This window comes from Hydra vulgaris, chromosome 06 (genome assembly GCF_038396675.1).
Source record: "Hydra vulgaris chromosome 06, alternate assembly HydraT2T_AEP".
In the NCBI taxonomy this organism is placed as follows: domain Eukaryota; kingdom Metazoa; phylum Cnidaria; class Hydrozoa; order Anthoathecata; family Hydridae; genus Hydra; species Hydra vulgaris.
Genome location: NC_088925.1, coordinates 27,409,293 through 27,697,650, shown reverse-complemented (window position 1 = coordinate 27,697,650; position 288,358 = coordinate 27,409,293). Strand labels below are relative to the sequence as shown.

The 288,358-nt window shown below is 28.2% G+C and overlaps 7 protein-coding genes and 1 long non-coding RNA gene across 15 annotated transcripts in view; 5 read left to right on the top strand and 3 right to left on the bottom strand.

The window, feature by feature from the left end:
• LOC100197596 (cell division cycle protein 27 homolog) overlaps positions 1-51,164 on the top strand; it is a 60,792-nt gene extending 9,628 nt beyond the window's left edge. The window contains exons 4-19 of the mRNA XM_065799765.1: positions 18,599-18,715; positions 27,697-27,794; positions 30,040-30,388; positions 31,164-31,290; positions 32,974-33,117; positions 33,306-33,377; positions 33,672-33,813; positions 45,984-46,156; positions 46,968-47,022; positions 47,597-47,697; positions 48,308-48,388; positions 48,497-48,624; positions 48,698-48,815; positions 48,909-49,037; positions 50,535-50,609; positions 50,684-51,164. Of these exons, the coding sequence (XP_065655837.1) occupies positions 18,599-18,715; positions 27,697-27,794; positions 30,040-30,388; positions 31,164-31,290; positions 32,974-33,117; positions 33,306-33,377; positions 33,672-33,813; positions 45,984-46,156; positions 46,968-47,022; positions 47,597-47,697; positions 48,308-48,388; positions 48,497-48,624; positions 48,698-48,815; positions 48,909-49,037; positions 50,535-50,609; positions 50,684-50,890 (2,116 nt within the window). The 3' untranslated portion in view covers positions 50,891-51,164. The remainder of the gene's footprint in view (positions 1-18,598; positions 18,716-27,696; positions 27,795-30,039; positions 30,389-31,163; positions 31,291-32,973; positions 33,118-33,305; positions 33,378-33,671; positions 33,814-45,983; positions 46,157-46,967; positions 47,023-47,596; positions 47,698-48,307; positions 48,389-48,496; positions 48,625-48,697; positions 48,816-48,908; positions 49,038-50,534; positions 50,610-50,683) is intronic.
• Positions 51,165-67,923: 16,759 nt separating this feature from the next.
• Positions 67,924-75,266, top strand: LOC136081756 (tetratricopeptide repeat protein 36-like). The gene is made up of 2 exons (XM_065799764.1): positions 67,924-68,332; positions 74,879-75,266. Exons 1-2 carry the CDS (start codon positions 68,044-68,046, stop codon positions 75,142-75,144), a joined length of 555 nt encoding a protein of 184 aa, XP_065655836.1. The 5' UTR covers positions 67,924-68,043; the 3' UTR covers positions 75,145-75,266.
• Positions 75,267-80,154: 4,888 nt separating this feature from the next.
• On the bottom strand, positions 80,155-155,337 carry LOC136081755 (uncharacterized). 8 transcript variants are annotated; one of them, XM_065799755.1, is made up of 6 exons: positions 155,267-155,337; positions 119,203-119,249; positions 114,354-114,629; positions 113,803-114,081; positions 97,879-98,154; positions 80,155-80,258 (listed from the first exon to the last, which is right to left on the bottom strand). In XM_065799755.1, exons 1-6 carry the CDS (start codon positions 155,320-155,322, stop codon positions 80,173-80,175), a joined length of 1,020 nt encoding a protein of 339 aa, XP_065655827.1. In that variant the 5' UTR covers positions 155,323-155,337; the 3' UTR covers positions 80,155-80,172. The 8 variants fall into 8 exon arrangements, with proteins under 8 accessions (XP_065655827.1, XP_065655831.1, XP_065655830.1 ...); XM_065799759.1 differs by lacking the exon at positions 155,267-155,337 and adding an exon at positions 146,173-146,303; XM_065799758.1 differs by lacking the exon at positions 155,267-155,337 and adding an exon at positions 130,587-130,821.
• LOC136082066 (zinc finger MYM-type protein 1-like) lies at positions 92,639-94,788 on the bottom strand. Its single transcript, XM_065800644.1, has 2 exons — positions 94,087-94,788; positions 92,639-93,998 (listed from the first exon to the last, which is right to left on the bottom strand). The coding sequence occupies exons 1-2, from the start codon at positions 94,536-94,538 to the stop codon at positions 92,639-92,641; spliced, it is 1,812 nt and encodes a 603-aa protein (XP_065656716.1). The 5' UTR covers positions 94,539-94,788.
• Positions 155,338-160,098: 4,761 nt separating the features above from the next.
• Positions 160,099-185,388, bottom strand: LOC100203288 (uncharacterized). The gene is made up of 4 exons (XM_065799763.1): positions 185,257-185,388; positions 178,070-178,116; positions 160,814-161,089; positions 160,099-160,596 (listed from the first exon to the last, which is right to left on the bottom strand). The coding sequence occupies exons 2-4, from the start codon at positions 178,113-178,115 to the stop codon at positions 160,289-160,291; spliced, it is 630 nt and encodes a 209-aa protein (XP_065655835.1). The 5' UTR covers position 178,116; positions 185,257-185,388; the 3' UTR covers positions 160,099-160,288.
• LOC136081754 (uncharacterized) lies at positions 167,170-169,080 on the top strand. Its single transcript, XR_010639077.1, has 2 exons — positions 167,170-167,358; positions 167,428-169,080. It is a non-coding gene; the product is annotated as an uncharacterized LOC136081754 (long non-coding RNA).
• An 8,016-nt stretch (positions 185,389-193,404) lies between the features above and the next one.
• Positions 193,405-260,302, top strand: LOC100205936 (5'-3' exoribonuclease 2). The gene is made up of 36 exons (XM_065799754.1): positions 193,405-193,544; positions 203,091-203,218; positions 203,294-203,350; positions 204,328-204,382; positions 204,505-204,566; positions 213,143-213,192; positions 213,281-213,342; positions 228,805-228,894; positions 229,557-229,680; positions 229,925-229,942; positions 230,197-230,286; positions 230,371-230,417; positions 230,528-230,599; positions 230,711-230,761; positions 233,940-234,019; positions 238,983-239,040; positions 246,743-246,800; positions 247,312-247,361; positions 247,434-247,490; positions 247,601-247,714; positions 247,860-247,913; positions 247,987-248,087; positions 248,370-248,469; positions 256,657-256,707; positions 256,890-256,997; positions 257,090-257,179; positions 257,596-257,668; positions 257,845-257,928; positions 258,111-258,211; positions 258,669-258,748; positions 258,910-258,966; positions 259,046-259,114; positions 259,186-259,311; positions 259,414-259,783; positions 259,888-260,004; positions 260,123-260,302. Exons 1-36 carry the CDS (start codon positions 193,470-193,472, stop codon positions 260,165-260,167), a joined length of 3,024 nt encoding a protein of 1,007 aa, XP_065655826.1. The 5' UTR covers positions 193,405-193,469; the 3' UTR covers positions 260,168-260,302.
• An 11,003-nt stretch (positions 260,303-271,305) lies between these two features.
• LOC101235491 (uncharacterized) lies at positions 271,306-282,368 on the top strand. Its single transcript, XM_065799753.1, has 2 exons — positions 271,306-272,341; positions 281,350-282,368. The coding sequence occupies exons 1-2, from the start codon at positions 271,330-271,332 to the stop codon at positions 281,781-281,783; spliced, it is 1,446 nt and encodes a 481-aa protein (XP_065655825.1). The 5' UTR covers positions 271,306-271,329; the 3' UTR covers positions 281,784-282,368.
• The last annotated feature ends 5,990 nt before the right edge of the window (positions 282,369-288,358 follow it).

Sequence of the window (288,358 nt, the reverse complement as noted above, 5' to 3'; positions counted from 1 at the left end):
GACATACAATATCCTTCCTTAATTTTATAACCTTTAGTATTTATATGCTGTAGTATTTGCTGAAAAAGAAGATCATCAGATGGATGTGTGATGTGACTCTAACAAGACAAGAAAAGGAGACATCATCTTATACAGATTAGAAAAAAACGTCATATCAAACGTTTGTTAGAAAAGATTAGCGTGATTTAGGTATCAGCATGTAGAGTGGTAGCAGCTTCAGGAAAAAATGGTAGTGTTTGAAGTAAGAAAACTTAAAGAGAATGCTTAGATATTGTATGAATGAGCTTTAATTAAGGAAAGAAAATGCTCTACATTGTTTATACCAGATATAGTGATATTTGACTGGTCCTGGTCAAATATCAACCTTGGTTGCTTACTACAAGATGGTCCATAATTCTAATAACTTTATGATTAGGTCTAGCTCCTAGTGCTGAGAAACATCCCTAAACCATAGCAGATGTTCCATGCTTAATGTTCCTTTTGCTTTATTTTGTGTTGTTTTTGGTTTTCTTTGGTCTCTAATCTATTAAATCTATTCTTGCCCTTGTTTCTAAAAAGATTGTATTTTGATTCATCACTAAAAAGTATGATTTTCTACTAGTCTACAATCCAATATTGGTGCCTTTTGGCAAATATCTTAGTTTTCAAATTTTAAAGATGTTAGATTACTTGGCAAACATTCGAGAAAATAATTCTGCTTCATTTGTTATTCATTGTATTTTGATCTAGTCTTTTATAGGAAATGTAATATAAATTTTTTTTGTAGTTCTTATTATGGTTCAAACATTTTAAACTTTGTGAAAAACATAATAAACTATTTAAAAATAGGGTAGGTTTGGCTTTCGTCGCGCATATATTGAATAAATTAAAACTAAGAATTCTGGGATCAAAATGGGGACAAACAACTCAAAAAAATGTATAACAATAACAATACAAGTTATTCAGTTTTCATTACAAACTCTCAATAAATTTTTGAATTCTTGCTTAGTGTTTGGAAATTTTTAATAGCTGATTACAATGAAAGTTTATATTTTGATCATTTAGTTTAAATTTGACATTTTAAAGCCTAATTACTCAAAGTTTAATTTTTATCAGTAGTTTTTTTTTTGGCAATAAGTGAAAATTAATAAACAAATGAAATCAATGTTTTCTAATATGCTCAGGGTGGGTATATTTTACAAAAGTTAACTAATTGAGTAAACGATTAAACAAAAAGAATTTGACAAGGTCAGAAAAATATTAACCAGCTTTCTAAATATTGACTGTTAAAATGATAGTTTAAAAATAAAAATATTGAAAAAATATTTAGTTAATAAGTATATAAGTTTGCTTATTTGCCACTGCGCCTATCTGTAAATCAGTCGATGTATGTACACTCACTGCGCCTATCCCTAAATCAGTTGATGTATGTACACTAACTGCGCCTATCCATAAATCAGTCAATGTATGCACATTCACTGCGCCTATCCCGATATCAGTCAATGTATGTAAATAATAAAAATCAATGTAACTTTCAATATACAACAATAATAATAACTTTCAATAAAATATAGTTAAAAAACATTTTAAAAAATTTTCTAAATAAGGGCTCGATCCCGCATCATCATGAAAGATGAACCAATGAGATACCACAATGCTAAGCGTACAATGTTATCATGCAATTTTTTTAAAATTTGTACAAGTAAATCTTTTAAAATCAACCAATAACATTAGCAGCCGCGACTTAAAATAAACCAATCAAACTTTACTACCGTGACTTTAAGATAAAAAATTAAAGCAACAGTACTGATGCGCTAGACACAACGTTTTTATTTTGCACAAACAATGAATGAAGTCATTACTGCTAACAGATTGAATAGAATATTTACTATTTTCAAAACGTTTCGTCATAATGATAACTGAAAATTTAAATTAAAAAAATAAGACTTGGTTGAATTTTAAAAAATCATCTTTTGTAAATAAAAGAAATATTGTTTAAATATTTAATATTTTAAATATTTTTATTGTTAATCTTTTTTTATTTTTTTATTACTATTATTTATTTTGAATTAAATTAAAAACGTTTCTGTTGTTTAAAATGTCTGCAATCAAGCATGTTAATTCAACTTCGAAAAGGAAATAAAGTTATGTAGTCATCTTTAAGTAAATGGTGATATTTCATTGTTTTTATTTAATATCAAAGCTGCAGTAACATATTTTTTTCGGTAGATAGACAAATGCATTAGCTAAAAAACCAAAGCTTTTTTGTCTGATTTCCCAGACTTCCCATGAAAAAAATTCAAACAAAAAATCGTCCACCCTTTTCCTTGGACGAACTTGAACATTTTTGAGTGACCTCCTTCCCCTACTTGCGTATGCAATTTATGAATGGCCCATGGCAACCAATTTCCAACTCTGAATATCGCTCTCGAAGACCTGATGCCGAGTGCGCATAATCGCGCTCATTGATAATGTATTTCAATATTACGAGCGCAAAATATTGTGCTGGACGATTTACTTCATCACATGCACTGCATATCTAGAAAAATGTTTATGAATAAGTTTTAATCCATAATTTTTAAGAAAGCTTAATTTTCAACTCTAAAAAACTTGTTTAAAATGGTTTTTAATCTTTTTAAATTTACTTTTATTTTGTATTAGTACTTGTATAAGGATTACACAAAGGAATCTTTATATAAATAGAAAAAAAAGTAAGAAAATTGCAATAAGCCAAAAAAAATAACAAAATAAATAAACAGTTAAATTTGTAAAAATAAAATTCAAATTTTAAAAAATATTCAAGCACACAAGTATTGTTAAAAGTATACCAATTATGAAGTAACATAAACTAATTAATATGCTATTGCCAATAAATAAAGCATTACTCCATCAAATAATCTGAACTTTTGATTGAATTATTTATTTTAATTTTAATTTAAATAGATACGTTTATTGAATTGTTCAAAATAAACTTGTGCTTTTTACAATTCTTTTTGATTGCATGGCCTCTTCTTTTGTAAACTTTTCACACACTTAAAAATAGTGCAATATGAATAGTTGCTTGTTTCTGTAAAAGCAAGTCTTTTTATCTTTTTATAGACAAGAAAACAATCTTGAAAGTTAATAAATTCCATAATTCCACACTTCTGAAATAAAGCCACATCACTAATGCTGCACTGATAAAAAATTTGATACATGCTTATGCTTTTTAACAGATAAATATTAAGATTTTGTTTTAACCCTCACACTCCTTGAGCTGAAATATAAAAGTTGATAGTTTGATTATCCAATAAAGTTTTAAAAATAGAAAATTGATATTCATTAAAGGGATAAAATTATATTTTTTTTATGTTCATATAATAAAGAACTAAATTATACAAAAAATCAACAATAAAATCATGGCTATTTCCAGTATTAAAATCAATAATGCTGCATTCTGTATTTATATCAGAACTAATAAAGAGTTTACAAATTTCTTTGTTATGATGATTATACATTTGCATCTATGTTAATATTATTTTCATTCTTTTCTTTTGTTCATTTTTTTCGACAAGAAAATCTGTAAGATGTAAACTTTTTGTTTAAATATATAATTTCAAAAACTTTATTTTTCTTTCATCCTTTTTTCCAAGTTTGACATCAAATCTTTAGTTATTCCTTTTTCTTTTTTTTAAATACACCAGCTTGAACGTTCAAGGTAGCAAAAATCTGATGAGAATAAATCCTAATAACATTTTTTTATTGCACTTTTATACACATTTTCTTCAGAACTAGTATTAAGTATCTTTGCATTTTGTTTGTTCGCATTTCGATCCCAGAAAGCTTTGCCAAAAGTTTATCAAATCTAACCACAACAGTACCCTATTAATATGTTCAAAATTTATAATTTTTTTAAGTTTTTGATCAAGTCTTGTTTTAAATTTAAGTCTTGTCCGATATTATCTATATATTTATGTGTGTGTATATATATATATATATATATATATATATATATATATATATATATATATATATATATATATATATATATATATATATATATATATATATGTATATGTATGTGTGTGTATATATATATATATATATATATATATATATATATATATATATATATATATATATATATATATATATAAGGGGCTATTATATGGGCAGCAATACCCCCGTGCCGACGCCAGCTGTAAGGATATTTGCTGTATGTAGGCATTTTTTCACAAAAAAAACATTATTTGCTTTTTTTAAAAAAAAAGTCAACTTTGGAATTTGGGCAGCGCTAAAATCATAGTTGTTAACAAGGCCAAAAGTAACGAGGCCAAGGCCACACGTTACAAGGCCAGGACCAAGGTCAAAAGTTACAAAGCCAAGAGCTTTAGGGCCAAGATTAAGAGTTTCAAGGTCAAGGCCTACCCAAACATTTTCAAGACCAAAGACTTCAATTTTTGCCTTATGTTAAGGCCAATTATTAACAAAACTGTAAGTAGCAAGTGATGTGACAGTAAAATCACATTTTGTAAAAATAGACCAAGGTTATGCGCAGAATTCAACAAAATCAATTAGACTATATGTATTTTTTTTAAGGCGAAGGCCAAAGCAGTTAAGGCCAAGGCCAAAATTTTTAAGGCCAAGACTTTAATTTTAGGCCTTAAGCCAAGGCCAAGGACTAACAACTCTGGCTCAATTTGGTCGTCGCTGTTGAAAACGATCTAGAATAGCCCCTGTATGTATGTATATATATCATATATATATATATGTATGTATATATATATTATATATATGTATATATATATTATATATATGTATATATATATATATATATATATATATACACACACACACACACACATATATATATATATATATATATATATATATATATATATATATATATATATATATATATATATATATATATATATAATATTATATATATATATAGGTGTATATATAAATATATTAAGACCACACAGGTAAAACCGCAGATGTCCACTTTTTATAAATTTCAAGTTATATATTTTTATGATGTTTTAGTACTAAGCTATTTCAATTTAAAAATTCATAACAAAAAAACTATGTTTTTAGGTTCTATGGTCATTTTTAAAAAAAAGGCAACTTTGAAACAACAACTGCTGTCCAATGTTTACCTGGTAAAAAACACAGTTGTCCAAGTTATTTATAAGTAAACCAATGATAATAAAAGCGTAAGTCACATGACTAACTTTTATCCTTAAGAAAAATATGTTGGATTAGTAAACAATGTTACGTTCACAGAAAAACATTTTAAAAAAAATTATATATATACATATATATAAAATAAGTTTTTTTTTATAATGACAAAAGTTTTCTCTTGAATTATTTCAACTTTTGTTTTAAATCAATAAGTTGTACCTTTTGTATCCTAACAAAGTAAAAAATAGACTCAATAATTTCTGATTTTGATACTGCTAACAATATATAGCAAAAAAATAATGTTTTGGATGTATTGTTCCAGCTCCATCAGAGAAAAGCTTAAATGCTTTATTAGAGGGAAAGAGCTACATATCTTCCAACTCATCATGCTTTTAATTGTGAAGTAATTTGCTTGGATTTCCCACATAAAAAATACCCAAATGTTTGATACCAATATGTATACTATTCCAGGCAACAGCTGTTTTATTTTTTAAATACTAATATACTTTCAACTCAAAAATTATATGTTTATTGCTATGATGAGACTGTTGGACACAGATGGTCTGATGATGTATGCTCTATGCTGCATGATTTATGCTACATGATTTTAAATTATCAATTATCTCAAATGTAAAGGATATCAAATTGATTTGCAGTTTATGTGCTAGGCAAAATATAAAATAAAAAGTTTTAGATTGATTTAATTATCTAGTTCATAAAACTGAAAAACTTGGCAGCATTACTGTTTCATTACCAATTAGAACTCTTTCACATTCTGTATAGGCATGACACCTCTAAAGAATGTGACAGAAACATGGCCATTGCAAATCAAAAGTTTTTGGCAGAAACACTAGACGATCTTACAAAAAATCATAACAGTTCAATATCATATATAAACACAATACAAGAAAATTTCTGAAATTTGCAGAGTTTCAAAGCCAAACTTCTTAGTTGTTTGTTCATTTAAGACATGTTCACTTAGAGAAATTGAAATATTAAAGGCTACTTAAAATTTAATTATATGGGAAACTGGAAATATTTAGTTTTATGTGTGTTACATCCCATATGTCTAGATCAAAGATTGAAGTGCCTGATAAACTGAAACAAGCATACATAGCTCTGTTGCCTCTTTTTTGTTAGAAATTTAAAGACTTATTGAAAATAAACATTTTCTAAGTAAGACATGCTTTGATATTATTTTATCTTATTTTTGAAAAACGACTGCCTATTTTTGTTGCAACATTGGTACTGAAAGGTTTGACACCGGTGATTAACTAATATTTTGTTTTTTCTTTGGTTGCCATCAAGTATGTCTTTTTTAAAGATCCCTCTACACAGTATTTTGTAATTTTTAGCGTGTTTTTATGTTTTTGATTATGTATTCAATGGCTGATGATTGCCGTATAGGCATGAAACTTCAAATACCATAGAAAAAGTTGTTTTTTTTTCATTAATAAATATATATTTATATATATATATATAAACATATTCTAGACCGTTTTCCACAGCGCAGATCATATTTGGGCAATATTTCCGCTAAATTTCTCCAGGGCGGGGGATGTATCGATGCCCAAATATTTTTTCCTAGAATAGCCCCTGATATATATGTACATATATGAAAATATATATATATACACACACATAAATATACATATATATGTATATATATATATATATATATATATATATATATATAGATATATATATATATATATATATATATAGATATATATAGATATATATATATAGATATATATATATATATATATATATATATATATATATATATATATATATATATATATATATATATATATATATATATATATATATATATATATATATATATATATATATATATATATAGATATATATATATATATATATGCATATATATATGCATATATATATATATGCATATATATATGCATATATATATATATATATATATATATATATATATATATATATATATATATATATATTAGTAGAAAATCACTTAACAAAATTTTTTTCCATTTAACACTGTGTTTCATCACAATGAAGAGTTCTATATATATTGATGTGATGAAACACAGTGTTAAATGGAAAAAATTTTGTTAAGTGATTTTTTACTAATATATGATTGCTCTGTTCTTTTAAGAACATTAAGCACTCTATTGTGTAGAATACTTTTTAAAGTTGTTTAAATATATATATATATATATATATATATATATATATATATATATATATATATATATATATATATATATATATATATATATATATATACAGTACTCAAAGTGGAGAAAAAAAAGTAACAAGATGGTTTTCGGTAAAATGAAAATGCCATCCCGCCTAATCATTGTTGTATACATAGATTTATAAAAAATGGCAGGATCATTTATACTTTATAAAAAGGTGGCGGGATGGCATCTCGACGTATCCCGCACCACTTCGAGCACTGTATATATATATATATATATATTATATATGTTACTGTTACCCGCAGTATCAGGAATTAGCTAAATGCTAATGTTTATAATATATTTAATATTGCAACTCTGAGTTTCATGTGTTATCACAATCATCAGGCAAGTAGTAAAAGTTTAATTATGCTATATATATATGTATGTTATATATTATATATTATATATACAGGGGTGTACACTCAGACTTTTTGTTGGTCGCCAGAAGTGCGACTGAAATTAACCAGTTCGTTAATGTTGATCGTCCTTCGACGTTTTGAGTTGCCCGTCTGCAACTCAAAACGAAATTTTAAAAAAAACTTTCTTATTTAGTGAAGGTCTTGCTTATTCTAGTATTTTTCCATATAGGGCTAAGTGTAGACTAGGAATAATTTGCGTAAATAGAAGTAATATTGTAAACTATTGATAACATTCACTTTTCTACTTTTATATTGTCATTGTTGTTGTAAAAAAATAATGGCGCATATATGTCCATATATGCGCCATTATTTTTTTACAAAAACAATGACAAATATAAAAAAACATTTTACAAGGGTTTTAAAGTATTTGTAAAATATTTTTTTATATTCACAAATATAAAAAAGCATTTTACAAATACTTTAAAACCCTTTGCCTTTAATGTGTTGTAATTATTATGGTCTTATTTGTTACAGGAGCCTGAAAATTATTGATATTCTGAAAGTATTTTAAAGTCATTAAATTTAGTTTTAAACCACGTTAAAAATTATTTAAACTAATATAACAAAAGTTATTGATAGAATCTAAATTTGAAAAAGATTATATTTCCTTGTAATTTATTTCTTAAAACAATCTTATACTTAACATAATCTTTTGTTTATTTAGCACATTTTATTTAATTTAATTTTTATGTATTTAATGTAATATTAATAATAATGATTATAAACAAATTATTGATAGTTTTATCAGTTACCAATAGGATATTTGTAAACATAATTTGTGTTCCATAACTTATGTTTATAAATATATTACGTCAAAAGAACTTTACACAGAATTGAATTAATAAGAAACAAAAAAATTTAAATACATTTGTGAAAAGAATTTTCTTCAATAAATACACTTCTCCCTTTTTATAAGATTTTTAAAATTTGCTTTCTCATATTATAATTTATAATGGAGAGACTTATGTTTTATGTAATGAATTAGTTAGCAGATGATAACGAAAAGGTTTCTTCAATGGAAATTTTAAAACTATTTTACATTCCTTTGAAACTAAATTTTACATTTTACTATTTTACATTCCTTTAAAACTAAATTTTAATTTTAAAAATCATATTTAATTTAAAGTCTTTTAATAAAAAAAAAAATTTCATAAGATAATTTGTTGTTTTTTTTAAATCTCAGTTGCAGTTAAATGCTTTTCTTTATGACCTAATTTTTTCTGAATAAATTTTAAGATTGAAGAAATGTTGCAAAAACAATTTGTAAATAACAAAGTGTATTAATAAATTTTTCAGCAAACATCCATCAACTAAATGTCACATGATTGCTAAACATACAAATGTACCAAATTCAATAGTCATAGATATTATAAGAATAAAAATGTTTTTGCCTAATTTAAAACTGCTGAACTAAGGTATTTCATACGTAATGCAAGGTAATGTTCTTTAACAAGGCATGTCAAAGTATTACTATTACTTTATCTCTAAATCCTTAAATAAAATTTGAAAAAAAACTAAAATAAAATAGTATTTTTGTTTAAGCGATAAAACCTTTAAGTTTTTATTTTAGGAAGTAATTTTTAACGCTTGTACAATTTTCTTATATTTTGAAACAACTTTTTTTTTTTAATTTCAAAAATGATATAATTATATTATAAGAAACTTATGAAAAAAAATGCTGTCAAAAAAGTTGGTAAAAATGCACTTTTTTCTTTTTTAGTTAATAAACTTTCATTTTTTATGCTTTTAAAACCAACTTATTTATTTTTACATAATATAGTTATAATTTTTGAAATTTGCATATGATTTGACTTCATTTCAGACTCAACTTGTTAGACTTTTGAAAAAAAAATTTTTCTATAGTATTAGGAACTCGTTATATGTTCAAGGGTCTTGAGGGACCCCTAGAAATATTTTTTATTTAAAAATTTTAAATCCAGTGTTTTTTTATCATACATATCAACACATTACGATGTAGGCAGTATATATTTTTCAAAAAAGTTATTATTTATATATATATATATATATATAATATATATATATATATATATATATATATATATATATATATATATATATATATATATATATATATATATATAGTTCTATAGTTTTTTGCATTTGGGAAGCACGGAAGGAAAAAAATGATTCTTACGCCAACACATACGTCACTTTTAATTACTTTTGACTTTCGTCCAACATTTGCGTGTTGGACGAAAGTCAAAATCATTAATTTAATTACAAATTAATCGTTTTTTAAAAAAACCACAAAAACGCAAATTTAATTGACCTGAATGTTTTTAAAATATTCTGAATGTTTTTAACAATACAAACAAGGTTTTTATTTTTATTTTTTTTAATAAAATGTTTTTATTTTTAATTTTTTAATAAAATGTTTTTATTTTTTTTTATTTTTTATTGTAAATCATGCGCAGAGTGTTGCTACATCGACTATCTTATAGCCTGACTCGCAAGGGAGTGCTGCTGCATCGACTGACAAGTAGCCTGACTCGCACCGGAGTGCTGCTATATCGACTGACAAATAGCCTGACTCGCAATGGAGTGCTGCTCATCTACTATCTTTTAGCCTGACCCGCAAGGGAGTGCTGCTACATCGACTGAGGGTTTGGTTGGGGCAGGCAGTTTATCAATTAATAAAAAAAAGTGTATACATATATATAAATACATATATATGTATATATATATATATAAATATATATATATATATATATATATATATATATATATATATATATATATATATATATATATGTATATATATATATATATAAGTACACATATATATATGTATATATATGTATGTATATATATGTATATATATGAATATATATTCATATATATGTATATATATGAATATATATATATATATATAAATATATATCGTTTGATGTAGTGTTGTATTAAATTAATATATATATATATATATATATATATATATAATATATATATATATATATATATATATATATATATATATATATATATATATATGCATACTTTTGCTTGGTCATTTTTATTTTTTTTAATTGTCATGCCAGTTTTATATTCATTTTTTTTTTTAAATTGTTTTAAAGACAAGAAAAAGTTAAAAAAAAGTTTTTATTTTTATTTGATGGACTGCCTGCTTCAACCAAACCCTTAGTTGATGTAGCAGTACTCCTTTGTAGCAGCAGGCTATAAGATAGTTTATGTAGCAACACTCCCAAGACTCAAAAGAGAGTCGATGTAGCAGCACTTTCTTGTATTGGCAGACTATAAGAAAGTCAATGTAGCAACACTCTGTGCATGTTTTACTGTAAAAAAAGTAAAAATAAAAACATTCAGAATGTTTTATGTTCCTTTATGCTTTTCGAATCAATCACTTGCATCGGTAGCTTATTCTGTAAGACTACAATCTTGTTTGTAAGAAAGTAATATCTTCTTTCCTTGACAATCTTGATTTAGAGCCTCTAACATTGCTTGCAGCTCTTTAAACTGATTGGGAATTTGATAGGCTATTGCTATGATACTAATTAACTTCATTGAATCCCTTGATTGTTTTAAAATATTATTTAACATCCCCTCTTTTCCTTTTCTGTTCTAGAGTTTGCAGATTGAGACAAGTTAGGTCTTTTAATCTAAATTTCTTATTGCTGGTATAAAATTGGTTGCTCTTTCCTGCGCAGATTCTAAAACCCTTATGTCTTTTTTTGAAAAGGATTCCAAACAGAAGCATAATTTTCTAAGAGAGGTTGTCTAGGATTATATTTGCTTATGACATGTTTGATGTGGTAATTGCATTTTATTTTATTGTTAAAAATTACACCAAAGTTTTGCTCAGTTTTTGTTGTTTCAAGATTAAAAAGAGCACTAGTATCGTCTTTACTCTAAAGTATACTACTACTTTACTAGTATCGTCTTATTATAAAAGTTGTTGAGATTTTTGCTAGATCTTTCACCAAATTTCATGACTTTGCATTTCTAAATGTTTAAGAACATATCCCTAACTTTGGATCAGTCTATAAGGTCATCAAAATCATTTTGACCTGATAGGATATCCGTATTGTTTTTAATCATAACAATGAGCTACCTATCATCCGCAAAAATTTTACAAAGGTTCTTGACTATCTCTGGCATATCATTTATATATATCAAAAATAATAGTGGACCTAGGACTGATCCTTGTGATACTCCACTCATTACTTTTGCCCAACCAGGATATGCATCATCTAAGACTACTCATCTTCTATTTTGAAAAAAATCTAGGCTATTAATTTTACATCAAATCCAATCCCATTTAGTTTTGATTTCAATAGTTTGTGGTTAACTCTGTCAAAGACTTTAGAAAAATCAAGTAAGATTAGGATAGCCACAAAATTATGGTTTAGTGCTTCGGTAATTATATCTAACACCTCTATGAGGTTTGTGACACATGGTTTACTACTAACAAATCAATGTTGGTGAATAGAGAGTAGTTTGAGATAAGTTAGGTGTTCAGTCATGTAGTATCTCGCTCATCTCTCCAAGATCTTGCTTGCAATTGAAGTCAGCAAGATTGAGCAGAAGGTAATTGATTTAAGTTTAGATCTGTTTTTGAGTATTGATGAGATAGTAGCATCTTTCCAAAGCAAAGTAACAATTCCTGTTTCAGAAAATTTAATAAATATATAGGATAGTGGAACACTCAAGTTCTTATGAAAGAACTAAATGATGCAACTTGTTGACTCCAGGTGGTTTCGATTTGTCTAATCTGCGTATTAGAGTAGTTACCCGAGTATTACTAAATAGAGTTCTACTGTCAACAGAAGATATAGTTTGAGTTTTTGTTTTGAACTCTGGCATTGATGTTCTATTATGATGCTGAGTAAAAGCTTTATGGAACTGTTGGTTTAGACAATGAGTGAAATCGTTTTAATCTGTGACTTTTTTTCTGTCTGGATCAAACACTGTCAGTTTTTATTTTTGTCTGTTAATGTAAGAGTACAAGATTTTAGGATTTTTTTTTGCATGCATTGAAATGCTTTTTTTATATTGCATAACTGCTCTGTTTATTAATTTTTCAACTAGTTTACATTGTCTGTTGAATTCAGTCTTCAGTTTACCTTTATTTGATTTAGAAGCAAGATCATCTTTTTAAAAAGACCTAGTTTATATATTTATAATTTTTTGATATCTTTTCATAGCCAACTAGGTACTGATTTGGAAAAGTTACGGCTGAATAGAGAATTAATTGACACAAATCTCTTAACTAGTTTTTTATAAAAGAATGAAAATATTGTAGCACTATTTAGCGTCTTTACCATTAGAAGTTATCAATCAAATTCATATCTTTAAGTGCTTCATTAAGAGTTTCATAATCACCAGATTTTTAATCTCGATATAAAATTTATGTGAGTGTTTTTGAACAGGCAACAACTTGATAGTCCCTCAACAATTTTATTATGGAACTGATTTAACTCAGTGGAACCAATATGGGGACTTGTTTTTACTGCATATACCTGGTCAAGATTATCAATTAAAATTAGATCAAGAAGTTATGCGTGGTAGTTGGTTTACTAATTATTTATGATAGGAAACAATCGTTAATAGTTTCTGAAAACTATTAACGATTGTTTATTCTGAAAACTCATTTTTTGCAACAATACATACCTCCTGTACCATCCCAAAAGATATCTGTAATGTTTAAAATGACCATTGTTAACAAACTAGTTAAATTTTTTCCATCAACTCACCTATTTGGTCTAGCATTATTTATAAATTTTTTAAAACTTCAAAATGTTGCGATTCTTTAGCTTAAAGGGTAGCTGTTCTTTGTGTAGCATAATCTTTAAATTCTAAGAGTGTTAGCAGGGGAGGAAGTACTTATAAATACTATATACTATTATCGTGTTTATACTATTATCATTAAGAAAAAAAACATGATCTTTCTTTTTTTAAACCTTACTTGTTTCGTAACATCCTCTCATTTTTGTTTCATCTTCTGGTACTCCTCTGATTGAAGAATTGTTTTTAACTGTTTTTTTCTTGTTTTTTTTTTCTGAATAGTAGCAATAGGTGTCCCCTCTTTCTCTTTTGGATCTTTTCCAGCATTTAAGATATTTGACTAAATATCTGCAAAGCATTGGTTCCAGTAACTACCACTTAATAGTGGTAGTTACTGGAACCAATGTTCCAAGAGTTGGTAGTTACTGGAAGAGAAAAGATGAAGTTTGTAGAGCAAGGTAACGATTGACAGACACCTTAAAAGATTGCAAATTGTATGAATCAGGAAAGCAATGATGAAAGAAGCGAATTCCAAAGAACTGATGTTTGAGGAAAAAAAATAGACAAATAAGAAAAAGGATGAGACTTAATTGAATGACAAGTAATACGAGAATGAATTTTAGTAGATGGCACAAGAGACACTAGCTCTTTAGAGCAGTTCCCATTATAGTATTTGTAGAAAAGAGAAAGAGAAGCAACATTATGACAATGTGATAATGGGTGAAGGTTAGCTGCAAGAGCAGCTCCAACTATGTTTACAATGCGTTTTGCACCTTGTCTAAAAGAGAAAGAGCATCATTAGAAGATCTGCCCCAGATATGGCAACAGTATTCCATAAAAGGACGGATTTGAGATTTATAGAGATAAAGACTAGAATCTGGAGGAAGAAAGTGTTAAGCACAATAAAAAGATGCAACCTTAACAGATGCTGATTTTGCAATGGATTTCATATACGGTTTTTAAGAAAGATCAGAAGTAATAGTTAATCCTAGAAGATGAATGGTAGATGACTCTTCAAGTACATTGCCATTCATAAATATAAGAAGAACTAAATTATTGGTTGAAAAAAATTGTGTTTTATCTGAATTAAAGTTCTTTTTGAGCTCAAATGCCCCCTCCGAGTGATCAGAGATTGTTGGCTTCTTATCAAGACAAGAATAAATGGTAGTATCATCAGCCACCATAGATGTAAGAATATCTAGAAGATCATTAATGTAAATTAAAATAAGTGGCCAAGGATAGAAACTTAAAGTTTAACCCTGAAGTTACAGCATATGAAGAAGAGTGCTGTCCATCAAGGACAACTTTTATACTACAATTGGAATGAAAGGATTTAATAATCTTAAAGATGTTACCTGATACACCGTAAAAAGAAAGCTTATGGAGAAGACCAGCATGCCAAACTTTATCAAAAACTTTGAAATATCAAGACCGATAGCCTTAACCTTTTCACCTCTATCTAATGCATTATAAAACCTATCGGTTATTACTGTTAGCAAATCAGCTGTAGAACAGGAAGATCGAAATCCATATTGATGATCAGAAAGTTATTAAATTCAAGATGAGAGATTGAGTCTTTGTTAATTAAAGACACAAAAACCTTGCTTATGATAGGAACAAGACTATTGGGACAGTAGTTAGACGAGTCAGATTGCCCTCCAGAATTTTTGAAAATGGAGATAACAGATGCTGCTTTTTGGCATGCTGGAAAACAAGGCTGCGATAAGCACTTGTTAAATAGTTTTGAAAGTATAGATGACACCATCAGAGAACACTTCTACAAGACTGCAACAGGCATGTTGCCCGGACCACAAGCTGAAGAAGAGTCTAAGCAGGAAATCACATTAGATACAGAAGCTGGAGTAGTATGAACATCAAGTAATGGATCAATCTGTTTGTTGGCAATTATCATATCAGGATATCAGGTAGAACACAACTAGTGGAATCAAGAAATGATATTGATGAAAAGTTCTTAGCAAACATCGTAAACATAGTTGGACCTGCTCTTGCAGCCAACCTTCAACCATTATCACATCGTCGTAATGTTGCTTCTCTTTCTCTTTTCTACAAATACTATAATGGGCACTGCTCTAAAGAGCTAGCGTCTCTTGTGCCATCTACTAAAATTCATTCTCGTGTTACTCGTCATTCAATTAAGTGTCATCCTTTTTCTGTGACTGTTCCTAAGTGCTCCAAAAACGCTTATTCTTCTAGTTTTTTTCCTCGAACATCAGTTCTTTGGAATTCGCTTCCTTCATCTTGCTTTCCTGATTCGTATAATTTGCAATCTTTTAAATCGTCCGTCAATCGTTATCTTGCTCTACAATCTTCATCTTTTCTCTTACAGTAACTTCCAACTTTAATTAGTGGCTGCTTGCAGCCTGTTGGAAGCGAAGATTTTTTAAAAAAAAAAAAAAAAAAAAAAACAATTCAGCTTTATCTTTAGGTGAGGTGACAAAGTCTGAACCATACAAGAGAGGTGGAATAACAGATTTACATTATTATTGATACTGTTAAAGATTCTCCAGAAGTTACAAGAGCCCAATTTTTGTGATGAAATATGAGATTTCATGACCTGAGAATAGCGGGCTTTGGCATTAGACAAAACCTTTTTACAATGGTTTCTAGCAGTAATAAACAGGCAGCTGTTTTCTGGAGTATTGTTTTGCTGATAGATATGGAAGTAATGGTTTTGATTGGTAATTGAAGCAGCGCAATGTGAGGTAAACCAAGCAAAAGAGGAAGGCTTGACTTGGAATTGTTGAGAGGAAATTAAAGATTCCAATCCAGCCTGAATCCAGGAAGTTATGTAAGAAGCACATTTATCAGCAGGAAGAAGACAGATTTCTACCCAAGGGCCATCATGAAGAAAATCACGAAAAGAGTCCCAGTCAGCTTTAAGGTAGTTGTAAGAGAATCGATGATAGGGGGATTCAGATGACTCGGTGTAGTTAAGGCAATTTTAAAATATTGTATTGTCTGTATGATATTTTGTTGACTACAACATATTTCTGTTAAATAATCAGGTCTGTGAATTGACAAAAAGACAGAAAAAATTAAAATGTGGTATCAAAAAGTATAAATGTTTATAGCAAAAAAACCAGACCGAAGATTCTTTTTTTTTAAAAAAATTTTCTTAGAATCACAATCGCTTATCCAAATTTGAGTAAGATTTTAAATAAATACGTTTTTAAGATAAAATGAACTTCTTAGTTTAATAATCTGTTCTGATTGTTTATTGGCAATTTTTCTTAATTATAAGCTCTTTCTTGGTCGGAATTCTAGTATTTTTTGTGAAAATTGATAGATATATCTATAGTAAATTAATCATTTTTTCAAAAGATTTTAACTAAATTCACATTAACGCTGATTAGCGAAATTGATCTAAAGATTCCAAAATGGTGTTCTTTAGATTCACTATTAGGGGTAGTAAAAAGGTTTTGAAATTTATATAAAAAAAGAAAAGTTTCTTTAAATGTTAAAAAAAAATAAAGTAAAAAAATCATACTGTCTAAAGCACTTGTTTGGACATAATACACTGATGAAACCATGCTAATTCCAAATAAAAGAGTTTGAATAATTTGTAAATCGCCTTAACTACACCAAGGATGAAGAAGAATTAGATAATGGTTTTAGAGAGATCAAACTGTGAACAGAAGCATCTAAGGGTAAATGTGGAGAAACTGAACACTGACTAGGATCAGAAACAAGACATAAGTTGAGTAGAGAAGGTAAATGATTCGGGTTGTCTGGAAAGCAGGTTGGAAAGTTAACTATTTGAGTTAGGGATTAAGAAAGGCAAAAGCTGTGGGCTTTAATGTCTGCAGAGTCACTGACACTAGAGCCAAGCCATTCAGTATGATGAACATTAAAGTCACCAACAACAATGATATTGGCTGATGGATAAAGAAAGGGCTTGGTCAATTTGATCAGAAATAACATCAAAAAGAGTGCAGTCTTGAGATGAAAAAGAGCGATACAGAACAAAGAGAAGGCGATTATCTTTAGATCAGACTAATCTTTTAAGGAAAGCACTTAATAGATTAGTCTGTAGATTCAAACCTAGTTTCCCGACATATGGATGAATTTTTACAAATGTAAATGCCCAGGTCAAGCATGTGACTATTGGAGTCTTTACGAATTATAATAACCATTAACACTAAGATCGCAAGATGAGACAGCTGAACTCAAAATAGTCTCACAAAGAGCAAGTAGGTCTGGTGAACTTTGCAAGAGATAAGGCTCAATTGAAGTAAAGTTACTTCGAAGACCACGAATATTAGTGAATGATAGGTTTAAAGAGCTTGATGATGGCGATGGTTTTTTGTGTTTTATAGTTTTTAGTACTTTAGTCATTTTAAATTTGTTAAAGAACTTGACTCAAAGCATAGATAGCACTCAGTACACTATTTAATAGCCCAAGCAATTGCCTCATTACTATTAATAAACCCTAAGCAGTAACAAAGGGCTCCACATGATGTAGAGATGGTGTCTCGATAAAAATACTTATCTTGGATGAGATTAACATCTGTCCAAGATGAGTATTTTTATTGAGACACCATCTCTAGCCTTTACTCAACTAAGAGCCCCAAGGCAGGGGGTGTTTAAAGTCGGAGTTGGTTTCTCCTAGCCTTTGCCTAAAAAAGCGTATTCTACAAGGCAGGACATGAAGCAGGTTGTACTGGGTTACATGTTGCAAGTAACAGGTTAACTTGACTTTATCTGAAATTAATTTAATTCATTATCTTTCAATCTTAAAGTTTCTTCAAGTATGGTGACTCTACTTTGAGATTATCTTTCATTTTAAGTAAGAGAAGGGATATCACCCTAATACAGTGGATTACCTCTTGGTCTTAAACTTTAAAAATTGTTAGTTAGTTAAGACAAGTGTTTTTTTTCCATATATATATATATATATATATATATATATATATATATATATATATATATATATATATATATATATATATATATATATATATATATTTATATATATTTTATATATATATATATATATATTTTATAATTATTTGAATTTAGGTTAAATGAAGCAGAGAATGCATTACTTGGAAATCACAATAAATCAATATTAAGCGCTTCTAATGAATTTGGTGCATTATCAGGTGCAGCTTTGCAGCTGTTGGGTAAAATATATAGGTAAGGCTAGTTAAGTTAAATTTGGACATGTTTATTATTTATGCTGGGTCTGCAGATGAATTGCAATTTTATATTTTACTGCTTAAAAAAAGTTTTTTTTTTACACAAGGATTATCTTTTTCCAAATATTTCCGGAATTCCGGATATTTTTCTCAATTTTTAGTTTTTCCAGAGATCCATAACGTTTTTTCATACATACAAGTTTAGATAGGGCTTCCAATCGGTTTTAAGCGATAACTGAAAACCACGGTTTTTGGTCAAAACCAATATAAATAAAAACTGTTGGTTTTCAAAAACGGTTTTGGCGGTTTTATTGTATGTCTTTTGAAGGTTTATTTATTATAGAAAAGTATAAAAAATCAAATTTGTAAGTAGTTAAATTTTTATTTTATTATTTAGTATTTTGCTGGAAAGCGTAACCTGTCTTCATTTTCAAAACTGTTCAAGTATTCCAAAAAAAATGTTTGAATATCTCAGCATAGTGAAGGAGAGATCCGAAGAAAAATATAGCGTTTAGGCCCTTTCGTTTTCAAAAAATGCTGTTTTATTCTGTGTACATTTTGATTGGTTTATTTTTTAAAAAAAATCACGAAGCTTGTTGTTTTTTTTTGTTTACAAATATTCGGTGATTTTATTATCTACGAGTTTGAAGTTTTAGCTTAATACTATGGGGCAGAAGTTATATAAAAGCTGAAACGATTTTGTTTAGTAATTTATTCAAACGACTATAAAGAGATTATGGTAGTAAATTGCTATGAGTGAAAACTAATGTGAAAACTTCAATTTTAATGTTTTTACTGTTTACGGAAAGATAAAATAAGAGTCATTTTTTGAATATCTGAATGATGTAAACAAGGAGTTTTTTTACTTTCGAATAAAAGAGACATTTTTGGAATGTGAATACTTAACACATTTGTTTCAGCCATTTTTATGACAATGCCCTGTTGCGTTTAATGTATTTTAGTGGTAGTTTTGTTTTGCTTGATGCTATGGTTAAATAAAGATTTATAAAAAAAAAAAAAATTATATTAGAAAAGCCTAAATTCTACTTTTTAAAAATATATAACAGTAATAATCAAAAAAAAGCGGAAAACACAAAAAATTTAAGTTTAAAAACGTAAATTTCTATTTTTAAGAAATGCAAATCATTTGGATCTCTCCTTAACTACGCTGAGATAAAACGCACAAATAAATTTAAATATAAAGTATTCAAATACTTAAATAGAATAGCCAATTCTTTATATTTAAGAGTTTTTATTCCTTAAAAATACATACAGATATTTTTAGTGTTTATTTTGGTTCAACATGATAATAATGTATAGGTATGTAATAAAAATAAATCACAATAATGTTTCTTATCTTTTTTATTGATTTTTTGTTTCTTATTTTTTATTTCTTTATTTCTTATGATGAAAATATATTTTGAAAATATATCTTCCAGATAAATCATGTCATCAGTATGGAGGTTTGTTTCAAGAGGTTGTTGGAGGGATTTGTAGTAGATGCAGTTCTGTTGTAACATGCTCTGGTGGATCCACAGCTACTTTGCAGAATCATATTTTGTTTCATGGAACTACTATCAATAGCTCTTTGACTGGAGAATCAAGCAGCAGCTCAAATCCACCACCTGAAAATTAAAACCATGGACAGTTATTTACAAAAAATGAACCTTAAAGAAATTTTAGCTGATCTAGCTGCAGATAGTATTTTGATTTATATGATAACAAACTACAAATTTATTAGCTCATCGATTTAACAAAGAGGAAATCATCTTCCTAAAAGTCCAACAAATGTGATGAATTTAATCCATCAAGATTTTTCTGATAAAAAGGAAGTGATGAAACAAGAAATTATTGAAAAAATTAAAATGGGACATAAATTCAGCTTAACGCATGATGAATACACATCTTTGAGGCACAGAAGGTACATAGCTGTCAACCTGCATGAAAGTGAATGTTAAAAAACCTATAAAACTAGCCTCATAAGGATTTCTGGTTCCTTTCCAGCTGAAAATTTAATACAAAATATTAAGGATCATCCATGTTATACAAGAAAAATAATGACATAAATATACCAGTTCCCAAGGAAATGGAGAGTGATTCAGAAGAAGATGAACATAGAGTTAACAATGATAATTTTAATTTTGAATCAGTAAACAACGAGATTAATGTTGACTACCCTTAAATTTTGATGAATGAACAAAAAGTAGTGAAATTCATAAGAATGTCATCAGTTTGTAATCAAATTTTTCAGAAGAAAGTTACTGAGGAATTTGGTAAAGAAATTGACCTGCATCTTGATGTTTGTCATTGTTGGAATTCGTTTTTTTCAATGACTGCGCCTTTGTTAAATACTAAGAAATGCTTATTCCAGACATTTATTGAATTAAATGCTCTTGATGTAATCAACACGCTAGATTTTGAGTCATTAGCTTCATTACATGCTGCTTTAGAGCCAGCAAAACTAGCAGTGGAATTCCTTAGCAGAGAAGATGCAACATTATTGACAGGAGATACTGTTCTTGAATTCATGCTTTCAAAACTATTTTCTATGAATACGGAAATTGCATCTTTATTGCATTCAAAGTTAAAAAAGCCCATCGATGAAAGAAATTATGAAAATGTTATGCTGTTGTTAAAGTGCCTAAAAGATCCTTCAGTTGTTCCATTAAAAAATACTTTAAATTTTGCTGGAAAACTTGCGTTTAGGCTTTTTATATTTACTTCTAATGATGAGGACCACTACTAGCTGAGGCACCATGTACAATATTGAATAGTTCACTTGTTTCTCTTAAGGATGAATTAAATGCACTTCTTAATAAAGATAGCATCACACACTTGTCTAAATCTACCAATCAATTCAAATGGCTTAAGCAAGAGTTTTTGTTGTACCGAAATACAGGCAAAAGAAAGACGGGCAAAAGAACAGAAAATCTTGAAAAAATTTACAATGCGATACTCTCTATAAAACCCACCTCAACATATGTCGAAAGCTTTTTTTTAAGTTGCACTAGTTTCTGCACGAAAATCAGATCATGATTATCTGATGAATTGTTAAAATATTTAGTTAAACTCTTAAAATTTTTTTACAATAAAAATAAATCATTGTTATTTTGAATTATAAACATAATGTTAGAACACTTTGTTTAAATAACTTTTTTTAATAAATAATGCAAGATAAACTTACATAAGTTTTATTAATTAACAAAAAAAACTGAAAACCACGGTTAACCGCAAGTTTTTTTTTAATTAAAGCCGAAACTGCGGGGTTTTTTTAAATTAAAGCCAAAACTGCGGTTTTTTATATATGCGGTTTTTTGGAAACCCTAAAGTTTAAGTATATATTTTTAAAATATACTTCTTTCTTAAGCTTTTTCACTCAGCACTCATACAAAATTAAGAAAAGTTTTTAAAAAAAGTTAGAAACAACTTAGCTGAAAGCAAAGTTTAGAGGAAAATAAAGGAAAATATATTCCAATTTTTTTCCGGATATTTACTCAAACAAATTTCAAACGGATTTTTAAAATAAAGTCTGGATAATCTATGTTTACATAAAGTTACACTTTTTTTCAAATAATCTATATTGATATATTTCTAATACCAATATCTAATATATATATATATATAAATATATATATATATATATATATATACACACCTTAAAATCACCTAAGTTTAGTCACCATGTAATTTCGGTCATTTAAGAAAAAGTTTAAAAAAAGCATGCAAAACTCAAATTTTGCAAACTTTTTTTTCTCAAACAATATTTTTAATTAGTTCAAAAATATGAATCTTTAAAAAAACATAAGAATGTTTATATGCAACCTGCTTAAATAATTTTTTAGGGTCATTCCATGCCAACTGGACCAAGGTCCAACATGGACCCTCTCAGATTTTGATGAAACTTAGTGGGTTTGTCAATATCAATGAGAAAAGCAATTAGGAAAATGTGCCTCCACTTCAAACCACCGCTAACCTAGGATCAACGCTGGTTTTAATAAGATTTTTTTTTCTTCTAATTTAGTAGACTTTTTTTTTTCTGAAATCACTATTACAGTGATTTCAGAAAAAAAAAAGTGGGTACTCATGGGGAAGTTACAAAATCAGAACAATGAAAATTGCCCAAAATGCATTAAAAACAATGAAAATAAAGTTGTTGTACTTTAGTTTGTATTATATATTGTAATACTAAGTATGTATGAATTTAAAAGTAATTCATAATCAGTACTAGAAATAAGTCTTTAGTTAAGCCTGAATTAAACTCAATTTTTAAATAGCCCTAGCTCTTTCCTACCCCCTCCCCCATCCATTTACTTTTTAACATTCACATTTTATCCCAGAACTTAGAAAAAAAAATGTAATTGAACAATTCTCCTTTCATGGTATGTCTGGTTTTATGTCTGATGTATGAAGTGCTTTTATGCCCAAACACACCATTAAACATACACATTAAAACTGAAATTTATTTTTTAATGTTTTCATATAAAACTTATTAGTAGCCTATTAAGTAAAACTGAAATGAAAGACTTTTAGTCTAATTTACCTGATATTTAATATCATGACTATAAACTTTATAATATTTTTTCAATACATTCACGATTCCACTCTTCCTCATTAATTTGACTTATTTGATTATCATTTTCAAATTTAGATTACAACTTATACCAAGTTATAAGAGTTATTTGACTTGTCAACATAGTGCACAAGTTGATTATGAAATAAATAATATTATGTAATAAACAATCAATATAAACAATGAATCTTTTAAATGATTTTTGCTAAAAATTAAGACCAAGGTGGTTTATTCCTATTAGAGGTGCTTCAGGTCTCCATTAAGTATGTGTTTGTGAGTACCACCAAAATGCAAAACTTTTAGCATTACAAATACCAGGTATTTCAGACTATAAAGACCTCTTGACATTAGTTGTATGTGACTAAACAAATCAAGACTGCTTGCTGCACATTTGCCCAGATACCAACACACTAAAAGAGTATCTTACTGCTTTGTTTGATAGACATGGCATGGAAGATATTACCTTTAATCAGCGGCAAAAAGCCAACAAAAAACATGATATAGTTCCAGTCACTCTTATTATCTATGATTTTATTGAAAATGCTTGTCAACAAATATACCAATTAAAAGACCACCATTATATAGCCAAAAATCAATTAACAAGGAATCATATTTAATCATTACCGAGTAATCATATTTTACATAAAATGTAAAAGTGTTTGTAACATTTCAGATCATTTGCAACACAATACAAACTCAGTTCATTGTTTCATATATGAAGTAATAAAACAAAAGATTTGTTGCCTTTAACCATTGCATTTATTTTAGTGATGGTGCATGTTCACAATACAAAAAATTATAAAAACATATCTAACTTATGTCACCATGAACTAGATCATAAAGTATCTACAGATTGGCATTTTTTTGCTACATTACATAGAAAGAGTGCTTGCCATGGTGTTGGGGGCTCAATCAAAAGACTTGTAGCTAAGGCCAATTGACAATCACTTACAGATCCTATCAATTCACCTGAGAAAATGTATGATTAATGTAGGCAAAATATATTTTCAATACATTTCAAATGACGCAATTGTATTATATTGCATAAACTTTACAGATAAGACGGGTGTCATTTGACAATATGTATACTAATGTAAATGTACCTAAAATGCAGCATATAGTTCCACTTGCTTCTCTTTCACCAGGAATTAATATACCATGTGTCTATGATGCAAAATGATTTTTAGGCAATATTGTGGAAATATCTAAAGAAAATCAAGATGTTTTTATCAAGTTCATGAAGCAGTCTATTTCCTTAAACACTATTACTTGGCCACATAAAGAAGATATTTGCTGTGTTTTAATAAGGCATGTTTTGTGCAAAGTTTCATCTTTAAAAGTTCAATCAACTCGTAAATGGTATGAACTATCAGCTCAAGAAAAAACTATTTAGATAAATTATTTCATCTATTTATCTATCTTTTATATTATTATCTTTATTTCATTTATCAATCATTTCAGGTCAAGAAAAAACTGAATTATTTCATCGTACAATAGCATAAGTAACATAATTGAATAACAGCTTTGCAAAATTATTATAAACTTGAATTATTTGATTTAAAAATTGTTTTTAATGTGAATGTTAAAATGTAAATGGATGAGGGAGGGGTAGGGTGTCCCAAAAAACAACATTTTTGAAAAATATATGCAGAGACCCCCTTAATGTGTTCTATCTAATACAAAAACACTAGATTTAAAATTTTTTTGAATAAAAAATATTTTAAGGGGTCCCTCGAATATTTAATGGGTCCCTAATATTTTCAAAAAAAAAAAATTTCTAAAATATGTCAACCTGGTACTCAAATGAAGCGAAATTATATAAAAATTTTAAAAATAATATAGATTTCAAATATAGAATTGTTATTTTTGGTTTTATTACATGAAAAATTATGTTTTTTAACAAAAAACAAAAAAATGCATTTTTTATGTATTTTTATGACAATTTAAATAAGTTAAAATTTTTCCAAATTAAATATTATTTTTGAAATTTTTATACAATTTTGCTTCATTTGAGTACCAGGTTGACATACTTTTAAAAAACTTTTTTTCGAAAATATTAGGGACCCATTAAATATTCGAGGGTCTTGAGGGACCCCTTAAAATATTTTTTATTCAAAAAAATTTTAAATCTAGTGTTTTTGTATTAGATAGAACACATTAAGGGGGTCTCTGCATATATTTTTCAAAAATGTCGTTTTTTAGGACACCCTAGGGAGGGAGCAGGAAAGAGCTAGGGCTATTTAAAAATCGAGTTTAATTCAGGCTTAACTAAAGACTTATTTCTAGTACTGATTATGAAATACCTTTAAATTCATACATACTTTGTATTACAATATATAATACAAACTAAAGTACAACAATAACTTTATTTTTATTGTTTTTAATGCATTTTGGGCAATTTTCATTGTTCTAATTTCGTAACTTCCCCATGAGTACCCACTTTTTTTTTTCTGAAATCACTGTAATAAAGTCTACTAAATTAGAAGAAAAAAAAAATCTTATTAAAACCAGTGTTGATCCTAGGTTAGTGGTGGTTTGAAGTGGAGGCACATTTTCCTTTGACAAAAAAATGTGAAAGACGGTTCTTTGAGTTCTAAAAAAGTTTTAGCTGCAGCCATTTTTAAAGGTCTATAATTTTTTACTGAATTGTATCTTATCAGTAAATTTCTAAAAATGTAGAAGCCTACCTATATTTAGAAACTAAAAAAATATTTCTTTTCACTTCTTAAACTGCAGGTTTTGTATATTGACTCGTCAAAAACCAACTTTTTATACTTGCAAACAAGTTTTTCGTTTTTTTAGGTAGTCATTATGGAAAAAATGTGACATTCAAGAATTCAATGTCAAAGTTTTATTAAAGTAAGTCTAGAGTTGTATTCAATAAAAAAAACTAGGTTTTTTAAAAAAAAATTTTTTAAATATAGAGCTTCAAAGAATGAACAAATCATGTTTTTGCTACTGAATTTTTTATTTTTGGAAAAATCAGAAATTTCAAATGACCATATTTCATGAATCACAAAAGATTTTATGCTGAAGTTTTCAGGAGCTGCTTTTCTCATTGATATTAACAAACCCATTAAGTTTCATCAAGATCTAAGGGGGTCCATGTTGAAATCCTAAAATTTTGGTCCAGTTGGCATGGAATGACCCTTTAGCAAAACAGCAGTTAGTTTTCATTATTTGTGATGTTAAGTTTGTGATACGTTATTAGTATTTACATAGCGGCCAAACTTATGAGATGCTATTGAAAGTTCTGTCAAAGTAGATGATTTCATTTTTAAATTAAATATTTAGTACAAGTTTTTATTTTTCATTTTTTTATTTTTACAATATCAATTATCAATATAATTTTCTGTATGCATCAGAAAAAAAGATTTAATAATTGCATTAAACATCAATAACCAAAAAATAAATCAAGGACAGTTTGACTGTTACAGTTTTTACAATTTTGAATATTTTCATAACTATTTCAAACAATCACCCAGAATATTGAATAATTTATTAGTTTTCTTTTTTATGGTTTTTTTTTATATACTCTCTCAATTCAGCTTTTTTTCAATTTTAATCTTGCTTAAAGTTTTTTGTTTTTTTGTTGTTTTTTTTTATTTGTTTAAAATTAAATTTCTATATAATTGAGTTAAATTGAGATTTTAACCTCTTTTTTTTCCAGTTCTTTTTTGTTTTAGTTTTTGTGTTTCCAGTTTGTAGTCTTTTGTGTTTATGTTTTTGTGTTTCCAGTTTGTAGTCTTTTGTGTTTACGTTTTTGTGTTTCCAGTATGTAGTCTTTTGTGTTTAAGTTTTTGTGTTCTCAGTTTGTTGTGTTTACGTTTTTGTGCTTCAAGATTGTAGTGTTTTGTGTTTACATTTTTGTGTTTCCAGTTAGTAGTGTTTTGTGTTTAAGTTTTGAATTTGAATGGAAAAGTTTGGAAAATTTTATAATTCATTAATAAAATACATAATAAAAGTAGAAAGTCAATATTTTCTCTGACACATGTCAATTTGATAAAAATTAAAAATAATGTTGCTAGAAGTAATGCTTTATCATATAAATGATTTGTTGTTATGAAAAATGTTCATAAATTACATGTTTATATACATTTTCAATATAAATCACTCTTATATAAAATTATTCATATTAAAAATTTATATAAATAAATGTTTATATAAATTTTTAATATAAATCACTCTTATATAAAATTATTTTTACATAAATTGGGATACACAAATATGTTGTATAATAGATAATAAATTATCTCAGTTATTAATTTAAGTTAAATGCTTTAATATTAATATGAACTTATTAATATTAAATTTAATAGATTGATATGTATATTAAATTTATTACAATTATTAAGTTGTTAATTCTGAATGTCTGAAAAGTTTATTAAGCTAAAGTTTAAATTTTTTAGAAAAACTGGCCAATCATCTAAAGCCGCTGAATGTTTTCGTGAAAGTTTACGATGTAATCCTTATTTATGGCATTCATTCGAACAACTTTGTCAAACTGGTAACTTGTTTAATTTTATAAACATAATTTACATTATCTTACATAACAACAAAATTACAAAAAGAAAACACAAGGAGAAAAAAAAAACAGCAAAAAACTTTTGCTTACTTACATATAAACTTGTATATAACTTGTTTATTTTTTGTTAACATGTAATCAAATGTAAATTTGTATTACATATTTTTATCTTTTTTTGTCTGCACTTTTACTTTTTTCTTATAGTTTTTAATTTCTAGTTAATTTTTTATCATTTTTTTTTTATTATTATTAACAAATTTACTTTCTACAAGGAAGCAACCACTAAGTTAGGAGTTGGTAGAAATTTAAGGCATTTTCTGACTTATACAATATACAGTACAAACATGAAAAGTCACACAAAGTTGTGTTTTTATTGATAAAACACCAAATATATTAGCTTGCTAGAGGAGCAACCATTGTAGTATTTGTTAATGAAATTGTTTTTCAGCAGGTAAGATAACAAGGTTCGGTCAAGCACTTGTTAGATAGTTTAGAAAGTGTTGAAGATTTTTCTGGGATCTTTTTAAGATTTTACTGATTTGTATATCTTACAATCAATTAAACTATTTCTTTAGTCAAAAAGAGTTTGCCTATTAGATTTAAGAATAAATTTAAGGAAAAGTTCTTTGCAAATAGTTTTGCTTTGTCCTTAGAAGGACTAAGAAGATCAGACTCTTGTATTTTTGTGACACTATTAAAGATTTTCAATGTTAAGGCCTTTAGAACCTTAATATTGAAAACTTCTGAGATAAATTATAAGGTTTAGTAATCTGAAAATAGTAGATCTTTGTTTTAGATAATGATTTTAAGCTTTAGAGTAAGGTTTTACAATCAAGCCGTCCAGTCATTATGAGCATAAAAGTCACTAGTTCTGATAATATTGACAGGTAGAGAGAAAAGGCTTGGTAAAATTTTGTTTAGAAATATCATTTAAAAGAGAGCATTCTTTGGGAAAAGGAGACCAATAAAGAGTTTTTATTTTTAAGAACATTGCAATTCTAAAATGAATTTTTGTTTTTAAGAACATTGTAATTCTAAAATGAATTTACAAAATTAAAAATTGTTCTAGTGCTCTAATTTAATTCTCAATGTTTTTATGTTTTATAAAATATTTTTGAAATTATTAAAATTATTTTAAAATGTCATTTTGGATGATGACCTCTTTTATATATAGCTTAAAAAAAGAGGTTCTTTTTATTTAAAACCACGTTTCTGTTTTATTAAATTTATGACATATATATAAGCTCTAATCCTCTTAACTCCATTATATAGTGAAAAGTCTTTGTAATTATGGCCTTTTCTTTCTTAAGAACACTGAATATAGTCTAGTGCTAAGATGTGAAAAAAATCCAATTTTTATTCTGTTTTCATTTGAAAAAAATAACTGGTTATATAGTTGATGCCCTCCCGAAAAATCTCTCTACTCTAAATTTAATAATATAAATAATATTATATAAATAAATGAAATAAATTTTAGGTTTATTGTTGTGATTGAAAGTTATGATTTAAAAAAATAATAATCATTTTACCTAATACAAGTGTTAGCTAAAGAATATTTGTTTAAAGAAATAATTCAGTTTAGACTTATCATACAGAATATGAAAAATGGTTTATGAACATTGATTTTGCTGAGCAATAATTTTGTTTTAGAAGTCTTCTTGATGTAAAGGTTCTTCATATAAAGATTTTTGTTTTAGAAGTCTTCTTGATGTAAAGGTTCTTCATATAAAGATTTTTGTTTTAGAAGTCTTCTTGATGTAAAGGTTCTTCATATAAAGATTTTTGTTTTAGAAGTCTTCTTGATGTAAAGGTTCTTCATATAAAGATTTTTGTTTTAGAAGTCTTCTTGATGTAAAGGTTCTTCATATAAAGATTTTTGTTTTAGAAGTCTTCTTGATGTAAAGGTTCTTCATATAAAGATTTTTGTTTTAGAAGTCTTCTTGATGTAAAGGTTCTTCATATAAAGATGACACTAGCGAGTTTCATGATTTTTTGTTGTTTTATTCTACAATTTAGTAAAAAAAAAATTGTTTTTTAAAAATAAAAAAATTGTGTTTATGTTGAAAACTAAAAAAACTATTTTTAAAATAAAGTTTATACTTATAGGTGTAATATAATAAAATATAGGTGTAATATAATAAATAAAATTGAAAAGTTTAATAATTATTTATAATTTTTTAGTTAAACTTTTTTGTTAATTATGTATCCTATTGATAATATATTACAGGAGAAAAAATTGATCCGGTTGATTACTTCAAAACTACCAGCTCAGCTAAAGCAACCCAACCTTCAATCATCAAAAACTCTGAATTTTCTCCATTTGATTTAATTTCGAACTACAAAAATGTATATTCTGAAAATCTTGATCCTGCAAAATCTGGACCCTTGTTTACATCAACTGTTGTCAGTAAGCCAACTTTGCAAGAACATTTGTCCACCGTAAATTATGAATGGAATGATGGGGATTCAGATATGCCACCTCCGCAATCAATTGCTTTAAAAAAAAGTCGTGTTCCTGTTAAAGCGAGACAAAGAATAATTGGAACTAAAACTTCTGATAGTCCTGTCACACCAAAGTCAGTTTTTTAAATCATAATTTTTAAATCATGTATTTATTACTAACTTCATTCTTTGTTTTTCTTTTTTTTTTTTAAACTAAGTTTGTACTCCTGTTGAAATTTTTCTCCTCGGTCTTCCCATGTCTATAAATCTTCTAGTTAACAGTTTAAACATAGCATTTTTTTAAATATAAAATAGAGTTAATGTAATTATCAAGAGAACAATGTAACAATTAATGAATGCAATTTAATCTTACTTTTTAAATTTAATTGTAGACTTAATTGAAAAAACTTTCTTTAATTTTGTATTGTAAACCTGGAAATCGTCAAATATATATTAAAGATAAAACATAAAAAAATAACAAAAAATCAAAACTTTGATTTTTTAGATGCACAAATGGATTTTTCAAAAACTTTGTTCTCAGATGAAATACTGTTTTAAAAAGTGTTTTTTAATCTTTAGTTTGCCCAATTCACCTTCAAACTAGAAATTTGAACTTTAAAAAGTTATTTTTTTTTTTTTTACTTTTAAAACATTTTTATTTTAGGTTAAGTTAGATTTTTTTTTACTTCCAAAACATTTTTATTTTAGATTAAAAAGATTTTAGGACTATTTGCAATTTTGTTGAATATTTTTGCAAAAAAAAAATCTAAACTCATTGCTCAATGGATATTATTATCAGGAAGTGGTTTAGTTTAAGTTTCTGTTTGCTGCAAAAAAAGATCACTCAATTCAAAGCTAATAAATCTATTTTTTTTTATCAGTATAAATTTTAAAATAATAATTTTTCAGTTTTGGTGTTCTTCCTACGGATTCACCTGTTGTGGAATTGGGCTCTTCTCCTAATTTTATCACACCTCCAATATCTAACTTCAATGAAAATCCTCTAAAAGCGCCATTAAAGGCTCCTCATCGACAGGTAATTTACTTTTAGAGTTTGCTATTGATTATATTAAACTTAAAATAAAATTTGAAATCTATTAATGGCTTACACTCATGTTCATGCATTATGTTTATTCATTCAGACTGTTAAAAAAATACTCGTTATATTTTTTAAAAACATAATGCTAGATTTTTAGTGTTTTATAACGTTATTACTGTAATTACTGTTATGTCAATCTATAATTTGTATGAAAAAACATAACGGCAAATACTGTTATATTTTTTTCATACAAATTATACATTGAACGTAATGGTAATTACCTGTTAAAAAACACGAATGTTTATGTATACAGGCCCAGCGAAAGACAGGTACATTGGGTGATTTTCACTCTGGCGCCAAGACTTTGAAGACGCCAAATTTTCATTGCATACTAATTTCTTTGTTTAGAGTATAAAAGTATATAAGTTTATAAAAATAGTTATATAAAAATTGATATACTTAATGTCAAGTTTATATTAATTTATAATAAAAGCTATAATAACTTAAAGAAACTTTTTTTAAATTTTCTAAATTTTGTTCAGTGTATATTAATGTACAATTTTTAAAAATCTTTAAATTAATTAAAAGCAAATCATGCACAGGGTCGCTGAAAGTAAGGGACAAAAAGGGCATTCATGCCTTAAGTACCAAAGTATTAGGGACACCAGAAAAAAAAAAGGCAAAAAAAATAATTATAAAATAATAATTATAAAAAAATAAAAAAAATTTTATTGATGAGATATAAAATAAATATGCTTGGTGATGTGCATAGCGGGAGGCTGAATATGTGTGAATTGTATAAGTGTGAACTGGCATAAGTCCAAAGCAGTTTGAAAAACTGGAATAAGTGCAAATCGTCATAAGTGCGAGAATAAATTTGCAAACATTGGCATGCGTACAAATTCCCACTGATGCATGGGGCACCATGAAACATTGTAATTGTGGAGGCATTTTAAAAGATGTGGCAACCATTTTCATATGGTGAAACAGTTACTACTAGAGTTATGTTTTGAAAAGAAATTATATCATTTGACATCATTAGGCCTGCAAGGGGTTGAAATTTGTGGGTTTTTTTTTATGACAGTAATTTTTTTTATGAAAGTAATTTATTAGTTTTTAAAGCTCATAATTTTTTAAGGAATCTTATTTAATGTGTCTATTGGTAAGTAACGTTTTTTTGTAAACTACAATCCATTGGGCTCTTTACTTCATTAAACAAAATCATTTAAAAATCAACTTGATACTAAAAATAAAGCGATTTTTTTTTGTTTGTTTTTGTTTTTGGAAAGTACCATTTTCAAGATAAATTAATTATAACCTATTAAATTATAAAATTTAAATTTTATTTTAATGTGCCAAAAAAATTTTTTCACCTACCTTCAGAATGTCTAGCACGTATATATTTATACATATATGTGTGTGTGTGTGTGTGTGTGTGTGTGTGTGTGTGTGTGTGTGTGTGTGTGTGTGTGTGTGTGTGTGTGTGTGTGTGTATGTATATATAAGAAAAGTTGTCTATGACATATTTTCATGTTATGGAATCTTTAACTTTTATTAGGACTTTTTTTTGTTGGTAAGATAATATTTAAGTAAGTTACTATAGAATAATTACCTCATAAATATTTGAGAAAATTGTAAATATCTTTTTTCTTTTTTTTTTTTTTTTGCTGTAATTTAAAGACAACAGTGAAAATCAATGGAAGTCGTCACTCATCATTAGGTTTTTCTTCATTTGGTTCACCTTCACCTATTTCTCAGTTGGCTGTGACAACAAACTGTACTTCTTTACGGAGAAGTAATCGTTTATTTGATTCTTCGGCAAAGGTATGAAACTATAGTTGTAAACTCTATTTTATTAACTTTAGTTCAGAAAAAAATTATGTTTAAATTTTAAAAACAGTTATTAAGATTAATTATTAGTAGTAATAATATTTATTATTAGTTATTAAAATTATTATTAGTAGCAATGTTTTCAGAATCTATACCTCCTTTATTTAGCATGTTACATTTAGGATATTAAAAAAACACCTCGAGTTAGGTTTGCAGACTCCAATAAACCAATCACTACTGCTCGTAAAACAAAGGTATTGTTATTAAAAATGAAAAGTTTTATGTTTTTTGAAATATAGTATATAAAATTTTTTAAATTTATAATTAATTTTTGAAATATAATAATAATTAATTAAATTAATTAAATATAATCATAATTAATTTAGGCTAGTATGACAATACTTTTAAATAAGTAAAACCAAAACTAAAAAAACTTTTTATGTTTAAAATTACAAAAAGAATCAATTAAAGGTACTGCACAATATTTTTGTAGATTTGTTTTTTAGAACTTTTATTAAATTTTATTCCTATTCATATTTTTTGTAAAGTCTCGTCTCACTCATGTCTCACAACCATTAACCCCTACAATTCAAAATATTCAATCAGCTGCTAAAAACGAAAATCTCATAAATGAAATCAAAGATGAAAAACCCACATCAATTTCTTTATCTCCAATTCAACAAAATTCAGGTAATTTTTTTTTATATTTTGCTGATTTTTGTATTAGTTGCTTTTTGAAATATTTTGTGAGGTTGTTGTATGTCTTCACTCCTGTAACTTAAAAATTGTGGAAATTCCTTGATAATCCAAGATTAGTATTCCTAGTGTTATAATTATGAATTTATAATAGAAAAGAAAGTTGATGTCTAAATTTGAAAAAAACATTTTTTAAAAACAATATAATTTTATTAATGTTTTCAACTAATTTGGTTTTTGAGCCTAAGGATTTTATTACTTGGAGGTTTTTGATAGAAAAAAATAATTTTTTTTTTTTCCTACCTTTCTAACTACTATAAGTACAAATTAAAATAAGTATGTCTTCGAAAGGTACCGTGATTTGAAGTTACTCTGCTGTGAGCCTTCTTGATCATTTTTTAGTTTTATGTTTTTTTGTTGTTGTTTTTTTTAGTGTAGTGGTAAAGCGCTGCTTATGAAGCAAGCGCTTTAGCACTATTACCATTTCATTTTACCACTATTACCATTTTCATTTCATCTTGTAGCTTTTTTAATTATTTTTGTTTTCACAATTTTCAAGATAAAAGTTTATCATATAAAAGTATAACATATTTTGCATTTCATCAAAAATTTTAAAGTATTATTTATTTCTTAAGTTAAAACTTAAAATAAGAATTTATTTTACTTTAACATTTTTTAAACAATGCTTATATTTCTTTTAGATTATTACATCTCTTTTTCTTTGTTTAGTTTTTTTTTCTTCTTCTTTGTTTTCTTAATTCGTTTAATGCTTCATTTAATTCTGTGATTAAACTTTTAGCATTAGGTTGTTTTAAAAATTTGTACCAACAAAAAACTAGTTATAACTGTCTACCAATTGCCTAATGATACCTAAAAGATACTTTTAACATTTTTGCTTTTCTTTATAAAAAAAGAGATTTTCTTCAACCATCACATACCGATAAGCTCGATGTCTCAAAAAAAGAAAACCAATTGCCAGCTGATCAAATTAAGCTTGGTACAGCTGTCAGATTTATTTTATGCTCCTAATATGTGCCAGAGAACCTTAAAAACACAAATTAAAATATGATTGCATTGATATTTCTCCAGATATCCAAATAGATTTCTGGAATAACAAATTAAAAATATTTTTTTTGTCATCAAATAATTAAAACAGTAAAGCTATCGTTCATCAATTACTTTATGCTATATATTTACTTAGGTGAGGCATTATTTATACAAATAAATTTTTCTTATTTGTATGCGTATATTTATTATTATAGGGATTCCCAAGTGCCGAGACATATTGGAGTAATTGGTCAGCTTTATGTGAATAAAAATTTGATCAAAATTCCTAAAAATTTTATTCACGTAAAGCTGAGCAATCACTCGAAAAACGCTGAGTAAAAGCAATTGCTTTTTTTTTCACCCGGATTCACTCGACCTATTTAAAAATTTATGTATGAATTTAAATTATAAAATAAGTTTTGTGTTAATTAAAATTGCTAAATCAATCTATTTATTGAGGTATTAACAAAAAAACATTTATTGTTTTGCCATTATACTTCCGGTTGAGAGGTTAGTATAAACTTAATATTTTTTTGTTGTAAAATATCTGCTTTGAATAATAAATGTACTTACCGCAGAGTTTTTCAAACAATTTTCACAAATAGATTAGGGTTTTTCTCTTGAAAAAATGTTTGCGTTTTAGTTCAACTGGAGACTTTTGACAAAAAAAAAATTGTAATTAATCAAAGAATACCCATTTTCTACTTTGTTTTATTTTTATTTTACATTAAAATATTTTGTTTTCATTTACCGTGAAGTTAATTTACTCTATTCTCTTACTAAATCCAAATAAAAAGTAAAAATTGTTGTTTTGGTTTTAATATTTTATCAGTAAAACATAACCATAATTTTTAAATTTGTATATCTTATATCTATAGCACTAATATTAATTTTTAAAATAAAGATCTCAAGTAAACACTTTAAAAGTTAGACTTTTAAAGCGTTTACTTGAGATCATTATTTTTATTCGGTTATTACATGAATTATATATGTTTATTAGCCAAAATCATTTGTTGCGGTCTTCACAGTTTTGCACAGGGAAAAAGATTAAAATGGTAGCTTCTCAATTTGAAAAATCTCAATATTTATACTTTTTTTGGCTAGATTTTTAAAACGCCTAAATTGTATTGTGGTTCTACTATATGCTTTGTAATAATTTTAAATTAAAAGATTCAAATGGTCTATTCAAATACTATCATTTACCAAGATCAGAAAGTGTACAAAAAACCTATTTGAAGTTGTTTAAAACAAGTTTATAAAAAGAGAGATAAAATACAAACAACTTGCGTGATATTATTATTATTCCAGTTAAACAATGAGAAAAAATGAAAAAAAGCTGACTTAAAAAATAAAACTTAAATCAATCATAAAAACAAAGTGATATGCTGAAACAAAAATACAATTCAACAAAGAGAAAGTTATAGTTATAAAAATTAAGAAAAGGACCCTTCATATATACAAGTTCACAAATAAAATTTTCAAAATGTTAAAATTGCTTTCATCTCAAAAAAATTGCAATGGGAACAAACATTAAGTTTTTTATAAATTTAACTAATGGTTTTAACATAACAAAACCAGATTGCCAAATTTGACTTTTAACAAAATTAGATTAAAAAACTCGATTTTAAAATAATTTCAGTTTTTTAATTTCTCCTAATCATATATTGAATTTAATGTTTTTTTAACAATTACTAATTAAGGTATTATTTTGTTTAATTTAAAAATATTTGATGTATTGGTCACTAGCAGATATGATTAAAAAACATAAAGTTTTGCATCTGTACACTCAATCTGTAGCTGGCATTGAACATAACATTAAGGAAAATTTTCTACTTGTTGTTCATGACCCAACACAATTAACACAATCTTGAGTTTTCTAGTCAAATAAACTTCTTGATGGACCTAATTTATCAGGGCTAAAACCATATTTATTGTTGATTAGGCTGATAAAGTATAGACATTTTTCAACTTTTGCTTTTGAAAAAGGTTTTCAAATAATTTACCTTTTTAAATTCTTTCTAAATGGCCTAGGTCTGATGTAGATGTCCTATTTTAAAAAACATTCCAATATAAAATAAAACTAAGTTTCCCAAAAAACCAAGTAAATTATAGTCAACCAGCTATAATTTTATGCTTTCTGTATGCCAAATTTTGTGTCTTGATCTAAGCTTATGTAATTAATACCACATCGTTTTGGAGCCACACGGTTACTAAGTTCAATATTTACAATACCATTATTAAAAAACTCTATTAATAAGAAATATGGCCTTTTAAACCATTATAAGTGCTTTTTACATCAGTATTTTCAGTATTTTTTTTTTTTTTTTGTTTTTTTTTTTTGTTATTTCACCTCCCTAAGGCCCAGAAGGCCACTACAGATGGGGAGGCTATTTAATTGTGGTTATAACCCTCTCTCAACTCTATAACTCCGAAACACGAACCTTGACGAACAAGGCCGCTGCGCGGAGAAACAAGTTGAAATTTAGGATGATATTAGTCATACTTTTGGTTCTATTTTAAAAATGTTATTTTTTTCTAAAGTATTACTATTATTTGAATCATCTGTGAGTTTATTGATATAGAAGTCAATGTTTTCAATTTTAGTGTTATCTATGTAAAGTATATTTGGATATTTGTAATGTAAGTGTTGAAAGACAGATGATTTGCATTCAAATTTCAATTTAATAAGTACTAAATAAACACGTTACAATTAAATAGCCATTTTAAAAGTATTATTCATTTTTTAAACAATTAATGATACATCCTTTTAAGTATAGTTTAGTTCTGGATCTACTGATATAACAATTATGTCATCTGTTATTATTTTTTATTTTTTTAGGACTCAGTTAATTTTAAAAATGGTTACACTTTGTAACTGTTCTGTGCAAGATAGAGCCTAAATCTTTTCTTTTGTAGTTTTTATTGTAGTTAGCATTTTTTTATTATTGTGTTTTAAAAAACACAAAAGTGATGGTAAACAATCCAGTACACAACCTACTAGAACTAACAGGACAACTGCAATGTTCTTTTTTTTTTTAAAAACATATTTGCTATTCAATGACAATATTCAATTGTCTTCAGTTTATTTTTTAGCTTTTGATAACACAAATACATTTGCATTTTGTTTTGCAATTCCTCAAAAGTACCACATAATCATGATGAATTAAGAACTAATAGTAGCAGTGACAGTAGCGCTTAGTTGATTTTTTTTAATAGCAAAGTTACCATCTTTACTTTTTTCCCTACATCAAATTAATTTCAAGACCAGAACTCTGAAATGAATTTGACCAATACATAAAAATCAATTGTAAAAGGGAAAACCCTAACGTTTTAACTCAAGTTAAAGTTATTTGAAACAGCTTTTTTGTTTGATGTCATTTATTAACTACAAAAGCGTTTATCAAAGGTCCGGAAGTTACCTTCAAGAATAAAAAAAAAGCGTTAAAAATTATTTATTACAAAATTGTTTGCTAATGTTTTGATAAATACTTTTTTTTGGAACGTTTAAATAATACAAAACTTATTTTTCAAGTATTATTTAAGATAAACACTCAATACTATGAGATCACTTTAATTATTTTGACTATAATTCTTGTTTATTTTAATTTATAAACTCTATTTGAGTAAGTATTAAAATACTTTTCTTTTATATAGAAGAAAGAATTTTGACCTTCAAGAAATTATCAAAACTTATAAAAATTATCTTTACCTCACAGTCACCATTTCCATGAAATTAACGAGTGAAAAAAAAGGAAGTTATTTTTTGCCTGCCAAAAATTTTCTTTTCAAGCACATGAGATATTCTTAGACAAAAAGCATTTTTATTCGTGGATTTTTCCAGAAATGTCTTCAAAATATTTTTCCGGATATTATAAGGAAAAAATTTTCCAAATATTTTAAACATGACCAGGATAGTTTATGATTATTAGTTTCATTATGTAAAGGTTTTGAGTTTACTTTATCATTTCTTTCTAATCACAGTATTAAAGCTATTTTTGAAGGCCTACACTCTTCTTTATTTTCAGTAACCTTAGGGGTACCCCAAGGTTCTATTTTTGCTCCTGTATTGTTTCTTAACTACTTTAATGATCTTCCTGACAATTTTACATCTAAAGTGGCTCTATTTGTTGATAACTCACCTTTATACTCTTGTCTTGACAAAAAATCTTCACTGTCACTTCACTTCACATTTTTAATCTAATCTCTCTTGTAACAGCTCTGGGCTTGCAGTGACTAATGAATTTTAATTCCAACATTACTTAGTTATTTACTGCAAACAGCAAAATTTTTAATATTCCTATATAGTTATTTACTATATTCCTATACTATATTGCTGACATTTCCTTTTTTGTTGACATTCCTAACTCAGACAAGGTCCCAAAGCACATAGTAAATCTAATTGGACATGCTTTATCTGCCAAGATTGAGCCACTCTTCCATTGTCAGAAGCATGCATCATTCTCTTTCTTTTTTCTACATATACTATCATTGTTGCTGCTCAAATGAGCTATCGTCTCTAGTTTGATTGACTGTTATAAAATATTTTATCTAGTTTTTTTCCTTGCACATCAACAAAACCTCAGAACTCTCATCTTCATGTTTTCCTGACTTATACAACCTACAACTTGAGTCTTCAGTTAACCGTTTCCTTGCTCTTTAACCCTATTATTTGATTTCTAGTAACTCATTACTGTGGTTGTTATGGTTGCTTGCAACTTTGTTGGAAGTGAATTAGTTTAAAAAAATATATATATATATATATATATATATATATAGCATTTTGTAAATTGTAAATGTATGCATAAATTTATGAGTATTATAAATTTTTTCCTAGCCGGGTTTGTAAAAAGTCCCATTTTTAGCTGGAGTTGGGGCCCCGGTCACTTACTAACTGGTGATGGAAATTAGGCAATCACATGAATTTTCATTTTTCATGAAAAATTCATGGAACTTTTTAAAATGATCTTAATTTTTTTATTAGCGATATTTTAAAGTCGAAGACCTTTTTAAAAAAGGTATTATTGGAGTGTAAGCAATAATTTATCATTTTATTGTAATCAATCAGGTCAGGTCTTCTTTCTCAGAAAATAGTTTAAACTGTAGTATTTATCAAAACAGGGTATCAGTTAAATAATTAAAATACATTCTGTGGCTCATTAATAAACCTTTTTTTTAAACTTTTTTTTAAAAGTTTTTTTTTTTATTTCTGTAGACTTTTTTGTACATATTTTTGTTTAAAATTTTTTAATTTAATTACCTAAACCATTTAAACAAAAAATTATTAATTCATGCACATAAAAAAAATATAGTTAATATTTATTTGTTATTGTGTATATATATATATAAAAACCTGAAATGTTTAGAGTATAATTATGTCATTATATTCTATGTCATGTGCATTTGTGCATAAATTTATCTAATAAAGATAACGTTTATTATTTATTTTTGTAAAGTTTTAAACATATCTTTGAAAAAAATATATATTTTCTTGCAAAATATTATAATGCATAATTTTTTTATAATTAGGGTAAAACACCTGGTGCTCACTATACGCTCTTGTTATTGCTACTTGGTCTCAAAAAAGATCATGTGCCTTTGTTTTTAAAGTTTCAATCATCAAACTTTTGTCAGTTATAATGCAAACATCAGAACTTTTTTTAGACATAATTTTAGAACTTTCTAACAATTAGTTTTTGGTCTGCATGCTTTTTAGTGGACAAGTGGCAATGGCTAAGTGCTTGGGGTAAGTACTGGGTATTTTACCTTAGTAAATAATCGTGAAAATTTATAAAGATTCATTAAAAAGACATAAAATTTCATTTTCAAATTTGAGTGGTCACCTGCATAGTCAGTGTGCTTTTAAGTGAGGTCTTAGTATCAACCAAAAGTTTTTCATTGAGAACATGTAACAAACCTTTTTAATTAGTCAGTGCACTATTTATGACAATATAACTGCAGCAAAACAGAATGTTCACAATCACTAATGAATTAATGAAAAGTTGTGGTTTACTTTATTCTTGATGTGTGAGGTATTTGGATGAAAATAAATGGGAAACTGTTTGTACTAAATTTTTTTTTAAAAATAACCTCCTTTTTTTTCACTCGTTAATTTCATGGAAATGGTGACTGTGAGGTAAAGATAATTTTTATAAGTTTTGATAATTTCTTGAAGGTCAAAATTCTTGCTATAAAATTTCGAGTCCATTGGGCAGTACCTTGAATGCTTTTTAATATTTGTGGCAGTTATATCCAAGGAAGTAGTAACAATGTCTGGTTCAACATTTTCATTGGTGCAAAAGGTTGTTGCATTCTTTTTTCTTTTTTTTATGAGTCATCTCCTTTTGATTTTATGTTTTTAATTCCAAGAATCTTCCCTTTTAGACATTTAGGATAGTTTGTAAAACAGATAACAGTAAGTCTGTTAAGCAGTTTTTCTTTAATGTTTGCAATAATATTTCTTTTGTTTCTTTAATGTTTGCAATAATTTTTCTTTTACATTGAAAAACTACATATTCAGGTTGTCAGCAAACATTTGTTAAAAAAAAAAGACAGAAAAACGAACATCACATTTCCTTACTTTTACTTATGCAAATGTTGGCATTTGCCTAAAATTTTTAAAAATGAACACATTACTTCAGCATTTTTTTTTTCCAAATAATTATGCAATTGACTGTTTTTTATTTATTATTAAAATAAAGTAAAGTAAATTATTATAATAAAAAACAGTTGGGTAATAAAATTTAAAACGCATTTTTAATGATTTTAAAAGAAACCATGCTAAAACATTGCTTTCTTCAAAAGCGTTCTTTTTTTTTATTTTTCTTATTATCCTTAAAGTGAATTAATGTTTGTTTGTACTTATAAAAGTTTTAAAATGATTTTTTAAGTTTTTCTGAAATATATATAATTTAATAGAGTATATAGAACTATTATGTTTATTAAAGTTTTCGTTTTTTATGATGCGTTTAACAAAACCAATAATATGATATTTTCATTATTAAATACTTAATATTATAAATATAATAATATCGTATTAAGTATTTAATAATAACTTATTAAATACTTAATATTATATTATTTATAAAGGTTTAAAAAAATAATATCAAAACAACTTTTATTTTATTTTTAGTTCACTTTTATTTTATTTTCTTCAAGTTTATATGTTTTTTTATTAGTAAATAAATTTAATGAGCTAAATTGAGAAAAATTAACTATTTTGTATTAATGGATAACAGTTTACAGTCATAAGGTTATTGCATATAAGTTATCATTAATTTGCGCGCACTTTGCAAAAGCGTGAAAAATTGTTTTGAATTAATAAAAAATTGATAAAATTCATCAAGTATCTTTGATATATTTATTAACTTATTAACTAGAATGAAAGTTATTTGAAAATAAAACTCCCTTATAATTTAATAAAAAATTATTTGAATAAAAAAAATTAAAAATTGAAAGGTTTGAAAATATAACTGGCTTATTTGACATATACCTCTTAAATTAGACGTTTGTCATTAAATGATAGGAATGTCAACGTTTATTTTTAAAAAATGATTTGTTGCAGCCTGATATTGAGGTGCTTTAAGTTTCTTCCTGGTGTGTAATGCTTTTCTCAATTTCTTCCGAGTGCGTTCAATAGTTAATTTAATCAGAGATTCATTGTAAATGTTACAGAAAACATTTTAGAGTTACTTTCTTTAGGCTATAAGCAATTTGACAGATTGTAGTCCGCTTTTTGAGCTTGTCTTTATTGTACAGAATTTTCCTTTTTCTTGACCTTTATGATTACCAGTTAGACTGTTAATCTTTTTTTACTTCATTGTTTTTCTGAAACTCTTGTGCTAATTTTCTTAGTTTCTTTGTGAAAATTTGAAACTGTTTCTTTGTGCTAATTTTTTCCTGTAGACTGAGAAGCTATATGTCTAATTATATTCCATCTCTCTTGTTGATCTTTGATTAAGTAAAAAGTTTAGTTTTTTAGCTTAAGCCTTCCTTTTTTAAAGCTGCAGAGTGCCGTTTTCGCTCTGTGTCTATTCTGCAGCTACAGCTGATGAATAAACTCAAAACTTTCATTTTGAGTTAATTTATCAGTTGTAGCTGAAGAATAGACACAGGGCTTTGTCATTTTCTCTTAGAGTTTTTGTTGTTTTACTTTTATTATTTTACTTAAAGTTTTTTTATTAGAAATTCTTTTGCAATGCTGACAAATCTTTATAGAAATTTTTTTGCAAACGATCTGACTTGCCATAACTTATGTTGGAACTTTGTTTTTGGTATAATAGTTTTTGCTTTATTGACCACATCATAAGCAATTGTTGAAAATCAAATAATCCTGGCTGCTGGAGAGTGATCTTGAATTTGAAATGAAAGTTTAAGAAAATCTTTATAATTCTTCTTCTGACTGGTTGCCTAATAAGCACTTTTTCAGTACTTTTTTGTAACTTATTTGGCTGTGCTCTATGCGTTTTCTCACTGTTACAATCCTCTGATGATAATTACTACAATCCTTTGATGAAACATTTATGTAACTGTTGTTACTTTGGATGTTGTATTAGTGAATTGGGAATGTGCAAAAAATGATCTTACAATATATATATATATATATATATATATATACATATATATATATATATATATATATATATATATATATATATATATATATATATATATATATATATTATATATATTATATATGCAAAAAGAAATAAAGTACACAATGGTACTTTTGTATATATATGTACACACTTTCATTTACATATATATTTGCCTAAAATAACAGCCAGTCAACAATCAATGATTAGCAACTTTTGGGAAAATGATATCTCACACAATTTTATTGGCAAGAATCGCATTTTATCAGCAAGATTTGCATGTCAAACTTTTATAATAAAGCATTTAAAATAATGCATTTAAAAAACAGAAAATTGAATTTTTTTTAGATTAATTTTTCCTTGACAGTCCTAATAATATAAAATATTGTGAGTTCATGATTGATGGGGAAAACATTGTTTCGAAACCATAATCATTTATACAAAATCATTTGTTTGTTTTTCTTTGTTTCAATAATTGTAGGAAATTTTTAAAATATTAGAAAATAATAGTAGTAGATGGAAATCATAATTATAAGATGATTGTATTTAGTAATTAAATAAAAGAAAATGATTTTTTCTTTTTTGTGCATCATGAAAGTTGCATCAAGAAAGTCCAAATAATAATTAAATTAATTCTGCAAATATTATTTCAATATGATAGTTAAAAGAACTATGCTCAGGTTTCTCTCATATTATAATTTTTGAAAACCCAGGGGGGTAACAGGAAAAATGTTGTAAAATGAACTTCGGATTAGTGTTGAATATATTAAAAAAGACTAATTTCCAAAATAGGGAATAGTGTTGCAAATAGTAAAAAAGAAATGGTGTTGTAAATAATAAAAAAAGAATTATGTTACAAATAGTAAAAAAGAAATAATTTTGCAAATAGTTAAAAAGTAAAAGAGTTGCAAATAGTTAAAAAGGAATAAGATTTTTAATATATTATTGTTGTTTTATAAGAAATAGTAATATTTTAAAATAATAAAAACTGGAATGTCACAATTATTTGTGACATTCCAGTTTTTATTTTTTTAAACAAAAAGTTTTTTTTTTTAATTATTAAGCTGCTTGCCAAACCAAAACCCTCCGTTGATAGTGGCACTTTTTGCATATTCTACCTATTAAAGTCTATTGATGTATGTACCCTCACTGCATGTTTTACCCGTTTAGTCAGTCGATGTGTGTACTCTCTCTGCATGTTCTAGTTTGTTAGATCACATTAAACTCATTTGCGATGTTCCTATATATTATTTATAGATATTTACGATTATTCCTTATTCTGTTTTTCGATAATCAAAAATGCAATAATTTGCAACATTCTATATTCTGTTTTTTCAACAATCAAAAAATCCGATAATCATTGCGATGTTCTAAATTTTTTAACATTATTCCACCCAAAAAGTTCTGTTATCAACTTAAGCCTGTTTTTAACTTGGATTTTGAGACTAACCCCTTAATTTCTCATCAGTGTTTTTTTATAGGAACAATACTAGATAAAGATTTATAATCATAAAAAATTATAGATTACTCACAGATTCCATAATTTTTTATGGAATCCGTGAGTATTCCTTAATCCTTAAATAAAGATCAAAAATGACAATAAATCAATTTTTGCATACTTTTGAAGCATGATATTTAGACAATCCAAAATCTTTACTTTACCTATTTTATCATTTTTAGTTCTGAACTATCCAATTATTCTGAACTATCCAATTATTCTGAACTATCCAATTATTCTGAACTATCCAATTATTCTGAACTATCCAATTATTCTGAACTATCCAATTATTCTGAACTATCCAATTATTCTGAACTATCCAATTATTCTGAACTATCCAATTATTCTGAACTATCCAATTATTCTGAACTATCCAATTATTCTGAACTATCCAACAATAATCAAGTGAAATGCCAATTGAAAAGTATTTTGTTTTATTTTCAAGTTTAAAAATGCATTTGACTACATTTGGTCAATATTTCTATAAATTTAATCAAACTTTGAAATCCAATATCTAGAGAACCAATCAATTTTTTTTTTTTAAATATTGGATTAAAGCTTTTAGTGTAAATAATAACAACATATTAAAAAAGTAACAATTTTAGAGAAGGTCACAATTAAAAGTTTGTTGCCTGGTTCTTACAGAAAGTCGTTCTTAACATTTACTTAATTTTAAATTTACATAAGTTAGATCAATTTTTTTTCACATTTTCTTATAAAAAAGTGCTGAAAGATTTTTTCTCAAATTAACTCAGTTTTAATGGCTGCTGTCAAACACATTTCTTTTTTGTGAACTTTTTCTGATTTTCGTTTATAACTTTTTTAAATCAAATGACCAAGCAATTTGAATATGTTTAAATTAAATCAAATACAAATCTTATATGCAAAAATGTAATTAATTTTGAGAATAAATTTAAGTCAAACTAAAAAAAAATTATATTATATCAAAAAATTTCAACATTTAAAATAATAAAGAATAAATTTAAAGATAAATTGTTTACAAAATAATGAGGATATTTTCTTTTTAGATATCTGGATGCGCTTATTTCAAGATTTAGGAAAGGCATACCATGCCCTTTCTATATATGATTCTAAAAAAGCAGTTGATTACTTTAGTAGCTTACCATTAAATCACCAAACAACCAGTTGGGTGATGGAACAGTTAGGATTGGCATACTATGAAATGGGTGAAATAACAGCAGTACGTTAAATTTTTTGACTTTTACCTTCTGTCTTGTAATTACCTTTTAAATTTGATTAATTATGCTGTTATTTGTTTATATTAGTATTGCTAATTTGTTATCAACTTATTCATTTATTATTTGTTACTTTTACTAATCATTAGTTGATCATTTTGTTTATAGTATGGAGTAATTTTCATTGTTCATAATTTACTAGTTCACTCATAATTTTCATTTTCATCATTCACTTGTCATTTATCATTCACACATCATTCATCATTCATTCATCATTCACTCATTATTCATCATTCTCTCATCATTCACTCATCATTCATCATTCACTTATTATTCATCATTCTCTCATCATACACTCATCATTCACTCATCATTCATCATTCACTCACCATTCATTATTCACTCATCATTCACTCATCGTTCACTTATCATTCATCATTCTCTTATCATTCATCATTCACTCATCATTCACTCATCGTTCACTTATCATTCATCATTCTCTTATCATTCATCATTCACTCATCATTCATCATTCACTTATCATTCATCATTCACTCATCATTCATCATTCACTCATCATTCACTCATCATTCACTTATCATTCATCATTCACTCATCATTCACTTATCATTCATCATTCACTTATCATTCATCATTCACACATCATTCATCACTTTTTGTTTACAAATAGTTTAATTTTCTTGTTTAAAATTTTATAATTTAAGCTTTTGTATATGTTTATAAAAGATTTTCTTTATTGTATTTTATTTTTTACATTTTAAATGTTTTGTTTGTTAAATAAATTAAATTTTTCAGGCTGAAAAAGTATTTGAAAAAGTTAGAGAAAATGATCCTGATTACATATCTGATGGTATCTATGAATTTTTTCCTTTCATTTCTATAATTTTTAATTTTTATTGTTTTGCAAAAGAATTTATTACTTTTATTTACTTCAAAAACCACTGCATGTGCAAATGTTTCAAATAAAATCATGCTTATATGTTGTATCTAATTAGTTAACTAATTATCTAATAAAACGCATTGCTGAAACTTATGACAAATTTTATATAATAAATTTTACATATAATAAATAATAATAAATTTTTATTTAGTGCTGAATTCCTTTTTCTTAAGTAGTAAAAAAGTTCTAGATATCTTTTTTTTTAATTAGTTTTTTACCAGTTACTTTAGCTTCATTTTAACTCATTGCCAGTAACTCTAGCTTTATTTTAACTCATTAGTTACTCTAGCTTCGTTTTAACTCATCACCAGTTACTCTAGTTTCATTTTAGTATTGTGCTTGTGAAATGTATATTATTAATTGCACAAGTAAACAATTTATAATATTCATTTAATAATATAGATTTTTCTTAAATTTCACGTGACATAAAAGACTTTAATTGATTTTAAAAAATAAATTAATATAATGTTGTTTAATTTGACAGGAATGGCAGTGTACTCATCTCTTTTATGGTTATCACGAAAAGACTGTGAGCTTTCCTGTTTGGCTCAAAGTCTGGTTGATAGTAACAAAAATTCTGCAGTTGTAAGTATTTTTTAGTAGGTTACAGTTTTATATACCTAGAAACGGTTTATTTTTGCATAAAACTTTTGTGTTCATTATTATGATTGACTTGTTAAATTTACTAATTATTTTTTATTTTAAATTATATAATTTTTAAATATTATATAATGCAATTAATTACTATTCTGACATTTTACCCAATTTATTTACCTATTAATTATTATTTAATTGATATCCATTTAATCCAATAATTGATTATCCATTTATTTTACCTAATTCTTTACTTTTTTCTAATTTTTTTTTCCTGTCATTTAACTTTCAATAATACAAAATTATTTTAATTTTTTTTTTTTTTTTAAAGTAAGATATGGTTGTAAATATAAAACTATTTACTAAATGAAGTAATTTAAATGAAATTTCAAAAGAATTTTAAAAGTATCTTTTTACACATTGAAATGAGTTCTCGATACTTTTTACAATAACTCTTAATAAACATTTCTGATTTAACTAAAGCACAAAAAAAAAAATTTATAATACAAATTTACAAAATAAAATCGAATTTGTAAATTATTTTGATTTCACAAGTATAATGTCCTTATATATAATTTCTCCAAATATAATTTTCCTTTAGTCTTGGTGTGCAATGGCTAACTGTTTTAGTTTACAAAAGGAACATAATACTGCAATAAAATTTCTTCATCGTGCTGTACAAGTATGTTTATATGGAAATGTTAATAGTTATGGTAATCATTATGATAATCATAGTTATTATAATGGTGATGGTGATCCATAAAATTATTTTTTTTTTACCTAATTTCAGCTTGAACCTGAATTTTCATATGCTTACACTCTACTCGGACATGAATATGTTTTTATCGAAGACTTTGACAAAGGGATATCCTGTTTTCGTACTGCCCTACATTATAATGAAAAACATTATAATGCTTGGTTTGTTGTTTAATTACTTTTTTTTAGTTTTTGCTTTTTTAGTATTCATTTTAAAATCAGATTAATGATATAGGTATGGAATAGGAATGATATACTACAAACAAGACAATTTTTCTATGGCAAAACTACATTTTCAACTTGCTCTGAAGATAAACCCCAGAAATTCTGTATTGCTGGGACATTTAGCAGTGGTAGGTTCTTTTCAGAATTTTATTTTAACTTAGTAAGTTTTTAAAAAAAAAATCTTTCAAAGTCAAATTTTTAAATTTCATCATTAATTTTAGACTCAACATGAGCTTGGAGAAACAGATTTAGCTATGGATACAATTAATAAAGCAATAGAATATAATAGTAAAAATGCACTTTGTAAATATCATCGAGCGAGATTCTACTTTGACTCAGAGAGACTACAGGTATTTTTTTCTTTGAAATTAATTTAATTATATATAAGCTATAAGGTTTTTATTTTTGTGCTTGCATGGGTTTTTACAAAATAAACTCCTGATTTACGAAATCCACTTACAGCTTTACTCGCTGTTTAGCATTGCTTATGGCGAGGACCAGAAGCGATGCTAAACAGATTTCCAAATATAGCTACTTGTCTACCAGGGTGTTGGCTATGCCATGTCTGCACAATTTTATTGTATTTTTATATCACTAAGCTCACAATTAATACAATTGTACATAATTGTATTAATTGTGAGCTTAGTGATATAGAAAATAAAATATCTAGTTGTTAATTTTATGGGTACTTGAAAGTCTTAATATGATTGCATTGTTTTTACGTGCTTTTAATTTTACTTTTATATTTTTTAGTTTAATATTAGTAAAGTATAGCAGATGGTTGTGTAAATTGTAAGAATTGATCAAACCATTTTTCAAATAGTTTATTGCTTTTCTACTCGTTTATTGCGACATTGAAAAACTTTATTCATGAAGGATGGTTTTATACGTACATGTGAAAAAATAATCATGGGAGATACATATGCTCTAACAACCCTCATATAACATAATACTAATTGTTTTTTTAAAACTTGTTTTGAAAAACAAAGCAGCAACAATCTTACCAATGTATGACAAAATCAGAAACCACTTTCATCTGGATTAAAAATGCGAATTGATGGGGCTGTAGTTATAACGTACTGATTAAATAGTAGTGACAAGCATCAAAAAACTAATTAACCTTCTTTTTGTCAAACTCAGTTGATTCTGGTTTTCTCAAGAATAAGTTATATTTAGATTTCTAAAACCCACCTATCTAATTCTCTTGCGTACATTGTCCTTTTTTGCTAAATTTATACGGGTTCCAATTCCTTACAGAAACGATATGCTAAGTGCCTTCAATCTTTGTTAACTCAAACAGTTATTTTTCTAATTCAATAATAATGCTCGCAAGCTCAGCTTCTGAAAAAGAATTTTCCTGTTAGCGCCATTTTTAACTTTATTTATAATGTCTATATTTATATTTATACATAATAAATATAACCAAATAATAATTTATATACATAACCAAATGTAAAAAAATCTTTAATATTTGAAAATATTTTTAAATATTACCACCATAAAGTAGGCAGCTTTATGTAACTGATATATAAAGATGGTTCCACATACATAAAGCTATATATATATATATATATATATATATATATATATATATATATATATATATATATATATATATATATATATATATATATATATATATATATATATATATGTATATATATATGTGTATATATATATATATATATATATATATATATATATATATATATATATATATATATATATATATATATATATATATATATATATATATATATATATATATATATATATATATATATAGGTAAAAATCATTTATTTAATTTTTTCATCAACATTTTCATCTGTTTAAGTTTTGTTTTTAGGAAGCTCTCGAAGAACTTATAGAGGTTAAGAAATTGGCACCGAAAGATTCACTTATTTATTACATGATTGGGAAGGTTAGTAATTCCAATTATATTACTTGTGCATATAACATTTTTGACGTTTGACGTAAAAATTTGTTTTTTTGTAGGTGTATCAGAAACGTAACGAAATTATATTAGCTCAGCAAAATTTTTCATGGGCGATGAGTTTAAATCCCCACGGACCTAACAATATGATAAAGGAGGCAATGAATCAACTACAAAATTATTCCAGAGAAGACATTCTGACCAGCAATGTTGCCGATTCAATGGAAGATGATAACGGAATGTCTGACATTTCTAATAGCAATTTATAAGTGCGAGAGCAACAGCTAATAAGATTTAATAAGAAAGTTCAAAAGAAGACCTGGTTATGCCTTTTAGTGTGTATCGTTTTTTTAACGATATTTTTATTTGCTGTTCGAACGTGATTGTCAAGATCTAGAGTTTATAAAATATTCTTTGTTGAACTAAACATAGTTTTGCAATTTTTATTCTGAGGCTTTTTATAAAATTTTTGTTCGTGATTATAGTGACGCCTGTTTTATTAGAAGAAATTATTTATGTTTCTTAAAAAATAATTTTAAATCATTTTTTCTTTATATTTTTTTCTTTTAACTTATTACTATGCTAGTTATTAAATATGAAAAATAAAAATATTAGTAACGAACACAATGATTTAGGTTGATTAAAATAATCGTCAGCGCTCATTTAAAGACTTTTACCTAGTTAAATGGTTTTAGTTTTAACTGATGTCAGATAATAAATGGTTGATTTAACCATCTTTAACAAAAAAAAAACTTGCTGTGACGTGTGGTTTTCATTTAATATTTGCAATTTTTATTGATATCAACTACTTGTTTTTGTTTTAGGTTGGCGAGAGACAACCGCAGATATTATAAATTAATTTTTTGTCATATTTTTTATTGATTTTGCAAAAACCCTTTACATGGCGAACTACAACGTGTTTTGTGATGTACTTTGTGTTACACTTTAAAGGAGACAAGGGTTGTAAAAGAGTACTTGAGGTTTTATATACCGGACACATAGTAGATGCTATGAAAGTCGCAATAATTTTAGGGTTAAATATTTAATATTATAGGGATATAAAAAATTGTTTTTTGTGGTGATATTTCATTCTTAGATATGTCTTCATGCAACAAACGTTGGAGATTTAAAAAAAAATGTTATGGGTTCATATTTAAACCTTAAAACACTCTTAAGTTGCATCAGAGTCCATAGGAACGTACGTAGCTTCCATGAATTAGTGTTTACTCCCTATTTTCCTTAGGGATGGCTCTTTTACTTACGCGAGTAAGTAAATGTTTATGAAATAGTTGATTACATAAATAATTTTAATCATTTACGTAATTGTTATAGTTTTGATCATTTACGTAATTTACAATAAAGTAATTAATTTTTATGAAATGACATACTTTATAAAGTTTTTTTACTTTCAAATGTACCTTACGTAAGAGTAAAGAAGATTAAATCAAATGTGAAAGTAAGTCTCGTAAAAAAATATTTTACTTTTACATATAAATACTAATTACTTTTTCAAATTACATTACATAATTTAATAGTTTCTCAAAATGTAATTTTCATTACATTTAAAAATAATTTTTACAACATAATTATATTACCGTTTTTATAAAAAAAACTTGCATACGATGAATTAAATAAAAGTAATAGGCGACCAATATATGTATATAAAGTTAACATATATGTAACCGAGTGAAATACAAAAAGTGTTAAATAAGGTTTAGTTTTTGCCGACATTTTTTGTGATCGGTTTTAGCTTTTTTTTTCCTGCAAAATTTGAATGTATTAGTATGTTTATAGGCATCATCTTGTTGCTAAAAAAGTCATCCCTACTCCCGGTCTATGATCCTTTTGGGCAGTATTAAAGGGTGGTGGATAGGCTTAAGCGCCAGCCATAAAATTTTCAAGAGGATCGTTTTATTTAAATTTTAAAGTCATTTAATATGATGTACCAGATTAAAAAAAGGCAACCCTACCAGGAACGTACCGTGAAATTTTTTAGGGAGGGTCGTTTTTGAAAAAAAAGGCAGTTTTAAAACACCAAACAAATATCTTACTAAATTTACTTAATAAAATTTTCGTAAAACGTAGCTATATTTGTGTTAACAATGTTTACATAAACGAATTTATTGTTCTCCGAATATTTTTTCTATTTTTATACTGCATAGGCGTATAAGAAAGCTCCTTGTTAAAAAATGGGTATCGATACAAAGATTAATAGTACCTTGATAAATGGTTTAAATTTTTATTCAAAAACTAAACTTTTTTCATACAATTTTTTAGGATGTAAAGTAAAAAATAGTTTTGAGACTTGTTTATAATCAACAATTTCATTGTGGTGGATATTCATGATGGCTAATGAACCAAGTCTATCTGCAGTCATACTGGCTCTCACCATGTTCTTAATCTTCGCATTGCTGAAAAGCTGCGTTCACATTCTGCAGACGTTTCAGGTAGTGTACATCCGATCTTTAGAAGCTCGAAGAGATTAGGATATTGATTTTCATCGGAGATTTTAATGGCTTTAGCTAGAGTATTAGGCCTATCTTCAGGTTTAATAACAGACCATTTTCTTTTCCAAAACATGAATTCTTGATCAACAGTTTCTGAGTTTGGAAGATCACCTTTACAGTATCGGACAAAACATGGTGGACAAACTCAAATTTAGTACAAAAATTGATCAATAACTAAAAAAAACTAGTAAAACAATTGAACATATTATTTTTTAAATAGTTTATTATGTTCTCAACAAATTTAAAACGTTTGAATTATACTAAGAATCACAAAAAAAAATTTATAACACATTTTTTTCAACAAACTACATTTTTCCTTGAACAAAACAAGGTGGACAAGTCAAAACAATGCTTTTTTTATAAGATTTCATTGCTTTTATTTAATTTACCGTATTCTTATGTTTTCACTTTTATCATAACATTACTCTAAAATAATAAAATAGATTTTGGAACGTCTGACCAATTATTTTTTCAATTTAACTAAAAATAGATTTAACTCGTGACATATGGCGTATATTGCAACTAAAATGGCTTACGACAAATTAGGAAGTGTTTTACCTGAAAATATTATTAAAGATTTTAGAAGCGGAAAACGTCAAGGTGAAATTCGTAGAAAATATAATATACCTAAAATCGACTGTAAGCAAAACTGTCAAATCATTTGGATCTCGTGACTACTATAAAACAAACCATCGGGGCGGATGTCTAAGAAAAACAGCACAAAGACTAGATTGAATATTTGTTAAAAAGCTTTAAAAAGATCCATTTTTGTCATTCAAAAAATTAACCGTAAAACTTGAACTACAAATCTCTAATCGCACTGTGCGACGAAGAGTTAACAAAGCAAAGTTGTTTTCTCGAATGCCTGACAAGAAACCACTAACTTCTTTTAAAAATAGAAAGCTAAGACTTGCGTTTGCCAAAGCACACCAAAATTGGACTGTAGACCAGGGGAAAAACATACTTTTTAGTGATGAATCAAAATATAACCTTTTTGGAAGCGACGGCAAGAACCGAGTTTGGAGACCAAAGAACACCAGATTCAATACTAAATATACCAAGAAGAGTGTTAAGCATAGAACGTCTGCTATGGTTTAGGGATGTTTCTCAGCACTAGTAACTGGTTCTATACACAAAATGGTATTATGGACCGTTTTGTTTACAAAGATATAATTGAAGATGTAATGTTATATGCTGAATAGGAGATGTCTCTAAAATGGATTTTTTTTTAACAGGATGATGATCCAAACATACGTCAAAAATTGTAAAACAATGGTTCAAGGACAAGAATATCACCATAATGGAGTGGCCTGCACAAAGCCCTGACTTGAATCCCATAAAAAATTTATATCCCATAAAAAATTTGAATATGATGAAAAATATTGATACATAATATGATGGAAATAACTGCAACAAATTTATAAGGTTAACTTTTTTTTAGATGCAAAATTTGGGTTCATAATTGTCGTCGACAAGATCTTGATAATATATCATCTGTCGAAACCAATTTTAGAAATAAATATTTGTCATCTCAAGTTAAGATTTTTCGTCTTAAAAAATAAAATAAAGAACTTACAGTTAAAGAACAAAATGTTACAAAATTGTGATGGTTCAATATAACACATTATAAATTTATCTAAAATATTTTTAACTGCTACCCAGCTACAATTTTTTGAAAGCTAATTAATTATGAATAATCGCGTTAAAAAAGGAATCGTTGGACTGTTAAAGATAAACTGTTAGCCTTGAAGATTATATATCACAGTCCACAAACTTTTAAAATGCTAAGAAGAGTTTTTTCATTGCTAAAAGCACTATTTTAATGTTTCTAGAAAAATCTTTTGGGACCCTAGTATCTGGATTTTTAAATAAGGTAATGACCTTATAAAAATGAGAGATGAAACCATGACAAAATTAGAAAGGAACTGTTGTTTTGTTTTTGATTAAATGTCTTTAAAGCGACATTATGACAAAAATATTGACAAGGTTGTTGGAATTTAATCGAATGGTAAACCAGTGAACCAAATACTTGTATTAATAGTTTGAGGGTTATCAACTAAATGGAAACAACCAATTGCTTATTTTTATAGTAATAATGCTATTAATTCAACCAATTTAGGTCTTAAATAACGCAATAGGTTTAGCTGTATAATGTCTTGTTTTTGATTAAAGCTCAACTAATATTGGAGCTATTAAATTTCTAGAATTTTCATTATTAAATCAACAAATTTTACATCCAACTACAAGAGCAAAGGTATATATAATATTTGATCCATCGCATCACATAAAAAGTGTCAGAAGTAATTTAATACAACATAACATTTTGTCTGATGGTAAAATAATCTAGTGGAAGCATCTGCAAGAGCTCTATAATTTGGAAAAGTTAATGCTATCCGCCTTGCTCCAAAATTGACAGATTATCATTTAGATCCAGAATCACAATTAGCCATGTGAGTAAAGTCGGCAACACAAATTTTTAGTATCAAGTTACTGTTTTGAATGTATATGCTTCTACAAAATTATTGCCTGAAAAAGTTGTCTACATCCTTTTTTATTAAAAATATGGATATTTTATTTGACATAATGAATTCTCGTAAACTAATAGCAGATAAACCAACACTAAATAATAAGTTTATTCAACAGCTTGAAGATTTGAGAGTTTGTATTAAGCGGTGGCATTTTTGTGGTGTTCGTAGCTAAAAAGGTATATACAGTCATTGGGGTTTAGATGTTACTATTTCTAATATTCTTTGTCTCACAAACGAATTGCTTCACGAGGATTTCTTTTATGTTTGCACAGCTCAGTTTAATCAAGACTGTTTAGAAAATTTTTTTGCATTAGTACGAACCAAAGGAGGTTGGAATGACAGACCAACAGCATTGCAATTTTAATCAGCATATCAAAATGCTTTAGTACTCCTTTCAATGGAGCAATCTACTTCTAACAGTAATTGTCTCCCAGTGTCAGATTTTTTGGTTACCGTAGATTCAATTACCAATAAAGTGTTTGAGAACCAAATTTCTACAAATGAAAAATTGATTTTTAAACAGCCATCTTCATTATTAACAAAAAAAATTACAACCTTGTATTTTACAAAATTTTTCAAGTGATTCACTTTCGCAGTCAGTTAAGCAAGTTTTAAAATCGATTGCAGAATATTTAATAAAGAAAGTTCAAATTTGTCAAAAATGTATCCAAGTTCTTTCAAGTGTCACATCAAGTGGAAGTAACTTATTTAATACTGATTACAAAACTTGCTTCAGAATATAGAAACTGTTTTTATAATACAAATCAAAATTTTACTAAAAGAAACATCATACAACAAGTTATTAATAAAATAAAAAAATCATTGCAATTTTAGATTTCTTTTTGATGAACATGTTGATCATGCCTTTCTCCTGAAAGAAAGTTTAATTAGAAACTTTGTAATTATGAGAATGTCTTATTTTATGCGCTTTTATAATCGAGATATGCAACCACGAAACAAGGCATGTAAAAAAAAGTTGGCTCGTATTATCCATGGATTATGCTTGCATAAATGCTTGTGATAATGCAATTATAGATCCATGCTTGCTTTTTATATTAATTAAAAATGATTTTATTTTATCAATAAAAGATATTTCTTATTGGAAATAGTTTTTTTTTCTAACAGCATCATTTATTAATTTAGAATCTAAATAAGAATATATTTAAACGAATAAGGTGATAGCAATGCTTTTAAATAGCAGTTTTGCAAGTTTTTATCACTATCATAAATATATTCATGTTAAGTTAATAATGTTATACAAGTAAATTTATGAATAAGATAACAATTTCAAAAGTTTAGTTTCTAAAGGAGTTTTTTTCAAGCTGCTTGATATGATTGTTATTTAAATTTATGTTACTAAGAGTCATCAAGTTTGCGTATTAAGATAGTTTTGGTCCCGCAAGACAACCCACAATGCTTTGCGGCTAAAATTACACTATTTTGTCGAGAGTTGGCAGCCCTTGACATAGATATATGGAATTTTCAGCGAGTTGACAGCCTTTGCTGTTGAACCCTTATTTATGGATAATTCTCGATAACTCAAACATTCGCTAACTAGAACTAATTCTTTGGTCCCTTACATGGTCCGAGTAATCGGGAGTTAACTGTAATCATTTAATGATTAACTCTTTCACTACCACAAGTACCTGTCCCTTTTTTACCAAATGCTCTTTATTCACGCAAATTTCAGTATAAAATCAAGCAAGATATATATTTGCTATTATAAACGGCCTCCTTTTTGAACCCCCTCTCTTCCTCCCCCCTCCCCCCCACACACACACACACAAAAAGTTCATGGTACAAGCCTGGGTATATTTTTATTTAACTACATATATTTAACTATATATTAATTTTGTTTAATCATTGAGTTTTTATTAGGACTTAAACCCGAAACCAAGAAACCGAGCCTCCTTTTATACTACGCGAGATCAAAGTGTAAACCGCATTAATTTCATTTGACAGCATTGACTGGAAAAAAAAGACAAAAACTGAAGGTTATCTAAAAGATCTTTATTCGGGATGCAAGCCTTCATTGACATACATAGGAAAAAACGTTTGTCTTTATCTCTAAGTAACATGCAAAGTGTGGAATCTCGAGGTCTATCTGATGGCAGTATTACATATTCTGGTATATTTGTAAACTTACCAGTTTGTATTGTATACAAACTGGTAAGTTTACCATTGTATTTACTATTTGCGCACAAAATTTATTCAGTAAAAGTTTGCCAAGCTAATGAAAACTGAAAGTAAAAGAAGTTTAAAAAAAAACCGTTATGAGTACTCTAGTACAGTCATGTATTTAAAATGAGTCTTTGATTTTTAAATATTTGAAAATTTAAAGATTGATACTTGGAATATATTTAACTATTATTTATATTAGAGGTTTGAACTCTGATACCGACGATGAGAAAGTTTTAAAATCAGTCTGTAAAATGAAGGCATTACCTATAACCTTGCTATTTTAATTTGTTTCCGAAAGTGATAAGTATATTTGTTTGATGTGTCCAGAAAAGGGGAAACTTGTTTGTGGGCCTAAACCAAATCTGCGAAAACATAATTTTCATGAAGATAAAAAACCAGAGTACCTTAACAATTCTCAAAAAATTATATTTGCTCAAGATGAATTAGTTGGGACGCGAAACAAAGATGAAATAGATGAAGCCGTCATAAATTGTATTGTTCAAGATGGCCGCCCTTTTAACGGTTTTTATAAACCTGTTATGCTGCTTTTTCTCATATAAAGACGATAGCAAACCGATTGAGAAAGAAATACTATCAATACAAGATCTTAAAGATGAAATTAGTTACCCTTATAGCCTTAGCAACAGATTTGTGGAAGAATCGGGTTGGATCGTATTGGCTTTGCATAACAGCGAATTACTTGACAACGAAGTTTAAATATAAATCAGAAGTAGTAAACTTTTGCAGATTTTACGGAAGGCCATTGAGTAATAGACTTACGGCATTCATGCAGAAAGAAATTAATAAACTTAAAATCGATAATAATTTTGTTTCAATAACAATAGACAACGCTGAAGATATTAAAAAGGCAATGGGACCTATTTCTTTACAACTTTCATGCATTTGTAATAATTTGAAATTGTTTTAAATCATGGAATTAAGTTGTGGATCAAATCATCGCATAACTTATTAGATAGCACAGAAGATATCGAGGATCTTGCATATTACAACAACTATAATGAAAGTGATATGGAATCTAATGGAAATATTTCGTCGGACAATGAAGAGTAAATTTCATGTACTTATGACAAAGAAGATGAACTCGGATGATGAAGAAAGCAGCGAGGAGGAGGCAGCATCAACCAATGAAACTGTTAATCATTTATTTAATTTTTCATCCAGCATATTATTCAGGTTGAGAAAAACTGTAGCTCTTGTTAAAAGATCTTCTATTTTGTAATTATTTACAAAATAGAAGATCTTTAAAAAAATAGAAGATCTTTTGCAAAATAGAAGATCTTTTAACAACACAAAAGTGAAAGACATATTGCTCCTATTATTAAAAATAGTATTAATTTTGCAGTGGTTTCTCATTGATTTACCATCTTTGCATTTGGCGTCATTTGCAATTTACAAGAATAAATATTTTAAAATAGCAGACTTGAAAATTTGGAGGGCTCTTTTACCAAAAGCTCATACATTTTTAATAGTAAAGGGACTTTAGCCCCGCAGCCACCTCCCCCATGTTCCGCCACCCCTAGATTTATAGCACCCATATGGCGCGCATTTATAGTTATTTAATGCAAAAATAATTGATTTTAGACTTTTTTAAATTAAGTTAAAGACACTACAAACTTTCTTTTAAAATATGTAGGGGAGAGTGGGGAGAAACGGGACGCAGGGGAAGTGGGGCACTCCTATTATTTTAATTAGGAGCGGCACCTAATTACTGTTATTTAATGTAATTATGTAGATTTTTTGTCCCCTTTTAATCAGACATGTCTCCCTGCTAGAAACAGTTTTTTTTTTAAAGTACGTCTAAAAAGTATTTTTCGCTCTCTGTCTAGTATACTAGGGCGTGAGTGAAAAGTTACTTTTTGGTATGGAATATATATACTTACACAATATGTATATATACTTACATGATTTACGTAACTCATGTAAGTATATATATTTGACTGTTGTTGCAAATATTGCCTATTTTATATTGAAATGCAATTATCATGTAACATTTTTAAATAAGCTATTAGCATTCACCGCGAGCGGACGTGTTTTTTTTTTACTTACTGGTTTTCAAAAAAAAAAAAAATTCAAAATGGCTTCTAAAAGTTTTACATCTGCACAGTTAAAAGATATTTTGGAAATTCATGAAAATACTATTATGAAGATGTTTAATGATAGAATTGAAAAACTTGAAAACAAACTAAATCAGTAATTGACGAGAACAAGGAACTAAAAAAGGAATTACGCGAACTTAATAAAGCTGTTGAACTTGTGAGTAATAATTATGATAAAATAGTCGCTGATCATCAAACATCAAAAACATCATTGATAAATGAAAATGCAAATTCTAAAATGATTAACAAATTGGCGGAACTTGAAGACAGAAGTCGACGCAACAACTTAAGATTCTGCGGCATTGAAGAAATTGAAAATGAAAGTTGGGAAGACAGTGAAAATAAAGTAAGGAAGTTTTTAAATAATAAACTTCAACTACACGGAAACTTTGAAATTGAAAGGGTGCATCGAGTTGGCAAAAAATTACCTGAAAACAATAAAAAAAAAATAGATTGATTGTAGTAAGATTTCTTAACTACAAAGACAAAGCCACGATATTAAGAAAATATACGACGATGAAATTATGGACTCGTTTACATAAATGAAGATTATAGTGATCATACGAATTGCGGAAAAAACTCCTGAATGAGGCAAAAGATTTAAGGGCCAAGGGCAAATACGCTAAAGTTGTATATAATAAATTAATCATACGGGATTTATAAAAGAAATTCTTTGATCTTATTTCGAATATGAAAAAACAAAAATTAAATGGATTCTAATAAAACCTTAAATTTTGAGTCTAGTTTTTATGATTTTTTTCGAACTAATGATTTCTTATTAGACGAGGAATCTGATCCTGATCTTAATTATTTTACTGATTCTGATAGTTGCAAAATAAATGCAACTACTTTTATACCCATGAAATTAAAGGATTTCTTGATCAAAATAATATTAACACAATTCACATTAATATTCGAAGTTTAAAAAAAAAATTTGAAATCTTTAGTAATTTTATTGAAGAAACTAGTAATCTTTTTAATACAATCTGCTTAACAGAAACATGGTGCAGTTCGGATGACGTAAATTCTTTTACCAATTTTGAACTGCCGGGTTTTAATGTAATTTCATTGGCACGAAAAACAAATAAGCGTGGCGGAGGCGTTTTTATTTATGTTAAAAATAACTTACAATATTTTACCCGGCATGACATGAGCATCACTGATGCTGATAAAGAAGTTTTAACGGTTGAAATTTTACCCAATAAATTAAAAAATAAAATTCTAAGTTGCTGTTATCGCCCACCTTCAGGTGAAATTAAAAATTTTATTTCGTTTTTATGTAATGACGTTATTAAAAAAAGTAACCGCGAAAATAAATTTATCTACTTATTGGGTGATCTGAATTTAGATTGTTTTCAATACCACGTCAATAATAACATTAAAAAGTTTTATAATGGCATTCTCGAAAATGGTGCGATTTCTTTGATTAGCAAACCGACAAGAATTACTCAATCAAGTGTTTCTTTAATTGATAATATTTTAACCACTGATGTTTTTAACGTATCCTTAAAAAAAGGCATAATTAAAAATGACATATCTGATCATTTTCCTGTTTTCTTTTCTATAAATATAGATAATAAATTACTTCCTAATGAAAAACGAGTTTTCAAAAAGCGAATTTTTACAAATAAAAACTTTAAACCTTTTAAAGAACAATTATCTTTAATTGATAGGAACTTTATTAACGCCTCTGATAATACAAACTTAGTTTATAACTCCTTTTTTAAAACTTTTTATGACATTTACGACACAAATTTCCCTGAAGTTAATTTAAATCTCAAAGCTAAAAGTATTAAATCGCCTTGGATTACAAAGGGTTTGCGTAAGTCTTTAAAAATTAAACAAAACTTATACATTAATTACTTAAAATGTAAAACAAATGAAAATAAAATTATATATAAAAATTACGCTAAACTTTTTGAAAGCTTCAAAAAAAAAAAAACAACAAAAATATTATTTAAATTTACTAGATAAATATAAATTAAATTTTAAGCGCACTTAGTTTATTATAAGAGAAATTACTGGCAGCAAAAAAAGTGCATCTCACACTTTGCCAAACATGGTTAAACATAATAATGAATTTTTATATGATAAAAGACAAATTACGGAAAAGTTTAATAAATATTTTGTGTCTGTAGGACCAAATCTTGCAAAAAACATTCCTATAGCAAACAGCTTAATGATTGATCTATGTTTCCCTCTAAACTCTTACTTGAACTCTTTTGAATTATCTTTTGAAGAGATTGAAATTGCATTTAAAATGTTGAAATCTAACAAAGCAGTAGGCCCTGATGGTATTAACGGCAACATTATTATAAGTTCATTTGATGTTTTAAAAGATATACTCTTTAAGATTTTTTCGATATCAATTAAACAGGGAATTTTTCCACAAGCTAAAATTAGCAAAAGTCATACCAATATTAAAAGGTGGTGACGCTGAGAATATAAGTAACTATCGTCCAATTTAACTACTTTCTGTATTCTCTAAAGTTTTAGAAAGAATTTTGTACAATAAAATTTATAATCATCTTACTATAAACAATTTATTATATGGATATGGATTCCAAAAAAACCATTCCACTGAACATGCCATTTTACAATTTACAAGAAATATATCTGACTCATTTGAAAATTCTCAATTTACTTTAGGTGTTTTCATTGAATTGGCAAAAGCTTTTGATACTATTGATCACAAAATTCTTTTTAAAAAGTTGGAGTGGTACGGAATTACTGGAAATATATTAATTTGGCTTCAAAGTTACCTAAATAATCGGAAACAATTTGTTTATGCAGATGATAACGTAACATCTAATTTGTTAAATATTTCATGTGGAGTTTCTCAAAGATCCACCCCTCCTATTTCTAATATATATTAATGATCTACCAAAAGCTTCTAACCTAATGACAATTATGTTTGCTGATGATTCTAACTTATTTCTTTCTCATAAAAACATTTTTACACTTTTTAGCAACATGAACATTGAACTAGCAAAAATTTCCGAACGGTTTAGATTAAACAAACTATCATTAAATATTGATAAAACTAAATGGATTCTTTTTCATCCTTATGGTAAAAAGCACCAGCTGCCTAGCAATTTACTCTTTTTTTTATCGATAACATAATTATTAGAAGAGTTCTAGTGACAAGATTTTTAGGTGTATATATCGATGAAAATCTTAATTGGAAAAGCCACATTGCTACTTTGTGCAATAAAATTTCAAAGAGTATAGGCATTTTATACAAAATAAGAAACTTTCTAGATAAAAACAACTTAATTCAGCTATATTATTCGCTAACTCATTGCCATATTAATTATGCAAACATTGCTTGGGGTAGCACTTATAAAAGTAAACTTAAACCTCTCTATCGGCAACAGAAACATGTAGCACGCCTTATAAATTTCAAGGACCGTTTTGCTCACGCCAAGCCTCTTTTATATGATATGAAAGCACTCAATATATATGAGTTAAATTTTTTTATTATTCTTTGTTTTATGTATAAATGCAAGACCCACCTATCACCCGTTTCGTTTCGTAACTTGTATTTACAAAGAAATAAATATATTTTAAGGAACGATAATTTAATTCGACAACCATTTTCTCAAACTAATTATGGAAAATTTTTTATTTCATTTCGCGGACCATTTTTTATGGAATAGTATAGTTCTAAATACTTCTAAAGATTTTTCTCAAGAATGTAATTTTGATTCTTTTAAACAAAATCTTAAAAAACTCATTTTTTCAACTGATAATATACTAATCTACTTTTAAATTTTAAAAGTTTTTGAAAATCCCTTATCTATATTAGTATATGTATATATTTAATGTATTTTTTTATTTATTTATATTTTTGTTTGTGTTTTTTATCCACATGCAATTAGCGGTTTCTCTGTGACAAGACCTGATAGTCTTCTTTGAGTAATCCGCGTTCTTTATATTTATTTTTAATATTTATTTCTTAACAATATCTTGACTTGTTAACTTTTATCATTGTAACAAAGTTTTGTTTATTTAAATTGTAATAAATATTGTAATAAAGAATAACAACAACAACAACAAAATTTTGGTACCTAAACTTATATTTAAGCTTTACTTGTGAGGCTGTTATTTTAGCTTTATTTCGTCTGTACTAGATAGAGGTTAAGCGTTATCAAACATAATTTCTTTAAATTTCAGGCCATGCGTAGAGCTTATCAAAGGAAGAATAAAACTCCGGATGTCAATAGTCAAAAACTACTTTTGACTATTGATTATTTTTGTTTCATTTAAAAAAAACTTAAATTTAATTCCAAGAGTTTGCTCAAATTAATATTCAATTTGTTTTACTGTTGATTTAATATAGTTCCCACTTCTCCCGCTTGCTTGTCCCACTTCTACTCACACTTGTCACACTTTACCCCGGCACGGTTTCTCTAAAAACAAAATTTTATATACTAAATTATAATTTGCCGGTAACCTAAAGGAACCGAGGCGCAGCCATAGGCTGCGCCTCGGTTCCTTTAGGTTTATTTGTTAAAACTTGTTTGGTTTAGTTCGCACATCAAATAAAAGAAATATTGCAATTACTATAAAAGTAATTTTTCGTGTCCCACTTCTCCTTACTCTCCCCTGTTAAAAATTATATTAATGTTTAAAATTATACTATAAGTTGCTATGATCTTGTCAAAATAAATAATTATCACATGTTAATTTTTATGAATGAAATCAATAAAGAAACGATCCCAAATATTTTCAAAACATTATATAAAAAAATACAGCACAAAAATCTTACAAAATACTCAAACAAACAATAAAACTTGTTTTGAAGTCACCAAGTTTTCTATTACTGATAAAAAACAACAACAAAAAAACCAGTAATAGGTATTATAAAAATACAATGGAAACTCAAAAATACGTGGAATTTAAAAACGTGGAATTTAAAAGAAGTGAACTAAATGAAATGAACTAAACTAAGCAGTATTTGCGGTTATCAAAAGTTATTATTATTATTTTATGGAAGCGGATGGGAAGTTATAATTTTTTTTTTTTTTTGGGAGGAACAGGGGATAATTTGTTTTGAAAGTGTGAAAACTTAATTTTTAATTTGTTTTAAACGACTATTTTAATCACTATCCTTGCTTTAAAATAAAATCTGCCTTTGCAATTTTATTCTAATTTTCAAACTAAAAAATCTTCAAATCAGCGTGGTCATTGTTAACAGCCACTCTTACCCAAATAAAAAAGTAACTTTTTTTAAAGAACTATTCATAAAATTTTAGTCTTGAATGGAGTAATAAATGCATCATTGTAGCCACATTGGATGTCTTCTGTCCGCCATCTTCAAGTTAAATTTTGAATGGAATTCTTAAAAAAATGACAAGTTTTTATTTAAGACACTATTTTATTTGAATATTTTAGATAATTACTTGGGTTACCGTAAAGAAGGTTGCCATTAACCTTCATTTTAGTAGCTTAGATGCCCAAGAAATACTAAACGTGTGTGCGTCCCAATTCGGGATGCACAAAACTTTTAGTCAATGGTTAACCGGCTTTCCTCGTCCTTAATGGATATCGTTTTTTATTTGCCTTTCTTGCTCTTAACGGATATTGTTTTAAAGCATATAATTTAATTCCCCCTAGATTCCAAATAAATAATGCATAATAAATGTTTCATTTTTTATAGGTGTTTGCTTGAAGGAAAATATATAAACCTACATTATTTTTGAAAGAAAGAATAGTTAAACTTGAATTTTATTCAATTATTATGTATGATTGGCTATTCAACGCTTCCTTTTATCTCTTTATAAAAGTACAGCTCTCAAAGAGTCCGATTCCATTAACAGCTATAAACTACCATAGTCTTAAAAGTACCGTGTTACGCATGGATAGCTGCATAGCGTACTGTTTAGAGTCATGCACCATGGGTGGTTAAATAAATATCTTGTTGCGAATGCGCCAGGGTGCCATGCACTATCTATGATTTAGCCAGATTCTCTAAAAACCTTAAATAGAGGTAAAGTACCTAAAAATATTAGACAATACTTTTAGGTACTAAAAATGTTATGTCTAATATTTTTAACTAAATAAAACCATTTCAAAGACCACATTCGTGGTCTTTGAACTATTTTTTCATTAATATAATACTTTTCATAAAATTCACCAAACTTACTTTCTCTTTGTGAGACTAGTTTGAATTCGACTGTTTAATCTTCGAATCTTAGTGTTAATGACAATTATCCTTCGATTCGCAAAAACCTTAATAGTGAGATGCTTGGCCTGAAATTACGCATGTGCTCACGCATAAATTCACCTATTTATTGTGAAATTAGATTTAAATTATCTGACCGTTCTTTTATGTGCTTCCATTTAGAACATCTTTACTCGTTAACCTTTCTCTTGTTATTTACCATTTTCCTCCTCTCAAGACTGGACTCTTTTTGATGTTCATTCTGATGAAATTGACCAACCCTGAGCCCATATTGTTGTAATTAGTGAGTTTAATGCTCATCACGCTGAGTGGCTTGACCCACGCACCGCTGATTCTGCTGGCATTAAAGCTCACAACTTTTATGTTTTTCAATCTCCTACTCAGATTAATTTGAGACTCATTTTCTAGAAAATCCTAATCACTTAGCTACACTCCTTGACTTGTGTTTTGTCTCTGATCCTTGCATGTGTTTAGTTTCTCTTTGTTCTCCTTTCAATATTCAATATTAAAAAACCGGTGAATTAAATTTTAGTAATTAGTACTTTTTTATACATTTTTTTTTGGTAATGTCAAAAAAGTTTTGTTTTGAAATCATCTAAGTTTAATATTCTTCAAGTAATAAATAGTATTATTTTTTTATTTTTTTTATTTTTAGGTACCCCAAGAAGTCCTAACGGTCTTGTCACAGAGCACCGCGGAAGTGCATTTAACCAGGAAGTTCACGCCTCCTTCCTTACCGTGACGCGAAAATATGCCCAAAGCTCGTTTCGAACCTGGATCTCCTGCATATAAAGCAAGCGTTCTAACTACTGCGCCACGGCCACACTATTACAGTACTAATATAAGTATAAAAGGTGTTTAAGATATTTAAATGTGATATTACACACACACACGCACACACACACACACACACACACACACACACACTCACACACACACACACACTCACACACACACACACACACACACACACTCACACACACACACTCACACACACACACACACACACACACACACTCCTTTATTATTTGGTTCGGGACGGTCCTGGCCGGAGTACTTTTTTTCTAGGAAATACGCCATAAGTATTTTTACCCCAAGAGTGCGTTTTTTTAAAAATAAGAAACCAAGCAAACAGACTATTAGCAGAAAGTTTCTTATTTTGAAAATTCTATTTTCCGCGTATAGTACGAAAAGTTTCTTGAGTTCGTTCTTGAGTTGGAATTCATTTCATTGGAATTCCGTCACATCAACGCGCAATTTTATTAGAATTTTATCACAGCTACGCGCAATCGAATGGGATTCCATTTGATTTCCACACGCAATCTAGAATTCTATTCGATTGCTTGTGCACATAAAATACACATTTGAGGTCGCCCATAGATTACGTCACGCTTTTGACAATTTCACTTGAAATTCTTGTTTAATTTAACCTCATAATTTTAAAAAAGCAAAATTAAATTAATTTATAAACCTAATTTAAATAAATATTAAAATACTTTTTTTTATTACCTGTTTTTTAGAATACTTGCCCAAACCTAAACCCTAAGTAGATGAATGTACACTCCACTGCGCCTATCCCTATTTAAGTCAGTATACTCCACTGCGACTTAATCAGTCCATTTATGTATGTATTGATGCACTTATTCTATAAAACTTTAAAATAAATAAATAATAAACATAACAATAAATAGACAAAAAAGTAGTTAAAAAACATAAAACTACATAAAAATAAAACATTAAAATTAAAAATTGAAAACGTTACGTGTGTTTATTGGCGGCGTTACTTTGAGCCGGCGCGCGAAAAAAAAAATAGTACTTGTAAGTTAATATTATGGTATCTTTATTATTATTGCAATCTATTCTATTCAAATCTGGTTAGGGTAATAGAATATTAGGATAAATATGGGAGCAGAAGAAACAGATTTAACAGAAAAGGACGAAATTGTTTTGCATGCTATTTTTAATCCAAATACTCCTCTTGATTTAAAAAAAAATATCGCCTACATTCACTCAGGAACTAACGCAGATAATGAAACAACACCTGAGTTAAAAAAAATTGAATTAGAAGCTGTTAAATTGGCACAGGCTCAAAATTTTGAAGAAAGTTTGAAACTTTTTAACCAACTTATAAACGAGACTCCATCATATGCTTCTGCATACAACAATCGAGCGCAGCTTTACCGAATTTTAGGTAATATACATACATACATATATATATATATATATATATATATATATATATATATATATATATATATATATATATATATATATATATATATATATATATATATATATATATATATATATATATATTATATATATATATATATATATATATATATATATAGTTGAATTCGACACATATATAATTATTGTTAAATAAAATACATTTTGATTTAACAATAATTATATATATATATATATATATATATATATATATATATATATATATATATATATATATATATATATATATATATATATATATATATATATATATATATATATATATAAGTTGAATTCGACACATATATAATTATTGTTAAATAAAATACATTTTGATTTAACAATAATTATAAAACAAATAAAATATGTTAATTTCCATCATAAGCATTGACAGATGTGTCATAGACACATCTGTTAATGCTAGTTAAAAAAACTTCACATAAATTTAAATTAAATTTTATTAGTTAGTCTTTAATGTTTGAATTTAATATTTCATTTCCAGTAATCTGATTTTATTTCCAGTAATCTAATCTAATTGAGCAACTTTAAGAATGTGGCTTTGTGAGTTAATAAGTTTATTTTGTAGTTTTTAAAGGTTAATTATTATTATTTACATCAATAAAATAGAGTCTTCATTGTGGGAGCAATAATGATTTGTATAAAATAAAATTTAGTGTGTTAAGTTATACCCTTGCTTATTCTACCAAGATATTTAGTTTTAATTTATAATGCAATATCAATTATGCAAGGATGCGTAGTACCAAAAGGACTCCGGCTTTATAGCTCTACTTTTTCCAAGTCTGTAGTGTCCAGAAGCTCTAAACATGATTGCTAACTTATGATCAGCTATACGAAAAAAGTTCATGAGGCTTAATGACTTGAAACTTATTGTTTTTAAGCCCAGAGTCCTGGGGTCCTTGCCGCCATTATACCTAAGGACTCCGGGTTCAAAAAATTATTGTTCCTCTAACTTAAAAGTCTTAATTTTTTTCCTATTAGTAGTCTATAAACTTATTTATATTTTTAGAGTTCCTGGATACCAAAAACTTGGATAAAGTAATCTTTTTGTGACTTTCAAATTCGGAGTCCTTTTTAGGACTTCCCATCCCTGCATTTATGTATAAACAAAAAAGTTCCAAAATAAAATCTTGTGGAATCCCTATATTGTGAATCAGTGTGCTAAATTTTTTCATTATTAATCTTGACTACTTGAGTTTTCATTGCAAAATAGTTTATAACTGAGTTGAAAACTGTACCTTCAACCTTGTAGTCTTTAATTTTTCTGTTGATTGTTTTAAATACAAGGTTTAGGAATACCATTAATAAAAATTTATTGTTATTCTATGCCCTCCATTTATGTAGCAGTAATTGGATGACTGATTTAGTTGATTTAACTATATCAGTTTAATTTTTTTTCACAAGTATTTGCTATATATAAATATAATACATGCATACGTGTATATATTCTATATACATTAGGGTATGTCAGTTGAAACAAAAATGAATAAAAGAAACTTCTAGCATCAATGTTATAGTGCCAATATATATAATTTTAAAAAATTACTATTTTTTTAATCTGATGGGAAACTTATTTGTTTTCAAAGATGTCAGATTGTATAATTCATGAATTTAAAAAAATTTTATGTCAGTGGATTTCTATGTTCTTTGATGAGAAAAAAATGGAACAGTTGGTGTCGCAAAAATTGAGTTTATAATGGGGCTGACAAGTAAAAAAAAATCACTTTTTGTACTTAGGGTGTTCTTGATTGGCAGGCAGAATGTGTCTTAAAGAAAGTTCACTGCAATATAGCATACCAACAGATCAGAAACACTTTCTACCCAACAATTATGAAAGATTTTTCAACAAACCTCCATCTTTCCCTGAACCAGTTTCAGAGTTTGAGAAATCCCCTCCTATTATATGAAGAGATTTATGTACTTCCCAAGAAACCATCCAAATAAATAGTCCAATAGCTGCTTTTTCAACAGAAATATTAGGAGATAAAATTTATAGTAAAGGTGTAAAATGTGTAATATTGTGACAATCCGGTTTAGAAGTAACACTGATGTGTTTTTCTTTGGTAAAGCCCTTTGGTAAAATCTTTTTAAGATTTTAGATCAAGATCTAGTTTAAAACTGTTTAATTTTGAGCACTTTTCATTACATGCTTGCCATTACATCTTTTAAATTTTACATTTACAAGATGCAATATCAATTTAATTTGATTTCCCAGATAGAAACATCTTTTTGGGCTGTCTTTCATCTATAAATGTCATTTATTTTCAGGCCAATAATATATAAATACATAGATATTTAACTCGAGTTGCTGTTGTGAGGGAAATTTGTTTATTTAAAGATATATTGAATACTGGCTAAAAATAAAAAAATGTTTTTTAAAGGGCATTTGATTTTTTTTTGTTTACTCAAAAAATGGATATATGTTTACTCATAATGGATATGCATATAGTTAAACAAAACACTTTATTAAAGATACTCAGATATCTTTTCATAAGTTCCAAAAATAATGATCTCTGTCAAAAATAATGATCTCTGTCAAAAATAATGATCTCTGTCAAAAATAATGATCTCTGTCAAAAATGGATTGTGGCAACAAAAAGAGCTTTATTTGTTCTATTTAATATATGTTATATATGTAGTGTTCTCTTCCATAAAAAAGTTTACATTTATAAGAATGCAAACAACCTTGTTACCAACCTTGTTTAAATGTTTTGTACTATCTATCTTTAATGACTAAAATAGATTATAAAAAAACCATCAAAAAAAAAAGTTACTATCAATGCAACTGAGAGATTCGAAACTGTCAAAGTAAATCTAAATAATAAAGTTGATTCTTTATAATCAATAAAGTTGGTTCTTCATCCAAAGTCAAACTTAGAAGAAACATTTAAAAACTCTTAAACAAAAACTAAGAAGGCAAGAATTGAATTTAAATTCAATAAAAGAATTTATTAAATTGCTTGAGAATGAAAAACTTATATCAGCTAATAATAATAAAAATGTTATTTAACTAAAGTCGAGCTTTAAAAAAAAAGTTTTATAAAACATTATGATTGCTTGAAAAGGTGCAAGTTGCCTAATTTTTGAAAAGAAAAATCATCTGAATTGATAAATAAAGTGGACCAAAAACTTACATAAATTTAAAAAACCTCAGGGATTACATAATATCACACTGTCAATAAGTGTCATAAAAATTATTGAAAATAATGAAAAAATATTTAGAGTTTTTGTTTGTTACACTTTCTCTTATTTCAAGAATTTTTTTTTTACACTGAAACTTCTCTCTTTGTTCTTCAGAGCAAAGCATAGTTTAAAGAATAGACTCAGAGAAGGCAAACCAAGTAGAACACTTAATAGTTGCAATGACTATACTCTAAATATCTAGTGACTGGTGTAACTTGGTAAAGAACATATCCTTTTACCCAACTCTGCCTAACTTTGATGTTAAATTAGACAGGAAAATGCTACAGTAAACCAGACAGTATCCTACAATATACTTTACAAGTTTCAGAAGATTTTGGGCTGCATTGTCTTGAAGACCATGATGAGAATCCGAATTCTACAAATTCTATTGGCTGTTGTTAGCCATCTGGCTATGTTAACATGGCCAATTTTAAGAAGTTCTGGTTGCTGAGGAACCTGTGTATAGCTTTTACTATTGATAGCCATATTTCTGTAGAAAGGTCTTTCACATTTTTTACTGCTTTTAGATTCTCTAACAATTTAATCAGATGATTTAATGGTGGTTCATTGGTTTGTAGAGCACATACAATTCAATTTAACTTTTAGAGCACATACAATTCAATTTAACTTTTAGAGCACATACAATTCAATTTAACTTAGGCTCCATTAAGTGCATTACTCCTCTTTCCCAACCAGTGTTTAGAGCGGTAAAGTCTCCACCGATTGCTGCTAAGTGTGTGCTAATGTTTCTCATTTCTGTATGCTCAAAGATTTTATCTGCTATTATATCACCGTGTTTCTTTTTTGCTTCTTTAGCTGGTGTGAAATAAAATAAATACTTCCCATCACCATAACAAACAGTGTAATGTTTTTCTCTAACTTTAGCAGGGTACTGTCTATCTGATTCATCTGCAGTTAAAAATATTTTAGTCAGATCTATTTGTCCATCAAAAAATATACAGTCTATAATCTCTTTATTGCAGTAATTATCAAACTGATTAGCAACTTCATTCATAACTTTATCCCTCTCTTAACTTTACTTTGATCAATTATTAATCTATTGTAATTTTACTGTAATCAAGTATTATTCATTTTACCAACTTGTTCCAGCAGTCATTTTAAATTTAATTATAATTTTTATACTGTAATTTTTAAAGTTTAATAAGAAATGTAGTAAATAATAATTTGTGTTTTGAATAAAAATGTAATAACATCATTATTGATAAAAAATATAATCCCAGTAAACTATTCTTATATGACAAATAAAATAGATTAAGAATTGAAAATATGCAGTAGCATAGTTTTAAATAAAAAGAAATGGAGAGCAATCCTGGCTCTATCTCCTTTCATTCATCAAGTCTTTAAACTTTATATTATAGTTTTGTTTTATCTTTTGCACATGTTAGTTAAATCAGACCATTCTGTTCTGAATTGTATTGGTAAATGGTTATTGTTTTTCCAAATAACAATTTTGTGGGGGTGCTCAAACTGGGGATGGTGTATTTCTATGTAATAATAGTGTTCTTCATTTTTAATTGTAAATAATTGAAGTCACAATATAAAACATGTTTTAGTCATTTGTATGGACTCCTCAAACTTTTAGTACAGTCTCTATTCTTTGCGGCATTGAGGCAACAAGAGACTATTTGAGTGTTATTTTATGACACTACACACTCTATATGGCTTTTCTCAGGTATGCTAGTAAAGTTGGGGTTTATTTAGAAGTTAATTGCCTAATGGCAAGTTAGTGCATGAAAGTATCTATATGATTTGAAACCAATTAGACAAATTGTTCTTCAAAACCACCAAATAAAGATGTACACTTTATTTGGTTTACTAATCCCCCCCTTGGGGGGGGGGATTTTTATAAATCCAAACTAATATTTTTTACAAAACATGCATAGAACTATTCAATTCTAGCGTGACTTGCAATCAAATGCGCATTTTCTTGCAGCTGTTTTATTATACTTTTAATAGAGTTTAATATGCTGATATAAGTTTTATACTTTGGTGAGAAATAAATCAAAAGTTCATTTTTGACAAAGCGAGATTTACTATATAAACGATTTTTAAAGCCTGTTTACACTGAAAGTTTTTGTTTTTATTTGTGACTGAAATAATTATTTTCTAATTTTTAAAGCTGAATTTTTTTTTAGTATTGGGATATATATGTTTTGTTAATAACAAGTAAAAATTAATAAATGGGGGGGGGTCTTCATAAGTTTAGGATAAGTGGGAAAGTTTTCCAAAAATTAAATAACGCTCCCCTCCTCGGGTTTTGTTCTAATTTAGTCGGCTAGTTGGGTATTTGACAGAATTCAGTCGGGTAATTTTTTTTTTGTTTTTAAAGAACTACTCGGTATTTTTTAAGGATTGCCCCCCCCCCCCCTTATTTTATTCGTAGAATCGCCTCTGTATATATATATATATATATATATATATATATAATATATATATATATATATATATATATATATATATATATTTATTTATATATATATATATATTTATATATATATATATATATATATATACAACCCTTAGATGTTGTCCGAAAGTTTTTTCGATATTTTGTTGACAAAAAGTAAAAATTAAAATGCAAGACCGGAATTTTTTTTTTTTAATAATGATAGACTGCCTGCCCTAACCAAACCCTCAGTCGATGTAGCAGCACTCCCTTGCGGGTCAGGCTATTTGTCAGTCGATGTAGCAGCACTCCCTTGCGAGTCAGGCTATTTGTCAGTCGATGTAGCAGCACTCCCTTGCGAGTCAGGCTATTTGTCAGTCGATGTAGCAGCACTCCCTTGCGAGTCAGGCTATAAGATAGTCGATGTAGCAACACTCCGCGCATGATTTTCAGTAAAAAAAATAAAAATAAAAACATTTTATTAAAAAAAATAAAAATAAAAACATTTTATTAAAAAAAATAAAATAAAAACATTGTTTATATTGTTAAAAACATTCACAATGTTTTTAAAACATTCTGGTCAATTAAATTTGCGTTTTTGTGGTTTTTTTAAAAAACGATTAATTTGTAATTAAATTAATGGTTTTTACTTTCGTCCAACACGGAAATGTTGGACGAAAGTTAAAAGTAATTAAAAGTGACGTATATGTTGGCGTAAGAATCACTTTTTTCCTTCCGCTCTTCCCAAAGCCAACAAACTATAGATCTATATATATATATATATATATATATATATATATATATATATATATATATATATATATATATATATATATATATATATATATATGTTAATAAAAAAATGTTAGTTAACAATGTAATACTATATTTATCTTATAGGAAAAACTGATTTAGCGATGGAAGACCTTAATAAAACTATTATAATCAGTGAATCTAAAGGGTTTATTGCTTCTCAAGCATTTGTTCAAAGAGCAATCCTTTTTAAAGTAAACGGCGATGATGAAAATGCATTAATTGATTTTAAATCAGCAGCAGAGCTTGGAAATCAATTCGCAAAAAATCAACTTGTTGCTTTGAATCCTTATGCTGCATTATGCAATAAAATGCTTAGCGAGGCGTTCTGCAAACTTTACGGCAATGAGTAAATCTAGAAATGAACTTTTTATTTTATTTTAGTTATAAATATTTGTAAAATTATTTATATAAATTTTTATAAACTTTTATTTGTTACTTTTATTATTTTATAATTTTGGACTAGTTATTATTAGTTTTACTATTTATTTTTTTTAAAAAACCTTTACCGTTACTGTTTCTTTTTTAAAAAACGTGTACTTTTTTAACATTGTTTTTTTGTCGGGCTATAATAACCCGACAAAAAATATATATATAATTGAAAAAAACATTTATAATAAAGCTAAAGTTAGTTGCCTTTTTTTTTTTTATCTATCATCGGCTTAATTTAGCTTTTTGATATAAAAGCATATTTTTATTAGTTGTTTAACAAATTTTTGTTAAATGAATCTAAATGTGGTTAGATCAACAACAAAAATGAAAAAAATTTTTTAGACGGTTTAAAAAAAAAACAATGTTTTTATTGCTTCGTTTTTTACGGCTGTTTATTCTTGATTATTTTTACTTTTGAGTTTCTGGCTGTTTTTTTCCATTTTATTGCATTTTATTAAAAAAAAAAAAATTTTTTTTAATAAAATGCATTCTATCGTTTATTCATTTTTTCTTTCCTAAATTTCAAAACAGAACTGCATTTCTTTCCTAAACTTTAAAACAGAACCGCGTTTATTTCCTAAACTTCAAAACAGAACATTTATTTACTGCATTTATCTATATCTAAATAAGTTAAGAGAGAAACGACCGAAGTTGCTTTGTCTTTAGAAAATGTATTTTAATCCATCTTGTATGCATTAAAATTTATGATCGATAAGTGTACAATTTCTCAAATACTACATAATTCGGTATCTAATTAACGAATCGCTTATAAGTACAATTTTTGTTACTAAATATCGTCATCGATACTTAGCGTATACTTGCCTATGGATCTTAAAGCATCTAAGGCGCAGTAGTTAGAGTTCTGGTTCAGAAATAAAAGGTTCGATGCCAGCTCTTGCCAAATAAACACCATAAGTAAGACAGCTTTGAGAAAACGCATTTATGAAGAATGCATGTTTAAATTAAGTAATGAAAATTACATGGTGACGATAATACTTACCCTCGCAGCTGTCACTTGAATTTGTTGACATTTGCGTTAAAATGAACTATCTAGACGATTGGTTTGTTTTTGAGTACAATTTCTAAGCAAACTTAAACTTTGTCATCAAGAAAATCGATGTCAAAGTTTAAGTTCGTTTCTGTTAAATTGAAAAAATTATTTTTGATTGTTTCGTTTTTCATTTTTAAACAAACGAAATTTATAAAATAAAAACGAATTAATAAATAAAAATGAATATATAAAAGTTACGCCAACGCTCATATTTTCCCACCCTCTTTTAGAGATAAACTAACTTTGGTTTTTTGTAAAATACAACAATGTTACTTTGTTACATCTTATATATTAAATACGTTTTTCAATAAAGACATGTAAGAAGTTGATAAAATTTTGTTTTAGCTAGTTATTTTTCTTACGCAGTGTTGTAATTAAGGATCCCACGCCCCTTATTTAGCAGCGATAGGGGCCCAGCGAATCTATGGGGACTCTTTTAAAAATATATAACGAGTTTTTTTTTTTTAAATAATATACAAAATTGGAAGTTTTTTAAGTATTTTGGGACCCTAATAATAGTCATTTATTCTGGGGGGCATCCGACTCACTAGCTACGGCATTGTTCTTACAAGTTACCTTTATTTGAAATCAGTTCACGCCGGCCCTAAACATGATTAAAAAGTTTGATTTAAAACAGAATGTTTCGCTACATAATAAGAAAAGGATATATATTGGGTAAAGGAAAGAGATTATTAACACAACAATTAAAGTAGTCTAATTACAAACAGGGCCGTTCTGAGTGTGAAGGGGGGTTAGGGCGGTGTTTAGCCCCCCTTTGAATTTTATTAGTCGACAAAAAAAAAATTTTAGCTTTAGCCGGCAAAAAACAGACACGTCACCCTCCCTCCCCAATAAAATCTCTTCTGAGCAGCGCCCTGATTACAAATATCATGCAAAATGAATTTGATTTGATTTTTTTTATACCTGTGTATCCATTAAGTTAGTTATATATACCAAATAGTTAAACCATAGAGTTGAACTATATATTAAAAACAATTACATGTAATAAGCCAAACAAAGAATTTTATCAAGATTTCAAAATAATAATAATTGTAAGTGTTTTATATCACTACTAAATAAATAACAGAAGAAGCCCATGAAAAATGGTCACTTTATTAATGTTTTGTAAAACGCAATATCAATAGCAGGTATGTATGGGTACATGGAAATAATAGCATTGGCTTTTTAAACAGATAAGGCTGAAAAGGAGCACGTAATGATTTGGTAGTAATGCTTGATGCTGTTGCTCGCTCGACATAATTATCTGAAACGAGGTTTTTAAAAAAAAACATGGTATGGCCCTCCATTTTAATAAACAACGTTTTTAACTTGTATAAGATAAACACGATTTTAACTTTTGTATAACACAATCCAGCAACAACTGAAAAATTATTCACATTTACTAATTGCATTTGGTAAACAAAGAATGGCTTTTACGTTTTATATTTTTAATAGCTCTTTCTAGTCCAAGTGGACTAAATATTTCTGTAGCAGAGAGAAATTTTTTAGTTTGACTATGAATGTTTTTACATTGTTGAATGCTGGAGTGACCTGGCTCACAGAACTTCTGCTCTATAAATTTTATTTGTGGGTATCGTATAATTAATTCACCCAAAGCTGCTGAAATGAAACTATTGTGATTTTTTGGTACACATAAATCGAACTAAAATATGAACTTATTTATGTCAAGGTCATCCGTGATTTTCGGAAGCAAAAACACTACAGTATTAGCTAGATCATTTCCTTCACGGCCAGCCATAGCTTTGTGCCAAAGGATATAATAAACTTTCCGGTTAAGCGAACATGATCATTTAATTCAAACGGAAAAACGCTCTCTACTTCATTGTCAGAGTCGAATGCGTATTTGTATTTGAAATTTTATTTGTATTCAATATTTATGGGCTTAATTGGCGCATTTCTATACGAATTGTATTTGATTAAAAAATCTCTTGAATATTTGTATTTGATTTAAATGTATTTGTTACGGTGTTTTTCCCCAAAAAAACACCGTTACCTTGGTTTACCGGCGTTTTTTTAGGAAAAACCAAACGACTTTTCTTAACAATGAAATAAGTTATATAAGTTATATAAGTTGTAATAATTTTTTTTTAGGGATATTTGTTAAAAGACTTGTTTTCATTTTTCTATTTAGAATACGATTTTATCAATATTATATTGAAAAAATCTTTATATTTTTTCTAAACCTAACATACAAATATTTGTAAATGTATTTAGAAAATACCAATTATATATATATGTATTTGGAATTCTGAAATTAACGTATTTGATCAAATGTAATTTACCCCAACCCTATTCATTGTCACAAATTAATAATTCAAAATTGACCGTTGTTTCTCAATCCTCAATTGGATTTATTTTGCGGTAATATAAACAAAATCAATCTATTGAAAAAGCTGAAAGTGGAAAAAGGTAAAAAGAAATTTAAAGATAATACATTTATCTTTAAATTTCTTGAAGAAATCAAAATATAACATTCGCTCCATAAAGATAAATCTGTCAGTTGCAAAGAGATCTTGCGAGAAATTTAAAATGCAGCCAAGCTATGTTAGGAAAACTTAGAAGTCATGAATATAAAGCATATCATAAAAAGAAAACGATCCATTAATGGAAAAATTAAAACAATACGCCGTTTAAAAAAGTTTTATACACTTTCAAACCGACAAAACTTGTGCATAATTGAAGACGATGAAACCTATTGCCTAAAGAATTTTTCTCAATTGCCAAGCCATCAACATTTTTATCGGTCGAAAGGCTCACTCTCGTGCTTAATACAAGTTGGGTTTAAAAGGTTGGGGAGCGATTTTAGACTAGATCTAATAAACGGAGGGAGAAAGGCGGAAGGGTTTTTTAGAGGGGGTGGGAGGAAGTATCTCTATAAAATAGTGAATGTGTGAATTTTTTTACAGAAAGTGAATAAAACAATTTAATAATAGTGTGGTTTGCAGTCATATTCGCATCTTATAACAGCTGTTTTATCATAATTTCAATATGATTTAATATGCTTATATAAGTTTTATACTATGCACAGTGGGCCAGAATTGACAAAATTAATAACTTGTCTTATAAAAAAGATAAGTACCTAGATATATAGTGAAGCAGATAAATTAATTTATGCTTCAGTATTTATGCCGACATAATTTCCTTGCAAACTATGAGTGATAGAGGAGTTTGAACAACCCAAGGCAATATAATAGAGATTGCTTGGTTTGTATTCTGGTAATGTATTTCTACGTAATGTTTTTGAAGCTCTTTTTTACGACAATTTTGTCCTTCTTTCTTGGAAAGAGAAAAAAACAAATTTGATTAGTCTTTTTTTTCTTTTCAAAAAATGAAAACACAAGTCATAACTTACATGAGAATCTATTTAAATCATGATTAATATTAACAAGATTTACTGATTAGTTTTGTTGACCATGCTTCCTCTTTGTATGGAATTGAGGTTATAACTTATAATTGCATGGGCTTTTCACACTTATACCACGACATAAAAAGTATCAAGTCTTATTCCACAACTTAAAGTATGGAGAGAACCTAAGTCTATATATTTATTGTAGAACCAATATCTATATACTATATACTATATACATATATATATATATATATATATATATATATATATATATATATATATATATATATATACACATATATATATATATATATATATATATATATATATATATATATATATATATATATATATATATATATACATATATATATATATATATATATATATATATATATATATATATATATATATATATATATATATATATATATATATATATATATGCACACACATATACTGATTATATAAATATGCAACATGGAATATATGAAATAAGAAATACAGCAATCATTTAGCAAATTTTATTTACTCAAAATAAAAAGTAAAAATTAATATAATTAATCCACCGATAGTTATTTGTTCTAGTCGCATGGCTTTACTTGGTTGACTTTCTAAATGAAAAAAACTAAAGTAATATAAAAGAATAAAGTAAAATTACAAAGTGGGAAACGTGTAAAGATGGTAATTATAATAAGATGGTATCATAAAACGAGTAAGAGAATAAGTATTTTTATTTAAATAAATACATTTTTAAACATTTAATAAAATACCTTAAACTAATCTAATTTATGTTTTTGTAATTCAAAGTTGTTAATTCATTAAACGTTAACTAACGAAAATATTTGTTAAAATAATACTCTCCCCACCCCCTCTTTCTTCTCATAAAAAGTAACTCTTTAACTTTGTTTACTTATTTATGATTTCTCTTTACCTCCCAGTAATGAAATTACAATTAAAGTTAATTACATTAAAATAGCTACTAATTAAATTAAGACCATACAAAACAACACAGCTCTCAAAGTTGTTAGCATTTAATACTAGCAACTAGACGGTGCGTTTTCCACAGTTAATTGGTTCAGCATTCTAGCAATATTCTCCTCCACCAAAATTTTATGTTGAATTTGTAAATTACATAACTGGAAGATTTTTTTGGTACCATTTTTAGTCCATTTGTAATTCCTATTATCACGCACTGAAAGAAGTTTAAATTGAGAATGTTACATGTACTTCGTTTGAAAAAAATATTTTTTATATTGTGTTGCCAGTAGTTGATTTAATATCAGTAAATAGAAAGTTTGATTTTTTAACAGCCTGATAAATGGATTTATTTTATTTCGAAGGGGAATAGCTAAAATTTCTTTTATTTAAAAAAATAAATGCAGGTAATTTTTACTATATTTCGAGATACAAAAAATGATTTTAAAACTGCTTTTCCAACAGCGTCTATGTTGCTAAGGAAACTGATGTCATAGCTCAGGACCTTAAATAAGGTTTAAAACTGTTAAGAAGTTGCATAAATAAACTAATTTTGACGGCCGGCAAAAATAAATTCTACTGTCAACTAGAGCTATTGCAACCGATTGAAATATATGGTGTCAAATAAGGATGTTTTACAAAAAAATTATAGCTATTGGAGCTTGGGAACAATAATTCCCTTAATATTTTTGCCCTCTTGACCACCATCGAAGAAAATTTTAGAAAAAAAATAATTGGGTGATCTCTAATTAACGAGACTAAATTTGACAGCTCATAACTTTTGAACGGGCGCCTTTTTTTAAATGCGGCTTGCGTGGTCTGATAGCATCATTATTTCTTTTTGAGCACCAAGTCACATATTTTCATTGTATTTTATTTTAGATATTAAAAATAGAATAAAAGAGTTTGATTGCGCGCGTGTACAAATACTGCGAATTGCATCCAATTTTTTTAAAAAAATCAATCGCGGATCATTCTATTGATGAAAATAATCTAAATGCCACAGTGTACCAACATATTTGAATGCGGGAAAGTGGTCTGCCATCTAGTCGTTGCTCGGGACAAGGTAGAAGAGCCATAATTGTGACAAAGAAACAAAAAAACATAGAGCGTCAGAAAATGTGCATTTATGGCCGATCGGAGTGTTCGACTCCGATCGGCCATCAATGGCAACCAAATTTGGTTACAATCAGTCTCACATCATTCTAACTATCCACCAAAAGACTTGATTATATTAGGACATATATAGCCATATCAATAAAAGCATACTTTTATACCAAAAATAAACTGAAGCAATTACCAAAAAAATATATAAATTTTTTTGGTAATTTTTTAACATATTTGCTAAGATATTTGAACATATTTAAACATATTTACATTAAAAAACTTTTTAGTGTAAATCACAGATTTGTTTATTTATTTAAATTTAATTTTCTAAAAATTTGACTGTAGGAATCCAATAATTTTTTTTAAAAATGGACTAAACTAGAGATAAAGTTTAAACACGCTTGTATTGATTATCACAAAAAGCAGCAGATTCCTGATCGATCGGAAAATCAGCTGAGTCTACTGCAACCTCGTTGTTCCTCAAGGTTCTATCCTTGGCCAAATACTCTTTTTAATTTACATTAATGATCTTCCCGATATTCTCATATCTAAGGTGGCATTGTTTGCTGATGATACTACCATTTATTCATGTCGTGATAAGAAACCAACACTCTCTGATTGCTTGGAGGGGGCATTTGAGCTTGAAAAAGATCTCACTTCTGCTACAGCATGGGGCTCACAGTGGCTGGTGAACTTCAATACAGATGAAACTCAATTTTTTTCAGCCAATTGTTATTGCAATAATTTAGTTCTTCCTATATTTATGAATGGTGATGTACTCAATGAGTCATCTACTCTTCATCTTCTAGGATTAACTCTTACTTCCAATCTTTCTTGAAAACCATATATCAAATCAATTGCAAAATTAGCATCCGCTAAGGTTGCATCTCTTTATCGAGCTCAACACTTTCTTACTCCGGATTCTATTCTCTATCTCTATAAATCTCAAATCCGGCTTTGTATGGAATACTGTTGCCATATCCTTTCTCTTTTAGACAAGGTGCAAAAACGCATTGTAAACATAGTTGGACCTGCTCTTGCAGCCAACCTCTAACCATTATTACATCATCGTAATGTTGCTTCTCTTTCTCTTTTCTACAGATACTATAATGGGCACCGCTCTAAAGAGCTAGTATCTCTTGTGCCATCTACTAAAATCGTTATTCAATTAAGTCTCATCCTTTTTCTGTGACTGTTCCTAAGTGCTCCAAAAACGCATATTCGTCTAGTTTTTTTCTTCGAACATCAGCTCTTTGGAATTCGCTTTCTTTATCTTGCTTTTCCTGATTCATATAATTTGCAATCCTTTAAGTCATCCGTCAATTGTTATCTTGCTCTACAATCTTCATCTTTTCTCTTCCAGTAACTTCCAACTTAATTAGTGGTTGCTTGCAGCCTTGTTGGAAGCGAAGATGTTTAAAAAAAACAAAAACAAAAAACATTTTTACAAGAAAAAAAAAATTACACTATCTAAATTAAACCAAAACTCATTAAAAAAATTCAAGTTTAATTATAAAATGTTTTTCCAGAATAAAATGTAACGAACACCATATTGTATTGAGAGGTATAAATTTTACATGGTTAATGTTTCTAAAGAGCAAAAGATTTTGGGATGAAATTTATATTTAAATAAAGAGTTTTTTCTTTTTTAGAATGACGTTTTCATTACTTTTTTTTTTTAAGTATTATTTTCCTCAATGGGGATCGAGAATATTAGGGGATTTTTGTTTCCATGCTCTAATAACCATATATTTTTTGTAAAACATCCTCATATGACACCATCATGAAAACATAAAAGTTTTGAGTTTGCACCCACGCCTGGAAAATGGTCATCTTAAACAAAAAAATTCCTAACCCAACTGTTCAAATGCAAAAATCTGGCTCAAACAAAATTAAAATAAAACATCTCTAAATGTACTTATAATGTATAAATGTACTTATAGATAATATAATGCTTCCATAGATGGTTATTTTTGATCTTTTAAATTAAATATTGTAAAAAAAACATTTAGGATCAATCAATGTATAGTCTGTTTTGTTTAAAAACACAATTTTTTATTAAATGCCTTGATATTTAATGTGAAATACAACTAACAAATATACATTGTATCAAAACAAGAATACAATATACACGAAATTTACAGATAAAGATTATTAATTATTAATTTTATCTTCTTTAAAAAAGAGGTTGTTAAGGTTACCAGGTTTAATATAAAATTAAATATAATTAAAATATATTTGAGATATTCCCACATCTCACATTTATAAAAGTTTGTTACATGATCTGGCTTTATGTTGTTTGTAAAAAGTTATTTACATATAGAGTAAAAGTGCTAAACAGTTTTCGAATAAATTGAATTTTTTTTTTTTCAGAAAAAGATTTACATAATTTTTATACAGATTTATTAAAAAACTTTACAATAATATATAAGTTTTGTTTTACAATTTGATTTAACTTTTAAGTTACAAGCATTTAAAGTTAAAAAAAAACTTAATTAGTCATACAATTTATACAATTAATAGAACTAAAGCAATTAAATAGATTAAATGATATAATTAATTACAAGGATTAGAAAGTGAAGTAAAAAATATTAGTCTCTACTTTTCGATACAAAAGAACTTATTGTTAAACATGTATTTTTTTGGCAAGTATGCAAAACCAGGTTGGGCAAAAAAACCCACCTTAATAAAACCCAATTTTTTGAAAATGTTTTTTTTTTTCTGAAATTCTGATTTTATTTTCTATAATTCCTTTACTATTAACAAATTGTAATTTTTATACTGTAAGTGTATTTTTATACACTTTTATACACATAGGGTTGAGCACAGGATTTGGGGGCCCCGAGCATCCTTCAATTAGGGTGTCCGCCCCTTTCCTGAAGTTTTTGATATTCCCACAAAAAAAAAAGAAAAGAATATAACAAAGATTTCTTGAATTGCTGTTAAACAAGCAGTGAGTCCATCAATCACAAAATCAAGAATGTGATAAAAAACCTGATTCTGTTTCTGTTGATTACGTGATTTCTTAATTACCTTCAATTTGTTTCCCAGTAAAACCTTTGCGTTTCACTTTTCTGTGGATTGGAAATTCAGAACTGATTTTTGCAGTATCTGCAGCTAATTTGGCTTCTTCCAAATTATAGGCCATTCCTCCTGAACAGATTTGGGTCGACTGATCAATGCTTTAATATTTTTCACCTCAATATCAATAGTTTTACTTCAATATTAATAGTTGCCTAGGGATCAATCAATGTGATGATTTTCATCCAAATCTAAACACAAGAACACATTTAAAGGAGCTTATATATTTCAGGGCACCTGAATTTTTTATTTTAGGCATGAGATTAAAACAAAAACGTGAGTTCAATCTCTGAACTTCTTTCAAAGATTCAATGACTTTACTAATTAGAGAAAAAGCGAATGCTGTCAAGTCTATCAGTCCATTGTATTCCAGATTGCCTATTCAAAGACACACAATGCCTCTTTTGCATTATTTCCCAGAGTTGTGGACTAGCAAAGAAGATTGTATACATGGTTTTAACAGTTCAAAAGAAAGTCTCAGCATCTGTACAGCTTGAGGCAGCATTCTGTCCACACAAATTCAATGAATAAAAACCATAGGGTAAGAATAAAGACAATGAGTTCTTTTTTTGTAGGATTGCTTTTACACCCTTGTATTTTCCTGACATGTTGGCTCCATTGTCATAGCCTCGACCAAGGCAGCCTTCAAAACAAATTTTTAAACTTTTCAAAGTTTATACATTTTGTACTATATATGTGTGCAGAGCTTAAAGGCGTAATGACGAAGGATGGGGAAAAAAATGAAGGAAAAGAACCTGGAAGTTTATTGCATTTCTGCGGGCAAATTTTGCTTAGGTGACTCACCCTCTGCACAGCCCTGCATACACTGTATTTATATACAAAATGGTTTTTAAACGTATTTACAATTAATACAATCTTTAGTTTGAACTACTCACTGATTATTTCAAAATCTGATCAATTGTTTTTTGTAGCAAGTTGGTAATTTATTAATTTTTAAACCAGATAGCAAGTTGGAATAATATTATTGTAATATATTGGGTTGGGGAATAAGCTCATTCGGTTTTTTTCAAAAGAGCTGTATGTATTCACTGTTACTGTTTACAACCTCCTCCCACCTCTCAACCAATTTGTTAATGCCGCTCCGCCAAAAATTGCCCAGTCTGGTAGCAAAGTTGCTGAGCCAGTTTTTGAGGTCCTCTTTGCCGTCAAAGTTAACACCCCTCATTTGATTTGACAAGGAGTGAAAAAGGTGATAATCTGTTGGTGCAAGGTCCGAAGAGTACAGTGGATGTTGAGGAATCTCACATTTGAGCTCTTGGAGTACGGTTTTGACAACTTGTGCAACATGGCTTTGTTGTAGAGCAAGATGACTTGGCCTTGTCGGTCAGGTCTTTTCAGTCGCAAAGCCTCATTTACGCAGTGTAGTTGGGCAATCTAGAGCTCCTTGTTAACCATTCCTTTCAAGCATTTCCCAGTGTATCATGCTTTCCCAGTCCCACCAAACGCAGATCATGGTCTTTTTCGAGCAGATATCTTGCTTGACTCTCAGCGCCGGCATGTCTCCTGGGGCCACCCACTCCTTTCTTTGTTTCATAATGACGTACAGGCACCATTTCTCATCTCCAGTGACAATTTGGTACAAAAGCGCTGTTTATGGCCGCGTGTTGCTCGATGACATGCAAGGTGTTGATCAGCGATTTGAAGACAATTTTCTTTGTTGAGTTTGTTAAGCTTGTGAGGCACCCAGGCTCTGAGCTTTTCGGCAAATCCGATTGAGGGAAGATGATTGAGGATCGCCTTATGATCACAGTTCATTTTTTCGGCCAACTCACGACTTGTTTGACGACCATCTTCCTTCTTGTTTGGGGCAGTTGGGGCCAAAATTTTAGGGCTTTTTTGTTCCCAGACTCCAATCATTGCAAAGTTTTGCAAAGCATCCTTATTTGACATAAGTATAAACATATAAAATTTTGGAGTTTGTAATGTCAAAACTAGTAAGTGACTGGGGCTCCGGCTAAAAATGAGACTTATTTCAAACCTGGCCCTGACTATATTATAAGATTTAGCAAGGGTTAATAGCCGGGGCTAGAAAAAAATTTATAATACTTTATATATTATAACTTTATGCTTACATTTACTATTTATTAAATACTGGCATATATTTATACATTTTCAAACTCTAATTTACTTCCTACAAGATTGCAAGCAACCACTATTAAGTTATGAGTTACTTTAAAGTAGAGAATAAGTAAAAATACTAGGAAATTGTTAACTGAAGACTTCAAAAGTTGTAGGTTGTATATAAAAGAAAAATATGAAGATGGCTATTAGCTATAAGGTTTTTTTGATGAGCAAGGAAAAAAACTGGATTAATAAAAGTTTTTATAGCATGAAGGGACAGATACAGTAAAAGGATGCAACTTGTTGAATAAGAAACAAGCAAGAATGAAATTTAGTTTATCACAGTAGAGATGATAGCTTGTTTGAGCATTGACCATGTTTGTATTTGTAGAAAAAAGAAAGAAATGCAACCTTTCAACAATGGGAGAGTGGTCAAGCTTGGCAGATAAGGCAGGTCTAATTTATTATTGTTTTTTTTTTAATGTTAATTCACCTCCCAAAGGCTGAAAACACCACTACAGACAAGGAAACTACTTAATTGTGGTCATAACCCTCGCTCAACTATATAACTCCAAAACACGAACCTTGACAACCAAGGCTGCTGCACAGAAAAACAAGTTGAACGCGGTACTACCAGGGACGTGGCGGGGATCGAACTCAGTACCTCTAGCTTATGATGCGAGCGCTCTACCACTACACCACAACCGCATTACATTTACAATGTGCTTTTAGACTTTGTCTGAAAGTATGAGGGTTGTTTTTCATCATAATAAGAATACCAACATTATTGCAATTCTTTTTCGCAGTAAATAAATGAGTTTTATTGTCTAACAAAAATTGCAGATTTTAAGTCCAGAATTTAAATCCATGAGCCACAGCAAGCTTTAGGCTGTTACAGAAGAAAGATCAGATTAAAAATCAGCTGTTTGTTCTAAAGTTACTTGAAATAAAGAAGAGTGTAGGTCTTCAAGAATAACTTTATTACTGCAGTTAGTAAGAAATAATTTAACAATCTCAAAACCTTTATATAAAGAAACTAATAACAGAGTGAAGACTAATAGTAGGATAGTTGGAGAGGTCAAAGTGTTTTCTAGAGTTTTGAAAAATTGGAACCAGGTATTTAGCACTTTTTAAAAATTAAATATTAAATATTATATAATTAAAAAGATTAAATGTTAGATCTAATTTAGTTAATGACATTGTTGAAGACTAACCAAAAGTCTCTATAACCTAACATATGATATAAGATACAAGATTTAGTAAACTGAGAATAACAGAGCTTAACATCAGACAGGACTTTTTTACATTGGCTTCTTGGAAAAATAAAAGGACATTTGTTCCTAAGAGCGATGTTTTGTAAAAAAGATGAAATAAATTATCAATAAAGCAACTGCTCAAGATGGTAAAAAATATGGAGTAGAATGAGGTTTGAATTAAAATTGAAGAGTAGGAAAAAAAGTTTCCAAACTTTTAGTCCAGAAGGAATAAAAGCTTATGAGATGCGCTTTATGCATACATATTATGGACATAAACATTAACGTTTGCTATTTATTTAGATGCTAGCATACAATATCTTTTTATATTTATATAAACTTTAGTATTTATATGGTGTAGTATTTGCCAAAGGAGAAGATGATCAGATGGAAAGGAGGCATAATCTTAGACAGATTAGAAAAAACATTGTATCGAACAACGTTTGTTAGAAAAGATTAAAGTAATTTAGATATCAGCATGTAGAGAGGTAGCATCTTCAGTAGAAAATGGTAGTGATAGAAGTAAGAAAACTTGAAGAGAGTGCCTTATATATTGTATGAATGAGCTTTAGTTAAGAATAATAATACTTTAGATGGTTTATATTAGAGTAACAGCATAAAAGAGGAAGGCTTAAGTCTAATAATGATAATGATGATGATGATCATCATCATCACCAACAGGCTTTAGCCTTCCTCTTTTATGCTGTTGATGATGATGGTGGTAATGATGATTATGATGATCATGTTGATCATAATGATGTTTATATATACATATATTCAAAATATAACATGAATTTTGAATAAAAAAAACAAAACTTTAGGATGTATAAATGTTTATGCAGCCTCGGTCACAAACCTGGCCCCAGCCCTGGCTATATTTTATCAAATCCGGCCCCAGTCAAATATCAAACCCAGTCATTTTCTAGTCAAAACGAATATTAGTACCAAGGTTACAAGAAGGTGAAAAAAGATACGATAGGGCTAAATATTGTGTTATTTTAATTTAATTGCTTTAACCCTTTTATTACCAGTCACCCACAATGCGGGTTATGATGTTTTTTTACTAAATGTGACCATGCTGAATACAGCATTTAATTATGTAACTAAAGCTAAAAAAATAGTTTGGCAGCTGTTTTTCTGACACACAGAACAGATCTCATTTGAAAAATTCTGACAAATATATTTATTTTATAGCTTTTTAATCGATAATAACATTTCCCTTACAATTTTTTTTCTTTATTTTTTTTGGTAACAAAAGGGTTAATATATGATATATAGAAGTTAATTTTTGGATGCACAAAAAAGGTTGCCTTTATCAGCTTTTCTCAACCACATATAAACAGCAGGAGTTATGTGGCTTGGGTGGTTAAGTGACTTAACGGGTGATGCCGAAGTTATCGGACAAATCCTAATTTCATTATTTGAGCATAATAATTTGTTTTTGTGGTTTTATGCGTAGGCATAAAGGTTTTATAAAATATAAACTTTGTTATTTGAAACACAATTATTTAAAACGAGGTTAAATACAGCTGAACGAGAATCTTTTCGAAAGCGACTAAAAATGCTTTTTGTAAATAAACCTTATATAAAATTAAAAAAAATCATAAATCATTTTGAAAAGGAAGGATTTGCTCGAAGTACAATATATGATAACCTAAAAAGACTTGAAATTGTTCAATCATTTTCTGATAGAAAGCACCCTGGTCGTCCGACATCCTGGAAAAGAGAAAAGAAAGCCGAATTAACGAGACTTGTCAACAATCGAAAAGGGGTCAGTCAGAGAAAAATAGGTATTAAATTCGGTGTAAATCAATTGACAATTGGTCGTCAGTTAAGAAAAATGAATATTAAATATAGAAAACGTGAAAAGACTCCAAAATGCACTATAGAACAACAAATAAAGGCCAAGAAACGAAGCAGGAAACTAGTTAGCCAACTCTATAACACAAAATCGCTTCTAGTCATCGATGACGAAAAATACTTTTGTTTTGCAGGGGACAACATGCCTGGAAATTCTGGATACTACACAAACACTAAAAAGACATGCCCAGAAAGTGTTCGTTTTATAGGAAAAGACAAATTTCCAAAAAAATAATTAATGTGGATAGCCATATCTGACCGTGGTATGTCTGAGCCATTGTTTCGCACTTCCAAGGCTGTAGCGATCAATTCATCAATCTATATTAATAAATGTTTTGGAAAACGACTTCTTCCATTTATTCACAAGTATCATGGAGACTTTAACTATTTATTTTTGCCAGATTTAGCAAGTTCTCATTATTCTAAAGATTCTCTAAATTAGATGGACCAATATGTCTATTACGTTGATAAAGAATCCAATCCCCAAATGTGCCTCAAGCACGACCAATTAAAAATTTTTGGGGATATTTGGCACAGAAGGTTTACAAGGGAGATTGGCAAGCTTCAACAGAGCATGTTTTGATTGATCGCATTAAACTAAAACTACAAGAAATTGATTTAAACTTTTTACAGTTGCATATGAAAGGCGTCAAAGCATAATTGAGATCAATTGCAGATGGTGGTGTTTTTTTAAATAAAAAATAATATATTTTTATTAAAAGATAAATGCTTTATTTAAAAAAAATATAATAGTAGTTTGTTTTTTTATTTATAAATAAGTTATTGACGTTTTTATTTTAACCGATAACTTCCGCATCACCCGTTATTAAACTACATCAAGAACCACATATCAAAATATCATAAAAGTTGCTAAACCTTAAGTTCAGGTACATATTGTTCTAATAAAATAAAAATTAAAGGTGTAGCCTTGTATGTCTCTAATTATTTAAATTGGGATTTTTTTTATCAAGAATTTATGTTTTTTTTTCTAATTTTAGGAACTGTGCCTGAAAATTAGAAAAAAAAAAAAAGCTGATGTTATAAAACAAGTTACACTTAAGAAGACCTAGAAACAGCTATAAACAGAATGAAAAACCGTGAATTTATCATTAGAAAGGCTTCTTTAACTTACAACATTATTATTATTACAACATTATTATTAGGAACACTACATAAAAAAGAAAAACTTTGGGATCAAAGCAAAGTGGGCAAATCAGAGTTGATAGTTTAAGAGAAAATTAACTTTTTTAAACAACTACTTATATGATCAACTGGAGGAACAAAACAGAGGTGATAAAACACCTTCCAGGAAGAAATAAAGGCCCAGGTGGCGAAGACACTGTAATGGTTCTAAACAAAATTGTTTTAGATATTTTTAATAAAAATCTAGGCTTAGGCACAAATCCACTTGCAAAACAAATCTATTCTTAATCTAAAAAATAAAAACATGTAGTGTACAATGTCACCACAAATCAGCTGTTCATTCTCATCTTGTTTTAAAATACAAATATGCTCATATATAATCAGAAATTAAGGATATTTACTGCATAGTGTTGATCAGACCTAGAATTTTCCAGAAAGCTGGAAAGTATAATGTTCTGTTAAAAAAAATTATGCTAACAGTATATTAGTAATTTTACCAGAAAAGTGAGGGAGGCATTTGAAATACAACGCCACGTATGTGCACCTTCGGACAGTGGTCTGAATCAGGATGACAGATCATGACGCGACTTCCTTTTGGAAACTTATGTTTCAATATTTGAATCAAAAGAAACTATTGCATTGATTTGTTTTTGTTTTTGTTTTGTTTTGTTTTTATTGGTTTATATATATATATATATATATACAGGGCCGTCTTAAGGCCATCGGGGGCCCTAGGCTAGACTTAATTTGGGGGCCCCCTTTTTTCTTAGTAAAAAAATTAAATCAAATACTAAAATAGGAAACATTTATTAAAGCAATGATAAAATTTACATGTGACGTTTACGTGATTTTTTTCTTGAAAATTCTTTAATAATATCATCAAAATCAATGGTTAAAAGAACATCTGATTCAATTGACATTAACAACAAACAGTTCAATCTTTCTTGCAGCATGGTTGAGCGGAGTTCATTTTTTATAAGTTTTAGTTTTGAAAATGATCGCTCGCCAGTGCAATTTGAGACCGTCGTTGACAGAAAAATTCTAAGGGAAATTTCAATATTTGGAAAAGTTGATTCCAAGTGGTCTTTTTTTAATGTTGAGTAAAATTCTGTAAATGAATGTTCATCTTTTGAAATGTAATATTTAAATTGCTGGCACTCAAAAAAAAGTTCATTTTCATTTATATCCTTCTTATAAATTTGTGCTAGGTTTGAACAATGGTCTTTTAGTTCAACATTGGCAATTGTTTGAATGTTTACTAGAAATCTGAAATTGTCATTGATCTTCTCATATGCTGATGTTCTTTTTTCTAAATTTGATGTTAGTGAATCAATAAAAGGAAGGTATGTTTCAATTTTGAATTTATAACTTCCCTGAAATTCCAATTCTTCAGCCTCACCATCAAAGAAGGCCATACGTCGGCTTCTTTTTTTTGTTCTTTTTGAAGAATCTCTGTAGTCAGTGTTTGGAAGCAAGATTTTGGCTTTTTCCTAGTAATTCTCAAATTGACTCCTCAAATCTTTAATGAAATGCAACAATGACTTTAGAATCCGAACTGCAACATCCAGGTTTAAATTTTCTTTCTGTAAAATCTTCGATGTTTCATTAAAATGACAAAGAATATCATTCCAGAAAATTGTCAGAAAAACAAAAGTGTTCATTTTCGTGATGAGATTTTGAGCATCATTTTGAGTTTCTTTTGACTGACTTATGTCCTTGATCAAAAATTCAAGTGCTTTTTTAATCTCATCATAACTGTCATGCAGACAAGTCACAGCATCTGCACGTGCTGACCATCGAGTTCCAGAAAGCTGTTTGACAATTTTTTTGCCTTTGCCAACAAAAGACAGAAGCACTTGCCAACGATGAGTTGATGCAGAAAAAAAGTTGTAGAGGCATTGAACAAAGTCAAAAAAAATAATTGCTTCTAAACAACATCCAGCTGCACTGTTGCCAACCAGATTTAAAGAATGTCCAGCACAAGGAATAAACAATGCTGATTCACTTTTGTCTTTAATCCTCCTTTGTAGGCCTGAGTACTGTCCTGCCATATTTGATGCATTATCGTATGACTGCCCACGACTGTCAGATATTGAAATTTCATTTTCTTGTAAAAAATTCAAAACCACTGTTTCTAAATGTTCAGCTCCATGCCCGTGAATGGGAACAAATTGCAAAAAATGCTCAACTGGTGCCAAGTCTTTAACATATTGAACTGTAAAAGTTAATTGATCTACATGTGACAAGTCTGGAGTTGAGTCAACGCTGATTGAGTAGTATTTTGCTTTTTTTAATTCAGAAATTATTTCGCTCAAAACTTTATTTCCCATTAGGCATATAAACTCCTCACAGATATTGGCGGAGAGGTATGAAGTATTACCTTTTCCAAAATTTCCATGTTTTTTCATGTGTTCATGTAGGAATGGGTCAAACTGGCTAAGTAACTCAAGAGATCCTAAATAATTACCATTTTGCTCTGAACCAATGATTTCATTGTTTCCACGAAATGGCAATCCTCTTGATGACAAGAACTTTACAACTGCAACAACTCTTTTCAGCACATTTTGCCAGTACAATTGTTCGTTATGTAACTGTTTTATTAATACAGAGTCAAGCTGGCCACTTTCTCTCTGCCGACTGGAGTAAGTAAGCATATTTTTGTGATGTTCAGAACCATTCTCGTGTCCAGATATACATTTTAAGGCATTTTTCCAGTCATCAAATCCAGTTGTGGAAAAATTAGAGTGTTTGCTGGAGAATAAGGTACAAGCAAAGCAAAAAACAGAACCTGTTGAAGGTGAGTATAATAGCCATTCACGATTGACAAATTCGCCATTGTGTAGTTCACGTCTAAAGCAAGATTTTGATAAGTACCTTTTTTGTCCGCAACTCAACCTTTTTTTCCGAATTTTTGAAGCTCCCATCATTGTTCTGGCACATGGACGGGCCATTAGAAATCCAAAATGATTGAGCTTCTTGGGATAACTGTTGCCACAATGCTGGGTCAGTTTCTTGAGTAGTTTTTGTTGTTGCGTTTGGATAAGTTTTAATTTGATTTGATTCTGGCTCCTGTGCTGGTTCTGGCTCCTGTACTGGTTCTGGCACCTGTGCTGGTTCTGACTCTTGCTCTGGTTCTGGCTCCTGCTCTGGTTCTGGCTCCTGTTCTGGTTCCAGTTCCTGTTGAATTTCTAGAGTTTCATTTGGCAACAAAGCACTATCAATGCTTACGAAATTTGAAGTTGGACAAAGAAATACATCTTCGGACACAACAGGCTTTGACTTTTGTACCAAAAGAAATGATGTCAAAGGAAGATATTTTGAAATGTCTTCTTTTGCTTTAGCGGCTTTTTTCCTCTTTGCAGCACCACTTTGATAAGTCCGATTAGACATGTTAAATGACTTTTTTTCAAAACAGATGTTTTAAGTTGATCACAGCAATTTCAAATTCAATCTAATGGGATATTTTAAGTGCTTGTATTTAACACTTCTTATCGGAAAATTTATGTTTATTTTCGGACGCATGCATGCATTTTTGCTTATCAAGAAAAAAAAAATTCCCTAGGGGGCCCCCAAACTGAAAAACTGATACTTTTCTAAAAATAATTTAAAAAAATCTTATCAAGAAAAAAATTATTCCCGAGGGGCCCCAAACTATGATTTCTTCAGAAAATATAGAAATATAATTTTTTATTTATATAAATTTGAAAAAAAATCCAGACACATTTTGGGGGCCCCTAAAAATTGGGGGCCCTAGGCTGCAGCCTACCTAGCCTATGTGTTAAGACGGCACTGTATATATATATATATATATATATATATATATATATATATATATATATATATATATATATATATTATACTTAATAATATATATATATATATATATATATATATATATATATATATATATATATATATATATATATATTATTGAGGGTATCTATACTTAAAATATACATTTGAAATATTGTATAAAAATTAATTCAAAAAAATAAAGAGTTACATTCATAATAGAAGTTTTTACTTAATTATATATTGAACTCCTTAAAAATGTCTTTTAAAATTTAGGCTAACAGTTTTCTTCTGATACAAAAATGTTTAAAAAACGTTTATAGTCACCAACATTGACAGTAATCTCCAGAGTTGCAACATCATGTTGCAAACTTGTAGATTACATGTTGCAAATTTGTGCAAACACGTTAAACATGTTAGTTCAAAAACTAGTTTACAACATTTATGTTGTCTTACTTTGAATAACTCAGTTGCCATAATAACCTTTATTTTTATTTTTCTTCAAAAGTATTCTGAACGTGTTTAAAATTTAATTCAATTAATTAATCTCATTTATAGTTGAAAGAATCTCCCTGTGCACCATAGATATAATGTAGTAACAGACTAGTGATAAACCATTTAGCTCAATCAAGAGGTTAAGGTTCAAATCCTTGTGCCTTCTGAAATTACTAGGCTCGATCTATTTCTCCATGCAGCGTCCTTGTTTAAAATGTGTTTGTGTTACTGAGTTTAGGATTGAGAGAGAGTTGCAAATAAAATAAAATACTTTTTAAAAATGAGTAGCTCCCTTGACTGCAGTGAACTCAGGAGCAATGGGAAGGTGAATTTATAAAATTAAAAAAAATTATAGTACACATACAATAATAAAAATTATAGTACACATACAGCAGTAAAAATTTGGATTTATGATCAGTTTTTAAAAAAATCCAAAAAAACCCATTTGAGTTAGGTTTTTTCCAGCCCTGTGCAAAACACACACAACTTTGACAGTTTAAATTTTCGCATACAAACCATTGGTTATTATCATTTGTTACATTTTCATTTTAACATTTTGGACGCTGAAGCATCAAAATCAATTTTCCTTTCTTTTTTTTTTTTGAAATTATTTCATTCTTCTGGTCTTCAGCATATTTGACTATGTTTAGCATTTAGACTAAATTGAGATATTCTCCTTCAGGTCTGCTAAGTGTTGACATCCACTCATGTTTTCAAACTTTCTAGAGCAATTCTGTTTTTTTGAATAGCAGTTTAAATTAGATGAACATTTGTTTTTGAGTTTATCACAATTACTGATAGAGACTAATTGATAAAGACTGGTATGTGCACATAAATTACTATTATTGATTTAGTAGATTAGCGTAGTTAGAACTGGTGAAACTTGTGAACATAAAAAACAAAAGTGCAAACAACTGTGAACAGATAAAGTAGATTTTGGTGGTTGAAATATTTCTGCAATTTGCAATTTAGATTTGACAACTTTGTTTGTTTAGCAGAAATAAGCTTGTGTTTTGAAATCCTGCAATAATTTGAAGACTTGTGAAACATTTACTTGAATTAAAGAGTTTTAATTGAAGCTGAACAAAAGCACTTTTAGATAAATTGCTGCATTGTGAATTGGTGTAATATTCATAAAATATTTAATGCCAAACCTTTTTAACATGGAAATACAAACCAACGTCTCAAGACAGAAGAATTTTCAACAAATGAAACCTGTGTTATGTGGTCATCACATGGGTACCAGGAATTTTTATGGAAGCTGGAATAAACATTTTAATCAGCTATTTGATGAATTGTTTGTCTTCACATTCTGATAGGGAAGTTGTATATTCGGCATTTCTTAGGCGTTTTTGTAGACCAATTTACTACAAGGTTTTTCCCTTTAAAAACTTTAGCGACTCCAACAGCAGTTGGACTCCAACAGCAGTTTACGCAGTTGTTTACTATGTAGTTTATTTTTTTATTATTTCTGGTTACTTTAGGAGGATGGTTTGAACCACGTTTGCAGAGAACTGTTAGACTACCCTTGTCACTGTTGATGCTAGTTTTGTTAAAATTCCAGACATTTGACACAGAATATTTATTAATGTTTACTTTAAAAAATGCTTATATTCTTCAGTACAAGAAGCTGCTCTTAGTGCTGCAATTTTACTTGCAGTTCTCTCTCTTAATCTGTGTTTCGGAAGTTTGATGAAAGCATGTTTCCAAACTTTGCCAGGTTTATGATTTATAAATAAATCAGTTTGTTTCATATATTGTAAATAACTAGCAACAAGATCAAGGACTTGTTTGCAGGTTGAAATCAAATCTGCAACCATAATAAGCATTTCAACTAATGTACAGTACTTAAAATAGTGACTGTGCCAGTATCAATAGACGGGATTCTTTAGCCTAAATGATAAAGTTGCCTTTGGAATGCCATACATAAATGATGCTTTCTATAATATATGTTGGCAGATTTTGTTTTTTAAATTGCAGCATTAAGTTGCTTGTCAGTGTAACTCTTCTTTATTTGCCATTGTGTGAATCTTATAACATTTAAAATAATTTACTCACAGTAACTCCTTTTAACCTATATTAAAATATTCAACATAAGATAATATTTGACAGTTCATAAAAACTAAAAATACAAAAATTGTTTAGTATTACATGCCACTTCATTTTTACTTTATAAAACATTTTCAAAAATTTTTAACACTATTTTTTTCCCCTTGCTTAAGTTTATGAATAGTTCTTCTTTCGCTCAATAAAGAAAATTTACATTGTCACAAATAAAATATGATAAAGTAACAGGGAGACAAGAGGAGAAGGGAAACAACAATTAACATTTAAAAACAAATAAAGTTGTAAATAAAATAATAGATTTAAAAACTAAAAAAAGCAAGAAAATGGAAAATTAGACTATTTAAAAAACTAACTGTTACCAATATAAATCATTTACCTGAATTCGTTGTGACATTTAATCCGTCTTTTGTTTTTACTGTTAATGTTGTATTCATGTTGTTGAACTGATAAACCATACAAGTTAGTACATAAGTATCTCCAGGCAAAAGAGAAAGTGTTGTTTTGTTACTTGAACTATAATGTTGAATAAAAGCTGTTTTTGAATAAGCTGTTATTATGTAACTTGTGGCATTTGGAACTGCATCCCATGCTAAATCCACTATAGTTTTATATATTGGTGAAATAACACGAAAATTTGTAATCTCCTGAGGTTCTGAAAAAATATATATATATAGTAATTTAGCTTTTAATTCTTTTAAATCTTATTTTAAAACATTGAAAAAAGCTTTACTATTACTTGATGCTGAAAGCCAAATAAATAAGTGAAAATTGCTTTTTTTAGTCATGACTAGATCATGCTCTTTTATAAATTAAAAAGCATGCTGTCAAGCATTTGCCTTTTAACATCACAAATGATCAGACATTGCTATTTTATTTTCAATGAGAGAAACGTTAGTTACTGTCATTAATCATTCTAATAATAACTTTATGACCCAGTAGACACAAGAAGAGTTCTAGATGTCTTTAGACATCTAAATAAAGTCTAGGTAAAGACTCATTGTTAAAGACAACTGTTAGTCACAGTGGCATTGGAAGGGTCATTAACCTTCAGGGCTAAAATAACAACAAGGTACCTTTTTAAGTAAAATATAGATTTTTTTAAAATAAAAAAAAACAAGCCACTTTAACACCCAAGGTAAAAGCTTCTTTGGCCTTTGTCTCAGTACGCTAATGATGAAACGTCTTTTAAACGAGAGACTTTATACATCTTAAACAAAGACATCTTTTATATATCTTTTAGAATACATCTTTATAAAAGACATCTATAATGTGCCTTAATAAAAGATATCTTTTAAAACGTGCCTTTATAAAAGACAGATTGATATAAAAGACTGTAACATTTTGATAACTAATTTTTTTAAATATTAAAATAACTAAAGATTCATTCAAAATCCTTGATTGAGAAATATTCATGCATATTTTGTTGTGTACTTCTAAAAAAAAAGAGAGAAAAAATGTACATAAAAAAGAAATGTTGTTTTTATTTTATTAACTTAAAGCCACTCTTCATAATGCTGAACTGAAAAGTTTTAAATATTTTGAGTGGAAATCACTTGGCTGCTTTGTTATTGATAAGTGTTGTTGGTAGTATGAAAGTAGTAATTTGCATCTAGTGACTCCACACATAAAAAGAGTTCCTTGAAATAAGACAATAATATGCTGCACTTTCGAATTCAAACATGTAAAACTTTTCTTCATATGGGGTACAGACAAAACAGAAACCTCATATGTGTCTGTCTTTTTAAAACAAGGAAAAAAATAAAATATCTTGTATCCAATTCCTCCGACGACTCACAAAAATATAATAGAACTTTATTTATTTGCTTTTTTTGTGTTCATTATATATTCATTTTTTAAAGACCGGCACCGATCTATATGATCAAGCCATGATACATGTATATAAATATGACACATCTACTACATAAAACAAAAAAAATATAATTGTTAATAAGAAGTCACGCTAGTTTATAAATCTTCATAATCGAGTAGCATTTTACTCTTTATTTTTCATCCACGACTTGATATTTGTATTATTTGTTTTTCGTTAATCTCATCTGCGATATTTCTTGTTTTTGCTATTATTCTTTTGTGCACCATCATCTCTGCATTATCTTGAGACCTGTGTGGAGCAAATATAGTATACAATCTTCTAAGATGAATTTGATTTCGACAGAGAACATGTCCGTTGTGATTTAATTTGACTTCATATGATCTAGGGACTATGCACTTTACTACTTTACCTTTAAGACCCCATTCGCAAGTTATTTCATCTTGAATTACCACATTTTGGACTTGCTTGAAAAAGTATGGTGCTAAAGTACGAATCTTTTTATCATGGTAGTTTTTTGATTTAATACTTTTTTTAACGATGTCTCTAGATCTTTTAAATGGTTTCTTATTTTGATTTTGGAATCTAGGTAGATTATTTCTTAGTTGTCAACCATGTAGTAGTTCCACTGGAGACGATCCACATTTTATTGGAGTATTACGCAATATTAAAATACCTTTATAAATTTCTTCGTTTGACATGTAGCACTTTTTTATCATAAGTTTAACTGATTTAACAGTGGCTTCAGCTAAATTATTTGATCGTGGGTAGTGCAGACTACTTGTTATATGCCTAAGTTACCAGTGTTGAGAAAATTGATGAAACAATTTTGAAGTATATTGTGTACCATTATCTGAAACCAATTCTTCCGGGACTTCAGAATATTAGCATGCAAAGAATCATTTCTAAAAAATGATTCTATGCATGCTAATACTACATTTATCGAATTGGTACTTGAAAGCAGAAAAACTTCTGGCCACAAGCTATAATAATCAATAACTAAGTAATTTTTATTAGCACACTGAAACAAATCCATTCCAACCTTTTCCAATGGTCATTGCATAAGCATCCATAATTGACTTGCCAGCAACATGCTCTGCAGTAAATGAAAATCTTAACAATTTCATTCTTAATTGTTGAATTCTTGGCAACTTGTCAGTAAGCGAACGATGATTTAATATAGGAATTAAAGGTTTTTGATCTGTTTCTAAAATAAAAGTTGGTAACCCATACAAATACTTGGACATCCACGTGCACCCCCATGTTACAGTTAGCATTTCTATTTTGATGGGATAATAATTTTTTTCTGTTGTTGTCAAAAATCTAGATGCATAACCAATTGGTATTGTATACCCCATCGTGATTCTGATAAACAACTACACTAAATCTATTTAATAAACTTCCATCTGTTCTCAATTTTATTGGTTTTGCCACATCATAGTGTGCTAAAATTGGTGGATTTGTCAAACTTTTTTTATCTCATCGAATGCCTTAGTATAATTTTCTGTCCATACCCATACTGATTTTGAACTTAAAAGATCTTGTAAAAGTTGAACTAGTTTACCAAGTAATGGATTAAATTTTGATAGCTGTTGAACAATACCTAGGAAATTACGCAAACTTTTAATATTTGTTGGTCTCGAGAAATTTTGTATTGCTTCAACTTTTTTGCTTAAAGGTTTCACACCCTTTGCTGAAATTTTGTCGTAAAAATTCCACTTCACTTTGATTAAATACGCACTTTTCTAAATCAAGGGTAACTCCATGTTCCACAAATTTACCTAGCAATGCAACTAGACTTTCATTGTACTCATTTTCTGTATTTCCAAAAACTAAAAAATCATCCATACTTTTTACGACTCCTTTAGGAATTTCAATTACATGATCAATTTTTTTACTAAAGATTTCTGGAAGTGACGTTAACCCAAATGGACCTCTTGTTAGGCAAAAATGACCAAAAGGTGTAGTAAACGTACACTTTAACTGTTTTTCCAAATCCATGGGTAGCTGCCAATACCCTGAGCTAGCATCTGATTTAGCCATATATTTACACCCCTTTCCTAATAGGGCCAATGTATCATCTATACTTTTTAACTCAGAAGTTGCGTTTTGAAATTACGCAAACTTTTAATATTTGTTGGTCTCGAGAAATTTTGTATTGCTTCAACTTTTTTGCTTAAAGGTTTCACACCCTTTGCTGAAATTTTGTCGTAAAAATTCCACTTCACTTTGATTAAATACGCACTTTTCTAAATCAAGGGTAACTCCATGTTCCACAAATTTACCTAGCAATGCAACTAGACTTTCATTGTACTCATTTTCTGTATTTCCAAAAACTAAAAAATCATCCATACTTTTTACGACTCCTTTAGGAATTTCAATTACATGATCAATTTTTTTACTAAAGATTTCTGGAAGTGACGTTAACCCAAATGGACCTCTTGTTAGGCAAAAATGACCAAAAGGTGTAGTAAACGTACACTTTAACTGTTTTTCCAAATCCATGGGTAGCTGCCAATACCCTGAGCTAGCATCTGATTTAGCCATATATTTACACCCCTTTCCTAATAGGGCCAATGTATCATCTATACTTTTTAACTCAGAAGTTGCGTTTTGTATCTTTATTTAGTTGTGTCAAATCGATATAATTACAAAGTTGTCCACTAGTTTTTTCACAACTACAATAGGATGACACCAGACAGTAGGTTGATCTGCTACTTTGATAACACCCATCTTTTTCATTTGTTCCAGTTCTAGCTTTAACGGTTCTAGAAATGGGAGCGCTACTCGTTGTGGTTTACCAATATGGTATGGTGTCACATTTTCACGTACCTCAAACTGTACAGGGTCACCTTTAATTGTTCCTAACCCATTGAATACTGAAGGAAACTGTTCTACTATGTTATTTTTGGTTATTTTAATCATACCACAAATAAATTCTTCAGGAATGTCTATTCAGACTAGGTTAAACTTTTGTAATGTAGGTTTACCTAATAAAGCAGTTTTCATATTCTTACAAACATATATGGTAATTAACTCACTGTTCTGACCATTGATTGTAAATGATTTTTGGAAATATTCTTAGCAATTTAGTGGTTTATGATCAGGACCTAATAATTGCCTGTTACTGGTATGCAATTGATTAATTTTAATTCCAAACTTTAAAAGGATGAAAAATAGTTTAAAATATTTATGTCTTTCCAAAGTTTCATTAATAATACCCTTGGCAAAGACTTCCATTTTCTCCAATATAACAGAAGGGTCTATTTTTTCTTCGGTTAGACTTAATGATTCGTAAATGTTTTGAGTTTCTGAAGAAGATGTATACCTTAACATAGCAGCTGGATATGCAAGTGGTTTTTTCTTTAAATCCAACAACAAAATATAATCATGCCATTTCTCAATCCAGGAGCAAAACGCAACATACCTATCTACAACTGAATCTAACATTGGAGGAGAAACACCAACTTTACCACTTTCTGCCATTTTTTATAAATAGATTCTCAAGATTAAACAAGATAATTAGTAAATACTTGAAAAAAACTTTTTCGCACGTTTATTTACATACTTGTAGCGTCATGTTGTGTTCATAATATACTCTTTTCTCAAAGGCCGGCACCGATCAAGCCGTGATACATGTATATAAATATGACACAGTTTTTTTTGGCATTTTTTGACCATTTTATGGAGATAAAGTAAGAATAACTAAAATAACTTGATTAGTACAATTAAAATTCAATTTTTAAAGTTCCGTAATAGTTGATTCAAATCAATGATATTTTAAATAATAAATAATAAAAATGCATTTTAACCCAAACACCACAACTTAATTTGCTCAACATTAACCAAATGCACATGTTATTGTTGGCAAGACAAACATTTTAGTTGGCTGTATATTTTTGTTGTTTTTTTTGGTTTATAATTGATTACCCATCATGTCTACATTTGCGTTATATAACTTAACATTGTTAGCAATACATTGGCTTACTCATAGTTTTAAATTGTAAGTGCTGCATTGGCTAAACTAAATGTTACAGTTAGAGAATGCATTTACATATTGTAAGGCTCCAATTAAGAGATTGCGATCTGCAATATCTAGAAATATTTCTGGTCTTTAAATTCTCAGTTTATTAAAAAATTGACCGTTTTATTTAAACACTGTTTAAATGAAACGGTCAATTTATCATGTTGCAAAAATTAATGAAAAAACAAAACAATAAATTTACTACTGCAAAAATAATAACAGTCAAAACTAACATATTATTAATTATAGTTTTTTTTAAACACCAGGTAATTTAAGTATTATAAATAAAAATTAAAAAAACTATAAGTAAAAAATAATTATTATTAGGTCTGAAAAATGTGTGCTGTAATTCACCATATAAAAAATAAAAATGTATTATAATTATATAATACATTTTTATTTTTTATAAAATTAATAAATAATAATGTATTATATTTATGCTAAAGCTGTTTGCGGATTGTGTGAAACATTAAAATTGACTTTTGTTTATGGGCAAAGTTTGAGGAATTATTTATTTAAAAATCTAAATGTTTTAAATTAGAAATTAATTAATTGTCAATAAAAATAATAATAAAAAAGATATATTTTAAGATAAGTCACTAGAGTTTTTTTCATTTTGTTTTAAAATAACAAAAAGTTTAAATAAGTTTTTATATTTATAAACTCCTCTTTGATTTTCTTTTATTTCGTATCTGCAAAAGAATTACGAGCATTTAATTTATAAGAAAATATTGAATAAGATTTAAATTGGTTATAAAAGTATTTTATATCTTATTTTATGATTTATTTTATTTTAAATTTGACCACCACTAAATTCCTTAAGATTGTTGTGATTAGCTGTTATTTTTTAATAATTATATCATACTTTATTGTGCTTTATTTTTCTAGTTTTTTTCTGATGATTTATAAAATAAGTTAAAATATCAAAGTTTAAATCATAAATTTATATCATATTTTTCTCATCAATCAATATAAATATTTTTTTTTATTGAATAACAGTTATTAAGTTTAGTGATCAAAACAGAGTTTACTGTTTTTAAAAAGCTAAAAAATTAAAGACTCGAGGCATTTCTAGATATTGCAATTCTTGGTCACCTATATGGAGCCCTGTATTGCATATTTATTGGGTTGACCTTACATTGGAGCAGCATTAGTGTAAAATGCTATGATCCTAATGAAACGTTATGGTTGGCGTTGCATTTACATATGGTTGAACCTAAATCAGTATTGTGTATACTCAATGTTGTTTGCTGGGTTGGCAATACATTGGGCTATCACTGGCCAAACTTTTTACTTTTTCAAGGCTTATGAATCCTATTGTTCTTCCTTCAAGATGATTTTCACCAAGTTCACCAAGTTGTCAATCAGAGAGTTGAAATATCTAGTACTTTAACTTTTAGGCAATACTTTACATTTACATAAAAGTATATAATTTTTACAAAGATTTTTGTAACTTCATATTTATAGTAATATAAACTAATATATGAAATAGTAACATTAGTTGTTATATACTTATATATATTTATAAGTTAATATATACTTATATTATATTTATTTTTATAAAAAGTATATTGTAATATCTTTATAATATAAAATACATTTTTATTTATTTTGCTTTAAATATTTTATTACACTTTTTCTTTTACATTTTTTTGTTGATATTGTGGTTAATCGCTTTCCAGTTAACTGCCATGTGGGGGCCACATCCAAGATCTGCAGTAGCTCACTAAAGAGCACCATGACCCACTTCCATGAACCAAGAGTGAGTTTTGAGAAGAATTAAATTAAAATCACAGTAAAAAGTAGTCACAAAAGATAGCATTAAAGAAAAATGGACAGATGGCGCATTGCAGTTCAAATTTATAATGTACTGAATACTTTGTGTTATTATTTTGTTTGCCATGTAATTTTAATAATTTAATTTTAAAGTATTAATTTTAAAGTAATTAATTTTAGTAAGTAATTAAAGTAAGTAAAGTAATTAATTAAATTAAAGTAAAGTATGTAATTAAAGTAAAGTAATTAATTAAATTAAAGTAAGTAATTAATTAAAGTAAAGTAATTAATTAAATTAAAGTAATTAATTAAATTAAAGTAAGTAAAGTATTTAATTTTAAAATAATTAATTTTAAAGTAAATCTTCTATATAGTAGTGGTACAAAATTATTTGTGGTACAATATTATTTTAAAAACATCATACACACAACTTTACAAAATGAATTTGGAATTTTACAAAAAGTATCTATATTATATTATTTCAATAACAAAGAGAAATGTAAATTATATAAATAATATATAAATATCAAAAAATGTTTTTTTATTTATAAAAAAGTCCTAGTATAACAAATTTTTACGCAAGTGAACTGATTTTTTTGGAAAAAGTCTGCTAATTTGGGTGCTCAAAAAAACTTTGTATATATAATTATGTGTAATTTTACCGACTATTTTTTTCAGTGCCAAAATAGTTTTCCAAATTGTTAAATTTAAAATAATTCTAACTTTCAACTTATTAATTATAAAGGTATTCATCAAGTTAGAGGTTCTGAAAAAGCAAGCAAAGGAGTGTGCATTTTCATCCACAATTCCTTAGACTGCTCAGTGGGCCAGAGGTGAGCAAAACCCTTTAAAACCGACTTTTATATTGGAGTAATTTCTCTTTGTAAATGTAATCTAGAGACCCCCAGCACTATAAAACTGATATAAATTTTTCCCTAATGTGATTTTTGAGCTCAGTATATCAATTTTACTACAAAAATAACAATATTTTATTTTTTAAATATTGGCGACAATGTAAAAAAATCAAATAAAAATGAAATATGAGGGCAGTAAGACAATTTTATAACATTTTATTTCTTAAAAGTTTATATTAGTTCATTGACATCATATATTGAAATAAGAAGAAAAAATAAAAATAAATGAATTTTTATGCTTGCTTTTTTTCAAAGTATTTTTCAATAAAACCCTTTAAAATGAGCAACATTTTTTTTAGCACTTACCTTTACACAAGCAAAAAAAAATAAGGTTGCACATGTGATCTACTTTATATGACACTCTCATATATAGATAAAAATTTACAACCAAATTCTCTGAGCTCATTTGAGCGCAGCAGGTGCTAGGCTTTTTATTATTAAAGATATCCAATCGTAAGTTTTGCTTTAAAAACTGAAGACACATAAAGAATAGTTTTAATAATTTAAATCGTGTTAAAATCTTTTTTAACTAGCACTTTTAATGTTATTGTAAAAAGTTATGGAACATTTTATGAAAGAGGAGGTAACAAATAAGGATTTTGGGGCTAAGAACAAATAAACCCTAAAATTTCATCCCTCCCTCACGCCAAACATGAGGGTAACAAGTTGATAAAATATTTTTTTGTACTATTCTCAACTAGACTTATATTCATCTATAAATTTTAAGTTTTATAGTATTATCTCTCAGCGTTCAAAAAATTATGACCATATAAAATGTGTAACCCCCTCGAACTGAGGGGGGTTTAAACTTTATACGATCATAATTTTTTAACGCTGAGAGATAATACTATGAAACTTAAAATTTATGGATGAATATAAGTCTAGTTGAGAATAGTATAAAAAACATCTTAACAACTTGTTAAGATGTTTTTTATACTATTGGGTGACAAAATTTTGGGGGTTGTTTGTTCCCAGCCTCCAATCATCGTAAATTTTTGCAAAGCATCATTATTTCCAGACATAGAGCAAACTCCAAACATACATATGTTTGGAGTTTGCTCTATGTCTGGAAGTTAGCTATCTCAAACACCATAAAATACTGGATCTATCACTGAAGAGAATCTTTATTATTTGTATTTATGTATGCAAAAAGATTTTATTTATGTAAAAAGAAGAGTTTAGTTTAATAAAGGGTTTAAATTGACTTGTTTATGAGAAAAAAAGTTTTTAAATTTCTCTCTGTGTTAAAAACGAGAAAACTACATCATCTAGTACTTTCAGCACTAGATGATATAGTTTTCTCGCTTTTAACCATCAGGATATGCCTTTGACTACCCCTAAAATGATCACCTGAGTGGTCATGACCACTCTTGAAGACCGAATATGCCCAGTTTTAAATTCCCTGACCTCAATTACATGTATTTAGACATACAACATGTCCTACCTAATTGAAAAATATCGAGACATCTCAGAACCACCCTTGACCACTACTAAAATGACCATTTGAGTGGTCATGGCCAAGGGGGCAGGGTTGTTAAAGACAGCAAATATTTACATGGTTTTTAATGCTTTGAAAAGTTATGCATTGGGGAGGGGGTTGATTTTGTAATAAATAATACTTGTGTATGCATGTGTATGGGTGGGGGGTTGGGTCATTGGAAGTATACAGTTTTATGCAAGGGAAGTCCTAAATCAGTAGTTTTACTGTGTACATACTTTATGGATGCCCTCTTACAGAATATATATATATATATATATATATATATATATATATATATATATATATATATTTACACAGCAAAAAAAGAAAAATTATTTTTGAATGATTCTGTTAATCTTTTGAACAATTTTTTTTCTGAAAACATCTATTTTATAAATAAAAGTGAACTGAATGCTTCAAAATTTAAACTTGTTTTTATTTTTGTATGCTGTCCTGTTTAAACCTGCTGTCGAGTTTACTTTTTCAGAAGAAAGTTTTTCATGTCTTTTTATTTAATAAACTATTTGAATATTAAAAAAAAAAATCAAATATCAAATAGTCAAAAAACATGCAAATATATTTGCATATCAAGTAATCGAATATTCAAATTAGCTTTTTTTTCAATAGGTTTTTGATGTTTTTGTATCAAATGATTATAATATATAAAAGTAATGTACACCTTTTTAAGATGTAATTGAGAACATGAAAATCGTAATTAGGAAACATACAATGTAATTTAGAACATCAAAGTTGTAACTAAGCAACAAAAGATATAACTGAGAACATAAAAGCTGTATTATAGAAACTTAAGATGTAATTAAGAAAAAATGTTGTAATTTAGAAATATAAGATATAGTTGAGAGTACAAAAGCTGCAATTTAGAAATATAAGATGTCATCAAGAACATAATATTTGTAATTAAGTTTTTAATACAGATACTCAGAACAAAGTTATTTGCATTTCTGATTTTGTAGCCTTAATTTACTTTGTAATTTTAGATTTAGCTGGATCCACCTCTGGCTAGGCTGGCCAAATAATTGGTTTTCAAAAAATAATAAAATATTATCGATAAAAAAATTCATGAAATAAATATTTTACAAGGTGGCAGAAACTGGAAAAATCTCATCGGGTGTTTACAGTTATTCAGATGAATAATAAATAAAACATAAATAATTTATTTATGAAAAAACATGAAATTTAAATTAAATTTAGACAATGTCATTAAAATTACTCCAATGTTCAGTTAAACACTAACTTGGACATCTTCCATATTTAAATTTGTTGCATAATATGTGGCCATACTTTGTACAGTATTTGCACTGTCACTTCCCATTATTGTACTTTTTTCTAAATATTGCATTTGTTATTCCACAATGCCAGCACCTCATCAGGAGGAATGTGAATCAAATTTTTGTTGTTACTTTTAATTTTGGACAAAATTATTTCCAACAGGTTTAACATTTGACTGTAGGGTTTCAAACGTAACATGAGATGGTGAATTTTGGAACACTCTTTCCAAACGAGCGTAACAAGCAACGACCAAATCATCTAAACAATTCCCGGATGTAAACCACTAGTGAAACATAACCAACATCCACTTGTTATAGGGATCTGCTTTAAATGATCTTCTGCAAATTTCTATCGTGACAATATTTGTTATTGGTACAGCTGCAATCAAATGTATATTTGACCAAATTTATTTACATCCAGAAGTGTATGTAAATAAATTTTGTGAAACAAATGTTGACATGGATTTAACTTAATAACAGCCTTTCAGGTCATGGTGTATTGGCATATAACACAATGTTTTCTTAATCCCATTATTATCAATAGTGCATACAACTGCTAAATTTGATAATACTAACTTAGTTAATTTCATCTACAAGAAGACATTTTACACTTTTTCAAATTTTAATTGAGAATATGAAAGTTGTAATATAGAAATCACAATATGTATGTTAGATATTGTAATAAGTAATTAAGAAACAAAACATATATTAAAGGAATTTTAAAATGTAATTGAGAAACACAACAAGTAAATATGAAATCACAATATGTAATTAAAAATACATAAATTGTAATTACAAAACCATAATATGTAAATGAGAATACATAACTTGTAATTGCAAATTCACAATGTAAGCTTATTAAAATCATTATAAAAGGTCTTTTTGAACATGAATTTAAATAAGTTAATAATATCAAATTAAGCATTTGTATGTACCAGCAATAATAATGAAACTGAAAGATCATTGTGCTATTTGTCAATACACTATGACCAGAAAGTCTGTTATTGAATTGAACCAGTGTCAGCATTTATTTCACCAAATTTGATTACATATACTTCTGGAATAATCAAAACCAACTTGTCCATTTTTCAGCATGAAATACATACAACCAAACAAGTTGGAAGAAAATATTATGTTTTATCTTCACCAAACAACAGAATAAGAATTGTTGAATGTGCTGACAAAATGATGATTGGGTGACTCTGGCGCAAACTTGTTTTCATTAAAAAAAAAGTGCACAGGGAGCCTTCTACAATAAGCACTAATGAAAACAAACAAAAAGGAGTTGAACATGTTTGGAACATCAATAAGCATATCACAAATGGTCATCAGATAATTTGATTGGGTGAAACAAATTTTAACTTTTTTTGCAGAAAAACTCAAGGACATGCCAAACAGGGAAGAAGAGCATGGTAATGAAAATAACTGCTTCAAAAGGTGCAAACTTACATTTGATTGCAGCTACACCAACAACAAATGACATCATTATAGAAATTTTAATGGGGATCATTTAATGCAGATTCTTGTAACAAGTGGATGTTGGCTATGTTTCACCAGTGAATTACATCCAGGAATCGTTTAAAGGATTTGGCCATCATAACAACTTTAAATTACAAGGTAAATTAACGCAGCAAAATTAAAAAAATACAAAGAACTTTGTTCTGAGAATCTATATGATAAATTTTTCTTAATTTCAACTATAATGTTCTTAATTACATATTACAATTTCTTATTTACAACTTTCATTTTTTAAATTACATCTTACATTTTTAAATTACAATTTTTAATTTTTAATTTTACTTTTCATTTTCTAAATCACACCTTAAGTTTCTTAATTACAACTTTTATCTTCCTAATTACATCTTAAGTTTCTTAATTACAACTTTCAAGTTTTCAATTTTTTAGCACTTTACCCCCTCATATTTCATTCAAAATTGAACAAACTTCAAGTTGCTGTAAATCTTAAAAAGATAGGAATTTTTTGAAAAAAATTCACTCTTTCCTAACTTATATCTGTGATCTATTATTTCAACGAATTTAGCATTGTACTTTGAAACCTCCCTTGTTTTTTTAAAAAATTTTATGACAAAATAATCTTAATCTTGAGTTTTATGGGAAACCAAAACAATTTGCTAATGGATGAAGATTCAGTGTGTTTGTTGGTTTTGATTTAACAAAAGCACAACATTTATACTTGAGGAGTTGACAAATGAACAAAACTGTTCCATATTCACACCATATAACACATTGTAAGAAATTATTCAAAAATTAAACCTGTTATCCACCATCTTCTGCACTAGAAACTATAAATACAGATGCAAAAATTTTGTAACTGCAGGATTTATTGGATCACACAGCTAGAACTTTTGACCTTAGATTCTGTGTACAATATTAAATTCAATAAATTAAATTTTATATATAAAATAGGGTTGTGATGGTTCCTTTGGCCAATCAAAACTTCTAGAGGAATTTTAACTTATTTCTAATACAAATTTGTTTACTAGCTATTTGGTGCCTATCAGATTAATTGTAATAAAACAGGTTCAGGTAAAGGGTGATTAGGTATCTTGTGCTGTAGTTTTCCGAAAAACAGCGTCTTTGACTGTTTGTTTTTATTGCCTTATAAGCATAGAACTTTGCAAAGAGATTCTCAGAAAACTAAACCCGTTGTAGATAAAATAAAAAGCCAATTAAACTCTTTGGACTATAAACTGCCTATATTACATGCCTGGATTTGTTGTATAGAAATGATACTACGCATCTCCTACAACCTGTATTGTTCCAAACATGATCAGCCACAAATGATGAAAAGAAATGGCTAAGACAAGAGAAGAAGACCTTGGTACAGAAATGTTTTCATGAGAAGGTAGGGTTGACCATCAATAAAACAAAGTATGTAATAAGGGGTAATACCATTAATGGCAATACTGCTAGAAGTTTTTTTACAATGCAATCTGTTCTGATAAAATCACTGGAGTAAAAGAAAGTTAGATTAGACACCCTCAGGTGTAATGATAGATGCTAAAAGTTTTTGTAGTTTTGCTATAGGAGTTGCCAAAATCTATGTGAGTAATTATGAATGCCATTATATTATATGCCATCTTCAGTACACAAAATCTTGCTTCACAGAGGAAATATCGTAGATCATTATGAAGTATTTCCTATTGTTCAACTTTCAAAAGATGCGCAAGAATTATGTTATAAGGATTTTAAAAGGTTTCACCTTTATCATGCCAAGAAATGTTCTGAATCAGCTACAAATGAGGATGTATTTCATACTCTTTTGTACACTTCTGTACACCACCAGCATTAGAAAATTGTATAACAAAAATGTGCATGACCTAATACAGATACTCTGTAGCTTTTAAAAGTCAACCTATAAATTATTCCATAAAAACAACTGCTTAAAAATTGTTATTAACAAAATATTTTAAGTGTTTCTTTAATTAGTATTTTGTTTGCCTTTTTTTTTTTTTGTTTCCAATACTTTTGAAGTATTTTTATACAGCTTAAAAGTAAAAAGTAGTTTTAGTAAAAATTTAACAACAAAAAATAACTTTTATAACTCTTTAATAACAAAAAAGTTATTGATTTTTGGTCCACAACAGAGGTTTGTACTCCACTGTGTGGCATGCAATTGAAGTGTGGGGGAAGGGGTAGTAAGACAAAAGTTAAAATTCTATTTTGATTTCAAATGATGTTTAAATGTTGGTAGTAAACCTTTTGTCTAGTATGTCCACTAGGGTTATGATTTTTTTTCAATCTCATGCTCCTGTACTGTAGTTTGATGAACGTTTATCTAAAAAGCACAAAATTAACTATTATTTGCATATCTTTTGAAAAAAGTTCACAACGCCATTGAAAAATCGATTTTGACATAAGTACTACTATGTATTATGTAGTAGTACTTATGTCAAAATCGATTTTTCATCGGCAGGGTGAACTTTTTTCAAAAGATATGCAAAAAATAGTTCATTTCGTGCTTTTTAGGTAAAAGTTCATCAAACTACAATGTCCACACATGAGCATTTTATTTCAGACAACTTGGTCACAGCTGTTTGCAAGTTTTATTATATTAGGCATTGCAGAAAAGTTTTAAAACTGAGTTTCAAAAACAAAGAAACCAATACTAACAAATTAGGAAATTATAATAAACTTAAATAGAAAAAAAAATTAATAATTTAAATAACTTGTGTACTTTTTTATTTTTGTTTCTCTAGAGTGGTTGTTATTTTCAGCAATCAAATTAGATAAAGCAAAGCAAAGCAAAAAAAAGTTTTAAATTGACATTAAAAAGAACAATTTTCCTATATTTTATTTGTTTATTTTTAAAGAAGAAAGCGAAAATATAACTGCAATCTGTTTGTAAAACATATTTGTATAATTTTAATGTAACGTATATATTGTCCTTATATAAATATGTCTATGTAATGAATGCATATACTTTTATGTATAGTTTTCTTATTATATAATTATATTTATTCATTCATTATTTTACGCATGTTTAGCTTATTTGGATAAGTCGTTTACTCCATGCACAAAATGTCTGTGGTTGAAATCCGACCATATCCCTAATTATTTAAATTATTAAATTTTTTAAATTCTTTTCTATTTAAATTTATTATAACTTCCTATTTTGTTAGTTTTGCTTTCATTATTGTTTAAACTTAGTTTTTTATGCAATGATTAATATAATATTTACATAAGGCCATAACCAAGTTATCTAAAATAAAAAATCCTATTAACATTTAGGCAATATAAATTATAACTTTTCAACACAGAAGTTTTTTTTAAAAACTTGCTCCTGTGCTTTTCATGTGTGGCTGTAAATTACTAGGCTACTTATATCAACAATTAAAATAGGTAAACAAATCAACATTACTTTGTAAAAATCTGGTAAAGCTATGGCTCCTCAGTTTCCCATTATTGGCTCACGATTAAATACATAAAAAAATACATAAAAATAGTGTAAAATAAATATTGACATACCATCAGTTGTATAAAAATTATACCAACTGCTTTGTGCAGCATAGTTTGGTTGAACATTATCTATCGAAGAGACTAAAACCATAACGGAGTAATTGGTCATACTCTTTAAGCCAACTATGTTTGCAAAAGTCTGGTTAGTTTGTAATGTTCCTTCATCAGAAATATCACTTCTAGTGTAAACAACTGTATACAAAGTAGCATTTGAAAATGTATCCCAAGAAATTCTAAGGCTTGTGCTTGAAGGTAATGAAACAAGATTTGTGACATCAGGAAAGATATCTAAACACAGTGTTGTAACATTTTTTGTAACACAGTAAACATTTAGTAAAATTTGTTGTAACACAATAAACATTTAGTTGATATTAAGTTTTATATATTAAGTTTTATACAATAAACACTTTATTAGGCGAAATAAGTTAACATTATTTTGAAAATTTATCTAACATTTAAAACCAATAAAAGTATAATAAACTTTAAAAGTACAACTAAAAGTAAAAAATGAAAATGTAAAATGTTTAATGCATAAACTATAACCAATAAAAATTATTTACTTGAATTTGCTGTGAAACTTAATGTGTTCTTTGTTTTTACTGTTAAAGTAGTAATTATGTTGTTAAATTGATGAACCATACAAGTTAGTGTGTAACTGGCTCCAGGCAAAACAGAAAGTGTTGTTTTGTTACTTGAACTGTATTGTAGAATAGAACCCATTCTTGAGATTCCTGTTATTTTGTAATTTGTGGCATTCGGAACTGCATCCCATGTTACATCCACTCTAGTTTTATATATTGGCAAAACAACACGAAAACTTGTAATCTCCTGAGATTCTGAAAAATACACAACTATGTAGCTTTTAATTTGTTTAAATTTAACTATTGTTAAATATAAACAACTATATTGTCATAACTATTAAAATGTGATAATGTAAAAACAACTAATCTTGAGACTTTGTAAAAAGTTTAAGGTAATAGGTAATTAGATAGCAATTAAAAAAAAAAATTAAATTCATGTAAACAGGGTGTTACAGGGTGTTTTTAAAAGCATTTTTTGTTTAATGTCTAAAACCATGTTGTGGATGCTTCAAATCAAAGTATATAGAGGTTTATGTAAAGGTCAATCACAAAAGACCATCACAAGCAAGTTGAATTCAGAAAATTAATCTATAAATAATGTTAGTTGTCTAATAATTTGCATAAAATTTAACTGATAAAAGAATTTAAGGAACCTGAATTCAGTTTAAAAGTTAGATTCTCATTTAACTGTTTTTTTGGTAGTTGCAAGACAAATCTATATTTTAAACAGAAAGATATTGCTATCAATAAACCTGCAAAGACTTTCAAAGAAGCTGAAAAGATTCCATTAAAAAAAAATTTAATTATAGAATGGTCTTAAATAGTTGGACCTCAAAATAATAAACAAATCACAGACTTCCAAATTGTTTGGTGTTAGGAATAATGAAGGAGATAAGATTTGGAATATAAGAGAACATATATGTTAGTGTTGTAAACAGGTCACACTGTTTAGATTTAAGATGTCAAAAGATGTTAATTTATATACGTTAAAAACATTTTTTGAACAATATGTTGTTTATTATACTGACATACCAATTCTAGTAAAAAAGCGTGTTCTTTCAGAATTTTGGATCTTTTAATTCTTTTGTATGTGTCGGTATTGATGGAGGACAGGGATCTGTAAAGACTATGATGAACATATTTTGTCCAGTAGTATTAGATTTTCAATCAGTGAACCAGAATAAACTGGATAAAAAAGACTATACTTGACACACTTTACCAGCATGTTAGCCAGAAAAATATTTTTGCTGCATTTTTGCGATATTGGGAATATTTGTTATTGTTTAACAAAATAGAATTTTTATTGAAACTGCTCTATTACTTTAAAAAAAAAAAGATCATCGAATTGTGGAAATTTTAAACCCATTAGGGATTCCATGGTATATGGCATGCCATTAGGCTGACTAACACGATGTATACACGCCTTTAAAATATAGAGTCATCATAATCTGAAAACACTTTCTTTTTAATGAAAGTTTTTGACTTGTCAACATTATATTTGTATCTTGGTATAAAATGCCAAATAAGTAATGTAAGTAAGTAATTTAAGTAAGTAATGTAAGTAATTAATGTAAGTAAGTAATGTAAGTAAGTAATGTAAGTAAGTAATGTAAGTAAGTAATGTAAGTAAGTAATGTAAGTAAGTAATGTAAGTAAGTAATGTAAGTAAGTAATGTAAGTAAGTAATGTAAGTAAGTAATGTAAGTAAGTAATGTAAGTAAGTAAGTAATGTAAGTAAGTAATGTAAGTAAGTAATGTAAGTAAGTAATGTAAGTAAGTAATGTAAGTAAGTAATGTAAGTAAGTAATGTAAGTAAGTAATGTAAGTAAGTAATGTAAGTAAGTAATGTAAGTAAGGAATGTAAGTAATGTAAGTAAGTAATGTAAGTAAGTAATGTAAGTAAGTAATGTAAGTAAGTAATGTAAGTAAGTAATGTAAACTTTAAATGTAATACTTAAGAGTTTTTTTCTAAAAAAAAAGTGGAAAATATTCATGTTGCTATTGTAATGGACCAATTAATAAGATGTTTTAAAAGTTTTAAGGATTTTCAGATCAGTAGCAATTAAATTTGGTACTAATTTGATAGCAAAAATAAAGGTGCAATATTATTAAAATGTTACTAGTCTATGTTAGATAAGGAAACTATAAGTAAACTTATCAATTGCCACCTAAATACCATCTTTATCCACCGACTAAATAAGAGTTTTTAAAAATTGTGAGTAAAATTGTTGATCTCCACTAATAAATATTTGAAAAACTTCCTTAAAATATGTTATCAGTCACGGCTATAATTGTGGTGACTTTAATAGAACCAAATGTGCCTTAAGATTTAAGATCTTCGAACAAAGTAACATTTCATTTTCCAATTAAAATCTGGTAATGAATTGAAACTTTGTAAAGGATTAAAAATGATAAGATATTTTATCTAAAAATATTTTTAAATAGACTAGATTTTAGACTCCAGATTTTATAATGTTACAAAGACTAAATATGTTAATGTCAGGAAAGCTAACATTAGGTTGTGTTTGTTTGATTCAGTTGATGAATGCTGTGTTGGTATTAAACTTAATATATAATACAAAAACCTTTGTTTGTGGAGTCCATAATGGATTGGCAAAAAAGATTTTACTTGGGTAAAAGATTCACTTAATTAGTTTACATCTCAAGAAGTATTTTGATAAGTAAAAAATGATTCTTGGTGCTACATAAAATCAAATATTTATAGCAGTGAAAAAAAATCTAAACAAGCAGACTAAAATTTGGTGTGCCTAAGAAAACCTTTATTCATGGTCAATGCTTGTTTAACACACGCATTTCATTTTTCTGAGTTTTAAATTTTAGCTTTAAGCATGTGAAGACAGAACATTTGCATTCCAAACAGATTTCTGTCAAACATGAAAATAGTTAGAGCTATTTTTGTGCCAATATTTATAAAAATAATAACATTTTGCAACAAATCATGGCGAGAAAAGCACAGGAATGGAAATGACCTTAAAAAAACACCTCCACTAAAAAATAAAAGAAAACCCCCAAGTAAAAGAAAACTAAATTAAAAAAATTATAATTTTTTTACTTTACATTTAATTATAATTTTTAATAAGATTTTAAATTTTATCATATAAACTTTAGGGCTCAAAAGATTTGGCTAAAGTTAAATAAGTTAATGATATATATTTTAAGAAGTGAAGCGAAGCCAGTGAAGGCAATCAAAAAATTACTGAGCGTTCTGAAGGCAATCAAAAAATTTCTGAGCGTTCAAAAATTATGACCATATAAAGTTTAAACCCCCCTCAATTTGAGGGGGTTGTAGTCTTTATATGGTCATAATTTTTTAACGCTGAGAGATAATACTTTGAAACTTAAAAATTATCGATGAATATAAGTCTAGTTGAGAATAGTACAAAAAATATTTTATCAACTTGTTGCTCTCACGTTTGGGGCAGGTGTTGCAAAAATTTTGGGGCTTTTTTGTTCCCAGCCTCCAACCATCGCAATTTTTTGCAGACCCTCATTATTTGATATAAGTGTAAACATATAAATGTTTGGAGTTAGCTCCATGTCTGGAAGTTACCTATCTCATAAGATAAAAAAATGCTGGATCCGCCACTGAATATATTAGCAACGATAAGTTAACTAATGACCGCACCGCACAATAATGTAACTCAATTAATAAAGATTAAATAAAACGAGTTTGTTAGTAATTTAAAACGAGTTTAAAGTAATTAACACGCTTTAAAATAAAATAACTTTCGCATGTTTAATACGTAAGCATTACATCAGCGTTGCACTATCAGGGAATCAGTGACCTGAGTAAATATAGATTCTATTACTTGAATTAAACCCTAAAGTATTGCAAAACATGTTAATAGTATTTTCGATGAGTTTTTTGCAGTTTTTTTTTTGCTTAGATATAAAAGTAGAATAAGTTTCTTAAGTTGGTAGTCTAGTAAAAAATACGTAAAATATCAAATTTTTGTTATTGGTGTAGTTTAAAAAAGAAATTTTTGCTCTTTCAGAAAATATATACTTTTACACATGTTTTTTAATTAGATTTTTCCAAAATTTACTTCCTATAATGACATGTATTAGTTTGTTCCTATAGCAACGTCCTTAGCAACAATGTTTTTTGGTTGTTTTGGGCCAAAATTATTAACCAAACTTGATAATATAAAATTTCTTAAGAATGAAGAAACTTAAAGCCTAAAAGGATTTATTGATAAAGAAATACACCAGGAATGAGGAAAATATTGTTCTAAATGATCATTTTAATTTTTTTATTTTTATTTTGTTAATTTTTTCTGTTTGTTTCAGACATAAAAAAAGCATATTTCAGCTTCAATGAATTATTTTTGAATGAAATTTTCAGGGTTTGTTCATCTGTATATAAGTTAGTATGTGAACCAGAATCTATTTAATTCTTTGAGTATTTTAGGAGAGACAGAATGGTTTTTGTTGAACTTTATCCCTTTTTTAATTTCCCCAAATAAGTAGAGCTACCATTATGGATCTAAAGATAATTATAAATTTTTACTGGTTCACATACTAATTTTATGTATATCCTGCATGCAAACCAAACATCATGCAAAACGAATGTACAGATAACTAGAACATTTTCTTTTAAGAAAGTGATGTTTTAAGCATTTTTTTGATGATTCAGCATTAAAGAACGTAAATAATTTTTTTTTTTTAATATAATACAAATATAACTTCTTTTTGTTGAAAAATAAAATAAACTTTCCAACAAATTGTATATTTTATTTTCTTACTAGACGACCACCTTAAAATAAATAACACAAGTTCTACCAAAATATAATAACATATATCTTACCGACAGCAAAACTGAAGAGAGGAATTAAGCATATCAATTTGAGCATCCTTAAAAAAAAAGTTAAAGTAAGATTGGAGTAAACCGGTAACCAAACAGTAAAAAACAAATAGCTTTATTTTGGATCTTTTTTCTACACAAATGAAACAATAAAAAAAACATATTAACGTTTACTGGTATTTTTTATTTTATGTGAAATAACAAAAAAACTCAAAATCCAATTAAAAAATTGTTTAACCATTTTCGCAGCTATGATTAATCAGAAGATGTACCACAATCAATATTGCAACCAAAGTATATGTGATTTATACACTATTTTTGCACTTATGCTGAGGCGTCAAAAAATTGTTTTTATTCATGAAAATTTAAAAAAGTTTACTTTAACAAACAAAATAAAAATAATCTTAAGAAAATGAAATGAAATTAAAAAATTAATTTATTTATTACCTTTTTTTTTTTTTTTTGATTTTTACAAAAAATAAAGTACAGTTTAAATCGCAAAACAACTTACTGAAGAAAGAATAAAATTAAAAAATTTACTAAATACATTTATAACTAAATAATATTTAGAATATATCGATTCAGAAAATATCGATTCAGAATATATCGATTAAGAATATATCAATTCAGATTATATCGATATAGAGTATATCGATTTAAAATATATCGATTGATTGATTGAGTTGATGTATGTACTGAATTCAATAAATATTTTTCATATTTAAAAACTCTCCAGTGCACAGTGGACCAGTAGGTGGACAAAATGGGAAAAATTTTAGTTGTCTAATCTTGAAAACCTATTTAATTTTAGTATCTACATATATTAGGAGAAATCTATTGATAATTTATTTATATTAAATCCCTTAGTTACCAGGACTCTAAGCATTTGAATATTGAGATAAAATAAAAAAATAAAAAAATTATAAATAAGTAATTAACGGTGACATCAACGTTGTGTTATATTTCAATTACATCTACGTTTTTGAAACAAAAAATTAGTACATGTTATTCTAGAGTATTTAGAGATATGAAAAACCAATGTGTGAAATAAATTTGTTATAGCATGTTATCTCAGTTATACTTTGAAAATCACAGATTAAAAAAAAAAATTTCTTAAGAAACTTATTTTTTGCCGCACAATAACTAATAATTACCACAATTTGCCATGTGTTGTCTTATATTTATTTGAGCTATATGATGCTTCAATCGAGTTTTAATTGATTGCTCGTCCCCTTAAATCCCCGTTCAGATTTTATGTATGTTTTAACTTGGTTGCTATGGTACTAAATTTTGCATAGCAACAACTCATTTTTACATTAACGTTGTTTTAACAGTATTTTACTTGCGCTAAATACACAATATTGGGGGCATGTATTAAAATGAGATTCAGAATTCTTATGAGGTTAACTTTTTTTGGTTACTATGGATACCTTACTTTGCATAACATAGCAACAACATATTTTCGTAATTTAATTACTAACACTGACAGTAATTTAATTACTTTTAATTTTAATTACTAACACTTGTAGTAACTTAATTACTAACAAATATTAGTAGTCCAGGCGGCATATATATTATAACATTTTACTTTTAAATACAAAATACTTGTTACAATAATTATCTAGATATGGTTTTGTTAAACTTAGACATTCATAATTTTCTCCAAAAAACAATCTTAGTATTTCAAAACAAAATATTACTGAAGATATATTAAAATTTATTCAGCCAAAATTTGCTGATTTTAAAGACGTTGATTTTAGACATGCTGTTCAACGATTTGTTTACTTGTATAAAAAAAAGTGGAAATCTGCAAACTATACTGTGAAAAATTTTGAAAAGAAGTTTGTGAACTGGCTTAATGAATATTTAATTGTCAGAAAAAAAGACAATGAATCAACTGCAAGTAGACGTGGTCGAAAACCAGTTGCATTTGATAATAGTTCTAATAAAACTAAAAAACGGCGTGTATCTTGTTTAATTGAATCTCATTCATCCAATGAATTATTTTTTGCTGCTAATAAAAAATTTAGAGATGAATCTGTTGTTATTGCTGCCAAGAATGTTTTAAATATATCAAATACAGATAAAGCAACTAAATATTCAGCAGACAAAGCACTGGCTTTAATAATTGATGCAAGTCTGACAAAAGCTTCCTATCAATTGATTAGAAGCGGAGCCTTGGAGAAAGAATATAACATCTACCCCGCTTACAATGATGTCAGAGATGCAAAATTGAAATGTTATCCTGCAAACATAACAGTGGAGGACTATTCAGCTTCAGTTCCTTTAAAAGATTTAATGACTCATACTTTGCAAAGAATCTGTGCAGTTCAGGAACCTGTGCTAAGGCACTTGATATTGAACGACAGAGCAATAAAAACAATGACACTAACGTGTAAGGCTGGTTTTGATGGTGCTACTGGCCAAAGCATTTATAAACAAGTTTTATCAGAACCCGACATTAACAGAGATTTAAAGCGTGAAGAATCATTATTTATTACTTGTCTTGTCCCATTGGATTTGACTGGATTTAACAACAGCAACGAAAAGGTGCCTATTTGGAGAAATCAAAAGTCGTCCTCCACAGCCTATTGTAGACCCATAAGATTTGCATACAAAATGGAATCCAAGGAGTCTGTGATTGAAGAAGATCAGTACATTAAAAGTGAGATAGAAAGCTTGGGTATGATTTTATTAGAGGTTTGCGGATCTTCTATTGAAGTGAATTGTATTATTGAACTTACAATGATTGATAGGAAGGTTCAAACAATATTATCTGAAAAAAATAACTCATACCAATGCTGTTCAGTGTGTGGTGTCTCTCCAAAAAATATGAATAGTCTTGATATCCTTAATATAGATTATACTAACAGAGAGTTCAAATATGGTCTTTCCAGTCTTCATGCATGGATTCGATTTTTTGAGATGTTATTGCACATTGCAAAAAGAAACAAGAAAGTGGCAAGCAAGATCTAAAGAACACAAAGAAAAGGCATCTGTAGCTAAACAAAAGATTCAGACTGATTTTATGAACAAAATGGGACTTGTTGTTGATTTCCCTAAAAGTGGTGGTTCTGGAACAAGTAATGATGGCAATACCTCAAGGCGTGCTTTTGCAGCATATGAACAAACAGCTGAAATTCTGGGTATTGACCAAAACCTTATATTCAGATTTTACATTATCTTGGTAACGCTCTCTTCAGGATATGAAATAGACTGCTTAAAGTTCAAGGATTATTGTTTTGACACTTTTAGACTATATGTGTCCCTTTATCCATGGTATTACATGGCTCAATCAGTTCACAAAGTATTGATACATGGACATGACATGATTAAAAGCCTTACATTACCCATCGGACTTATGTCAGAGGAAGCTCAAGAGGCTAGAAATAAAGACTTTAAATCTTATCGCGAAAATTTCAGCCGAAAAACATCCAGAAAAGCAACAAATACTGATCTTATCAATAGACTCCTAGTTTCCAGTGATCCTGTTATTTCATCATTGCGTAAATCAACATCACACCAAACAAATCATAAAGCATTTCCTTCAGATGTTTTACAATTACTTAAACAATCTTCAAACGATATTATTGTTTTATAATTTTTTGATGTAATTTAAGATTGATAACGTTTTCTTGCACTATTTTTTGCTTTTATTATTCCTAAAACATTATTTACCTAAATACTCAATTTTTATTCAATATAGGTGGGTCAAAAATCCGATAAGATATTCAAATATCAATTTACCACTTTGTAACTAAGGAAAGTATCCGGTAACTAAGCAATATAAGTATCCATAACAACTAAATTTAAAAAATTATCACTTTTGTAAGAAGTGTGATCTCATATTGGTACTCATGCCAAATTTAGTGAATATAGCACTTATAAAATATCTGCAGATAACAAAAGTAGGTTGTTGCTAAGCAAAATAAAGGTATCCATAGCAACGAAATAAAAAAATATTACCTTCATAAAAAGCGCAGACATCATATTAGTACTCATACTAATTTTAGTGAATATAGCTCTAATATTAAATTAGTTATGAATTTTGTCCAGTAAAAGTGCATTCTGGCCCACTGTGCAGTGACGAGAGCGCAACAAGCAAAAAAAATTATTTTAGACTGCTTAACTGTAGCTTTATCATAATATGATAAAGCTACAGTTAAGCAGTCTAAAATAATTTTTTTTTGCTTGTTGCGCTCTCGTCAGTGGAGAGTTTTTAAATATGAAGAATATTTATTGAATTCAGTACATACATCAACTCAATCAATCAATCGATATATTCTGAATTACATGATTTTACAATTCAAGGATGTTTACAAATAGTATAATTACAAATGATGCGTAAACATCTAATAATAATGAATAATAACATAAGAATAAAATAATAACAACTCTAAAAATCATAACGTTAACAATAATAATAACGTTAATAATAACTATAATAAAAAAAATGGTAATAATAACAATAAAAAAAATGGTATTGATAAAAATAATGATATTAATAAAGATAAAGGTAATAGCAATAATAACAATGATATTAATAACAATGGTATATTTAAATATATCTATACTTATACATATAGATACATACATATATTCATGCACAGATACATACATACATACATACATACATACATACATACATACATACATACATACATACATACATACATACATACATACATACATACATACATACATACATACATACATACATACATACATACATACATACATACATACATACATACATACATACATACATACATACATACATACATACATACATACGCTTATATATATACACACATAAACACTCATATATCCATACACATACTCACATATAAACATATATATATATATATATATATATATATATATATATATATATATATATATATATTATATATATATATATATATATATATATACACACATACGCATATAAACGTATTCATACACACATACATACATATACATACACATACACACATATTAACACACAACACACATACATACACATATACACACACATTTATATACATACGCATATATGTATCCACACATGCATACGCACATTCAATCATTGTAGAAGGACGACAAAAATGCTGTACATAAATGTAAAGATTCTTAAAAAAAAAAGAAAAAAAGTATAAAATAAATAAAATATACAAAATAGAGTATTTTTAATAATACTATTAACAGTGATATATTGCTTTCATTGATGTTATTACTCTAGTAGCTATCCAAATAGTGTTTTTTTAATTTATTGAGAAAATTATATCGAAAAAATGAGTTTTCAGTTTTAAAAGAATGAGGGAGATTATTCCAAGCATTGGTGCACTGGTTTTTAATTGATTCGCTGCCAAATTTTATTGTCCTAGAATCTTTGGAAGTGAGAATGTTTGTTACATATTTAAAAGAAAAAATTCTTGAAGGAAATCGGAAGTTTATCATGAAGATAATCCCATACAAATAAACAATTTAAAAAAGTAATATTGTCGTTCAGCCTAAGAATTTTTGATAATTTATACAGCAGAGAAACATTGTCAAATAGAAAATTTTGAAAGTGAATAATTTTAAGGGACTTTTTTTTTTACGCCAAATCTGACACGCATACCTAAGGTGCGATCCAAGTATGGCATGATAAATACTCATAAGTGTTTCAAAATTTACGAAATGTCTGATCTTGGCTAACATTCCAACTAATCGACTTAGCTTAGTCTGTAAGTAATTTTGATAGTACTTAAAAGAAAGACTCTCATATAGCCAAACTTCAAGATACTTCACAGTTTTTGACGAAGTTAATATTTTTCCATTAATATTAAAAGTGCATTGTTCCTTGTTTCTTTGGTTTTAAAGACAACTATTTTAGTTTTTATAGCGTTTAGTGAAATTTTATTTGCTCTAAGCCAATTAATAACAGAAAATATGGCCTCATTAGTTTTTAACTGCATTTTTTCAAGCGAATCTTCAACAATTAACAGCTTAGTGTCATCGGCAAAATGGTATGTTAAAACATTATTAATGCAGGTGTTTAGTTCGTTGATATATACAAGGAAAAGCAGAGGTCCCAATATTGACCCTTGAGGGACTCCCGAAGTTATAGTATTGGTTAATGAAGATGTTTCCTTAACTGTAACGTATTGAAGTCTGTTATTTAAGTAGGATTAAAACTATTTAAGTGGAATTCCACGTACACTATAGTATCGTAATTTGGCAAGAAGAACATCGTGATTTACTGTGTCGAATGCTTTTTGCAGGTCGAGGAAAACACCATAAAAAAACTTATTTTTATCAAGGGCATTTCTTAAAGTTTCTGTAAAATCAACTAGTGCATGTGTAGTAGAATGGTTACGTCTAAATCCGTATTGTAATTTATGAAAGCAATTAAAGGTATCAAAAAAGTTGTACAGTCTTTTGTGCATAGTTTTTCAGAAATCGGTCTGTAATTAGATGGCTTAAGCTTTGTTTCATTTTTGTGAATTGAAATAATGTTAGTAATCTTAAAAACGTCACGAAAAATTCCTTTATTTAAATGAGTTATTAACCATTTTAGAGATTGGTTCAGATATAATTTTTGAAGATAGTTTAAGAATTGAAGTCGGAAGACTATTAGGGCCAATGCTTTTTCTATCATTCATTACAATTAATTTAGAATAACTATCACGAGAACATTGCTTTTAAGAAGTTACATGATAAAATTACAAAATTGGAGTCTCAAAAGTTTTCATACAAAAATATTTCAAAAAAAAAATGATAAAGTTTGATTTTACACTTTTTCACGTGTGTTGTTGGATGCTTAAAAAAAATTGATATTTTGAATTTTAAATTACCTAAAAGCCAAGCTGATTTATTAGATAACATTGTTTTTACTATTTGTGGACTTGTAAATATAAGTAAGAGTGTTGTTATTTAACTGAAAAACTAAAATTTGTTTTATTATTGTTTTTGCTTCTTGTTTTGTATCCTTGCAAGTTTTATTTATTTTATTTTATTTTTTTTTATTTTAGGTGCCCCAAGAAGTCCTAACGGTCTTGTCACAGAGCACCGCGGAAGTGCATTTAACCAGGAAGTTCACGCCTCCTTCCTTACCGTGACGCGAAAATTTGTCCAGAGCTCGTTTCGAACCTGGATCTCCTGCTTATAAAGCAAGCGCTCTAACCACCGCGCCACGGCCGCACATGTTGGGCAAACCCATGATTTTTTGGGTGCATGTTTTATACTAACACATGAATAGTGGTACCATTCAATCTTGCAATTTGGACTATCACATGCAATTATTGGATAAAAACTTGGTTTCTGGCAAAGGTACTATTTTTTCTCTTCTAGTTCATTTTTTAGGTTATTTTTTCTGCATAATAATTTTCTGGACCAGTTCCATGAAAATTTTTTAATTTTTCCAGTGATGTTTTAATAATAAAAATTGTCATTTATTGAGACTCAATAAAAAATCCTTTATTGAGTCGCAATAGATCATTTTGTAAGTCCATTACAACATACCAAAAAGTCAAAATGCATCAGATCCATTACATTCATCTGATGCTGCATTTGATAGTAGTTTTTATGTTATTTTTTTATGTTGCCATAAATATCAATCGGACTTCCTATGTCCTCTTTCCATCCATCAGTACCATTCTTAAATTTAAATGGGTATTTAATTTCTAAAACGCTAGCGCCATGGCATTTACAATCAACAAACCCATTAGTATTTGCTCCTAAAAATGGATTTTTAGTACTAATGTACAATTCAGCACCAGTGAAGCAAAAATTTTTGTGCTAATAGTGTTGCAGGACATCCTGGCGTGTTCTTTGTTTTTTTTTTACCATAATTTAAAGCAGGTACGTTTGGGATTTGTTTATACTGCATTACTTCGTAAATAAAATTTAATGATGGGTTTTCAATATCAGTGCAAAATTCTTTTTTTGATATAGAAGCTGTAATACGACCTGCTCTATGTAAATGCCAAATTTTATTATCTCTTTTGTGTCATGGTAACCAGAGCAAGTTGTTCAAATTACTTTTAATAACCAGATTTTTTATATTCCATAAAATGTTGTTTTAAAATATTTTTATCTTCATCTAAAATTAATATAACCAATTGATGGATCGTATAAATAGGTTAAGGACTCTGGCAAATTTGCGTGGTCCTCTTCATCAGCTGAATCCGTTTCACTATTATAACTAATGCTTTATACATGTAAAAACTGCTGCTTTTGATGAAATTTTAAAAAGAGATTCTAAATTTTTTTAAATCTTTTTGTGAAAGAGCGGTACCGTGGTGTGTTGTGAATCCTTTAAGCATGTAATTGACAGGAGTCTCTATACATAGTACTTTTGCATTATATTTCATAGATTGAGGTTCATATGCTTCAATTGGACTGGTTCAGCCTTAGTTCTTGATTTGTTCTAGTCACACAGTTTACTTGTGCATGCTGTTTCCTCATTTAGTTCCAGCTGAACACAAGCTTGTAATTTAAACAATAGAGCAGCAAGATGGCTGCAGGCTGATCCAAGTCCGGCCATACAGGAGCAGTTACGGTCAAAATCCAGCCTTTTTTATGCAGCACAACCCAAACGCTATATTGCTCGTGGGTTTGTCCTTGCCGCTAACTTGGCAGTACCCATAAACAACCATAATTCAAAAAAAAATTTCAATTTATATAGGTTTGGCACTCTCGCGCATCTAGAAACCCCATTCTTTATAGATTCGTAGGCTGAAATCATTATTAGTACAAGTGATACGCAACTTTTAAGAAGCTTTTCCTCTCCGACTAAAAAATTTTTAATATGTCATTAAAATCTCCAATTATGCATTTTAAAGCAGAAAGTGAAAATGAAACTTGTAATTGAATAATAAATAACTGATCTCTAATTTTATTGTAATCTGTAATCTGATTTGTATAGTAATTTGAACTGATTTGTATAAGTATAAATATATTTGTATAAATGATATTGGAACAGGAAATTTTTTATAACATTTAAAATTGTTAAAAGTGTATCAATAAAAACATAGAGCTTCTTATTGTTTAACAATAGATGATAAAAAAAGGAGTCAACATTCCTGAACACAACTCATTCATGAAAAAATTACGACTGACAACATGATTATCAACTGCGGTAATTGTTACACGAAATCAAATAACACAAACCATTTTCAGGACATGAAACCAACATTTAGTTAAGGCATGAACAATTATTTTAGAGAGAAGAAAAAGGCTTCGGGACTTTCTCCCAAACGGATTCGCTCGCAACTTCTGTTAAAATCAAAGCTTGCTTTTTTTAAGTCTGCTTGTATAAAGTGTAAGAAGCAAACGTAACTGTTTTTTGTAAAAGCAAAATGTTCTCTTCTAGTTCATTTCAGCCATTGCTTACAAACATTGCTATCAACAGGAAAAGAGTGGTAGCTTTAAGATTTCGGATCAGGATCTGTATCATACTAAGATTTACATCCACAAGCACAACATCTTCTTACCATGTTAAGTTTTATTTAATATAATATGTCGTAAAGTTTTTACATTCACGTTTTCAACTTTGCTAAAAATTCCTATTTAAAAAACTGGTTTTACTTCAGCCCCTGGACGCCTGCTTTTGAAAAATAATTTGCAAGTGCGCAGACCAGATCTATAGGAGATCTTGAGTGACATCATCAAAATGTTTTAACACACAAGAAAATCCATTAAGTTCATTGCTCCTAATTACTTATAAAGAACTTAAATTGATTAACTATCTAAACTATCAGTTTTATAATAAAAGGCTTTACTAGTATTTCATTTTATTTTATTAAACAAAAAAAATTTTACCATTTGCATCGAAATTAAATTTGCTACAAACTAGGTTAAAACTAATTTTACTTGATTTTTGTTTCCTTAGCTTTTTATGATTGCTAATTAAATAAAAAAAACAAAACTTTACAATTCTCTTTGTAACTACTTTTAAAAATAAAAACAAGTGTATATATATATATATATATATATATATATATATATATATATATATATATATATATATATATTATATATATATACATATATGTATACATACATGGATACACGCATACAAACACACTTACATACATATATATATATATATATATATGTATATATAGACATATATATATATATATATATATATATATATATATATATATATATATATATATATATATATATATATATATATATACACATATATCTATATATACATATATGTATGTAAGTATATATATATATATATATATATATATATATATATATATATATATATATATATATATATATATATATATATATACATATATGTATACAGGGCCGTCCCGAAGGGAGGTCTCTCATGGGGAAGAGGGGGAGGGGTGCCGAATGTGTATTTTGTCAACTAGAGACTTAAAAAAAAAAACGTCCTCCATGTTTGACTAAAATGCTAAATGTACAAATGAACAAACTCAAATGCATATATAACAGCTTTGGGGGAAATGGGTGAGACACTCTTACACCCCCCGTTCGGGACGGCACTGTATATATATGTACATATATATATATATGCATATATATATATATATATACTTACATACATATATGTATATATAGATATATGTGTATATATATATATATATATATACATATATATATATATATATATATACATATATATGTTATATATATATGTATATATATATAATATATATATATATATAAATATATACATATATGTATGCATATATATATATATAAATATATATATATATATTTATATATATATATATATATATATATATTTATATATATATATATATATATATATATATATGCATATATATATATATATATATATATATATATATATATATATATATATATATATATATATATATATACACACATATGTGTACATATATAGGTATATGTGTATATATACATATACTTATATATATATATATATATATATATATATATATATATATATATATATATATATATATATATATATATATATATATATATATATATATATATATATATGTACATTCATCATAATAATAAAATAAAATAGTATTTATTTGAATAATGAAAATAACAACATGAAAATAATTACTTTTTTGTTGGAATATGTCGAAATAATTGCAATGGTAATTTTTGTTCTTCTTAATATAAGTTTTGAGAAAAGTCGTAAAAAAAATTTTTCTTCATATAATAATATAAAAAAATATAAAGAGAGAATACTTTTTTATGTTACTTTTTCAAGTTACTTTTCTTGCTTAGTTGTTGTTGTTGTTGTTTTCTTGCTTAGTTGTTGTTGTTGTTTTTTTACCTTTAAAAGCTAACGTCCTTAGTGTAAAGCGAAAGAAGACTTTTTAAGAAAATAACCAGAAAAGAAGTTTATATACCTGTTTTGAAGAATAAAGATTGTATATCATATTGTACTTGTTGTACTAAATGAAGTAATTATAATTATGCAACGTTCTCGTTTGGATCGGATGTAAGATTAAATAATAAAAGCATTTAATATTTTTAAAACTTGCATTATCATATTAAAAATTCTTTATTTATGAATTTAAACTTTGAATTTTTTTTTCAAATTGATTTTGGTAATTTAATTTTTCCAAAAAAGTTGAAGAAACAATTTTAAAAGAAAAAAAAGCTATTTGGGAAAAAGAAAGTTTTTGAAAACAAAAGGCATTATTGATATATTCATCGATTTACAGAGATGCCGATGTAGTAATACGTATTGCAAAATATTTATGTTGTAAGCATTTAATTTATTACAAACATTTGCATTCATATGTATTATAAAATGAGTTTTGCATCCTATTGTGCATTATCAATAAATCCTACAATGCATTAAAACAAGGTCTTATTTTTTTATTTATTTTGTTTTATACAGAAAAGTAATTTGTTTATATTCTTCAAGAACCACTCGACAACCAGCAATTACTTCAAGTTGGAGTTTATAATTATATCCAATTCAATAAGTATTGCGGGATTATTTGATAGTATAAGAATACCAATTATGTTATTCAATATAATTTTTTTATCTAAACGCTGCGCTATTTATAATTAATAAAAAAGCAAGGATTTCCGGATATAAAATTAAACCTTACAACGTCCTTAATTTTTAATGAGTAGTTTATTTTGATTATGTATCTTCACTGAGGTCGTTCCGATTGCAGTACTATAGTACTCTTATTGAAGCTAACCTGTAAATTATTTTAATTGACATTTAAAGAATATGTGACAATTATATTAATTTACGTAATAAGTTAATGTAACGTATATCATTATATATGATAATACAGAGCCGGAGCCACAGTTTTCATGTGTTCAATATAACTATTTTCCAGGCATGGCGTGAACTCCAAACATTTCTTTTTTAATACTTGTGTCAAATGAGGATTTTTTACAAAAATTTACAGTAATTGGAGCTTGGGAACAAGAAGCACCCAAATTACGGCTCTGTAATGTATTGATCAGTACTACAAATTGAACTAATCATTTTGAAATTCTGATTTTTAACTGTTAAAACAACTGACGGGTAATATTTTAAAATCTCTCAAGAAATAAACTATTTAACTATTTATATATAAAAAAGAAAGAACATTTTATTTCGATTACATACAAGGTTTACAAATGCTTAAAAACATAAAAAAACTAGATAATGAAATCATCAAAAATCATCTCATTATGAACATTTATAAAGATTGCAAAATCGTTTACAAACTATAGATAATTTTGTTTTTGATGTTGAAAAGACTTTTCGCAAGGCTGCAAAGGTTTATTGTAGCTGGTAAAAGTATCGAGAGGATTTGATAAGTAAATTAGATAACCTTTTATCTAGGTAATACAATTACCTTGAAAAATTAAATATTTTATATCATAAACAATTTGAATTTAGTTGATTTGAACAATAGTTGATTTGACTAACAGTGTTTTAAAAGTATTTGAAGACAACAACTATACACTGAGAGTTTTTGTAGATCTATCGAACGCATTCGACATTGCCGATCATGAAATCCTTCTCTATAAATTGCAAAACTACAGAATTTTGAATTCGAATTTAAAATGGTATTAGTCTTATCTTCTGAATCTTAAACAATATATAACGAATGACTTAACCAGTACACAGTTAGAAATTATTAATTATGGTGTCCCCCAAGGCTCAATACTTGGTCCTCTGCTGATTCTCATATGTATAAATGATATCCATTTATCCTCCAAATTCCTAAATTTCATTCTCTTTGACATCAATATTTCCTTTTCTGGTAACAATTTAAAGTTCATTTTTTCTACTGTTAACACTGAACTAGTAAATCTCAAAAGATTGGTTTAAAACTAATAAACTTTCCTCAAGTAATGATAAAACGAAATATATTTTGTTCTCAAAACACTCTAAATTTGATATCTTACCCCTCAAACTTCTAGATTTATTTATAAACAATTTAAAATAAAAAAAGCATATAATTTGACGAACATTTGAATTGGAAAAATCATATTAAACTAATAGAAAATAAAATCTCTTTAACTTTGGGGATCATGTTCAAAACGAGGCACTTTTTGAATAATATGAAAAATTTCTATTTTTCATTTTTTCATAGCTATAGTAACTACTGTAATATGGCTTGGGCAAGAAATCAGTCGTCTTTATTAAAAAAAATTTACAGCAAACAAAAACAAGCGACTAGGTTAATTTTTAATGCAAACAGATATGCATAGGCCAAAACTTTACTAAAAGAAACTAATGCTTTAAATGTATACAAACTAAATATCTATCAAAATTTATTGTTTATGTTTTAACTTCACAATAACATGCTTCCGTCATACTTTTAGCCACATTTCATTTTAGTTAATCACAGATACTTAACAAGACGATTTTTACATTCCAACAACAAGGCTTAAAAAATCGGACTACTCAATTACCTGTCGCGGTCCACGTCTGTGGAACTCGATCCTGAATAATGACATAAAATCTATTATCACAATTAAAGCTTTTTAAAAAACTGTGAAACAATATTTGTTAAATCTAACCAGTAAAAATATTTCGTTGTAATTTTAACTCGTTTTGTTATATATTTATTTATCTTTAATCTTGTTATGTATTTATTTATCTTTAATTGTAAAAATATTTGCTTATTGACGAAATATATACAAAATACAAGAAATACAAATAACCAAGAAGACTAGAAAGAGTAAATATAGAAAAAATAAAAAATAAAAAAAAATCATCAATATATCTTAACGGTCATATTAGTATTAAAATTATGCGGCCTTGGTGCAGTGGTTAGAGCGCTTGCTTTAGAAGCAGGAGATCCAGGTTCGGAACGAACTCTGGACTATATTCGCGTCACGGTAAGGAAGAAGGCGTGAACTTCTTAGTTAAATGGACTTCCGCGGTGCTCTGTGACAAGACCGTTAAGTCTTTTTGGGACACCTAAATAACAAAATAAAAATAATAAAAAAATAACACTATTATTTATAGCATTATAATGATATTTATTATAACAGTCCGGTCAAAATAGTGGAAAAAATAGTGGTAGGTTTGCAATAATTCGCATAGAACTGAAAATCGGTACATACGTTGGGGACATTATTAAATATATATAAAAAGTCCCCACCGATTCCACATCTGCAAAAAAAGTTATTCAAGGAAAAAGGATAAAAACTTTTTTTGTTTTACTAGCGCCATTTACTATCAAAAGAAAAAAAAAGTTTTTGCGGCTTTTCTCTGATCTTGGATTAGAACAACAAAATATTGCTAAGTTATAGGGGGTTTAATTTTTTGTTTAACCGTTCTAAAATAAATTGCATTTAATTAAAATTAGGTTCTTATATGTTTAAAAAAAATATATACGACTATTAATTTAGTATATTTTTTATTTAATAATTTTTTTTAATGTAATTTTTTTGTAAAGCCATTTTTATGAACCCTGGTATGAAAAATAATTAACTAATATTCTTATTCGAGATTTTTTAAACAAAATTTTCTTTTTAAAGCTAAGCTTTAAACGCTAAAAGTGTTTCTTCACGTTACAAGCCCGTAGCAACCGGGGGATCAGCAGGGGCATTTGTCCTTGCTGATCCCCGGTTATAATAGTATAATAAATAATAACATAATAAATATAAATTTGTTTTAACGATATTTTGTCTGGATTTTGCAGTTAAAACGTTTGGTTATTTCTCATAACGACTTATACTATATACTTTTTTGTACATTAATACTTTTATACAATTGTCGCAATCTTTTATTTGTAATAAACTTTTAACAACAAGTGTGAAACAGTTCTTATTGGTCGTGGGTTGAAGACCTTAATTGATTCTAGAAGACGTCTAAATCTGATGACGTTGCAAAAAACGGTCTGATGATGTTGCAAAAAATGTTACTTAAGGCGTTGACTATGAATGTGATTTATTTGCTACTGAAGGCTAGGTACCATAATAGTTTATTCGATGATTTGAATGATTCGATGGAAGAAATATTTAGATACAATGAAAGTAGTGATGATTGTCAGTTTTTATTGGAAGAGATTAAAAGTATTTGCAAAAATCCAGATTTAAATAACAGAACAATTAATGATTGAAATCAAGTTTAGTAATAAAATTATTGTCACTGAAAAACCGGGCAGATTAACTAATTTGTTTTTTTGACAATCATTGTGATATTCTTAACAAACCTTAATATGAAAAAAAAAGCCAAAATAAAGAGGAAGAACAATTTCAAATCTAAAAAACTGCATCAGCAATCATTCGAAATGACACCTAATCATTAGTCTTTGATAATACCAATTATTCCTTACCTAGTCGAATGTTTGAAAATATTACCAGCAATGTATGAGGAATTGTCAATTCTTCATCATCCACATTTTCTTACCAATCTTACCACCACAAACTGGCACATTTATTCAATATGTTGCAGATAACGCTGATATGAGGGTAAAGACTTTAGACGGTAATAACACGCTTCACATAAAGGGAATCATTCAATTTGTTACCCCGAAAATTTCATTTACACAAGAAGATCAAATACCACAAATAGATTTTGTTATTAATGATGAGATAGTTGCAGATCTTAATATTACCGTTGAAAATATCAAAAATAACATATTTTCATATAACGATATCGAAAGTGGTTACGATAATACAATATCAGAAGGATTTCTTTATCAGTTCAATGAAAAACTGAAAGAATTTAAAAAACGAAGACCTTTAGCAAAACTGCGGATGCAATATTTTAATATGGTGTCGATTGCAAAGAAGTTTATAACAGCTGAACGTATGGTAGATTGGTAAGCTTTATTTGAACAGCATTTTCTTGCTTAAAGAGCTCCAAAAAAAAATTGTTTCTATAGACAAGTATAGATATAAAAGTTTTGTAAAAAATACACAGAACAATAAAAGAGTGCAACTATTTTGTCTTCTTCAAACATCTGCTTCTGCTAGCCAACACTTATATCCAGTATACTATTAAGTTCAAGTAAAGATAGGCAATCAACTGGACTCAGCAGACTGGGTAGGAAATTAATAGGTGGGAATGGGAGCCAATTCAAGCTTTACTCCCACTTGCTCCGGAAATGCTTCTCAAAACCATCTTTTGCAATTGCAAAAAGGGTTGTAGTGCAAAATGTAGCTACAAAAAAAGTCGGATTATTGTGTTCACCAGTATGTATTAATTGTCGAGGCAAGCCTTGCTCCAATTTTGAATCAATTTCAACAAATGAAGGTTTTGATGATAATATTGATCAAACAGCTAATATATCTTTTTCACATTTCCAGCTAGAAAAAGAATATGAAGATGAAGAAGAAGAAAGCGAAGGAAAAAGCGAAGAAGATATAATATACTAATATATATAATAGTATATAGTAATATACTAATATACAATATATAAGACTTGTACCAGAAAAAATATGCGCGTACATTTTAAAGGATTTTTATTTAACTATTGTATTTTGATATTGAATGTTATATATATTTTGAAAGTACATATATTAATGTTCTTAAATTTAACTTTAGAAAGTTTGTGAAGTTTTGTACGTGAGAACGCACGCACTTTGCGTTTTACACTCGACATCAGCTTTTGCACAGTCTTCGGCTGGACTTCCTTGGTAGCTCTAATCCATTTATTTTTAAAGTCTTTAATGTTTTGGCTTCTTTTACATTGAATCTTATTTTTCTTTTGACAAGAGCCCAATATCTTTCGATTGGACGTAGTTCGGGATAATTTTGTGGATTGCAGTGTTTTTTAACTAAATCTACTTTATGTTCTCTAAGCCAGTTTAAAGTTGTCCCAGAGTATTGGCATGATGCTAAATTGGGCCGAAATAACGGGTTACCCGTGTGTTTTCTTAAAAACGGTAAAAGATGTTTCTTGAGGCATTCTTTTATGTATTTTTTGGTTTTAATTGTTCCTGTAGTCACATAACAAGAGCTTTTTTCACCACATTCACAAATTGCTTGCCAAACTAAGAATTTTTTAGCGAATTTTTGCATTCCAATATATTTATAATTGGAATTCAGTTTCTTGCAATTAATTGCTGAATAATATTGGTGTCCTGGAAGAGATCGGAAATACGCAGCACGATAAGTTTCATCGTCAATAATTAAACAAGATTTTTTGGCAAATTATTTTTTATAAAGCAGCTTTGAATAACAAATTGCAACATTTTCTTGCTTTTCTTCTCGACGAGGAACTTTTTTCTTTTTATAAGATTTATAGCCACAATTTCTCTTGTATAGTTGAAGCACTTGTTTTAAATTTATTCGCTAAAGTTCAAAATCTCCGGTTTTCTGTCCAAGGCATCTTTCACTTTTTTACCAAGATCTCGTCTATGAAAATATTTTTTTCTTCTACTTCCTAATTTCCTTTTGATTGTACCAATGTCCTTAAATCGTTTCACAACGCTCTGCACTGTTCTCAATGCAATTTGCAACTCTTTAGAAATTGTTTTGTTTGATACACCCCTACGGGCATTTGTTTTTAAAAGTTACGTTCTAAATAAATTTTAAATGTCTTTTAAACGTCTTCTAATCATTCTTACGTAAAGAACATTTAAAAGACGTTTAAAAAACGTTTAAAAGACATTTAGAACGTAACTTTCAGAAACAAATGCCCGAAGGGACCAGGATTTTCAACAAGAAAATGTAAAAATTTTTCTCGCTTCTTATCTTGATTTGATGACATTTCAATTAAAACTAATTATTTTGATAACAGAGTTGTTTAAATTTTGAATAGCACTAATACAATGACATTTTAAAACAAGTATCTATTTAAAATGATTCACGGTTTCCGTAAACACCACACCAGAACACGCGTAGATTTTTTCTGATACATGTTTTAAAACATAATATACAGATTATGTTGAATAAGGCTTCTTCAACTTTAAGATTTGCAATATCTCAGGAATTGTGGTTCTTAGAAAAAGACAATTTTTGTAGATAATTTCATCTAAAACTTTTGCTTGATCAATTTTTTTTTGATAAAATTTACCGTTTACCGGAAAAATATAAAAAATCTAATTGATAATATAATTCATCCTAACAAACAAAACATAGCTTTAACAAAAGGTTATAAATTTTACAAACTTAAATAATGAAATTGTTTTTATTAGACATTGAACCTTTATACCTGACATTTACATGATAATCCAAACAAGGTTAAGTCAAAATTTATTTATAAATGTAAGTGGTTATCAAATTATTTATAATAATATATCAAATAGAAACTCAATTAGGTCCCAGCTTTAGGTCACTCTACCCGGTAAGAAATCAGCTAGCAACATGCTAGCGTTATTTGTAACAATACAGACAACAATTTAGCAACAAAGATCGCTAGCTAAACACTCTTGCAACTCGCTAGCGACAAGTCGAAACAATAAAGACAGCAGTTTGGCTACGAGAATCATAATATGAACAAGTAAATTGTAGCTTGAGGTTGTATTTTTTTTGGCTACAAAGCCTCGATATGTACCAATCGAATAAATACAGGCTTGCCGTTATGTTAAGTTAACTGCAATATTATAACAATAATAACTTTACGTGTTAAAAAGATGTAGTGTAAAAATTTAATAGTTATGTTATGGTCAGCTACAAAGCTACAACGTGTAACTACAACATACTGTTTTAAAATCACTAACTTAAAACCCGATATGTATAAACATATTGCTATAGCGATAGGTGGCTTAAGCCACCGCGTAGCTATTAAATTGTTATTATGCAGTAACTAGCGACAATATGGAGCTATCGATATATCGTAACAACATTAGTAGCCAAAAAGTTACGATATATAGCCATCGACTAGCTTTAAATTTGTTGAGATGTTATAGTTAGCTACACACCTACGATCTGTATATCTTAATAATATCGCTAGCTAAAAAACTGCGATATGTTGTTATAAAATTACAATGCTATAAGCTCAACTATTTTCATAAATGTATTAAATTCAATACTTTAAAATCGATTTTTTTATGATTTATAAAACAAAAATGAAACCATAATTAAAGAATAAAAAAAATTGCTCAAAAAGCTTTATAAAGTTAGTTTTTTGCTAACTCATTTTCCACCTGATTGAAACGGACACCAAATAATTATTTAATCAATAAACTACTAAGATTTGTTCATTAATTACGTTTTTGTTATTTTTAATAAGGGCATAAATTACGTCTTGTTATTTTTGACCGTTTTTGATCCCATCTTTACAATATCTTAACTCTTTAGTAACAAGTCACGTACAAGGCGTCACAAAATCACTAAAAGCATAAATTATTATTGACTTCTTTTTTTTATTTGTTTTGTTTTGTTTTTTTGTTATTAAGGTGCTCAGAGAAAACCTATCGGTCTTATCTCAGAGCACCGCGGAGGAGCAGTTAACCAGGAAGTTCACGCCTCATTCATTACCGACGTCGCTAATTAGGTTAGATCCGGCGTATGTAAATTTAAACAAAAAAAAGGTCAGGTATTAACACGATAATAGATAAAAATGGTTATATATAAACAAATGATGATAATATAGCTAATATTCTCAATGAAAACTTTCAGTCAATATATTTTAAAAAAGACCCAGCAAACCCACGTCAAGATTTTTTTAACGCTACCCTATATTCTTAGATTTTAGCTATAGCTACTGCTTTATACAAGATAACAAATCCCCAATTTTGTGGCATAACCTTTAGAGGTTACTGAGATATGATTATTTTAATTTTGGCTAATATAGTTGTTTTGGTTAATTAGCGCCATTTTAAAATAGGCATTTTTCATTATAAATACCAAGAAATCAATTTTAAATATTTGAATAATGGGTCTCTATCTCAGCAAAATGTTGTGGTGTGTGGTAAATTTTTTTAATATATGGTTTTAAAGTTAAATGAAAACTTTTATAACAAAATTAATTATCGCATATTTGGTTTTATTAGTACGTACTTATTTAATTATTACATCACCCTAACCACTAGGGTGTCCCAAAAAAAAACTTTTTTGCACGCATTTTTTTCCCATTTCTTTATGTCTACTGAGTTCATATATATGTTCAAAAAATTTTTCTAAGGTCTATTTTAAGCTTATGTAAAATCTCTATTTCCTAATTTTTGATAAAATCTGAGCTTTTTTTACATTTTTTAAATGCGAATCTAATAGTTTTTAATGTTCCTTACCCTAGATACTTTAGACAACCAATGTTTTTAGACTATATAAGAATCAGTCCATCTGGCCTATTTGTTACAGAAGCTTCATTGGATCCTGATTCACAGAGGGGGTCGATAATGATGACTAGTTGAACAACTTTTGTTTTTTCTGTCTACTGTTTTGTTTTAACTTGATTTTGTCTATTTTATTTTTATTTTAACCGCTAGTAATAATTAGAATTTAAATGTAAACTAGTTTTTTCATATATAATTATGTAATAGTTTTGTATACCTTCAATATACATATATTTACTTGAAAGTTGTTTAATAAAATGTAATTTTTTTAGGGGGACACAAAACAAATTTTAAAAAATTTGTTTTAGCATTAACTTATAATAAAAGTATTAAATAAAATGGGTCGTACTCAAAAAAACAAAAAATAAAGAAGGCTGAGAAGAGAAAGTACGGCGTATTAACGGATTCAGAGAGGCTGCTGTTTCTCATAAAGTACACAGTCAATGAGCTTCCAATAAACCAGCTAGCAACCATCGGAAATATTCTGACATCCAGTTTTTAAAATCTCCCAGAACAAATAATTTATATATATATATATATATACATATATATATATATACATATATATATATATATATATATATATATATATATATATATATATATATATATATGCATATATATATATATATATATATATATATATTTATATATATATATATATATATACATATATACATATATATATATATATATATATATATATATATATATATATATATATATATATATATATATATATATATATATATATATATATATATATATATATATATATATATATATATATACTATAAAACAATGATAAAATTTAAAAATGGTCTATTATATCCAATACATATTTAATCTAACATCTCCCCGTCCCTCCTAACTGTTTAAAATGAGACACAATGAGGCAAAAATTTATGTAAGAACAAAAAAACCATAATAATAAACACTTGTTTATTTTTATTTTAGATCAATAAGATTTTAATGAACAAAGTTGATAGAAGCCTGCCCTCACGAGCATGAAAATAGGGATCTGATTTGCAAAGTTTCTGCAGGAACTCTGAACAAAGATATGTTGCTTTCACAGTAATAGACGCTTGTAAGAAAGCAGGTTTTTATGGCTTTATCATCACTGGATCTAATGTCAGGGATAAGATACTAAAGCTCCAAAATAATTACACAAATCTTCATCATCTCAAATCATTGAATTGGAACTCCTGCGTTGGCAACTTTTCTTAGATTCAGAAGTATTTTTTAGAGGAGAGTAATACACTCTTTGATATTTCATTGGCAAATTTTGAACAAAAAGTAAATCAGGATCGTTTTCGTTCGGAGAATACCAAAAAGGATATTAAGTTCTATTTAGATCAAAAAGGAGATCGAAACATAAATATTACAGAGGAACCAGATGAAGTATTACAAAATCCAGTTGAAAATAAAAATATCCGGGTTAAGAGGATGGAGGAAAAAAGAGGTAAAGGTAGTATCACAATTAGTTCAGTAAAATCCGATGAACTCGAGGCTTCTTTTTCTTCATCTGGAATTGATTCTGAATTGGAACTTAGTTTAGATTCCTCCGATGATGAAGATTTATCTAATAGATTCAGTCATTCTACTAAATCTAAGATAATGATAAGTATAAGTGCTGAAGATTTGGTAGACTGTACTGCTGCAGTTTCTGCCCGATTCTGAGTAGGTATGCGCCCACAAACTTCATTAGTAGCTGCTATTTGCAATAAAACTGGTGTAAATCAAGAAGATATAAATCTATCAAGAAGTACAGTCCATAGAAAAAGATTCAAGTAGATTGAGATATTTGGAAATAAGCTCAGGCAAAAAATTATAACTACTCTGAAGGGAAAAAAGCTATGTGTTCATGATGGAAAAAAGATTGAAGATTGAAACAGATTGAAAAAATAGATTGAAGAAGATCTAAAAACAACATATGGTGATATGGATGAGATAGATGACATACTGGAAGGTGTCATTCAGACACCAAGTTCTAAAGGTAAAATCAGTGACCAGATTGAAACCAGTGACCAAGCGGAAGCAATTTTTAATCTACTAGAATACTATGACATGTAGACCAAATACTTGCTCTTTGCTGTGACACTTCTGTATCCAATACTAGAATACACTCTGGAACTGTTGTTATCTTTAGCTCCATTCTTAATATTCCACTTATATGGTTTCTCTGGAGAAGACATATGCTAGAAATACGCATCTCACACTTTATGGAGGCTTTGACTGGAGAGAAGACGAAGGGCCCAAAGAAAGAGCAAAGAAAGATGTCAAACTCAAGAAAAATTGATGTTTTTTCAAGAAAGAAGTTGACAAGATGATAGATCTAGTTAGATTTGATTAGAGTCAGCTTCAGGTTGAGTCACCTATTCATGGAAGTGCTAAGAAAGGATTTTGGAAAAGAGGCCCTTGCCTCAAAAACTTTTGTGAGGAGTAATTACAGGAAACTAAACGAGCTTTTTATTTTCTATTTGGGAGAAAAAGTACCTAGACTGTGTTTTCATCAACCTAGAGCCTGCCATGAAGCTACTTACAGTATATTGGAAAAAAAATCCGTAAGTATAATAAATAACGTATAAATAAAAAAATATAATAAACAAATATGGTGACAAAATCTTACTCTTTAGGTTTATGGCTGATGCTTTATATATTCCTACCCTGAGAATAACCGATAAGATTACCATGATTATGAGCAAAGTAGAAAAAATGTTGATGAGGCAGCAACCTTTTTTACATCTGTCTGGTATGTACCTTGGTTTCTAAAGTCGTATTTGGTTTCAAATTCACCATCAAATGATCTTGCTGCTTTCAAAAATGCTTTTTGCATCAAAGAAAAGTATCCCAGTCTTGGTTCAGCATTAATTGCTTGAATGCAAAGACATAACTGGTACATGACTAAGCAGTTGGTGTTGCTATCTCTCGCTGAAGAAGACGTAGAGCAGGAAGTGAAATTAGAGATGTTGGATAGATTAGTTCAGTATGACGTTCCTGACAAGTTCAAGATTGGAAAACCTGAGCTATCAATCATATCGGAGTCCATTGATCTTTGGGAACTTTTGTTAAAAATTGCAGTCACAATTGTGGTGAATTAGAGTTGTGGAAGAAGGAAAAAGCCCCAAAGTCGTTAGATTTATTCAAAAAATTTAAAAAAAACTTGACTCGCGTCTAAGATTGTTGCAGAAAGAAACATACGCCCTGTTTAGGACTTTGTAGGTGGATATAAATCTGACAATATGCAACAAAATTTGCCAGTTTTTAGCCAGGGACAAAAGAAAGAAGCTTAAAAAAGATCTTTTTAAGCCCCAGTTGAAAAATATATAATTTGTTAATCTTGAAATACGTATTTTTTGATACATTTCTGTATTTTTATTAGGAAAATGTCCAAAATTTCGGTTTTTTACAAAAAAAAAGGAATTTTACATATTGCTAAAATTGTGATCCGACAATGTTTTTATATATATTTGCCATTAGGGAACACTAGAGAATGGGAAAAAATTGCATGCACATAAAAATAAAAAAAAACGGTGTAAATTTGGGACACCCTATAAACCACAGCCATGACGATCATTTTTAAATGTATGAAATTGTAATTAATTAATTCCATTGATCTATTTGATACAAACATTTTAAATTGTTTTTAAAAAATATATTTGAAATCTAATATATCAAAGTCCAAGTTTAGTAATACTAAGATATATTGAAGTCCATCTTTTAGTTTGATTCTTATTTTAAAGAAATTTAAAAACTTTTAAGTAAAACTTTTAAATCCAAAAAACCTCAAAAAATTAAGCGAAACCGTTGAAAGCCAAACTAATAAGAAAAATAATTTAAGTTAGTTTTCTAGATAAACAAATCTGATGTATTTAGCAAATAAATATGTTGATTTCTATATCTTTTTTGAAGTCATTTTTGATGAAAAATTTTGTTTTAAATTACCGAATGGACAAGAAAGATTGCGTGTATAAAACTCAACCCTAACCCTGACCCAAAAAAGATCGCCAATTAATTTGAAATTTATAATTTGGTCCTCCTAATTTTTTAGAAATTGAGAACCTTTTTTTTTTAGGAGACGCAAATGTGGTACAAAGTATAAAAATATTTAACCCTCCCCCCTCCACCCCACGACATCAAAACAAATTTAAAAAAATGTCTCATTTTGTTCCGCAACATGTCGGCATTGAAATTGCCTAATTTGTAAAAAATTTTATTAAATAAGTTAAATATGGGTGCATGGAAATGACAGAATAATATTTATTATGAAAATAACACACAATATAAAATTATTTTGCTCTTTGTGAGTTCAAAAAGGCTCTAAAAATTATATTATTAATTATTATTGTTATGTATTTTGCCAATAAAAGAAAAAAAAGTTACAAATATATTAATACATGGCTGGGGCAAGAAGAAGACAAATTTGGCCTTATCGCGAAGTCCCATAAAATAAAAATTTCAATAATAAAAATACAAAAACAACGTAACTTCGTTAAATTACAAGACGTGTATTTCGCTATATAACAAATAAATAGCAATTAAGTGTGTGAGAAGCAATCTACATTTCCAATTATTCTTATAGCATGCTTTTACTTGCGAAACAGTTTATTTATTTTAGTGACGTTAGTGCTACACCAGGCAACGGTTGCATAGTTTAGATAGCAATGAATAAAAGAAAAAGAAATATATATATATTTTTGTTCTTTTTATTACATTTAAAATAAGCATTTTGTTACAATATTTAAAATACAAATATATAATAATAAAAATATATATAATGATCGTTATTAAAAAAAATAAAAAAATGCGGGGACTCTTAGATTCTAAGAGTCCCCGCATCTTTTTATTTTTTACGACATACGACAAGACCGTATGGTCTTCTAAGTTAGAAGACCATACGGTCTTGTCGTCGGGTGCCGCCAAGAAATGTTCGTTTTAATTATTTATAAGATATTTATTAGATAAAAAATAAGTTAACGAAGTAAGTAACTTTAAATATTCCGTTATAAATACAAGGTGCGTTGTATCTATTATATATGTAAATTACAGTTGTTAATGATACATATATAATTTTGATAAACTCATGTTTAAATAGAGGGTAAAAAGGAAGATCACTAAAAAATATCAGAAGTAAATTTTTTTATTATATTTATGAGCTCCCTCCACATTTTTATCTAAAATAACACCTAAAAACAACAATCAACTCTCTCTTATGATACAAGAGTTATTAGCAAAGAGATTAAGAAGTTTTAAAGTAAGGAGTTCTTGTTCATGAAGACGATGGAAAAGAGTATATTTTGTTTTTTTTGATATTATTTTCAAATATCGAAATTGGATTGATTTTACGATATTTGAACATTTACTCAAGTCATTTATATAAATGAGAAATAAGAAAGTCCCTACGATTGATCCTTGCGTGACGCTGCAGATAACTGACGCTAAATCCGTTTTTCCATCATTAAATGAGATGTACTGTTTCCTGCTTGTTAAATAACTTCTAAACCATACTAAGTTAGAATTTTTGATACCATAATTTTTAAGTTTATATGGAAGAATATTATAAGATAAACTTTTACGTTCTCGTTCCTGTTCGCGTTTTGATTTCGTAAAGTTGCTATTATCTTTGGGCCTGGGGCACGTATGCCATCTTAGCGCCTCTTTCTCTATGTCACTTATTCTATTATTAAAAACCTTTGTTAATCTTAGTTATTAAATGACTTATATATTGACGCAATATCTTTATTTATTTTCTATAGTTTTTAAAACGTGTATGGTTTTTACATAAAACTGACGCAATATCTAGATGAGTATACAGATGAGTGTGTGTATGTGTATATATTTTCGTAATGAAAATAAGTATATAATTAAATAAATAAAAATAAAAAAAATATAAAATTATATATATATATATATATATATATATATATATATATATATATATATATATATATATATATATATATATATATATATATATATATATATATATATATATATATATATAATGATAACATTAAAAAAAAAAGAATAATTAAACTTTTTTTGACTGTTGAGACATAGTTCTCGTTTATTTTCTTCTTCTTCTTTTATTTTTAGAAGCTGTATTTTTCAGTTAAATTAATAGGGCTGGATACCGGTCAAAATTTTTATCCGTTATATTTTCGTTGTAAAATATTATAAAGATTATTTTAAATGACGGAACAAATAGTTAAATAAATTAAAAATCAATATAAGTAATAGAAAAAAATAAAGTTGTATAGATAAAGTTAGAAGAAACTAGATAAACTCAAAAACCTGTTAATATCTTTTCTTTATTTTGTTTATGCGTTTAATTTCACGATTAAAAAACTTTGATTTTTTAATTTTAATTGATTTGAACACGCGTTCAAATCAACTCAACAAAAAAAACTTAAAAATGGGTGAATACGAAACTATAATTACACTTTGTATTTTAAAACGTCATAAGGTTTTTTTAAATACTAATAATGCAATTTTATACGCATAAGTTTACTTTTTTCGCTTCAATAAGAATACTTTGCTTTCGGTTATTCATAACGAATGGTGTCCTTTGAGTTTAACTTTTTTAAATTGTTTTTGGAAAGGGTATCTTGTTGCAATCTTAATGATTTAAAAAATTGAGAGGGTATTGCTAACTAAAAATCTTATAAGTCATCAAACTGTCAAAAAATGTTTTAACTAGCGTTCAAAAATCTGCCATTATGAGAAATGGGAATGGTCCCAAGATTGAATGTATAGATTTTCTATTAATCCATAATACCATTCTTTTAAGGCAAAAAAAAAATCTTGGGGGATAATATCGCATTATTGAAATAACATTACGTCATAATGATTCTAAACCTGCTTTTATATATATATATATATATATATATATATATATATATATATATATATATATATATATATATATATATATATATATATAATTTATACGATTGTAGACATGTAAACAATTTTAACCCGATGTTTACGAATTATATATGCATATATATATATATATATATATATATATATATATATATATATATATATATATATATATATATATATATATATATATATATATATATATATATATATATATTAGGGTAGGTCGATTTTTCACTTTTTTTTTTAAACCGTAACGGCTAAGGTACTGAAAGTTGTATTTATATATATAAAACAAAAAAATAAAAAGTTGAAGGTGTTTAGTCAAACGGCGGCTTGCGGATTAGTGATCAAAATTTAAAAGTATTTAGTATAAAAATATTAACTTTTTGCTTGTGGTTTCATACTTTTCAATACGTTCAGACAAAATTTCAATCAAAAAAGTTGGAAACACCAAGGAATAACTCAAATATTTGTATTTTAAATCATGTATACGGCTTATCGTTTCGTTTTAAAGAATTCGTATAGACAGGGTTAACCATCGAGCATGATTCATTGGACCTATTTTACAACTAGCCCATTTGTCGTCTACTTTACCTAATCTTTTATCTTTACAATATTCGTAAAGAAGCCTTTGATCATGGTTAATATCTTTTAATATCTCATGCAAAATATATCCTTCAGTGATAGAAGTTTGAATTGCTTCAAACTCTACTTGAGGTTGTCTATGAATGTCTTCAGAGCATCTTTTCCCAATTGGTCCACTAAAATTATGTGGACCGGTTGTTTTTCCATCTAACTTTTTAAAAAGGGCTTTTAGTGGGAGTTCATTCTGATGAAGGCTACAACCTATTGCATGAAGTTTCCTTCCTATCAACTCTTCTAGATTAACCACCAAGCCACTCCTCCAACCTGTGTTTGATGCAGTATTGTCTAAAAGATGCTCTTCAGACTGTCATATTTTTCAAGCACACTTAATGTCTCAAGAGCACGAACATCCCCAGTAGCACCAACAACGGGTATTGTTCTGTGTGTCAAGTAGATCCCGTGGAATTTTCCTCATGTGTAAAAGTAAGGTGATGCTTTGCAGCAACATATTTTGTTATGAAGTTTTTTCCTTCAGAACTATTTGCTTTTAAGTACATTTTCGTGTTCTTATCTATCTTTCCATCTAAGCCAATGCAAAATAGTTGTGTCATCTCTTCTGAATCTGCGTTTTTTGAAATTATTTTACTTTTGACTTAGCTCTGTCTAATTTACACTTATCCATTAGAATATTATTGATGTCAACTTCCAGTAGCAATAGATGCTTGATATCATGGAGTAAGGCGTTTCCAAGAGCTGCGCCAAGATTTGAAGAACATCCGCCTCTGACCAGCTCCATTGTATATCTTGGGAACTTTTGAATACTACAATCTGCCTGAGTTCTTTTACTTGGTTTTTTTTTTAGGGCATATGCAAATAATGTGTTCCATTTTGCATTTTTCTTTTTTGCACTTTACATAAACATTGTTACTTTTTTTCAATTAGTATACTAATTTACTAGTAAAACGTGCTTATTGTTCACTTTTAATCTATTTTAACTACATTATATCATTCTAAAAAGTAACATTTATAAAATATAAACCAGTTAAGCATGTAAATCTAGTTGTTTAGACTCGGGAGAATTAAAAAGTATATTTTAAGAAATATTTATTAGCCGCTTATAAATTTGATTTTTTTGCGTTAAGTTAAAAGCAGTTAAAGAATTTACTCAAGACTACGAAACTACGATGTTAAATATTGTTTACAAACAAAATACAATACGTGCGTGCTTAAAAAAATGAAGAAAAATAAATTTTATAAAACAGCAAAAAGTACTTTACGAAACATGCAAATCTGCTAACTCCATCGAAGTTCCGCAAAAAAATATTCAGTTAAAACACTTATTTTTATTTTTTTTTATTTTTTTATTTTTATTTAACTTTTATTTCGCTGATTAAACAATATTACAATTTTTCATATAAAAAAAATAACATCGTAAACATAAAAAACCTTTATAAAAAACGTTTTTAATCTTTTTAATTTATAATATATAGGGAAGAGTGGGGTAATGGCGAACGCGGGGTAACTCCGAACATGGTCAAAACAGCATTGTAAAAAAATAAATTCGACAATTTTTTTTTACCTGCTGAGAAGGGATCCTATGCTCAGTTCCAGACGTGCAGTAGTGTAATGAAGCTGCGGATGTTGTTCACTATAATTTGATTTTAAATTTTTCTGATAATTTTATGCAACTTTTTTCTTGAGTAACACTCTGTTGTAGCTTCTATGGAAATAAAGTCACTCCTTTTTTTTGTTTTTGTTGCATAATATAGTTTTTAGACTTAGTTATTACAATTAGCTTTTTATTCGCTATTACACAACAGTGCTTGTGATTTCCCCCCAATGTGTTCGGAATTACCCCACGTAGGCAGGGTAATTCCGAACACCAATGGTTTTATTTCTGGCATAAATTTTTATTTTATAATAAGATTTTTAAAAATTCCTTTTGAGGGTTTGTGACTGAGTAGTTAAACTAATTGATAAGCAATAAATATGATCAATTTTGTATAACTGGTGTCTTTAATTCGCATTCCCGCTTAGGTGTTCGCCAATACCCCACTCTCCCCTATATATATATATACTGTTATAATCAGTCAGGGACTCAAAGAAGGTAAGGATGATGCGTTTATCATCACAACCTTTTCATAGAGCCCCTTTAGTCACTATTGAAATAAAAATAAAAAAACACTTTAATTTTTAAAGAAAAATAAAAAATTTAATAAAATCAAAACACATAAGAAGAAAAAAATAAAAAATAAATAAAAAGAAAAAATACAAAAAAATCTGAAAACAAATGCTGCAAACTATAATATTTATGTCAGGAAATAAGGAGATGCATTTTAGTTTGTTGTTTAATGGTTGAAATGCTTTATAGGTCTTTAATATTTTTATTTTGGAAACGATTCCATATTGATGGACCTCGGTTTGTAATTAGAAAACTTGACTGTTGTGATTTAATTTTCTCGTTCCTGGTATTTGAACGCAGATTATATTTTTCAGAAAATGATATAAGAAAGTTATCTGAAAAACGCTTGGTAGAAGATTGTTTTTATATTTTATAAAAATTAATATCAGTAATGTGTTAAGTTTCTTAATATCTAGAACCATCATGCTTTTCGTCACTGGGGCCGGGTTTACTAACTTATTTAAATAATTAATTGCTTTGCATGCATGGTTTTGCAGACTTTGCAATTTTAGCAATTTGGTTTTATGGGTGCTGGATATACAATATTTGCGTACAAAAGCTGACTGTGTACAAGACTAAAGTAAAGCATATTACGTGATTTACTATCGAGAAAAGGTCTTATACAAAACACCTATTACAGAGGACACCTTTGTTTCAAGAAGACCAATATGGTTTCTCCATGATAAATTTTCATCAAAAAGTACTCCCAAAAATTTTGTGCATTTGTCACGTTTAATTTGATTTTTATTAATAAACAGTTTAGGCAGCTTTAACGGGAGATTAATTGATTGTTTTTTTTTATGAAATAGAGTAAAGCTAGTTTTTTTACAATTTAGGGATAATTTATTTGCTATGAACCAGAGGTTGAAATTTTCGAGTTCAATATTCATAGTTTCAAACAAAGTCTTTGCATCAGGATGATTAAAAAATAAATTTGTATCGTCAGCATACGTAATAGTGGATATTTTTTTGGGAAGCTTTATGCTTATCGTTAATATATATTAAAAACAATAATGGACCTAGGATTGAACCCTGAGGAACTCCACACGTAATATCAAAGGCTCCTGACTTTTCTAGTAGTACAAATTGCTTTCTGTTACACAAGTAGCTCTGAATCCACTTAAATGTTGAGCCTATAATGCCGTAAAATTTTAGCTTGGAAAGTAAAATACTGTGATCAACTGTATCAAAGGCCTTGGAAAGATCAATAAAAAACTCCTAATACCAGTTCATCACAATCAAACGACTTATATATTTTGTCAGGAAGTTTAATAATAGCATGTTCAGTAGAGCAATTGCTTTGAAATCCAAACTGATTTTTATATAATAAATTGTTTAATGTAAAGTACTTATTAATTATAAATTACTCTCTCATATACTTTTGAAAAAACTGGGAGTAGAGAAATAGGTCGGTAGTTAGAAATATTATTGCAATCACTTTTTTTGAGAATGGGATTAATTTTGGCTAATTTAAGTTTGTCAGGGAATATACTATTTTCAAATGAAGATGATATTAAATAAAATAATGGTTTACAAATGCTGTCCATAACATAAATAGCTACATTACTGGAAATACCATCATATCCACATGACTTGTTGCGTTTAAGTTCAATAACTGCTTTATTAAATTCAAGTTTAGTTATTTTTTCATTATTTATACTAGTGTTGGGTTTTTCTCCCAAAAAATTATTAAATGTTTTATTTGGTTGCGCAATGTTAGAAGCAAGAGAGGGCCCTACATTAACAAAATATTTGTTAAATTCTTGACATATATTTGTTTCACTTAATTATTTTAACTTTATAATTTTTTTTATCGGAAATTAATTTTTGTGGTAAGCAAGTATGCTTCTTTTTTTCTCTTCCTGTTAGTTGGTTTATAACAGCCCAAGTCCTTTTTATATCGAATTTATGCTTATCAAGCTGATTAGAAAAATATCTTATTTTTGCTTCTTTTATATTATGTTGAAAAAACTTTTTTTAATTTTTTTAGATTTTTTCATCATCTTTATTTTTTGATTTTAAAAATTTTACGTAAAGTTTTTGTTTTCTTTTTGATGCTTTAATTAAAGTTATTGTCATCCATGGATTCATATATCCTTTGTTTTTTATTTCTGTAGTTATTTTTAGGCATATATTATCAAAGATATTTTGAAATGTACTTGAGAAATTATCAAAAGCAATATTAGGATCAGTTGATGAATAAACGTTGTCCCATCGTTCTATTTGGAGTTTTTTTTAAAATTATTTAGGTTTTTTAAGGAAAGATTTCTGTAAGCCACAAAGATTTTTTTATTGTCAATATTAGATAGTACTTCGCGTGCTATATGGAAAACCGGAAAATGATCAGAAAAGTCTGCAATAAAAAGGCCTGATTCAAATTTAGTATTTAGGGAACTGTTTGTGAAAATATTGTCAATCACAGAAGATGATTGGTTAGTAATGCGGGTGGGTTTAAAAATGGTGGGTGTTACTTATGTTTGCTATTTTTGTTACTTACATATAAATATCCAACTTTATATTGTTTAGCGGTACTTACATACCAAAATCGACCTACCCTAATATATATATATATATACATATATATATATATATATATATATATATATATATATATATATATATATATATATATATATATATATATATATATATATATATATATATATATATATTTTATTAAACTAAAAATACATTGAAGTTTATATAAGATAATTTACCTTTAAATATAAGATAGTTTGATTTTATAATATTTGAAAATTTACTCAAGTCATTTATATAAATGAGAAATAAGAAAGTCCCTACGATTGATCCTTGTGTGACGTTGCAGGTAACTGACGCTAAATTCGTTTTTCCATCATTAAATGAGGTGTACTGTTTTCTGCTTGTTAAATAACTTCTAAACTAAACTAAGTTAGAACTTTTGATACCATAATTTTTAAGTTTATATAGAAAAATATTATAAGATAAACTTTTACGCTCTCGTTCCTGTTCGCGTTTTGATTTCGTAAAGTTGCTATTATCTTTGGGCCTGGGGCACGTATGCCATCTTAGCTCCTTTTTCTCTATGTCACTTGTTCCATTATTAAAAACCTTTGTTAATCTTAGTTATTAAATGACTTATATATTGACGCAATATCCTTATTTATTTTCTATAGTTTTTAAAACGTGTATGGTAACTTTTTACATAAAACTGACGCAATATCTAGATGAGTATACAGATGCATGTGTATGTGTATATATTTTTGTAATGGAAATAAATATAAAATTATATAAATAAAAATAAAAAAAATATAAAATCATATATATATATATATATATATATATATATATATATATATATATATATATATATATATATATATATATATATATATATATATATATATATATACATATATATAAATATATATAATGATAACATTAAAAAAAAATGAATAATTAAACTTTTTTGACTGTTGAGACATAGTTCTCGTTTATTTTGTTCTTTCTTCTTTTATTTTTAGAAGCTGTATTTTTCAGTTAAATTAATAAAATTAATTCGGTCAAAATTTTTATCCGTTATATTTTCGTTGTAAAATATTATAAAGATTATTTTAAATGATGGAGCAAATAATTAAATAAATTAAAATCAATATAAATAATATACAAAAAATGTTTTAACTAGCGTTCAAAATTCCGCCATTAGGAGAAATGGAAAAAAGTTGAATGTATAGATTTTCTATTACTTCATAACACCATTCTTTTAATGCAAAAAAAAAATCTTGGGGGATAATATCGCATTATTGAAATAACATTACGTCAAAATGATGCTAAACCTATTTTTATATATATATATATATATAATTTATACATGAAAACAATTTTAACCCGATGTTTACGAATTATATATATATATATATATATATATATATATATATATATATATATATATATATATATATATATATATATATATATATATGCATATATATAAATATATATATATATTATATTGAACTAAAAGTATATTGAAGTAAATATAAGATAATTTACCTTTAAACATAAGTTAATTAATAAAAAGAGTCTGCATGTTTAGACTAAATGACTATAAAACAACAATAATTTTGAGTGTAACTGACCATGGCGTTAATTTTTGTTCAAAAATCTCACGATTGCCAGTTTGCGCGTGTTTTTACACTTACAGTCAATGTAAGTGAAAGCCATATAAAAATAACAGTAAATTTTTAATAGACCAATCGATATCAAAAGTTTTTGCGAGTGATTTCTATTGGTACAGACATTTTGCGCTAAACTTGAATTTTATTTATAAGAAAACAAAGCGTATGTTTATGTACCTCATTCTACCATTTTTTTTAATTATATCTTGATATTATACTTACTTATAATTTAATTATTTCTCTATATTATACTTAATTATAATTGGAGTGTCCAATTTTTGTAATATAAAAATATTTCGAAAATTGGACACTCCAATTATAATTGTACTATTGAATAAAAATTAATTATTAAAAAACTAAAAATCTATATGTAAAAAAATTTTTTTAGCTTAAAATTTTGTAAAACACAAGAATCAAACAATCTCCAAAAATAATTTAAAGAAATTATGAAATATAAGTAATCTAATTGGTAAATAAAATAAAGGGAAAATTCTTCTTAGAAAATGCTGCTATAAAAATTATTTTAAATTGGCTTGTAGGTGAAGGTTCTTTTGATTTCGTTGCAGGAAAGTAAGTTGCCAAGTATAGCTTGCCAATATCCAAAAAAACAAAAATAAAAATTACTACTGTCCTATCAATTTATCATACATGTTCTGTTTTCATTCGATATATAAATTCTATTTCATAAATTTGCACACTGTAATTTGCATAGCTTGTTGAACAGCCGAGCTTTAGATATGTTGTTGATTAAACAGCTAACCTTAACTTAATCTTAAACCAATAGAATAATTTATTCTTAAACCAATATAATAACTTAACCTTAAACCAATAGAACTACTATATATATCTCACCTTAATTTATTTAAAAAAAATCAAAAGCCTAACATTAAGAAAGGTGTCATCTTATTGATATTTTTATAACAGGTAATATTTATAAAAACTAATAGAAATAAATTATTTTCATATTTTGAATATCTTATCTTTTTTATGAAGGTTATATGAAAACATCTTGAAATGATATAAATAAAATCCAAGTCTAAAAAAATATATTAATTAATTTGAACAAATATAATTTCTGAAATCGAGATATAATTAAAATACAAAAGGATTTTCAGAAATAAAATAAAACCAAAAATATTGTTGCTTGTACATTCTTTATGATGTTTTTAGCACAAATTTTTAATAAAAAGCCATAAAACTGAGCAGCCTTGCAAGTCATTAAATCTGTGATACATATTTTGAAATTCACAATACTTGAAGTAATCTTTTTGTGACATACAAATCTGGGGTTCTTTTGAGACTCCGCATCCCTGCTTGGATCATGGGTTTACTTAAATAACCTTAACACAAACATCAAAATTTTTAATAATCTGATACCCTGTATCAGATTACTATAACTTCATACAAAGTATATCTGATGCTTTGTATCAGATGTTTATCAACTTTGAAAAACAAACTACAAATGGTTTTTGTTTCTGAACATGCAACATATAAATGGATATTATTGAATATACACAGTAATTTAAGATATACACCAACATTTGTATGAAAAATAAATAATAAAAATCATTTAAACCTGTAAAAACAGAAAACTTGTGAACACTTCAGTTTATTACTTATATAATGTAACATATTCAAATAGTCATAATTATAATTCCTTAAAATACTTTTTTGTAGCTGTTTATACATTTTATTCACAGTAGTACCATTCTTTACATTCCTGGAGGTCTTTCAATAATAAAACTGCGGTAATCAATAATAAACTTGTTTATCAACTTAGTAATAAGTTAATAATATGTAACTAAGTAAAAAATTTATCCTTCATAAAAATATTTAATGAAGTTACAAAAAAGTATACAAAAATGCAAAATAAAATCCAGACAATTTTAAAATTTAATGAACATAATTGTGAAATACATGAATACAAAATAAAACAGAAAACAAAACAAAAATAATAGTTAATATATACAATTATGAAGATCTAATAATAAAAAGATAAAACTCGAAACATCAAACACTTTCAAGCATTTTTTTTCTCACAAAGCCTGCTTACCGCAGCCAAATACAATAAAAAGTAATATTTAGTTTAAATATCCTAATAACACAATAATGTAGAATAAACATAAACTTAATTCATAAAATGATCTGAATGCATTTCTCGGTTAAACATTGACAACACTAATGTGTAGCCAGTCACACATTGCATGTTAAGATATTTGTAAACAATTTTTCATACTGTTTTATATATATATTTATCGGTGGCCGGTTCTAGACAAGAATTCAGGAAAGCCTTTCTAGGAAAGAAACATGAAAATTCTCGCTATGATAGAAAAAAGCATGATTACTTTTTAGGATAGAATAATTGAAGGATAGAAAAGAAGAAAGAAATACATATATCCTTTCTGGCAAAGAAAAATGAAAAACTTGCTAGCAAAGACTTTTTTAGGATAGAAATCGCACAAGTAAAAGTCATTTTCTTTCTAGCAAAGAAAATTGAAAAAACATACTAGCAAAGAAATTTTAGAAAAGAAGTTTTAAAAACGTGCTAGCAAAGAAATTTTAAGAAAGAATTTGCGCGCAATTTGGTAATTACAGTTATGATTTTTAATTGAAGAAATGTTAAATAAGTATAATCTAATTCTAACAAAATCTTTGTGAAATAATAAAGATTATCTGAAATTTCTGAATCATTCATCAGTGATTCACTTTTATTATAAATGGTAATTCTGTCCTAGCAAGTTTTTTTGGATTAATGAAATAAAATTCTGTCGTAGCAAGTTTTTTAGATTTATTAAATAAAATTCTTTCCTAGCAAGTTTTTCGCATTTATTAAATAAAATTCTTTCCAAGCAAGTTGTTTACGTTTATTAAAAAATATTCTTTCTCAGAAAGTATTTCAAGTTTCATTTCAAAATTTCTGCCAAAAAATATTATTTTGTAAAAATTCTTTTCTAGTAAGGTTTTTTTATTTCTATCATAAAACATTCTATTCTGAAATTATTAGACTTATTTATTATGATTAAAATAATACGAAGAATGTGTAAAAATACACATATTCTTCCATGAACAAAAAGTATAACTTCTATTTCAACATATTAACACATTACAACATTCAACTTTTGAGTTGAATGTTGTAATGTTGTAACCAATTAAGCCATGATCGTTGGTTACTTAACTGCATACTTTAGTGTGGACCGAACCAAACGTAAAAATATTCCAGTCTACACGACATTTAGTTTTAATAGTCGCGCGAACAATTCGCGCTGAAAGACTTTTGGCCAAAATTTAACGCCGTGGACTATATAACAACGATAATTTTGTGTTTAATATATACTTTTTTTATTTTTATTTTTATTTTTTTTTTATTTTTTTTTTTATTCAATTTTTTTGTTCTTTAATCCTTACAAATTCTTAAAATATAATAGAATCTTTACAGAGTAAGTAAAATTTAAAAAAAAAAAAATAATAATAATTACAAAGTTACGTTATACAAAAAAGTATATAATGTAAAACTGTAAAGTATTAGAAATTACTTCAAAGAACGCGGAAAACTTGCAGAAGACCGATGGTCTTGTCATCAAGAAACCGCTATGCGTTACTAATATTTATGGATGCTTTTATTTAAAATAAGTTTATATATATATTTTTTTAAAAAAACAAAAAAATGTTATCGGTTTTCGGCAGAATGAGAATAAAAATCCAAAATGCAAAAAACAAAACAAAGAAAGCAAACAAAAAGTAGTTTTTAATTTCTTAATTTTATTTCAATACACATTAATATAAGTAGGTACACGATTTGCTAAATAGGTAATATATAGTCGTTTGAGTGTTGATAAATAAGCCTATTATTTGCTTTTGTGGTTTTGTTATTGCTGTTGTTTTTGAATTATTTAGAGTTTTTTGAGTTATTTAAAGTTTTTTGAGTTATTAGAGTTTACATTAGATTCGGAAAAAAGTTAGTTTTATACATAGTTTTAAATGTTTTTGGGTTAATAAAAATTCATAAAGTTGTTAGTGTTTAAAATGAGATCTTTTAATAACGTTTTCAGAATATTTAAGTTATTCGATTTTTCTAGTTGAGTAATTTTTGATATTAGTTTGTTATATAGATAAGGACCACGGTACGAAATGGAAAAGTGCGAGAGATTTGTTTTTTTAAAAGGTACGTTGAAGTTTCCCGTTTCTCTGGTATGGTATCTATTTTTGCTATTTTGGAAAAAATTCTTTAAAAAGTAAGAAGGAACAAGTCCAAGTTTATATTTGAGCATAAATTTGGAATGTATTGATTTGATATACATTTAATGCTTTCAAATTTTTTAAAAGTGGCTCAGCATGCGAGAGTCTATCCTTATTAAAAACTATTCTTGCAGCATGTTTTTGTTTTCGATATAGTGTGGTTAGTTTGGATCTATTAGTGCTCGCCCACGCAACATTAGCGCATATGTAGTAGCTTTGTATAAACGAGAAGTATAGAAACTTTAAATTATCAGGAGACAGTAAAAGACAAGCTTTGTAGAGGATACCAATGTTTTTTGATATTTTGGTATTTAATATATCTATATGTGATTTCTATGAGATGTTCTCTATATATACTATAAAACAATAACAATTTTGTGTGTATCAAGAGTAAATATTTTTAATGAAAGTCTTATAAAGACACATGAAAATTCCTAATATTAACTGATTTAAATCTTTTTGCTAAATGATCTAGATTTTTAAATTTATGGTGCATAAATTAATGGTGCTAGGGTCCTTAAGTTTATGCATAACAATGCATTAAAATACAAGACATGAGGATATGTAAACCAATTTATGACTTTAGCCAATGCATTGGTTTGAGTCCATAGGGGTAGAGCAGCGACTTTTCTCTCTGTCCCGCTCTACCCCTATGTTCAGCAGACAAAATAAAAATAAAATCACAGCCATCCAATTAAAGCTAAAATATAAATTTAAGTACTAAATGTTAGATGATAAGCGCATTTCCCTTTAAAATAGATAAAAGGTGCAACAAGAGCCGAAAATAAACACATACATGAGTAGTTAGATTGTTAGCAAAAATACTTTTTAGAAATAATTTCAAAAAAAGTGGTTTTTACCAATGTCTAATAAAAAGAGCACAAGAAAGCTATACTTTTATATCAAATAACAGTAATTAGGCGCCGCTCCTAAATAAACTTCTCCCCACTCTCTCCTACCATAAAATAAAAATCTTTTTTTTATTTTAGTGTTTTTTTATAGTTCTTTTAAATATTCACAAGCGTGGTCCCCGACATCTAATTGAGAAGTCACAATTTTTTAGTGATGTTAGTGGAATGTAAAATTATTTATCAAGTGTCTTGTTTCAGATTTATGATTAATGAGAGAGAAATTTTTATAAAAGTAATTTGGAATGATTTCATTTTTGAAGTAAAAACCTAAATAACACTTAATAAATACTTGTCCAGGAATCAAATCTAGACCAAATCTCAGACTTAGAGCGAGGAAACTCAAAAAAGTGATATAACTATACTTAATACTTTTTCGAAAATTAAAAAAAGCATTGATTTTTATTAACAGTTTTTTTACAATGATCTTATAATAAACAACCATTTGTCTAATTTATTCAAACTCAATACAAAGTGATGGATTACAGATTACATTGTGAATAGATGAGATTGTAGAGATAAGATCGCAATTTCATAAAGTTTTTTTTCATGAGTTGTTTGATTTAAATTTTTGTTAAAAAGAGAGATAGAGAGGGGGGGGGGGGGGTTAGGCTATGACATCCCATCACAAATATCTGAGTAAGTTTTAGTTGTATACTATAGTTTGTTAATTTCTACTTTTAACTATGTAAGTGCTCTAAAAGGTTACAAGTTAAGGCACTATATGAGTTGATGAATTTACAACGAAAAAATCACAGATGTCCAATACGAGCAGTAAAATTTCTTGTATTCAATTGAACACTGTAAATGTTTGTATTTAGCAAAAAGACTGCATTTATATCAGTGGCGGACAGGCCCCAGGGAGCACTGGGAAAGTTCCCGGTGGGTCGGCCTATATCAGGTCGGTCAAATTTTTTTCCTCAAAATTAATCTTACTAGAATTTGAATATTTTCTCAGGTTTTATCATTTTTAAACCCATTTCTATACTTTTTTTCTCTTTGATGTGGGCCGGACAAATGTGAAATTTCCGTGCCGATTTCAAGCCTCAGTCCGCTCCAGTACTAATACATTATATTAGTACTAAAACGTCATAAAAAAAATTTTTTTAATTAAACGCATTATCAATAAACAGATATCTGATGTCTCTAAACACAAACTTTCATATTTTTTGAAATGAGAAATATGTGACATCTGAGGTTTTACCCGTGTGGTCTACAATTGCATATATGAAAAGCTTTTCCTGAGGTAAAAAGTATTAAAAAATTTATTTTTATTTGATTTAAAATCTCATATTATTATATTGTACTTTTTTCTAAATATGTAAAACAATTTTAAATGCAGCAATTAAGTACAATTTATTAAAATAACATCCAAGCCTGATTTAAATTTTCACTTCACCCGTGAATAAATATGTACTTATAAAAAAGGATATCGACTAAGTTGAAATACGTATTTATATGTGTAAAATGGATATCAAAGTACCACTAGTTGTATTAAAACTATACCAAGTGCTTTGCGCAGCATATTTTGGTAGTACATTGTTTATCGAAGAGACTAAAACCATGACGGAGTAACTAGTCATACTCTTCAAACCAACTATATTTGCAAACGTATGTCTCGTTTGTAACGTCGTTTCATTAGAAATATCACCTCCAGTGTAGACAACTGTATACAAAGTAGCATTTGAAAATTTCTCCCAAAAGATTCTAAGGCTTTTGCATGTAGCTACCGAAGTGAGAATTTTGATATCGGTAAAATTATCTAAATATAATTTAGTATATTAAACTTTTATTTAATAAACATTTGATTAAAGAAAATATTAATAAAAATCAGTAAATGTAATTTTAAAAACTTAACGGTTAAAAGCTAATAAAGTTAAAAAGAAAAGAATTAAAAAAAAAAAAGAATTTAAAAAGAACAAACAAACAAAAAAAGGTAAAGAAGAACAATTAAAAAATGATCAGTAAAAATCAATTACTTGAATTTGCTGTGACACTTATCAAGTTTTTTGTTTTTACTGTTAAAGTCGTATTCATGTTGTTGAACTGATAAACCATACAAGTTAGTATGTAACTGACTCCAGGAGAAAGAGAAATAGTTGTTTTGTTTTTTGAAATGTAAAGTTGAAAAGACCCAGTTTTTGCTAAGCCTGTTACTTTGTAACATGTGGCATTCGGAACAGCATTCCATGCAACATCCACTCTTGTTTTATATATTGGTGAAGCGATACGAAAACTAGTAATCTCTTGAGATTCTAAAAAATATTTCATTAATTTTATACTAATTAACTTTTAATACGATTCAACGTGTATTACAATAATTATAAATAAAGCTCGGGGGGTTTGAATAATTTTGTTAATAAATTTAGACTACTGCATAAATAAGTAAAATAATGACATTTCAAGGAAATCAAAAATTAGAAAAAATATTTGAAACAATGAATTTTTTAACAAAATTATCTGCAAAATTATCTTTTAACAAAATTATCTTATTCTATTGCTGTACGTTTCAGTAAGAAACAATTTACATTAATTTTTCTATAAAAATTCTAGCCATTGTGATTAGCTGTTATTTATAGATACTATAGATATATAGATATACACAGACGTCTATTGAATTGATAAAAAGACGGTTTTTTTTACGTTTTGCCTAGGACGTATGAATAGATAGACATTGAAAAAGGCTGATTTTAGCGTCAGCTTTAAGCTGATCAGCTTCAAATCAGATTAATTTAATCAGCTTGATAGCTGATAGTAAGAGAAAGTGATATTGGCCATGGAGAAATTACTTCATAATCAAGTTATAAAAAATAGCATGTAAAAAATTAATAACAAAAAAAAGAATATGATCATGATGGACCAACCAAGAGTAAAGCTCATGCTTTGGTTCATAGATTTGTAGCATCAAGTCAGTTAAATGATTTATTAAAAATTTTACAAACATTTTCACTACCAGAAAAGGAAGCTGTTATTGTAGTTTTCAATATACTAACTTAATGATGGCCAATCTATTCTATAATCGAATGAGCTCATAGATTAAGAACATATATTGCAAAAAATCAATATGTTCATGAAAGGATAACAATTAACCTGGCCGAGAAATGATGAAACACACTAAGTATATGCTATATCTTTTCAAGCAGACTCACGAGTTTTAAAAGGTTAAAAGTATGTTACTATTAGCTGTATACCATTAGTAATATCATCTATCAGAAAATATTTGATGATTGAAGGAGAGAATGCATTTTTCCAGAAATTTTTGCGCTGCGAAATGTTCTGCTACGTAATTTGTACTGATACTAGATTTGGTTCAGGTGTATAGTACTGTAGTTGGTGAGCATTTATGAGTAGGTCCATACAAAAGGTTTTAGTATTCATACACTCTTAGCATTAGCACTTGATCCAAGAACCAAAATTGGTAAAGAAGTCGGACCTATAGAAATAGAAGATATATAAGAAATCGAAAGAATGTGAAGTACGAGCAGTTAAAACAATCAAATACTAATTATCAATAATCTTCCAGTACCAGAATAGCAGTGTGGCGCTATTTATAAAAGAGATAGCTATCAAAGTATATTAGCAATGATAAATGCAAATGATGATAATGCCGATACTAATCGTCCTATAATTGCTGAGAATAATAATGCTAAGAAGCTTATTGATGAAAAGATTTTACAGTATCCACAGAAAAGAAATTGAATTGAATTTTTACAGATGTAGTAGAATCTAATGACAAAACAATTTCATCTAATCCATTACAATAATGGTGCCAAAGAGCTACTCATTTTCCCGTACTTACTCATATGGCAAAGAAGATATTATGCATTACAGGAAAATCAACTCTAGTTGAACGCTTATTCTTCACAACAGGTAACAGTATTGCAAATGATCAAACAAAATTCTTACATGAAAACGCTGAAGATATAATTTTCCCACAGCCTTTTTATAGCTTTAGCTTACAGCTATTTTCTTAAAGCTTAAACTTTAGCTTCAAGCTCAAACTGATCGCTAAAAATCAACCAGCCGTTCAACGCAATGTTATAGATCAGAGACGCCGACAGTGACTGAAATCTAAGCGCGTTATAAATTCTAACATCTTTTTTTAAAAAATAAACCGACATTTATCCAACTTTTTTTTTACTTACTTCTATTAGTAAACATTTTATTACGCTTAAAACACTTTTAAGAAATATAAATGGATTTTGTGTAAATAAGAATATCAATTGTGGGAGCTAATTTAGGGCCCATTTTCATATTTAGGAACAAGGAAAGGGGGGGGCTTTCCGGTAATTAAAGGAGCTTTTTTTTTTTCTTGTTAAAATTTTCAAGAAAATGGGGCCCTAATAATAATAATGATAATAATGGCCCTAGATTTTTGAGGGGTCTTCGACTCACAAGACACGGCACTGATTTCATGTGTTTGAAGATGTTTTAGTTGATATGTTAGCTTTGTTTAAATGAAACTTTTTTTTGAAAAATCTTTGACGTCAAAAAAAGTGTTTTTGTAAAAAAGCAATATGTGATATATTAAAACGATAACTGTAAAGTTGGATTACTGTAAAGTGAAAAGAATTTTCTATAAGTTGTAGGTCATATCACAAATTATTTGCAGAGATTGCTTCCAATCACTAACCCCAACAATTATATTTTACTAATGTTTTGAGGAATTAAATTTGAAGATATTTATAATTTTTGAATTGGAAAATATTTTTTGTGCAGCGAGAAGCGTTCTTGATGCGTTTATTGATTATTTAATTCAAAAACATTTTGTTATTTAATTATACAGAAATTATACAGGGATTATTGTATATATATATATATATATATATATATATATATATATATATATATATATATATATATATATATATATATATATATATATATATATATATATATACCGTAAAAACCCCTAATTCCGGATGGTTTAGGACTTAAATTGTCATAACTAGCTCAATATAAAGTATTTTGAAATAATTTTTTTAAATAAATAAACTTCATAACAAGACAAATCGAACGATATAAAAAATATCATTTTTGCGATATAAATCTATCTTTTATTTTATTTTTAAAAAATATTGTTTTTATCTGGAATTAGGTGTTAATGTCCCTAATTCCGGATGCGTATAAAATACAGAAAAACACATACACAAATAATACTAACATTAAAATAATTATTTTAATCCATTAAAAAAATGAAATCGTTTAATAAAAAAATAATATAAATTATTTTATAAACATTCGTGACAAATAAATTCCATGGTTGGACGATAATCAAAGACACATTCAATGCATGACCAATTTGAACACTGCTCACACGCAAGCCATTGGTTATCTAAGTTATTTGTCAAATTAATTTCGCAAGAATAACATAGAAGATCATCAGATACTAAATGTTATTTGAAGCTTGAGGAAAATGAGGGTCTTCTAATTTATTCTTTGTCTTTATACCTTTTTTATCTGGTATTTTAGACGACTGACTTTGTCTCAACTTTTTTTTTACTTCTCTTTTCTGTGCATTTTTCGCTTTTTGAGTAGCGGTGGAAATCTTTTTTTGTTCTCTAGTAAATTTCTTTGCAGCTTGTTCATCTAATTTTTGTTTTTTTGATGCTTGTTGAGCTTCATCGTAAGCTATGGCATCCGCCGAAGTCATATTATAATTAGCTGGTCGGTTAATCTCTCACTTTTTTGAACTCTTTTATTTAGAGTTGGTGTCAATTGATCTCGAAGCATATTTAACACGGATTTTTTTATATCTTTGCCCACTTGTTGAACAGCATTATTCAAAGTAGCAAAGCTTTTAAGCAAAAATTCACGATTTGACATTCTTGACGGTGTGTTAGGTGTATTGGTAGCATTTCCCATAACTAATGGACTGGATACAGTTGAAGAATCAAATAAATTTTTAATATTGTTGTTTTCGACAGCTTGAAACACAGCACCAATGGAAGTTTTTTTAGAAGAAATTTGCGAACGATCGAGTGGAAATATACCAGTATTTTTGAAACCACTCCGTGCATTTTCAGGTTTAAACCCAAAATTTTGAATGAGATGCTTAAACATGGCCAGAAAATGTCGATTAGTCAGGCTTTGAAAGTGATTTTTAGTCAAATAACTTTCGATAATTCTCTTCCATGCGCCTTTTACTGTTTTAAAAACGCCAACATCTAGTGGCTGTAAAAAATGGCTGGTATGAGCCGGCAAACACCAAAGTAAAATAGAATTTTCTAAAGCTTTTTTTTTCAACTCTAAGCTCATATGTAAAGCATGGCCATCAAGTATTAGAACTTTAAATCCTGAAAGTTTGTTTGCGTGAGGCAAAAAAACTGTTTTAAACCACGACAAAAAATTTTCGGATTCCATCCAGCCTGAACTACTACTGTTATAATAAACATTCTGGGCACCGCCTTTGCACCAGTCTTTCATAACATGTTTGCCTTTATAAATTATTTGATGAGGTAAATAATTACCGAATGCGTCACAACAAGTCAAGATTGTCGTCATTTTCTTTTCATTCGATGGTGCTAGCTTTTTAGGGTTTTTTGTTCCTTTTTCTACAAATAATTTTATAAAATATTATATGCTACTTTAATTGCTCAAACCAATTGTCAATTATAGCTGGTTGTGTGGCCACAGCTCTAATAGTTTGCATACCGCTTACTTTTCTTGGGCAAATTTCTTTACGATATTTATTCATGAAACCGGAGTACCATTTTCTAGTCGGTTTGCCGCCTTTGAATAGACTACGTTGGTTTGATTCTTTTAAATAGTTTTCGACAACAATAAACACGTCTTTTCTATTTAAGCCAAAGCCTATATCACTCATAAATTTAAATAAATCAACAATAATAGCTTCAGTGATGTTGCTCATCTTTCTCGGCGCTCCTCGATTATTAGATGATCCTTTTGTTCTGTCAAAAAGTGTAGATTTTGCCACATTATAACACTAAGCAGCTTGTACGTTTATTAATTAAAAAAAATTATTCATAAATTCATTATATTAAGGGAGTTATGAAACTTTTTACTAAAACCATCCGGAATTAGGTGTTTTTACGATATATATATATATATATATATATATATATATATATATATATATATATATATATATATATATATATATATATATATATACATATATATATATATATATATATATATATATATATATATATATATATATATATATATATATATATATATATATAATATTTTTAAACAAAATACTAAGGTATATTAATTGCTATATGTTAATCTAATTTTATTTTTAATTGGATATTGTAGACAAACTTCATAATCTATGGACATCTATATAATATCTAAAGATATATCTATACGGATAATTTCTTTTAAATTTTGTTCAGGTGCCCCCAGAAGTTCTAACGGTCTTATCACAGAGAACCGCGAATGAGTATTTAATAGAAAGTTTACCTTCCTAACCGATGTCGCAAAATTTGCCCAGAAGTGGGGTTGGAACCACGGTTCCTTTGTGTCTAAGGCGAGAGCGCTACCACTGCGCAACGGCTGCTCAATCATAATAAAATATAAGTATTCCCACGTGCCACAGCTGCAACCTATTTTTTTTCAATTGTTATTTATAACAATTAATAGCTTTTTAAATATAGCGTTAAACGTTCATCTATTAATCCTGCTAACCAAACTGTGTAAAATTACATTTCATTTACTAATTGCTTCAATGTCATTTCTTGAAGAATGTGTTTAAATAGTTAAGTTATAAAGCATAAACAACAGCTGCGTACAAAGTTAATGTTTAATTTTTTTCTCATGTCTTTTTGTGACATTTTGTTCTATTTTTTACCTCCATCATCACCCAAAAAATAAAACAGTTAAAAACAGTTGCAAATGTATCATCATCAAAGAATTCTTTAAAAAGAAGTCATAAATGATTAACAATCTAAAATAGAAAATTAGCTATAGAAATGGTAAGCAAATTTTTTTAAATTGGTAGAATATATTATAGTTTCAAATTCTTTTAAAAGCATTTTAGTGTTTGTCATAGTTTACATGTGTTTTTTCTTTTTAATATGGACACTGATAGTATCAGTATCGACCTTAGGGGGGGGCGAGGCTGGGCGCCGCCCAAGGGCGCTAGGAAACTGGGACGCCAAACGTTGTATGCAAACTTTAACAATATAGTAAATAGAAAAAATAAGTCAACCTAAATTTTTTCTAATGTTTTTTTTTTTTATAAAAATAATTTTTTTAAATAATTTATTTATTGTATTATTACACTGTTAAAATTCTTTATGCAAAATTAATAATTTCATTAAAAGTGTTTCAATCATAGCATATATTTTATGAATTAAATTCATTTTTTTACTTGTATCTTTCTCGGCGCCAATTATTTTGCGTTCCATCTACTTAAAGTTTAAACTTTAAACATTATTTTCGGTACGAGTTGCGAGCGCGTTGTTTATTAATTTGTAGAAGAAATTTAAAGTTGTATTTGTGATTCAAATTCAGTTTTTGTCAAGTTTTCAAATTTTGCGGTAATAAAAAGCAGGTAAGTATAAATAATGAAATCGTTTATGAATTATTAGCTTGCGAGTAATTTTTTATTTTAAAATTTTAGACAAATAGAAACTGTCAGCAGCAATCAATGGAGAGTACTCATAATAAAGAAAAAAAAGGTTTTTAAAACTCATAATAATAAGAAACCATCTGGTGCTCAATACAGAAAACGAAAAGCAAAAAAAGTTGATAATTTGAAGAAAAGTTATAAAAAACTTGAAAATTATTTTACATCGGAAAGTTTAGTGATTGTAATAAAACAAAGGAAGGAGAAAATGTTGCGCATGTACTTAGTGATACATCAACCAGCGATGAAGAAGACGGAATAGTATCAGTTGGAAATGTTCACTACGATGAAAAAGATATCGATAACGAAAATGATGATGGCCAAGATGGTGATGTAAATGATCGCACCAAAGAAACAGCAATCGATTACTCAGACTGTGGTGGTCAGACTGTGGTTGTGGCCAATTCATCGCAACATTCAATTTGTTGATTATGTAAATAATATAGGTGCAATACAAGTGAATTTGGACACATATCTACGCGATAATAGAAGACGACATTTTTCAAATGCTTATTACAACCGAAAACTTTCAAATGGTGAGGTTATTTCTCGACGTTGGCTTGTGTACTCAGTTTCTGAAGATGCGGTTTTTTGTTTTTGCTGTAAACTTTTTGATTTCAACATAAATTTAAAGTTAAACGGAAATGGATTCAATAAATGGAAGAATTTAACAGAAGCATTAAAAATTTACAAAAATAGTAAGTCACACAGAAATGCTTATCAACTATGGATTGAGACAGAAATACGAATGAAAGCTGGTGAAACTATTGATAAAGAAGAACAAAAACTAATCGAAAATGAGAGTTTAAGGTGGCGAAGTGTTCTTTAATGATTGATGAACATTACTTTATACTTGGCAACAAATAATAATGCCTTCAGAGGTTCTTTTGATAAATTGTATGTTAATAACGGCAAATTTTTAGGGTTGGTACAATTACTCACTAAGTTTGATCCTATCATGTTAAACCACGTCACGCTAGCTCTTAAAGGAGATATTTCTGATCATTACTGTGGAAAAACCATTCAAAATGAAATGATAGATATAATGGCATCAAAATTAACCAACATAATTATATCCAAAGCTCTAAAAAGTACATATTATTCTATTATTGCTGACTGCACTCCTGACGTATCTCACAAAGAACAACTCTCGCTTACGATTAGAATGTAAATATATCAGAATATCCTATAAAAATAAATGAACACTTTCTTGGGTTTTTCAATGTTAACGACACGACAGGTCTTAGTTTAACAGAAATCATAATTGGAGCTTTAAAATATTTTGGACTGAATATAAGCTTTTGTCGAGGGCAATAACGGTGCAAATATGAAAGGTAAAAAAATAGGTCTACAAAAGCGAATATTAAATTTGAATCCTTTGGCTTTTTATTTTCCATGTGGAAGCCATTCTCTCAATTTGGTTATTTGTGACGCAGCGCAGTCTTCACTAAATTCCATTAACGTTTTTGGCATAATACAAAGATTATTCACATTAATTTCTTCATCAACTTAGATTTTTCTAGTTTGGTAAGAGATTTCGCGGACAAAAAAGCTAGAAAAGTTACATTTTAAAATTTAATAACTCTTGTTTATATAGTTAGAGGATTTATTATATGTTTAATAAAAACATTTGTTATTTTAAAAGCAGCGTTGCGTTGTCTATTTATTTAGTCACTCATTTCTATAAACCCATATCATGAAAAGTCTAAGTTTATAATTTTAATAAAAAATTAATTAAATAAGAAACTTGATGCACAATATGGATCTCTTTGCATTAAACTATATATTCCCTTTAGCACTCTTGTTCATCTTTTTAGAGCATTGATCTCGTTGTTAATGGTAACAACCCACCCATATATACCTAGGGGTGCGTTCACTAGTTTTGCCCAACCTGTCAAAAAAGCTAAGGCCGGCGCTGGATAGTATGACAATGTAAACAGGGTTCGGTGAAAAGATATTTCATGTCAACTGCTCCGGCTGAAAAATCTATATGTAGTAATATTATTTATTGTAAATATGATGGATACAGCAGTCCAAAAATAGAAATAGATAAATAACAAAAATAACCATGGCTTACTGTTATTATACGGCCTGATTAGTTGCATTTTCCGCAAAAAATTAAGAGGCCAGTTTTTTTACGCCTTATTTCTAAATTTTAAATTATGTATGAAAGGGTTTATTAACAACAACAACGATAACAATATATTTACCAGTGAATATTATACAAAGGTGTTGAATAAAATATTGAACTATAATATTGTAACAATTACTATATAAATATTTGCTTGCATGCATTGGTTTATGCTTTTGTAATCATTTAATATGTAATATATTCTGAACTGGTTATTATGTGAATGTGTTCTGACTGATTGCCGGTTTCATTATATTTCATTAGAGAGTGGAATAACGAAACAGACACACCAGGGTTCCTACAGTCCAGGAAAGTCCTGGAAAGTCCTGGAATTTTTCATTTTTTCTCTTAAATCCTGGAAAAGTCTTGGAATTTTTTAAATTCTAGGACTTAAATTTCAAAATTTTTAATCATATTTTTAAGTAACATGGGTTCCATAGTTAAAATTTTTAATTAAATTTTCAAGAGGTTAAATTTTATAGTTCTGATTTATGAATAATATCATAATCAAGTATATTTTCCCTCTCACCAATGTAAACATATTTTGATTAAGATAAGTATTTCAAAATGTAAAGTATAGTACGCAGTTGGTTGCTTCTACTTAATATATCTGTAAAAATGCTTGACATGATAAGAATTATATGATTGATTAAGAATTTTTCATATATTTTTAAATTAGTTAAATGTTTATAGTGTAGTTTAAATTGCAGTCAGTTTTTAAAATTATGCTTGGATTTGTCAAAATGTTTTTTCTTTTAGTGTAATAGATTAAAAAAATGCCTAAGAATGAGTGTGCATTTCAAGAAAAATGGTTGTATGATGATCAATTTAAACCCTGGGTTTGGAAGATAAATGAAACAATGGTTAAGTGTATCTATTGCTTTAGTAAAATCAATGTTTCTAACATGGGAGAGGCTGCATTAACATCGCATATGAGAAGCAAAAAGCATATACAAAGAAAACCTTTAGAGCAACCTATCAAATCATATTTATAACCTTTAACTTCCCCACCTCCTATTCTAGAAACTTGTTTTGAAGCTAACGGGTGATGCGGAAGTTATCGGACAAAATAAAAACGTCAATAACTTATTTATAAATAAAAAAACAAACTACTATTATATTTTTTTTAAATAAAGCATTTATCTTTTAATAAAAATATATTATTTTTTATATGAAAAAACACCACCATCTGCAATTGATCTCAATTTTGCTCTGACGTCTTTCATATGCGACTGTAAAATGTTTAAATCAATTTCTTGTAGTTTTAGTTTAATGCGATCAATCAAAACTTGCTCTGTTGAAGCTTGCCAATCTCCCTCGTAAACCTTCAGTGAAAAATGTCCCCAAAAATTTTCAATTGGTCGTGCTTGAGGCACATTTGGGGGATTGGATTCTTTATCAACGTAATAGACATATTGGTCCATCCAATTTAGAGAATCTTTAGAATAATGAGAACTTGCTAAATCTGGCCAAAATAAATAGTTAAAGTCTCCATGATAATTGTAAATAAATGGAAGAAGTCATTTTTTTAAACATTCATTAATATAGATTGATGAATTAATCGCTACAGCCTTGGAAGTGCGAAACAATGGCTCAGACATACCACGGTCAGATATGGCTATCCACATTAATAATTTTTTGGAAATTTCTGTTTTCCTATAAAATAAACACTTTCTGGGCATGTCTTTTTGTTGTTTGTGTAGTATCCAGAATTTCCAGGCATGTTGTCCCCTCCAAAACAATAGTGTTTTTCGTCATCGATGACTAGAAGCGATTTTGTGTTATAGAGTTGGCTAACTAGTTTCCTGCTTCTTTTCTTGGCCTTTATTTGTTGTTCTATAGTGCATTTTGGAGTCTTTTCACGTTTTCTATATTTAATATTCATTTTTTTTAACAGTCAACCAATTATCGATTGATTTACACCGAATTTAATACCTATTTTTCTCTGACTGACCCCTTTTCGATTGTTGACATGTCTCGTTAATTCGGCTTTCTTTTCTCTAGTCCAGGATGTCGGACGACCAGGGTGCTTTCTATCAGAAAACAATTGAACAGTCTCAAGTCTTTTTAGGTCATCATATATTGTACTTTGAGCAAATCCTTCCTTTTCAAAATGATTTACGATTTTTTTTTTTTTTTTTTTTTTATATTAGGTTTATTTACAAAAAACATTTTTAGTCGCTTTCGAAAGGATTCTCGTTCAGCTGCATTTACCCTTACTTTAAATAATTGTGTTTCAAATAATAAAGTTTATATTTTATAGAACGTTTATGCCTACGCATAAAACCACAAAAACTAATTATTATGCTCAAATAATGAAATTAGGACTTGTCCGATAACTTCCGCATCACCCGTTATATCACAATCAAGCAAATCAAAAACAATTGATCAACTGTTTATAGGATCATTGACACTTGAAGCTGAGATACGCTGGGTTTTAAATACTGTTTACTCAAGGCATTCAATGAATACTTCATCAAATTCTGGAGCATTGTTTAGAAAAATGTTCCCTGATAGCAATATTGCAAAGACATTTCAATGTCTTTGCAATATTGGATACATATGGACTTGCTCCATATTTTCGAAGTGAGCTATTATTGACACTTTCAACTGCTGCATATTACACTATTTCGTTTGACGAATCACTTAATCAAATATTTCAAAAAGGAAAAATGGATCTTTTAGTCAGGTTTTAGAATAAAAAATCCGACATCATTAACATTCGATATCTTAATTCAGAGTTTGTGGGACGCTCCGCTGCTGAGGATGTTTTAAATAAATTTCTCAGTGGTGTATCCGAAATTGACAATGCAAAGATTTTACAAGTGTCTTCCGATGGTCCCAATGTCAACTTGTTATTTCTCAAAAATTTCAGTGAACAAAGGCAAGAGGAAGAACTAAATCCTCTTATTGATACAGGAACATGTGGTTTTCACACCATTTACAGAAGCTTGAAAGCTGGTGCAAAAGCAAGTGGCTGGAAAATAAATGATGCTTTGAAATCAATGTGGCAATTCTTACACGATTCGCTCACACGGCGAGAAACTTATGAAAATATTGCTGAAACACTGGAATATCCACTTCAATTTTGTGGACACAGGTGGTGCGAAAATGAAAACTGTGCACGAAAAGCTGAATCACTTCTTGATGGTTACATAAATTTGTAACATACATTAGTAGTCTAAAAAAAAGCAAGCTACCTGATGTCAATAATAAAAGTTGGCAGAGACGAAAAGCTATGATACATGATCCAATTTTACCAGCAAAATTTAAATTCTTTGAAATGGTATCTGAGATAAATGCCTTTCTAAAAGGTTTTCAAACAGATAAACCCATGGTACCCTTTATGAGTGCTATTCTTGGTGATATTATCAAAGAGTTATTGAGCTGATTTGTTCTCAAAGATGTCTTGTAGAAATGTGATGGACTTATCAGCTGCTTTAACTTGATATAAACAATAGAAATGTTCGAAAACCTCCAGATTTTAGTTCAAAACTTGAAGGAGAAATCCCTTGTTGCTTTACGTATCATTGAAGACCACCTTTTATCTTCAGGAGAAACGCCTGAAAGCATCAAAATTACCAAAGAAATGCAGCAACATGCTAGAAAAGCAAGCAGCTCATACCATGAAGACTTGAGAAAGAAAAAATTAAAAAAAGAAAGTGACAATGTGGCGTTAAAACGAAAGATTGTTGATGATGAGTTAAAAGCTGTTTGGGCAAAACAACGACTTCTTCAAAGTCAAATTAAGTTGTCATCTAACGATTCGGACAAACTTGCCATTGACGCAGGAAAGAAAAGTGACTTTACGCTTTTAAAAGAGTCAAATAAACAACAAAATTTGTGTAAAGCAAAGCGGAACGAAATTGATGAGTTAGATTTGATTGAAAAAAAGCTGAATAAGAACTAGACAGTATTTTCCATCTGGCATTATTCTTTGATGATATTTTATTATTGTTATATTAAAAATGCCAATTACTATATATTTCATTTTTAGAGTTTGAAAAAAGTCTTAACACTATTTCAATCTGTATATATATATATATATATATATATATATATATATATATATATATATATATATATATATATATATATACACATATATATAACTCCCAATATCTCGAACCTCCAAGGGACCTAGAAAATAGTTTGAGTTAGCGAATGTTCAAGTTATTGGGACATTCTATTACACAAACTTTGGTCGATAAATAAAAACAATTTGAGTTACCAAAAGTTTTGATCTCAAAGGTAAAAATAATACATTATAAATTAAAAAATGTGCTGTCACTCTGTCTTAGTTTTGAAGAAACATCTCTATCGAATATAATTGAGACTTGTAAGACTGAAGGGCATATAGTCATACAACACTTGCAGTGCCTCTCAAATATCACTAACTTTGGGGCAAACTGGATTGGTTGCATTATTATCATCATTATCTTCCTCGTCATTAGCATTATGTTCATTCGCTGCATTTTTAACTTCTTTTATCAACTATTCATCTGTAAGTAAAGGTTCTGTGCACAATCAAACCAACTATCAGACGCTTGAAATCCATTTATATTAATTTTTTCAGCAAGTTCTCTGGATTTGTTTTAAGAATTCTTGCTAATACTGCCACGTTTCTACTCGTTGCATTTAAGAGCCATTTAAAAACAAGATTATCTAAATTTGAGAATGTTCCTTCTTTAATTCTCATACATTTTGACTTAATCCCTTGCATCTTCCTACATTCAAAAATTTTTTCATATTTTGTAGCATGAGACTTTGACAATACTTCTCCAATTTTCTATAATTCAATGTACTTTTTTTAAATTGTTTTGTGTTCATTTTTCTCTTTTCAACGATAATAAAATGTAAAGACAACAAATTTTATTATAATACTGCAATGTGCATTAGTATAACTTAATTAAACTAAACTATAAACTTAATTAAACTATTATTATCGTATATAGTATATATATTGTAATATATATATTTTATATGCATTTATTTTAGGTGCCCTACTTTAGGTGCCATTAGGGTCTTATAATAGAGAACTGCGAAAATGTATTTAATAAAAAGTTCACGCCTCCTTCCTAACAGATGTTGCAAAGTATGCCCAGAGACGGGTTTAAACCACAAATACCTAGTTTCTACTACTACCACTGTGTTACACTATTTTATACTTTAGGTTTTGTGTTTTATTAGAAACATTTGTTTATGAAAATTTTAGCTTCAAGTGATAATAAAGTTTTTTAACTTTTTAAATGGTTTATTTCAAAGGAAATTTTCCGGATTTTTTTATAGCTAAATCCTGGAAAGTCCTGGAATTTTTTTTTTTCGGGGGAAATATCCTGGAAAAGTCCTGGAATTTTTTTTGCGAAAATCCTGGAAAAGTAGGAAAATGGTCCTGGAAAGTCTTGGAAAGTCCTGGAATTTCGATTTTTTTTTCTGTGGAAACCCTGCACATTTATTATTGGAATTATCTCGACTTATTTAAGTGGAGATAATTCCAATAATAAAGTTATATTTTTTGATTTGTTTTAGTAATAAAATGGTTAATAAATGTGTTGTTACAAACTGTAAAACTGGTTACTCTAATGGTCCAAAAAAAAGTCAACATTTCATTTTCCTGAAGAATTTTATTTGCGAGAACGATGGATATACTTTGTTAATAGAAAAAATTAGACTCCATCAAAATATTCAGCTATTTGTGTGAATCATTTTGATGAAAATTTTAATAATTACGGAAAAAGATGCACCCTAAAATGGAATCTTCTTCCAGTTCCCACTCTTCAAACCGATGAAATAAGTGAATTGTTGACTCTAAGGGTTCCAAAGTTGCCCTGAAAAGAACCAACTTTGAGATATTTAGGAAAAGATGAGTTTAAAGATTTTCAAAGTGTTGATGTAATAATTAATCTTGATTCTTTGACAGAACAACATTCTCCGCCAGGCTTTACAATTTAAAAAATTCATGATAGTGTTGTTTATTATAAATTATGTTGTGATGATAAATCAGGCATACCAACTGTTTTTGAGTCAATAACTGTAAATAAAGATCTTTATGCTTTATTGTCTTATAAAAGCTATCATATTTCTTTACCTGAATGGTTTCGTAGTGGTCATAATTGCAAATTAACAAACTGTAGTATGTTAGAAAATTTTCCTGTCTAGATTAAAAATAAAGCCAATGATATGAATTCAATTTTGACAGAGTTAAATAAAATTAGATACTTTTCTCCTCAAGGCAGACCTCCATATTCTGCATCCATTATACGTTATGCGCTAATTTTACGTCACACTTCAGCACAGTCTTATAAGTTATTGTTAGAACAACTACCTTTACCATCTTTTATTTTACTTAGAAAAATCCAAAGTGGTGATATAAATGCGTATAAAGCTATAAAAGTTTTGTTACAAAAACATTGCGTATCAAGTGATTTCTGCAGATATACTTCATCTTGTGGATGAAATGTATCTGCAGAAATCAGCCCAATATCAAAGTGGGAAATATATTGGTGAAGATTCAGAAAGTAATCTTTATAAAGGTGTTGTTGTTTTTATGATTGTAGGGCTTCAAAAAGCTATTCCTTATGTTGTGAGATCATCACCTGTAGTTTGCACTACAGGATCATGGTTGAAAAAAAAAAATTGATGAGTGCATTACCTCATTGCACCAATCAGGTTTTAAAGTAAGAGCTATTGTTACAGATAATCATTCTACCAATGTTAATGCATTTACAGAGTTACATAAATCATATACTGGAGATGGAAAACTATTTATTTATTATCCAGCTTATAATGGAGTTTTTAACATATCTATTATATGATTTAATCCATTTAATAAAAAATGTAAGGAATAACTTGTTGAATGGAAAAAAATTTGTTTTTCCTTCTTTTTCGTTTGATTTCTTCAGAGACAAAGTTGAAGTTCCAGCTGGTTTCATTACTTGGGATTTATTTCATAAAGTTTATAAAAAAGATTAATTATTAAATGGAAACTTGAAAAAAGCGAGGAAAATTAATTATCAGGTCACTCATCCTGGAAACAATAAACAAGATGTTAATCTTGCATTAGAAATTTTTGATGAAACAACTACAGCTGTGATACTAAGTTATTTTCCTGAAAGAAATGATGCAGCACAATTTTTACCATTGTTTCATAAGATATTTATCACACTTAATTCAAAGAATAAGGTTTAATACATCCAATCAGCTCGGCAATGCTGCTGTAAAAGGAGATAAAAAAAATCCACATTGTATAGAGAAATATCAAATTGGATTGAAATTTGGTCAACATGCGAATATTTTACTTTAACCAAACACACTTCTTATGCTCTTATCACAACATTATGTGCAACTGCATCTCTTATTGATGATTTGCTTGAAGAAAGCTATACATTTGTTCTTACTTCCAGGTTACAAAGTGAACCTTTGGAGCTACGCTTTAGTAAGTATAGAAAAATGAGCGGTGGTCGATTTCTTGTAAGTCTTTTAGAAGTTTGCAACAGTGAAAAGATTTTAGCAGTAAGAAGTCTTCTAAAGGAAAATATTAATTTCTGGCATGAAAATATTTATTAAACATTTGAATACTCTACATTAAGAAACATTATGCAAGATATTGCATTGTTGTCTTCAGAGATATTAGAGTGTCAGCTTTCTGAAGATAGCATGAATGTTGCTGTTACTATAGCAGGCTACATTGCTAAAAAATTGAAAAAATGATTTAAATGTCTATCTTGTGGTCAAAAAATGGTTTCTACAGACCAAGATGTTTTTAATAACGAATATCTGAAAATATTATCCAGAGGTGGACCTATATGTCCAAGTCAATCCTTGTCTGATTCTATTTGTCATCTTTTTAGTATTCTAGATATTATTTCTCCTATTCTAATCAAACATTGCAGTTATTCTTTATCAATTAAAGGTTTTGCAGAACAAATTTCTAAGATTTATTATAGCAGTGTTGATTTTACACGCGAGAATCGCCAAGAATGGGGAATTAAATATGGATCACGAAATGTTATTAATATTTTTTATAATAATTTACAAAAAGAAACTACAGATTCTGTAAGAAAAGATCAGGTAAAAGAGTTTAAAAAAAGACAAAGAACTGATAGTTAATGCTAATAAAAGATTTTTTCTCAAATCCTTAATACATATAAAATTACAAACCTTTGTTTTTATTTCCTTATAAGAGTTGTTAGTAGTCTTTGCAATATGTAAGTTTGTTTTAGTAGCATTTTGATACATAGCAATTTGAAAGCCTATTTCAGTATTTCATATGTTATTGGAATATACTGAAATAGGGAATCAGTTAGCGAAAAATATTGTATAGCATACTGTAATTACATGATGATAATCTCAAGTATTTCTCGACCATCTTAATAAAATAAACATTACTGTAAAAAAACTGGCCTCTTAATTTTTTACGGAAAATGCAACAAACCAGGCCGTATAATAACAGTAGGCCATGAAATAACATAAATTATCTTAAATAACAACTATAAATAGCCTTACCTACAGCCAACATGAACAGTGGAATCAAACATAACAATTTGAACATTCTTAAAAAAATCATTTTTTATATGTTACTAAATATATTTATATATATATATATATATATATATATATATATATATATATATATATATATATATATATATATATATATATATATATATATATATATATATATATATATATATATATAATATATATATATATATATATATATATATATATATATATATATATATATATATTTATATATATAAATTATGTTAGTGTATTCTACAAACAGAGTGCTCAATGTTCTAAAAGAACAAAGCAATAATAGAAAAGTAAAAATATTTCTCTATAATTTGAAATTTCGATTTTCCTGTGACATAATTTTTCTATAATTTGAAAATTTTTTTATGTTCAGACATTCTTCTTGATGAACCTACTGATGGTGAAGCACAGTGTTGAAGTAATCAAAAATTAGATAAGTGTTTTTACTAATTTATATATATATATATATATATATATATATATATATATATATATATATATATATATATATATATATATATTTATATATATATATATATATATATATATATATATATATATATTTATATATATATATATATATATATATATATATATATATATATATATATATATATATATATATATATATATATGTATACATTTATATACATGTATATATGTATAAATTAGTAAAGTAATAATATATATATATATACATTTATATATGTTAAAATAGTAAAGTAATAAAACTTATCTAACTTTTGTCTTTAACGACTTGTTTCACCATCAGCAGGTTCATCAAGAAGCTTCCTTATGAACCTACCGATGGTGAAACAAGTTGTTAAAGGCAAAAATTAGATAAGTGTTTTTACTATATATATATATATATATATATATATATATATATATATATATATATATATATATATATATATATATATATATATATAAAGATATATATATATAAAGATATATATATATATATATATATATATATATATATATATATATATATATATATATATATATATATATATATATATAGGTATATATATATGTATATATATATATATATATATATATATATATATATATATATATATATATATATATATATATATATATATATATATATAAGTTTTGAATAAAGTGTTTAAAGATAAAAATGTAAAGATAAAAATCACTGTAAGATGTAAATCACTGTAAAGATAAAAATGTAAAGATAAAAATCACTGTAAAAATGTAAAGATAAAATTCACTGTAAAGATAAAAATCATATTTAATCAATTGTTGTCGATTTTACTGGGTTTTTTTTTAAAAAAAAACCTGTTATGATCAAGGTATCATAGTGTTTCGATTTAGGGAACCAGTTGCCTTAATTGGAACAAAATTGTATTTTTGCAATCAATTAGTTGGGTTTTCTGTTTGTATTAAACAAATCATAAATGTTTTCATAGTTAAGCCATCTTTGGATAGAGTTTGTACTTTAACAGCTGTAGAGTTTGTACTTTAACAGCTGTAATACACAAAAATTAGTATTCAAAATGTTCATCCAATTTGTTTTTGAATTGGTTGATACCAACTGCATCTAGTGTTTCTTGTTTAAGATTGTTCCAGTCATTTGCCACTCTATTGGTGAAAAAAATTATATTGGTGTCGTTTAATATTTGTCGTTTAATTAGTTACTTAAGTTGCTATTTCCGGTTCTGTAGATACTACCACATAATTTTTTTTCATTTCCTGATTCAATAACACACCAGATTTGTTCTATATTAAGGTTTTTTAAACATTTTTCTGATATTTCATAAGCCTTTATATCGTTTTTTATATATATACATACTCCTCCACCACTATCAACATCTCTGTTTTTTCTAAGTAAGGTGCATCCATTGATATTGGTTACTGACTCATTATTCCACCAAGTTTTACAAATCATTACGACATTAGCTTTGTTTGAATTAATAACTTTGATTAGTTCATCGAACTTATTGTTTAATGAAGTTGCATTCAAGTACAAGCACGTTGTTTCATTGAGTTTAGATCTTAATCTTGATGGTGCTTCAAATATTTTATTGGTTTTTGATTTCAATTTTCTGCAACATATCGTTTCTGATAACGAATTGAAATGTTGAACTTTTATCTTCTATCTTTCTTTTTTAGTTTATTTAATTTATTTATTTCACCAAGTAGCAATTTAAGGCTAGCTCTTTCTCTATTCGTTTGATCTGGATTGATAAATACTTTATTTTTATATGCTTCGATTTTATTTAATTCTCTAGCAACACTTTTTTTCATGATATGATGAATTAACTAGTTCAATAGCTAGTGGTCCTGGTTTATATATATATAGTGTATATATATATATATATATATATATATATATATATATATATATATATATATATATATATATATATATATATATATATGTATATATATATATATATATATATATATATATATATATATATATATATGTATATATATATATATATATATATATATATATATATATATATATATATATATATATATATATATACATATATATGTATATATATACATTAGCCAATCCCATAACTTTTTTTCAGCTACCGACTTTTATGCGGAGTGGCTAATGAGTGGCCTATAGATCATGTTTATATAAAAAAAACTATTTTTTATTTTTTCTTGATAGAAGTATTTGCGCTGATTGTTCGAAGTTTTTATGATTTTTGACTAAATTTAGAGCAATTTCCAAGCATTGGCGTGAATAGATTCTGATGTTAAATCCAGTTAATTTGTTGAACGATATTTTCTTAATGCGTTCTTGTATTAAAAAAAACAGTGCTTAATAATTTTAGAAATATGTTGTACCTATCTTTCACTGATTACGATAGATAAATTAACACTTTGTCTATTGTACAATTTTTGTTGATCTATGAGCTTTTTTCCAGTCAAAAGACAAACTTTATGGTTTTTACCTAATTTTGGTATCGAATGACGTTTTTTTTAAAAAAATACTGTTACTGAAACCTTGGATTAAACAAATCCAAATCCAAAATGGTTTCCTTAAAAGGTTGCGTAAAGGACTTTTGATACTTTGTCAAAAAAAAATGTCGAAAAAAAGCCTAGAGTAGGCATCGAACCACGGATCGGTGAAGGCTACAGCATTTTTTGGTATTTGAGATAGCTAACAGACATGGCACAAACTCCAAACATTTGTATGTTTATACTTATGTCGAATAATGATGCTTTGCAAAATATTGCGATAATTGGAGGCTGGGAACAAAAAAGGCCAAAAATTTTATCCCCCCTGCCCCAAACGTGAGAGCAACAAAATGGTAAAATAATTTTTTTACTTTTCTTAACTAAGTTTATATTCATCAATAAATTTTAAGTTTCATAGTATTTTCTCTCAGTGTTCATAAATTATAACCATATAAAGTTTAAACGCCACACCCTCAAGTTGAGGGGGTTACAAACTTTATATGGTCATAATTTTTAAACACTTAGAGATTGTAAAGCAATACTTAAAATTCACCGAATATAAATCTAGTTAAGAATGGCAAAAAAATTATTTCATCAACTTGTTAGTCTTTTGGGGCAGGGGGGATGAAATTTGAGGCCTTTTTTGTTCCTAGCCTCTAATCATTGCAAATATTTAAAAAGCATCATTTTTTGACATAAGTATAAATATACAAATGTTTGGATTTTGCTCCATGTTAGCTATCTCAAACATCAAAAAATGCTGGATCTGTCACTGCCACAGATCTCTTGTACATATAATATATACATATAAATTTTCAGCTTAAGAAAAATATATCAAGAAAGTATGTAAAAAAATAATTTTTAAAAGTACTTTTAATGTTCAGAGTTTGCAGCTAGGTATCGGATCAAAATTCAAATTAGTAGAACCATTCAATAACGAGGAAACGAGAAAGCATTTGGCGTACCTAGCTCCTTGAATCCACTTTTCTTCTTTTTTTTAATGTTTCTTATTTATTTGCAGTAGCTTCTGAAGCTTCTCCAAGTTCATCACACGCTCTGCATTATCTTGAATAAATTTTACTGTAAGCACAGCAAAATTTAATTTTTTAATTACGAAATACTTTTCTTCAAACAAGAAATACCTTTCTTGTTTGAGAAAATAAATATCCTGCAATTTATTTTTAAAAACAAGAAATATATTTCTTGTTTTAAGAAACTAATTTCTTAAACTATGGTCAATAGATTTTGCTGTGAGTTCTGATGATTTGATAGCAACTTTGAAAGATTTTTAAAAATTTGGAATTCATTGTATCTAAAAAATTAGGTACAATGAAGACATTTTTTGAAACTATGACCAAGAGTATCAAAATTTAACCAGTAGTCTGGTGAAATATACAAATCAAGACCTAGTGGCTGGTCTTTATTAACAAAAACTGCTTTCAGAAAGATTTCAGCTTTAATTCTATCCGTTTTTACATCTTTTCGGATCTCCCTGTGTTTTTGAATACAGAACTTTTTACCATTGTTACATTGTGGTCAAAAGATGCTAACGCCCGCACCAAATACCTTTATGGTTTTACCATGATTTGAATTTCACCTCTGCAGCAGGCTCAATATACATCTGCCTATAGTCTTGTTGATCTTAAAAGTGTAAATTAAAAATAATGCAGATATGTAGATAAAATAAGGTTTAAAATTACACTGATAAAAATTTATTACATTTAATTTTTACAAGATAAAATCAAAGTATTTCTATTGGTTTGATTTTTATTATATTTCTACTGATTTTAAGAAAAGTCTGTCATTGGAAAAAAAAAAGGTTTAGAGTTATTTTCTTTGTATTTTACATCTGATTTTAAACCATTTTGCAAACCATTGTTTTTAATCGATTTGTTACTTTATGACATAAATTATTCTTAAATAATAAGAATGAAATATAAAAACTTATGAAATAAAGTTTTAAAAATTGCAGAATCAGAAAGTTTAATGTATCATGTATAAATTATATATCATATGTAAATCAAATATATCATACATAAATTAATGTAACATATATCAATGTAAGAAATTAATTTACTTACTAAATTAATTTTTTACATTGATATATGCCCAAAAGCACTGCTTTGGGAACTGCGAATAGGATATTTTTGGAGTTTTATACCAAAAAATGATGAAATTCTTGAAAACTTGAAAAATCAAAGACTTAAATGGAATATCATCGTTTAAATCATTGTTTATTCTTTTTCACAATAAAAAATGTATTTACTTATAGTATACCTAAAGAAAACAATAATTAAAAAATATACATATTTTTTAATTTAATTTTTTGATTTAGGTGCCCCAAGAAGTCGTTCTTATCACAGAGCACCGCGGAAGAGCATTTAACTGGGAAGTTTACGCCTCCTTCCTTACCGATGTGCGAAATATGTCAGGAGCTCGTTTCAAACTCTGGATCTTTTACTTATAAAGCATGCACTCTAACCACTGCGCTACGGCAGCTTCATTGATGTATATTTTATATTTTATGAACTATTAATATTTTTATATTTTATGACTTTCTGCTACTCAAGTTTAAGTGAATAAGTAAAACCAAAGTCGTAATTTTTTATAAAAATCTCATCTTGACAAATTATAATTTAGGTTTTAAATGAAATTAAGTAAATCAAAATTAATTTTTGTTTAATACAACTTTTTCTGCTTATGCTTTAAAAAATTTCTCGAAGTTTTTTTTTTTTTTTTTGCTTATACAGAATTAAAGAGTTTTATAAAATTTCTTTTTAAACTTCTTTCGGAATTTGCTAAGTCGGTTTGCTTCAAATTATTTTAATAAAGTTAAAATTTGTCCTTAATTTGGATGTGATTATAGATCAAAAGAGAGAGAATTTTTACAATGTGTTTAAATCCTCAAGTTTCCTAAAAACATGTTTTTTTTTAACTCTAAGTTTTCCACTTAATAAATCAAAGTAAACAAAGAAATTATATGCTGATAGTAGTAGCTCTTTTTCATCTTTTTCCTTGAGATTTTTCTAAATAATTTTGCAATAATTAAAATAATTCCAGCACCGAGCAAAGTATTCACTTAAAAATAGCATTCAAAAAATTGAGATTTTTGAGAGGTCTGGAAATTAAAGCTAAGATTAAGATTCCATAATACACCTCATTTATATTAAATTATACAACATAAAATCTTGATAGGTATATTACATTTTCAATAAACTTTAAAAGCTTGTATATGGTCCACAGTTAAATTTTTGTTGTTTTTCCTTTGAACAATCTAATTGATTATCTTGCAGATCAGATATTTTACGGAAATATTTTGATTGTTTAAATTAATAACTGACTAACGGCAATTTCTTGAAAGTAATGAGCGCCTTAACTACAATAAGTATTTACTCTTTTCTCTTCTCTTACGTCATTAAGGTGTATAAAATAAAAAGTTTATAAATCAAAGACACGTTTATTGTTAACTATGGTTTTATTGATTGTTTATTCATGCTCCATATTAAGCATACTCATTCATCCGTAGATTGCTCAATTTGCAAATTATATATTATTTCAACCTTATTTTTATATATATAAAAAATATACTTTTTAGTTTTTAGCAGGGTAAATATTAAATATAAATATATACAGAGGTGATTCTAGAAATTGAATGAGGGGCGGGGGATAGAGCTAATACTTTAAAAGTACAGCCTGGTTTCTAAATCTTTTTTTTTTTTTAGGGATAGGCGTAGTAAGACTAGATATATCTGATTTAGTTATAAACGTGTGCATACATCGACTAATGTACTTACCTGTCGGTTCAGTGGAGTATACATACGACTTATAGGGTTACGGTTTACGATAAGATTTTGGTTTGGGCAGGTGGTTTATTAGTTTAAAGAAAAGTCTTTTTAAAGTTTTTATACTTTTTCCGTTTGTTTTTTTTAATTTTCAAAATATGGACCTAAAGTATACATATTTTGGTCACAATTATGGTACATAAAGCAAGTAATATATATTGTTTACTAATATAAAATAAATATATTTTTTGCATTTATATATATATTATTTATATAATAGTGTATTTTTAATATAATATAAATAATGTATTTATGTAAATACACGACTGCAATAAATAGTTAACAAAATGCTGCATGAATAGAAAACGTTAGACAAATATTCAATATAAAGAAACGTTTTTTACGTTGCAATTTTCTTACTTTAGTTGTTGCTACTTTTGATTTTTATTTCCTACAGATCCTAATGCTGTAAATTCTAAAGTTTAAAATGATAATTAAAGGAAAATAACAAGAAAAAGGATGTTAATACGTTTAATTAATCCATTTCTTACGTCTTTCGTATGAAATAAAATAATTAAAGTTACGCAACATTCTTGTTTTTCGGATTTATGAAATTAAAGCTTTTTACATATTTAAATTTTCTATCATAATTACAAAATTTGTGAGTTCCAAATATGGCATTTAAATTAATTTCGAATTTTCCCAAATAAGAATTTCTCGAAAATGCAGGATAAAATCTATTGTGGAAATAAAAAACACTATAGATAGATTTGATGAATTAAACATATTTGCGTCTAATACGTATTAAACATAAAGCCTAAACGTTTAGTACGTATATTAATTAAATAAAACGTGTTAAAACGTATAAATAATAAATTTATGTTATGGTTAATCAGTTTTTTTTTAAAAAAGTGCTGACATGAATCACAAAATGAAATTTAAAACTTATGGCTATTAAATACTATATAAAGTTTAGGTTTTTATTTTTATTTCATATGGAAAAACAGTTAGTTACTTCAAATATGACCAGCGTAGTTTTACGACAAATTTGACCTTTTTTTGTGTCTGTTACGTTAAGTATTGTGTTACTTCATCATTTTAACGGGAATACCAGTTATCCTTTTTAATTTGGCATTTTTCTTTAAAGTATAATTAGAGAGTACGTGACGGGTAGCGAGAAGGCAGGTATAAGTCTTTTTTGCGACAAATCGTTACAAACATTCAATAATAAAAAAGTTGTAATCAAAAAAAATTTGTATTAAAACTTATCGACTGACTTATTAGATAGCCATAAATTAATTGACTAACTTTTTAATATTAACTAAACTTCGTATTAACCAAGCAACTAACTTTCGATTTTCTAAAATTGGTTAAATAACTTTTTAGTCTAACTAAAATTAGTCAACTAATACTACAGTTTTAAAAATGTATATAGCTACTGGGAAAATTTAAAATTAATTTAAGTACCATGTTTTGAATTCACAAATTTTGTAATCACGATACAAAATATAAACATGTTAAAAGCTTCAATTGTTTAGTCCTACATCCGAGAAATATGAAGCGGTAGTTTGATTATGGCGATCAAAGTACCGCATAACTTAATTAATATTTTAAAAAATTTAAGGGTTTCTGCTCTAAGGTAAAAGGGTTGTAACAAATAGAATTGAAGTTTAAAATAACAATAGTATTAACAAAACCATATTCAGTTACCCATGTCTCCCGAGGTTGTTAAGTCCATTTTTTTGAATATGATATTCATCAAAGGTGTTTATTCCTCAAAGGTGTTTACGCATAACTATTTTTAGATTTTCAAATAACATTTTTCGAGAAAATAAAACTTTATTTAGTTTTAAATCTCATAATAAAGACGCAGATATCTTGAGCGACGTCAACATGATGAAAACAATTAGACAAAATATTTTATTAGTTCTGCCTTTTTCTAAATGATTAGGGACTGATATGTTATAATACAATACATATTTAATCATCGGAAATATTAAAATTGAATGAGAACTAATCCGTCATAATCCAGCGTAGTTATAAGAATCATAAAAAAATCATGATTGAAATAGAAAAATACGTCTAAGAAAAATCATTTACATGCTATTTTTATTATGTCCAAACGATAGTATAAGTGTTGCAAGCATTCAAAGATACGGTCCCATCATGCAAGTTAGAAAAACCAACTTTTTTAAACTAAGTCTATCACCCTACACTTTTTGGTTTTTAAAGACAAGTTATTAACGTTTTTTTGGACAGACTTTGAGACCGACTACATTTAAGTGTTGTAGAAGGACTGATGATACACCTAAATTCTAAATTATCGCGCTTTAATCAACTTTAATTTTTATTCAAAAGATTCTTTGTTCTACTGGCTGTATTCCATTTTTCAGCAAACTTAGTGGATATGTTTGCTACTTTTATTATTATTTTTTTTTGCACATTACTTTTTACATCTTCTATACTAAACTCATTCAGAATAAAGTTACACAAAAAATTTTGTTCTTCTTTCGTTTTTTTTTCGCCATTCTTTATTTAGTTCCAATTTTGCAATAGAATAAACTCGAACTAAAAAGAAATAAATGAAAGTTAAACTGGCAGTATGAACATCAAAGTTTTGAAATTTTTATTTTTTAAGATAAGATAAAGACTGCTAAAAAAGTAGAAAAATTCGCATTATTTTACATAGTAACTGTTGTAGAATCTAAAAATATATAGATCTTTATATGAAAAAAAAAAAAAAAATTAGAACTGAAAAACGAGAGTTATTTAAGCAGAGTAAATTTGCTTCCCCTAGCAACGCTCATAGTAACGACTTGTTAAGGTTAGATAAAAAGAAAAATCAAAAATCTTAGAGCAAGTAGGAAAGGGTTCGATATTAAACACAATGATAAAGAGGAAACAGTATATGAAAAAGAGGGATTTTAATTTCTAACTTTGTATATTCAATATATTAAATTTTATTTACATTTTTCTTATTTTTATATATTTCTAATTTACTGTCAAAGATTGCATAAGCCTATTGACTTCAAATTTTGCACAGACATTCATTATAATGAGTTTTATATCCTGAGATAAAAAAATTAAGAATACAAATTAAAAAACATTTTTTGGTCCTTAATATCAGAAACTTGATTTAAAATTAGCGCGTTGAAAAATCTTACGATGCTTTAAAATGAAAAAATTGTAAAAGGAATAAAACTCCAAAAAATTAGAACTTAATTCATTTTACTTTTTAAGGTATTTTTGCCAAGATACAAGTATATATTTGGCCTAAAACCACCTGTTTTCGCCCAAAATTTATAAAAAAAACAACATAAAAACTAAAAAATAAATTTTTAAAAATGTATTTATCATGTTAAAAGTAAAAAAATCAATTTAAGTATTATCGGATACAAAAATAATTTTTTAGCAGTCCACCACCTTGACACCTCATTTTTATGGTTATAAAACAGTTATGGCAAAAAATATCAAACCATACAATATTTATAGAAATTCATAATTGCTGGACATTTGCTTATCATAAGTAACATATCGAGGATTGAAGCGGGATTTTGATGAACGAGGAACTTTGGCTTTTAGCCAAAGTTCCACGCTCATCAAAATATTTAGTAATGATGAGGTATTTCAACAGTAAAGCAACAAACAACAAGTAAATGGAGGAATTTTGTTACATTATCAAGTTAAATTCGCTCATAAAAAAACCTACTAGAAATACAATGTTTTTACTTTTTTTGACGTAAATAGCAAAATTTTAAATTTCCTATAAAGCTACAAAAAAAAAAGCCATGAGAATTATACAAAAATATATTTGGTCAACTCACAAAACAGAACTGTTAAAGTTACTCGATTGGGTCAGTATAAAAAATATAAGAAGTTATCTGTTTTTCTTTTCAAAAAGAATAGTAATTTAAGGACGTTTGTTTAAAAATACTCAATCAAATGTATATAATATAAACTTATATCATCAGGTAAAAAATTTTTAAAAAATATACCAATACCAGACAAAATCAGTTATAAACTGCAGCTGATAGAAAAAACAGAAAACTTCATCAAGCGAATCCGCTGGAAAACATCTTTTTATTTAAACAAAATGAAAGAAAACCAGTCATTAACAAATGAAACTTATGGGTTCAAAACGAATAACACATCACCCCAGTGCAAAGAATTAGAAAATTTTGAAAACGATTTACTCAACTTAATAAACCTTATAAAGTTTGAAAAAGTACACAGCGAATTTCAGAATAAATTAAAAAGAGACATACTAAATATAAAAAGTAACCCGAGCGTTTTATTATTCGCAGACAAAACATATAATATTTTTCAAATTTTCACTCAGGAACACATTAAACTTCTTAACGAAAACATCACAAAAGCGCATAAAAAAGCCCCACAGAAACTCGAAAACTCTATTAACCTCGAAGCTAAAAATATCGCAAACATACTCAACTTAAGCAAACGAATAAAAATAATCGCAAAGTCTGAAGCTTTTATTACACTAAAAGACCACAACGACTCATTCTAAACAATAAACCCTGCCGTCTATTGAACCCTGCCAAAAGTGAACTTGGTCACATAAGCAAAAAATACCTTGATACTATAAATAAAAAAATAAGAACTGTATTAAGTTTAAACCAATGGAAAAATACTACTGATGCAATCAAATGGTTTGAAAATATACCAGATAAACAACATTGCGTTCTAATTCAATTTGACACTGTCGATTTTTACCCCACTATTACATCAGAAATACTAAGTAATGCAATACTGATTGCAAAAAAACACACAAGTATTAGCGAAGAGAACATCAGAGTCATTAAACATTGCAGAAAGTCCTTGCTATTTTTTAAAAACAAAACATGGAAGAAAAGCACACGACTTCTTTGATGTCACAATGGGTTGTTTTGACGGTGCAGAAGTTTGTGAACTGGTGGGCCTATATATATTAGACTCACTATCTAAAACAATAAATAAAGAAGACGTTGGACTATATCGTGACGATGGTCTGATGGTACTTCGTAAAAAAACTGGATCACAAATTGATAGAATGCGAAAAAACATAGTTAGAGTTATAAAAACGATCGGTTTTAAATTAGAGATCCAAACAAACCTACTCGCAGTCAACTTCTTAGATGTATCTTTTAAAAAAGCCCCTACCAACCTTTCAAAAAACCAAATGAATATCTACGTTACATCCACTCTGATTCCAACCACCCTCCGCAAATAATAAAGCAAATCCCCATCTCTACCAATAACAGATTACCACAAAGTTCCTCAATGAAAAAACATTTAATTTATCTATACCAGAATACGAAGATGAATTAAGAAGAAATGGCTTCACTAATTTTTATTTAAAGTATAACCCCCAAAAAAGAGAAAAAAAGACAAGAAAAAGAAATATAATATGGTTTAATCCCCCTTTCAGTAAAAGCGTTTCTACCAATGTCGGACATATCTTACTAAACTTAATCGACAAACACTTTCCAACATCCCACCCCCTAAGTAAATTATTCAATCGAAACACCATCAAATTGAGTTACAGCTGCACCAAAAATATCGAAAGTATAATAAAAAGCCACAACAAGAAAATTAGTTCAGAAAGACCAAAAGAATACCCACCCTGCAATTGCATAAAGAAAGAAAACTGCCCTATAATAGGAAAATGTAGAGCCTCTAATGTTATTTATAAATGTATAGTATCCCCCCTCCTAACACCCTAGAAAAAGTATATATTGGCCTAGCAGAAGGTGAATGGAAGAAAAGATGGGCTAACCACAAAAACTCATTCACAAATAAAAAGATGAAAAATTCAACCTCTCTTTCAAAGTATATATGGCAGATAAAAGAAAACTTAAAAATAGCACCAAAATTAACTTGGTCAATAATTAAACAAGTCCAAAAACAAAAAAAAATGCTTGCTTTGCCTTCATGAAAAACTTTGCATAATATCATACAAAGGTACGCAAAAATTATTAAAATAAAAAAACAGAAATTATTTCTAAGTGTTCTCACGAAAACAAGTTCTTGCTTGACAACCACGAGCCCAAAGATTAAAAAACCAAACCACGCTCGCAAATAGTTATAGTTTTATAATTGTTTTTGAACGCCACTTGTTTATTGAGTATATTTTTTAACGAAAAAAACGATGTATTTTTTACCTGATGATTGCTAAACGCATGAAACTTTTAGTAGTAAAAATCTTGTAGTTATTTTTATTTAATCTCGTCAAAAAATCAATTTTATATATATATAAATATATATATATATATATATATATATATATATAAATATATATATATATATATATATATATATATATATATATATATATATATATATATATATATATATATATATATATATATTTATATATATATACATACGTATTTTTTTAAAAAATAGATTTAACCTTCTCATTTAAATACCAGCTAAAACACTTTATAACGTAAAGTCATTAGGTTAAAACTTAATGTGACCATTAAATTTTCAAAAAAATATTTAAACTTTTTATATATTTTTTGAAAGTTTAATAGTCGCATTAAAGTTTTAACCTAATGACTTTTGTTATAAAGTGTTGTAGCTTATATTTAAAAATGAGAAGGTTGAATCTTTTTTTTAAAAATACTTGAGGTTGAACCAAAAAACGAAAGACATGACAAAATCTTTCTTGAATTTTATAATTATCTTGTTTATTCTTATTCCTGATAATTAAGTCAACTAAATAAACTTTTACAGGTATTTAATTCTAAAATTGTATTTTTGAATGCAATTTTATTTCCCTAACGCTTAAATTTTTAAGAAAGCTCTAGAAAGTTTCAACAAACTGACTTGAAATTCAAGTTCCCGCTACACAGCAAATACGCCGTGACGTAACGTTAAGTATAATTAGCGTGTTATAACACGAGTTATATAACATTATGGTGATATCTCTTATATACGAAATCATCAATCCACTATTTTTTTAATCAAATCGAATCCTAAAATATTATGCATTTTATTTGCAGAGTATAAAGAATATTATAGGAAAAAATTGACTACAGAATTTTGTTAATGATTAATCTAATTATTTGTGTGTTTGTGCGTGTAAGAGAGTTTTACGCGGGCTTACATGCATGTTTGACGCGAAGAGCTACGCGGTCGTGAGTAAGTTAACTTAATGATAATATATTTTGGTTCCTAAAACCTAAATTTCAAAATATAATTAGTGGTATTAGTTGTTTAAGTTCAAAAAAGCGTGGTTGACGAGTAGGTGCAGGCTAGGGCGAATCCAAACCATATAGAAAGAATAGAGGGTTGGGGCAATTACTGGAGGCTCAGCAACTTCACAAAACATAAATTAATTTTATTTAGTTAACTTTGGTTCGAATATCAGTCTTATACTTTCTTAAGCAATGTAACTATAAATATATTTTTAAGTAATTTTCATTAACTGACCGTTAAGAATAGGCGTTACATTAAAGTTTTAATATTTTTGACATTGCATGTTTTTTTTTATAAAGTGCTGAAAAATATATCTCACACACTAAAAATCTTTTCAAAATTAAGTAAGGTGGGGGAGGAGGGCAATTGTCTCTATGAAAAAAAAAACTAAGATCAATATTTGAACTCCTTGGCCTACAAAAGCTCTAGTTTGATGTAAAATAAATATTAATAGTATTGTACATCCGTGGCGCAGTGGTTAGAGTTGGTTTTTGACCCAAAACCAAAAGGTTTGTGGTTTGCGAGATCAAGTCCAATAAGCGACATTATTTAGGAAGGAGGTGAAAACTCCCTGGTTAAATGCTTCTTTAAGATGCTGTGATGATACTAATAGGTCATTTTGGAGCGTCCTTAGTAAATAAAGTTAACAAAAAAAAACAACCAATGTTTTTAATTTTATGTGAGATTTTAGGAAAATTTTTCATTAAATCTTACTGACTAACTAAAGGTACAACTCATCAAAAATAATTGACGTAACAAAACTTCTTTCTTTTAACAGATAATTTGTCAAAATGAATTGTAAGAATTGACCATACCCGGTACCTTCCGCAAAGTTGTAAAGTAGGTTCTACAGAACAATTATTTGAGATATTAAATAATCTATTTCCATTGACTTAAAATTAGAAAAAACATACTTTTGATTCTTTATCAAATTTTTTGTTTGATTTTGTTTTTTCATTTGTCTTTTGAAATTGAAGGATGGTCTTTTTTTGCTCGATAAATTCTGATTATATACTCGGTTTTAAGTTCCGGTTCAAAATTATAGCAGCCGAAGACTGAGCCGGCGGTAAAAAATCAATCGGAACTTTTAACGTTTTGTGGCCGGATTAGAAGTATCGTATGTTTCTACAAATACCCTTTTGACTGAATAGAAAAGAAAAGTAATCACTGAGTAAAAAAAAAATTAGTTTGAGCTAGTTATTTTTGATATAACAAAATAATTTATAAATTTGTCTGATTATTACGTGCATCTAGTAGTTTTTACTTATCATTATTTTTTGGTAAAATCTCATCAAGTTATTTAGTCATTTTTGTCAAAAACTTCAAAAATTTTGAATATTTAGTATTTGAAAGTTATTTTATTAAAAAGAAGCTAATTGTTGTTAAATTATCATGGATCAATACTATAAAAAAGCTTTTATTTTTAATAAGAAATGGGAGTTCCAGCATTTTTCCGTTGGTTATCAAAAAAATATCCATTGATAGTTGTGCATTGTGTTGAAGAAAAGGTATTTATTTACATATAAAATAATAAATATTATATTTTATATTTTAAGTATATAATATATACTAAAACCATTCATATTTAATATATGGATAGTTCTGTAGCAAACCAGTCTAGCAGTCAAAGTTTTAAGTGAAATGATTTATAGTTTTATAATTTTTTATTAATAAAGTAAAATGTTGTAAAATATAATGTACTTATGTGAATTATTTAATTAAAATACTGATTTAAAAATAATATAGTTTTATAAAAAATAAATCTAATACTTAAAAATGTTAATAGTACAAATAACAATTATACTGCTTGAAGAATAACGCTAATAAATTGCATAATGTTTATATTTGCAATATATTCGCAATATTGCAGCCATGTATATATTTGTTATATAACATAATCAGTTCAGATTAAAAGATAAAGTTCTTTACAGTAAATGTAGTGTTTTTGAAAGAACTTCCTTTTTATATCTAAATTGATTTGGTGTCTCTAAATATCTTAGAAGAACTGTGATTCCAATAATTCTTCTTGAGGGAATTCTTTTCATCATTGACGCCCAAAAAAAGGAAGAATTTTTTAGTTTTGTTAAAATAGATTTACAAGTTTTTTCAGCTCCAAAATGAGTAATAATTTCTAAAAAATCTCCCAAATATCTAACAGCTTTAATCTCATTATCAATTGGTAGCATTTCCAAAGTATTAAAATGCTCTAATATTTTTCTAACTGCTGGTTCATTTTGTAGAAATCTTGAAATAATTTTAGACATTGAATTCCAATGTGTTTCTATATAGAAAATTAAAGCCAACTTTTTCCTAAACTAATTAAAACAATAGCGTTTAATATCATTTCTTAGAGAACATTTTAAAAAAACTTCCAATCATTTAAATTTTTTTGGATTGTGGCTTTAATTCCTTCAAGTTCACATAGCTCAACAGCTTTTTTGTTAAGTGGTAATTCTTCCTAATAGACAAAAGTTTGATAATTATCATCATCATCAACTTTTTCTGTGTCTTATTCTATATTGTCATGACAAATATCTTCATCTTCTACTAGGTTATTTGCTTTTTTATAAAGTGCATCAACTACTGCCAAGTTGATTCCATGAGGAAGACATAGTTGATGTTATTGAGGTAATCTTCCAGTTTTTTCATTACACCGGCTTTTCATAACTATCTGTAACCATTCCAAAAATATGATTATTAAAATTGAAATTGAAATCTTTAAGCTTTTTTTAAATCAATTTAAGACCATTTTTAACTTTTATTAAGCCAACAATCCTCATTATTCCAAGGCATCGAACTGAGTTATCTGACATGTATAAGTTTAGGCACATATATCCTTGATTTCTATTGGGGCTTCCAATAGAAATCAAAGATTTTATTGGAAGTCCCAATAAAAATTCTATTAGGACTTCCAATAAATCTTTGATTTCTATTGGAAGTCCCAATAGAAATTCTATTGTAAATTCATTTAAATTCAAATGAAAATCATCATTCTCAATCATTTTTGTTGAGTCGTATTGCATCCTATTTTTAGGTTGTTCTCCATATTCCAAACACATTAAAGTATTATTTATAATCAATAAAATTTAAAAAAATAATTTTGAAGAATAGAAAAATGGCATTCTAATAGTTAAAAAGAATAGTTTTTTTTTAAACCAAAACTCCCAGTTGATGTGTATATATTCAATCTTCATATCACTATCAGTGACGGATCCAGGAAGGGGGGGGAATGTGGGTATGCATGCCCCACCTTCCCTAGAATCTGAAATTCAGGGCTTGAATTAAGTGTATTGCGATATGCTTAAGGTATCTACCCTATAAAAATTAAGCCCTTAGCAACACCATAGCAACAACTCCTTAATATTGAAATAAATTTCATTACAAGCTTAAAAACTTGCATTATCAAGTTGGAAAAAATGTTATTGAAGCTGAAAAAGCAAGACAATCCTTCATTAAAATCCATACTTTAAAATAACATTTTTTGCCATGTAAAATTAGAGTTGTTTAATTTTCAGTCTTTACATTTGCCAAGTAACTCTTATTTGTTTATTACTAATGTTAATATATATTCCAAATAAAAATAAATCAAGGGTGTTTGATTTTAGAGGAAATTAATTAAGGTATGCCTAGATCAACTCTTTCAAAACATAAAAGAAAGTTCTGTGGTAACCAACACACTGCAGACCTTCCAAAAAAACAGTTATTGTCATTCAATGAAAATGTCTCTACAAGTTTAAAATTTTTAGTATTACTAAACCTTTGATAGATGTTCCAATTAACAAATACAATATTTTTATGAACTTTGCTATTCTCAAAGATATCATAGCTGATGTTGGTAAATGTCCAGAGTGTGGTTCTATTTTGTTATCAGTCAATTAAGAAATTTGGCATCTTGATGAATATGCCACCATATATTTCTCTTCAATGATATAATAGAATCAATGGTAAATTATATAAAGCATATAAAAAAGTTGCTAATGGTTCTGCATTTAAAGCAGCACAAGAAAGTCATTCTTTAATTTCGAAAAGAATAAACTTATTTGACCTAGTAATAGACTGCCAAATATTTATTAATGGTACCTGGCAAAAGTGTGGTCATATATCTGCCAAGAGTGTTGTAACTGCTGTTTCTAAAGAAAATGGGAAATGTATAAATGCCCATGTTTTGTCTAAAATATGCAAAGGATACAGTATGTGGAGTAAGAATTGCAACAGACCCGGATATCAAGAATGGAAAGCAAATCAAGACTGTCAAATAAACCACATTGGTAGCTCAGGTAGAATTGAGCCTGCTGGTGCCATTGTTATTTTTAAGTGTTCTATTGAAAAACATTCGTTAAGGTATATGTCTTACTTAGGAGATAGGGATACCTCTTTATACAAAGAGGTTGTACCTTCAAAACCTAATGACAACATTCATATACAAAAACTGGAATGCATTGAACATTTTTAGAAGAGAATGGGCACACAATGTAGAATGTTGCTTCAAGAGTATAAAAGAAAAGTTTTTTGCGATGGAAAGATGATAGGGCGAAAAGGCTGACTTATGCCTAAAGCAATTAATATATTGCAAAATTGTTTTGAAATTGCAATAAGACAAAATATTGATAATGCATATGCTTTGAAAAAAGCCATATGGCCAGTTTTGATTCACAATTGTGAAATTTTGGATGAAGTATCTTGTCATCAATTCTGCCCATATACAATAAATGGGTGGTGCGCCTGGCAATCAGACAAAATTACTGAAAAATGATCATATAAAAAAAAAAGTTTGCCACTATCTATTAAATCTCTTCTGATACAAGTATTTCAAGATCTTTCAAAAGATGAACTTCTCAACAAATCCTTACACAGACAAACACATAATAACAACGAGTCATGTGAATAATGTGATTTGGAAAAAGTTTCCTAAAACTGTTTGTATCTTAGAAAGTACTAGAGTTATCTGTATTTTCAGCTATTATTGAATCTAATGCACTAAAAACGGAACTGAGACAAGAAAGAAACTGAGAGCCATTAAGAAAGGATTTGTGGATGAAGAAAAGCAAAGTGAAACTATACCACCATATGCAGCTGGGGCTTATTAATTGTTTTATTGCATTTTTTTGTTTTGTTTTTTAGTTTTAACCTATTTTCTTTTTTTAGTTATTTTCAGTTTTATATTTTAAATATCTTTCAATCTGATATTCCAAATGATTTGAAATTTTCAGGGTATAATTGTAGTGATATTGTGAAGGAGTTAAAGCAGAGCCAAGGCAAAGTTTTAAAAAATCTAGATTTAATAGCTTTTTTTGTATACACCCTTATTGAATTTTAGCCTTTTTTTTACAATTTTTGTAATCATTTTTGTAAAACAAGTAGGAAATTTCTGAATCTGCTTCAACTTCTGTGTAACTACCTAATAATGATTGCCTGAAAATTTTAGGTTCAAAAAACAAGTCTTTCTTGATTAATCGCAAATTCAAATTTCATCTTTTTAAGCATAAAAGTATGAATAAATTAGGCAAAAATATATACATATTTTTATTTTTTATTTTAATGGAAATTTTTTATTGATTTATATAGGTTAACTAAAAAAAGCACTTGAAATAACCAGTTTTCTTTGAATTTTTTTTAAGGGTATGAACCACCTTAAAACAAAAAGTTTTAAAGGTAAAAGACATAAAGAGAATTTTTTCTTCATTCTTTTCTTTTTTAACAAAACTGCCTGGTTTTTATCTTTGTTTCAAAACGTTGCACCAAATTAACTTATTAATAATAATTTAAATTATTATTTTATCTACAATTTTATATTATTAATTTTACAACTTTAAGTACATTAAAAAATATATTAAACTCATTTTTATTAAAAAAAATTTTCTTATAGTTAAGCAATGCAAATAAAAACCAGTAACTTTTTAACTTCAAAGTTTTTCACTTTAACGACCCTGAACTTTTTAAAGTTATATTTACTCAGATATACTGAATGGATAAATTGTCATAATAAATCATTATAATAAATTTACTTATAAACTAAATCAAAACAACCAGTTAGGTTACTACAATAACTTACAGTTACTTAAATATTAACTTATCAACTATATTAATTTACTTTGTATACTCAAAGACTCTGAAAAGTTAGCCATGCAAATGTTTCTATTTATATCTTATAAGTTGTTAACACGCAATATAAGCTTCTAACTAAGAATTATTTTAACAAGAAATGTCAAATAGTATATATAAAAATCAAAAATGCGATACCATTTTTCTATATTTAAATTTTATTTAAAACAATATCAAGATTAAACATTTTCTATAATTACACAAGTTGTTTTTAGGAATTTTTTATAAAGAAATCTATTTGAACAAAAGAATTTTTCTAAAAATTTTTTTGTTCAAATTAGTGATTGACCAAAACAGAAAAAAAGCTGAAACCAAAATAAACCGAAATTTCGGCTAGTCAAAATTTATTTTAATAGAAAAATTTATTTAAAAATGCAATTTCACATTTGTTTTTTTTTTTATTCTCGTATTATGTTAAAATTAATTACGCGTGTATCCCAAATAGAGATTTAATACATAAGTTGGCAATATAAGTTAATAGCGAAATTTAACAGCTGGCAGATTTACTCTGCGAAACAAGATTTTTTTGAGGTATTTTGTAAAAATTCTCAATGTTTTTGTGAAAATTCTCAAAATATTTTGTGAAAATTCCAAAAAATAACTGTTTTTCAAATTAGATAAATATCGGTATTAACAGTGCCATGTTGCGCATGGATGGTGTCCCTGTTTGTACTTTTGGTGTGCATTGCGGAGGCCACATTTGGAGCCCTTTGTTACGGCTTAGGGTTTATTAGTAGTAATGAGGCAATTGCTTGGGCTATTAAACGGTGTTCTGAATACTATCTATGCTTTGAGTCAAGTTCTTCAATCTAATTTTAAAATGAATAAAGTACCAAAAACTATAAAACACAAAAAACCATCATCATCACCAAGTTCTCTAAACCTATCATTCACTAATATTCGTGGTCTTCGAAGTAACTTTTCTTCTGTTGAGTCTTATCTCTTGCAAAGTTCACCAGACCTACTTGCTCTTTGTGAGACTAATTTGAGTTCGGCTGTCTCATCTTGTGATCTTAGTGTTGATGGTTATCTTCCTCTGATTCGTAAAGACTCCAATAATCACATGCTTGGCCTGGGCATTTACATTCGTAAGAATTCACCTGTTTGTCGTGAAACTAGGTTTGAATCCACAGACTATTCTTTCATGTGCTTTCGTTTAGCACCACTTCACTCTATTGCCTTTCTCTTTGTTCTATATCGCTCTTCTTCATCTCAAGACTGCACTCTTTTTGATGTTATTTCCGATCATATTGACCAAGCCCTCTCTCTTTATCCATCAGCTAATATAGTTGTTGTCGGTGACTTTAATGCTCACCACTCTGAATGGCTTGGCTCTAGTGTCAGTGATTCTGCAGGCATTAAAGCCCACAACTCTTGCCTTTCTCAATCCCTAACTCAAATAGTCAACTTTCCAACTCGCTTTCCTGACAACCCTAATCATTTACCTTCTTTACTTGACTTATGTCTTGTTTCTGATCCTAGTCAGTGCTCAGTTTCTCCACATTCACCCTTAGGTGCTTCTGATCACAGTTTGATCTCTCTAAAACTAATATCTCATTCTTCTTCATCACCTGATACCCCCTATTATCGAACCTCTTACAACTACAGTAAAGCTGACTGGGATTCTTTCCGTGATTTTCTTCGTGATGGCCCTTGGGTAGAAATCTTTCAACTTCCTGTCGACAAATGTGCTTCTTACATAACTTCGTGGATTCAGGCAGGCATGGAATCTTTTATACCCTCTCGACGATTCCAGGTCAAACCTCACTCTCCTCCATGGTTTTCCTCACACTGTGCTGCTGCGATTGCCAATCGAAACCGTTACTTCCATATTTATCAGCAAAACAATTCTCCAGAAAACAGACGTCTGTTTATTACTGCTAGAAACAACTGTAAAAAGGTTTTGTCTAACGCCAAAACCCGCTATTCTCAGGTCATGAAATCTCGTATCTCATCCCAAAAATTAGGCTCTCGCGACTTCTGGAGAATCTTTAATAATATCAATAATAAGGGCAAATCTATAATTCCACCTCTCTTGTACGGTTCAGACTTTGTCACCTCACCTAAAGACAAAGCCGAACTGTTTGCTAAAAACTTTTCATCAATATCATCTCTTGATTCCACTAATTGCGTCCTACCTGATATTGCCAACAAACAGGTTGATCCATTGCTTGACATTCATATCACTCCAGCATCTGTATCTAAAGTGATTTCCTGCCTAGACTCTTCCACAGCTTGTGGCCCAGACAACATACCTGTTATTGTCTTGCAGAAGTGTTCTCCGGAGCTGTCGTCTATACTCTCAAAACTATTCAACAAGTGCTTATCAGAGTCTTGTTTTCCAGCCTGTTGGAAAGCCGCATCTGTTATCCCTATCTTCAAAAATTCTGGGGAGCGATCTGATTCGTCTAACTACCGTCCCATAAGTCTTCTTCCTATCATAAGCAAGGTTTTTGAATCTTTAATTAACAAACACTTAATTTCTCATCTTGAATCTAATAACTTACTTTCTGACCATCAATATGGATTTCGATCTTCTCGTTCTACAGCTGATTTGCTAACAGTAATAACTGACAGGTTTTATCGTGCATTAGATGAAGGTGGAGAGGTTAAGGCCATCGCTCTTGACATTTCAAAAGCGTTTGATAAAGTTTGGCATGCTGGTCTTCTCCATAAGCTTTCTTCTTATGGTGTATCCGGCAACATCTTTAAGATCATTGAATCCTTCCTTTCCAATCGTAGCATAAAAGTTGTCCTCGATGGACAACACTCTTCTTCTTATTCTGTAACTTCAGGGGTTCCTCAAGGTTCTATCCTTGGCCCTATACTCTTTTTAATTTACATTAACGATCTTCCAGATATTCTCACATCTAAGGTGGCATTGTTTGCTGATGATACTACCATTTATTCTTGTCGTGATAAGAAACCAACACCCTCTGATTGCCTGGAGGGGGCATTTGAGCTTGAAAAGGATCTCACTTCTGCTACAGCATGGGGCTCACAGTGGCTGGTGAACTTTAATTCAGATAAAACTCAATTTTTTTCAGCCAATAGTTATCGCAATAATTTAGATCTTCCTATATTTATGAACGGTGATGTACTCGATGAGTCACCTACTCTTCATCTTCTAGGATTAACTCTTACTTCCAATCTTTCTTGGAAACCATATATCAAATCGGTTGCAAAATTAGCATCTGCTAAGGTTGCATCTCTTTATCGAGCTCGCCACTTTCTTACTCTAGATTCTATTCTCTATCTCTATAAATCCCAAATCCGGCCTTGTATGGAATACTGTTGCCATATCTGGGGCGGATCTTCTAATGATGCCCTTTCTCTTTTAGACAAGGTGCAAAAATGCATTGTAAACATAGTTGGACCTGCTCTTGCAGCCATCCTTCAACCATTATCACATCGTCGTAATGTTGCTTCTCTTTCTCTTTTCTACAAATACTATAATGGGCACTGCTCTAAAGAGCTAGCGTCTCTTGTGCCATCTACTAAAATTTATTCTCGTGTTACTCGTCATTCAATTAAGTGTCATCCTTTTTCTGTGACTGTTCCTAAGTGCTCCAAAAACGCATATTCGTCTAGTTTTTTTCCTCGAACATCAGTTCTTTGGAATTCGCTTCCTTCATCTTGCTTTCCTGATTCATATAATTTGCAATCTTTTAAATCATCCGTTAATCGTTATCTTGCTCTACAATCTTCATTTTTTCTCTTACAGTAACTTCCAACTTTAATTAGTGGCTGCTTGCAGCCTTGTTGGAAGCGAAGATGTTTAAAAAAAAAAAAAAAAATAATAATAATTTTTGCCGACCTAATGCCGGCCTCTATAAGATTGAGGTCGGCAAATTATTGCCAACCTCATTTTTCCTAATTCGGTGGGTTGATATAAAATTATTAATTAACAATTATAAAAAATGTAAGAATTTTATAAAGATAGGAGTTTAAGTTACCTTTTTATGAAATAATGGTGCTCAAAAATCATCAAAATACTTTTAAGTTTAAATTTAAGTTAAAGTCATTCAGTTTTAAGCTGAAATTTTTTTTTTTAATTTTGATTCACAAAGCTGCAAGCAACCACAATTAAGTTTGGAGTTACTAGAAAAAAATAATAGAGTTATAGAGCAAGGAAACAGTTAACAGAAGACTTAAAAAGTTGAAGGTTGATGAATCAGGAAAACATGAAAACTGGAGAGAGTTCCAAAGAATTGAAGTGCGGGAAAAAAAACTAGACAAAAGTTTTTAGAGCATGCAGGGACAGATACAGTAAAAGATTGAGACTTTGCTGAATGACAAGTCAACGGAGAATAATTTTTAGTTGATGGGACTAGAAATCATAGCTTCTTTGAGCAGCAATCATGATAGTATTTGTAGAAAAAAGATGCAACTTTAAGAAGGTGGAAAAGAGGCTCAAGCAGATAGAGAGGCTCCGACTACTTTTACAATATGTTTTTAGACCTTGTCTAGAAGAGAAAGAGCATCATTAGAAGAATAAGCCCAAATATGATAACAGTATTTCATACAGGGACAAATAAGAGATTTGTAGAGGTATAGAATAGAATTAGGAGAGAAAATGGTGAGCACCAGAAAAAGAAGCAACCTTAGCAGGTGCTAATTTAGCAATCAATTGTATCTATGGTTTCCTTGAAAGATCAGTAGTAAACAATAATCCAAGAAAATGTAAAGAAGAGGACTTAGTGAGAAGGTTGCCATTCATTATTATAGGAATGTTGACAGTACTGTGATAGTTGTTTGCAGTAAATAACTGGGTTTTGTTGGATAATGTTGTTTAGTTAGATTAAGTTAAGTTGAAAATTATTTATTGGCATTTTTTTTAGTTTTATGATCTTTAAAAATAGAAGTTAGCTGAGAGTTTTATAGGTTAAAGACCTCTGTTTGACTTTTAATGTATTATAAATTTAATTTTTTTTCTCTGTCTTTTTGTTTAGGCGAAGGAATGCAATGACGTAAAAGTTCCAGTTGACACAAGTCTACCTAATCCTAATGATTACGAGTTTGATAACCTTTACTTAGACATGAATGGTATAATTCATCCTTGCTCCCATCCTGAAAATAAGTACTACATTTCTATTTGAATTTTAATCTTGATAAATATTATAAAATATATAATTTTATTATCTTTATTTTATAGACCAGCACCAAAAAATGAAACAGAAATGATGTTAAATATTTTTGAATACATTGACAGGTAATGCAATTTGATTATGTATTGAGAATTATATTAATGAAAAAAAGTAATCTAAAAATTTGTATTTTTAGCAAAGAAATAACTGATAATAAAGATAAAATTTAATTTCAGAATTATGGGCTAAAAATTTTTACAATAACTAAAACATACTTTATAGTTTAATATCACAGACGATATCAAAGACATTTTAAATGTCTTTGATATCGTCTGTGATTAAAGACAGCTTTAGTGTAATAAATTTAGTGTTACATGTATGTTATTAACTGTTTTTGTACATAAAAAGCGTACAGTATAGCACCTCTTAACAAGGTATCATTTTGAATTTCACCCTTCCTCCACTGTCAGTTTAAATTTTTTAAATAATGTTAACTGTACATTCATCTTCAATAGTTTTACAAAAATTGTATTTCACATGTTCTATGTTTAGTTTGATTAAACATATAGCATGTGAAATAGTTTTTTAAGAGTTAAAGAAACAACAGGAGTTTGCTTTGTTTCAAAGCATCTTGTGCGTTTATTTTGAACACAATATATAAAATAGTTACTTAAATCAGCATTAAAAAGCTTGTGTTTTTTAATGTTGATTTAAGGAATGTTGGTTATGGTGGAAATTATAAAGCATTTTATTCATGGTGGAAATTATAAAGCATTATACACTCTATTAGATTTTCTTGTTATTTATGTTATTATCATTACTTTTTATTTTATTTTTATATTCACCTCCCCAAATACGCAGGGGTCGCTACAGTCAAGGGGGCTTTTTTTTATTGTTGTTACAGTTCTCTTTCAATCTTTTAAAACCAAAACATGAGTCTTAATGAACAAGGACATTGCAAAACTAGTTGATATAATATGTTTGTTGCAATAGAAAATACTAGTGAAAATTATTATTATGTTTTCATCATTATGATTGGTAATTGTTTTTATATTTTATTTTGATATTTCAATTTTTAAAAAAATTGTTTATATTATTCCAGAATATTTTCAATTGTACGTCCAAGACGACTGTTGTACATGGCTATAGATGGAGTGGTGAGCATTGCTATAGTTCATTGTTTTATGATACAAGAAATTTCTTATTAAAGCACTTTTAAAATTTCTTATTAAAGCACTTTATTAAATTGTGTTAAATTCTAATAAATAAAAATGTTTAGGCTCCAAGAGCTAAAATGAATCAACAAAGATCTCGTAGATTTCGAGCAGCAAAAGATGCTAGGTAGTACATTTTTTATTTAGATATGCTGTAGTTAGTGTAAATAAACAGATCTTTAAAAAGAAATAAAAACAACAGGGTTTTTTATTAATTTTTTTTGTCACTCTTTAACAACTCATGTTTTATAAACTCAAAAAATATTTTTTTATAATGCAATATATACAAGTTTAGATGTCTCAAGAATGATAAAATTAGTCAACATTTGTTTAACAAAATTTTTCAAGTTTCATCTGTTATATCCAGCTAAGAAGAAGAATGCTTCTTATTTCTAGGTCTATAATTTCCAGATCTGCAATCGTATAACTCTTAAGATTATTGATTTTGATGTAGCAGTTGGCAAGTTGAAAATGGGACAAAGTTTAAAGAGATGTTACTCTCTCATTTTTCTTTATTTTTTATAAAATTAAAAAGATTAGATTAGAACATCACATTCTTTATTGTTAAAAAGTTTATTGATCTTCAATTAAGTCATGCCATCGAACAGAATCAACCAAGAGCTGGAACCTGTTACAAAAGATGTTGTACGCTGACCATGTCCACTTTATTGAGGCATTTCTTGACCTTTTTGCAAAAATGATCTAAATTTGCCTGCCAATTCTTTGCATAGACCTTGCCTTTAATAATGCTCCAGAAATTTTTGATTGGGTGCAATTCTAGGACATTTGAAGGATTGTCTTCTTTTTGGTTAAAATTCACCTTTTTTGCCTCCAGATAGGAATGATGGATTTTGCATAATGCGCCAATGCGAAGTCAGGCCAAAATATATGGACATTATCTGAATGGTACTCTTCAATGAACGACATTGATCTCTTTTGAATACACTCGCTGAAATAGAACTGCTGACTGATTACCATGTCACTTGTGAGAAAGAAAGGCTTTGAAATGCTGTGCTCTGAAAAGCAAAGCCAGGTGAGTAGTTTCTTCTTGCAGGGGTTTCTGAAACATCGCTGGTATTTTGGCAACTTGGTTTAATCTGTGCTTGCTGGTCCTCCGTTAGCTTCAGGATCCTGATTTTCTTCCTGGTATGGATAGATGACTTGTTTTTGAGCATCAGGGAGATGTATTGATGACTGCATTGACATCGTTGAGCTGCTTGGTTTGGCAAACGGCGTTCTTATGGTCAAACATTGCTTTAGTTGCTTTACGTTGGTTTTGGTCATAATTACCGGTTTTTTACCACTACCCTTGGCTCTTTGGTTGCCAGATTCATTTTCAGCTTAGTCAATAATCCTGTAGATGGTATTTATCTGCATTTTCTCAGTTACAAAGTCCTCAATGGTAAATGGTTTTCCCTCTGATCTATTGGTTAGATAAAACTTGTACACACATTTTCTTCATGTTATTTATTTGCTGATGAATTTTGGTTTCAATTTTGAAAATGATTTCTATAGCAAATACTGATAAATAACCAGCATGAAATATGCTACTAAATAAGTAGTTGACATAAACATAAATAATTTGATACAACATGTTTTGTGTCTTCTAAACTTTGTCCACTTTTTTTTTTTTTTTTAACTTTCCACTTGTTATGTTTCACAGATGCAAATTCCAGAATTGGGTTTCAGAGTTCACAGTCTATAAGTGAAATCTTTTATTTGCGTTTTTATAAATTTTTATTGGAACAAAACATTTGTTTTAAGTTTTGGAGTTAACAAGTGATTATCAAACATTTTTGCAATTGTAAGAACTTGGTATAGTTACTTGTTTGGCTGATAAAATACCAATAATCATTTTGTCACCATTTTCTGTTATCATAAATCAATTTTGCTTGTTATTGTAAAGGGAAGGAGAAAAAGAAGAGGGAGTTTCTTACTGTTTGTTTCTAAAATAAAAGTGTTGGATTTTTGCTTTTTTGTTCAACATCAAAAAAGTTGTCATATTGTGCAACATTTGATTATTCTATTCATAGGGAATTAATACCTTGGTTTTGTTTTATAAGTGAGAAGTTTAGAGTTCATACTCTATCACGTCTCAGGTGGAATCATGCTTAACTGGCTGGAACCCCATCACTTGTGGATTTAATAGTCAAAAGCAAAGCAAAGTTATTTTTTATAATGCTTTGTAAACTTTCTAATGAAATGTTTTTTCATTAGAAAGTTTACAAAGCATTATAAAAAAAAGTTTACACTACGCTAAACGCTTTTAAATATAGTTTTATTGCGCTATTAAATAAATTATCATAAAATATTAAATAAAATTTTTTTATGATGAAGGTAAGTCTTTTAAAATAATTTGTTTTATTAATTTTAAAAACTATGACATCAATGATCTGTTTCAATGAACTTTTTTTTTAAATTTATAAAGTCAATATAGTCGAAAAGATAACAAAGTTTTTTGTTGTTGTTTTATAAACTTTCTAATTAAAAGTTTTTATACTACCATAGTAGTGTAAAAACACTTAATCACAAAGTTTACAAACCAAAATAAAAATCTTAAATGGTTTCAAATAAAGTTTTTTTAAATTAAAAACATTAAATATATAAAAAATTAAACAATAAATTAATAAAGAATATTATAAAAAAAGTTGTATTTAATTTAAAAAATTTGTGCATTTTTTGATTATGTTTGCATACAATTTTATGAATAATTTTATTTTATGATTAGTTTTCTGTTTAAATGAGTTCACCTAATATTATAAAAACATTAGAAAAGATCAAAGTTTTAAAGATATTCAACCATAACGTAATTATAAGCATAGTTAAATAATTTTTTACTAGAATTTTAACTTTTCAGTTTTATATTAGTTGACTTTTCTTTTAGAGCCATAGTTTTCAATTTTTTTTTTTTAAATTTCTCCTTTGCTAAAGATTTCTTTTCTTTTTTTTTTTTATTTTTGTTTATAAAAAAGGAAAGAAATATTTTTAAAAATAATTTTCTTTCTTTTGTTGGGTTTTTAAAGCGTGTTTATTGAAGAGTGAAAAAGCCACAGTCAGGCTTTTAAAAAAGTTATTATATGCATGGTTAGGTGTTAAGTGTGATGGCACACCTTTTCTGTCCTCAACTGATACATATTTATGTTAACTCACCTCCCCATGGCTGAGAATGCCACCTGTCAAGGAAGAGACTTTACTTGTAGTTACAACCCTCTATCAACTCTATAACTCCGAAATAATACCAGGGACGTGAAAGGGTTCAAAATTGTAACTTTGCTTGTGAGGTAAGGGGTCTACCACTACACTACTACCACATATGTATATATATGTATATATATATATATATATTTATATGTATATATATTTATATGTATATATATATATATATATATATATATATATATATATATATATATATATATATATATATATAAATCTGAACTAAATAGTAGTAGTGGCCTTTCAAGCGTGTTTAACACTGAATTTTTGGCAGCCATTGCAACCGAGGTAATGGCGAGAAAATGTTGCAGCACTTTTTTAATAAAAAAATGTGAACACTTTCATTCACATTTGTATGCAAATATCTAACTTATTTTACAAACTGTGTAATGTTAAAGCACATCAAATTTTACAGTGTAACTTTTACTTGAAAAGTGCATTGTGGCAATATTGCCTTAATTTTGATTTATAGCATTTAATGCTGTTTTATAAAGTCATTTGTTTATTAAATAATATTAAAACTGTGCCGTACAATACACCTAAATGGCTGAAGTGGTTAGCATGGTTTCTGATGCAAAGCGTCGTGGTTCTAATCCTAGGATCTGCATCTTTTTTTTCAATTTTTTAAAATAAAACACTTTTAAAGTTCTATAGATATACATAACATATATGAAGATCATATACATTAACAAGTGAAAGGGAGAGAATTTTAAAAGTTTATTTGCTGTTGTATTATGTTGTTTATTAAATAGTGTTAAAACTTTTATCGAGCAAATGCATAGTGGCGAAAGTGGTTAGAGTTTCTAAAGTCCATCGCCCTGGTTCAAATCCTACCACTTGCTCATTTTTTCCTTTCAGATTTTAAAAAATACAAAATAAAACATTTTTGAAGTTCTATAAATATTATATACATAACATGTATCAGTGCCGTGGCTTGTGGATTTGGGCCCCTCCCAAAACTAGCCATTACGGCCCCAATTTTTTTTTTCTAAAAAAGTGGATAAACTTTACAGATTACTTCAAAACAGCTGGGTACCTCACATATTTTAACGTCGCCGTTCATAAGACTAAATGCAATCAAATTAACGCTTAAATTCAATTAGATATATTTTATAATTGTTAAATTGATATAGAGTTACTAGTGTAAATACAGTAAGTGCATTACGCAGATAATAGAAGAATGTCGCAAACCATCAAAAAAAGGGTTTGCAACGTGTTTTCATGCTTGCAAACTCATTTATTATGCCTTCATAACTTAAGGTTCTTGCAACCTCGTTCTCAATAGACAGCATTGCTAAGGAAGACAAACGTTCATCAACCATTGTTGACCTATTTAAAAATACAAAGAAATAAAGCTACACGTATTTATGTATAATGAAGCAAGATTATTTATACTAACCTATGAAATGTTTTAATTAGTTTTAACTTGCTGAAGCTACGTTCTGCACTTGCAACAGTAACTGGTAAAGTAAGAATGATTCGTAACGCAATAACTAGATTGGGATAAGTTTCTTGCAGCTCTTCTTTGTAGATGTAGTTTAGGAAGTCATATGCAGATTTTAGGAGAGCATTTTTTCCCTCCTTTATAACTATGACAAAACGTTTTAACTCCGATTCTAAATCCTCTGAATCTATATCAGCAAGCTTTATTTGCAAATTTTTGCAATAAGCAGACAGAGAATTTTCATTACAAGCTTTGATAAGACTCTCAGATCGGTAAAGAAAGTCATAAAGCTTTGTGACAATGCTGATCTGTTCAAAACGCTCTTTTACTGATGCAATTGACATATCAATTAGTGGCAAAAAGAAATCTGCTTTATACTGATGTTCAGGTTGCCAAGTGTGATCAGCACACTCGTATGAATAAATCGATTTTTTTTTTCGTGAGCGCACCATCGAAAAAACCTTTTCAATGCCCAATACTTCTGCAATTTCTGATGCCTTAACACGTGCATCAGAAAATCTATTTTCGCGATACTCATAAAGAAACGCTTTTGTTGCATTTATTTCACTAGCTAATATGTCGTGAGAGGTTGCAGAAGACTGAAGCAGCTTACTTGATTTGTTAATTTGAAATAAAACGTCATACCAAATAATGATTGATAATAAGAAAGGCCATGTTCTAATATATTCTGTCAGCGATCGTACTTCTGTGGAAGTTGCCCCATCTCTTTTTTCTAAGGCATGTTCTTCCAATTTTTCAAGTGCCTCTAAGATTTCTTTTAAATAGAAGCGAAGTGGTTTAACACAGTTTATTCTACTTTCCCATCTGGTATCTGATTGTGGCTTGACTGAAATTGCCACGCATGATTTTAAAATTTCCCATCGAGGAGGAGACGATGAAAAGAGAGTGTATAACCTTGAAAGAACACCAAAAAAAGAAATTGCACTGATGGATGATAGTGCACCATCAATAACAAGATTGAGTGAATGGTTAGCACATGGAACATATAAGGCCTTAGGATTCATTTCCAGAAACCTTGCTTGAACACCTTTTACTTTTACTTTCATATTAGCACCATTATCGTAAGATTGACCTCAGCAGTCTAAAATATTTAGATCCCAATTTTTTGCCTGATTTAAAAATGCATTGAAAAGCCCATTTCCAGTGGTATCATTTACTGTGAGATATCCAAAGAAATTTTCGGAAATGTCGATACCTACTCCAGGAGTGCATGTTACTGATCGCAGAATAATGCTCATTTGTTCTTTGTGCGAAACGTCTGGCGTACAATCTAAAATAATAGAATAGTATTTTGCCTTTTTTACCTTAGAAAGGTTTTTGGATTCGATCTCCCTGGCTAAAAGTCTAATCAACTCGTTCTGTGTGTCATTGCTCAAGTAGTGCTCCTTGGTTTCTTTGTCCTGAATTCTTTGCATTAGCTCATTGAGAACCGTATCATACTTAGCCAGTAATTCAAACACCCCAAGAAAGTTTCCATTGCTCTTTGAACCAATGGCTGTGTCTGAACCATGGAATGCAAGATTTCTTGCAGAAAGAAATAAGGTAATGTCTAGTATCCTTTCTAACACAGCCCTCCAAAATATCCGCTCTTTATGAAGCAACTTTTGTTGTTTCTCGTCTATGGTAGCTTGATTTGCAATGCCTGCTCTACCAAAATTGAGGAAAAAGAAATTAATTAAGAAAAAAAAAGTAACAAAGCAATAAATTAAAGAAAATATCAGTTAACCTTTTCGTAAAGTCATCCATTGTTCAAAGCACTTGAAATGTGCACTGCATGTTTCGTGTTCTTTAAGTTTTTTTGACAAGCCTTCCCAAGTGTTCATTCCTTGCCGGAATGGTGAAGAAGTTATCCCAAAAAGTTTGCAACAAAAACAAAACACTTTATTACTGTTCAAAGAATATATGAGCCATGTGCGTTCAAATATTTCTCCATTCTTCATCTTCCGGTTATAATAGTTCAGTGAAAATCGTCTTCTTTCTAAATTGTATGGAAAATCAATTTCGATCTTTTTAAAACCACCTTTAACAATGTCACACCTCTGTGCGTCAGAAACATTATCTGGCCACTCAGAAGGATCATCACTGAGAAAAATAGGCGGAATTGTTATGGCATTTGACGTAGACTCGCATATCTGACTATACTCTAGTATTCAAATAATGACAATCAGAATTATTTGTAGTTTCTGTTGGTATCGAAACACTTCTAGTCTGAACTAATGGTTTCAAAAAATGTGTTAGCTTGGGGTGATTTGCGATTTCCTCCCTGGCTGCAGCTTTTTCTCTTCTCTTAGTGGCACCACTTTTCACTTTTTTCATACCAATAATTATATCGTGATATACTATCGAAATATAATTATAAATTTTTGGAAACCTTCATTGTTTTATTTTTTTTATATATAAAAAACTAACAATGCATAATAATAATAATAATAATAATAATAATAATAATAATAATAATAATAACAAAAAAATCAGTTCAATGATAATCGCCTCATAACCGTTTGAACTTTAAAATAAACAAATGCAAAGCGTAACAGTTTTCCAATGCTATCCATTTGTTTCTTTAAAAACAATGCGTATGATTTAATTGAAACAAATAATAGACTTTTTATTTCATAGTATTAAAGCAAAAGTAATAACATATAGCATAGTAATAAAATAAATTATTACCAAGATAAATTGTGAATCGCCAAAAATAAAAAACGATTTATAATTTATAAAGAAATAAACATTGAAATATGTAATCTAAATACAAATAATAACATATTCGCACCTAATAAAATATGCGAATTAGAGAAATATATTTCTTCGCACGATTGACTGCTGCTTAATGGTTTCTCTTTAACATTTTGACAGATTTTTATAAAGCTCGCGTTTTTCATAAAATTCGGACCTCGGGAGTTAAGCATTTTTTAAATTTTTTTTCTACATGAAAAATATTATTGCTTTCTTCACGCTTGCTTAATTTTGGTAATATCGTGTTTAAAAGGCCATGTTTTTTTATTAATAGTAACAGTAACTATATATATATATATATATATATATATATATATATATTCAAATATTCTTATTATAAAAATACAAAAAAAAATAATTTCAAATAACAAAAAAGGCCCCTAAAAATGCTGGCCCCCCCCCCCAAGTTGGGGGGTGTGGGGGAGCCTAGCCACGGCTCTGACATGTATAAAGATATTATTTACTATAACAAACGACAAGGAGAGATTTTTTAAAAAAGCTTAAATTATCTAAAAACATCAAAACACTGGGAGAAATTTGTTACGCATATGTCATGATAGAGATACTTATGTTGTTAAATGTGCTCAGGTAATTAGTTCTTATAAGCTGTGGGTGGTCTGAAACTTAGTAAAGAAAAAAATTAGTATGCCTGTCTTGCTACTCCAGAGTGTGCTGCTGTGGAAGCAAAAAAAAAAAGCCTGTAGCTAGCAAAAACTTTAAAATTTTATTTTAACAATTATAAGTCTTTTTTTGCTATATATATATTTTTTTTATAAATATGTGCGACCAGATTGAAAAAATTTTAAATGTATTGTGTTAGGGGGAGAGGGATTTGAACCCTCACTAAGCAACATCAATGGCATTGCATTAAACCACTGAGCTATCAAAGTTACGCATGTAAGAGTAAAATAAACCATTTTATAAATCTCTGATAAGCTCTACATATGTGTAAAAAGTGCTTATGTTAATTTTTTTTTTCTCTTAAAGCAATTTTTTTTTAAATGAATCGTTTTTCTACCGTTGACTAAAAAATATTGAAGTAAATAATGAATAATTATAGAAATGATGGTGTGGAATATTTAAGTGTAGAAATGACAGACCCAAATTTTAGTGGTTCAGAGAGCTAGTATATATATATATATATATATATATATATATATATATATATATATATATATATATATATATATATATATATATATAGATATATATAGATATATATATATATATAATAATTAATGTAAAATTATATATTTATATGTATAATTGTTTTTTTTTAATGGTAGGGAGTCTAAAGAAATCATCCATAACATAAAGCAGAAATTAATTGAAAAAGGTAAGTTTAGAACTGTAGCAATAAGTTAGCAATTTATATTTTATAATTTTAAATCATTTCAATTTCTAAATATTATATTGCTTTGTAGGGGCAGTTCTTCCTCCTGAGCCAGAAAAGAAAGAATCTTTTGACAGTAATTGTATAACTCCTGTATGTATTTTATGTATTTTTAGACTTATTTTATTGGTTCAGACTTATCTGTTTTTTTCTAATCTTTTTTTTATTTTAATAGATAATATATTATAAAATTTGTTTTAATAATATATTTTTAATAATGTATTATAAAATTTGTTTTTTATTATAATTGAATGTAACCAGAGTTTTAACAATAAAAGGATTCAGGTTTGATGTGTAATTTTTGAAAAATATTTTCAAAAACTACTTTTGTTAAATTTAAAACCTTGTGTTGTAAATATAAAACATTAACTCCAGTTTTAAACACTTTTTTTTCAAACACTTTTAACATCAAAACCTTTTACTGCTGGTTTCAAGAAAAGCAAAATATTACTGATGACATTTGTGATTGGTTTAAGGTAGAAATTTCAAAATAAGAAAAGTTGAAAATAATAGTGTGCTTTAAAAAACACTTTCAATTTAATTTTTAATTTAAAAATAAAAGTCAATCTGTTGAAATTCACAGGTCAAGGTTATACAAGTTATGAATAATTTAAAAAAAATGGAGTTTTCAACCAATCATACTACCAGGACCATTTGAAATGTGTTATTAAACTTTGTAAGCTATATTTGTCAAATGTGTTATTTAATTTTGCAAAAATATTTTTCTCTCTCTCTCTGAATGAGTTTAGGAAAGTGCCCTAAAATTAATGGCTCTAAAAATCTCAAACTAAATTCGACTTCAAGAAAAAAGTTCAAAATAAAAAATAGAAAGTCAAATGTAAGTTCACAAAGAAATATCAGCACAAACATGGAAAAATCTTCATAAAATTTATGAGAAAATTCTTATTAAAATTTGTTGACAAATCTTTCCTGTCTTACAAGTTACACAATTGCACAGGAATAAAAGATACAATGAGTGTTCTTTGTAATTGTTCTGTTGTTTTTTTTAATGAAAATTATCATGAAGTACTTTTTTAAATGATATTAGATAAACATGTTTTATCTAATATTTAAAAAAGTGTAAATATTAGTTTTTTTGTCAATGGTCAAAAAGTTTGCCAAGTTTGATTTATTATCTTCTAGTGTGATCAACATTTTTTCAGAAGTTTTGCTTTTATTTTTGTTTTCGTATTTTCTTTGATATTCTTTTTATACAACGTTCCAACTCTACATCATTCCAACTCTACAACTGTACAAATAAAAAAACTAAAAAAAATTAAAGTTGATTGATGTAAAAAGTATAAAACAATAAAAAAATAAAAACAAAAACATTCTGAATTAAAAGAAGAAGAAAAAAAGTATTAATGTCAATAAAGTTGCCTTTTTGTAGCAAGTTAACAATTAAATTTAATTAATTTCTGTATTTAATTGGTTTTTGCTTTAAGTGATCAACTTAAAATGTAAAAATAATATAAAAGTCATTTTTTACCGTCTGCGTTAAACCTAACTACCTAATACAATATCATCTGCAGTAAACCTAACTACGTATATATACTACTGCAATATAATAAATTACAGCAAAGTGAGTTCTATTAAATAATTAACTCAACAAAAACAATCTAGAAATAACATTATGTAATTATATTATGCAGTTTTTTTTTTTTTAATATCAAAGGAATAAATTCAATATTACATTTAAAAATATATTTAAAATGTAATTTTTTTTATCTCAACATATGTTTGAATTTCCAAAATTTAGAATTGCGGCTTTGGAACATATGATTTTTTATTTTCAAAAGGTAATGTGTAACAAATAAAAATATAATTTTTAACTTTTGCAAACTATTGCAAAAATGAACTTTATTTAACTACTTTTAATGCTTTTGGTGCATAATGTTGAGGCCAAATAAAGAGCTCTATGTTACAACATAGGGTTAATTAACAAGACTGAGACAATAGAATAACTCATTGCTTAGGAAGCCGTGCTCTATCTATAAATGATTCAAGTTTTCTCTAAACTTAAATCATGCCAAAAGTAACCTAAAATATTAAAATTAAAAGACCATCCCCACCACCTAACTGTTTTAATATATCTTTTACAAATATTCGTGGATTGCAAAGCAACCTTCCATAGTTGAATCTGAAAGTGAAAGTTTCTCTAAGTTAGACTAATTTAAATTTCACTATTCCTTCTTCAGATCTAAGTGTTAATGGGTATTATCCTTTGATTCTCAAAGACTACTATAGTTACATGCTTGGCTTGGGAGTATAAACATGCATCAGTTCACCTATTTGTCATGAAATCAGATTCAAATCCTTTGGTCATTCTTTTCTGTGCTTTCGTTTAGCACCTCTTCACTCTATCACCTTTCTCTTTGTTCTATATTGTTTTCCTTGTTCCCAAAGACTGCATTCTTTTAGATATAATTTCCGATCAAGTTGACCATGCCCTCTCTCTTTACCCCTCTGCCATTATTGGTGTTATTTGTGACTTGTGCATCACACTGAATGGCTTGGCTCTAACGCCAGTGATTTTGCTGGCACTAAAGCCTATAACTTCTGCATTTCTCAATCTGTTGCTCAGATAGTTAACTTTGTGATTTTTTTCTTGACAACCCTAATCATTTACCTTCACTCCTTAATTTATATCTTGTCTCTAATCCTAGCTATTGTTTATTTTCTCCTTTTTTCTCCTTTAGATGGTTCTGACCATGCAATGATCTCTTTAAATCTTTCAGTTTGTATTTTCTTTTTGGACTCATTTTATCATCGCACTACTTACTATTACCCTAAAGCTAACTGAGACTCTTTTCGTGATTTTCTTTGTGATGGTCTTTTCCCTCTCAGCTGATAAATGTGCATCCTACGTAACCTCCTGGTATCATGCAGAAATGTAAGGAATATATTCCTTCTTGTTAGTTCCAAGTCAAGCCTCATTCTACTCCATGATTTTCACCTTCTTGTGCAGCTGCTATATCTATTTGTAATCTTTTTTTTTTCTCTTTTTCAAAAAGAACAACTCTCTTAATAAATAAAACATCTATTATTAAAAAATTGATTATTATTATTATTAAAGAAATAAATAAATAATATATAATAAAATAAAACTATTATTAAAAAAATAACAAGTAGCGCTATTTAAAAAAAAAAAAATTAATTAATTTTCAATATTATAAAATTAATTTTTATTATTATTTTTTAGATATTAAACTTCAGATCACAAAACCAAAGTCAAAGGATCAAAAAATAAAAAGAATAACAACACATACATAAATAACAAATGACTATTTATTAATGCAAGAAATCGCTGTAAAAAAGTGGTCTGATGCTAAACTCCATTACTCTGAGTTCACTAATTCTTGTATCTTATCTCAGAAGTTAGGCTCTAGAGACTTTTGGAAAATCTTTGGCAGCGTCAATAATAAGGATAGGTCTAACATTCCTCTCATTCGTGGGACTGATCTTATTACCTCTCCCAAGGATAAGGCAGAACTATTTGCAAAGAACTTTTTCTTCTAATTGACTCTCGAATCTTATTATGGCCATTCTCTTCCTTCCATTCCAATTAAACAGGTTAACCCATTGTTAGACATTCATATCACTCCAGCTTCTGTTGCTAAAGTCATATCTCAATTAAACTCTTCTATGGCTTGTGGTCCAGACAACATTTCTATCATTGCCTTACAAAATTGTTCAATTAAACTCCCTTCAATTATCTCTAAACTATTTAGTAAGTTTTCCTGCCTGCATGAAAATGACATCTGTTGTTCCAATTTTCAAAAACTCCAGTGAATCTGGGGTACCTCCAGGTTTTATCCTTGGTCCTGTTTTGTTTCTTATCTGCATTAATGAACTTCCTAACAACCTTACATCTAACTCTTTTTGCTGATGACTCAACTTTATACTCTTGACAAAAAGTCTTCTATTTTAGATAACTTAGAACAAGCAGCCGAACTTGAATCTGATCTCACTTCTGTAACAAATTGGGGCTCGCAGTGGCTTGTAAATTTTAACTCTAAAACTCGGTTATTTACTGCAAACAACTATCACAATACTGTCGACATTCCTATAGTAATGAATAGCAACCCTCTCACTGAGTCCTCTTCTTTACATCTTTTTGGATTATTGTTAACTACTGACCTTTCATGGAAATCATACATACAATCGATTTCTTAATTAGCATACACAAAGGTTGCTTCTCTTTATCCTGTTTGCCATTTTCTTACTCCTGGTTCCGTTCTCTACCTCTACAAATCTTTTATATGTCCCTGTATGGAATACTGTTGTCATATTTAGGTTGATTTTTCTAATGATGCTGTTTCTCTTCTCTACAAGGTTCAAAAACATGTTGTAAAAGTAGTTGGAGCCTCTATATATGCTAAGCTTGAGCCTCTTTTCCATCATTATAATGTTGAATCTCTTTCTCTTTCCTAGAAATACTATCATGGTCGCTACTTATAGGAACTATCATCTCTAGTTTCATCAACTAAAACTCATTCTCACTTGACTCGTCATTTAACAAAGTCCATTTGTTTACTATGTCTGTCCCTGCATGCGTTAAATTTTTTTTTTTTGTTTAGCTTTTTTCCCTACACTTCAACTCTTTGGAACTCTCTCCCATCATGTTTTCCTAACTCATACAACCTACATCTTTTAAAGTCTTTTTTTTCAGTAATTTCTAACTTAATAGTCGCAGCCTTGTTGGGAGTGAATTAAAATAATATATATATATATATATATATATATATATATATATATATATATATATATATATATATATATATATATATATATATATATATATTAGGGTGTCCCCAAAATATATCATAAATCGAATCTTAATGTGCGGAATACTACATTTAGCATAATTTTATCCATAAAGAAAAACAAAAAAAAGTTAAGTTTTCAGCTCAAGCGGAAGGTTATTTAGGTGAATTCACTTTTATATAATAATTTATAATAAATAAATTTTGATTTAAAATTGATTTTTATCCGAGTCAATTTTTATTTATGTTTCGACAAAAGCATGGCCAACAATAAAAATAAATGATGCGTGTTTTATAAACAATAAAAACTAATGATGCGTAAGTTTAACTGAAGCCAATATATAATTAAAGTTGAAATCAAGTTAAAAAGTTGTTTTCACCCAAGAAATTCGTCTAAAACACTAATTTTTCTTTTTTTTTTTCATTATTTTTTGTATATATTATAGAATATACTATAATCTATAGTTGTATACTACAAATGCGTCTAATGAGGATTTTTTAAATAAAATAAATTTTAGAAAATGTCTCTAAACATATATTATCACGTTAATTCACTGAGAGCAGATATTGATGATGCATCAAAAGCTACAAGGAAGAGGAGACAATTTTATTTGCTAGGGTTTCCTTTACAGAGTTTTGCCCCTAATAGACTTCCAACAAATGGAGAAATGCTCAGAAGGTATTACTGGCTTAATCTCGAAAAAAGCATAAGGTAAATCTGAAAGTAATTAACAAAAGCATTACATTTTTTACACGTTTAATGTTAATTTTTTAATATTTTTTATTTTTTTAGCACCACACAGATCAACATCAAAATTGGTTGTCCAGTTGCTTCCGGAAGACGTATTTAAGATGCTCCAGGTTTGCTGATGGAGTGTGCAGAGAGAATACTAAGCAGATAGTTACTGGTGTCTGTATTCTGAGAGAGCTTGTCAATTTATGGGAGCAGGCTGGGTTTAATGATGTTTTCATTGTGATATTGCAAACTATCAAGACCAGAATCACCAAAAAAGTCAAGGAATACCACACTTTAAAAATGCTAAAAACACTCGAACTACCAGAGGGTAGCTACAAAAAGAAGGTGAACACTTTTTTGAAAGAGAGCAGTGCTCTCTTCTCTATTAATAAAACAAACATATTTGATTTAATAAAAAGTGAAAAAAATAGGGATAATGAGGCTAAGAAGGAAGACATAAAATTCTTGAGGGTTTGTCTGAGAGGGGATATGGTCAAATTCGGGAACATGGACAATAAATTTTGTGAAAATGCTCGAAGGGCACAAGAAAAAATAATTAAGATGTCTGAAAAAATCCAAAGACATAGAGATAAAAATAAGAAAAAGGAGATTAGCTATTTGGAAAGTGACTTTTCAAGCACAGATAGTGACAATCAAACTGAGTGCGACGAACTATATTTACCTCCAGCTAAAGTCCAGAAAAAACAGAAAAGGTTTCAGAGTGACATCAAAGTTTGCCTTCAGTTAAATATGGAAAATATTCTTAACAATTGGATTCCAATTATGACCAGATTTGGAATTAGAGTCAGGCCGGGTATATGTCTTTTGTCTTCTCTTTACAAGGCTGGTGAAGTTAATATTGATAATATCTCGATATCAAGATCAACTCTAAACAGGAAAACTCATAATGTTGTGGAGTCTGAGGCACAGATAATTAGAGAGGAAAACATTGATAAAATAAGAGGTTTAAAAATTGTGGTACATTTCGAAACCAAGATTTTGAAAAGATACGATTGGGAAAAAGGAATTTCTAAATATGGGGATAGAATTGCTATCAGCGCATCTTTAAGGGGTAAACAGATTCTATCTGTTGACCAGCCTCGCACCCCTTCTTCATCTATTAGGCTGGCGCAGATGTATTTTAATACATTGTTTCCAGTTTAGGATGTTGAATGCTGGATTTTCTTGACTCAATGCATGGGTTTTGCTTGTGTCTCTGTTTTTATGACTAGGCAACTCATTCTATTATCTCCTAATGAGGGTACAGCTCTAAAACTCAGTTTTATGGTTCTGAGGCCGGCTGGTAGTCAGGCTTCCCGAACTCTGTGGTAGCTCTCAGAGAGGCTGATTCCATCAACAGCTGAAAAATATCAAAGTATTAACAGTGCCATGTTGCGCATGGATGGTGTCCCTGTTTGTACTTTTGGTGTGCATTGCGGAGGCCACATTTGGAGCCCTTTGTTACGGCTTAGGGTTTATTAATAGTAATGAGGGAATTGCTTAGGCTATTAAACAGTGTTCTGAGTGCTATCTATGCTTTGAGTCAAGTTCTTCAATCTAATTTAAAAATGAATAAAGTACCAAAAACTATAAAACACAAAAAACCATCATCATCACCAAGTTCTCTAAACCTATCATTCACTAATATTTGTGGTCTTCGAAGTAACTTTTCTTCTGTTGAGTCTTATCTCTTGCAAAGTTCACCAGACCTACTTGCTCTTTGTGAGACTAATTTGAGTTCGGCTGTCTCATCTTATGATCTTAGTGTTGATGGTTATCTTCCTCTAATTCGTAAAGACTCCAATAGTCACATGCTTGGCCTGGGCATTTACATTCGTAAGAATTCACCCATTTGTCGTGAAACTAGGTTTGAATCCACAGACTATTCTTTCATGTGCTTTCGTTTAGCACCACTTCACTCTATTGCCTTTCTCTTTGTTCTATATCGCTCTCCTTCATCTCAAGACTGCACACTTTTTGACGTTATTTCTGATCATATTGACCAAGCCCTCTCTCTTTATCCATCAGCTAATATAGTTGTTGTCGGTGACTTTAATACTCACCACTCTGAATGGCTTGGCTCTAGTGTCAGTGATTCTGCAGGCATTAAAGCCCACAACTTTTGCCTTTCCCAATCCTTAACTCAAACAGTCAACTTTCCGACCCGCTTTCCAGACAACCCGAATCATTTACCTTCTCTACTTGACTTATGTCTTGTTTCTGATCCTAGTCAGTGCTCAGTTTCTCCACATTCACCCTTAGGTGCTTCTGATCACAGTTTGATCTCTTTAAAACTAATATCTCATTCTTCTTCATCACCTGAATCCCCCTATTATCGAACCTCTTACAAAAAAACAGTAAAGCTGACTGGGATTCTTTCCGTGATTTTCTTCGTGATGGCCCTTGGGTAGAAATCTTTCGTCTTCCTGTCGAGAAATGTGCTTCTTACATAACTTCATGGATTCAGGCTGGCATGGAATCTTTTATTCCCTCTCGACGATTCCAGGTCAAGCCTCACTCTCCTCCATGGTTTTCTTCACACTGTGCAGCTGCGATTGCCAATCGAAACCGTTACTTCCATATTTATCAGGAAAAAATTCTCCAGAAAACAGACGTCTGTTTATTACTGCTAGAAACATTTGTAAAAAGGTTTTGTCTAAAGCCAAAACCCGCTATTCTCAGGTCATGAAATCTCGTATCTCATCCCAAAAATTAGGCTCTCGTGACTTCTGGAGAATCTTTAATAATATCAATAATAAAGGCAAATCTATAATCCCACCTCTCTTGTATGGTTCAGATTTTGTCTCCTCACCTAAAGATAAAGCCGAATTGTTTGCTAAAAACTTTTCATTAATATCATCTCTTGATTCCACTAGTTGCGTTCTACCTGATATTGCCAACAAACAGGTTGATCCATTGCTTGACATTCATATCACTCCAGCTTCTATATCTAAAGTGGTTTCCTGCCTAGACTCTTCTACAGCTTTTGGCCCGGACAACATACCTGTTATTGTCTTGCAGAAGTGTTCTCCGGAGCTGTCGTCTATACTCTCAAAACTATTCAACAAGTGCTTATCAGAATCTTGCTTTCCAGCCTGCTGGAAAGCAGCATTTGTTATTCCTATCTTCAAAAATTCTGGAGAGCGATCTGATTCGTCTAACTACCGTCCCATAAGTCTTCTTCCTATCATAAGCAAGGTTTTTGAATCTTTAATTAACAAACACTTAATTTCTCATCTTGAATCTAATAACTTACTTTCTGACCATCAATATGGATTTCGATCTTCTCGTTCTACAGCTGATTTGCTAACAGTAATAACTGACAGGTTTTATTGTGCATTAGATGAAGGTGGAGAGGTTAAGGCCATCACTCTTGACATTTCAAAAGCTTTTGATAAAGCTTGGCATGCTGGTCTTCTCCATAAGCTTTCTTCTTATGGTGTATCCGGCAACATCTTTAAGATCATTGAATCCTTCCTTTCCAATCGTAGCATAAAAGTTGTCCTCGATGGACAACACTCTTCTTCTTATTCTGTAACTTCAGGGGTTCCTCAAGGTTCTATCCTTGGCCCTATACTCTTTAATTTACATTAATGATCTTCCAGATATTCTCACATCTAAAGTGGCATTGTTTGCTGATGATACTACCATTTATTCTTGTCGTGATAAGAAACCATCACCCTCTGATTGCTTGGAGGGGGCATTTGAGCTTGAAAAGGATCTCACTTCTGCTACAGCATGGGGCTCACAGTGGCTGGTGAACTTTAATTCAGATAAAACTCAATTTTTTTCAGCCAATTGTTATTGCAATAATTTATATCTTCCTATATTTATGAACGGTGATGTACTCGATGAGTCACCTACTCTTCATCTTCTAGGGTTAACTCTTACTTCCAATCTTTCTTGGAAACCATATATCAAATCAGTTGCAAAATTAGCTTCTGCTAAGGTTGCATCTCTTTATCGAGCTTGTCACTTTCTTACTTCGGATTCTATTCTCTATCTCTATAAATCTCAAATCCAGCCTTGTATGAAATATTGTTGCCGTATCTGGGGCGGTTCTTCTAATGATGCCCTTTCTCTTTTAGACAAGGTGCAAAAACGCATTGTAAACATAGTTGGACCTGCTCTTGCAGCCAACCTCCAACCATTATCACATCGTCATAATGTTGCCTCTCTTTCTCTTTTCTATAAATTCTATAATAGGCACTGCTCTAAAGAGCTAGTGTCTCTTATGCCATCTACTAAAATTCATTCTCGTGTTACTTGTCATTCAATTAAGTGTCATCCTTTTTCTGTGACTGTTCCTAAGTGCTCCAAAAACGCTTATTTGTCTAGTTTTTTTCCTCGAACATCAGCTCTTTGGAATTCGCTACTTTCATCTTGCTTTCCTGATTCATATAATTTGCAATCTTTTAAATCGTCCGTCAATCGTTATCTTGCTCTACAATCTTCATCTTTTCTCTTTCAGTAACGTCCAACTTTAATTTGTGGCTGCTTGAAGCCTTGTTGGAAGCAAAAATGTATAAAAAAAAAAAAAAAAATCTTTACCAGAGTCTGGTCCCCTAGACTTTCTTCTTGGCATCTTAAAAATCGAAAGCTCCAAGGGAAGTGATCAAGCCATTGCAATTCAAACAATGCTTGAATACTATGAAATGTTGGATCAGATTATTGGATTGTGTTCTGACACAATTTCCAGTAACACTGGTAAAAATAAAGGTGCTGTAAGTGTTATTATTTCCTATGCCCTTTAAAGACCGGTTCTCTGGTTAATGTGCAGACATCACATTTATGAAAGACACGTGGCTCATGTGATGAAAGAAATATTTGGTCCTACAAGTAGTCCCAGCAAAAAACTTTATGTAATTCTCCAAAAACTATGGCCGCAGATTTACGAAGACGTAAACAAACGTGAGAGAATTCTAAAGTTTGACTGGTCTCAAGATGCTTTCAGGCCCGGCTCATTACTGTTCAAACTTGCCTTAAATACTAAAGAGTTTTGTATTACAGCTCTTCATAAGAATACTTTTCAGAGAGGAGATTGCAAGTATCTTTGTGAGCTTATGGCATTTTTTCTAGGAGCTGAGTTATCGAACTTTTCATTTGGAGCTCATCATGAAGCAAGGTTCATGGCTGACTGTATATATTTACTGGTTATTCAGATGACTCAAAAGTACCACCCTGATGATTGTGAAATAGTTGGAAAAAATACAATAAATCATCTAAAAGTCTCAACCAACTACATAGTATTTTTTCATGGACTCTTCTTTCTAAAAAGCCCTAATGCTTCTCAAGCACCTTCAAATGATTTAATGGCGTTCGATATTGCTTTTCAGTTACAAACAGTAGACGAGTTTAAAGAATTTGCAGCAATAGGAAAGGTTCTTTACCAAAGTCTCAAGCGTCACACTTGGTATCTGTCTCAGCAACAAGTCATTTTTGCTCTTGCTGATAAGGGTCTGAAAACCGAAGTTAAGACCAACATGTTAAACAAACTGCTTTCTTATGATATCCCGGAATTAAAAGGTCTGATTAAAAAGAGACCTGAAACTAAGGTTGAAATACATCAAAATTAGAAGACTTTGTCAACGAGCAGTCCTACCTTTTGTTCTTGCTATTGGAGATCTCCAAGAAGATAATTCTGCTATGGAAAGAAAAAGGCATCGATGCATGTGAAAATGAGGAAGTTTCCCAGTCTTTTACTTACTTTTCAAAGTGTGTAAGAGTACTTGCAGTTGTAAATGACCGTGCAGAACGCCACATTAAGTTAATTCAAGATTTCATAGAGAGAACACACAATGAAGGCAGGATTCAGCATACTCTCCAGGTATTTTCTTCAATAATATGAATAATATAATGTAATTTTTAGTTGTTATTAATAATAATGGTTGTTAATGTATATGTAGTTTTTTTTATAAATTTATGTATTTGTAATTTAGGTAGTTCAGAAGAGCCGTAAAATGGTTTCAAAGAATGCTACAAAGAAAGATTTAAAAATTATTTAGTTAAATATTATTTGTATTAATTATATTGGCTTATGTTCTTTTACATTATGTTATATTATTTTTTGATGTTTGAAAAAAGTGATTTTTTGATGTTGAAAAGGTCAAACTTTTATATCTCATAGTTTTCGAACGTTAAAAGATTTTTGTGTCAATTTTAAATTTTATCGACGAATATAGATTTAGTTGAGAATAGTAAAAAAAATTACGTATCACCTTGTTGCTCTTACGTTTAGGGCAGTTGTAGCTAAAACTTTAGGGCTTTTTGTTCCCAGGATCCAATCATTGTAATTTTTTGCAAAGCATCCTTATTTAACATAAATATAAACATATATGTTTGGAGTTTGTCTGAAAATTAAATTCAAACGTTAAAAAATGCTGTATCTGCGCATGCGCCTGCATTCTAAAAATTATTTGCTGTTCATTTTGTTGCATTTAAAACAAATTTCTCCTTAAAATTGATGATTTATTTTGTAAAAAAATTTACTAAAAAAGTTTACGACAAGCATATTTGTTTGTTTAACACGCAGCAATTTTTTGTTTGCTTAGGTAACAATTGTAATCGAAATAATATGAACTAAGTTATTATTAAGTCAAGTTTTACTTAATAAATTAAAAGTGAATTCACCTAAATAACTTTCCACTTGAGCTAAAAACTTAATTTTTATTTTGTTTTTCTTTATGGATAAAATTATGCTAAATGTAGTATTCCGCACATTAAAATTCGATTTATGATATATTTTTGGGACACCCTAATATATATACATACTACCCTCGGAATTAGGAAAAATGAGGTCGGCAATAATTGCTGACCTCAATCTTTTTGAGGTCAGCAAAAATTATTTGATAAAAAGTTCTCACCATAAAACATAAACAAGGTCGGCAATATTTTGCTGACCTCAAACACTTTCAGGTCAACAATGCTGAATGCCGACCCTAATTCCGAGGGTTATATATATATATATATATATATATATATATATATATATATATATATATATATATATATATATATATATATATATATATATATATTAGGGATATGACTTTTTTGCAACCTACTAGGCCTGTATCGTAATTCAATGAACTTTTATGTAAAAAGAACGAATAGATGTTTCATTTTGACATATTTTGAAAAAAGGTCACCCCAAAACCAAAAAATCGAATTTTCAATAGGTACACTTTTGTACAGTAAATGAATATTAAAGGCTGAAGATGTTGTAAGAGTCATACTCCTGTTGTTATTTTATTTATTTATGCAACATGTACTGTGATATAACAAAAAACATTATGTGATATATAATTATACAAGTATTACAAAATTAACAGTATCAAAGCGTCTAGTACAACAATATACATAACTGTCTGTGTCTATAGGCCTACTGTGTTTAGTACATGGGTCACATGATGCTCACGTCTCATAAAGAGTCTAGCGCTTATTACTTAGAATGAATCGAAGTTGCAGTTTGTCTTTCTTTCTGCAGGAAGCATACAGGTCTTGCATCACCTTGATTGCACGTTCAGCTATCTGATTACTTCGTGGTATGTCGATGACGGATGGCTCTTTCTTCCAGTGATTTTTGAATGACTGCAATGCCTTTTTGTAAGGCTTCAATACATCAGATAAATTCTTGAAGTCATTGTCATTGTACTTTTGACTACTAAACCAATGTTCTGCCCACTCATATGAAATGAACCTGCAAACCTTCTCCAAATTCTTTCTCGCTTCAGGCATAAGAATGAACGCCAGAATGGCGAGAATGGCTCTTGAGTTCCATCTGGCATTGCTCATATTAGGAATGTTCTGAAAGTGAATCAGAGGGAAGTTTCTTTGTTCTTCATAGAACCTAAACACTCTTGTTAAATGGTACAAAAACTTCATATCGTCTCTCCACCCTGATTTATCAAGAATTTCTACAGTTCCATTCACAAACTTATCCTTCAGTTCATCATACTTATTCAACAGTTCAGACACAAATGGGTATTCAATGTTTAGAGATTTGGTATCACCCCCAAGTTCTTCGTCCATCACCAGACGGAGAATCCTGTCTAGTACGTGATGCTGACAACCGATAAATTGTGGTATTGTGACACCCTTTAATTTAAACATACGTTGGAACTTCACAACAACTCCATTTCTCTTCCCAGTATTGACGTTTGTTGTATCAGTAATGATCATCTTAATTGAATTCCACAAATTGTATTCATCAATAAGTTTGGCAATTTTTTCAGCAACAGTTTCAGCTTTGCCATCTTTTAAACGCAGTGCATCAAGTTTCACGCCAGTTCTTTCATTCTGAAGTACAACTACCTGATATTCCTTATCATCTATTCGTTTGCCGTCAAAGTGTAAGGACCACTGTTCCATTTTAAGTTGTTGTATCATTTCTTTTTTTAATTTACCTGCCTCTTTGAATATGGACTTGTAAATTGCTGATTGACTTGGAGTTGGAATATCAATACCTTGTTGTGATAATACATTGCATATTTTAGCAACTTTCTTTGTGGAAACTCCACTTGATGTAACCATACTTACAGCAAATTTACTTTTGTAGTGCTTTCTAGTTTTTTTCTGAGTGTCCTCATCATCGTCTTTATCACCGTCGTCGTCTTCATCATCTTCACTCTTACTTTTGCAGTTTTCAGATTCAGTACCACTGTCTGTGGTAGACAGGACTTGTGATGTGGAAGGTATTGCTGTTCCAGACTGGACTTTCCTTCTCTTGGAAGGGTGAATGGTTTCTTTACTTGCCACTTGTCCTGTTGAGTACCCCACCTGTCCTTTACTTTCTTTTTGTAGGTGGTATAGACGTTTATCTTCCGAGGATAACCACTGGCCATTCACTTTCGTGATGTCAAATAATGCATTGAGAACATCATATTTTCCACGCTTGACACATTCATCATAGACCTTCAGCACCTTCATAAGCTTTGCTCTTATCACTTGATCAGACACACGTGGAAAATTCAGTTTATTGTCCCACAATTTTGTAATTTCCTTAGAAATTTGGTCTATTCGTTCTTTTCTTCCTTTAACATATGCTCCGAGAAACTGGTATCTTCCTACGATCTGCAATTGAAGTGGTATTCTGGATTTTTCATCGAGTGAATGTTCTTCTACAGCCACGCTTCCTCTTCTTCTGTGTGACTCTTGAAATCTCACCAAATTTTTAGTCCAAGTCTTCTTGTTCTTTGTTACTGTGGTATGACTTTTCTTGTGAGACATCATATAATATTGTTACGACTTTACGGATAGCTGAGCGTAAATATCCGTTTAATAAAGTCGTTTAATTAATAAAATACTTTAACTGTATAGTAATCCAATTATAGTTCGATAATCCAGTCAATGTTGATAACAGTTCGATAATCCAGTCCGTATCCTAACGATAATGCTACAACTACTTATACTTCGTACACTTACAGCGTCTTTAGTTCGCTACAGTAGTTCCTTATTAGCTCAGTTACACGCAGAGTACTTCATAGAACTATTCACATTATCAACACTGAGCTCTGACAGCAGCTCGCTTATATAATTATTTAGAGCTTCCAGAATGTTCTACTAAGTTCTATAATCTTCTACAGTCTGTTACAGTCGTCTATATCACCGTGGTAACACAATGACGTCATCACATAACAATTCCAAGTATTTGCCGGCACACGGCCGTTTCGTTGCCATGGTAACGTGTGGCGTTATGTTTATAAATTCATAACAAAATAATGAAATAAATAGAATTAAGCTGAGAATTAAGCTTAAGATTAAAACATCGGTCAAAAATGAATGTATAAAAATGGTAAATCAAATTTTTATTTTGGGGGTGACCTTTTTTTGTTGCAGAAAGCTATTTGGGCCTTTTTTCATGATTTTAGGTAAAAGTTCATCGATTTATGATACAGGAAACATTTTATTTGAAAAAAAATTAAAAAGTCATATCCCTATATATATATATATATATATATATATATATATATATATATATATATATATATATATAGATTGTTAAATTATAGATATTATCAGAATAATTATGTTAAGAAAAATATTTTCAAATAGGGCACTGAATTTATGGATAGGTTAGCTGTATGCTTACGTTATTATATCGCTCATCGCTTGACAAATGATCCTGGGTGGAAAAATATAAAGGTATTTTTAAGTATTTAAGCAACACTTCTTGTAGTACCTAAATTTATAATAAGTTATTAAACATCAAAAACAGCATTGTACTAATTTTTCTTTTTTGTGATATTTCAGTCTAATTTGTATAGACCATCATCAGACATAAAATACCAATTTAAAAACCATTACAATGTAAAATTTTAATAATCATAAAGAAGCCATTACAATGACGACATCAATAAAAATTGTTTTGCTTATTTATGATTTTCTTAAATAGTGGTCTCCAACGATTTTAAGCAACTTTTACTCCGTTATCCCTGTTAAACAATACCCGGTACTGCTTAACAGGGATAACGGGGTAAAATTTGCTTCAAATAGTTGGAGATCACTTTTTAAGAAAATCATAACAAAACAATTTTTATTGACGTCATCTTTGTAATAGCTTCTTTATGATTTTTAAAATTTTATATTGTAGCGGTTTTTAAATTGGTATTTTACATCTGATGATGGTCTATACAAATTAGACCAAAATATCACAAAAAAGAAAAATTAGTTAGTATGATGCTGTTTTTAAAGGTTTTTTTTTTTTTTTTTTCGAATTTACTTTTTTTATCTACAAAATTTTAAACTTTTTTATATTTATTTAATCTAGTTTTTTATTTTTGAGATATAGTAAAATAATTTTTAAGGTGATTTTGTCTGATGCAAATACCCCTGGAGAAGGTGAACATAAAATAATGGATTTTATACGCAAACAAAGAGCACAACCTGATCACGATCCAAACACTAAGCACTGTCTTAATGGAGCCGATGGTAAACATGATTACTTACTATCAACTTTTATATCTAGCAAAATAATATATTGTTTTTTAGTTGTTTAGTTAGTATCCCTTCCGTGAAGTTGGGTTTTTTAATAACTGATTTAATGAGCCATTCGCAGTTTCACAGTACAAGTGCTTATACTTAGACATGCATGGCTTAATACTTACTAAAATAAATTATTTTTTTATTATTTAAATTCTAAATTTTTATGAACTATATTTTTTCTTTATTTTAGCTGATTTGATTATGTTAGGTATAAATTCATTTTTGTTTAAATATTTATAATTTATAAACGCGATGGTGGTGGTGATGATGATGATGATGATGATGATGATGATGATGATGATGATGATGATGATGATGATGATGATGATGATGATGATGATGATGATGATGATGATGACGACGACGACGACGACGACGAATGTGATGATGATGGTTGTGGTTGTGGATGATGAGATAATAGATATTCAAATATTATTGTAGGGTTATACTATATTGTTGTAGGATTGGCCACTCATGAAGTCCATTTTACGATTTTAAGAGAAGAATTTAAACCTAATCAAAAAAGACCATGTGAAATTTGTGGGCAAATTGGTATATTTTATAATTATGATCATGTTTTTGATTTTTTAAAGTTTTCAAAATGTAAATTATTTTTAATTTTATTTTTGACTATAGGTCATGAAAAGACAGATTGTGAAGGTTTACCAAAAGAAAATTTAGGGGTAAAGGGTAGTTAAGGGGGAGTTGTAAACTGTTTCATTTTAATTTAAACCTGTGCTATTGTTTAGTTTTACAAGTTTTACATTTTTAAAATTGTTAAATTTATTTTAAGTCAAACTGTGTTGAAACTCCAATTGTTCAAGATGTTGAATTTATTTTCATTCGTCTTCATGTCCTGAGAGAAGTGATTTTTTTAAAATTTAAACATATATACCTCAAAAATATACTTTTGTGTATTTTGAATTATATTCTGACTTATTTAATTATTTTTAAAACTATTTTGATTTATGTTTAGTACTTAGAACGTGAATTAAAGATGGAAGGTCTTCCTTTTTACAATTTTGAGGTAAAGCTTTTGTTTATAAATATTTTTATACCATCAATTTAAAAGTTTGATCAAAAAAATTTTCTTTAAAAAACCATCATTTTAATTCTTTTTGTTTTGGGGAACTTCTTGGTTTTTATTGATGGAGATATTATAACCCAGCCACATTGTAAATTAAAAATGAGATTTATTTATTTTATTAGTGTAAAATAACCAGTACTTGCAATGCAACCTAGTTGTTACCACTTGGTCACTAAAAAACAGGCCAAACAAAAACTAATTGCTGGAAAGTTCTGAAATTGTGTCCAAAAAAGCTCTGATGTTTGCTTTATAATTGACGTATGTTCTATGTCCAAATTTGTAATATAAAGGTACAGATTTTTTTGGAGAAAAAACTTACAAAAATTTTTAAATTTTAAAAAACCTAATAAATATAATCACAAAAGTTGTGTATAATTGCATTTTTATTAGCTTTTTATTAGGATATGCAAACATCTTATAAACATAGAATGGATAAATTTAGAAGGTTGGGGGTGTAGGGTTAGTGGAAAATACTGAAAGCAATATAACTCCCTTTTTATTAAATGTTGCCAAATCTTTTTTTTTTTTTTTTTTTAATTGACCTTATGGTAATATAGGAACTCTGACAACTCAGTTTTTGTAAGGGTTTTTTTTATTTGAAAATAGCCATGTTATTAACAGTTTAATTTTTCAAGTCTTCGCTACACACCCTTGCTATAAGCTGCTGCTGTAAATAATAACATTTTAATTTTTTGTAAGTCATTATACTAAACATTTATTAAACCTTTTGTAAGTCATTATTATTTGTTTTTTTGCCCCTTGTTGTCTTTTTTAGAATAATCTTTAAAGCATTTAATTAAACAATATTTTTATTAATTAAATAGTAAAATTTTACAAAAATTTTTTGCTTAAAGAAATTGGTTAAGTTTTCCTACCTAGAAATTTTTCTATTTATTCTATACTGCTATACTGTAATTCCATTAAAGAAATGTAAATTACAGCCATTTAGCCCTGATGTTATTAATTACACAAAGTTACACCTACAAAAAAAACCTGTTTGGGATGCACATCTCTTTCAAAAGGGTGAATCAAAATGGATTTGTAGAAGCTTCTCACTTGTGAGAAGTCCAAGTGAGAAACACTATTCTGGGTTCAGACTAAACCAAGTATATCTTCCTAATCTTATTATGTAGGTTTCACAGAAGCACCTGGACCACACATATCCCTTTAAGTGAGAAGTACAATATAATAAACACAGTATAGGATTGGAATATATTGGATATCTAGTTAACTTTTGCACGTTCGTCATGTGCATTATTATTTTATTTTACTATGGACACTTTTATTTTGAACTTTTTGCTATGTAGAGTCATAGAATTATCTTTCTTTGAAAGATTATTCATATATGTTATTAATAATTGTAAATGGTAATATTTACAATATTAATTATTGTAATATTTATTACTTTTAAAATAAAAATCCACTGTTATGCAAGAACTTCACACCTGTTGTGTCACATCAAGTTGTATCTATGTTGGCAAAAATCAAAGAGAAAAAGAAATAGCAAGAGTGTTTAAAAGTGGAAAGAATGACTAAATGCTTAGCATCAAGTTAGCAAAGAAGCTAAAATCCCTGTTAAAAAGCTTGACTGACTTCTTTGCCATTTTATTTTCACATTTTTTAGAATCTGTGTCGTGTGCCTGAGGTTTCTAGTGTATTTCATATATTCACATAAAAATAATGTAAAGTTATAAAAATAATTGTGAGTAAAAAAATTATGTATAAAAAAATTTTGATTCCTTAACCATAATTTAAACCTTTAGTAAAAAATAAAAATAAAAGAACTATTTTTAAAAAGAAATTGAAGGAGGAAAATACTAGTAAAAGGTAAAAATGTCCAGATAGAAAACAAATGCCTCTTGCTGGTAGTCAATATTTAACTCTATTTATTATTGGAAGTCATTTGTTCTAAAGGCATAACTAAGGCTAATAAAATTTTAGATTAAATAGATATTTCAAAAAGTAATATAGGCAACAGTAAGGCAAAAGTGTGAATCAGAAACTTTACTTAGTGAAAAATGGTAAAAGTGTGCTAAATGGTCTTAACTTGCACTTTAGTATTTTTTACCATTTTTTTAGATCGAGCTAGTTGCAGAAACTGGCATAAGTGCACCAAATTTTGTTAATATTTTTTTATAATAAAGTTAAATTAAAAACAAAATACATATTCAAAAACAAAACAAGCAAAAAAGGCGAAAAAACCTTAGCTGGAAATTCCCAGCTGGTATCACTCAACTCATTGCATGTAAAAAATGGAAGGCATAATCAGATGTAAACTTTGAAACTTTTCTATATAAGTTTAAACAGTTAGTCAAGCAACAGCACGGTTTTGTTAAATATAAATCATGCTCAACGAATCTACTTGAAACACTTGATTTTATTAAAACCGCCTTAGAGAATGGCAAACTTGTTGATGTTTTTATTTTTTATTTTGCCAGGGCATTTGAAACAGTGCCACATAAAAAATTATTGCTTAAACTTACAGCTTATGGAATATCTGACAATACAATCTATTGAAGCATTTTTAAAAGAAAGAAAACAAAATATCACCCCTTTATATCAATTATCAAAAGTTAAACATAACAGAATCTGAAAGTGATCTTGGAGTAATCTTCTCAAGCAATCTAAAATGGAAAAATCATGTAATAAAATGTGTAGGCAAAGCCAGCCAAATGTTGGGTCAGATTAGAAAACGCTTCATTTGTTTAGATATTAAACTCCTGAGAATACCTAGATTCTTAATATAGAGGTCTTGATAGCTGGATGAGCAACAATCAAGTAAATCGGCTGTCAAAGTGTGTTAATACCACACTCACTGGCTCACATTAGTTACACATTACTAATACTAATGCTAAGAAAGTTGTAAAAAAATATTTGGTGCATTTCTGCAGATTCACACACAACACCAAGTTTTTGCAATGATTTTGTACTAACATAGGTTACATGAAAAAAATGTGTAAAGAAAATATCTATATCTTTTCCAAGATAATTTTGCTTAATATGTAACTTAAAATTCGAAAATAGTTATATTTAAAATCTTTTTTGAAAACTGTTATAACAACTTTCATATTATTAATTTTTTTTTCTTTTTTCTTTTCTATTAAATGTTTTTTTTTAGAGAGCATTAGATGATTGGGTGTTTATGTGTTTTTTTGTTGGTAATGATTTTTTACCTCATCTTCCTTCGTTAGAGATCAGGTTTGAACTATTTAAAGCTATTGTTTGTGTTATTTCAAAATTTATTTATTGAATGAGGCAAGATTAAAAAAATGTATCAAGTCTAAATTTTTATATATTATCTAGTTTAAACTTGACTACAGTGTTAAACTACTTTGATACTATAGTAGGGGAGACCGGGGCTAGTTGGCCGCAGGGGTAAGTTGACGAACTGCGTTTATCTTTAGAGCCTTTCATCAGAAAGTGACAAAAATTACTCAGAAACTTCCTTATTGACCATTTCGTCATTCACTGTAGTATTGTCAGGATTCGTGCATGCGCATGGGAGATATTGAGATTTATGCGTTTTTTGGACAAAAACGTAACTTTTAGAACATCATTTGCTTTTTAAAGAAAATATTTAGTCGTATGAAAAAAAAATTATTGTAAAAGTTCCAGTCACAATTGGTTTACTATATCCAGTCATACTTTTTTTTTAAAGCTGCCGTTTTTCAGGATGTATAGGCTGTCTATTAAAAAAAAAGCTTTCGGGGTAAGTTGACAAATTTTTCACGGGGTAAGTTGGCTCATAGCATTTACTATGGAAAAAAATATTTATTTTTACAAAATTATTTTTTTCTATTTTTAACAATATTGAAAATATTTATTCTTACAAAAAAATTGAAAAAAAATTTTTTTTGTTTTTTTTTTTCCACAGATAAAAGGTGGGTTGCTGTTTTGCTTTTATACGGACTAATATTTGGTACCAGCTAAAAGTAATATTAAATTTTGGGATAAAATTGTTGCAAAAATTAATTTTTAAAAAATTTCTATTAATTTTTCACTTAATAGTGCATTAATAATCATTTTTATAGTTTGCGCTAACTTACCCCGTGGTGGGGTAAGTTGGCGCAAATTTTTTTTTTTTTTTTTTGAGGGTCCGGAAAGGCCCCAAGAATTTTTTTTTGTAAATGAATGCAAATTTTATAAGATACCCTAATCCATACTCTTTAAGACTACACTTTAATATTTTTTAAAAAATGTACTGTTAGGGCTACAGAGCTCATAGAGTAAAAACTGAGCCAACTAGCCCCGGTCTCCCCTATATAGTTTTAACTCAATGAGATTTTAGAAATAAAGTTAACAGAGATTTAACAGAGATAAATATTAGAAATAAAGTTAACAGAGATTAACAGCGATAAATATTAGAAATAAAGTTAACAGAGATTAACAGAGATAAATATTAGAAATAAAGTTAACAGAGATTAACAGAGATAAATATTAGAAATAAAGTTAACAGAGATTAACAGAGATAAATATTAGAAATAAAGTTAACAAAGATTGCTAAGTAGAATAAAAATATTTTTTTATTTGAAAGAACATAAAAATACTGCTATATCATTCTAGCTAAACTGTGAAGAAAGTCTGCGAACTAACAAAGTTATTGATATGGAAAATAAGCCACTTCACTTACCAAAAAATCTTGTCCAAAGATTAATGCATTTGATTATTTTTTAATATATTGAAGAAATTAAAAAAGTAGACAAATCATGGATAACAAAGTAGACAAAATAATACATAGCAAAGTAGACAAAATAATACATTAGCAAGCATATTAACTCATAATTTATTTTAAATTAAAAAGTTTAACTTTCTTTCAATTTTTCACTATTTTTTAATTTATACTTTTTTACTTAATGTTTAAGAATTAAAATATTAAAAACTGCAACACAAAACTTAAAAAAAAAGTTCAATTTTTATTATTAAATAAATTTTGAAGTCTTATTAATAATTAAATAAAAACTACTTTAAGCTTTAGGTGGTTAGTGCTATTTTTTGGTTATATTTTTATTTGGTTTCTGTTTGTTAAGAAATGTTAAAAATTCTAAATTTTGTAACCAATTAAAAGCATTACAAAAAATCATTGGATTAAATGATTTGTGGTAGCCAATCATTTGCATCATTTATTTGTATTGTTAAAAAGCAACTAATAATAAACTGCATTAGTGTATTATTAACTAATTAGCGCAAGTTTTTTTAACTGTTACTTTACAGAGGAAGTAAAAATATACCGTACTTGTTATTATTTATAACTAATTTTTAAAATATTTTAAATGATAGAATCATTTTACAAACATGGTAGTTAAAAAGAGTGTTTTTTGATGATAGCACCTTCTTTCTTACATTAGAGAATAGAGATATGTTTGCTAAATGAATCAATTTTGTTTTTTGTCAATGAGAAAGATGATGGCTATATTTTTCAAACCTGTCAACAAGAATGAAGCTGAAAAAAGTTTAAAGCGTGAAAGTTAAAATGGGGTTGGATAGAAAACAAGTAAGATAAACTAACCTCAAACGTTAAATGACATGTTAAGAAAAGTCACAAAATGCTTTACATGAAAGTTACCTAGAATCGAAAAGAAAAAAAGTTGTGCGCACACAATAACCTAAAAATATTTTTAAAGGTATTTTGTCTGAGACTCTTTGTTGCACTGTGAACATAAAAAGCAAATGTTTTTAGGCAACTTTTTCAAAAATATTACCACTATCTTTAAAGCAGAATTCAAGAAAGCAATAAGTATGTTAGTTTTTTAAAACAGCCCTTCATTTAACATGTTTAACGGGAAAAAATAAAAAATTTGAACCATGACACGGCTAAAAAGTTGGGCATAGAGTTCAGCCATTAAAATGTCTATGACCAAGTTTAGACTTTAGCTGAATATAAACAGTCTAAATTAAAGGGAGACAATTTATAGAGAAAATGTTTTTTCTCAATGTTGGTCTAGCATCTAGACATAGCAAAACTTTCATAGCATCAAAGCACTTAAAATAATATCATTGAAGACTAGGACATTAAAGGTACATTTAGTGAATCTGATGAGGCTGAAGTACTAGTGCACTTCAGCCCACCGTTTACCAATGTTGTGTGGACTATTATTTGGAATGTTGTTTAGGTATTTGTAAGGTTTTAAAAAGCTTGCATGTACATTTCAGTACTCGACAAGCTTTTGCAACCTTGTGATTACTGAAATATTTTTGTATGTTTTTTCTTTGCACTTGTTCTTATTTGTATTTTATAAGACATTCCAACATACTCAAATATATTCTTTACTGTTGTTGGTTGAGCACATTTAAAATGCTGTATCCAGTTACGTTAAAGTTCAACAATCTCAGTTACTTGGTCTATGTTTGGAAACTGTTTTTAAAACAGTTGATTGAATATGATTGATGCAAAAGCTTAATAAGCAAAATTTTGGATTCATTAAATTAGAAGAAGCTGATGAATTTTTTAGATAAACAATTAAATGACTTAACTCCAAAAATGAAAGTTCTTAAGAGAATGCACTGGATATGGTAAAAAAAACAACCCAGCAGTTTAATCAAGATTTTATCCAAAAAGAAAAAAATGCTTTAGAGGAATATAGCTTTTCCTTTTTTATCTTATTTTTATTATTCAAACAGCATACAAAAATCACCACAACACTTCCAGTGACTTAAGTTAACAATGTTTTCAATGTTGGGTGTTTTCTATACTCAAATTTTGCCAGGCTAAAAGATTCATATGGCTTTGGATTTTATTTATCATTTCGTGCTGTTTTAACAAACAAATAGTATATTTAATATTTTTTAAACTATTGATATTAGTTAGAAATAAATGGTTAAAACCAGAAAATATTTATTAAATATTATTTGCTTCTACTTCTATGAAATTCATGCAAAAAATGAGTCAAGTTGCAGCTGTATATTTTCTTAATATGCTGGAGCTGTAAAAAAAAAGTCATAAACAGCTCTCAATGATTGGTTAACACAAATTTTATTTTTCTGTATAAAATCACATGGTTTGTTTTAAAATTTTTGTTTAAAAACATTTGTAATATTATTTTAAGCACATAATTTTTTTTTAAAATGAAATTTAAACAGATTATTATAAGAAGAGTTGAATAAGTTCTATTAAGAAATTGTTCATAAATAAAGTTCATTAAAAAATATATATATCGGTTTCACTCTATTCAAAAGTTTTAAATTTGTGATAGTATGTAGTAAAATATATTGTTTGAAAGATTCAAAAGTTTTATTTATTAATTGTAACATCTAATTTAGACATCAATTTAATCAATTTCAAGACATCAGTTTTTACTTGTAGACTTGTAGTTTTACAATTTTATTAGTTCTTTAATAACAGATTAGATCTTTTTGTTGCCCATCAAATAAATGTTTATTTATGCAGTCACACACATGCATGCATAGATTTTTATGCAAAGCATAGTAAATTTTTCTAATTTGTTGATTATAGTGTTTTCTTTTTTTCGATTTTTTAATTTCAAACTGGTCAAATCAAAAAGGGAAATTTAATAGTTTAACAGATTGCTACATAATTTTTGATTAGACTATAATAGTTTAGTTAATAAAATCCAATTTTTTGTTACTTTTTTATTATTACTAAAGTTTTAGTTGGAATTAAAGTTGAAATTTGAACACTGTTTTGATTTTAAATAATTAGTAACTTAGAAGTGTTTGAGGTCAGCAAAAAAATTGCCGACCTCGTTTCTATATTTTATTGTAAAACCTTTGAGTCAAATTTTTTTTGCCAACCTGATGCCGACCTTTAACAGACTAAGGTCGGCAAAAGATTGCTGACCTCATTTTTGCTTATTCCGAGGGCTGGTTTTTAATCATTTTGGTTACTATTTGTTGTTAAGTATTAAGACTTTAATTGCAGTTTGGTAAAATTAGTGTTCAGCATTTCTTTTTTTAATGATCATCATTTCTTTTTTTTAATGCTCATTCAAATAAAAGACTTTTTTGTACTTGATAACACTAGTGGCACTACTAAAAAAAAGCTTACTAAATGTAAAAACTTAGATTTGATACTTGTAATCTTTTTTTTACCGTTTTAGGTTTTTTTTAAGTTATTTATATTTTATAAGAAGTTTAGTTTTATCTTATTTTTTTTAGTTATAAAACTGTTTTTTTATTATTATTATATTAAATTTGAATATTTTAGAGAGGGGGCAATTGATCGCCTTGTTAACATTTACAAAAGATGTTTGCCACAATTGGGTGTAAGTTGTTTTAAACATGATAAATAGCTTTTAACAAAAGATTTAACAATAAGTCCTCATTTATAAAATTTTTTAAATTCTTTTATTCTATAGAAAGAATTCACTAAAGAAAGTGTTTTGTAGATCGTGTATACTATATATGATCTTTTTAATGAATGGATAAAATTTATATATTGTGCATAATCTATATTAGAGAATCCAATAATCAATAAAAAATAAACCAGAAAATCAAACAAGTATTTAGGAGTTATTGAATTATAATACTCTCAGTAATATGGTATTAAAGGTATTAAACCAGGTATTCAAACAAATTATTGATTTAAATATATGTATATATATACACCCTTAGTTGATGTAGCAGCACTTCGTTGCATGTTCAACTTATTATTATCACTCAACAATGTACTGAAGCCCCTGGCAGCTACATATTTCAGTTTGAAGTTATACTGCTTATCAAAGTATGCTTATCGCCTTTGGATATCATATGTTAACTGTCAGGGTTTCAGTATATACATTGACTGACTATCTAAGGAGAACATGCAAGGGAGTGTTGCTACTTTCTGCTCACTGAATGATCTAAATATGCAAAAATAAGTGTGTGTGTGTGTGTGTGTGTGTGTGTGTGTGTGTGTGTGTGTGTGTGTGTGTGTGTGTGTGTGTGTGTGTGTGTGTGTGTGTGTGTGTGTGTGTGTGTGTGTAGTATATATACGTGCAATTCAGTCACCCAACCAGATGAACCAACTATTTTCGCATTTAGAGAAAAATAATATAATAAAATTTGTAGAAAAATAGTTCTATGTACATGGATCAAAACCAGGAGAGTTGGATCGTAGGATCAGAAGTGATACTTCCGATAATACAATTATTGAAGGACTAGACAGTCTAAATTAACTAAAAATAAAACAAAAACTCTGACATAGTTTATGGTGTAATTGTTTAGCTATTATTTGTTAGACTATAATAAATGATTTTTTTGCCATCACAGAAAAAAAGTTACTTATAACGGAAATCATTAAAAAACAATGGTCTTGTTTGGTGTAAATAACTGCATCTTCATACGTTGTCAGACATCCTTATGTTACATATTTTTTTATGTAAAAACTCTGATTTTAAAATAAAAATTTAATTAATATAATGACATCTGACTTTTTTACCACATGTAAACAAAAAACTCTAAGTATCGATTTCGTGGTGGGCGAAAACAGAAATGATGGCAATGTTAAAGTTAAAAATGGTGAAGCCAACAGCAGCCAATATGACCGAAATAAATGGATATGAATGGTTTAATCATCATGGTTGAAAGAATATACTTGTCTTTGATATAACAAAATATCAGAATTGTATACAGAAGAGGCAATGAAGAGTGTTAAAAGCTGTCTAGAAGGACTTAATAATAAGCACAAAAAAACAAAAGAATTCAATGATTAAATTCAGCATATTATGATTTGCTTAAATTGCTGTGAGAAGCATTACCGCGCTCACCAATTAACAAAAAGTTACCAACAATAAAAGAAATGAAGCTACATCCATTTGTATTTGATGCTATATCATATAGAGTCAAGAGTGTCAGTAAGCATTGCAAACCGACAAATATACAGCACGCCCTTGCGACGGACAGACAACAAAATTTAGAAAAAGAGAAACACAATAAGTTTAGCGAAGTTCAAAGGCTCAAAACAACTTTATCAGAAAGTCTTAAACCAATTCTAATTTTTGTTTCAAAATATCTATGGCGTGTTGATAGCCATTTTCTGATTACAAGTTTTTAGCAAGGTTTGATAAAACAAAAGGTGTAGATATCGGAACAACATACCATAATAGACAAGCAGGAGTTGATTTTGGATTAACAATATCAGATGTTTATTTAAATGACTTCAGAATGCAATTCTTAACAGCTAAACTTTTTAGCATTGTTGTGGACATATCTACTGGTGCATATAGACTGGAGCAAGTGGTTGTTTACCTGTGTTACTTGGTTAATGGAAATATTATGACTAGATTTCTGGCAATAAACAGTGTCGCATGACCAAATGCCATCCAACTTACAGCCTTAGTGCTAAAACTTTTAAAATCAGAAATGAAATGGAGTCCTCTGAAAAAACCTTTAAGAATAGCTGCAAATATTGAAGATGTAGAGTCAGATGAAGAAGTAGTACTCAAAGAAGACAAAATTTACGATATGTTTAGTGACAGCAAAGACTATAATGACAAACATTTTAAAGGTTTCATGAGTGAGGAAGAGCCAGACAAGCATAACAATCAGTTATCAGTAAAATAGAAAATGAAGCGCCTCTCATGGTATACTTAACTACCGATGGCGTAAATCTTTTAACTGGACGAAGCCATAGCGTTTAGCAAAAGATTAAAATTACTTGCAACAACTTTCTTTTGTACTCTTACACATTGTTTGTTGCATCGATTGCAGCTGGCATTAAAAGATGTTGCTAGCACATCGAAGGAGCTCCAAATTTTGCAAATATTTTGTGAACAGCTCTTTGTCTATCATAGAAATTCAACTATTATATCTGCAGTTTATCATGATGCGTGCAAAGTTTATGCTGTAAAAGGTATTTAAATAAATAAGTTTTGATGTAATGCCATAATGGTTTTTACTTTGAATTTAGTGTTTTTTAGTAAATCAATTATAATATTTCTATTTGTCTTAGCGTTATAGGCAATTTTTGAACATTAATATAATTTTTTTTTTTTTTTTTGCAGGCAAGTCTAGTGTAGTACGTGTTAATGGTACTAGATGGGTGGCTCATATGGTAAATGTGTTTGAGAATATTTTTAAAACCCATATTAGTAGTTATAATACCATCAACTTGGAAAGCGACTATAGGGCAGCGCAGAAATCAAAGGCTATGTTCTTTGCAAAGAAATTACAGGATTTTATGTCAATGGCGATATATTCTTGATGTGTATAAAGCAATGACAGTTTTTCCAAAGGTATTAGGTTTAATCATTGCACTATATAAATAAATAATATAAATAAAACTCAAAATAGTATAATAATATTTTATAAGTAATATTTACCTAAAAGTTTAATAATTAAAACTTAAAAAGTAAAATGTTTAAGTCATTAGTTAAAATTTACTTTAAAAGAACAAATTACTTCAAATGTTATAAAATTGCTTTGTCGTTTTAAAACTATTTATTTAAAACACTTAAAACTATTTGTTTAAAAGTTGTTAAAAGTTAACGACTTTTTCAAATTAAAATTTTCTTAAAAAGAATGAATTAATTCAAATTTTGTAAACTTGTTTTGTCGCTGTTTCACTTTGAGTTTTTTCAGCGTTTGTTTTTCATAGTCATACTTTGGTAGACTACACACAAAAAGAAGATGTTAATTAGAGCTTTCATTATTCAATAAATTCAAATATTTGTAATATATTCTAACTTTTATTATATTTATATTTTAATTTCATTATTAAATACTGCTTAATGATATACAATAAAAGATTTAAAAACAATAAAAGAAGTTTGTTCATTATAATTTACTTTAGAAAACAAATAATTAAATTTTGAGCGTAAATTTTGGGACCCTAATGATGGTTTTTGGGCAGACCTCTGACTCCCTAGCCATTGCACTGACCTGGCCCCCGCCATTTTGAAAAGCATTGCCTAGTGAAATTAGGATATTTGCCCACTATTGTTATTTTGCATAATAAAAAGTTCCTCGATTTTATAATGGCCTCTAATTTTTAGATAGCTTTCTGGCATTTTCCTGTGATGAATGTAGGTAAAGATGGCACTGATACTATATAGTATTTAATAAAAATACGCAAATATTTTTCGAAGGAAAACCTAAATTTAATAAAAAAAAATTGTTTTCCAATAAATTTAAAAAACAGTTGTATAGATAAAATACTCACAATACATCGAAATTAATATTGTTTACATTTTTATTTACAGGTAACACAAGAAAAAAACATATCAATGCACAAAGTTCAGTATTCACTCGATCAGGCAGTTGTTAATTTAAAAAGATTTGAAAAGAATCCAGACTCCAGTGTTTTTTTCTGGAAGAAGTGCTCTTTTTACAGAGTTGTAAATTCAAACAAAGTAATAAAATACGAAGCTCGAGTTTTTATTGTAACATCCATGAAGGAGTGTATTTTAAAATGATGCTCAAATGTATGTACCAGGTGTGTTTGCAGAGGCAGGCGGTTTGTTAAACACAGCTGAATGGAAAGATAAAAAATTTTTCACAACTGAAAACAATAAAAAGAAACATAAAAATGTATGAGACAATAACATTAAAGTCCTTATCGATGACAAAATATTATGTCAACAACTTAATCATAAACCAGTAGATGTTAAAATGTTCAATCTGAATGGATATCTTTAAAGAAAATAATGGAAATTTGGACCATTACTAGTTCCAAATCATTTCCGCTGCTGCCTTGGGCAGAAATAACAAAGCATTTCAAAGCAGATAGATTTACTAACCTATTTTCACTGATTGATTTTTTATTGTGCCGTAGTTTAAGTTTCGACTGATGCAGAAAGAGGTTTCAGCACAATGAAAAACATTAAGACAAAATAAAGAACATGAGTGAGTAATATGTTACTAACGGTACAATTATGTATCAATATAGATGAAAATGAAATCGAGTTGTATGATCCGACAAAAGTAATTAAAACCTTTGCAGAAAAATAAATCAGGCACAACTGAAGTTAGAAGACTTCATTACATGGATAACAAAACTCCCATCTTGGGAGTTGTTTCTCAAGTTGCTCCTTCCAAAAATGCTACATTTGTATGTAGCAAAATAGGTCCATTTTGTAATTCAACTTGCAAAAAGCTAAATTTCGGAAGTAGCATTAGCGAAATGAACATCTACAATTTTAAATGTTTTGTAATATTCAATGTTGTTTTTGTAATTCCTCGTTCTCAATCTTCTTTCGAAAGAATTTTATTTTTGTGGAATTGTACAAAATCTTCCGGCTAACAACTATAATGTATACCAAGAAAAACTAACTTTGCTGTTTTAGTTAAAGCTCGCCTTCTATTATATACGTGTTTTTAAAGACGCAATCTACAGACTTGATAATTTATTTAAGTGCGTTTAATTCCTCAATAGTTTATTATAATTATTTTGGTTTGTAGAAATATCTTTTAGTTTACCGATAGCGCTAAAATGTAAATTGTAAAAATGACCAAAACTGTATGAGAATATAGCTATAAGCAATTTTTTTGAAAAAATGTTGACGGGCAACTCAAAACATTAGCGGGGACCCAAGTTACCTAAATTTTTAGTCTCAGTGGCCTTGTGGGCAACTGACCAAAATCCAAGTGTACACCACTGATATATATTTGTATGAATGTATATACATATATTATTATTTTTATTATTATTTATCAAATATATATATATTTTTTTAATGTATATTTTTTTTATGTAATCAGTCAAATAGTTTTTTTGTAATTAATTACAATTTTTTGTATGGTTGATTTTGTAAATTTTTCAAATAAATTTGTCAACGAAAAACTAAATTAGAAAAATAAATCAGCAGTTTTTGACCAATTTTTGTCAACTATTTTTTCTTATGTATGCAACACTGCATGTCTACAGCAAGTACATAAACTCTTTTTATAAACTTTTTTTTCACTTGATATAAACTCTTCATCTAGTAACTTTGTTGTCCTTTGTGCACGCAAAACTAACATTTTATATAAAAATATGCTACTAAATTGCTTGCAAGTTTGCTTTTAAAAGTAATCTTTTCATTGAAAAATCTTTTAGTTTTAAAAATCGGCTAATATTGCTTGTGGGTTTGTTAATCTTTTTTTTAAATAATATACTTTTTTTGTTTTTATAAATACATCTTTTCATTTTTAAAATTGGCTGAGATTGCTTGTTGGTTTTTTTTTTTTTTTTTTTAGATCTTTGAAAAATACTTTTTTTTTAAAAAAAATTTTGTTCAATATTAATATATTGTAACTCTTTGTTAAGACTAAAAAGTAGAAAATAAAATATAGCAAAAATATTTGCTCAAAAATATAATCTTTTTTGTACTAAAAAGTAGAAAATAAACTTTTTAGTTTAAATTTAATAGTTCTGTAAACTAAAGACTGACCGGTATGTTTCTATATAAACCTTGTGCAGACTTTTCAATCTTTAGTTTCTGAACTATTAAATTTAAATTAAAAAGTTTATTTTCTACTTTTTAGTACAAAAAAGATTATATTTTTGAGCAAGTGTTTTTGCTATATTTTATTTCTATCTTGATATCCTGGTTTTTCATTGTCTAATTTATATATTATTTAGAGAATGCAAAATTTTCTGGTTTTTTATAGCAACGGGTGATAACTAAAAAGTGAGAATAATTCTTACCCTCTGAAATTAAACCGCAAAAGTTAAAAAAAGAAAAGTACTCCTATGTGAAACTATACTCTCTCTGCTTATAGACTTATATGTTTTGTTTTGCATCAGCTAATTCAGTTGTTTAAAATGCTGTCAAAACAAGTTGTACTACGAAAGTGCATTGTACAGTTTTATCAAATGCACCAAAATCTTGGAAAAAAGTTTACTGTGAATCATTTTAAAACCGAAAATGTTCCAGTTTTAACTATTTACCGTATTTTGGCATTCTTAACAACCTATTGTAAAAATGGTAGTGGAAGACCAGCTTAAATAACAAACAAGAAGGGACTTTGTTTGCTTCACGGTGCTTTTAATAACAATGATTCAATAAGTCAACAAGGTGCTGCAGAAAAGTTCAAATGTATGCAACCTTTTATCTGCAAATCGTTCAACAAGGAATAGTCTGCCGAAAAAAAACAAAAGCAGAATACACTGAGCAACAAATATGAACCGTGAAATCTCAATGCCGCTGAATGACCTGAAATTATTCTGAAAAATGTTTTGTTTTGGGTGACGAAAGTTACTTCCCATTCTCCAAAACGCAAGTTCCAGGAAATGATCAATATTTTGCAGATAAAAGTTCTCAACACCTACAAAAGTAAAATACAAATATAAACACAAGTTTGAGCAGATGTGATGCTGTACATGGCCATATCTGAGAGGGGAATTTCCAAGCCATTGTTTAAGCCAAATGGTTTGGCTATTAATCAAGAAGTATACCAAAATCAATGTTTGAAGAAAATATTGATTCCATTTCTTCAAAAATATCATTCGGATGGCATTTACTTGATTCGGCCAGATAAAAGCATCATCACATTATGCCAAAAAAACACGTCTTCTCGGAGAGCCAAAATATCCCATATGTACCAAAAACCGCAATCTGACAAACTTGCCTCTGTGTTGCCCAATTAAAGATTTCTTTGGATATTTGAGTTTGTTAGTATACAAAAACAACTGGAGAGCTAAGAATTACAAACAATTGATTACTCGAATCAAAAGATGCATTCGTCAAATCGATATAAATGCTGTACAATGCTAATGTTCCAACATCATGACAAAACTACGTTGAACTGCTGATGATGGACCACATTCGAATGTTCATTAATTTTATCTTAAAGATAAGTGGCGTACCTTCAATTAAAATAAATATAATTTTCATTTTCTAAATATTTGTTTTTTATATAGCCACTCATTTTTTAGTTATCACCCGTTATTTGTAAATATTCTAAACTTTGAATTTTTACTAAAAAACATGTAATCAACTTTTCTTTTCTTTTTTTTTAATGGTGCTTTGTGTTGGCATTTTGTGATTTATCACTAATTTTACTTAGGGTTACCTTGGTGACAATGGCTTTGTAAATTTAAAAAGAGTACAACGTATTTTGCAAGGTATATTTCTTAACAATTTAATAATTAAAACTTAATTTTGATTTTAAAATATTTTTCAGGTTTGATGTTAAAGTATGTTTCAGCTTTAATTTAAAAATATATTTAATTAATGCTAAATAATTTTGGCTAAAAGTGTTTAACAAAATACAAAAAATGCCAGAAAATGTTTTCTACTATATTGTTTTTGTTATTGTTTTGCCCTAGGTTATTGTAATATAAATACTGTTCATATAAATTTTAATGTTCTTAGAATATTTTAAATGTTCAATTTTAAAGGAATTTCTAATGTGTTATGTTGAAGCATTTATTTTTCATTATTTTTATTTTTATTGTGTAATTTTTGATATTTAAAAAATATCTAACCAAATTCACATTTATTATTATAATTTAAGCACTCAAAATAAAACCAAAATATTTTTGAATATTTGTTACATATTTAAAAAATGAGTTTTTTTATAAAGTATCAAAATTAATTTAGTTTCTACAGTTTACTTTATTATAATGCTTTTAGAAGTTGGTGATGTTGAAGATGAAATCTTTAGAAAAAGACAGCAATTTGAGGTTAGTTATTTTATATGAGCGTAAAATAATCATGTGTTAATGTATTACTACTTTTAATATATTTATTATTAGGAAAATATGAAAGCACGAAAAAAGCAAAACGATGAACGAAACAAACGACAAAAAATGGTGTGTTTTTATTTTTTAAGATGCTTTTGTATATTGTATTCTAATTGAAATGATATAATAAGAAATACTATAATCTTTTTTTTTTTTTTTTTTTTTTTAAATCTAACAAGGAAGGCTGTGATTCTCCTTTTTGGTCACCAAGGATGAATGGAACACCCCTTGGTGCAAATCATTCACCTTTTATGAGAACTCCTAGCGCATTTAATGAAGTTTCACCAAATATGGTATTTTTGTTTTTAAAGCCGTTTTTTACTCTTAAAAGCATTTTCGGAAATTATTAGATATCTTTTGTAATTTAAGGATTCTATTTATTTGTTTTATGTTATAAACTGTTTAATAATTTCCTTAATTATTATTGTTTAAACAAAGAAAGCAGCAGCTGATTTAAGACAACAGCTAACACCTTCAACAAATAATAGTTCAGTAAGTTGATAGTGTATAACATTGTTTTTCTTATTAATGTTTATTTTTTCACATTATATAATGTTTTCAATAGAACTCCATACAAGTTACACCAGTAAGCAGAAGTAGAAAAAGACATGCAGAAGATGATGTAGAAAAAAATGAATCTGATGATGAACCAGTTGATAATATCAGGTAATAAAAAATATTTTGTTTTATTTATATTAAAATGATTTTAAAATATTGTTTGTATTTATTTCTATTAAAACGATTTTAAAATGTTTTATGGCTGCTTTGTTGTTAACAAAGTCACAATGTAATGATTATACAATAAAAGAAACAATTTTTTTTTTTTCTTTTCAACGGTGAAACTAAGTTTATTAAATTTTTTTTTATTTGTTTAAAAAATTTTAAATCTTATTGCTAACATTTTCCTAGAAAAGTTAGTTAAGTACAAGTTAGTATTATTTTTTTTAGACTTTGGGAAGAGGGTTGGAAAGAGCGATATTATTTGCATAAATTTAGTGTTTCGAAAGAGAAAGATCCAGTATATTTTCAGAAGTTTCGCAAGCACACTGTAAAAATATTTTTAATTTTTTTATATATATATATTTTTTATTAGCAGTATTTAAATAGAGATAGTATTTTATAATTACATATATAAACAATGTGTAAGTAAATAATATAGCAATTATTATAACTAAACTAGGTATAATAGATACAGATAGTTTTATGAATATCTTATATGTTTTATTATAGATAATTAGTTTTATTAATGTATTCAGTTTTACTTTTACAAATTATTACATAACATCAAGAAAACTCCAGATTTAAAAAAAAAAGATTCATGTGCATTTTCAATTATTATTAAAATTTTATTTATATTTTCTCTTACTATTTCAGACCAGTTAATTAGATATCTAGATTTTAACAAAGCTGAATAAAAGATAAGTTTTGGTCAGATGTTTACTTAGTTACATTTATTGGTTTTGATTAAATAACAACTGACTTTTTAGTAACCATCAACATAACCCTTTGTGGAAGAATCCTTATTGAAAAAAGTTAAATACTTCTTTACTATACACTGATTTTCTATGCAGTTTTTCAACCATATAATCTTGGTGTATTTTTTAGGATTCATATTATTCCTGTAAATAAAATTACTTAGTCCAATAATAAAGTTGTTTATGCATCTATTTGAGAGGTTTCAGTAGATGACTTTTCACTTTTCAATTTTTTTTTTTTTTTTTTTTTTTTGTTATTCACCTCCTCAAGGCCGATAAAGCCACTACAGATGAGGAGGCTACTTATTAGTGGTTATAACCCTCTCTCAACTCTATAACTCCGAAACACGAACCTTGACGAACAAGGCCGCTGCGCGGAGAAACAAGTTGAGCACGGTACTACCAGGGACGTGGTGGGGATCGAACTCGGAACCTCTCGCTTATGAAGCGAGCGCTTTACCACTACACCACTACCGCCAATTACCGCCTACTAACCAATTACTTTATCTTTTTTTAAGCACCCTAAATTAACATAAATATATATAGGATACAGAATAGTTTTTCTTTATTTAACCAGTATATTTTTTATTACTAATCTTTTTCTCTTCAAAATTTATTTCTTTAATACAGCTCTATTTTATCTATCTTTATATTTCTACTATCTAATGATTTTTTTTTTTTTTTTAAACATCTTCGCTTCCAACAAGGCTGCAAGCAGCCACATTAAAGTTGGAAGTTACTGTAAGAGAAAAGATGAAGATTGTAGAGCAAGATAACGATTGACGGACAATTTAAAAGATTGCAAATTATATGAATCAGGAAAGCAAGATGAAGGAAGCGAATTCCAAAGAGCTGATGTTTGAGGAAAAAAACTAGACGAATAAGCGTTTTTGGAGCACTTAGGAGCAGTCACAGAAAAAGGATGACACTTAATTGAATGACGAGTAACACGAGAATGAATTTTAGTAGATGGCACAAGAGACGCTAGCTCTTTAGAGCAGTGCCCATTATAGTATTTGTAGAAAAGAGAAAGAGAAGCAACATTACGACGATGTGATAATGGTTGAAGGTTGGCTGCAAGAGCATGTCCAACTATGTTTACAATGCGTTTTTGCACCTTGTCTAAAAGAGAAAGGGCATCATTAGAAGATCCGCCCCAGATATGGCAACAGTATTCCATACAAGGCCGGATTTGAGATTTATAGAGGTAGAGAATAGAATCCAGAGTAAGAAAGTGGTGAGCTCGATAAAGAGATGCAACCTTAGCAGATGCTAATTTTGCAACCGATTTGATATATGGTTTCCAAGAAAGATTGGAAGTAAGAGTTAATCCTAGAAGATGAAGAGTAGGTGACTCATCGAGTACATCACCGTTCATAAATATAGGAAGATCTAAATTATTGCGATAACGATTGGCTGAAAAAAATTGAGTTTTATCTGAATTAAAGTTCACCAGCCACTGTGAGCCCCATGCTGTAGCAGAAGTGAGATCCTTTTCAAGCTCAAATGCCCCCTCCAGGCAATCAGAGGGTGTTGGTTTCTTATCACGACAAGAATAAATGGTAGTATCATCAGCAAACAATGCCACCTTAGATGTGATAATATCTGGAAGATCGTTAATGTAAATTAAAAAGAGTATAGGGCCAAGGATAGAACCTTGAGGAACCCCTGAAGTTACAGAATAAGAAGAAGAGTGTTGTCCATCGAGGACAACTTTTATGCTACGATTGGAAAGGAAGGATTCAATGATCTTAAAGATGTTGCCGGATACACCATAAGAAGAAAGCTTATGGAGAAGACCAGCATGCCAAACTTTATCAAACGCTTTTGAAATGTCAAGAGCGATGGCCTTAACCTCTCCACCTTCATCTAATGCACGATAAAACCTGTCAGTTATTACTGTTAGCAAATCAGCTGTAGAACGAGAAGATCGAAATCCATATTGATGGTCAGAAAGTAAGTTATTAGATTCAAGATGAGAAATTAAGTGTTTGTTAATTAAAGATTCAAAAACCTTGCTTATGATAGGAAGAAGACTTATGGGACGGTAGTTAGACGAATCAGATCGCTCCCCAGAATTTTTGAAGATAGAAACAAGACTCTGATAAGCACTTGTTGAATAGTTTTGAGAGTATAGACGACAGCTCTGGAGAACACTTCTGCAAGACAATAACAGGTATGTTGTCTGGGCCACAAGCTGTAGAAGAGTCTAGACAGGAAATCGCTTTAGATACAGATGCTGAAGTGATATGAATGTCAAGCAATGAATCAACCTGTTTGTTGGCAATATCAGGTAGAACGCAATTAGTGGAATCAAGAGATGATATTGATGAAAAGTTTTTAGCAAACAGTTCGGCTTTGTCTTTAGGTGAGGTGACAAAGTCTGAACCATACAAGAGAGGTGGAATTATAGATTTGCCCTTATTATTGATATTATTAAAGATTCTCCAGAAGTCACGAGAGCCTAATTTTTGAGATGAGATACGAGATTTCATGACCTGAGAATAGCGGGTTTTGGCGTTAGACAAAACCTTTTTACAGTTGTTTCTAGCAGTAATGAAAAGACGTCTGTTTTCTGGAGAATTGTTTTGCTGATAAATATGGAAGTAACGGTTTCGATTGGCAATCGCAGCAGCACAGTGTGAGGAAAACCATGGAGGAGAGTGAGGCTTGACCTGGAATCGTCGAGAGGGAATAAAAGATTCCATGCCAGCCTGAATCCACGAAGTTATATAAGAAGCACATTTGTCGACAGGAAGTTGAAAGATTTCTACCCAAGGGCCATCACGAAGAAATCCACGGAAAGAATCCCAGTCAGCTTTACTGTAGTTGTAAGAGGTTCGATAGTAGGGGTATTCAGGTGATGAAGAAGAATGAGATATTAGTTTTAAAGAGATCAAACTGTGATCAGAAGCACCTAAGGGTGAATGTGGAGAAACTGAGCACTGACTAGGATCAGAAACAAGACATAAGTCAAGTAGAGAAGGTAAATGATTCGGGTTGTCTGGAAAGCGGGTCGGAAAGTTGACTGTTTGAGTTAAGGATTGGGAAAGGCAAAAGTTGTGGGCTTTAATGCCTGCAGAGTCACTGGCACTAGAGCCAAGCCATTCAGAGTGGTGAGCATTAAAGTCACCGACAACAACTATATTAGCTGATGGATAAAGAGAGAGGGCTTGGTCAATATGATCAGAAATAACATCAAAAAGTGTACAGTCTTGAGATGAAGGAGATCGATATAGAACAAAGAGAAAGGCAATAGCGTGAAGTGGTGCTAAACGAAAACACATGAAAGAATAGTCTGTGGATTCAAACCTAGTTTCACGACAAACAGGTGAATTCTTACGAATGTAAATGCCCAGGCCAAGCATGTGGCTATTGGAGTCTTTACGAATCAGAGGAAGATAACCATCAACACTAAGATCACAAGATGAGACAGCCGAACTCAAATTAGTCTCACAAAGAGCAAGTAGGTCTGGTGAACTTTGCAAGAGATAAGACTCAACAGAAGAAAAGTTACTTCGAAGACCACGAATATTAGTGAATGATAGGTTTAGAGAACTTGGTGATGATGATGGTTTTTTGTGTTTTATAGTTTTTGGTACTTTATTCATTTTTAAATTAGATTGAAGAACTTGACTCGAAGCATAGATAGTACTCAGAACACCGTTTAATAGCCCAAGCAATTGCCTCACTACTAATAAACCCTAAGCCGTAGCAAAGGGCTCCAAATGTGGCCTCCGCAATGCACACCAAAAGTACAAACAGGGACACCATCCATGCGCAACATGGCACTGTTAATACTTTGATATTTTTCAGCTGTTGATGGAATCAGCCTCTCTGAGAGCTACCACAGAGTTCGGGAAACCTGACTACCAGCCGGCCTCAGAACCATAAAACTGAGTTTTAGAGCTGTACCCTCATAAGGAGATAATAGAATGAGTTGCCTAGTCATAAAAACAGTGACACAAGCAAACCCATGCATTGAGTCAAGAATTTAATTTTTTAATAAAATTTTTTAATAAAATTTTAATAAAATTTTATTTAATAAAATTTAAATTTTTTGGCAGCATTAGTTTTTTACAGAAGTGAATGGAATAGGTTTTTAAACTATTTCTCTTTCCTTAGAAAAGATCTTTTGTTTAAACTTTTTTTTTTTTTTTTGTTTCACTTGATCTGCTCTCCTCAATAGATAAACTAGAGCTATATAGTATATACAGTGGCGAACAAAATAATAGGTGCGAACCAAAAAATAAACAAATACGAGAATATCTTTGAAACAAATTTATAAAAAATTTAAATTTTTATTAGAACTTTTATTTTATTACATAAATAAACAGAAATTAATAAAAATTAAGTTATTAAATATATATAATATATTTTAATTTAAAAAAAATAAATTCCACACCGAGCAAAATAATAGGTGTAAAATAAAAAATGAAGATGGAAGTCAATAGGGTTGTAAATTATTAATATTTTGTTGCATACCCTTTATTTTTTAATACTTCCGTGCATCTTGACGGCATTGAATCCACTAGTTTTCTGCAAACTTCTACAGGAATGCTGTACCAAGCCTCCTGGAGCATCATTCACAGTTCATTTCTATTTTTTGGATTTTGTCCAGAAATTTTAAGTTTTAACTGCCTCCATAAATTCTCAATAGGATTTAGATCTGGTGACTGAGGTGGCCTTTCTAAAACTTTTACATTATTGGTCGTAAACCACTCTTTTGCAGCTTTGGATGTATGTTTTGGGTCGCAGTCCTGTTGGAAATGCCAAATTATTGGCATATTTACTTCGGCAAATGGCAACATGACATTATTTAGTATGTCTACGTATGTATATTGGGTCATAATATCTTTGATCCAAAAAAGTGGGCCCACACCGTACCAGGAAAAGCAACCCCACACCATTATATTTCCTCCGCTGTGATTTTTTGCAAAAAAAATTTTTTTCATAATGTTCTTTCTACCAAGTAATGGTACTTTCCTCGGAGTTCGAGCTGGCAACTTACTTTCTAAAAGCCTACTTCTAACTGTCCAAACACTAATATTTTCATTAATTTCATTTAAAATTTTGTTGCTGGCTTGAATGGGTCTTTTTTTGAAATAATTGTAATGTGATCATCTGTACGCTGACACGTTTTGCGTGGTCTTCCTCTATTCTCACGTGATTTTTCTGGTTTTAAGGCATTTGTAACTTTATTTTGAGAACATCCCATTGTAACTGAAATTTCCTTGTAAGTTTTTCCTTGTTTTCTTAAGTTTCTAATAAGTTTTCTTTCTATTGCTGTGCAATGTTTTCCTCTTCCCATTTTATATCTAATTCTAATTCAATACAAATAAGATATGTTATTATTTTATATAAGTTGCATAAATATTGACCTTACCTTTATATCAACAACAAATAACTTAAATAAATAAACAACTAAATAAACTAAACTAAACTAAATAAACTTAATAAACTTAACTAAATAAACAACTGACAGGTTTTATCATGCATTAGATGAAGGTGGAGAGGTTAAGGCCATCGCTCTTGACATTTCAAAAGCGTTTGATAAAGTTTGGCATGCTGGTCTTCTCCATAAGCTTTCTTCTTATGGTGTATCCGGAAACATCTTTAAGATCATTGAATCCTTCCTTTCCAATCATAGCATAAAAGTTGTCCTCGATGGACAACACTCTTCTTCTTATTCTGTAACTTCAGGGGTTCCTCAAGGTTCTATCCTTGGCCCTATACTCTTTTTAATTTATATTAACGATCTTCCAGATATTCTCACATCTAAGGTGGCATTGTTTGCTGATGATACTACCATTTATTCTTGTCGTGATAAGAAACCAACACCCTCTGATTGCTTGGAGGGGGCATTTGAGCTTGAAAAGGATCTCACTTCTGCTACAGCATGGGGCTCACAGTGGCTGGTGAACTTTAATTCAGATAAAACTCAATTTTTTTCAGCCAATTGTTATTGCAATAATTTATATCTTCCTATATTTATGAACGGTGATGTACTCGATGAGTCACCTACTCTTCATCTTCTAGGATTAACTCTTACTTCCAATCTTTCTTGGAAACCATATATCAAATCGGTTGCAAAATTAGCATCTGCTAAGGTTGCATCTTTTTATCGAGCTCGGCACTTTCATACTCTGGATTCTATTCTCTATCTCTATAAATCTTAAATCCAGCCTTGTATGGAATACTGTTGCCATATCTGGGGCGGATCTTCTAATGATGCCCTTTCTCTTTTAGACAAGGTGCAAAAACGCATTGTAAACATAGTTGGACATGCTCTTGCAGCCAACCTTCAACCATTATCACATCGTCGTAATGTTGCTTCTCTTTCTCTTTTCTACAAATACTATAATGGGCACTGCTCTAAAGAGCTAGCGTCTCTTGTGCCATCTACTAAAATTTATTCTCGTGTTACTCGTCATTCAATTAAGTGTCATCCTTTTTCTGTGACTGTTCCTAAGTGCTCCAAAAACGCATATTCGTCTAGTTTTTTTCCTCGAACATCAGTTCTTTGGAATTCGCTTCCTTCATCTTGCTTTCCTGACTCATATAATTTGCAATCTTTTAAATCGTTCGTCAATCATTATCTTGCTCTACAATCTTCATCTTTTCCCTTACAGTAACTTCCAACTTTAATTAATGGCTGCTTGCAGCCTTGTTGGAAGCGAAGATGTTTTAAAAAAAAATAATAAAAAAAATAAAAATAATAAAATGTTTTTAATCCTACAGCAAACAGGTTAAAATAAACACACACCTATTATTTTGCTCCACCAAATTTGTAGGTCAAATATATAAATAGGGTATTCCCCTCATAAATTTGTAAGAAATTGGAAATATACTGCTCTCTGTTATAATAAAATAAGCATAGTTTGTGTAGCAATCAGTTCCTAGATGTCACTTTATAAAATATACTGTAAAATGTCAATTTAAGTGAAATTTATTATTCACACCTATTATTTTGCTCGCCACTGTATGTTACTGTTACCTGCTTGACAAGGAATTAACTAAATGCTAATGTTTCTAATATAATATAATATTGCAACTCTAAGTTTCATTCAATGACTCTTCTTCAGGCAAGTAGCAAAATTAAAGTTTTAGTACTTGCATGAAGATTGTGGTAACATGAAACTCAGAGTTATAATTTTATATTACATTATAAACATTAGGATTTAGTCAATTCCTGATACTGCAGGTAACAGAAATGTATATAAATATATATATATATATATATATATATAGAGAGAGAGAGAGAGAGAGAGAGAGAGAGAGAGAGAGAGAGAGAGAGAGAGAGAGAGAGAGAGAGAGAGAGAGAGAGAGAGAGAGACACATACATACTTAACAAGTTTTTTTTGCATGATTTTAGGAATGATATTTATAATAAAGTGAGTAGTTAAATTATGTTACATAGCATCTTATGTTTTATTCTTAAGGTGGTTTAAAAAAATTACAAAACTGGTGTTTTATAAGTTCAATTAGCATAAGTCAAGTAAGAAATGAAATAAGCATTTGTCAATTATAAAGAAAAAAAATGATTTTTTAAAAAACATTTTAGTTTTCTAAGGAGTTAAATATATTGACAAAGTAATAGTTTTAGTAATTTAATAGTAAAATCAAAATGATATTTTTTGTATATATTGAAAATGAAAAAGTAAGCATATTTTAACATTGTTTTAAATATTAATGTTAAAATTGAAAACTTTAATTCTCCAATTTTTAACTTATATATGTAATTCTTTTGTCTAATTTAGGCTAATGAATATGTTATTGGTTTGTGTTGGGTGCTACGCTATTATTATCAGGTTAGTTGTTACACTATTATCAGGTTAGTTGTTACACTATTATCAGGTTAGTTGCTACACTATTATCAGGTTAGTTGCTGCACTGCTATCATCAGGTTAGATGCTATGCTATTATTATCAGGTTAGTTGATACACTATTATGGTTAGGTTAGTTGCTACACTATCTTGTTTTATTATTTAAGGGTTGTTGTTCATGGAATTGGTTTTATCCTTTTCACTATGCTCCTTTTGCATCTGATTTTGGTGATATTGAAGACTTAGATGTAAAGTTTGAGAAAGGCACAGTACCTGTAAGTTATTTATTAATAATAAATATTATTTTAACAACATAAGAATAATGATTTTAAATAAATAAAGTAAAAAATGTACTTTTTAAATTTAGTTTAAACCATTGGAACAACTTATGAGTGTTTTCCCTGCTGCAAGTGGAAAATTTTTACCTCCAACATGGAGATCTCTAATGTCAAGTCCGGTATTTATTTTTTTGATTATATCCTTTAAATTGTTAAATACAAGCTATAATACTGCTTTAAAAAGTCAAACATATAGTTAAATGTCAGGAAATATATTATAAAAATCAGGCAAATATTGGTTTTGGTTTATTATAACAAATTGGTTTCTCTTTTTCTTTCCTTCTTTCAAAAATAATTCCATTGGTTCAAAGGAATGGAAATACACACATTTAATTTTTTCAATTGAATTTATTTATTAACAATAAAATAGCTTGGTATCAGAAATGATTGCACATTTCTGACCTATTATTTGTTTTGTCTCGCTTATCGAAGAAATGATTTATACTCAAAATCTAATTTACTAATCTAGTGTTGCTTTTATTTGCAAGTTATAGTATTTTTCGAAAATTATTATGATGCAAATTCTGTTTTTTAGGATTCTCCTATCATTGACTTTTATCCTACAGATTTTAAAATTGATTTAAATGGAAAAAAGTTTGCGTGGCAAGGTAGCTATTTTTGTTTTTACAAATTGATTACTTTAACAATTAGTTTACGTTACTATTTTCAGATGGTTTTTTTTTTTTTTTTTAAATCTTATATCATTATCCTTTATTTTTATTTTTGTTTTTTATTTTTTATTTTTTTTGTAAAAAACTTTAAAATTGTAAATGTTCAATATTAGGTGTGGCACTTCTTCCGTTTGTTGATGAAAAAAGACTTCATAGAACACTTGTTAGTGTGTACAATGACTTGACAGAAGATGAGAGTATGTTTTTTTTTTAAATTTAAACTATGTTTTAATTGGAGGCTTAGATAACTTAAGAGTATGCTAATTAATTTTAAATTCATTGTTTTTTTCAATAAAAAATATTGTAAATCTATTTAAGTTGTTTCTTTTTTCTTTTGTTTTTTTGAAAAGAAATCATAATTTATTCTTTAAACTTTTAGTTCGAAGGTCACGTCGTGATGATGAAGTGTTGTTTGTAGGAAAGGCAAATCCTCTTTTTGACTACCTTATAGGTTTACATGAAAGTAGTATGTTAAAAGAGGTAAAAGATAAAAAATGATTAAAATAGACTAAAGTTGAAATGTTTTTGTTGTTATTTGTTGAAAATACTAAAAAATTTACATGCATAATGATAGAATTAACACTAAATTACTGATCCAATTTCTATTTACATGCATAATGATAGAGTTAAAACTAAGTTTCTGTTCCTGTTTCTATTTACATGCATAATGATAGAATTAACACTAAACTACTGTTTTTAACTAATTAGATATCAAAAACTTGATAAAATTTTATTAGAGATATCTTAACCACACAGTTAGATAGTAAATAGTGTTAACCACACAGCTAGATAGTAAATAGTGTTAACCACACAGCTAGATAGTAAATAGTGTTAACCACACAGTCAGATAGTAAATAGTGTTAACAACACAGTTAGATAGTAAATAGTGTTAGATGCAATTTTATTTTTTTAATTAAATCATTTTGTTTATTTTTAGAAACAGAACATTGTTACAGATTTATCCTTGGGTGTCAGGGGAACAGTGTACTATGATGAAAATGGAGTTCTTCCAGGAAAGTTAGTAAAATAGTTGAATTTTAAGCATGACAGTGTCAGATAATTAAAGATACGAATATTGGACGTGTTGTATAATAAAACAAAGGGTTTTGTTATTAATATTAACAATATAATTTCTGACAAAATTTCTGTTTTATACAAAAAAAAAAATTTTTATTTAGGCGATACGTGTGTCCGCTACCTGACGGTGAACATATTGATTGTACACAAACGTTTAGGTATTGTTTGAGTTTTGAAAACCCATTTTGTGTTAATAGTGAAATTAATGGTTATAATTTATATGTGCTTTGAATTTAGTGTAAAGTACAACGATCCTGTTTATGAAGAAGATTTCGTCTATCTTGCCAGAGTTCTCGATAAAGCGACGTAATTATTATAATTTGTTATCTTTTTTATCATCTTAAAATGACTATGTTAAGAATTTATTTATTTTTTAGGCCACCAGACCGCATATTAAAACCAGGAGATTTTGAGCAAAGTAGACAGTGGTCACCTATGCCAGGCATGGGTCGTGGTTCACGCAATCCCAACCATATAGGAAGTGGTGGTCATAGAATGATACGGTTTAACTTTTTTTCATAAAAACTTCGATAATTTTAAACAATTTTTTAAATATATTTACTATATATTATAAAAAGTTATAATTTTTTGTAAATTATCTTTAGACATGAACTGGCTTCTAATAGTATCTCGCCTCGCTATCGAACATCGTCGCCTTATACACAAACCCCTTTATCTTATCAAAGTCATCAAGACGGGGGTCGAAACACTAGTTTTGGTGGCTACAATAACTCACCAAGAAGTTATCATACCTCCCCGGTAGACATCAATAGTTCTAGAAACTACAACAATAATACTAGAAGTTGTGATAATTCACCAAGGAGTTTTAATTCACCAAGAGACAATCAAACATATAACCGAGGTGATTATCACTCTCCTCGCCATGCTTATAATTCGTCACGTGATCATAATTCATCACTTGGAAGTTATGGCACACCTCAAAGAACATACAGCTCGCCACAAATCGGAGGATATGTATGATTTGTACTTTTTTTTTCTTTTGTTTCATTTTAAGAAAATTTTTAAATGTGTACATGTTTGTAAAATTTCCGTTATTATGTATTTTTATGCAAAATCAGCAACCATGGAGCAGTGTTAGACCTTCTTTTTGTTTACCATCCCCGCACAGCGACAGAGACGATCTTGAACGCCAACGTTATAGTGCTGATCGTGGAAAAAATCAAAGTCAAAATGATGTAAGTAGTATGATGTAATGATGTTATGTTAAAAAATAGTTTATTATAATTCATTATTTTCTTTTTTATATTTTTAACGCTTACATAACGTTTTAATATGCTTTGTTTTTTTTGGCAGAACCGTCGACGATCTTATTCTGATGTTCAAAAACCGAGGTGGTAGCTACTAAAACAATTAAGCTAAAGATTATTATGTATAAAAAATAACAGCTTTCTGGCTTACACGAATATTGTTTCTTCATTTTAAAAGATACCCCAAAATGTATTTGATGAGTTTAATAGATTAATTACTAACTGATTTATTTTGCAAATTTTTATAATTTACAAATTTAGCTGCCGTGGCGCAACTGTTTAAATGCTGACATAATTTAATCGATATCAGCATGTCATAACAGACAACTGTCAATGATGTCAACATTTTAACAGTTTAGAATTCTATATCTTCACCTTGACATAGTACTCATACTGCTTAGTACTCATACTTTTCTTTATGACGCAATAATTCAAAATCGCAAATCATTTCTCAATATTAAAACCATAGTTGGCACGTACCAATACTACGCCTAATCAATGTAAAAGTCGTATTATGTAATTAAACGATTAATGCGTTTCTAAGGGTAAAATTAAAAACGCTTATTTATTGAAGGAGATTTGTTATATGCGTTCAAATTTAGGCAAACTATTCTTTGTACTGGCAATCCATTGCACTTGTAAATCTTTTACGTCTACTTATTGGTTGTCCAATAAACGCAAAGCTTCAGCTTTATTAGATAATTAAACGCTTTTAGCAACTTACTCTTTATTCTCCCATCTTTATAATTAGATTAAAATAACCTTGCCAGACAATTCTTACATTCCTTTAATAACAATTTATATAGCATAAATAATTTAACACTATTCTTAACATAATATGTAAAGAGGAAGACACACGCTGCATTAACTAAACTTATTATAGGAAAAATCAATGGGGCAATAATTGATTGATAAAACTTACCTAAAGATCTTTAGTTCTTATTGTAAACACCTTCCAGAGATTGTAGTAATCTCCTTAAGATGTTACAATTAGCAGGTGTGTGAAGCATTAAGGCTTGTTTTCTCAGAAGCCTCAACTCACCTCAGTCTATAGAACTCTTAGAACTATAGAACTAAAGAAATTAAAAACTAAGAAATGCTTATTCCAGACATTTACTGAATTAAATGCTGTTGATGTAATCAACACGCTAGATTTTGAGTCATTAGCTTCATTACATGCCGCTTAAGAGCCAGCAAAACTAGCAGTGGAATTCCTTAGCAGAGAGGTTGTAACGTTATTGACAGCAGATACTGTTCTTGAATTCATGCTTTCAAAACTATTTTCTATGAATACAGAAATTGCATCTTTATTGCATTCAAATTTAAAAAAGCGCATTGATGAAAGAATTTACGAAAATTTATGCTGTTGTTAAAGTGCCTAAAAGATCCTTCAGTTGTTCCATTAAAAAATACTTTAATTTACTTCTAATGAAGCACCATGTACAATATTCGATAGTTCACTTGTTTCTCTTAAGGATGAATTAAATGCACTTCTCAATAAAGATAGCATTACACACTTGCCTAAACCTGCCGATCAATTTAAATGGCTTAAGCAAGAGTTTTTATTGTACCGAAATACGGGCAAAAGAACAGAAAATCTTGAAAAAATTTACAATGCGATAATCTCTATAAAATCCACCCCAACAGATGTCGAAGGGTTTTTTTAATTTTATTTTTTTTTTAATTTTCGTGCTGAAACTAGTTGCACTAGTTTCTATTATCTGATGAATCATTAAAATCTTTAGTTTTCTTAAAATTTTTAAACAATAAAAATAAATCATTGTAAGTTTTATTTTGAATTATAAACATAATGTTAGAACACTTTGTTTAAATAAATTTTTTTAATAAATAATGCAAGATAAACTTACATAAGTTTTATTAATTAACAAAAAAACCAAAAACCACGGTTAACCGCGGATTTTTTAAAACTAAAGCCGAAACTGCGGTTTTTTATAAATGTGGTTTTTTGGAAATCCTAAAGTTTAGGTATATATTTTTGAAATATACTTCTTTTTTATACTTTTTTACTCAGCACTCATACAAAATTAAGAAATGTTTTTAAAAAAAGTTAGAAACAACTCAGCTGAAAGCAAAATTTAGAGAAAAATAAAGGAAAATATATTCCGTATTTTTTCCGGATATTTACCCAAACAAATTTCCGAAATTTTAAAATATGGTCTGGATGATCTATATTTACATAAAGTTACTACTTTTTTCCTATATTGATATACTTCTAATACCAATATCTAATATATATATATATATATATATATATATATATATATATATATATATATATATATATATATATATATATATATATATATATGTATATCCATTGATTAAGAGGAACAGGTATTGGGAGTATTTATCGAGCTTTTACAAACGTTTGATACAGTTAATCATAGTATTTTACTTATAAATGAGAATTTATGAAGTATATTTAAAAACTTATAAAATTAATGTATTTAACATTTAAAAAAAGCTCAATAAATACTTTTATTATAAGACTTCTTTAAACTAAAAGACTATTCGCCCATACTAAGAACCTTAGTTGTTGTGTATTTGATACACCAATTTTAAAATATGTTACTGTGTATCATCTTAATCAAATCAAATCTCTATATTCGATATAGTCTCTTTAGTCGATAAATATAAGGGGAATGTAGGCGAAGATGATGAGACTTCTTAGATAGTATTATCTTTTCTTTTTTTTTTTTTAATTTTATTTAGGAGCCACAAGAGGTCCTTACGATCTTATCACAGAGCACCACAGATGAGCATTTAATTGAAAGTTCAAGTTTTAATCATAAGTTGTTTATTTGTGCTTTTAGATATATGTAAAAAAAAAATAGAAAAAAATTCCTTAGCAACATCATAGCGACGGTGGTTTTCCTCTACACAAATTCATTTTTTAATGTTTAAACTAATTTGTAATTTGTTTTTCCCAAATTAATATAGTATCTGCTTTTTTTTTCTGTAAATTATTAGGATGCTAAAAAACATACTCTAACACATCGGTAAGCGAAAGATATTATGACTCAAAATGAGATTTTGATTTTTCAAAAAAACAAAGACCAGATATATTACTGATTTGGGGAGAAATGTAGGAGAGTGCTACTACATTTACTAATTTATGGATAACGTGCAAGAGAATGCTGCCACATTGACTGGGTTGGTGCAGGAATAAATCAATCGATGTAGCAGCACTCTCCTACATTTCTCCCCAAAGCAGTAATATATCTGGTCTTCGTTTTTTTGAAAAATCAAAATCTCATTTTGAGTCATAGTATCTTTTTTACCTTATCTTATCTTATCTCGCTTACCTAAAACATGAAGCACATTTCATTAAATTAGCTGGTTTTATTATCAATTTGTAAGAGTCCTTGCCTCCTTCTACAAGAAGATTTATTGAAAATAAATTAACTTTATTGTTATTACTAGATTTGAAATTAATGGGTAATTCATCCAATTGTCCAAGAAAGAGAAAACATAAGTTTAGAAATAATCAACACACAGTTAAAAAAAGTTTAACTTCAGAAAATGTTGTAAGTTTTCCAAATTAAAAAAAATTAAGAGTAGTGAAAATTGCAACTGGAGTTTCATCCACTGATGAAAACAATTATTCAATTTTGATCGACTTTCAATAGCTAAAAAGATTCATAGAGCAGACAGCCAAATGTTCTGAATGTGGCTCTAAATACGTGACACTCTGGAACAAACTTAGTTCACGCATTAGATACGCATGCTTCCAAATTAATACTATTATCTCAACAATTATCAAGATAATGTTAATTTTTTTATTTCTAAAAAATGTTCACCAAGTACTGAAACTCAAGAAGAGCATGGAAAAAGCTGCACAATTAGCATTTGATCAGTGTGATGTAGGTAAAAAGATTATGAATTATGGAACTTGTTGTACTTCCATCGGTGGCACATGGCAAAAACGTGGACACGTATAAAATGTTGTTACAGCTTGTCATAATGTTAAATATATTGATGTGCATGTAATGTCAAAACACTGTCGCAAATGCAATATAAAAAGTGTAAGACTACAAAATGCTGAATATAAAGATCAATTAATGAATCATAATTGCAATATAAATCATAAAAGATTATCTGGCAGGGTCGTATCTAGCTTTAGCTTGGCGCTACCACCTATGACAATTTTCCCAAATACATTTTTGATAAAAAAAAACTATAGGGCGTTCATAGACCTCGTTTAAGACCTGATCTGATGTAAAAAAAAAAATAGTTAAAGTTCTTATTGCACTTCTTCATCTACAATGTATAACACTCCTTCGTAAAATTAATTACATACATAAGTACGCAACATTAGTAAAGTGTGCCATCATTTTGATGAACAGTGACAATATTTCTTTCCTTTTTGTTTGCTTTTATCTAATTTATTTAATAATGTCGGAGCCGGAGCTGTTGAAATATTTAGTAGATCAGTATTTAGAGACATAATTTAATTTACTATGAATACTTAGGGGATGGAAACATCTCTTCTTTTAAGGAAGTAATTGATTCAAATCCTTATTCACAGTTTGATGTGACACCAGTAAAGTTAGAATGTGTTGAGCACATTCAAAAAAGATTAGGGAACAGGTTACGTGCCAATATAAAAGAATAATATTCTTTTATTTAATGCCTTCATGTTATAAAGGCACTAAAACCCCGCAATGAAGAAGTCCGTTCGCACATTGTATTCAACTAACCGATAAATCTTACCGCTATCAATTTTGTCCACCAAGTGTTGACAGTTGGTGTATGTTTAAAAAACACAAATCAACAGGAAAAAGTTTTATTAGTCACATCAATATACCAAAATGGATTCATGATATTATAAAGCCAATCTTTATTAGCCGATTGGAAGATGAGCTGTTATCCAAATGTCTTCACGGTCAAATAAAGAACTCAAATGAAAGCATAAATCATATAATTTGGAATAATTTGCCCTAAAAATATTTTCGTTGAGCAAAAACTATTATTTTTTGCTCAACAAAAATATTTTTAGGTGCAATTGCTGCAATTGTTCATAGTTTATTCTGCAATTGTTCAGTTTAATGATGGCACTGGTGCTTTAAACAAAGTTTAAAATCACTTCAATATTACTGATGGTATATGTTTTCAAAATGGTTCAGTTCATAAAGATGGAACAAGTATTCAAATGTCAAAAAAGAAAGCATCAGATGATGGTTAAAAACGAAGAAAGACAATCAGGAAGATTAGGAAAGGATTTATAGACATTCAAAATGAGAAAGAAATAACATTCACCAAAATCAAGGCCCAAAGTATGTTTTTTTAGAAACTATGACCCAAAAACTGGAAAGAACACCTTCATTTATGATCTAAAAACTATTGTCGTTACAATAAGGGTATTTAAAAAATATTTGTGAAAGGTATTTCAATAATTTTGGTGAATGTTTTTAACTTATTATCAATGAATATTTAGGCCAAATTTGAAGTTATTTTTTTGAACAGTTTTTAAGTTATTTGGTTTAGAAGGTATACCTAAATTGCATCAAATTTAGGTGAATATTGTATTAAAAAAGGGTATTACCTTTTTTTTTTTTTTTTTTAATAAAAGATTTAGTTTTAGCGTATTAAATATGAAGAACCAAAAAAATATAACAATAAGTTTAATGAAAGATTTAGATTTTTCTATATTTTTCTATACTATATCGAATATACTTTTACAAGTTAAACAGTGCTATTTGTTTTTATTTATGCCATTCTTTAAAACACGCGCAGTATAACTGACTCTTTTAAAGACTCTTGTTTAACACTAGGAGTGTTTATTTGTTTATTTGTTCAAAGCACTTGATACTTTAAATAATCAAGTCCTTTAAATAATCAAGTCCAAGTTTAAAAACAAGTATCATAAATAACCGTAAACAGTTTATTCAATACAAAGATTTCATTATCTTATCTATTAAAAATATTACATGTGGTTTTCCACAAGGATCAATACTCGGTCCATTCATTTTTATAATATACGTATATGATCCATTGACAGATCCAGGATTTTTTAGGGTTTGAGATAACTTCCAGACGTGGAGCAAACTCCAAACATTTCGATGTTTATACTTATGTCAAAAATGTTGCTTTGCAAAAAGTTGCGATGATTGGTAGCTGGGAATATAAAACGCCCTTTAACTTCATCCCCTCCCCCTCCCTTTCCCCAAACTTGAGGGGTAACAAGTTGAGGAAATATTTGTTGTACTATTCTCAACTAGACTTATATTCATCAATAAATTTTAAGTTTCAGAGCATTATCTCTCACCGTTTAAAAATTATGACTATATAAAAATTTGTAACCCCTTCAATTTGAGGGTGGTTTAAACTTTATATGGTCGTAATTTTTGAACGCTGAGAGATAATACTATGAAAATTAAAATTTATCAATGTGATTTGTATATAAATATAAATAAAAAAAAAAATCTTTCTCTGGCCGTATTTAATGTTTACCTTAAAACCAATAAATAATCTCTAAGAAATACCAACCTTCTATATGAGCCTTTTTGTCGAACAAATTTTAACCAATTTTGCATTGATTATCGTGCACCCTATTTTTGTAATAAAGTTGTTTTGCCTAATTTTAATTTTGATCTACCTACTTCTTTGCACCTTTTTAAAATCAAGCTGAAAATCTTTTACTCTCCCATATTATCAAAATTTGACAATAATATTTATATAATGGAAATATTTATTAAACTTTATTACCTAAACAACAAAGTGATATGTGTATGTATATACTATTAGGTTTTACTTTTAATTACTTTACAACGTAACATTTTGTTAACACTTTATAAGGTTCTGACGATAAGATCTTACTGATCTTCTTTCAGATACCTAGTTTTTCTAATGTTAGTATTATTTGATTACTTTATAAATTGTATTAATTTTTATCTACTCACATTATGTTGTAAAAACGAACTAACAAATGTAAGCTAAAATGTTAAAAGAAAAAAAAAAAAGAATCGGTTTTTTGTTTCTTACCGATGTCCTTATCTTTGGAACAAAATAGTTTTACCTAGTTTGCGGGCTATAGGTAACTAAAACTTATCCGCTCCTTTTTGAGAGATTCACACTCCTTATTGAGAAGTTCACGCATTTTTCTGAGTCATTTTACCTGCTTTTTTCATAGTTGAACAAATGTTTAAAACTATTTTACTTATGCTTCGATTGATTACAAATAAAAACTTACTTATGCTTCCATTGATTACAAATAAAAACTTACTTATGCTTCGATTGATTACAAATAAAAACTTACTTATGCTTCGATTGATTACAAATAAAAACTAACTTATGCTTCGATTGATTACAAATAAAAACTTACTTATGCTTCGATTGATTACAAATAAAAACTTACTTATGCTTCGATTGATTACAAATAAAAACTTACTTATGCTTTGATTGATTACAAATAAAAACTTACTTATGCTTCGATTGATTACAAATAAAAACTTACTTATGCTTCGATTGATTACAAATAAAAACTTACTTATGCTTTGATTGATTACAAATAAAAACTTACTTATGCTTCGATTGATTACAAATAAAAACTTACTTATGCTTCGATTGATTACAAACAAAAACTTACTTATGCTTCGATTGATTACAAATAAAAACTTACTTATGCTTCGATTGATTACAAATAAAAACTTACTTATGCTTCGATTGATTACAAATAAAAACTTACTTATGCTTCGATTGATTACAAATAAAAACTTACTTATGCTTCGATTGATTACAAATAAAAACTTACTTATGCTTCGATTGATTACAAATAAAAACTTACTTATGCTTCGATTGATTACAAATAAAAACTTACTTATGTTTCGATTGATTACAAATAAAAATTTACTTATGCTTCGATTGATTACAAATAAAAACTTACTTATGCTTCCATTGATTACAAATAAAAACTTACTTATGCTTCGATTGATTACAAATAAAAACTTACTTATGCTTCGATTGATTACAAATAAAAACTTACTTATGTTTCGATTGATTACAAACAAAAACTTACTTATGCTTCGATTGATTACAAATAGAAACTTACTTATGCTTCGATTGATTACAAATAAAAACTTACTTATGCTTCGATTGATTACAAATAAAAACTTACTTATGCTTCGATTGATTACAAGTTTTCAAATGCATGTTAAACCTTATCTTAAACAAATTTTTTTTTAAACTTTAAATGAAAGAGTAAAATCGATCAAATTTAGTTCAAGATGAATATGCAAAGAAAACTGAGTTATTCAAAAAAAACACAAATAATCATGTTTTTGTTGTCTGAAGAAGCATATAAAAAGTCACCATATGGAGTCTAGCCACCCAAAAAAAAATTTAGTGCTAAGATTGAATGTTTCCCCTTCAGTTCTGGCTACACAAATCTTTAATTTAAAAGAGAACGCTTTCTAAATTATTTAGAAACTAAATACTATAATACACAAAAATTTCACAGAGGATTTATGCAACTAATATTGCAACAGAAGTAATATATTTATGCAACTAATATTGCAACAGAAGTAATATATTTATGCAACTAATATTGCAACAGAAGTAATATATTTAGAATCACTGTATTAGCTAAAGTTTGGTATTCTTGAAATAAAGAAAGAAAAAACTATCGAAAAAAGAAAAAAAGAAAACGGTTTCATTTGAAGACATCAACTGTGGAAAATGTTACATTTGTACCCAAGAAAGTGAAACTAAAAGTACAGCAATCTTTCGTTTTAAAATATTTTGTTAAAACTGTTGAGAATGAAAACTATGAAAGCAAATCATTAGCAACCGCTTCTTTCTGGGAAAACACTTTTAGATCATTGGAAAAAATAATTGGTAATCCGTACTCAAAAAAGTCAGCTGTTCAAAATATTAAACATTTGGTTTTGTCACAGGGAGAAAAACAAGCTAAACAGATTTCTTCTGGTTAACTAAAAGAATGAAATGGAAAGGAACGTAAAGTCTCACTTGCAACAAGTACATAAATAAATAAGTAACCATTTTAATTTTTAGATAAAAATTAAACAAGATACTATTGAATTTAGAATTAAAATTTGAAAACTGACTGTAGAGCTTTAAACCTTAAAACTAAAATATTTTCATAAATGAATTGATTTTATAAATGGTTTCTAGCATTTGAAGTAATAAAAAGAAAAAATTAAATTATAATTTACAGAGCAATTATAGTTTATAAATTTTTACTTATACTTTAATCAATGATTTTAATGTTGAAGCATGAGCAGGTTAAAAAACACACTTAAATCATAACCACAAAAATCAGAATAGCCTTGTAATTTTGTTGTGATAAATAAATCTTTAAAATAGGTATTTTTAAAAAAAGTTTTATTCTTTAAACAAACAATTTAATTGGAGAGCTACTTAGGTGCATAAGTTTTAAACACGCTAACTCAAAAATTTTGAAAATTTTTTGAGTTAGTTATGTTTAAACACATAAGCCAAGACAGACAAACATGTTTAAGGTTTGTAAGATTAAATTTTTCCATTAAAACTGAGGTTATAATAAATTGGAAATCAATTTAATTGGAGAGCTTCTCAGGTGCGGCCGTGGTGCAGTGGTAAGAGCTCTTGCTCAATAAACATGAGATCCGGGTTCGAAGCGAGCTTGGGCACATTTCTGCGTCACGATAAGGAAGGAGGCGTGAACTTCCTGGTTAAATGCACTTCTGCGATGCTCTGTGACAAGACCGTTAGGTCTTCTTGGTACACCTAAATAACAGAAACAAAAAAAAAAAAAAAAAAAAAAAAAAGAGGTGCATAGTTTTTAAACACGTTACTGCAGTAACATTGCACAGCAATGCTTACGTATTTATAAATGGACGAATCCAATTGCAAAAGTGATATGTCGTCAAATCTTTGGAATTCTTGTATTTTAAAAAAAAAAATTTGCTTTTTCGTTTTTTAAATACAAGATTTCCAAAATTTTAATTTTTCATACTTTGTAAACTTGTAAATAATTTATTTTTTACCTATCAATAATTTATTTTATCATAACACGAGTTGTTTTTTAGTTTGAAAACCATCTAATATATAATAGGATATAACATTTCAATTGTAAACGATCTCACATAAAAAACTGTAAAAAACCCTAATTACAAATGTTTACTTTACCAATGAAAAAAGCCAAAAACCACTTTTTTGTTCCATTGTTATTATTACCTTGAAGTTTTTAAATATAAATTACTCTTTACGCTTCGGTGTTAAGTAATTTGCGGAATGCTTTTATTAATAAAAACATGAATGATGAGTTCCTTCTTACCTGGATATTCAAAAAAAAAAAAAAAGTTCTCAAAATTAAAACTAATTAATAAACGCATATACATATATAAGTACGAAACCTCGAATGTTTAATGATTTTTAAATGTTTTTTGTGAGTGGAAGTAAATAAACACATACAATTTCAATACATTTATTGAAAGAAGTAGCTGTTAATGATGTTTCAAGTTTCATGTTTTTATAAGCTGCTTTTTGATAAGAACGTTTTTATTGTCTAAACTTAAACTTTTTTTTTATAGCTTTAAGTTTGATTGATAATTTTTAACAATTTCTTGATATAATACATATCAGAACTTTTAACTGTAAAACTGTGGACTGCATGGACTGAACAAATACGATTATTGATATACATAAGATTATTATCCTAATTATAATTGTTTGAGTATGCTTGATTAATACAACATTATTTATGTTGGTTTAAAGTTTTATGTATATTTTAAAATAGTATGTTTTGAATTTAGTGCTTTTTAATTTAGTAATAACAATAAAATTAGTTTAATAAAGATAACGTGGATAGTAATATTAATATTAATAATAAAAATAGTTGTTCAATGTGTATTTTATGAATGTTGTTTTTGAATAATAATAATAATAATAATAATAATAATAATAATAATAATAATAATAATAATAATAATAATAATAATAATAATAACAATAATAATAATAATAGTAATAATAATAATAATAATAATAATAATAATAATAATAATAATAGTAATAATAGTAATAATAATAATAAGAAGAATAAAATTAACAATAACACTCAGGTAAACAATTTGTAATTTTAATAATGATTTTTTGCGGGTATTTTTTTGTTGTTGATATATTATGTAAAGTGTAGTTACACTTAGTTTTGTTTATTCAATTTTTAGTTGATGTGTGTATACAATAATATTTCTCCATATTTAAGCAAAATTATTATAATTTTTTTAGAAAATGACATTATTTTGTATAATCTTGTGGATTGGTATATTAGGAGTTATACATGCCCAGACAATTGCAGATTGTTCAGATGCTGAATCATCTTGTGCTAGTTGCTTACAAAATCCAGCATGTACCTGGTGTAATAATGTGAATGGTGGTAGTTGTATACCAACTGATACATCTAGTCTTTTCTGTCCAGAACAGTTATATCGTATTCAATGTCCCAACAATGAAAACAGTAATAATGAAAAACTTGAAAACATTTTTCAATTGTTGTCTAACCTAAAATCTTTTCAATCTCAACCAAAACCAAACCAATTCATTGAAAATTCATATAATTTTAATGCTGATACTGAAGTTCAAGAAAAAGATACCTCCAGTACATCTGAGTTAACAGAGTTACTTCATAAACTTATGTTACTAAAACTTCTCAGAAAATTAAAGCAATCTGGTGGTTCTCTTAGTGATGATGAACGTAAACTGTTGATAGAATTGACAAATTCTTCACCTGGCATTTTAAAAACAACTGCTATAACACCAAGATCATTAAAACCCATTATTTCCCAACCCACAAATGGACCCCTTTTGCATTTGATAAATGACAAAGAAAATGATAAAATGACACAAATAAGTACAGCAATCAGTAATTTTCCTGATTTTTCTTCAAGAATTTTTTCGACTCCATCTAGTGTTATGTCTGAAAGACTTGCTTCCACTGTTCAATATATACATAATGAAAAGCCATTATTACCATTAGATCGTTATGAAACTGTCAATGTGGATTATTCAGAGTCTGAAACCAACAGAGTTTTTAAGGTAAAAAAGCTTCAAACACCGAATTCTTTTATTTCAGAAAAAGAAAATTTTAACATTGTTTACTGCCCATTTATAAAAGAATCAAAGAATTGTAACATTAAAGAAAATTGTACATGGTGCAATACTATGGACAGTTGTATTAGTAGAACTTCAAATGATTATAAATTATGTGTTGAAAGCAAGAGCAAGATGACTGATGGAGAATTTGGTGAGTTTTTTTTTAAATTTTATTCAAAATATTATCAACAGTTTTACCATAAAACAAAAACTTGAAAGGTTTATATACAGGCTTGCAAAGCAAAACTGCATAGCTGTTGCCAGCTACTAGCCAGAGCTAAGAAAAACTGGCTGCACTGGTTCTTAAAACTGGTTCTTAAAACAACAAAAAATAACTACTCTTTTGGTTTTTTCAAAAAAAATGTCAGGCTGCAGATTTATTTTTTAATTAACTTTTTTTTATATACCAACAAATTAATAGAAATTAACTTTTTTTTTTCTTCCCCTTATTTGTTATTATTGAAATCAAGATATTGATTTGATTTTTCTAACTTCACTCAGTTGGTTCAAGGTTGATATATAACCAGGTTTCAGTACTCAACCACATTCTTAGCATTATCCAAATTTATACAAGAAGAAATCTGAATTCATCCTTGTAAGCAGCATTGACATTTATTGAATGAGTTCTTGCAGACAGTGTCATTGAAAGTTATTGTAATTTTCAGTTTCTTTGTATGATAACAAAAACTACATTAATGAATGAGAATCTCAAGAAAATATATTAGACATATGTTATAATTTGGATCATTCCATTCCAAGTGGAGCAAATTTTTATGAGGTTCCTTATGGACCATCTCAGATTTTATTTAAACTTTTCGATTTTGTACATATATATGAGAAAAGCATGTTGTGAAAATTTTAGATCAATATCTATGGTTCTAATATGGTTCTTGAGAAAACGCTACCATAACACGGGGTTACTTTATGCCTTGCGGTCCTTACTTGAATCCGCTTACTTGCGGTCCTACTTGAATCCGCTTGAATGCCTTGAATGCCTTGCGGTCCTTACTTGAATCCGCTTACTTGCGGACCGCTGAATACTAGCGGTCCTACTTGAATCCACTTACAGAAAATTTGAGTTTCATGCCTCTCCTGTTCAAAACTTTAAAAAGTGGTGCGTTTTTTTCTATTTTTTAATTTATATGTGACTAATTCTGTTATGAAAACATATTGCCTTTGCCGCACACTAAATAGTTTAACTTTAAGTTGGATGTCAAAAATGAACTGAATTTGCTAGTGAAATTCACTTGGCAGAACTTTTATGCGGTTTGTTATTATCGCACACACTACAGAGATAAAAAATCTCCGAGTTTGCTTGATTAACACTTTAGTAAAAAGATTAGATTATTTTTTTAACTATTTTTTTATTTAGCTGTGAGAAAAAAATAACTAATCACATTTAAATTAGTTTTTATGTAAAAGTGGGGTTACTTTTATCCGGACTTAAAGTAACCCCATATCATTTATTAAATCTCCAATCATTTTATTTATATTAAATAAATATACTTTTTATTTATTTATTTTGGTGGTATGATTTATTTCTTTATTAAATGTATTGTTATCATTATTATTATAACAAATATAATAAAGTTGAAGTCATTAACATTTAATATAGTATATATTAATAATATATATAATATTATATGTTAATGACTTTTTTGTTGTTGTCCTTTTTCTGTTTTTCGAATTATGTTAAGTTTCTGCTTTGAATTAGTTTTTACTTACTATTTGCAATATTCATTGCTCTTCACAAAAGTTCCTTTACATTTTTTATTCATAATAATAGTATTGTAATAAATTTACAAAAACTGTATTTTATACTGTAAACAGTATTTTTGTTGTTGGTAAAATATATTGATTGATTTATATTTCAGCTTATGAAAATGCCAAGAATGTATTCTAGGAGACCGGGCTCCAGAAAATATGTAGATTATTCTCAAGAAAAGCTCCAACCAGTGCCTTAATGCTATTAATGAAGGCAGAATGAGTCAGAGAGTAGCATCTAAATATTTTGACATATCTAGAACTACTATCCAAAGTAAACTAAAGCTAAAACACAATGGACAACCAGGACATCCTACAACATTTACTGCTTTGGAAGAATCTGCTTTTGTTTCTCACATCTTGGCAGTGTCTGAGTTTGGATTCCCTGTTGATGAATTGGATTTTAGATTTATTGTAAAGGATTATATCTCTTCCCAAAACAAAACTATTCCCCAGTTTAGAAACAATTTTCCAGGACTTAAATGGAGTAAATTATTTTTAAAAAGACATCTTATGCTCACCACGTGGTTGGCAGCTAATATAAGACGTAATTGGGCTGCTGTTAACGAAAAAACCTTAAGCAAGTTTATTGAAAACCTCTCCCAAGTTGTTACTAATGTGCCAGCAGAAAATATATACAACTATGACAGAACAAACCTAAGTGATGACCCAGGCCGCAAAAAAAATTTTTGTCATAGAGTTTGTAAATACCCTGAAAGAGTAATGAACTCATTAAAGTCCGATATTTCAGTCATGTTTTGCGGCAACGCTGCTGGATGTACAATACCACCTTATGTTGTCTACAAATCAAAAAATATGTGGTCAACGTGGACTGAAAACGGTCCCCATGGAACTAGGTACAAAAACATGGATGGTTAGATAGTGTCACATTTGAGGAGTGGTTTACTGCTCACCAGTTTCCTATACTGAAAAAAACAACTGGAAAAAAAGTTCTCATTGGGGATAATTTACCATCACACACTAGTCAGAATGTTTTAAACTGTCATGTAAATAACATAGTATTTGTGTGTTTACCTCCTAACTTGTCACATTTGACACAGCCTCTAGATGTTGCCTATTTTAGGCCACTAAAAAGTAAATGGAAAACTGTTTTGAATTCATGGAAAGAATCACCTGCAGGTAAAAAATCAACAACACTTCCAAAAGGATGCTTTCCATCACTACTAAAAAAAGTGCTGGAATTAATAAAAAACACTTCAAGTGAAAATTTAATATCAGGTTTTGCTAAGTGTGTAATTTATCCTTGCAATAAAGAACCTCTTATTAATCGGTTGCAACTGCAGGATCGATCATTTGTTGATCTAAACCTTATTTCACAAGCATTTATCAGTCATTTGAATGACCATCGTGTAGACTTTGGAACTTCAATATTAAAGCGCAAAAAGAAACTAAATGTTCCACCAGGAAAAGGAATCTGTCCTGACTCAGAAGAATCAGAAGTTATACCAATCAAAAATGCCTTAGAAGCACCCCAGAAGCGAAAAAAAGTTAAATGTGATATCTCTAGTGCAACATCTAACAGTAAATATAAGTCTAGGCTATGTGCCTTTAAATCTGACTAAAACAATTATTTTTAAACATATTTATATAGAGTTGTTACCTACCTACCAATTTAGTTTTTTTTTTTAGTATAAACAGTTATTTTTCTGTTATACAACAGAAAAAAATTAATACAATATACAAAGTTTTCTGTATAATTTCTATTTTTCTTTTGCTTTTAATTGATCTGAGGACAATTATTTAAACAAAACAGAAGTATTTCTTGATGTAAATTTTAGGTAAGTATTTGCTCTAACATTATGAAGGTATTTACTTAAGTAATTTGTATGTAAATAAAACAAAACAGCGCAACAAGTATACATGGCTTAAAGAAACACTAACCCAGGGTAACATTATAACTTTTGAACAAGTTGGTTTTATACTTCTATTATTTTAAAATAGCAAGTATGCTATGGACACTTTTAAAAGAACAAAAAATTTAAATTCTGACATCTTAACATTTTCCATAATGGTGGGCTAAAGTTGATATTTTTGTTTAAAGATTGAAATTTTTTGTGGTTATAAAGAACTTAATCTTAAAAACTAGTTCAAAAATAAATACAAATCAAATTGCCTGTTAATCTGCACATGGTGGATAAATATTAAAAAATCAGTCGATTAAAGAGCTGCACTCAAAAGCTATATGTCATCAAAATGAGTCGGATCAAGATTTTCTTAAAATTCATCTGCGATGCAAAGCATCTGTTGCCTAAGATGGCACCTTTTTTTTCATAAAGTTTCTTATACGCATCAATCAAAGAGTGTTAATAAAAACCAAAAAAATTAATGGGTACTTATTTATAATACCAAAAGATAGTCTCTCAAAGTCAGGTAAGTTTACCATAAAATTATTACTTTTTAAAAATTTAGTTATCATTTCATTTAATTTTATAAATCTAAAAAGTACTAATAAAATCAAATAAATTGTTGTATTTTAGAAAAAATTAATAGTTAATAAATTGTTGTATTTTAGAACTAATTAATAATGAGTAGTATGCCTGAGCTTTCTCCTTGTTGTGTTGGTAAAGCATTAAATGAACAGTGCTATCTTATCAAGTTTACTAAGTCTAAAAAAAGTAAATGTTACCAAGAACTGTTTAGACTAAACCAAAAGCTTCTTTCTTTGAGAAGCAAAGTAAATCCCATAGATTTTATTTTTGACTATCACGAGAAAATTTACTTGTTGAGGTATGAGAATGAGCTTCGAAGGTATTGTTGTAATCCTTTTAACAAACACGTAACAAAAGTGAAAATAAGCTTCAATATTTAAACTGATACCTTAATTTAATACAAATACCTTTGGTAATAAATAAATGTGAAACAATATTTAATAATTATTATGTTTACTTTGTAGATTCTCTTAGAGTTATCAGTCTTTCATATGGCAAAGATTTTGGTTTAATACCTGATCAAAAAGTTTGAATAAGTTGCAGAAAAATCCTGCATTGCAAACATCATTATACAAAAGAAAATGAACTCCAAGAAAAATAAATTTATGTTGACAACCTTACATTAAAAGAAAGTCTTAATTTAAGTATTGCAAGTTTTGGATGCTCACCTTTCAAACTTGTCTCAAAAAAGATAGAGTTGCATATAGAAAGCGTAAAATTGATAATGTAAGATCTCTTACACAAAATACTGTTGCCAATGTGCTTGGTTTAAAAAGAGCTGCACTTAATAAAATTAAATCACCTTCAAAAAAATGTTTGAAAAAACAAAAATTTAGACAATATTATGATTCAAATTAAGTCAAAATTTGACAAAACATTGACAAAATCCGAAAAAGTTACTCTTCTTACATTCACTCCAGACAGTTGGTCAATAGAGAAAAGTCAGAAGTATTTTTTGACTTCAAAAAGATTGTAGTACAAGCCAGAAAATTAAGAGGAAAAAGTGGAATACTATCAAAACTTTTTTCCAAAATTGAGTAGAAAACTTAGCGAAGATGTAATTACAGAGGTTGTTCACTTCTATCAATGTGATGAATACTCAAGGGTTTGTCTAGGAAAGAAAGAAATTGTTTTAGTTAAAGTAGATGATATATAGCAACACATCCAAAATTGACTTCTTCTAGTAAATATGAAAGAACTTCATATTGAGTTTAAAAAGAAACATAATTATCTTAAAGTTGGGTTTTCAAAATTTTGTGAGCTACGGTCCAAGTGGTGCATTCCTGTGGGTGGTGCTTCTGGTATGCATGCAGTTTGTGTTTGCCAGTACCATCAAAATGTAAAGCTCCTTGTACAGAAAATTCCTGGAATTGCTGATTACATAAGCTTATTGAAATTAATGGTTTGTAGCATTGAAAATAGAGATTGTATGCTGCATAAATGCAATAAATATTCTGGAAAAGAGGTTTTGTTAGATTACATTCACACTTTGTTTAATGAAAATAAAATTAGTGAAGTTAATTTTTATCAATGGCAATAATCAAATTTTTAATGTACTTTAATTTTATATCAAGAAGTCAAACCACCTACTTCCAACATTTAAAAACTAATTTAAAAAAAAAGCAAGTTCTTCTGGACTTTGCAGAAAACTATATTTTCCTAATAAAGGATGCAGTGCAAGGTTTTTACTGGAATAACAGCCAAGAAACTTTGCGCCCCTTTGTTGTTTATTTTATGAAAGATAAAAAACTTGATAGTCAAAGTTATTGTATTATATCAGATCATCTGAAACATGGAGCAGATGCTGTTCGTTGCTTTATGAATAATTTTATTGATAAACTTAAACAATTACAAACATTTGAACACATTATCTATTTTAGTGATGGAGCTACATCACAATATAAAAATTACAAAAATATTATCAACTTATGCTACCATGAACAAGATTTTGACATACTCTTAAGTCCTTAATACAAGGGGGGAATTGTAGTCCAGATTTAATTAACGGGGGAGGGGGGTTAATAAAAGTGGGGTGGGGATTTTTTTATGTTACAGTATAAGTATTTTTTATAAAAAATTTCAGTTTATAAATGCAAACTAATATTTTTTGCAAAACATGCATTAAATCTAGTGTGGCTTGCGGTCAAATGCGCATTTTCTAACATCTGTTTTACAATAATTTCAATAAGATTTAATATGCTGATATAAGTTTTATACTTTGGTAAGAAATAAATTAAAAGCTCATTTTTGACAAATCGAGATTTACTTGGTTGGCGATTTTTAAAGCCTGTTTACTCTGAAAGTTTTTGTTTTTATCAGTGACTGAAGTAATTATTTTCTAAATTTTAAGGCCAATTTTCAATATATATATATTTTTTTTGATTACAAGTAAAAATTAATAAACAGGGGGTCTTAATAAGCTTGGGGTGGGTGGGAAAATTTTCCAAAAATAATAAATGTCTCCCCTCCTTTTATTAAGGACTCAAGAGTAACTGCAGAGTGGCACTTTTTTGCAACATTGCATGGTAAAAGTCCTTGTGATGGAGTTGGTGGAATGGTAAAATGTCTTGTTGCACGAGCCAGTCTACAGTCACTTAATGATCCTATTGACACATCAAGCAAAATGTACAGCTGTTGTGTTTAACACATCAAAGGAATATTATTTATTTTTCTTGACAAAGTTTCAATAGAAACACATATTGCAAACTTCAATTTAGAAGAGAGATATCATTCTTCTTCTACAATACCTGGGACACGAAACCACCACAGTTTTATACCAATGTCATTTACCTCAATAAGAAGAGTTTCATTTGATTGCAGAATTTTTATTAATAAAATTTCAAGTTACATACCAGAAAAATATGTGGCCTGCATTTATGGTGCTCAATGGTATTTAGGAAAAATTCTTAGTATTTCAGAAGAGCATCAAGATCTTTATGTTAAATTTATGAAAAAGTCTTCTTTATGTAACAATTTCATGTGGTCATGCAGAGGTGATCCCTGATGCATATTTTATGCAAAGTACAATTTCTTAAGGTCCAGTCTAACAGAGAAAGATTTTATAATATTGACTTAAAAGAAATCAATGAGATTATTTTATTATTTAAGAAATTTAATTTCTTGTGAATTATATTAATTTTGTTTGTCTTAAAAAAATTTTATTGTATAAAAAATTTAAAAAAAAATTCAACTGAAATTTGAAGTTATATATAAACAAATATTCTAAAGTTATATATAAACAAATCTTTTAAGATATTTAATGTAATATGTTTGTATTTAAAATGTTTGTAAATTTTTTTCATCACTACAATTTAAAAATTGCAAATTTGTAAATTATAGTGATAAAAACTTTGAGTGGGGGGGAGGGGTTATAAGTTATTTATCTATCGGGATTATATGGTTATAAACATTGATATTTTTTAATTATTATTTTATAACAAATTGCATTATTTAATTCAATGCAGTTGTTTATTTTGTTAACTTCAGATTTTTTATCGAAAATTTACCTGACTTTTAGAGACTATCTTTTGGGATTATAAATAAGCGCCCATTAATTTTTTTTGGTTTTTATTAATTAACACTTAATTAACAAAAAGTTAAGATGCCAGAATTTAAATTTTTTGTTCTTTTAAAAGTGTCCATAGCATACTTGTTATTTTAAAATAATAGAAGTATAAAACCAACTTGTTCAAATAAATAATAGAAGTATAAAACCAACTTGTTCAAATAAATAATAGAAGTATAAAACCAACTTGTTCAAATAAATAATAGAAGTATAAAACCAACTTGTTCAAATAAATAATAGAAGTATAAAACCAACTTGTTCAGAAGTAATTAGCTGTTAAAAATGATGAAAAAAACCTTTTTGCTTGTAGAGTGAAGTTTCATGCAAAATAACCCACTACTTAAATAGCGTTTTCTCAAGAACCATATTAGATATTGATCTAAAATTTTCAAAACATGCTTTCCTCATATATATGTACAAAATTTAAAAATTTCAATAAAATCTGACATGGTCCATGAGGGACCTTTGCTCCATTTGGTATGGAATGATCCATTTGTTTGATTAAATATCAAATTTTGTATTTCAAGTACTACATTCAACAAAATTTTTATCGTTTTTTTTTTCTAATTTTATTTAACTATTTTGGTATTTCTAAATTTTTTAGTACATATTTTATATTTATTATTTTTGAGGACATATTAATAAATAGAATAGCAATTTTGGATAAATTTAAAAAGGTTTATCTAAAATTTAGATTAAAGATTTATTTAGATTTAAATAGTGTTTACCAGACTTCTCGGCTTTCTGTCAATCCTCAAATCTTTATTGAATCCTTTAATCACAGTCAACATGGTTGCAATTGCAATTTTTATGCCATTAATCTAGTTGAAGCTGTAGTTTTGTTATATTTGTTGCATAATGGTTTTTCAAACTTCATTTTGATTTGACATTTTGTTTTAAACAACTTATCATATTGTAATGAAACTTTCAGTAGCCATTGAAGAACTATAAATTTAATTTGACTAATTATTCTGTCTAATTATTCTGCTATTCTAATTTTTCTGCCTATAAAGTTTTGTGACCAGGTTTTGAAGTGCACATGGTTTGCTCTTAATTTTTGGTTCTTCTTTTAACAAAAGTTTATGTAAAGTTCATAAAGGGTAGTAAGTAGGTGGTAGGTAAAAATCAGTATTAGATATTGCTGATTTGATTTTAATATAATAATAAGGCTATCCTTTACTATTGCTTTAATATTAATTTTAAACTTTTCTTTTTTTTCTTTAAAATCAATACTAACTTATATAGGTGTTCTCACATATTTTTTTTACAATATTTTGTTCCAAAAAACTTGTAAATTCTTCGAATGCTTAAAGCTGTCAATTAAACAATTTTTTAAAAATTTTTTGTAAAAAATGAAGAGATGAAATAATTTGTTTTTAGGTTTGGATACATGTTTATCATTATCTAGCTGTAAAAAATGTGTTTCCAATGAAAAATGCTATTGGTGTGAGCAATCAAAAAGTTGTCATACATATCCATTCTTCGGTTTCCTACCTCAGTCTTGCGAAGGTGATTGGTATGTGAAGCAGTGCGATGTACAGCTGGCTGTTGTTGTTATTGTTCTACCACTTATGATTATATTGATTGCCTTGATTACATTTTATTTTTGCCTGAAATATTGTTACTATAGAAAAAAAGTTCTGCGTGTCCCATTATTTGAGAAACCTGGAGTTTTTGATTATCGTAAAGACAAAAAAGTCTACTATGTTAACCCAGATGATGAGTCAAGCACTGATGAATTTGCAGCTGAAAAATTTAGAAAAAAATTTCGACTGCCAATTGAAAGAGAACCTCTTATTGATCCAAACACTTAATTTATGGTGTTAAGATTTTTTTTTTGTAAAGTATGTTTAATATTACCATAACATTATAAATATAATGCAAAATATTTTGCTTATTAGTTTTAAACAACATTTCTTTAGTCAAATTGTGTTTGAAAGTCATTTTTAACTTTACATCTATTAAAGATCTCAATGTACGTTAAATTTTGTTTAACATAGTTTAATTGGTTTAATAGGTTTATTTAACATAGTTTAATTGGTTGTTTTTCTAACTCCTCGATTGATTTACTTTTTATATGTTTTGCTATTTTTTTATTTCTTTTATAGATAGCTTTTTTTTTTAATATTTTGTTTTGCTATGTGACCACTTCCAACTTAACATTTTTATAATTTTCAATTCTTATATTTAAACATCTTTTTTCATTTGTTTATTTAAGCTTTTTTTTTTGTACACCGCTAAACACCAAATTATATATCAAGAATACATTCAGAAATTTATAATGAAATGTGAGTGTGGGAACTTTATACTTAAAGTGTCTTTTGTTGACATGACATCATTAAAATAAAAAAAATTCAAAACATTTTATGTTTGTTTTAAAATATTAGGAAAAAGAAAAATAGTTATATTTAAAACTATTTGAATATTTTATTTGTAATTAAAGTAAACTTTGCTTGCGTAAAAAGTCTGTCAAAACTTTTTCAACAGTATTTGTAATGTATGAAGACGTATAGATGTATGTATGTATGCATGCATGCATGTATGTATGTATGTATGTATGTATGTATGTATGTATGTATGTATGTATGTATGTATGTATGTATGTAAATAATATATACATGCGTACATACATACATATATATATATATATATATATATATATATATATATATATATATATATATATATATATATATATATGTATACATATATATATATATATATATATATATATATATATATATATATATATATATATATATATATATATATATATGTATACATATATATATATATATATATATATATATATATATATATATATATATATATATATATATATATATATATATATATATATATATATATATATATATATATATATGTATACATATATATATATATATATATATATATACATATAAATGTATATATATATATATACATATAAATGTATATATATATATATATATATATATATATATATATATATATATATATATATATATATATATATATATATATATATATATGTATATATATATATATATGTATATATATATATATATATATATATATATATATATATATATATATATATATATATATATATATATATACACATACACCTATTTATGTAGTATTATTATATATGTATATAGTATTTTAAATTTTTTATTTATCTAAATGTCCGATTTTGATTATTACTTTATAAAGTATTACCATTGTCTAACTCTTTAATATGGAGATATTGCTGGAATTTATTAAATAAAATATATAATTACTTAAGCGTTTGTTTCTTTCAAAGTGTTTAAGCGTTTAGGCAAAAGTGATCTTTTATGCTAAATTGTCAAAGAACTTTCGAAAGTAATAAAACTTCTTATACTGTGAAATGGAATAAATTTAAACGATACAAACAGGTTTAAAGTTGTTTAGACTTTCTTATTCTCAAAAACTTTCTTATTCTCAAAAATAAGATTTTACACATTGAGTGAATTTAACCACATTATTTAGTAGGATTAAATACACGATTATTGATTTTGTACAGCAAACTGCTTAGCATGTACTTTGTCAGAGGACATAACACGTCGCCACATTTTAACAGTTTAATACTTGTGATCTTTGCAAACGGTTAAATATTAAAGACTTTGGCTAGACGTCTTTGAACCGTATGAGCACTTGCATTCACATTATTGCATTCACATTATTGTATTGTTATTGTATAATAATCAACTTACAAAAGAAAACTTTGTCAAAGTAAGAAATGTTAAAAGTATTCTCTACTATTTTAGGAAATTTGTCGTTTTGCCAAAATTATCTCCTATTTGTTGCTCTTGTCGCCCAATTGACTGTTTCACTTGTTAAAAAATATAAAATTATCAAGTTGCTTTATTAAGTTTTACTTTCCTTCGAGATTACTTGCATTACTTGCTTTCTACCCAAAATCATAAATAGTAATATTAAATTTTAATAATCGTAATGACGCAATTGACATAATGGTGCAAATCTTTCTGGAATAGTTGTGCTTTGCAGTTCGTCCTTGATACAGTTCAACTTAAATTATAAAGTTTTATTGTTTTTATTCAATACACATGCGAATTCAATACACATGCGAATACCAAAGAAATCAAGATCAACTTAATTTCTTAGATATCTGCATTTCAACTAATCATATAACTCACAAATATAACTTTTCTATATACCACAAGAATGCAATAACGAATATACTTGTAAAACCGCAACTGTGTATATTACCATATATTACAATAGGGATATTTAAAAGTTTTCTTGCAAGAGCTTATAAATTATGCACTAGTGATTATGCAGAAAAAAAATTGAGTTTCTAATTAACATTTTTATGGAAAATGGATATTCTCAGCAACAACTTCTAGACGAGTAATTCCACGTCAAAACAACCAATTTTTTTTTTAAATGCAACCCTATGTCCTTGGATTTTTTTTATATTTTTACCATAGTTAATACATTATAAAATAAGATAAATCCCAAAATTTCAAGGTCTAACTCCCAACGGTTCGTGAGTAATGGTTGTTTTAATTTTAGCAACTATTATTGTTTTGGTCATTTTCCACCATTTTTAAATTTACATTTCTCCTTATAAAACCAAGTCTATAAACATGTGACTTCTAAAACTAAGTGACTTAGTTAATTTCTAGGTGAGGAATTTGAATATATAAATAAAAAACTCATTTTATAACTAAAAAGTACCTAAATATCAATTATAAATTTAAAATAATGGACACCTGCCCCAGTAAAATTTTTAGGTGTGCAGTAAACTTTTTAAGCTTAAAATTTCAAATTAGATCATTGTATGTTTGAAGAACATTGTGTGAAAAAATCATTTCTGCCAAATACATAGTTTAAAAATTAAATGAAAAATGTTACAAAAACAGCAAATATTGCATATTTCGCTTAGTGTAGTATTCAAAATAAATAAAAATGATGCATACTTGAATTGATATACAATTTTTTATAATATATCCATTAAAAATTAGTGATTTACAAATACATACTTATTAATTTTGTTAAAATCTTTTTTTGAAAGTTCATATTTATCTGATATTATTTTTGGTGCACTTATTAATGTTGTTACATTGGTGATTTGGTGATTTGCCATGACTGGTTGCAAAAAATGTCCATTACAACAATTGCCATTTTTCTTTTTAAATCTTTTTCCAAAATAGTGAAAATGGTGATTACAAATGTTGAATAGTTCTTCACAAGCACGCAACTCAGATCTCAATAAAATGTTTTGACGGGTATTAGTGTCTAGGTCATGTAGTAAAAAAATCTCTTTATCTCTAGAATATGAGGTTTTATGGCATTTTGAGTTCAAAACTTTACCAATATTATATGAAATCATTTTGATAATGAATTAAATAATGTTATACTTGCAAATTTAAAACTGCACAAGTATTAATTACATTTTTTATGTAAAATTAATTGCAACATTTAAAATAGATGAATATGTCTGAATTCAGTAATTAAACTTTGATAATTGGAAAAGACAAGGAAACAAGGAAACAAAAAGGAAATAAAAAAATACATTAAAAAAACTTTCATAACTTAAGAACCACTTAGATTTAGATTTAGAATTATCATTTTTTCCTAAAGTACTGGCGAATATTGAAAAAAAAATCAGAGAATTTCAGATTGTATGGCCTGGTTGTTTTGAAATGGAATTACTCTTAGGAAAAGAAATAAAAACTACACGTTTAATTCAGGAGCGGATCCACGATTTTTTGGTGTTTGAGTTAAATAACTTCCAGCTAAGTTCTATACTTCAAACCTTTGAATGTTCATACTTATGTCATTTAAAGATGTTTTGCAAAAATTTGCGCTACAAAGAACCTGGGAACAAAAATACCCTAAAAATTAGAAATCTAAAGCGTGAGGGAAATTTATTTTTTGAAATATGAATTCTAATATCCAAAACTAGGTAGAAATTTCTTTAAGGGAAAAAAATTTCATTGAAAAATAATGATTTGTTTAGAAATTATACCTAATTGAACAACCCCCTCGTTTTGAGGGGGTTGTAAACTTTACATGGTTATACTTTTTGAATGCCAAATGATTTTTTGACAAAATTTTAAATATATGTACAATTTTTAGTCTTATTAAAGCAAGTAATTTTTCTGTTTGGAAAAATCAATTCCCCTCATGTTTGGGCAGATGATTTCTACTTTTTAGGATATTTTTGTTCCCAGGCTCCTTGCAGCGCAATTTTTTGCAAAACATCCTTAAATGACATAAGTATAAACATTCAAAGGTTTTTTTTTTTTTTTTTGTTAATCCGCCCCTGCAATTATATATACATTTTTAGTACAAAAGTAAAATATTTACAAAACTATGCATTTGGCATAAATGATTTTTTTACACAATGTTCTTCAAACATACAATGATCTTATTTAAAATTTTAAGCTTAAAAAATTTACTGCACACCAAAAAATTTTACAGTGGCAGGTGTCCATTATTTTAAAATTTATAATTGATATTTATGTACTTTTTAATTATAAAATGAGTTTTTTATTCATATATTTAAATTCCTCACCTAGAGATTAACTTAAGTCACTTATTTTTAGAGTTCACACATTTAAAGACTTGGTTTTATAAGGAGAAATGTAAATTTAAAAATGGCGGAAAATGACCAAAACAATAATAAATGCTAAAATTAAAACAACCATTACTCACGAACCGTTGGGAGTTAGGCCTTGAAATTTTGGGATTTATCTTATTTTATAATGTACTAACTATGGTAAAAATATAAAGAAAATCCAAGGTTGCATGGCCTGGTTGTTTTGACATGGAATTACTCAGACATTGTAAAACATTACAAACCATCCCAACTAAAAAACCGCCAACAAATTAACACAAATAATACCATAACACTTCCTAAAAATTTTATTTTTAGACGTGAGTTTCGAAAAGTTAGCATAAAAAGAGTTATTTATTTTGGAAGATCTTTACTAAACATCTTATGCCAAAATAAATCAAAGCTACTACCAAAGAGTTACCTGGGTGTTTACCAACTTGAATGTACACGTGGCGCTTTTTATGCGGGTGAAACCAGGAAAAAGATAAAAACACGAATAGCTGAACATTAAAAAAACGTGACTAAAGCTAACTGGAAAGCGTCTTCAAACTCCAACAATTCTAGTTTTACAGAAACCGTAAAACTGAAATTGTTGAATATGCACAACATTGCAAAGGTATAGTTAATTGGAATAATCCCAAAACACTTTCAGTTACCCCAAATAATTACTCTAGAAAAATCAGCGAGGCAATTAAAATAGACAGATTGCAATGTTGCTATCCAAAAAATAAAATTCTAAACTGGGATAATGGCAACCTAGTTTTTGTAACGTATTTTAGTTTGAAAATGGCTCCAACTAAATTAGCCGAGATATCACATTTAAAATTAAAAAAATATTCTAATGAGTAAAATAAATAGTGTCACCGTAAATGATGTGTTCTCAACTTTATAAATAAATTTCATCATACTATTAAAATGTCATTAAAAAAACAGAGTTTATTAAAAATTATTATTATAGTTTATCAGTTCATTAAAAACAATACCAAAAGTAGCAAGGCCAAGGCCAAGACCAAGGCCAAAAGTTACAAGGCTAAGGACAAGGCCAAAAGATTTAAGGTCAAGGCCAAGAATAAGAGTCTCAAGACCAATTTCAAGGTCTACACATTCTCAGAGAGAGATAGCAGCAATTGCAAGTGTTTCAAAGTCAGTAGTGAGCCGAATTCAAAGAAAAATTGATACAAATGTGCCTCTAGAACCAGACCGTTTTGGCATAAGTGGCAGAAAATGGATCACTGCTCCACCGTAAAATTAGAGAGATCTGTCTTAAAAACAGAATAAAAAGTGTGGCTCAACTAAATACGATGATAAACAATGAAGGAACTAACGTCTTCAAAAGGACGGTTCAGAGAAGGTTGGCTGAAGAGAATTTAATGGGTTGTGGTCGAATCAAAAAGCCACGTTTAACTGAAGCCATGAAAAAAAAGGCGACTGGAATGGGCTAGAAAACACCAGCATATGACTTTTGAAGACTTAGAGTAAATATAATTTATATCATTGTAAGAAACCAAAAAAATTTAAGATAATAATTTAAAATATCTTACAAATGTTTTATGAAATGAAATGTTTTACAGGTCTGCATCTCGGACAAATCAACATTTCAAATTTTGATGGACAAAAACTCATTTGTTCGACAACGCCCAAGAGAAAAATTCCAACCCTTTTGGAAAAAGTTAAAGGTTAGTCTGTGATCTCAGCCAAGGTTATGGGCTTCCTTTACTTTGTGGCAGGGATTATGATGCAGGACCAGTACAAGCGAGTACTGGAAAACAGGCTTCTGCC

What these genes read in the sequence shown, in the direction of transcription:
- LOC136081756 (XM_065799764.1), top strand. Translation starts at nt 68,044, where the DNA reads ATGGGAGCAGAAGAAACAGATTTAACAGAAAAGGACGAAATTGTTTTG. An exon ending in GCAGCTTTACCGAATTTTAG is followed by an intron (nt 68,333 to 74,878) that starts GTAATATACATA and finishes TTTATCTTATAG; the next exon opens with GAAAAACTGATTTAGCGATG.
- LOC136082066 (XM_065800644.1), bottom strand. Translation starts at nt 94,538, where the DNA reads ATGTCTAATCGGACTTATCAAAGTGGTGCTGCAAAGAGGAAAAAAGCC. An exon ending in ATTTCTAATGGCCCGTCCAT is followed by an intron (nt 93,999 to 94,086) that starts GTGCCAGAACAA and finishes ATCTTGCTTTAG; the next exon opens with ACGTGAACTACACAATGGCG.
- LOC136081755 (XM_065799755.1), bottom strand. Translation starts at nt 155,322, where the DNA reads ATGTTACATTATATAAGTAATAAACTGAAGTGTTCACAAGTTTTCTGT. An exon ending in AAGTTTCACAGCAAATTCAA is followed by an intron (nt 114,082 to 114,353) that starts GTAAATAATTTT and finishes CACTGTGTTTAG; the next exon opens with ATATCTTTCCTGATGTCACA. An exon ending in TAATTTTTATACAACTGATG is followed by an intron (nt 98,155 to 113,802) that starts GTATGTCAATAT and finishes ATATTTTTTCAG; the next exon opens with AACCTCAGGAGATTACAAAT.
- LOC100203288 (XM_065799763.1), bottom strand. Translation starts at nt 178,115, where the DNA reads ATGTTCAAATTGTTATGTTTGATTCCACTGTTCATGTTGGCTGTAG. An exon ending in ACTGTTCATGTTGGCTGTAG is followed by an intron (nt 161,090 to 178,069) that starts GTAAGGCTATTT and finishes AATATTTTTTAG; the next exon opens with AATCTCAAGAGATTACTAGT. An exon ending in AAGTGTCACAGCAAATTCAA is followed by an intron (nt 160,597 to 160,813) that starts GTAATTGATTTT and finishes AATTATATTTAG; the next exon opens with ATAATTTTACCGATATCAAA.
- LOC100205936 (XM_065799754.1), top strand. Translation starts at nt 193,470, where the DNA reads ATGGGAGTTCCAGCATTTTTCCGTTGGTTATCAAAAAAATATCCATTG. An exon ending in TTGAGAAAGGCACAGTACCT is followed by an intron (nt 256,998 to 257,089) that starts GTAAGTTATTTA and finishes TTTTAAATTTAG; the next exon opens with TTTAAACCATTGGAACAACT. An exon ending in AATGGAGTTCTTCCAGGAAA is followed by an intron (nt 258,749 to 258,909) that starts GTTAGTAAAATA and finishes ATTTTTATTTAG; the next exon opens with GCGATACGTGTGTCCGCTAC.
- LOC101235491 (XM_065799753.1), top strand. Translation starts at nt 271,330, where the DNA reads ATGACATTATTTTGTATAATCTTGTGGATTGGTATATTAGGAGTTATA. An exon ending in GATGACTGATGGAGAATTTG is followed by an intron (nt 272,342 to 281,349) that starts GTGAGTTTTTTT and finishes ATTTGTTTTTAG; the next exon opens with GTTTGGATACATGTTTATCA.